This window comes from Thunnus thynnus, chromosome 17 (assembly GCF_963924715.1).
Source record: "Thunnus thynnus chromosome 17, fThuThy2.1, whole genome shotgun sequence".
NCBI lineage: Eukaryota > Metazoa > Chordata > Actinopteri > Scombriformes > Scombridae > Thunnus > Thunnus thynnus.
Genome location: NC_089533.1, coordinates 20,052,172 through 20,340,529, shown reverse-complemented (window position 1 = coordinate 20,340,529; position 288,358 = coordinate 20,052,172). Strand labels below are relative to the sequence as shown.

General features: G+C 39.2%; 10 protein-coding genes and 2 long non-coding RNA genes across 30 annotated transcripts in view; 6 read left to right on the top strand and 6 right to left on the bottom strand.

Annotated features, from left to right (window-relative positions):
• Positions 1 to 47,724, bottom strand: part of prkcbb (protein kinase C, beta b) — a 100,878-nt gene extending 53,154 nt beyond the window's left edge. Inside the window, exons 1-5 of one of the 2 annotated variants that reach the window (XM_067615753.1) lie at positions 47,248 to 47,724; positions 45,608 to 45,639; positions 16,877 to 16,959; positions 4,718 to 4,829; positions 2,866 to 2,994 (exon numbers count right to left, since the gene is read on the bottom strand). In XM_067615753.1, coding sequence (XP_067471854.1) covers positions 2,866 to 2,994; positions 4,718 to 4,829; positions 16,877 to 16,959; positions 45,608 to 45,639; positions 47,248 to 47,426 — 535 coding nt within the window. In that variant the 5' untranslated portion in view covers positions 47,427 to 47,724. The remainder of the gene's footprint in view (positions 1 to 2,865; positions 2,995 to 4,717; positions 4,830 to 16,876; positions 16,960 to 45,607; positions 45,640 to 47,247) is intronic. The other variant, XM_067615751.1, reaches the window with a different exon arrangement.
• A 32,557-nt stretch (positions 47,725 to 80,281) lies between these two features.
• On the top strand, positions 80,282 to 82,713 carry socs1a (suppressor of cytokine signaling 1a). Its single transcript, XM_067570473.1, has 2 exons — positions 80,282 to 80,599; positions 81,798 to 82,713. Exon 2 carries the CDS (start codon positions 81,855 to 81,857, stop codon positions 82,575 to 82,577), a length of 723 nt encoding a protein of 240 aa, XP_067426574.1. The 5' UTR covers positions 80,282 to 80,599; positions 81,798 to 81,854; the 3' UTR covers positions 82,578 to 82,713.
• Positions 82,714 to 88,321: 5,608 nt separating this feature from the next.
• clec16a (C-type lectin domain containing 16A) lies at positions 88,322 to 134,514 on the bottom strand. 5 transcript variants are annotated; one of them, XM_067570546.1, is made up of 23 exons: positions 134,218 to 134,514; positions 133,418 to 133,546; positions 131,934 to 132,067; positions 130,935 to 131,083; positions 128,367 to 128,472; positions 123,320 to 123,443; positions 122,742 to 122,916; positions 122,032 to 122,082; positions 119,765 to 119,881; positions 113,883 to 114,219; positions 112,431 to 112,542; positions 112,209 to 112,309; positions 111,168 to 111,287; positions 110,340 to 110,449; positions 108,482 to 108,526; positions 106,268 to 106,318; positions 105,995 to 106,123; positions 105,360 to 105,480; positions 96,871 to 97,022; positions 96,079 to 96,283; positions 94,900 to 95,070; positions 93,490 to 93,627; positions 88,322 to 91,750 (listed from the first exon to the last, which is right to left on the bottom strand). In XM_067570546.1, exons 1-23 carry the CDS (start codon positions 134,289 to 134,291, stop codon positions 91,086 to 91,088), a joined length of 3,516 nt encoding a protein of 1,171 aa, XP_067426647.1. In that variant the 5' UTR covers positions 134,292 to 134,514; the 3' UTR covers positions 88,322 to 91,085. The 5 variants fall into 5 exon arrangements, with proteins under 5 accessions (XP_067426647.1, XP_067426648.1, XP_067426650.1 ...); XM_067570547.1 differs by having other exon boundaries at positions 113,946 to 114,219; XM_067570549.1 differs by lacking the exon at positions 93,490 to 93,627.
• On the top strand, positions 133,875 to 138,541 carry dexi (Dexi homolog (mouse)). 3 transcript variants are annotated; one of them, XR_010924233.1, is made up of 3 exons: positions 133,875 to 134,325; positions 135,086 to 135,666; positions 135,940 to 138,541. XR_010924233.1 is itself a non-coding variant. In XM_067570552.1 (2 exons), the coding sequence occupies exon 1, from the start codon at positions 135,217 to 135,219 to the stop codon at positions 135,484 to 135,486; it is 270 nt and encodes an 89-aa protein (XP_067426653.1). In that variant the 5' UTR covers positions 134,671 to 135,216; the 3' UTR covers positions 135,487 to 135,523; positions 135,940 to 138,541. The 3 variants fall into 3 exon arrangements, 1 of the variants encoding a protein (XP_067426653.1); XR_010924232.1 differs by lacking the exon at positions 133,875 to 134,325 and having other exon boundaries at positions 134,671 to 135,666; XM_067570552.1 differs by lacking the exon at positions 133,875 to 134,325 and having other exon boundaries at positions 134,671 to 135,523.
• Positions 138,542 to 139,492: 951 nt separating this feature from the next.
• ciita (class II, major histocompatibility complex, transactivator) lies at positions 139,493 to 163,974 on the bottom strand. 4 transcript variants are annotated; one of them, XM_067616075.1, is made up of 23 exons: positions 163,056 to 163,191; positions 162,813 to 162,955; positions 152,400 to 152,450; positions 151,976 to 152,023; positions 151,738 to 151,788; positions 150,648 to 150,752; positions 150,387 to 150,452; positions 148,087 to 148,134; positions 146,817 to 147,023; positions 145,431 to 145,481; positions 145,119 to 145,232; positions 144,959 to 145,018; positions 144,636 to 144,853; positions 143,117 to 144,480; positions 142,301 to 142,837; positions 141,976 to 142,155; positions 141,813 to 141,887; positions 141,644 to 141,724; positions 141,459 to 141,542; positions 140,557 to 140,640; positions 140,383 to 140,466; positions 140,180 to 140,263; positions 139,493 to 140,024 (listed from the first exon to the last, which is right to left on the bottom strand). In XM_067616075.1, exons 3-23 carry the CDS (start codon positions 152,440 to 152,442, stop codon positions 139,949 to 139,951), a joined length of 3,660 nt encoding a protein of 1,219 aa, XP_067472176.1. In that variant the 5' UTR covers positions 152,443 to 152,450; positions 162,813 to 162,955; positions 163,056 to 163,191; the 3' UTR covers positions 139,493 to 139,948. The 4 variants fall into 4 exon arrangements, with proteins under 4 accessions (XP_067472176.1, XP_067472174.1, XP_067472175.1 ...); XM_067616073.1 differs by having other exon boundaries at positions 162,813 to 163,974; XM_067616074.1 differs by having other exon boundaries at positions 141,813 to 141,884; positions 162,813 to 163,974.
• A 2,748-nt stretch (positions 163,975 to 166,722) lies between these two features.
• nubp1 (nucleotide binding protein 1 (MinD homolog, E. coli)) lies at positions 166,723 to 181,105 on the bottom strand. Its single transcript, XM_067615965.1, has 10 exons — positions 180,960 to 181,105; positions 179,492 to 179,596; positions 179,204 to 179,337; positions 176,538 to 176,606; positions 176,384 to 176,416; positions 176,154 to 176,244; positions 175,846 to 176,000; positions 173,192 to 173,302; positions 169,353 to 169,539; positions 166,723 to 168,876 (listed from the first exon to the last, which is right to left on the bottom strand). The coding sequence occupies exons 1-10, from the start codon at positions 180,988 to 180,990 to the stop codon at positions 168,824 to 168,826; spliced, it is 969 nt and encodes a 322-aa protein (XP_067472066.1). The 5' UTR covers positions 180,991 to 181,105; the 3' UTR covers positions 166,723 to 168,823.
• Positions 181,106 to 190,625: 9,520 nt separating this feature from the next.
• Positions 190,626 to 211,349, top strand: emp2 (epithelial membrane protein 2). 3 transcript variants are annotated; one of them, XM_067616333.1, is made up of 6 exons: positions 190,626 to 190,734; positions 190,830 to 190,892; positions 206,164 to 206,496; positions 206,587 to 206,695; positions 206,773 to 206,913; positions 207,880 to 211,349. In XM_067616333.1, exons 3-6 carry the CDS (start codon positions 206,419 to 206,421, stop codon positions 208,047 to 208,049), a joined length of 498 nt encoding a protein of 165 aa, XP_067472434.1. In that variant the 5' UTR covers positions 190,626 to 190,734; positions 190,830 to 190,892; positions 206,164 to 206,418; the 3' UTR covers positions 208,050 to 211,349. The 3 variants fall into 3 exon arrangements, with proteins under 3 accessions (XP_067472434.1, XP_067472436.1, XP_067472433.1); XM_067616335.1 differs by lacking the exons at positions 190,626 to 190,734; positions 190,830 to 190,892 and adding an exon at positions 195,692 to 195,920 and having other exon boundaries at positions 206,168 to 206,496; XM_067616332.1 differs by lacking the exons at positions 190,626 to 190,734; positions 190,830 to 190,892 and adding an exon at positions 195,692 to 195,920.
• A 10,176-nt stretch (positions 211,350 to 221,525) lies between these two features.
• On the top strand, positions 221,526 to 231,193 carry atf7ip2 (activating transcription factor 7 interacting protein 2). Of its 6 annotated transcripts, none has more exons than XM_067616514.1 (18): positions 221,527 to 221,679; positions 222,551 to 222,784; positions 224,272 to 224,356; positions 224,522 to 224,653; positions 225,820 to 225,888; positions 225,998 to 226,035; positions 226,161 to 226,201; positions 226,296 to 226,351; positions 227,149 to 227,194; positions 227,748 to 227,824; positions 227,939 to 228,100; positions 228,481 to 228,549; positions 228,669 to 228,706; positions 228,830 to 228,870; positions 228,974 to 229,026; positions 229,276 to 229,395; positions 229,496 to 229,689; positions 230,599 to 231,193. In XM_067616514.1, the coding sequence occupies exons 2-18, from the start codon at positions 222,723 to 222,725 to the stop codon at positions 230,807 to 230,809; spliced, it is 1,494 nt and encodes a 497-aa protein (XP_067472615.1). In that variant the 5' UTR covers positions 221,527 to 221,679; positions 222,551 to 222,722; the 3' UTR covers positions 230,810 to 231,193. The 6 variants fall into 6 exon arrangements, with proteins under 6 accessions (XP_067472617.1, XP_067472615.1, XP_067472614.1 ...); XM_067616513.1 differs by having other exon boundaries at positions 222,551 to 222,923; positions 226,299 to 226,351; XM_067616511.1 differs by having other exon boundaries at positions 222,551 to 222,923.
• Positions 231,194 to 234,483: 3,290 nt separating this feature from the next.
• LOC137201206 (NLR family CARD domain-containing protein 3-like) lies at positions 234,484 to 244,865 on the top strand. 2 transcript variants are annotated; one of them, XM_067616145.1, is made up of 12 exons: positions 234,484 to 234,590; positions 235,007 to 235,334; positions 235,501 to 235,550; positions 235,853 to 236,086; positions 236,416 to 238,288; positions 238,521 to 238,694; positions 238,876 to 239,043; positions 239,451 to 239,624; positions 240,450 to 240,623; positions 241,442 to 241,615; positions 241,770 to 241,819; positions 243,002 to 244,865. In XM_067616145.1, the coding sequence occupies exons 2-12, from the start codon at positions 235,039 to 235,041 to the stop codon at positions 243,514 to 243,516; spliced, it is 3,882 nt and encodes a 1,293-aa protein (XP_067472246.1). In that variant the 5' UTR covers positions 234,484 to 234,590; positions 235,007 to 235,038; the 3' UTR covers positions 243,517 to 244,865. The 2 variants fall into 2 exon arrangements, with proteins under 2 accessions (XP_067472246.1, XP_067472245.1); XM_067616144.1 differs by having other exon boundaries at positions 235,850 to 236,086; positions 243,002 to 244,864.
• A 119-nt stretch (positions 244,866 to 244,984) lies between these two features.
• Positions 244,985 to 247,948, bottom strand: LOC137201208 (uncharacterized). The gene is made up of 3 exons (XR_010932142.1): positions 246,895 to 247,948; positions 246,683 to 246,804; positions 244,985 to 245,968 (listed from the first exon to the last, which is right to left on the bottom strand). It is a non-coding gene; the product is annotated as an uncharacterized lncRNA (long non-coding RNA).
• A 1,318-nt stretch (positions 247,949 to 249,266) lies between these two features.
• Positions 249,267 to 274,552, top strand: LOC137201207 (NLR family CARD domain-containing protein 3-like). Its single transcript, XM_067616146.1, has 12 exons — positions 249,267 to 249,419; positions 259,473 to 259,797; positions 259,975 to 260,024; positions 260,282 to 260,518; positions 260,835 to 262,707; positions 262,952 to 263,122; positions 263,303 to 263,464; positions 263,861 to 264,034; positions 265,055 to 265,228; positions 271,217 to 271,390; positions 271,553 to 271,602; positions 272,916 to 274,552. The coding sequence occupies exons 2-12, from the start codon at positions 259,505 to 259,507 to the stop codon at positions 273,431 to 273,433; spliced, it is 3,876 nt and encodes a 1,291-aa protein (XP_067472247.1). The 5' UTR covers positions 249,267 to 249,419; positions 259,473 to 259,504; the 3' UTR covers positions 273,434 to 274,552.
• On the bottom strand, positions 251,366 to 256,291 carry LOC137201209 (uncharacterized). Its single transcript, XR_010932143.1, has 3 exons — positions 256,178 to 256,291; positions 254,028 to 254,087; positions 251,366 to 252,777 (listed from the first exon to the last, which is right to left on the bottom strand). It is a non-coding gene; the product is annotated as an uncharacterized lncRNA (long non-coding RNA).
• Positions 274,553 to 288,358: the final 13,806 nt, after the last annotated feature.

Sequence of the window (288,358 nt, the reverse complement as noted above, 5' to 3'; positions counted from 1 at the left end):
TACACCCATGTCAATTGCTTTGATTAAATCCACAACCAGAGTTCACAGCACAAATGCATTTCTCAACGTAGCAGCCATTTCCACCGGCTTCTGCTATGTTTAGCCATACAATCATTCCTAGTGGCTTTACAGTTCATTCTCAATGGTGCATTTTTTTTCTCTACCTCGCTGCAATGAGGGAGCAAGCTGCTGGTGGCTACACACTGACCCCTGTGGACAAAAATAAGTACTGCACCCCCTGCTGCCTCTTATTAGCTGCAGCTATCACAAAATAGGAGAATAAACTGCACAAAAAATTCTACCTGTACTTTAAATTTAAGTGTACTAGTGTTGAATATACAATCCTTGCAAGTGGTGACAATAATATTCTGAGACCGACTGATATCTCTCACAGAGATGAGAATAAAATGTATAAAACAAAATTATTAGCTGCTGATTTTCCTTCACAGTTTGACCATTAAACTCTATTTTGTGTATTCTGTTCTTTTAGCCTGGCTCAGCCTTTACTGCTGTCCTATAGCAGTCTGTGTGTGATAAGTCTGCTGTCTTATCATTTCCCACAGTAAATCCCAGCTAATGATCAGGTCTACAAGCGTGGGAATCAACAAGAGAGAAGAGAGAGTAAGAGAGAATAAGCAAGTAATAGAAAAAGGTATGAATCCCGATGAAAGACCACGCAGGGAAAATACTTTCATATGCAGAAATAGACACATGCAATATTTGTATAAGACGTAGGATGTTTAACAAGTTGCACTGCCATTTTAGCATTATTTAGTGGAGACGTATATTTTCGCTGTATGAACAGATCCAGTACATTGATTACATATGCTGCTGTGTAATCCAATTAATCCTTTTTCTTTCTTTCTTTTTTAAAGCAGAACTAAAAATAATAACAGATATCTCACAAGTGAAATATCTAAAATTTAGGCAGTCTTATTTCTGCAAAAAGTTTATTTAGTTGATTCTATATCAAGAAAGTTTTCAGTTTAAGGCACAGCTGTAACTGAGCTGCCTGCACTAAGCAAAAATAATGTAAGCCTCTGCTGCCACCTGGAGGTAAGACAAGACACTACAAAGAGTAACAACAGGGTGGTGACACTGCTCTCTACCATTTTCCATTTATCAGTTAAATAAAACATGAGAAAGGTCAGCGAATTCCCATCAGGACAAAGGTGAGGCTGAATTCAACCTATCCTCTTGAAATGAGACTTGTTCAGTACAGATAAATAGAGAAAATTGTAATAAATAAATACAGAAGAAGAAGTACAGAAGTACAATAAACATTAAATAGAAAAATATGAAACATATATAATAAATATATCATAATATAATATAATATCCAGCCTTGCTCAATCTTCTTCTTCTTCTTTGAGTATTATGGCGGTTGGCATTCATAAGTGTTGCATGACCGCCAGCTGCTGGACTGTCCCTTGCCCCATCTATTCCATCATTGCCATGGCATGTGTGAAAAGGTGCAGGATGGAAATGTTCCTGAATATAGCTGCATGTGTGAATAGTGAAAATCACTAGCGGTGCCCGGAAGGTCATCCCAGTAATTTACTAGGAACTATGTGTGAAAGAGGCTATAGAAGAAACGGACTACACTCACAGTATCCTCAATACACCAGAATGCAAAGCAGAAGGTGAACAGCAAGAACTCACAATCACTTTTTCTGAGTTTACACTTACAACCCACAGATGCCCATCATCTTTGGCTGAAAGCAACCGCTCTGAAGATTACTGAAAGACGTATGAAATGTAGGAAATCCTCCATTACTAAATCAACTGACCACACTTAAATAATGTAATTCTGAGACCAAGTTCAAGTATCACACACTGTATGAAGCAGATTGAAGGAAAAATAATTGACACTTTCATCCCAAAATATCTACCAGTGTGATTTTTTTTCTTTGATTACCTTGACAGCAGCTTCTTGACCACCTTGACTACCAAAATCGTTATTTGACATGAGGCTAAAGTCCAGTGAAGCAACACTTTTAGCACACAGGCAAAATTAATCACACACTTTTAAGAGAAAGCCTTGGAGTTTGAAAGAAAGTGAAAATGATCGGTTGTTCTTACAAATAAAAGAGGACGAATCCTGTGCTGCCATCCTGGGTTTTTGTTTTACTAAAAGCTGTTACTAAAAGCTGTTTGTGACTGCTCAATGATGCCTCTTTTCCGTCATCACCCCACCAGTGAATTAATCTGGCTCCTTTCTTTCTCTTGCTGATTGGACACACATTCAGTCTTGAGAAGCCATAGAAATAATCTCATTTGGAGGAAAATATATCCCACACTTCATATTTGTGTCAATTTTAAGGCCAAATGCTTGACAAATTGCTACAAAATGACAAGGAAGATGTGTAACACACCTGCAGTCTGTGTCTTTGTCTGTGTCTATCTTAAGTTACTACAGCTTTTACTTAAGATTTTCTATATGCTATGTGTTGTGCTGTGGTTGGAGCATCAGTGTAATACATACATTATACTTGGACCTTGTTAAATCACTTAACAACATCATCATTACAAAAATTTACAGTAGTTTCTACAAACTATACTATGTCCATTTACGTATTGACACAATACACTCGTCCGTAATCACAGTGTTTGATCAGCACGTTGATACAGACAGATAATAATCAAGTAGGAATTCCTCATACATTAGTTTGAAGTAATAAAATCCTGCTAATGGATCCAGCTGAAACTTTAATGATTTTTGTGTCTGATCTCATATTCAGCTTCTTCACCTCTGTAGGCCTACCAATAGAGGGAGACAGATGACTGGTATATGTTCTCCTCTGCAACATCACCTAGCTTGACTACCTGAATGTGTGTGTGTGTGTGTCTCTTACATATACTTACTAGTAACAGTGAGCACATTAGTCTTGATCTCAGCAGAGATCTTGATGCGGCCTCTCCTCTCAGTGTGGTCTGTCCCACACAGACTCGGCACATTGGCCACACAGCGCTTATGGATGTTCATCATACAGTCTGGAAAACACAGACACACACATATTTGTTAAGTTGTTTAAAGGTATTAAAGGTATATATTCTAAAAATCTAAGTAAAGCGCTGCAATGTGAGAACAGTCATTAGAGCAAACACCAATAAAATCAGAAATGGACTTTCACTGTCAGCATTCATGGGACAATAGAGATGACACTAGAGCTAGGCTATGTGATGATGCAGTAAATGGACCAGGGGTTGCCTCCTTCCCTGCTCAGAGATTTGCAGAGATGTGGGTAAAAGAGGGGCGACATGCCACAGATGACCCCTCCACAGGAAAGCATAAAAAGAAGACAGAAGTCTGTCATCAAAGCAGACTGTAGACTGCAGACTGTTTCTTAGTCTGACAAGTAGGCATCTATCAATCTATAGGCATTTATTTTATGGTGACATCATGTTGTGCTATTGCATGTTGTGATTATTTTCTATTCAATATTGAAGTTTGCTGCGCATAGAGCAGAATTAAACATTGACTTGCAAGAATGAAATTAAGGGGTGAATTCACAAAAGGATTGTGTGGCTTTTGCGGCTGCTAAACCTGCGCAAATGAGACAAAAAGAAACCCTGTAATTAAAAAAAAGCACCCACAAAAGGGTGAAATGCACTCCAAACTGTGCTGCCAAGCAAAAGGCGTCTCGGTGCTACTTTGCTATTTGCATGTATGTAAATGAGATAATATGGATACATTTGGCACAAAATTGGCCCCTTTCTATGCAAATGAGCCTCATTGCAAAACAGTCTAATTCACAAAGACAGCGCTAATAGCCACACGCTGTTAGAGTGAAATTATTAGCGTCTTCAGAGAGTTGGTGGTAACTGAAGTACACTCTCTCTCTCTCTCTCTCTTTCTGTCTCTCTCTCTTCAAATCTTCAAGCTTGTGAGACACTGAATGATATTGAATTTATATTAATACTGAATGATATCAAGGATGAAATCTTCAAGTGGGTCAATTAGATGAAAAACAAGGGCAAATTGCACTCAGCTTCAAAACTTTATGGGCGTATTTGCACTGTCATGTCATTAGTGCAATATCTTCTGTGAGTCGGACCTCAAGACAGAGCAGATAACGGTTGCAAATGATGAGCAATTCATGGTGCCATCAGGGGCCACAATCCATTCTTTGTGAATTCACCGCTGTATTGGCACGTCTGGCTGAGTGGCACTATCCACAGTACTGAAAGGAGTGTTGGGGGATTTAATTCTGGCATGTTAAATTTAACCTTTTGTATTGTTGTATATGATCACATCTCCTATGTGACGCTACGCTACACCACGCTACTTGATGAACTAAATTTTAAAATGGATTAAAATATTCCTACAAATGCAGTGGTGAAGTTCAAGTTTTGTAATTGTTTTTATTAAGGTTCATAATTATTTTATAAATGGTACTGTAACAGCTGCAAGAAATAGTCTAATATGCTCCATAGTCTATATAGGCCAACTGTGCTTCTGATTTATTTTCATGAATAAAAATGTTTCAGAAACATCCTCTGATTTTCCACAAATGGCCCCCTGCTTGTAAGGATGTAAACCAACACTTTTTTTAGGATGTATGTTGTGTTAATACATTGGTTATACAGTTATAACTGATAAAAATAATATAAAAATGTAAATGGACAGTAAAAAGCAGCATGTACTGCATGTTCTAATGGCAACATAATCAAACCTGAAGCATTAGACATGAGTGGATATATTTAGAGTACATACGGTCACATCTCATGCCCTGGTGTATGAGGCCGTAGAGCAGAGAGCCACAGTGGTCGCAGAAAGTCGGGCTGGAGTAGGTGTGGATCTTAAACTTATGCTTTGCTCTCGGGTCCTGGAGAGAGAGAGAGAGAGAGAGGGAGAGAGAGGGAGGGAGTGGGGGGGTTGTACAATGAATCATTCAAATCTACATTCAGACACATCTCCTGTCTTCCTCTCCTCAGTGCATTTGATGAGAGGTAGACATCATTCAGAATAACTCAGTGAACATGTAACTTGCGGTAACAATATTGAAAGCAAAGGTTAGTGTAACATGTTGCCCTTTTTCGAAATGTGCATCATCGTATCTATTAAAATAAATAATGAATTAATTCATATCTGTTGGACATACATATTATATATTCCCTGCTCTTTCATCTCTTTGATTTTCCTCCATATTCCTCTTTCACCACCACACATACAGTACTTCTCTTTACAGCTGCAATAATTAGTTGATTAATCGATTAGCTGATTGACAGAAAACTAATCAGCAACTACTCTGATAACTGATTTACTGTTTTAAGTCTAATTGCAGCTTCTCAAATGTGACTATTTTATGGTTTCTTTAGTCAATTAATTGAGAAAATAATGGATAATGAATATAATTGTTAGCTGCAGGAGTACCTCTCTCATTTTCCACTTACTTTCAACCTTTCACCTCTGTGCACATTTTGTTTATGAACAATGTAGCATTTATAATTCAGTCCTGTGCCCTATGTGTATGCTGCATGCTCTTTGTGTAATCTGATCAGATAAATTTTCATCAGTGTTCTTGCTGACGTCAATTTACAGAGACCACAAAGGCAGCTACATGCATGACGTGTGTGTGTGTGTGTGTGTGTGTGTGTGTGTGTGTGTGTGTGCGTGTCATGATATCTGATAGAACAAAGAGAGCGAGCTCTGTATGGAGCTAGCCTTCCATGAAGTTTGTTAAAAACCATCTTCTTAGTGTAAAACAAGAACACAGATAGTTCATATCAGTCTGTCACACACAAACTCACACAGTTGACTGCTCTCTACAGTAAAAGTTCAGGCCTCATCAATAATCCTGTTGACATGCAACTGAGCATTACACCCTTTGCATCTTACAGACTAAAAATATTATTAGTATTTTCAACTTTGATTCATGTTTTTTTTTTTTCCTTCTTCCTTTTACGTATTTCCGACAACAGGTAACTCAGGCATCATTTCCTCTTTCATGAACATTCATAACGAAAGCGTAACTGGCACAGAAACAAAGTCTATTTCTGTTAAATGTGTGGTGTGTGTTCATGTGTGTGTGAGACACCTGCAACCATGGCTCAGTGGTCATACACAGCAGCATCTAAGCACTGTGGTTTCAGTGGGTGACATTCACATTAAGTCTCACACACACACACACACACACACTGCAACATGAACCCACGGACGGTGAGAACATCCAATCCACCACTTGAGAGAGATCCAGGTTGTGTGGTGAACCGGAGCTACTTCAGTGTAAGAGTTTAAATATCTCTTCTATGCGGATCCATCACAGTTACAGACTATGTCTTGCTTACAGTATGAATCATATGTGGATGATCACCTCATGTAAGGTGCCAAATACAAAACTGCTTCTTGAAAAACGAAACATTTTGCATATAAACAGAATCAGGCACTAAATCAGGTACCTGCTACTGCTACGGTATATAAGTATGTGTACGCAGTGTACTTTGACGTGTGTGTGTTCACGTCTTTTTGTCTCATGAGCCAGAAAGCTGATTGATTTCTTCCTCTCCTGCACACCTGTCCTGGAAAATAATGTTTAATTTAGGCTGCCACTGCCTGAATTATACCCAGCTTCCCCAAGGTTTCTTTAGAAGTGTGTGTGCTTGTTAAGCCTAAATGATTGTGCGAGCGCCTGTGATTGCTTGTGCGTAGGTGTGTGGGTTTCTTCATTCGTGCATCTGTGTGTGTGTTTGTTTCTCTGCTGGTTCTCGTTTTTCTCAAGGACAAGACCACCTCCTGCTCGTTTTTGTTCTCCTGAAAAACAAGTGAACATTGTGCCGCTGAAGCTCCAGTGACGAGCAACAGCAGACAAGGAGTGATATGAGGGCTGATGAAAGGAGGGTGCCAGCTTCTTTATGAACACTAACCATAAAATGCATCCGCCTTGAAAATTCAAGGATTGATCAGAAACAAAGAAGCAGAAAAAAAGGAGGCGACAAAATAATGAATGAGGACAAAAAAAGAAAACACTTTTCCTGCCTCCTTCTATTTTATGAATCAGTACATGTGATCTTTTGTTAATGGCTGATCAGTAAAATTAGAAGAATGATAGATAGCTGTGGAAATGTTGTGATGCCAACACATCTGTCAATCAGTTTTACCATGCTGTGCAAGTGTTCCACATTGGAAAGCCTTATATCCCAAATTTTTTGGCTAGTGACCTTTTAAAATGAACAAATGTCTTCTTGTGAACCCCTTATCACAGGTTTTCCTCTCAGTTTTTCTTCTAAGACTTTATTTGAAGAATTTCAGAGGTCGAGGTAAATGTTTAAGTAAAAAAGGATTTGAAAAATGACTTTCTTATTCCTTTAATCATCACTGTTAAAAGCTCTCATATAATTTCTGGCTATACTTCAATCTTAAAAACCTCATTTTCTTTAAATGAGTGAAAAAATCTACAGGTGCAGTGACAGTTTAACCAAACTATTTCAAAAATTTTCCGGAAGAAAGTGTCAGGTTGCTGCTTTACAATGACGATATACTGGACTGATTTTTTATACTTTAAACACTGAAAGTAGAAATATTCTCACGGCACTGGCAGACACTTTTACTTTAGAAGACTTTAAGGAGTTACAAGCAAAAATAACTTGGGAAGAAGGAGGAGTTTGCAGTGATCTTCAGACCCCTAAGATAAGGATCCTCAGGTTGAGAACCACCAACATTTTATTGCTGTTACAAGAAATGTGTGATGTGAGGTTTTAATGTGTAATTTTCCAAATAAGAACAACTAGAAAACCTGAAGTGATACATTAACATGTAACAACTGTTACAATGTTACACAGCAGATCAAACTTAAATTGTCAATAAAAAAATCAGCTTTGGAGCGAGTGCATCTGATATGAATCAGTTCTTTGACACAGCATGATCACTAAAGATAAGACGGGGACTTATCACCTTAGCAGCATAACTGTGAGCTCCACAATCACTTTCTTCTATAGGACTATTTAATAACACAATAATGTGATGTAATGTTGGCTCCTGAAAGGTGCTACATAAGTTTACTTACTAACAATGTTGTTTTTTATGATTTCACACGCTGGTTTGTGTTCACTTGACATCTTCTTTTACTGCCTGCGTGGTGCCAACATTTGCAACAGTTTTAGCCTCGTTTCACTTGATTTTAGTCACCGGGACCCCACTAATTAAAAGCAGATGGTATAGTGTGGAGCTCCTGCACAAATGAGTGTATTGCATGGCATATGTTGTGTTACTGAGTGTCTAAACTGAAAGCCTGCTCACAACATCAGCACACGATGCCAGAAAAGTCATTACCCATCAGTCAATGCTACAGTAAGACACACACTGTTTTGACTGTTCATTCAGTCATTGTGCTTTCTCTCACGCTCCGCTTTTCTTTTGTTTTGGTTTAACATTCTGCTATCTGTTATTTTCCCTGCCAATAACATCAATCAACTCCCCCCACACACAAAGACACACACACACACACACACACATCCTCATGTCATGTCATTCCTGATGCTTTATGACAGGCAGCCTGACAGGCAGGTTCACAGCAGACAACACAGAGTGACTGACATAAAAACTATTTAGACTTTTTTTTCTTTATTGATTTTGTCTTCATAGCCCTTCTCCAGTTAGTATTTACTGACTTTCTGACATTTCTACAGTGGCAGCCATCAAATAGTTTCCCACATCACTCATCTACTGTACAGAGCTTATCATACAAGTGGTGTGTCTCAAATAAGCAGGTGCTTCTAAATGTAGTTAAACTCATAATCTATTATTTAAAAAGTGCACATACAGTAACAGGCTAGATGTTTATAGCATTTTGGCTTCTTATTTTTCCACTTTATCCATATAACATGTATTTCTTTCCTCATATCTTTATTGTGTCCAGTACATCCTGTCTACTGATTTCTTAAAAATCTTAAAGGAGATCAAAGGGATTATAGACAAACTGAAAAACCTACTTCTCAGAAAACCCAACAAAACAAACCCAAACAAGACAGAAAAATGTGCAACATTGCAGCAGTGCATGCAGGTCATTTCAGTTATCTGAATACATTCCCCAGGTCTCTTATATAGTAACTTAACTTTTGAACTTTTGAACTCTGAAACAATTTGTTCTTTATAATATAAAATCTTCATTATTATTTATGTATTTACGACAGAAAAAAGTGTCGCGGACACCGTCATATTTTGTCGCACAGTGTGATTTGGTAGCATCACTAACATTACCATGGAGATTGTAGTTTTCACTGAACTTCCTCATTGATATTTTGGTCTGTAACTTTAGATAACTTAGCATCTGGTTACCATGGAGACAACTGAAACCTTTCGCCGAAGCATAAATTGAAAACGTCGCACGACTATTTATTTTCTCTTGAGCAACTCTTATCAAAAGTGTGGAGCGACCTACTATAAATTAGCCTTAAATAATGCTTGCTAAAAATTACATTACACACTAACATTCCTAATATTCCTCATAGCATAAAGTTAGTCAATGTGTTGCTTTTTCAAAAAGTCTTTATTTCATTAAGAAATGTAGATGCCAAAGTACTTAAACTCTCCAAAGAAGCATTTCTTTTCAAATTATATTCAAAAGTCTTTCTTCTCATTCTATTTCAATAACATACTGCACATAAGGAACAAAGTAAAATGTAATATTCCAGAGGCTACATCACTGCTTTTTCCATCCTGATCAATAAAACAAATGCTCTGTCATTGTGCTTTTCCTGAAATAAGCAAATAAAAAACTCCCACACTGCAGGGCTCCACTTATTTATTGCATTATTGTGTTTATCCCCCTCAAACTTTTAGTTCTTCCTCTGGGAACGTTTAAATGTTTGTGTTTGAGATGCTATCTAAAGGCTTTCTTGTTGATTGGGGAGAGCAATCATTCTTGGAAAAGAGAGGACTAATGGCATCGCAAGCACAGCGGAGAATTAAAGAGTGTTAAAAAGTGACAAAACAAGGGACGGAAGAGATGGCCGGGGATGGTGGTTTCAATTTCACACCCTGAATATAATTCCTCTCCTCCTCCCCCCCCTCCATATGCTAATTGTGGTCTCTCCATCTCTTCGTCAGCCCTCCTCCTCTCTCAAAGGTTACCTTGTGGATTTTTAACCATCTGGTCACACGTACTGTTAAATATATCATCGTATCTGAATATTCAACTTTTGCTCATACTGTATTTATGTGCTACTGTATGTGAAAATACAATTTTAGTTGTTTCAGCATGCAAAGAGAAAGGAATTCCATGACAAAGAGGCACACCTGTAGCCCCAGACATTACACTGTGTCTCTAATAGTACCTTTTAACATTAACATATGTCTATTTATGATAAAATCCTGACAATTACCCTGCAACTGTGACTTTTATCTGCATTTCCTGAAAAGATGTTTGAAACATTTTCATGAACTTTATGGATTTGAAAGAGGAGTAATTCCTAAAAATAATTAAAAACTGTCAGTGTTGACTTATGCCATTCTAATACTACTTTGGAACAGACACAGGCTTAAAATTTATATGAGAAAAGGCATGGGAAATGAGGATTTAACAATTTTACAGAGTTCATAATCCTCCAAAAGTTCCAAAAGTTGGAGCACACACACACTCTTTGATTTGAATAGTTGGTGTAAACTGTTGAAATCACAGGAACTGGGACCAACTGTCTTAATAAGTGGCACAAACACTCCCAAGCTGTGCTCCGAAAGTAGTAATAATAAAAAAAACAAAAAAAAACACTCCATACTCTAAAATCCTATTAACGTGTGAAAAGGACTTGAGGTGATGCATCCATGCTTGAAACGAGAAATTAGATCAGCTTTGAAATGAAAGTGTGTTCAGAATGTTTCCTAAAAATGAAAAAAACATGAAATATAATGTAAAATATTTTTTTCCAGCGTGTCAATGGGAAGGTGAATATTTCAAACATGTGTAACAGTAGTGGTTAACACTGTCACTGGCTTTGAACCTGACTGGGGTCTTTCAGTGTGGAGTTTGTTCTCACCTCTGTGTCTTTGTGGGTTTCCTCTGAGTGTGTTCGTTTCCTCCCACAGTCCAAAGACATGTACGTTAGGTGAACTGTATGTTATAAATTGACCATAGCTGTATATTTGAGTCTGAAGGCTTGTTTGTATATACAGTACCAGTCAAAAGTTGATTGGTACTGTATGTTATCTCTGTGATAGACTGGTAACCTGTCCATGGTGTACCCTGCCTCTTCCATGCTGAGATACACTCTCAGCATGGAAGGGGGGTGGGGGGGGGGGGGGTTTACCATCCTGCCTCAGGTCTGTGCAGTGAACTGAACACAAAGAGAATCAATGTCTGATAATGAGTACATATGTTATGATGTGTTCATACATTATTTCTCTGTATATGGAGTGTCGTTAAATGCATGCATGCAAGAAATATGTATGAGCATATAGAAAATGTATGCAGTGAGCGTGTGTGTGTGCGCGAGAGGAGCAGGGGGAATATCTTATTAGATTTACAATAAAAAAAAAGTGTGAGTTGTGACAGTCCTCCCCCTGAAGAGGCATGACTGCACATAAAAGTGACAATGATGATGAAATTTGATAACATTAGAATAAAATCTACATTTACTGGAGCTGTTCAATTATCTTTCATGACTAAATCACATTATTGTAAGAAAAAAATTATTGTATTCAGTTTGAGTTTGTAATTTGATTTTTAAATTACTGATATTCCCTGACCTGTCCAGAAAACAAATCCCTTAAAATTTCTCTCAACAAAATATGTTACTAAATTCCATGACATTCCAGGAATTCCATGAGGGATAGAAAATAATTACAAGATCAATCTAGTCTTCTGGTCTAGTTTGTTACAGGAAAAGTTTGACATTTTGGGAAATGCACTTTTTCACTTTCATGCCGAGATATAGATGAGAAGATCGATACCACTCTTGTGTCTGTACAGTAAATATGAAGCTAACGTCAGCAGTCAGTCAGTTAGCTAAGTTTAGCATGAAGACTGGAAACAGCTAGAAATTTAGTCTCGGTGTCACCGTTGCCAGGCAAACAGGGGACTACAGGAAGTCATTTTTCCCACCAACAAATATTCTGGCACTTTACTCCCTATAAAACCACAATTTGATGTTTTTACACTTCAGTTTTTTTAAACAAAGGACATTTAACGTCTCATCTAGTGAGTTTAGAGGTGCTGGCAGGCGGATTGTGTTACCTTTGGACAGAGCCAGGCTAGCTGTTTCTAACTATTCCTTTAAGCTAGTTTTGAGCAGTGCTATCCTTGTTGATGTCGTATGTCTTAGTATCGCTACCTCTACATGCACGCACGCACGCGTGCACACACACACTCACACTCTGCGTTGTATACCATTAGCAGGCTGTGGGCCTGAAATGTAGGTTTCATTAGAGGATCTCATCCCTCGACTTCTCCCACAGGGAACCCATTCTATTAACCCAGATCTATAATTGACTTCTTCTTTTAAACATACATAGCTGACAGAGAGAGGAAAAGAGATGGGGGGATTGGCAGGAGGTAAAATGGGAGTGGTGAGTTGATTGCTGCAGAGAGTGAGAGACAATATGACTGATTCCATACAATAAATCTTTCTTTCTCTGTAGCTGCATCTATCTGTTGGCCTTCAAAAATATCTCCAGCTTTGCTGTTTCTTGATGTATGTGACCCACAAAGAAATCCCTCAACATTATCAGCTCAGAGAAATGCTCAGGGTTGGTTAATGCCTGAAGAGTCATTTTATTCTGATGTAGATGAATCCTATTATTGTACAATAAGGCTGCAGACATAATTTTTCTCATTTAGACTAGTCTTCCCATTATTGTCTCAAATAATCAATCAAGCATGTGGCCTATAAAATGTCTTAATGACAAATATAGGAAAACCAAAGATATTCAGTTTCTTATAATATAAGGCAAATAAGAGCAGCAAATGTTTAAGAAGCTGTAACCATCAAATTTTAGTTTCAAAAAGGATTCATTAATTGTCATAATTGTAAGAGCTCTACACTGACACTATTGGCTCCAAGAGTCTTTTGAGTTTGTAAACATTTGGCTATTGGTGGCAGAGCATTACTCATGATTTTGTAAATTAAATGGTGACTCAAAATCCCACAGGTTTTTGGAGGGCAGTTCCTTTACTGGACAGCGTCCTTCAGTGTACTAAAAATGTTTTACAAACCAAAAATCTGCCTCACTAATCATGTGGATATTCACTGTTATTACTACAGAAAATGCAAAGCAAGGAAGAGAAACCACCTAGCAAAGCTGAATCTTACACAGTACGACTTGGTTTTGTCGTTGTTATCAACCATTTGATGGATAAAACTGTCCTTGACACCTAAATATGTTACACTATCAAACATAAAATGACTGAAATAACTGAAAATGAAAATGTTTGTTCTCATTGTTTCAGGTTCAAAAAGCAGAGTTTGTGCAGGTGTGCGTGGGTGAGAACATTTCAAGCTGTACAAATCTGACAGCACTATTAGAAAATCTTCACCCAGGTGCTCCATAATGATACAAGGCAAAATCTGAACACTTCTATGATCAAATACTGTAATATATTTGTTTCTACAATATATATGCTGGTAATTCAGTGACCAGTGGGAAACTTTGGTTTCTACAGTGTGAGTGTCCTTGTCTTTATCTTCCATGTCCCTTGCACAATCATAAGAGCAGGCCACCTATCTTCCTGTCTCCTATATTTAAATGTGCAGCTAGTTTGGAGTGGAGCTACATTCCCACTGTGCAGGAACTGAGGTCGTAAGGCCATGAACTCATTAAGGAAATAACATGGAGGGGGTGGTGAGGCCCCGTAATTAAGAGCAGGAGCCCCCGGGGTGGAGTGGCATTTAAAAAGAGGATGTACAGAATAGAGATAGATATGGAGGGAGGGATGGTGGACAGTGAGAGAGAGAGAGAGATCTCAGAGGAAATAGATAAAATGAGATACTGTGCAGTACATAAATATGTGTTATGACATTTGATCTGACCAATCAAGAAACAGGTTATCTGCTGGTTTCATGTCAGTAAAAAGTCTTTGAAGATGTTTTAAAGGAGGGAAAGGAATGATTTAAGCACAAAGTCAAAACCAAAAGCATATTTTCTGATTGAATGTGAAGTTCTTAAATTACAAATTGGCAGTGTAAGGAAAGAGTAACCCTAGTTCTTCTGTGCAGACTTCTGTAGTACTAACTGCATTTAATCGATGCCTTGTGGAGTCTTTTAGTTCTATAGAGCTAGGTTTATAGAAGTGGGTCCCTGTTTTGTTTGTACTGTGCACAAGACACATTCCTGATGCTGGTTTCATGCTATTCCACAGATTAACAGTTGGCTGCAATGCACCTACAAAGGCAGTAAAGACAAGGACTTCAAGCTAGCAAAAATCAACAAAAAAATCGGCTTTGCAAATGTATAATCAGGAATTGAATGCACTCATTAATATGTGTTTGTTGCGTACGACCCTCAAGGCTACACAGAATGCATTTTAGTAAGAAATATAACTTTCTTTTCATTCAGAGACACTTGCATCAAGGAATTGATCATTTATAGCAACATAGCTAGATTTGGTGGAACACACTTTGAAGGAGCTCTCAAAAGGAGCCAATCAGCAATAAGGATTCTTCAGTAAGAACAAATCCTACTTAATAAACATGTACATGATTGGTAAATCTTAGTTAAATCATCAATTCCAAAAAGAGTATATAAGGAGTCTGGATGGTGGTTAGGTCTGCAGCAGAGAACAGTGTTGGCATGAGTGAATCAGCAGAGTAACAGTGACAAGTGTCAGATTTATATGTGGACTGTCTAATCTGCATTAATATGATTGGATGTTACTTGCCATGCAGCTATGGATGAGCCAGTCATGGTGAAGCAACTGATGCCAATCGGCTGCTACAAGTGCTTTGCCTGAACTGAAATGTGTTTACAAAAACCACATTATTTCTCTGATACATGGCTTTGTTCTCGCCAGCGCCGCTCCCTCTCTCTACCAACAAATCCTGCATTCAATACATAATGATACATTCTTTAAATTGCTATTTTAACAGACTTCTCCAGACTTTGGAGTCTAACAACCTGCAGATATTATAGGAAGAAATACATTGAACAAGGAATTTAGAGAAGCCTCTGCACATATTTGTGTGCCCAGCCCTGGCAATTCTTGTCCCGACCAAAACAGAAGCTATCTAAGACGCTATCTGTGGCATGACATGCACTACTCAAATAACACTGAGAAAGAAAGGAAGAAGCAGTCAGGGGAAAGAAGACAAAATAAAAAAATAGCGCAAAGATAGATAGACATTTAAGATGAGAGGAAAGACTGCTGTGACTTATCAGTTATACAGAAAGCGCAACAGGAAGCCAAAGAACGAACACTAGAGTTTCCTCTGGAGGCGGCTCACTGGGTGTACTTGTCAGACTGAAAGGGCACTCCAGTGGGAGGTGAGGACATGGATGAGGAACTTAAAGACCCCTGGGTTTTGTAAGGGTTGAGTTGGCATTCTGAGAGTGCTCTTGAGAGAAGAAAGGTAACTAATTCTGCCCCCTTGAAAGGGTGGATAAGAGATCTGGTTTGCATTTTAAAGAATATAAATCAAAGATGGGACTGTCAGCTCCTTAAGAAGGTGGGTGAGATTATGATAAAAGTACCACTTAACAGCACGTCCTGTTGTTAGAGCAGATGTGAAGGTGAAGAGAACGTTCAAAGACAATTAATAATGTGAGAAAAGGCATAACAGTTATCCTTCAAATGCATTACACTGTGTGTGTGTATAAAATAGTTCCTAAGGTACATAGAATTGTTTATCTGGTGTGAACTGTGCGAAAGTGAAAGCAAGATAAGATAAGAAGTACATAAGAGTTCAAGTCATTTTATGGAGTAAACCTATTCAATCTTGAAAGGTTGATGGGAGTGAATTTAGTTAGAGAGGGATAGGTACTACTTTAAGACCCATGGGTGAATCAATATAAGGTTAGCTGTCTGAGAGATGTAAGTTTGTCTCAGACACATGTACATGTTTGAGAAACTGACCCCAAATGGGATGCATATGGTATCTTTTGTCTGAACTTCGTAGATGTAGATGTGTTTCTTAAACTTGCATTAACAGATTTGTTTGGACACTTGGGGGCAGTAGAAACAAGTTGTGAACACAACACTATCATATCATCACCTCTTAAGTTGAGTATCGTTTAAGTTGAGTTTAAATTGGCATTTCTGTTCACATGGTGAATGCCCAATATTCACTCTTCTTTAGCTGTGTGTTTGGTCTCTATCAACTCCCGAGGGTAAGATCTGGCTTTGTAGCTGCTAAATGTTTCACTGCGTTCACCAGCTGGTCGCTAACTGTGTCTGTTTGCTGTTTGGTGCTGAGCAGGTAGCGTACCATGGATTTTTAGAGCTTTTTCTCTGAAAACAACACTGAGCAGTGAGAGTGAACCAAAACAGTAAAGTTGCAGCCAGACAGCTAAACAATGAACTGACTGAAGACTTTTTATTTGGTCTCTTCTTGTTCTTGTTCATCTAACATTTGAAGTCAACATGGAATTTAATTTCCAATCATCCACTGCTGATCGATCAATGTTGGTTGTATCGGTAAACTCAAGATGTTACATGTCATGTTTGTAACACTAAAAGTAGTAGTAGCATGTAGTATCGAGTCTATCTGGATGAATCCCCATGTGAGAGTGTGTGATGGTTTAGAATAACTGTCAAGACAGAAAAAGGAAAATGAGAAGAGAGAAAAAGATGAAGGCAGCTGTAACACTGGTGTTGACAGGTGATGGCGTCTCATGAGCTGGAAAAGTCTGTGCAATCCCTCTCTCTCTCTTTCCATCTGTCTTTCATTACTCATTTTCACTCTCACAGGCAGGCATACAGTTTTAAATTATTCATTTATTTGTACTCACATCTGATGCAGGTCCTTTATCAGCACCTGGACAGGAAAAAGTGACAAACTCATGGCAGCGTTTGTGAACCACGAAACAACACACTGCGGAAAGAGAGAAAAGACAGAGAAAGAGAATTTACCAACATTTTTCATAGTAACACTGCATCTGACACGGTTTGTGTGGCACAGACTAAGACATGAACCCGCTCAAGGCCATAGATGGCGGGAGACTCTCGACAGACTGCTACGACCTGCAAGGCGAGGGTCATGTGATTTACAGAGACGGCCGAAGGCATCAGAAGGATCATTTTTAGTAGTCGTCTTCTTGTGCTGTAGAAGACGGTAGTGAAGAGGCACCAAGCACAACTGTTCTTGGAAAATTTTAAAAACTGTACAGCAAAGGGAAAATTTCAATGATGATTACGAGAGAAACAAACTGAATACTTAGCAGCCAACCTCCTTCCAAAATATGACATTATATCCGTTATAACTATTCATGCAAATACATATTCAAATTCTTTAATATGTGAGTCTGTCGCCCATCATAAGACTTCTTGAAGAAGAAACAACACAATGTCGTTGTAGTAAAAGACAATAAATGTAATTTTCATTATAAGTAAAATTAGGGCTGCAACTAACGATTATTTTCATTCTTAATTAATCTGCTAATTATTTTCTCAATTAATCGATTAATCCTTTAGTCTATGAGTTGTCAGAAAATAGAAAAAAACCTGGGTTACTGTCATTTATAACACATAAAAGAAGAAAATCTTCAAATTTGAGAACCTGGAATCTGGAATTTGAAAAATGACTAAAATGATTCATTGATTATCAAAATGCTTGCAGATAAATTCACTGTTCGATTCGACTAATTGATTAATCGACTAATCATTGCACCTTTAAGTTGAATAATAGATAATCAGTAGCTCACACAGCCAAAAGCAGTTAGCCTGCAGTAAACATGTTGGCAGATTAGCTCGCTAGCAGTGGTGCTAGCTCGGCTTAACCTGTCCACCACATGACCCTCATTCTTTCAGGCTGCAGCAGACTGTCGAGAGTCTCCCCATAGCTGGCAGGTGTGATAATGACAGTTGTGATAATATTAATATGAAGTGTGTTAAACTGTGTTTAAATCAAGATACACAGTAACATGGAATACCATCGCAGCCCTACTGTCTGTTCATCAGAGGAATAGTGTCAGCGTACTCGTACTCACTATACACTGGACTGCTGGCTGACTTTGTACACTCTTTTTAAAGTAAAATTTTAAATCGAAGGAAATGTTTTAGGTTTAGTTGAAGCAAAATTAGATCTGATTCTGAGGAGGATTAATGAAGGAGTTATTTTACTGTCTACAAGCTGTTAGAAGCACCACTTACTTAACCTATGAAAGGCTTTTGTGGCGGTAAATGTACAGAGGGATGCTGTGGTTCTGTCTTAACACCCACACACTCTTATTGTCACTCCCGCACCGTTGACTCATTGTCAGCGACTCTGGATAAGAGCACCTTCTAATTGTCTAGAATATAATGTAAAATGTAACCTCATATTCATGTTACAGTATGTACCAAAATGACTTCTCAACAGAATTTCCTGTGTCTACACAGTTTGCTACCAACAGAACTGAAAAATTTGTATTTACAACAAACCCAAGGTTGAGTTTTGTTTTTTTTCCCTCCCTCAGCACATATTTGTTGAAAACAACAAGTATACACATCGACACGCATGAAAAATCAAAGAAACCTGTACAATCATAATGTACATGAGATGAAAAGCGTAACAGGGCTCCACTTTGTGCACGCAGTTTCCAGGTTGATAACAATCAGTGGTGCAGATGTGAAAGCTTCGACGCACAGCAAGCCTGTCATCTCCACCCTGATCAATGTCAGCTCCACTGACAGGCAAGACGAACAGAGGGGGCTAAAAATAACCGACATCTCACAATCACAAACACACACACATAAACAGTCTTTATGATGGTACCCCAGAGTATATTTACATAATGTTTATGTCTGAGTGAGAGATACAGAGGTACTGTAAACACACTGAACACCAGAAGACATTTTGATGATAGCAGCAGCCAAAACAGGCACAGTGCAACTACTCAAAATAAGAAGAAGCATGTTTGAATCACCTTGATTTACTGTAAAATTAATGGAGAGAAAAAAACAGAAGGTCTATGATTTTGTAACCTTTTACTTTAACACATAAAGAATATGTTTTATATGTTATATAGGCTATTCATAAACAAATATATATTGCTTCTGTTCCAAAAAGTCACAGACAAAGAAGCTGTAGTGGGCCTCTGAAACATGTCATCAGTTTAAAATCATGTTCAGTGTTTCCCCTAGGTTGACTGCTTTGGCCTGGCAGGCGGGCGGTGGAGGGAAGGGGGCTTAGCAGCCACACATTTCTCTGTTTAGTGTCATCATGTTAGGCTAACCCATTGTTACTAACTTTGGGGCTAACCCCCTTCACTTTTCCAGCAGTTGGGGAAAGAACAGATGAGAGGTCTTGAGAAGCTGCAGCATTTATTAACTGACACACTGTAGTCTGTACTGTACATTTACTGCCAGATTGACAACTTACTGCTAACCTTTTCCTCTGCTCAGCTCGCATTCACCATCACTTTTCTGCCACTCGCTCTCTCACTTAACCACTCACTCACTTGCGCACTGCCCTATTCCTTAAAAGGAGCTACGCTACCAAGAGTTTCCCAGGCAACGACACAAACGTTGACTCACGTTTCGAAACAGCGCTACTCAAAGGTATTTGGTGTTATTTTTGGAATTTAAAAAATATGTTTTTTGGCCAAAATATATATATATAATTATAGGGGAAAAAATTGGTGTGATAATCCACATTTTTCCCAGGCCATTAGGGGGTCAGGAGAGACAGGGGGCAATTTGGAAATTGTGGGAACTGTGAAAATTGAAAAATACACTGTGAACTATGGGTTAACAGTTCCACTGAATACAGGAGACACAATCGAAGCTGCTTCATTACAACTAACTTAGGCATTTGGATAAATTTACTTGTGTTTAGGGAAGCATAATTATGAAGGAATGTGGTAATCACAGTTTTGAATAAGAAAACATTGATTCTTTCTCTGCACTTTTGTTAGTATCAGTGTTAAGGGATCAGAGATTGGTAGATCAGAGTATTAAAAAAATATAATCTTAATATTTTCACTCTTGAAGGTCTCTTCTACTGTCTCACTTATATATTTGGGGGCCAGTGATTCTATAATTTTCTGATCAGAGGGGTTATAATTAACACAAAGACTTTCTCTTTCCAATACACACATACACACACACAAATAATGTGCACCTCAATGGTACTTCACTCCCATGCAATATCCTCTCTTTGGTCACACCACCCACTCACTGCGATGATACAACGTACACACACACACAGACCACCCACTCATTCCAGTGATATCGCAGATTGAATACACAAAGTGAGGGTGGAGGGACAGAGGTAGAGATAGAAATGGAGAGCTATGTGCACATATTGCTTCAAGGCAACTGCTCTTTTGGAGTATTTCTTCTGCCAAATCCCTAACACATACACACACACACACACACACACACACGCACACACACACACACAGATCCTTCACTAAAATAGAAATGTAGGCTATCCAATGAAATGACCCCTGGGGCAAAACAAATAATACCTCTTTACAAAATTATACCATGCCATAAATGAAGTGTGCCCTTCTTTTCACTCTTTAACCAAACTCCAACCTGACCTCCATCCACAACAATAATTACCTCACGCACCCATTAAGACATGCATTCAGCTAACACTACACAACTATTTTCAGTGGGGGAAATTTAAAAAGATAGGTGGAATAATCTTTTCTCACTAAGCCAAACCAATTCATCAAACTTACAAAGGGATAAGAGAAATGTCTAAAATGATACTGCTGAGACAGATGTTTGATTGGCTGTGGCTTTGAAAAGCACCTGCCGTCAGAGGTGGAAACTCAGATTAGTTACAAATAGAGGTCCCGCATTCAAAATGTTGCTTAACCCCTTGAAACCCAGGGTTTTTTGCTCGGTTTTCAATCCCTTAATTTACAACACGTTGATTGATTGGAGGTGTGTGGGCATATTTGTACTTTAGAACGTAACCGCTGTGAAACAATCCGAAAATAACGTTTTATTGATCTGATTCACCAGCTTTCTCTCCTTCTCTTCATTCATTCTCTTGCTCACTTAACCACGGCTGCTCTCTCTTTCTTTTTCTCTCGTCTTTTTAAAGTGAGTCGGGAAGCCGAAAGAAAAGTCTAACTTAACTTTTAACGTTATCAAACGAAGACAAATGTCCTCCTCTCGTTCTGGTAACGTCTTTGTCTTCCCTCATGTCAGAGTTTACAGCTCTGATCAGTCTGATCTCCGTCGCACCTCTGAATCCAGAGCACCTGCATGCTATGTAAAAACACACACGGAGGCAGCTTTATGCCAGCAGGGGGAGACGGAGGGGATGGACGGACTATTTATTCATTGAATTAAAATGTGCTATATCGGGATAGGTATCGTTATCAGGATATGAAATGACCTATATTGGGATATGAGATTTTGGTCATATCGTCCAGCACTAGAATCAGTGTGAATTAGCTACACCTGAGTTTCTTTAGCCTGTATTTGTTTACATTCTGGAAAATTTGCACCATGATAATTGTTATGGAATTTTCCATCGTTAGGGGTTACAAATTGGGTTACATTGGGTCAAGCCTGGGCCTTGAGGTCACAGAGTAAGCAACATCAAGTCTTGCAGAGAGAGACACTGCCTCTCCTTGGATATGCAGCTGTCTGTGATGTTTGGGGAAACAGAAGCCCCTCTGATAAAGGGTAAATCAGCATTGGCATGGTTACCAAGGTCGGAGGAGGCTTTCCTTGACAACCCAGATAAGTGAATGCGTAGATTCTATTGACACAGTCAGACATTCAAACCAGAATGTGCTGACGGTCACCTGAACTAACATGGGTAAAATGCAGTTCCTTGTTTAGAAAGTAGTGAACCAGTTAGACTAATGTTTCATATTGTAGGCTGATCTGTTGAAGACTAAGAGTCAGACCTTCAGAGGGCAGAACGGAAAGAGACAGCATCTGAGTTGTAGATGACTTCGATGTTCGCTATTTCAGTTCTCTTCTTGATCAAGTGCTTCAATAAACATTTTTAGCTTTAAGACATCAAAGGCTCGTGTCCGCTTTTCTCCACTGAGGTGCTGACCATCGCTCAAAATATCCACAACAATAGTCATGCCGAATTAACTATTAGCAGTTCCGATTTGCACTGTGACCATGGAAACACAGACAACTATCACTTTGACACTGAGGAAAACTGAAGAAAACTCAAAATGGGATGATTAAGAGGAAAGATCTACAGTTATGAGGAGCGTCTTTTTAAAAATTGACTTCAAAGTGTATTTATGGATAGTTATCCGTGATCAGGATGTCAGAGATATTTATAGCCCCGAAAAGTGTAAGACATGCTAAATCTAACAAGCTGTGAGTCTGTGTGTTCAGATTTGACTCAGATTTGAACTATTTTACTGATGGATAGTTTCATTTAAAATAATGTATCATATTCTATGTTTAAGTTTAAGTTTAAGTTGAAATTTGGTTTGAATGTAAAATATTTATTTGTAACTAACTAGTAAATATTACTGTCAGATAAATGTAGTGGAGTAAAAAGTACAATATTTATGTAAAGGAGTAAAAGTATTAAGTGGCATTAAATGGTGAGAGTAGAGTACATTAGTAAACGTACTGAGTTACATTCTACTATTGATCAAGAAACACCTTCAGTCATTTTGTTAGCATTCAGTAACTGCAGCTCCCACGCTCAGCTGCTGGTGACTGGCCTTGACCGTTACATGAATCCTGCCTGTATCGCTCACAAACCCTCCCCTCTGACCGCTTGGTGCCCTCTGTGTACTGATCTGTAGCTGGCACCCTGCCTCTCTGCCTTCATTATTTATCGTATACATTAAATATCCATGGAAAACACACACACACACACACACACATACGTACTGTACAAGCACACACACACAGTTTGATATAGATAGTTACACACACAGTTACAATTTGTCTTCATATTTCTCTCTTTGTCGTTTCTTTCTCTGTCCATGTCTTTCCTCGGCTCTGTTTCTCTCATCAGTCTGTTACATTACTGTGGCTGTAGCCTGGGCTATAGCATTACACGCGCACACACACACACACACACACACACACACACACACACACACACACACACACACACACACACACACACGGTGGACGATAACCTGGTAAACCAATCTGATTAATACAGGTTACAGCAGAGGTAAGCAGCCATGTAGTGTACCTGTACAGTCCACTTGTAACACTGGCTGAGCATTAAGTTACATTACAGGCTGCGGTTAGCACCCTGTGAATCCCTTTTCAGCCCACAGGGAGACAATTCTGTCCCCCCAAGAGGGAAAAAATAAGCTGTGGTAGAGCCCATCAATAAGGTGTACAAACGTTTTTCACAAGAATTTTTCAATAATCAGCCTCACAATTGATTTTGCATCAGTCTTGTTTCTACAGCGGAAACCTGCTTTACTGGTACTGTCAGTCAAAGAAACTCTTTCATCTCCATCTTTTTCTCTAATTTTGTGACTTGTGCCACTGCCATGCATGTGTTCACATGTTGAACACCAGTGATTTTCACAAGCATTTTTCCCAGGAAAGGGCATGCCACTGCACGCACAGTCACCTCAGTGGTCCACATGATTCTTTCCCTTACATTGTAGGTCCCTATAGGTACAATAAGCACAATAAGAGATTGATTTTAAGGATATTCAGTTCTTTATCGAATCCTTATTCATAACATCAACACCGGACAAAAATACGGGACAAAGAATAATCTCTCACAAAGACATAAGCTAGTAAACTGCTACATCAGTATTGTGTTGATAACCAATTCAAGTGGCATCACTATATGTAATAACCTGGCAAACAAGGTTAGTTTTTAAACCCGTTCAGTGCAGTAGAGCAATTACACTGTACTTGTATGTGGCTTGTATTTATCTCAATTCTGCAACACTTCACAACTCCCCTCTCTCTGTTTTTCATGCATGTTCACGCACACGCACACGCACACACACACACACACACACACACACACAAATACACAGTGACTAATATTTGAAACATGTTCTCGTCAGATATAGCTCTGTGAGGTGTCCCGTGTTGCCCTGGCCTTCACCAACAGACTCATGACATCATTATGTAACGACTGGTTTGTCAATCAATATCATCTACCCATCAGGCTTTCTGTATACCAATACAGGGTGAAAGGGAGGGGCTCAAACAGAGAGCGAGAGGCTCTTTCTTCTTATATTACAGTAAGCGTGCATCATCTTACATCAAGTTTCATCCAGCTTAAAAACTGTTCTTCAGACGGCAGACTATGAATCTTTTGCTTAACTGGTGAACCAAACAAGTGACAGTAAATGTATTCGTTAAGCACCTTTCACCATATTAGATTCAACATTTACTATTTGGACTAACATTTCTCATAAACCAGTCATTTACTCACACTTAGAAAATACTAAATTGCAAGCAGCTTACAGGATTTAATTGTTTTTACCGAATATTAACTCATATACGGACTAAATCTCCAGGATTTCTTATTATATAATAGAAAGCTATTATGCAGTGTACTGTTTTGAAAATGATTTCTTCTTTCTCCTCCCTTTCATTTCCTGTTCTCCCTTTTCCCCAACTCATCTCCTTTTCTTTCTGTTCTTTTCCTCTCCTCGTTCCAGTATATTCTGTTTATGAAATGTTGGCAGAACACGGATGTTGTACACAGCTTTTTCCTCTAATGAGCTGCCAGTGTGTGCGTGCATGCATTTGTGTGTGAAAAGCACCAACACGCTGTATGGTGATGTCCCAGATTTAGATAGTGTCAGCTTCAGAGGCCAGGTTCAATGCTACAACATACTGAGTGGCAAAGCTCTCTGGTATGTCACATTTATTCATCTATAGCTGTAGTAGCATGTCACATACGCAAGCACAGACACACAGCGCTACCTGGCTGCTGCAACTGACTGAGTATAACTGTTTGATCAATGATGGTCTGCATGGAATGAAAAACCCTGACTGATCAACTGACTGTCTGACTATTTGAATTAAGTATTTGAATTGCTGGCCGACTGTAAAATGAAAAAAACCTGACTAGCTAAGACCAGGGTTACACTTATCTGTTCAATGTAACTTGTGATTGGATATAACAGATTTGAACACAACATACATCCATATTTCTTACACGGTATTAAAATGCTTGAGTAAAATGAAACAACTGACTGTGGGCACATTTACAGCAGTTAACACCTACTGTATGGTGTTTCTTATTGTAAGGAAAAGCTGCTTGCACACTGTGGAAGAGGGGGCTTTCAGTGTGCTTAAAAGAATAGTCCAACATTTCCGCTTATTCCCTACCTTGCCAAGATTTAGATGAGAAGATTGCTACCACACCATCTGTCCAGTAAACATGAAGCTACCGCCAGCAGCCGCTTAGCTTAGCGTAGTAGTGTGATGTTGTTGTATTGTATTATGAACCGCGCCTTGTACATCTCGGGTGAATTCTATATGGATTGAAGCACAGACTTTCATGTTGAAGGAAGCAGGTTAGCATTTCCGTTGTCATGTTTCCTATATTCCTTAAGTGTTGTTGATATGCTGTCAGTATGTTCTCATGAAATTGTGTAAGCACGTACATTTGGTTTCATGTTAAGATTAGACACGTTTCCATAAAAGGAAATATTGGGGTTTATAGCAGGAAGTATCGCAATCGTCTTATTTACAAACTGCACTTGCTGCACTTCCTTTGGTTTTACTTCCTCTTTGTGTTATGGACTTTTCCCAGGGAGGGAAAAGCTCCCTGTACTTTCATGGTTTTGGTTGGAAATGTGGAGTTAAGTTACTTAAAAACACATGTGAAGTCAATGTATTAACATTGTTACATTTTAGAGCTGCAACTTTATTTCTTTTCATGCATAAATCTGCTGTGCGTGTGTCGCAGGTCTGACGTGTAGTTTTCCATGTTAGAATGTACTACTGAGACTGTGTTTGCTAGCATGGAGCATTTAGCGACTTTACTCATGATGTTACACAGGCACAGAGAGCATTTATGCAAGGGAAACCCTGCGAATGCTTTTTTTCTTCACAACTACAGGTATGTGAGTTTATACATTGCTATTTTTTGTTATTCTTCTGATAGGAAATATAATATGTCAGAATCAGCATTTTATTTATTCTTTTTATAATGGTATTGTGCATATTCTCTGTGTGTGGCCTTTTCCCGGGAAGGCACAGAGAAAATTTATGCAAGAGAAACACTGTGAATGCTTTGTTTCTTCATAACTATGGTTGCTGTTGCCGCCGGTTGGAAAATAAATTGCTCAGAGACAGTCCCAGGAAGTGTGTTGCCCTCTACACACTTCACAATACAGAGTCACACCCACTACATGAGCACAAAGAGTGGAAAAAGGGGGAAACAGATAGCCTGGCTGTGTCCAAAGGTAACAAAATACACCTCTAAGCACCTCCAAAGCTCACTAATTAACACGTTATATCACCTTTACATAATCTATACAAAGACTGAAATGTAAAAGCAGTGACTTCCTGAAGGCTTTCTGACAACAAGACTTTGAACAGAGCCAGGATAGCTGTTCTCAGTTTCTGTGCTAAGTTTCGCTAACTGGCTGCCGGCAGTAACTCCATATTTACTGTACAAATATGCATCCTCCACACTGATGACACAGTATGATGTGGGTTTTGGATACATAACGTGTCAGAAAATCAGGGCAGTTCAGGCCGTTATGACTTACACACACCCCTGAGAATTATGTTGCACATGTGTGTTTGATGTGAAAGCCTGGTTACTTTCTGACTGACTAGATGAGATGTAGCTCTCTAATTGAATAGCTAGATGACTATTTGATGCTTATATTGACTGCTCTTCTGACTAGCAGACTGGATTCACTGACAAGAAAGCATCTCTATCAGATCTTCTCCCTGACTCTGGCCTAGCAGACCTGGCACAGTGTTAAAACAGTGTGGAGAGAGGTCTAGGCGAGACAGACTACTGTTCCTGTTTCTTGCTCTTCCTACTGTCTCAGCGAAGAAGGAAACGTCCTGATGAGTGGGGTGGAAAACTCAAAGAAGAAGCTGATGCAACAGGAGGTAGAGAGGAAGAAGAGCAAGATGATAAAGAAAAGAAAGGAGGAAGAAAGTCAATAATCTGAACAAAACATGCCATTCACCTTGGGCACCTCCCCTTATGTGCGTGTGTATGTGTGTGTAAGGGCTTATATAAGGGGGCTGAACAGCCTACGCCAATGTATAAATACCCACAATGCTGCTGGTGAAGCAGGGAGAAGGGTCAGAGTGAGTCAGCACACCCATATCACTCCTCCTCTTTCTCTCTCTCCCTTCCATCAATCCATCCTCTCTTTTTCTTCCTTTCTATTCTCCTCCTCCGACTCTACATCTATCGTTTCTCATGCTGTTACATTGTCTTTTCAAGAGAAAAACACAGGGGACTTCACTTGGCAGGCAAAGCGTGACCTCCGGTTGGCGATGATCGTAAGGCAAGTAACAACCTCGTGCAAGCAAAACAAAACAATCTATTTGCAGTTTCACAAAAGCACCCTTTTAAATTGTGATTCTTTGATGCCAAGGTTTCCAAAAGATCTGTCATGCTGAATAATTGTGAAAAGCGTTTGAGGTTATGGAACTATTCATAAGGGTTTCTTGTCCATCTGTTCTTTAAGTGGCCTTGCTGCGTTTTTTAATTTCAGAATCGCCCGGAGCACACTCAATTTCATTTTACTCCTCTCAGCTGTTGTGAAAGTGTCGACTGTTAACTGACGATGATTGTGAATGGTAAAATATCAGCAGAATTAGACTTCTTCATCCCCTGTGGATGTCAGCCAATACAGTATGTTATTCCTTTCATTAGTGCACTGTGTTACATTCAATTAGACAAAACCAGAGTGATGAAAACAATAAAATCCATCTTTTTCGGGAGACACCACAGTCTGGCTGGCTTCACGCTCCGTTCGATTTCAGTTTCAGCTCTGTGCCAGCGCCGTGAAAGAAGTCTGGCACAAGATGATTTTACGTGGTCCAGCTTACACCTCCACCCTTATCCTCCCTCTCATTCACTCCATCTCTCTCTCTCTCTCTCTCTCTCATTCACTGCATCCTTCTCACTGTCTTTCATTCACTCCATCTCCTTCCCTTGATTTCCGTCCGTCACATCCCCTCTATCTCTCTGTTTGTCTTTTTCTTTCCATCTCCCTCTCTATCTGATTCATTCATCTATTTCCTTTTCTGCAATTTTTAATTCAATTTCCCTTCTCTCTTTATTACTTTCTGTCTCCATTGTGCTCGCTTTCTGTCTCCCATGTTTAATATTATTGCACACATGCTTTTTGTTAACAACATCCTAATTCAAACTCACACAGTTGCCATTTATTTTGATGACAATACCAAAATTATTAAATGGTTGCACTATAAAAATGCCTGTCACAATTTCTTAGAGCTTGAGGTGACGTCTTCAAGTGTCTTGTTTTGTCTGACCGACTCTCTAAAACCCTAAGATATTCAATTTATACTGATGTAACGAAGATAAAAAAAAACGTAAATCCTCAAAGCTGCAAGCAAAAAATGTTTGGCACTTCTGATCAATAATTGACCGAAACAATCTTATCTTGAAGATGAATTTTGTGTCAATAAACTAATCAATTCATTGGCTAATCCTTACAGCTGTAGATGCCAGGTTTTGGTACCTGACAGTTTTCAGTACTCAGTCCAACAGACACATTTCATTTGGTAACTAAATCTATTGACAATCAATATCTAGCACTAGTTGAAAAGATTACAATCTAGAAGAGACAGAATCCTGGGGAATCAATTTGATTAGTTATTGATTCTCGTTGTTATAATTTAATTCAGAATCAGTCCTCCATTCAGAATCGATTCTTGATTGAATAAATAGGAAAAAAAGCACTATCTTCAGGCTATAACTGCAACATTATTAATGTCACTTGCAGTAGAAAACACCCTCTTCGCTGCACAGTAGTACCATGGAAACCTGTCCTCATCCATAACGCTGTAGGGACGCAAGTCTTTTGAAATAAAACAGGTGGATGGACCAATTTATTTTCTTTGCCAGATCAAAGTTGGCTGAGTTTTTGGAAACTGCAGCAGTGTGTGTTTATGACTGTCTGGGTAATAAAATACATTTTAGTAAGCTAGTTCTTAAGTCATTAAATCCAAATGTCTCAAAACGACTGCCTTCTTTGAAGATAAAGACAACTCTCATTCCGTCAATATCAATAATTATGTTACTAAGAACATACAAAAATCCATTTTTGGAATCTGTGAATTGTAAGAATTCTGATTCTTATGTAAATTGATTTCCTCACACCCCTAGAAGAGGCTAAAATGAAGCACTATTTGTAAAGAAAAAAATAATGACATTTACACTGTTAATCTATGCACCAATGCTGCCTCTCTTCTCTCTTTCTCTGTTTGTATGTGTGTGGAGGGCTCTTAAGTTTCCTCTCATACCAGCAGTACTGTACATCTACCTCCACAGTATGACCTGAACATGTCCAGCCAACACACAAACACAAACACACACACACACACACACACACACACACACACACACACACAGAGCCCTCTAATTTCCTGTACTGTAGATCAACTTTTCACTCTCCTGCCCTCCTCCCTCACTCCCTCCACCCTTTGCTGCCACTTTGTCTCTCTCTCTTTACTCCCCCACAAATAGTACCTGCTGTTTTGGGCCAGACAGCAAGAAAAAAAAACTAAGGGTAGGAAAGAATAAGTTAGAGATATAGAAAGCTTGAGTGCATACATTACGTGTATATGAGTGCTCGCTATATTTAATTTGTTGAAGAGTATAGTCATCATCCTCAACATGCAGTTTTATCTAATCTACTGATTTACTCATTTCAGAGAGAGAGAGAGAGAAAGAGAGAGAGAGAGAAGTGGTATGAAGAGGGAGGAGGGAGAAAGAGTGGGAGAGAGAGGACAGAGGGGTGAGAGTGGAGAGCTGCAGATATTAACAAGAGAGCGGATGAGACTAACAGGTTTGAATACCATATAATGAACTAGATGCGAGCTAGAAAAATGCTGCCATCCATTGCATAACAAAAAACAAATATTTTCACAATACCACAGGTCTAATTTGATGTTATGACTTCTACTTCTATCTTTTGGAAAGATAATTGACACACTATCATGGACACATACAGTCAAAAGCAATCCAGTACAATAACCCTGCAATAGCTGCTGTGTTTGTGAAACTTCGATTCAAGTCTAGGGTCATTTTTGAGGCCATAGTTGGTGGTGTTAATGTACTGGACGACACTCACAGGAAGGCCTTAAATGACAAACAAACAATTGTCAACTCTCAATTACCAGCAGTCAACAGTCTACATCTGCGGTTTTGTGCTACGACATCATTTATCACAAACCAATGTACCATTATAATTCAATAGTCATACAAACAATGGTCTGCTTTGTAAAAGCTTCTAGATGTGCTCATCTAAACAGCTACACAGCATGAGTGTTATTTCCATAAAATCCAGTGGAACACTGTAATTGATGCATTATGGAACTGCAAATGGACTGCATTTTGTAAAGCACTTTTATTTTATTATTCAAAGTGCTTTAAGATTTCCCTTTCACTCACCCATTCACACACCAATGGAAGCCATCATCGGTGTTTTGTTCAAGAAAACGTCAGTACGTGGCAACAAGGAACCCAGGATTGAACCCCTAACTCTGTGATTAGTGGAGAACCTGCTCCACCTGCTGAGCCGCGTTATCTAATTCATAAACATGAGTCATTGAGATAGAAGCAATTTTCAACACATTACATATGTGCTCTGTAATGAGAGCTCTCATTAAAACAATGCAAAAAAGCACTTCTTCTGCTGTTTTGATTATATCTCAAACCTGTACACACACATAACACCTGTCTGGTGCAAAGAGTGGAAAGAGGAAAAGCTTTGCAAGGTGACAAAATGTGTCAAGTTGTGTGTAGTCACGTTATTTATAAAAAACACTCTACAAAACTTTTCATCTTTAAAGATGTAACTTGGCAACTATGATAAAAAAAAAAAACTTTCAAAAAAAAAACAAAACTGTCTTTCCAGTTTTGGTTCCACCCTCCACCTTTCATCTTTTTTTATAAACAAGACATATGTTTCTGGCTGACTTGTGCTGTGGGTACCAGCATTACTGTATCAGAGACTCACAAAAACAACAACAGGTGGTTCTTTCTCCATTAATGTCAAGTGCAATATGTAAAAAGCAGTAATTTCTCAGATGCTGACAGCAAAAGGACGCTGAGGGATTATAAACAAAGTAGGGTTACAGCTACAGTTGTAACTCTTTGGCCAAATAACAAGAAAAATGCATTGTTTGTGTGTGTGCTGTAATTCTTTGACGGAAACTAAACTCAAGACCTTGTGTTTGTGTGTGTTTCTCTCTTTTTCTATGTGTTTGTGTGTGTGTGCCTGTGTTTGAGGGCAGGGCAGGACATAGTCTACAACTCGCTCAATGCTTGGCAACAGACCAGTGCTGCCTGGCTGCGGGTTATTCACTCTACATGTGCACACACACACACACACATGCACACACACACACACCCACACACACACACACAAAACATAAACATATTATAACAAAAAACATTTTAGTAATCATGACAGCCAAGATCACAGACAGACAGCTGAACAACACACATTCAAATATCTATTACTCTGCCTGTCTGTCTATCTTCTTTGCAATTTCAAATTTAAATGTGCTTTATTGAAAAGCACCGGAGCTACACCCAGCAAGGTTATTTAGATGGCGGTTATATTAAGAAAGAATGAAAGAAAATTAAGTTGTCACATTGAAGATAGGCGGGTGACATTTAAACAACACACTCCTTCCTACACACTTAAGTCATATAGCACATAAAACCACAAACTATAATTGTCACAGCTACTAGTTTATAGAAACTATACAATAAATATTAAAGCCACAAAAACTGGCAGAATGGATAGAAAACATTTTTTTTTAAATAAGGGGGAAGATGACAGATGACGGAGGAAAAGCAAGCATGAGCAACACAAACGCAGAAAGGCAAATAAAGAAAGAGATGGAAAGATGGAGACAGACAGAAAAAGAGGTCTGGGATCACTGCACTCCTGTCCCTGTTGCTAGGTTACCATCTGTAGACGAATGGGTTAAAGTATCTCAGGAGCAACAGTGACATAGTTAGCTGGTCTCCGTCAGACAACACACACACATACACACACACACACACACCTTGGAGGTGTATGCAGAAATGGAGCAAATATGTTTACCCAAATTTAGATAAAGATTTTGTCATTGATATAAGAAGACGATAACACAAACAGGAACACACACACACATACACATACACACACACACACACACACACACACACACACACACACACCACAGACAGAAAGAAAGTCCAAACCTGGAGTGAGTGAGTCCTTATTGCTGTAAACTGAAGAGAAGTCTAGAAACACACGTTGAGAAATAAACATTCATTGCCAGGGACACTTGTAAGTTAAACATATCATAAACCCACTGAAAAACACTGTTAAGTCACCATAAACATGTCATAAATGGGATATTATCACAAGCTTGACTATATTTCTACCAAATAACCTTCCAACAACATTTGTTAAACATTATATCAAAGTTTTCTGGGTTTAATTTTCCAATGCTGGCACTCAGTTTGGAACCAAACTCCTTATACAATTGCAGCCTTTTTCAAAGAATACTTTGAAACCCACAACAGCAGCACAGCAGCATCTCTCCCCCCCAGCAGTTAGTAATCCAGGTGGGCCATCCCACCTACACACACCATGAATCACGTTTTAGACATTTAGCTTATCTCATCATCAACACCCATCTGTTGATGATGAGTGCAAATGATCTGGTTCAATTTGTATATCACCTATATTACTAACAACAAATACTGAGTGGTGCAAAAGTCCTGTAATGTTGATGATGTAGGAGACAAGTGCCAGGAAAGTGAATAATTAAAGACAGAATGAGCAGAGGGGGCATATGATTTGTTAGTAATGTGGGTGGAAGAGTTTGAAACACACCCTTAGCTTTCCTGAGATTTACACAAACATATAGCAAGAATACATCATTTTGGAGCTTTTACTGCACGACTGTCTTTATTTATTTTTGAATATGTTAAGTTTAGTTTTGGGAAATTGTGATGACATTTTAATTTTAAAGACTAAAAGACTGAGCGATTAATCAGGAAAGTAATCTGCAAATTAATCAATAATGAAAATAATCGTTAGTTGCAGCCCTGTTTTTAGTAACACCTCAGGGCCAGACATGGCTAGCCGGGGTGAGTCCAGATTATTTTTTAGACGATTACAGACTACTGTACCAGTGAGGGTTAGGAAAGGATGAAACAACAATATGAATAAAACAACTCAAACTGTGACACAAAATTGTGCATAAATAAACACCACTGCAGCTTAAATGCTGCTACCAGTGCTAGCAAGAATGCTACCATCAAGAGTCATCAAGTCAGAAACTTTTAAATCCTGCTCACAGGAGCTTTAATGATGCCTGGTTACCTGCCACAGTGGCTGGTGGAGGCCGCCAATCAAGCAGCCAGAATGAACCATTTCCCATCTGTGCTGCAGGAAAGCAGCTATTGACAGAGTTAAGTAAAGGTGATGGTACTCTCTGGGACTGACACATATTTACAATGGGTTAGCACCTATTAATGTGTTACAACTATGCATAAATGTCAACAGCCAACAAGACATCAGTTTAATGAGCTGACACTTTCAAATATCACAATCTTAGCAATACTGGAGAGTAGCTACCTCTATCTGACAAACAGAGGTTAACTATAAAGCAGTAGACTATTGCTTCTGGTCAGCGGTCAACTGCAGGCTGATAACCAAAATGACTAAATAGGTGTTTTGTGAGTGCCTGTGTGATTATTTCAAAAATGACTCATATGAGTGTTTTCTGATCTGCCACCCCTCTTTTAAGGGTATAATTAAATTTAGGAAAATATAAATACTTGGTTACAGTCAGGCAGAGATCAGCCTGAAGGTTAAACTTAAACCAACAGAGACTGTTTGTTGGACTAAGGACATCAACAGTGATCTCCTGTGTTGGATTCACACTTTTTTGTACACCCAGACGTCCGCCACAACTTCTTCCCTAAGACATTTTGTGGCGGTGTAACAATGTCATATAACTTCTACTTTTGTAAATCAGAAAGGACAGTAATTGTACAACGGCAACAGGCCACCTGAAACAAATATTGATCATTTGACAGGTTTGAATAATGACTAATGCTGCCTTTTTTCTGATGAGGACACTCTCCAATTTAGGTCTTGATTTTCTGGATCCTTGCCCTTTATTCAAATTCATCAAATTTGATGGAGCATGATAATATCTTTTCCTCAAACACGTAATGTGATCATTCACATTTGCTTATTCTGTCAGTCTGAGGAGGAAAGATTTAAATTTAGACACACCTATAGTTTGTGTTCAGTCTTTTTTAGTTTGTGTGCGTGTGTGTATATGTGTGTGTGTAGGCTGAGATGTCAAACGATCTTGACCCACATTGGCTGTCTGATCCGTCCCGATATGTCTCCAAGGTGTCACCGTGGCAACGGGTGTACTATTGCTACAAATGTCAGCAGCAAGGACAGCCAAACCCTGAAGGAGATTGTCTGTCAATGTGTAACTGAAAGTGAGTACAAGCGCACACACACAAACAAACACACTCTTAGTGATCAGTCTTCAGATGTGTGAAAGTAGATCAGAGCAAAAGGAGCTGGCCCTCGCTGACAAGTAAAATTAGACTCTGTCGCACACAAACCTGTGGATTAACACACACACACACACACACACACACACACACACACAGATGCATCAGATAGCCCCTGCTGATGGACTGATAAACAGAAACAGTGACAACTCCTGTTTTAAGCTGATTTACTCTCTCTCACGTCTTTCACTTCTCCTGTCAGTATACTGAACAAGACATACACATATCAAGCAGTCTCTTGCATTAGACATACGCACACGTTGTCCTAAGTCACTTCTGGGGACATTACGTAGACTTACACTCATTTCCTGGAGACTTACTCTAACAATAACCATAACCGCTGGCCGAAAAATCAGCTTTTTCCCAATTGGGAACACAGCTTTTGTCACCAGTTGGACAAGCCGTCCCCAATTAACTGGTCTTTAGTCTAAAAGTTTTCCCCAAAAGTAGCCTAGGACACACACACACACATACACACACACACACACACACACACACACACACACACCCTCTTTAACACCCTCCACATTAAACTGAGAAGAGGAAGCAGTTCTGGGAGGAAACACACTGGGTGTTACTGTAGAGTGACTGTCAGAAAAACTATCACTGCAAACAAAGACATGACAGAGTCTCAGTTTACATGCATGTTTACTAAAAGCTGACAATCAGCTAACAATTTCACTTTCCTTGTATTTGTAACCTGCCTGTCTGCTGTATTAATGAATGAATTTGTTTTTGTTTGTTTGTTGCATTTTTAATTACAATTATTTAACTCTCTTTGGTTGCACTGCATAATTCTGTATGAATTAATTAAATATGCTTTGATCTGACTTATAACTCCACTTTTTGAATTCTTCTGCAAAGTTTTTCATTTGTACTTTACATTCATTGAGAAAGCTGCTGCAATTGAATCACATTTACATTCATACTGTACAGAAGTAGCTAATGATTCGAATCCTGAGCTTCAAATGAGCACAGCAGCAGCACAAAATTCAAAACTCATCTCAATGTCTCCTCCATTCGTAATAATCACAGTGGGCCTTTCCACCTCAAACATATGATTCATGCTGTATTATGTTGCTGTGTTTCCATGAGCACAGCCTGTTTAGGATGCAAGTTTGTTGTGTCTGAAAAGCACCAGGGGAACAAGGGAAAAATCAATACACTATAATGCTGCAATATTTTTGGCCCCATCAATAAGCTGACAGTGTATGCGCTACAGTAGCATGGCTTGAAATACTGCACAATGGTGTACAACATGAACTCTTGAAAATGCTGCAAATACAGTCATTGACAGACTGGATCGGGTCGATGCTTCGCTGACAATAATCTGCAGACTGACTTTGAGAACTCACACAATGCATTGACTGCAGCTGCTAACAGTGAGGGTTTGCATGACAACCACACTACAGTGAGATATTCTGCGCTAATTCTAATTCATCGATTTTGTTGTGTTAAAAATTCAAGCATTCACTGTTTCCTGACACAATGTTAGTGTTTATGAATGTAGAGAAGCCTGAACAGCATTTAGACTATGTGGCACATAAACTGTCTATTAAATGCAATGCTAATGAAACTCCACGTAGACTGCAGATTGGGGCCTAACACCCCACAAATTAAAGAGTGCAAGAAACATCACTCTGTCTGAATAATCGACAACCTAGAACTAGACAAGAATTCACTGCAGATTTTACATAATCTTACCACAAAGCTTTGATCAACCTGCATTATATTGAGGAAGTGACATAGATGTCTGATAAAGACATGATGATAGGTGTCTCATTTAACAAGGAAATGATACTATAAAAGCAGCTCTAGTAGCCTCTGCCTCTTGAACTGCTGGTATTTCTGAAGGCCGCATGGATAAGAACCCTGCAGTTTCTCTACTTTATTCTCCTTCCCTGCTTTCTCTTAATAAACACCTCGGTCGCTTTTTAATCATTGCCGTTTTTCTGGCGCTTTCCAATGTTCTCCCTTCACACCTACGCACTCAGCCCACCCTCCTCCTCCTCCATTCCCCTCTCCACTCCCCCATCCACCAATCCATCCATCCATCTAGCCATCCATCCATCCCATTTGGTGGTACTCTCAGTGGAACACTTAGGCTATTTATAAAAGCATCAAAGCCCACAGCTTCCAACACACAGCCACTAGAGAGAAAGAGGGGGAGACGGTGAGAGAGAGAGAGAGAGAGAGAGAGAGCGGTGGAGGGAGAGGTGGGGAGCTAGAGCAAAGGAGGAAGGAGGAGAGAGGGGACACTGAGAGGCACGGGGAGGGGGGGGGGTGGGATTAGGGAAGAAGAAGATGAAGAGGGAAAAAGACAAAAAAAGGAGTGAGGTGAAGGGGAGAGAGCAGTAGGTCAAAAGAAATCAGGAAGGAGGAGGAGGAAAAACAAAAGACTGGAAGAGAGAGTAAGATGTTTTCATCCATTTCCCTTTGCTTCAGTATCTCAATGATACACCTCAACATCAGCTGTGTGTGTGTGTGTGTGTGCGTGCATTTTTCTGCGTTTAATGCGTTTGTGCTTGAATACCCATTTTGTTTTTGGGCACACATTTGTGTGATCTGTGTGTGTGTGTTCATGCATGCATGTGTGTGTGTGTGTGTGTGTGTGCATGTTTGTGTGTGTAGGAAGCAGGTTTTGGATCCAGAGACCTCCCACCCACACAGGTTGGAGTTGCAGAAGCACCTGAGCTGCGTTCGGCACTGCCAACAGACACCAATGTTCACTAACTCATTTGAACCCAGATAGGCTCATGAAAAAGCAGAAAACGTATTATGTGAATCCAGAGGAACCGCGGGCGCCATGCCCAACGACAGCTCAATGGTTGCTGGTGAAAGCAAGAGACACCAGATTAAACTCGAACACAAATGACTCCTTTAGTCAAAGGGAGGCTTGAATAGACCTCTTGAATACATACATTTTTCCTTTTGACGAGGGCTAATAGCTGCAGCAAACAAGACTTTTTTGGGGCTTGTTTTAGGTGAAATCTACACTGCGTGCCTAGACCGTTTTATCTCTCTCTCTCAGCTCTTTTCTATACCCCTTCTTCCCTGTCCATTATCTCCTCTGCCTGGAGGCAAAATCTCACCCACCACCTCTCTGCTCGAGTGTCATTCCAGCATACCTTTTTCACTCATTTTCAACCATCCGCCTTGTTTAATTTATTCTATTTTTTAGAATATACTGTATGTAATTGTCCTTTGGCTGCAGGAACCAACCACTCTAGTTTTGTGCAGTCCTCTTGATCCAGAGTGTGATCTTAAATCATACAAAACAGCTGTGAATGTACCACGATTTGCAACAGCATGATACAGTATGCACAACAAGACCTCATATACACTGTAAGGGGATTATTTTTAGGATGTGATGCTGTATAAAATGGTAGAATGAATATATTACAGAGAACTTAGCATGCATCTCTATTTTTGACCCAATTTATCCTTCCTCAATCTTCATCAGTTCCTCTTTTTTTCAAATTTAACCCCCTCTCTCCTCCTTGTATTCTCTATACTGCATGTTTTGTACTGCATATGTTTCATATTACATTACAATCTTGCTCTCGAAGGACATGTTACACATCAATTCTTCTGTTTTCCCTGCACTTGCTACTGTATGAGCCACTTTCTTTAGGACTTTCAAGGAAATCACATGTAATCCTCCTCTCCTTCCTACGCCCTTCCCACTCACTTTCTCCCCCCTTTTGTCTCTCCCTCTTCCATCTATGGATTCCACCCCCACTTTTTCTTTCCATTTTCCTCTGCCTCCTCCCCTTTCTCATCTCTCATCTCATCTCTCTTTTCCTTCTTTTCATGCATCTCTTTCTTCCTTTCTTTGCCTCCTTAGCTCCCTATTTACCATGCCACCCAGTCCCCCCCCCCCCCACCTCCATCCCTCTCAAGCTCTCTAAAGGGATAATTTGTCCATTAAGGCTGTGGGGAGACAGTGGAGGACACTTGACCGCCAGTGACACACTGAAACCCAACTCATTATTAACACACCCATTTAGAAATGCACGCATAAACACACACACAAAACCAATCACATGGAAGCATTACAGTACACACAGTTCTGGTAAGCAGCACAAACAGCCATTAAGGAAATAAGCGCTCACTGGTTCATTAAACGGAAAATGCGGCATGTGCACATGCACACAAATTATGGGTGGGCCACAGGCGCCTTGCACCCCAGTCTGAGTGCTGTGCCTGCCCAACCAAAACTGACATTTTTACTACAGACTATATGCTTTTCAATGTGTCTATAGTGATAAGTCTAAGGGACCTGTCTTTACTGAGAGTGACGTATTTGTGCCCTCTAGGGAGTTGCCACTGTAGCAGCTTGATTGGGTCTCTGTGCGCAGTGAGTCAGGCCAATGTTTCTCATCAACCAGTGGTATCGGTGGATGTTGAACTGGACTGACTGGGCCAGTGCCACAGAACCACAGTATCAGCAGGCAGCTGGAGGAGGGAATGAATCAGCTGGTCTGTAAGCTAGTCTTAAGGCCCCTTTAAGCTGTGATATATTTGGTTGTCTGAGACGAAAGTTGACAATTGTGAGAGAAACCTGGTAAAATCTATAGTCAGTCCAAAACTGTGGTCCTTGATCACACTGAGACAACTGACAGACGATTTGGAGCTTTGGTGATCAGAGAGAGCCAGACATCGCCGGAAATTCAGGACCAAATTCTCTACAACCTTTGTCTTCAAGCCAATCATTCGTACTCTGATTTCGAATGAAATGACAGAGAATACATGGGCTGGCATGACATTTTGTAAGTATCATTTTTGAATAAAGTTTAGGGGAAAAACATACATTTTCCTTAATAGATTCATGACAAACACAAAACAAAACAAGGGTGGCAACACAAAAAAAAGTCTATGTGACTTTGCTGCATTTTCAAAGCATAAGAGTGGTGCAGATAGATGACAGGAGCTACTGACACGCCTCTGCCTTCATTTTTTTTCTATTTACATTGTAGCCCTATAATTCACCATGCATTAATCACACAATCTGACATCCCTCAAATTAATATCATATCACTGTTGTCACACATTCTGAAGATTCCTTTAGCATAGTGTACACCTCTAATCCAGTCAGTTTTAAAATACTAACTAGATACACATGTTCCAATTGGAACATATGAAGTATAAACGAGAGCCAAGCAATCGAGAAAATGTAAAGGTCTGTCAAATGGAAAACGATGAGCCTTGGATTTTATGAACGTGAATGTTTTTTAACAGAGAAAGGGGACTAAAATACAGATGCAGAGAGCTGGACTGCGTCAGGGTGTGTGTGTCAGGGTCAGTCCTATCCTGACACACACATACAGTATAGCTAGTTATGATTGAAACTTTACACCTTGCAGTTAAATTTGTGGAATTTCACTAAACTGCAGGTACGGAGGGTCGGGGTGTTGGCTTGTTGTGTTTTTAGTGCAGTGTGCTTCTTTGTTTCATGGTATGAATAGTTAGCCTTATAATCATATCAGTAACAGTTGTTAAGTGAATGTGGACATAGTGCAAGTGCAGCAGCTCCTTGCAAAATTTAAATGTACTAATTGATCACCAACAATGTCGTTCTGGCCTTCTCATCCAATTAATTTCCTCTGGTAACAGGTGTGCTCCTAGACTCTTTCTAGTGCATGGAAAACTGGACAGTAGAATCCCACTGATGCATTACAGTTCACTGTTTACTACAACAACAACAACACCACGGAGGCAGAGAGCCGCTCCAACCAGCAATACAACACACAGTTACACAATATACAAAACCCAGACAGCACACACTGTATTTGCAGTATCAGACTGTGCAAATCACCATTCAAAGTGATGGAGTTTTCTTCCCTTTTATTCATGTACTGTATTCATTCACTTTTCCCACCACTGAAACAACACAGATGAAAATATACAGTAGATGTAGAGTGTATGGAAAGGTGAGCATATGAACAGGTTTCACTTTTAGATAATGTTTTTCTAAATCAACAAAAAACAAAATCTCTATTTTTAATATTAAAAACACCTCCTCTGGCCATTTAAAGCCTGTAGTTGTGTCCATGTTCATGAAGAAAAATGGCTTTGGTCAGCTTGAATTCATGTCAGACAATAGATGTAATACATACTGAGCCAAGAGCTGGACAGCCAAGTAGTGGACTATACTGCTGGAGTGGTTTGTGACTCTAAACAGTAGATATTTGATGCTGCATTATGGAAGCTGAAAATAGAAGACACTGACCATAAACTGCAACATCTCTGGTTTGAGTCCCTTGTAAGATCACTCTCTCTCTCTCTCTCTCTCTCTCTCTCGCTCTCTCTCTATCTCATTTCCTGTAGTTTCTCTACTACTGTCTGTAATAAAGGCTTATACTGTAGATGTCCAAAACATACATTAAAAATACTGCTGAAATCAAACAATCATGACAAAAGGTGAAGCAACTAAAAACACACACAATCTCAGGCAAGAAATACAAATTATGTGCTTCACATCAGCTGGCTGTCGGTAGATCTAAAAAACATCAAATCATGTTTGAAACATTAACACAAATGTCTACACCACTTCCTTCTTACCACAAGCATAAGCAAAACATACCACAAGCTGTTGCTGCTTTATGAAACCTGTTACAGGCTGCTGTTGGGGGTGCTGCTCCAGCCCCCCACCTTCCCCTTTGCTGACTACAGCTTGATTTATAGGTCGCTCAGAAGAGGTTTCTATGACTTGTTGTCTGACCATGTTGGAAATCAAACTTGTTTATAGTTGTTCCAAACAGCTTCACTCAAAGGTGGAGTGAAAAGCCGTGTGGGTGTGGGTGTGAATGTAGGAAAGTTACAGAAATGGGGGGGTGTTAATGGGCTTTTACTGTGTCCAACAAGCATGTCTGAAGGAGTATACAGTCACCTTAATTTAAATGCAGAGAGCAGGACCTGGATCATCAAATATTGCATAGCCATGCATACATTTTACTTCATGACAAGAGTCAAGAGTGTTCCAGACTGAAAGGTAGACTGCAAGGTACACTGAACTGTTTCCCTCCATCTTGTTTCTAAAAAAGGGTGATGAAATTAACTTCCTTTTTCACTCATGACAAGGTTGAATGAAGACCAAGAGGAACAAATGGCACATTGTCAAATGCTGCCAATAAAATTGAGCTTTGCTGAAACCGTAAACATTTTCTTTGCAGCTCATCTACAATTTTTGGGGCGAAGAGTGGAAATAAACTACTGTAAGAGAGGAGTGAAATTAGAGAGAGAGAGAAAAAACTTGAAGACGAGTTCATTTCTGAGTGATCAGTGGAAGGTAGACAAGATCTGATTCAGGTTGCGAATGTACAATCGTTCCATAGACACTGTGGAAATGAGTAATGGTCTCAGAATACTGTGATAAACTTACAAGACGCAGGAGCTGTAGTAAATACAACTTACATTTAAACATGCAGACCATACACTGTATTTAATACTATCTCTCTTATACAGTGTGGGTGATTAAAATGTAAAATAAAAAAATAAAAACGTCTTCTCTTTCTCAGACAAACTGCACCACAGATCCATCTATTCATGCGCTACAGTACATCATGCTGTATAAACACAAACAGCCTCCCTTTAGTTCTGTGAGAACTATGTGACTGTCAAACAGACACAACCAAGAGGTAAAGCACACCCAAACACTGATCTCACTTTACTCCGCGTGTGTGTGTGTGTGTGTGTGTGTGTGTGACCTTGCAGAGGAATTCCCTTTCTCCCTGAGCTCTAGGGAAGTGATACCCTGCTCCAGACAGACAGATTGGTCAGAGAGCAACTCAGGACAAACACACAAACATACCTGATGGAAGAAGTAGGTGCAAACTGTTGCTAAGTGCTGGCGATTACTAACTCACATACACACACGCTGAAAACACGTTATTTTGGAATGCTGGAGTGAGATCTGAAATTTCAGATGTGAAATACTCTTGTTCCCTTTCCCTCTTCCTCTTCTATCCATCCATTCTCCCATCTATCCACCAATGTCCATCCCCAGGTGCCCCTAGACCTACAACAGCACTGCCACCGAGGTTCCCTACAGTGCAGCGGATGCTTGCCCTAAAGGACACTATTGACCTATCACATATTCATATAGGCTAATTACCAGCAAACCCACTGCTGTGTTGAACAGCACCTCTTCCATCTTACAGCATATAGACAGCTGCGTCTGAATTTTTCACTGTTGCTAGGAGACGTGAAAATCCTTGACAACATCCAGTTGGCTGTTAGTACAAGTAGAAAAAAACACAAGTAAATTGATAAAAACACAAAAGTCCAAAAGCACCTCATCATTATTATAACTATGTTTCTCTGATAGTTGATGTCGTCCTAACAGCTACGAACCAGATGCTGACGTGAATGAAGTGAATCTGTTTCCACTGTGAATTATGGAGATGATGGACAGGAAGAGAGCGATAGGGAGGGAGGGGAACGAGGGCAAAGAAAAGCAAAGTAGCAAACTGGCTCTGAATTGTTTCCATGACTAACTTTGCATTTGTTTAAAATGATAATGTCAATGTCACACAGCACAGACTGATGGGAAAACTCTTGAATAGTTAAATTTTTCTATAGGGTTATCTTACGACAGTTCTGTTTCTGAGTCACTATGATATTCAAATGGCAGAAAAAAAACTGCAGCACACATAAGTTTCATCAATCTTTTCTGCGTAGATGAAACCAGCAACAGCCACAAAATCAGATGTCTCGCTCCACTTCATCATTAAAGGAAGTGAACACTGCATCGCTGTTGATGAGCTGATCCTAAATGAACAAGCCCTAACCTCTAATTTTATCCTCCATCAGGGGTGCAAGCGGTTGACTTTTAAGCTCAGGGACGGGACATTTCCTGCTAACGTATCTCAAAGCTCTTAAGTACACAACAGGGTTTTTATTTTACTGAAGACATTTTGACATGCAACAGTATAAAACACAAGTGGAAATAATAAAATTAATTAGCTGCTTTAGATTCAAAGTCCTGATTTTGTGCATGCTGGCTCACTGTCACATTGTCAAGGCTTACTGGGACACTTGAATACAACCAAGCCATCATAAATGTCATCAGTAACACCTGTAAATTTTCCTACTATGACATGTCACTATTTCTGCTGTGATCTTATTATATATTTGACTTGTTTTTTTAAAGAAATACATTTGATGATAGAGCTGGGACTATTTAAAGCTCAGTCACCTAACAGAGTAATAAATAGGATATCTATTGACTTCCTGAGCCTTGGTTAGCTTCCTATAGTACTATCCATAACTAAATCTACACCTACAGTATGCTCCACTCTGTGAATCAAGCAGTCCTGCCTCCACTTCCAGACTTGCCTTGGGCGCACTATATATTGATTCCCATGGAGACTTTTCATACTAATTTTTAATAAAGCTGAAACATAATATCGGGTTACTCTATATGAAAATATATATGGTTACTTTATATGAAAAGCTAAATTCACTGCTGTAAGGAACAGAATATTTCCATGGCATTTAACAACCACATGTCCCTCCGTACAGTATATTGTAATATGTCAAAAATCCTGCTGTCTGTTCTTTCTTCACATCAGTATTTATTTTGTCCCATACTGGAGTAAGAGCTTCACAATATCGTTCTTTGTTCCTATCTAAATCCCTAGTTTCAAGGATCTTTTAAAATCGCTACACTTTGAAATAATTGCACACCAGGGAGGTTGACTGGCTTGTCATGCTGGTGACGTCTGGAGTCAAGATTTGAGGCTTGGTATTGGTGTTAAATTAAAACCCACTAAAAATAATAACACTAAATAAACAATGACATGCCCTCATTTTTATTAACTCCAGTAATTGTCAAAATAAGTGAAGTTCATTGCATGTTTTTGTGCAATATTGTTTTTGAATTCGCCACCTTGTGAATCAGAAATAAGAACATGGGACCTCAAGTTCACTCACATTCATACATAGAAATAGATAGATCATACATAGAAAAAAAAACGTAAAAAACGATTAAATGATTTACTAGAGAAGAAGAAAGTGGAGAAAGTAGTGGAATAAAAGAAAGAGACAAAGGTAGATGTAGGGAATAGTGGAGAGTAAAGAGAAAGAAATCAGAAGAGAAGGGAGAGAGATAAATTATGGAGATAAAGAGAGGAGAAAATAAACCATTATTAAGAAAAGATCGGTCTTGTCTGAACCTCAGAGACAGAGATTGAAAGTGGGCAATGGGAGAACCGAAGAGAGACACAGAGATACTGTAAACAGAGAGAAAAGACAGAGAAACAGAAAAGGATGAGAGAAACTAGGGACGTCATAGTTGATATTCAATCATTAAGCAACTATCTATTGGCTAGATAGTTAGATGGCAGTAAGTGGACTCTGCTGCAAGAGACCACCATTTGCTTCCTGTTTCCAACCGCAAGTTGGTACATTTTTTTAAAAACAATATCGTGGTGTTTACTGTTGCCATGGCAACATAGGTTGCGTAATCTTAAGGAAGTCTAAACTACCTTTCAAGTAATCATTTTAACCCAAGTCATGATCTGTTCCTAACCCTAACCACATGGGTTTTGTGCTTAAACCTAACTAGACCTTAACTCACACCATCAAATATCATTTTTTTCTAACAGTGATTTGTAACGGTCCTATGGGTCGTTATGGAGTGCAGGTACAGTCTACCTATGTGGTCTGGTCCCAATCCATCCTATAGAGGGTGATGAAAACCCTCATATATGTCATTTTGGAAGTCATTGTAAATATATCTATTTATTCTATTTCTGTATGAGACTGTGTTGGTATGGGTGTGTGTGTGTGTGTGTGTGTTTGCGTTTAATCCACCTACCTTGACACTGGAATCCCTGCTTGCCAAAACCCCTGTGGAGAGAACATACACAGAAAACAGGTTGAACATTGTACAGGCACAGGCGTGCACATGAACACATGGTTCACACACAACAACAAAAAAAAAAAAAACTTGAAAAAGGAATTCTGAAAAGCTCTCTCTTTGCCTCAAGACATTTGCGTAAAGCAAATGTCAAATACTGTCTGCCATTTCTGTCCTGCAGTGCTAAAGCTTTCCATTCAAAAGAGCAGAAAATAAAATCATACACACACCACTGATGTATGCAGGCAGTGAGGACATTTGATTATTGTATGAACAGTACACTGAGGTCATCTAAGGTCCACTCACAACACACACACATACTGTTCTGTTAGGCAGGATTGTAGCTGCCCCAGGGCAAGATGGTAAACCACACCTAGTCAGTGGTATGGAGAATGCTGGGATGCCTGCAGGTGTGCGCACGCACACACACGCACGAACACACATTCAGCCCTGCTCATTTTCATATTGTGGCTACAAATAGATTATCTCTCGGGGTGTGAAATCACTTAGTGCCCTCATTGTTCTTTTTCATTATGCTTATTGACCCAGATAGATAGATAGATAGATAGATGGATAGATTTTATTGTTTAAACGGGTCAAGCTGATACACAGGGTGCACAGTGTTCCTCAATTCAGAGGTATTTACAACCTGTGAGACAATTCCATGAACACGCACATAAGCTGCACACTCACATACACACAAGCACACTCTCACACGCACATTCTTCTAGGTCAAATCATTTATCCATTCACAAATTAAAAAGCCCGTCGCAGGACTTAAATAATGGTCGTTTTGGGAATAGTGCACAGCAAAGATAATAAGAAACGGGACAAATTAGGCCAACCTAGAGCCGGAAATTCATTTAATAACCCGAGCGCTGTATCACTGTCTAGTAAACCCCGGTGGGCTGGTGACATGTCTGCACAGGTGACTGAGAGGAGAAAATTAAGAGAGAATGAGAAGGAGGGAGAAGAATGAAGTTGTGTCAACAGCTGTATCAGTGTTTGAGCCTCTCTCAGTTCCTTTGCCTACTTGATGCCATCAAACAATGATCTGTAGCCATTCCTTTTTACTGGTGCAGCCCACATATCTTTCCGTCTTCCCTTCTGCCCTTCCTTACACATGTAGCATCAACAAGTCCATGAATAAGACTCAAATCGATGTTTATTTTAGGAAAACTGTGCAACCAGTGCACCCCTCCCACTTTCTTTATTCCTGCTGTAACTTAATGATGCAGTACTATTAAAAACAAACACTATAGTCTACAGCCATTTTGTCTTTTTCATGTTTATCTCTCCCTCTCTCTACCCTTTTATTTGAGCTGTTGTCATTAAATCATGATCTAAACAGAGCTAACTGTTAAACTGAAACTTGTCCTGTTATTTTCTTGAAAGCCTACTCCATTTATTTTCCCATGACTAAACTAACAAAGGCTATTTTTAAACCATTATATTGCGCACCAAATAATGCCATTTTCCATTTCTTCACCATATGATATAATAGCACCAATTAATGTATTAAACCAACTGAAATAAATGCATTTCAAAAACTGCTCTCCATGTGAACCCCTCCATCCATCCCTCTGTCCGCTCCTCACCAGATGAAGTCGGTGCAGTGGCTGCAGAAGGTGGGCTGCTTGAAGAAGCGCGCGATGAATTTGTGGTCCTTCACCTCGTGCACGTTCTTCTGGCGGAGGGCTCCCTGGCGCGCGAAGCCTCGCATGGGCTGGCGGGGTCCGTCCTCCCCGTCGCTGTTGGCCGCCGCCGAGTCTGCCATTCTCCTACTATCTGTGCAACTATCTTTATTTTTACTTTAACTTACCAACGGAAGTTGGTGGCAAAAAGAAAAAACGTTTCTGGAGTTAAAAAAAGTCGCTTCTTGTGCGTTGTTGCGAGCGGAGGAGTTTGAAACCGATCAGCTGATTTAGTTTTATTTAGTTTGTTTAGGTTTTTGCTATCGTGTCCTTCGGCTGACTTGACGAGCTGTCGCTGCGCTGCTCTCCGCTGCTTCCTCCTTTTCTTCTGAGCGCTCAGAGAGCCTCTGACTGTCAGAGAGAGAGAGAGAGGAGAGGTACAGACAGAGAGAGAGAGAGAGAGAGAGAGAGAGAGAGAGAGAGAGAGAGAGAGAGAGAGAGAGATACAGAGGGAGAGCAGAGATACAGAGAGATACAGAGAGAGAGAGGAGAGATACAGACAGAGAGACAGAGAGAGAGAAAGAGAGAGAGGAGATACAGAGGGAGGGGGAGAGAGAGAGCAAGAGGAGAGAGAGAGAAAGAGAGGGGGGGAGAGAGGGGGAGAAAGACAGAGAGAGGGGGGGAGAGAGAGGGAGGGGAGAGGGAGGGGAAAGAGAGACAGAGGAGAGAGACAGAGAGAGGGGGAGGAGGGGAGAGTGAGAGAGAGGGGGGAGAGAGGGAGGGGAGAGAGACAGAGGAGAGAGGGGGAGGAGGGGGGAGAGAGAGAGGGGAGAGAGAGTGAGAGGGGAGGGGAGAGAGACAGAGGAGAGAGACAGAGAGAGGGGGAGGAGGGGGGGAGAGAGAGAGAGGGGGGAGAGAGAGTGAGAGGAGAGGGGAGAGAGGGAGGGGAGAGAGACAGAGAGAAGAGAGAGAGGGGGGAGAGGGAGACAGAGAGAGAGGTGGGGGGAGGGAGAGAGAGAGGGAAGAGCAGTAGGGAGAGAGCAGGTGGGGGGGCTTTAACTCCTTAACTTTTCCTTGACAAGGTGAGAGCCTAAACTGTAACAGCTCATTTATCTCTCCAAGCTCAAACACTGTCTACCTGAAAGTGCTGTTTGAAAAGTTCATCAAATGTGGTTAAAAATAAATTTAAAAATAAATTTGAAATACCAAGCATTCCCAAAGTTGAATGTGTGCCTGACTATTTAATATTTAAAGGGTGGGTACATTTTTTTGTTTGTTTGTTTGTTGTTGTTTTTTTTTTATATCACTCTGTAGCTTCACATTAGTGTTCCATATGTATTAAAATCTGAAAATTCAAATTTTAGTACGTATGTTTTAAAGTATGTATGTTCTAGCGCCAAAAATGCCTTCTAAAAACTTTATCCCATGTGACCTGAAGTAGGTTTCTGCATGATGACATTGCTACATATGCTAACAGACACACAGACAGAGCAGTCAAAGTTTAAAAACTTGCTCCGGATCAGAGAAGAATCCGGTGTGGCTCGCAGGTGTTATTCATCCTGAAGCTCCAGCTCTGCTCCCGGCTCACTCCTCCAGAGCTCTGGGCACTCAGCAGCTGTTTGTCCCTCCACTCCGTCCAGCGCATTTATAAACATCTCACACACTCAGACTCAGCACTGTGACCTCACTGGTAGTATATCTGGACAATTCTTCGTGCTCTAACTTACAGCGAGCAAGTATGTTAAGAAGACACTCTCAGCGAACTGTGTGTGTGTGTGACTCAGTCCTGGCACCAGAGGAAAGTAACTTGCCAGGCATTTGGTTTTTATAAGCGGTATACGGTCAGTTTAACTAGTGACCGTGACCATCAGTGTGGATACTGCAATGAGCTTCAATGTTTGATCTCACACAAGCTGTTTAAAAAGATTTCAGAAAAATAAATGAAGAAATGTGAATGCTTCTTCAAATACCAGACAAATATATACTGTGTTGAACATACAATAATTTAAGACTTTTAGGAGGACACCTACATGTTCTGTTTGTGTTTTCAACAGTGGCCGTCACCATGACAACCACGACACATTCCCCTGAAAGTCACATGGTCACTGGTTAAACCAAAATACTGGCCCGCATGCTAACCTAGCCAACCAAGCTAGCCGCTTTAACTTCCTGCTTTAACTTCCCGCTCCAGCGTAACACACTGAAAAAAACTCTGAATGACAGTTACTGCCGTGAACTGAAGTTCAGGAGTTTCTTCTCTACTCCCTGTGAATTTTATTTTATTTTATTCCTGCGCCTCGTGGACCCTTTCACGTTGTTGGGGCCGGGGCTTGAGCCTCGGCATTGATGCTGATTTCTCCTGGGAGTGCCAAATTCCTGGATGGGTGGGTCTGGCCCCCCAGGGCCCACCTGTAACGCTGGGACTGGTGTGACTGCGGAAAAAAATGCAGATGAAGTCGTCCTTTAAACAGGATCTGTATTATGAAGTATGAATATTTCCACCTCACCAGTTTCATGTGTCATAGCCTTTTAAAGGAATGGTTTTAAGGGTTAATCTGAAGATCATCAGCTGTGTTGAATGCCTGTGGTGATTTTTGTTACATTGAGTGCTTTACAGTAGGCCTATGTTGCATTCAAATAGCCTAGGTTTGGGTGATATGGATAAAATCACAGTTATTTGTTGTCACAATATAGATAAACTTCACTGCCTTCATATCATGCTTTCAAGCATTCCATTAAAAAAAAATTCATGATGAATGTAACTGTTTTAAATAATCAAGTTTTATCTCATACATTTCTCAGATCCTGTTTTGTTGCATTGGATGTGATTGTTGGAAAGTAATGTGTTTTTTGTAACTTTGTGGCAGCTTTTGTATGCTGCTATTTTAGCCAGTTCTCCCCTATAAAAGAGAGAATGTATCTCCAGAGACTTAAAGGTTAAATGAATTTAATATATATGGTAGTCTATAAATCACGATAAAGTGAATTTTCTGGATAATCAATTGTTAAAATATATACACATTTGTACGTTGGTGTTTTCAGCATTGGAAGTCAAGTACTGGGTTGGCATTCAGTGGTTAAAGTCGTGACAAGTGTGTTCTTACTATTTTTACTGTGTAAACTTTCCTTGTCACGGACCTTCAAACACAGCTGCATCACACCACAGACTTAAATCTACAGATTTTGTCAAGGGTTTCAATCTGAAAACCCATTTCAAACGTGAAATTTCCATTATTCTCAAACTGCTCGGCTGGTGATTGTTTATGTGAAATGATAGTTTAACATGTTACATGCTCCATTTTATGATTCATAGATAGCTCTATCTTGAGCAATGCAGTGTGTGAAACAGCAACATGCTATATACAGCTGACAGTAAACATGAGGAAAGATTCTCAATATTTGAAAATGAAGTGATCATTTCCAAAAGGAGACATCCACCATGTGGGAAAGGAAAATAAAAGCCAGACATCCTTCTCTTACAGTCTGTGTACTGGCACTGAAAGCACAGTTGCTGAGCTCTGACTCATCTTAAGACTTTTGATTTCAAAGGGATTTTAGAGGATCATCATGTGCGATTGTTGGATGCATTTCATGCCACAAAGTTTTCCAAATAAGGTAACCCATCAATTATATGACTTCCTGCAGTCATTTGATCAGTGAATGTGATGCTTCACAGAGAGAGCTGTCAAACCTATTTAACCACCTGCATCTCATAAATGAGTGTCATAAATGTGACTACACGTCCTTCAGATACATACTGTACGGCATTAAAAACAATATATATTAACAACTGATAGAAACACAGATACGCACGGCTACAGTCTGGACTTACAAAGCACCGCAGCATTGGGTCACAGTACTGTGGTGCACAGAAACAGTGCAACATCAGACACAATCTTTAATAGTTTAAAGGTGCCAGTATAATACAATTTTTCGTTAAAACAGACCTTTGGAAATACATATAAAACAATTTTTTAATGAAAAATAACGTTAAAGAATAGTTTGTATAGAGCATCAGAAAATGAGACTTAATAATTACAACTTAAAAAAAAACTTTTGAACATTTTTATATGTTTGAGTATTTTATTTTCATTAATTGATGGTCCACCTGTTTTAAGGCCACCGAATCTCATTTCAGGCCAGTGACAACCATCATCCCAACTGGTCCTAGCTATGCGCATGCACACACACACACACACACACACACACAAACACACACACACAAACACACACACTGTGGCAGTCGGCTGGCAGTGAATGACCTAGATGAGATTGATTTAGCTACAGGACAGATGACAGTGTGTGCAGTTCACCCTAGTCTCATCAATACAAGTTTTACTGTAGATTTAGCTACTAGTTAAAATCTCAATGTATGACCTTTCTGGTCCCCATCACCTTGCTTATTCATTCATACAAATGCTTACATACCTTCATTATTACATAATCGTTTGTCTTGATGGCCAGCACACTGAAAAATTATAAGAATGGCTTAATTTGCAATGGTAACAGGCATCAAGAGACTCTGGTAGTGACGTAAGCATACCCTGCGAGTACCTGAATAGGCCTGTGTGTATGTATAGACTGTGACACAGTGACTCATCATTTTGCTCATAAGCCACTGATCTCTTTCAATTTCATCAATACACAGGATCTGATGTAACTATTCCCCTGGGCTACTGAACTAGGGCGAGTGTCTATGCAGGCAAGCCAGCCTGGATGTCCGATATGATATGGAGAGCAGGTATGTCACTGGTGTTATCATCACCAAAATCACATCTATCACTCTTAAAAATCTTTTTTTTCCCTCTTTTAGCAATCTGTTGGAGTTACACTACAGGTTTCCATTTTTCTGTGGATAATTGTACTAAATTAGGCAACGTGCTGCCATTGAATTTGTGTGTCATCACCAAAATCATGTTGAGTTGTTTAAAAAAAAACATGACAAGACTAAGAGTCTACAGCCAAGCTGGCGGCTCTGTGAAGCTGTGCATTACAAACTGAATGCTAACATCCACATGCTAACATGCTCAGAGTGAAAATGGTAAGCTGCTGATGTTTAGCAGGTATAATGTTATCATGTTCAACATCTTACCATCGTGTTTTAGCATGCTAACATTTGCTAATTAGCACAAACACGGTAGTAGGCTGCAGCTGATGGCAATGTCATCAGTTTCGTTGATATTTGACCAAAGTATTGAACAAATTCAAATATTGATCTGATGATGGTGCTGGATAACAAATTCAGGGATCACCAAAGTTATTATGATTCATCCTCTGGGGAAGATGTGTACTAAATTTCAAATTTGATGCCAATGCATCCAATAGGTGATGAGACAATTCACTTAAGTCCACAAATGTAAACCTTATGGTGGCATTAGAGGAAAAGTCGGGATCACTAAAGTCGATAGGATACATTGTCTGGGGACATGAATATATGAAAAAATATTTTTAAGTGTGGGCCTAAGTGGTGGACTGACTGACCAACAGACAGACCGACATCATTCATCTATGTATAACCGGTCAAATTTAGACTTCTTGCAGCCACTGAATTTGACTAAAATATGTTCACACAACCTTAAATATTTCAAACAAAAATTGTCCTGGATGTCAGTTAATAGACATTTTTCCTTTTATATTATGATGTAAAATGAACATAGTGTAGTGGAGATATCTCTCTCTCCAGTTATCTATAACCAGTTTGTTTCTTTCAGTCATGTATTCTCTCTCACTGCTCCATCTTCTGCCTCTCTCTCTCTCTGTCTCTGAGCATCTTTCTTCTCCAATCTCTTGGTCCTTCCCTTTCTCATCTTTTTCTTCCACAGAGGGAGGGAGTCGTTATATAAACCTGTTGTTTCCATCGTCATTCACTGAAAACAGAGCACAACATACTCTGACGCACAGATACAGTTACAAAAATGCATGCACATACACACACACACGCTCATCTAGGTGCATTGAGTTTTAATCACTTGTCTTGACTCAGTAGTTTGTTTTTTTTGACTTTCATGTTATTCATAATGCTTTAGTCTCTGCATTATCTGGTTTGTGAAAATGTGCACTTGTGTCACACACACACACACACACACACACACACACACACACACACACGCGTATGTTTAATGATACATAACCAAGTGGCAAACCCACACTTATAGACACAACTACCTTACTTATGTAACTCAATTTTTGTATCTTACTTATGAATTAACTAGTTCCTCTACTCCTCCTCTCACTCTCTCACTATGTGTTTCCTGTCTGTATCTGTCTCTCCCTCTGCCCCCCACGGTCTCTGTGACTGTAAGTGGTTAAATACAGCTCAAACATCATTGATCTGAAACCACAGAGTGCTCATTCTTCTGCTTTCACACTAAATTTGCATATCTGCACTTCTCCTTCTGTCTCTCTTTAGTTGCGTGTGTGAAGGCACAGCATGTTTGTGTGCATGGTTGCATGTTTTCTTCGTTGTGTTTCTGTTTCGCACCTCAAGCAGCACGGGTAGCATGGACTCTTTACAGTGTGTGAAATGTGCAACTTTTACAGCAAAAAACACTGATATTAAAGACTTGGATCTGAAATTATAAAATTTTTGTAAACTGTAAATGTTAGAGACTGATTAATACATTTAAGGTGCATCACATATTATATGTATTACATATATTTTCACTCTGCTGATTAGAATTTTCATCTAACCTCTAATTAAAATACCGGATGGGATGGCATACAGTACAATTAAGGCATTTTTTTGGGTGTTTTTAAAATTAAAGGTCATGATGTTAGGGTGGGTGAGTGGAGCAGGTGGACCCAAATGCAGAGACGGTAGGCAGGGACAATCCAATGCAGATATTTTTTAATGAAAAAGCAAAAAGTCATCGGAACAAACCAGAACGCAGAAGACACAGGAACATCGAACAAAAGCAGGACAGAAACAGACAACTCGACAAAGACCGAACTGAAAACTAGACTATAAATACACAGGAAGTGATTGCAAATGAAACACAGGTGAGGGAAACGAGACACAGGTGAGACACATGAAATAATCAAACACAGGAAGTAAAGTGACCAGACACAAGGAGGAAATATTACAAAATAAAACAGGAACTAAAGTAAACAAACAGGTGACACGAAAAACACAGGAGGAACACACGAGGGAACAGAGAAAACCAAAACCAGGAAACAAATGCAACACAAATGAAAGAGCCCCTCAAAAAGTCCAACTAAAAACAGAAAAAGTCTGAGGGCATCAGAAGGATAACAAAAACCAAGGAAGTCAAAAGAACAAAAACACAAAGAGTCCAAGAAACAGAAAAAGTCCTGGTAGGACGTGACACATGACAAGGGCTTAAAATTTATATTGCAGCATGCAGCTAAATTTCAAGGTCATATATGACTCATCTGTGGTTTCAAAGTCAGTGTAGTAATTTGGTAAATTATGGCTCACAAGAATCACAGCTACGGTTCTTTACAACACTCTAGTGTGAGATGTATTGGTATGAGTGATGGCTTCATTACTAATGAGGTCAAGGAAACTGCCAGAAATCTTGTTTACTCCCTCTGAGCAGCACAAACAGGTCAGTTCCGGATATGCACACAAGACTAAAATCTCACTCTGTTCCACTGTTTCGTTTCAGACAAGGCACAACATAAGGGCTGGTCACACACCAGCAGACACACATGCATACACACCCAAACATGCACACACATGCACACACCAAACATAAGCAGTATAAGCACAGGCTTTGTATATTTCAAGTTAAACCACTTCAGCATGCAGAAACATTTAATAACAGTGAAACACCATTATTCTTTGATAGACAGTGTTAATGCTGGATTGCCTAATATGCTAAGAAACCTTTGGACTTTTTTTTTTTAACAAAATTAGTTTAAGAGTGTGAGATTACACTGCACATTATCAAGTTTAGCATGTTAGAATCTGCTAAAAGGCACTAAACTTAGGGCTTAAGTGCAGCTGAACCTGATATAAAAAGTGACTAGTTTTGCAGATATTTGGTTATTAACCACAGTAATTGGCCAAATCTGAGTTTTGATATTTGGAAAGGTTAGGGGATCACATTGCAATCCATTGAATAGTTGTCAAGATAATTCACCTAAAACCATAATATGAACCTCATTGCGGTACTAGAGAAAAGGTCTGAGGATCACCAAAGCCAATAGGATACATCCTCTGGGCACTATGGATATCTGAACCAAATTTCATGGCAATCCATCAGAAAAACTACATTTGAAAAAAGATCTGTGAAGTTGACTATTACAAAATAACAATTGTCAATTTAAGTAAAGCACATTTGGCTTGTTGTCTAAATCATGAGTCATTATAAGGCCTTTGCTTACATGACAATTGTCTTTATGATCTGATTTTAATATTGACTGATGAATTTCAGGTGGACATATTGTGTTTTAAAATGAACCCTTCAAATGTTGATATTTCTAAAGACAATCTACAAACAACAGATGTGCGGGTCACTATACAGATTTATTTTAGATATTTTAGATTCTCCATTTAAAGAAATCCCACCTAAAAATCATCTTGTCTGGCTTTAAAGCAGCCTACAATATATATCAACTGTCAAAATGGCCAACAAAATAGTCATCCATAGCTCGATGCAGTTCATCTTCAAACTTTCCCAAGGATCTTGTTTGCTCCTTTGGAATCTCCTGTTTTATAGCAGGTAGCAGTTGCCATTACAACTGAAACTTAAAGTATCTAGTGCTCAGGCAGTTAGTATCTAACAGTCATTAAAAGTATCAAGCACTCATTACCGAAACGTGGATAGAAAGAGAAAACCCATGGCCGGCGGTGCAAAAAAGAAAACAGTTTTGCTGGCTGACGCCGTAAAGTGTGCTAAGATAACAGATTTATTTAAGCAGTCTGCAGGATAGTGGTAAAGATGCAGAAACATCAGAAGAGTGAGCAGGGAGCAGGTGCTTTGTTATGTTTACATGTGCTGTGAATTAAAGCTAAATGAACTGACTAAAGAACAAAATGTTTTGTTAACCTTGGGGTTTCAATGCTAGAGTCCCGCTGCATGTTTGACCATTTCGAAGGTTTAACTAGTCAGACTTAGTGCACAAACATTTGGAGAAGTTTACGCTAAATTTCTCTAAAATGTTTTATGAAATAGTCATCAGCTTCGACGTAAATGGGTAAAATAAATATGTAAATTTGGTCATTTTCTTCTAAGCTACTCTATTCTTTTTCGCATTATAGCCGATAAGGTATATGATATTTGATAGCCAGCCCAGCAATAAAAATGATTTGTGAACAGAAAAAAACAGGTAAACATGGCTCTGTACAAGAAAAGTAAAGGATGGAGGCGGAGGGAACCAGCACAGAACCAATTAGAGGTGCGTGCACAATTGAATGTTACTGTGTGACTGTGAAGTAAATTAAGAGTACAGTATATCATTCATAAAATCAGGTATGACGACGGGCCAGTGCTACTGAACAATAGAGTTTAAAAGTAATTGAAGTATAGATATATTTGCACTTGACAGCAAATTCCCAGGCTGCTTTTTGTTGCCAGTCCGCCCCTGTTCTCTGGGAAAAAGTGCACCGCTAATGTCAGTTAGCAGGCTGGTAGCTAATTAGCTGCTTAGCTGTAGCACATTAAACAGCATGGAAATGTACCTGCAAATGTCACTGTGGTCCAGTTAGTCACTGGTTTGGTCTTTGCTCTTCAAAATCCCTGTTAGCGACACACTGTCTGTCCATGACTAGTAGCTACAGCAGTTTGTTTACTTTGTCTCTGCTCTGTACAGTGTAACACCGGTAGCCTGCCGGCTAATGTTAAGAATCTAAATCAAACAAACATTGGCTCCGACACACAAGATTGTTCCAGCACAGTACATCTACTCACATTTCAACGAAAACAAAAATAGAAAGGCGTCAGAAAAAAACAGAACAGTAACCAATACAATATATAGCTGTAAATTCATGGAAACAAAAATAAATATATTACAATTACAGTACAATGGTAAATAGTATTGTAAGGGATTGTAAGGGATGGAATGGATGGTTTATGGATCCTGCCCTCTGTTAGGGTCTGGCCACATCAATTCATCCATATCACAAGCCATGTCATCCCTGGCTAGGCAACAGGGAAAATATCACCTTGCGAGCTTAACTCAACTAACTAACTAACTTACTAAGATTTCTGAGTTTAACTCTGTTCCTCTCAAATGTAACCCTGTACAGCTGCTTCATTGTAAGTTTGTGTTCACATAAGATGCAGCAGAGTGTTGATATACTGACACAGTTGATATTATGGAATGTTATGTGATCTGCGATGATTTACTCTTTTAGTTGTTGTAGGCGGATGGTGTAGTTTGCCAACACTATATTGACAATGGCCAGTTCCTGTTCATGGGTGAACAGACGTTGTCTTCCACCCTCAGGAGGTCGTCTGGCAATTCTGTAGAAAATGCAAGAACATAATGTCATTGGTTAGGTTCTTTTTTACATACTGTGCTGTCATACTGTACACAGTAACATCAAAACTATATTACATGTACACGATACCTATTTTTTTGTCCACCGAGGAGCATGAACCTAATATTGTAGAACTAAATTGTATTGTACTGTGATGCAGATTGATGTGCAACAATTACATAGGTACAGTCTAGTGTAGAAAGTTGAAGACATACCTGTTCTTCAGTCTAAATGTCCATATTATGGATGCTACCATGTAGTGACTCAGGTTGGGCTGGACTCTCTGCTCAGCCTCCCTCATTGTCAGGCCATTATTTATGACATGGTCCACCAAAGTGGCCCTGATGTCATCGGAAATATGTGTCCGTATATTGCCTGGTCCACTTCTTTGATCTTGTCCTCGTCCTCCTCCTACTCCTCTCTCTCTTCCTCTTCCTCTTCCTCTCGGTCTCACTGCCTCCATGTTTGCAAAGTTCTCACAAAAGAGGTGAGCTTATCTGAGGTCTATTTGTAGTGCCAAAGCTCAGACTGATTGGTGTTCAATTAGTGTATAAGTGTTTTCGTGTGTGTGGGTGTTGACAGTTTCAGATGTTTTGCATTTTGAGTGGAAGTTTTATTCCCAATGATTGCAAGAGATTTCATTCCTGAACAAAGTGTCTTATGTAAGAAACTGTGTAGTGTTTTTCAAGAAGTGTGTTGCAAAATTGCAAACAAAGTGCAAAGCAGCAAATGTATTTGTACTTTTGGTGCTTTCGTTTTTTGGTTACAAAAGTTTTTGGTTTTGATGCCAATTACATTCACTTTCAGTGTGTATGCAATTGGCAGCAGTAAAAACAGCATGTAAATGTACCTGCAAATGTCACTTTGGTCCAGTTAGTTGCTGGTTTGTGCTTTGCTCTTCAAAATCTCTGTTAGCGACACACTGTCTGTCCATGACTTGTAGCTACAGCTACAGTTTGTTTACTTTGTCTCTGTTCTGTACAATGTAACACCAGCAGCCTGCCAGCTAATTTTAAAAAGCTCAATGAAACAAACCTTGGCTCTGTTACCCCCCACCCCACCCCAATTTGTAAGGAACAAAGATGAAATGATGAGACTGTCAACAGACAAGTTTAAAATGCATGTGAAGTATGTAATTCTAGATGCAAAATAAAATAAAACAACAATTGTCAGGCTGTTTGTAAATGTGTGTGCACCCTGATGTATCAGCACAAGTGTACTGACAAACCTGGTGAGGCTAGAAGCACACAAGTCAGTGTTTTGCTGGAGGACATCTGACCTTTATTATTGTATTTTTCTGCACGTTTTCCCTTTTTCTCCCACATTAGAACAGCTAATTCTTCTCACACTGCGGTTCTTGCTGCTGTTTACTCCCACTGTTGGCCTGGGGAGAGTGTAAACAACATTTCTTCTCTGATGCACATGGACTAGCGCCAGCTACTTTGTTTTTACCTGTCCAGGAGTAGCTTCACATGCAGAAAACTTAGAATTTCACACTATCTCCCCACACCCAGCCACCAGGTATCCCAACCAATCTATAGGAGTTACGAGTGCCATGACAAGGGCAATCCCTCACTGGCTTCTCAGCTGTTATCACTGCTAAGGTGGGCCAAGGACAAGGAAGAAGAGACTACAAATGGATCTAAATCATTTTACTGGTTGATGGAACTGGTTACATTTATCTAACACCAGAAAAACTGAATTGACCAGGTGGCATAGGTTAACAAGCATTTACACACATGTTCCACTGGTAATATTCACTGGTGGGAAGTTGGTGAGGGATCATGCAGTTGTTGCTGCACTAGTGAAACTTCTGTTGAGAGGAGGTAGGTTTGGATGGAAGGCATAAGCCTTTGCATATGTCCCTGCCAAGATTTATTTGCATTTTAATGGCAAATTTTGAACATATATCTATCATGATATATCAACCTATCTGCAAATAAATAACAAATCTAAGTTTTCCAGCAGTTTCACATTATTTACTTAAGACAGGTATTTCAGAGTATTCCATTGTGTCCTCTGCCCAATCAATAATATCTCTGTATATATACTAACAATAATTGCTACACCGAAGAATCCTTGATACTCGAACATCAAATGAGTGATGAAGGAAAAAAAAGGACTCATTACACTGTGTACAGTACTGCTATAAATATGAAAGATTGGCTCTCCTGGGAGAGAGAGAGAGAGAGAGAGAGAGAGAGAGAGAGAGAGAGAGAGAGAGAGAGAGAGAGAGAGAGATGTAGATGTAGGGAAATGAAGTGAGAGCAGAGGGAGAAAACAGTGAGAGACTTTCTACCTCCAGCCTGGTGGCAATCTCCATCTCTCATCTAGAAAAACACACCCACACAACACCTTATTATGACCTCTCTCTCTCTCTCTGTCTCTGTCTCTCTCTCTGCTTCATTCTCACAGTCAAATTCAAATTTGCTTTATTGACACGAATGTCATAACAACAATAGTGCCAAAGCACAGTATATCCTATGTGTGTGTGTGTGTGTGTGTGTGTGTGTGTGTGTGTGTCTCATTTATGTCTTTCTGCTTCTGTTTCCTCTCTCTCTCTGAAGCTCACACAGAGAGAGGGAGATCCAAAATAACTGAATGGTGCGCTCTAGTGGCTACAAGTTGAAGCTTTGACCTTACCCCATATGCAGCACTCATGTCTTCCCCTGCCTCTCCCAATTTCCCAGATAGTGTAGCTTTTAGTACCTTTTCCACCTTTTGTCATGCATCAGCATCCGTCTTCTCCTATTTTCTTGTTCTTACATTCTACTGTGCACCTTCTATTTAATCCTGTCCTACCTCATCGTCTCTTATAGCAGTTTTCTGTACCCCACACTAATCTAGATGTTATAAAACCAGTCCTTCCAAGTGCTTCAAAGGGTCTATTCATTTATTTTATGTATCCCTTTACTGTATGTAATGGTATAAAACGATCAAGCTAAAGAAAGTTAACACAGGCTTCACCTAGATGGATTCTTAAATTCTTACCAACCACTAGAGGGAAACAGAGCTACATATTTGTTAATACAAGAGAAGGTTCATGTCTGCATATACATTCTACACACTGAAGTAAAGCACAGCATACACTATGCAGGCAGGAAACTTAGCAATACAGTACCAGAGCATTTATTTATCTTATGCATATTTACAAGGACGATGACTGTTAATTTAAGTTTAGCCATTAAGTCTGGTTTTATCTATCAGTCTTGGTCCTTGTGATTAATGGCTACTTAAAATGGGATTTTATGAGTACAAGATTTGGTTGAGGATTACTGTATGTCCACTGTATGTCTCATCAAAACACAAAGTACAGGAGTGTTATGTTACAGTTTTTTTGAACAGTTTAACCCACAGTCTTTTACAGTTTAGATATGATAGCATTCATATCTATTAGAAATATGATGTTTGGATGTGACTAGTTCTGTTAAAGCTTTTAATTTTCTGACCAGGCCGGTTTTTCAACACTTTGTACCTGGCAGAAGTGCTCTTTTTCTCAGCTACACAAACAAAACCGTGTGACACTTTTCACATTTCATCAGCTCCACCCAAGGTGAGGTGAGAGGTGAGTGTCTATCTAAGTTATAATCATAGTAATTAGTTGCATTCATTCATTTCCTCCACTGATGTATCTGATGGGAACAGGCATCACCTGTACTGGACATATGAGCTTTGAGGGAACACCCAGTCTCTTATCAAATGTCATTTATCTGTTCAGTCTGTTTAAAATATTCCACAAGTTGTTTTGTAATACTGTCCAAACATTTACCTTCTTTTTCTCAACCTGTTTGTCTACTTCTATTTGAATTTGGAATTCCCGTTGTAACTTCACTCAGTGTACAGCACACACGATTACAGGCGAATAACCTGCTACTGATAACAGCTATTGTCTTGCTCAAGTGGAGCAACTTTGTTACTGGCCATTCCCAAAAAGGAACTGTTAATAAAAATTGTCCAATGCCAGGTGATAGATGAAAGAAAAGGTAATTAATAAAAGAGAAACAAAGAAAATTTAGGCCCGTTGAAAGTTTATTTATCCTGTTCTGTGACTCTGTGATAGAGACATCCTGTCCAGATCATTTCTAAAGCATGTTTATGTGCTGTGTTAGGAAACATTAAGATATGTAGCCATATGTGAAGAAAGAGAGGAAGAGGGGGAGCTCTCTGATATGTATGAAAAGTAATATGTTTTCCAGGTGATCCATATGAAGTGCTTTCATTCAATTGGTTGGTGACCTGTACTGTGTAGAACTGCTGAAGCACAAGGAGGCGCATCCATTCACTGTGAGTTTAAGGTGGGGCTTTTTTCTGCTGAAATAGACACTTTCACTGTGCACACAGAGGAGAGAGGCCTGACAAAAACCCTCTATTATTCTGCCACAGATTAAAAAAACTAAGGTTGTTTCAGTTACTGTAATCAATCCAAATCACCAACAGCAGGCCTAAACTGCATGAAGCTCTCCGGTGCACTTAATAAAGAGTGTGACCTTATATTAGGGAACATTCTGCACATGGCTAATTTTAACTCATGCCATACAAAAGTTCTGTGCAAAGGTTTTAGGCACTAAAAGTAAAGTGAGGATGCTTTCAAAAATAATGTCGTGTATAGTTTTATTTATCAGATAAGTTCGTGCAAAGTGCAGTAAACAGAAGAAACCTAAATGACATCAATATTTGGCACGACCACACTTTTCCTATAAAACAGCGCCAGTTCTCCTCAGTACACTTGCACAGATTTTCTGAGTACTTGGTAAGTAGGTTGTTCCAAACATTGCTCTTCTTATCACGGAAGATTTTCATGACTCTGGCTGTATGTTTGTGATCGTTGTCATGCTGCAGAATAAAATTGGGACCAATCAGACACCTCAATGATAGTATTGCATAATGGTTAAGAATCTAAATATCTAAAGTGCCTAAAACTTTATTATTATTACTTATTTTTATCCCTGTACCCGAATCTCTGTGTGTCTGTCTCCTGTCCTTCATGTATCTCTTGAACCGTTCATCTGATCGACACCCACACTTGGTGGGTGTATGGCTGGGAACCCAAGGGAATGCAATGTCAAATTTGGTGTAATTTGGGCACACAATACGTTGAATATTAATAAACTTAATATTAACTCTGTGCAGGGGCAGGGCGGGGCTTCAGGGCTCTGCTGACTGACTCCAGCATGTCAGGGGGAGACCAGAGACAAGGCATGACACGAGTCCAAAAAAGTACTCTAAAAAGAGAAAAGAAGACAGCGAAAACAGAGCTTTTTATCAAGAGTGGACACTCTCAATCGGTGTCTAGATAGAGAGCATAGCGTTAGCAGCACATTTAGCAGATCAGCAGTGACTACACAGGAGATGTTCAGGTACATTGTTGAGCGTAGGTCACCTGCGTTTTGGAGGCATTAAGAGCCCAATACACAATAACTGTAGTTACGTGCATAAAACAAAGAATATACTTTTCACGGACAGTTCAAAACCAGTTTGTCTCTTATGTTCTGAGACCGTAGTGATTGTGAAGCGCCACTACAGACAAACCACAAATCTTTGGAGCAATCATAGCATGAACAACACCTTTGGCAGATCAATGAAGCGTTGTGACTACACAGGAGACGTTCAGCTACATTGTTGAGCTTAGGTCACCCACGTTTTGAAAGCGTTCAGAGCCCAATACACAATGACTGTAATTATCCACATAAAACAAAGGAAATATTTACCACGAGCAGTTCAAAACCAGTTTGTCTCATATGTTCTGAGACCGTGGCGATTGTTAAGTGCTTCTACAGGCAAACATACCAGCTCAAATCTGAACTGAAGGCACAGAAAATAGGAACAATCTAAGAGCCCAGTATGACTGATCCGCTTTATTTTAGGATGCACTTTATTTCATTTTTAAATGCAGCCCTTATTTTACTTGAAACGAGAACATTTATTTAATATTAGAGTACTTATTATTTATAACATCTGTGTATAATCGATTGTTAGTTTCTTTCATCTTGTTGGTGTGTTTACTCATTCACACCTCACATCAACTGTATTCATTTTCTATGCGCTGAAGTAGCTGCTGGAGCAATCGGCTCGTTCCGAACTGGCACGTTTTGAATGGGCGCTGCAATAGTTTGAGCTCAATTAAGAGTTTTGTGAAATGTTTATGGTATTTTCGTTAATGTAATGCTTGGCATAAACGTGTTGAATATGTGCAAGTATTTTATTAGGTGTGCTGGACAGCAGTGGTCATATTATAGTTGTCATATTGCAGTCCAGTTTTCTGATGCCTTGTTAATATTGTAAATAACCTTTCAACGAGTGAACAAATCACCTTTTCTTTTAGAGCATAATAAATACACTATTCCATTAAAGAAACAGTTTTTGAGCTTTTTCCAGTTAATTCTTGGCTAAACGACCCTCACTCAGGGACAGAATTAAACAAACAAAAAAAGTTGTACTTGGATCTCCTTCATCCATATTTGAACACACAATCTATTTATTTCCATGACAAGTGTCTGCAATCATATTTTAAAATACTCCGTTTAAATGTATCAATTGACTCTTTCATGAGAATGAGGAGAAAAAAAAGCTTCCTGTAATCAGATCTTACAGTTAGGGGTTAGCTTCACAAAGTAAGAAGGTAAGTATTTTAATCACAGCACGACCATTACGCCAACTTTATTTTGTTAGAAATCATCCCTCTTTAAAAATAAGTCTTATAAATAAAGTTATGAGATGGCGTGGCTGGGCTTACAATTAATGTTTCTATCTTTAATGACAGTGCCCTTGATAAGAAAATCTTCAGTCTGTAACAGAGTGTGAGGATGCATCATGTCAACATGCTCAGTGATCAACAGATACAGCCTAGTCCCTGTGAAAAACTTTTTAAAATAAATGCAGTTTACTCATTTTTATCCCTGTACTCTTACTCATAGTATCTTTTTTTTTAGAGCTTGCACCAATGTGTTTCTGTGTTGAGTAGCATTATGCTTACGCACAACTGGGGCCTAATGATCCATGACGTGTCTGTCGCCACACTGTCTTTGCTTTAGAAGAATTGGCAGTGATTATAGACTTGACTGCCAAATCTGATAACAAAACACAACTGAAACTTCTTTAGAGACACAAAATTTCAATTTCAAATCAAAGTTTCTGTAGTTACGTGCGTACTTACTGTAAATGGTTACATAGATCCTCTTCTTCTGAAATGCTAAATTATTATGGAGAAGTACCATTTCCTTCTTTTTATGGTTTTGCACACACCAAAACTAAGTGCACGCATATACACACACACATACACGCACACACATACACACACACGCAGTATACAGTATGGACAGACATGGGCAGCAAATACTTAACCACAATGAACAGTAATTGTTTTAGTAACAGTAACAGTTTATTCCTGTTCTTATTAAACGGCCACCAGCGTGACGCTGACATCACTTTCATTTCATCATTTAATTTCTTTGAAAGTGAAAGGTGTTGGGGGGAAAAAAGCCAGTGTCAGTGCAGACGCTGTTTCTAGCATATGAGATCAGGTGAAAATATCAAGAAGGCTAAAATAGTAAAACCATAAGTAGGTGTCAGGTGTGATATCATTTTAAAAATAGATTAACCCTGCAGTTAATAATGATGCTTAATAGGAAAAGAGGGGGCCAAAAAGGCCCAAAACTCTGTGTGTATGTGTCTCCAACACAGACACATAGTTGCACACACACACACACACACACACACACACACACACACACACACACACACACACACATACACACACACACACTGATACTACCAAGCTGACTGGAGGTCACATGGCTTCATAAACTGTGTGTATGTGTCTTCAACACAGACACATAGTTGCACACACACACACACACACACACACACACACACACACACACACACACACACACACAAACACACACATACACACAGACACACACACTGATACTACCAAGCTGACTGGAGGTCACATGGCTTCATAAACTCTGTGTGTATGTGTCTTCAACACAGACACATAGTTGCACACACACACACACACACAAACACACACATACACACAGACACACACACTGATACTACCAAGCTGACTGGAGGTCACATGGCTTCCTAAACTCTGTGTGTATGTGTCTTCAACACAGACACATAGTTGCACACACACACACACACACACACACACACAAACACACACATACACACAGACACACACACTGATACTACCAAGCTGACTGGAGGTCACATGGCTTCATAAACCTGAGTGAGTGCGAAAGAAGGCCGACCACAGAACTGTGGTGTGTTGGTGTGTGTGTGTGTCTGAGTGTGTGGGTGCTTTCTGTATGTTTGTGTGTGTCTATCAAAGGTTGACATATATTTGAGACTGTTTAGTGGAAAGATTAGAATTATGATTAGAGCTGTTTACGATAAACATGTAGCAGTATGTGTGTGTATTCTTGTAAGTCATAAGTTTTGATGGTCCTTGAATAGAAGCGGAGCCATGATGCTGCAACATACATTTGAGAGTTATAAAAGTAACTTTGGTCATTATAAAGAAAATAGGAAACCTAAAATAGAAGTAGAAATACTGTAGTTATAGAATTAAAGCAACAGTAAATGTGATCAGTAGAGTACAATGATATGCTACTTACCATTGTACACAAGTTTAAGTTCAAGTTTGTCTTAGGATTTTCAGTCAGGATTTAGAGTGCATCATAGCACAGAGTCAATACTGGTGAAAGTTACAAATCATCTCCTAATTGCATCAGACAAAGGACTTCTCTCCGAACTTGTCTTGTTAAATCATGTCCTATTACAGAGACTGGAACACTTAATTGGCATTAAAGGAAGTGCATTAAGCTGGTTTAAATCCTATTTATCAGGTTGATTTCAGTTTGTACATGTTAACGATGAATCCTTAATGCACGCAAAAATTAGACACAGGGTTCCGCAAGGTTCTGTGATTGGACCATTACTATTCACCTTATATATGCTTCCTTTAGGTTATTTTATTCGGAAACATGCCATAAATTTTCATTGTCATGCTTAAGGACATAGACCTGGATGATTTGCAATTTTCTGCTACTGAACTCAGACAAAACTGAAGTGATTGTGCTTGGCCATGAACACCTTAGAAACACATTATCTAACGGTATAGCTACTCTGGATGGCGTTACACCTACAGCATCACCATAATGAATCTGAGAGTTATCTTTGATCAGGATATGTCCTTCAACTCCTACAAATTTCAAGGACTGCCTTTTTTCACCTAGGTAACACTGCAAAAATCAGGCACATCCTGTCTCAAAAACATGCAGAAAAACTGGTCCATTCATTTGTTACTTCTAGGCTGGATTATTGCACTTCCTTATTATCAGGTCCAGAATGCTGCTGCACGTGTATTGACAAAAATTAGCAAAAGAGATCAAATTTTTCCCATTTTAGCTGCATTGGCTTCCTGTAAAACCCAGAATAGAATTTAAAATCCTTCTCCTCACCTACAAAGCCCTTAATGGTCAGGCACCACCATATCTTAAAGAGCTCATCGCACCCTATTACCCCACTAGAACACTGCGCTCCCTGAATGCAGGCTTACTTGTGGTTCTGAGAATCTCCAAAAGTAGAATGGGAGGCAGAGCCTTCAACTATCAGGCTCCTCTTCTGTGGAACCATCTTCCAGATTCGGTCCTGAGGGCAGACACCCTTTATGTTTAAGAGTAGGCTTCAAACTTTCCTTTCTGATAAAGCCTATAGGTAGGGCTGACCAGGCTTGCCTTGGACCAGCCCCTAGTTATGCTGCTATAGGTTTAGACTGCCAGGGAACTTCCTGTGATGTACTCCTCCTCTCTCCTCCTCCCCTTCTCCATATGTATGCATTCATGTACCATTAATGCATGTTACTAACTTGGCTTCTTCACCAGAGTTTTGGTGCTTTCTCATTTCACAGGTTCCTATGGATCATGGTTGTGGCCCCTGAACCCCCGATATTATTATTGTTGTTATTATGCTTCCTTGTGTCTCTCTCCCCTCTCGCCCCTTCCCTTCTTCTTTCTCTCTCAACCCCACTGGTCAAAGCAGGTGGCCACCCACCTAGAGCCCGATTCTACTCGAGGTTTCTTCCCATTAAAGGGGAGTTTTTCCTTGCCACTGTCGCCAAGTGTTTGCTCATGGGGTAATGTGGAGTCTCGGTAAATTAAAGAGTACAATCTAGACCTGCTGTATGTGAAAAATGCCCTGAGATAACTTCTCTTGTGATTCGGTGCTATATAAATAAAATTGAACTGAATTGGAAAATTGAATTGGTAGTAGGAGTAATTGGCAGCAACTGTAGAGGTAGTAGTAATAATATGAAGGCAGTGATCACAGGGGTAATGTCTAATGCAGTATTAGTAGTAATTATAGTCTCAGTAGCAGGTTCTCAAGTGTCCACCCTATAGTGCACTGCAGAAGGTATCTGTCTGATTCAGAACACCGTCACTTAGGAAGCCCATCCAGGGTTGATCAGACCCCGACTTGTGACATAATATAACGTGCTATTGTTTATGATATAGTAAACATAGTAGCAACAATATAGGCAGCTGCACAGTAGTATTCATAGCAATAGTAGTAGTAGAATAGTAGTAATAACTGAAGATTTAGTAATAGGGACTGCACATGAAATGAGCTTTGAGCTAATTCTAACACAATATAATGAAATGGCAACATTTATATTCAATACTGTATATGATCCCATAAAAATAAAATAAATAAATAAAATAAGAGTACTAATAGTGGTGGTAATAACAGCTGTAGTCATGGTACGAGCAAATTCTAAGTAGTATTAATGGCAGTAACAGTAGTGTTACAGCAAGAGTGTTATAGTAGTACTGCCAGTCAATGAAAAGGTCTGCTTCTTCAACTGATACAAACAGGCAAAATAAATCCCTCAGGAGTAGAAAGTAGGCAAAGCTGCAGTACAAACTCTTGCAGGATGTCGATTCTCTTTTTCAAACACACACACTCTTATTTCAACATGTATCAGCACCTCTGGAGCATGGGTTGCGCGCAAATAATAGCTGGACAGGTATGAGGAAACTGATGTTGACATCTGATATCCAAAGGATATCTTAGAGAATGAAACGTGACACAATGACTTGAAAACAAACTGAACTTTTTTTTTTTTTTTAATCTTACATACTATTTATAGTCTGGCCCTTCACGGTATACCCTCCTTCTCTATATCAAATTCCCATCGCAAATCTGTTTGTTCATAAATAACTTATCAGTTAAAAAAAAATATGCTATTAGTTAATGGAGACAAAACGCCCACAATTACACTTTATGACATAAAACAGGAGAACAAATTGATCAGCTGCACAAAATTTCAAAAAAGTTGAAATATTTGGAAATTTTTGCTTTTTTAATTTTTTTTTTTTTTTTTTTTAGAAAAAGTCATAATATTTCAGACTAAAGGAAATGTGGTCAGGGTGTTTTTACTGCTCTCAAATGTAGTATTGGGTCAAATTTGACATGATTAGTGTCTTAGGGTTAGGTTCTTTACTCATGTGAAGACCAGATCAAATGAATCATGGCACAGACTGCTCATTCTAGTAGTAGAATTTACAGGAACTGAGGTCAGATTTGGTTTTACTCCCCTGCTATTAACATTTCAACCCCCACGGGATGAAAGTTTATCAAACAAAAAGTCAATCAAAACTACGTGCAAATCTAAGTTGCTTTTGTTTCCTTGAGTGAACCTGAAAGTCCTTGCGTGGTTTGTCTTAGCACAGCAAACCGTGGGTGTGATCACTACCTCGGACAGAAGAACTTGGTTCACTGGGTTTCATTGACTTGCATGGCCTCATGACACTGGATAGTCAAAGGAGGAGTTCCAGATTCAGATTCCAGAGGGAGATAGACTGTATGCTTGTATGTGTGCACGCACTTGTGTAAAGAGCAGTAAGGAATTAAATGATATTGTGTGTAAATCTGGACAAACAAATGTCTATTTTTCAAGAGAGCGAGCACTCTAAAGTGCATAGCACATATCTAAGACATTATCAAGCTGACTCTGACCTTTATGCTATCATGTCATTTAGCTGTTTCTTTTGGTTTCTCTTTCTTCATCAGTTGTAATTTGACACAGACATGAGTTGAAATATCAAGTGGCACCTTAGAGACTGCTCCAGTGACTCCTAAACGTGACCCTGCCTTTCTATCAGCATGTCACTTGTTTATGAAAATACTCAAAGATTGTTTGAAAGACATTGCAAAAGAATTCCCCAGAATCAGATGTACTGACTGATATCGGAAGTGAGCCTTTTCAAATGCAGTGGTGATAAGCGCAAGGTTGATAATGAGGACAAGGCTTGAGATAAACTGCTGTTAGTTGAAGAGTTGTAACAAAAAATATTATAGCACTCACTGGTGTGGAAACGATGATGGGCACATGTGGGCATGTGACACACACACACACACACTATTTTATTAGATAACCATCATCATAGAGTTGCTTCCCCTTGAGCCTTTCTGCTGAATTTCCAAGGAAGTCGAGATCCTACCTTTTGTTTTTCACTTTGCACAGGCATGGAAATCCCTCATAACTACCTTCATATCACCTCACTGTTTCAGGGGAGCCAGAATAATGATGACACTGTCTTCTCACAAAAGCAAAATTGACAATACTGCAGTGGCAGAAATAAATGGGCTGCAAACTAACGTTAATTTTCATTATCAATTAATCATTCAGTCTATGAAATGTTAAAAAAGCTTCTCAGATGACACAGTGACATCATCAGTCTTCTTGTTTTGTCTGTTATGATGTTATTAAATGTTAAGATATGCAATAAACTGTCATATATGACCAGGCTAAAACAGCCAATCTTCACATTCAAAAAGTTGGACCTATCAATTATTTGGCATTTGTGCTTCACAAATGGAGCAATTAATTTTCTGATGATCGACTAATCGACTAATCGATTAATTGACTAATCATTGCAGCTCTTCTAACATGACACCATAGACAGCTTTTTAAAATAATTTTTTATCATATTGGGCTGCTGTATATGTTTTGAAGGAATACCTGAAATTAGCTTTTGTATATCTGATAAATGCTAATTTATACACTTGCCTAAAACAGCTTGATAACTAGTAGTTAAAAGTAAAAAGCATGAAAAATCTATTTAATATTTCATTTTTCCTGATTTCATTGAAGGCAGCATGAAGAGAAAAGAGCCAATCGGTATTTCAAAGGCTATTTTGCATCATCTGTTGCCATGTGGCCAGAGACTGGGTTACAGACGATACTTTCACTTTCGTTTCCCAGAAACGGAGCATTTCTATGCAGCCGCTGCAATGGACACAGAGCAAGTATGTGTGGCTTCTGCACAGACACTTGGCGTTAAACAAAGCAAAGGTATGCAGCTTCTGTGTCTCTGTGTGAGTGTGCAGGTATTTAGGAGTATCACTCAACCATTTGTCTGTCAACTGCTATCATCACATATGTTTGTTGGATTGTGTGTTTACACTGATTGACTTGTCAGATTGCGTTAGACAACAAGATGTTCTCTGCCCTCCTTCTCCTCCCTCCCTCACTCTGGTCCCTACTTAAACTGTAACCTCTTTACTCAGAAACTGGAGGGAAAACAGGAAACTGCAACTTTTGATGACTTAGAATCCTTATCTCAACAAAATGAAGACCCTTAATCCTGGAATTGTTTAGGTGGTTAGATTTAAGTTTCATTCTGACAATGTTTCTTTTACAATGGGTGCTGTTTAAAGCAACTGCAGTAAATGATTGTGTTTTGCATTTCAGCAGATGGCTGGATTTCATATTAAATACATGGTGGTGTGAGTTTTTTAAAACTTTTGTCAGCAGTACCCACACTGAGTCCTACATCAGCCCATTTTTCCAACAAAGGACTTTGCACCAGTTTGCTGTTAAGCCAAAGAATTTGCGTGGTGGTCATCCAGCTAAAGAGCTCCAGTTTAGCCACACTCCCCTTGTGTTTTAGTTCAAGTGAGTTTTGGAGAGAGCCTTCTTACATTTTCACTGCTGCTGAGATCTCAAACCAAATATGAATAGGCAGACCCTTATTAGATTAATAAAAAAAAAAGACAGCTGAGTGTAGCATCCACAGGAAACCAAAGTTTAAACAAACACACCAACTGGCCACGCCTACAGAACTGATTCTTGGGAGCTGAAATCCCTGAATTAATCACATCCTTTCTAGTTGTTTCTGAAATTCCCAGTTTGATATTCAGTGTGAACTTGACATTATTGACTCAGAATTAGACATTACCTCATGTTTCAGTGTTGCTCTTTTAGCCAAAGACAGCTGAGCGAGAGTTAAAGAAAGATGGACTGACGTGTGCTGGAGGTTCTGGCAAACAGCAGGAGACGACACGTGATCCTTGGCTGGCAGAACACCAGTTTAATGGTACAGCAGTAGTACATAGTACAGAGGAAACTATAGTACTGGTGCAATAAGGAGCCACTTGATAAGCTTCAGACCTGGACTAAGAGGATAAAATGATTGTGATTGCAGCAGTTAATGTATTGCTGTGATAACTTCCCAGAGTTGTAAAATTCTGTCTTATAGCAACATAAATCGCTGACACTTTACAGGCATCTGATAAGCCTTTAAATTAATGTATCTGTTGCTCAAATGGGCCTCAGGGGATCATATGTTTCACTTTCTCAACAGTACTTGAAGCAACAAGCCCACACCAGTGCAGCCCTTTGTGTTTTTCAACAAAGTGCTGTTTTTGGTTTGAACTTCAATCCAGGCTCCAGATTTTAAGGATTTTAAGGAAATCCAGAAAATCTCAGCAGCTTTTTAGTACAAAGGCCACAGACATGAATGGACCCTACACTGAGAACCACAGATCTCATGTTATCATTTCATCATTAATAAAAAGCATGAAGGTAATGCTCAGACCTCCAGCAGAGTCTGGGTGACTAGTTTGGGTGTAACTATTTTATCATGTCCTCAGTATAACAATTTTCACCTAAGGTCCAACAAAATCATCATTATGATGAACATACTACTAATGTATGACAACTCTGTGCAATAACCATAAGGTTGAACCATATCTAATCTACTCTATAAAACTATTATTAAGTAGTGAAGATAACTTGGATTTGGTTTTATATTCAGTATCGTTTTGAATCATACTCATAAAGTTAATGCGTGAGTGATTAAAGAGTCAGGTATGACTGCAGTGTGATGCAATGTCAAACGGTTGATTTTTTATTTTCATTTTGAGTCTCGTGTGTATGATCACAAAGGGCATAAAGATGGTGTCACCTCATGTTTCTTGGTTCATGTATGTTTTAGGCAATGCCGAAAAGTGACAAAGTACATTTGTGTAAGTACTGCACTTAAGTGCAATTTTAAGGTACTTATACTTTATTTGAGTATTTCTAGTTCATGTTATTATTAAATTTCTTTAATTACATTTATCAGCTATAGTGACAGGTTACTTTTAAGGTTAAGATTGTACCTAAAAAAAAACCATGATAAGCTTATAAAATATAAAGCATTATTAAATATTGAACCAGTGGTTTCCAGCCTTTTTGGCAGATATCCTTACAGAAAAGGAGTGTCTAGGGCTGGGCTTCTACTAGGAGTATACTTACAGTATGGTATTGGTACCTTTATATACGTAAAAGCTCTTAATACTTCTTCAACCACTGGTTTTAGGAGACAAACAGCAAAAAGCTTTTAGGTACCTTAACACCAATTCATTGGTGTTAAGGTACCTAAAACTCACATGATTAATGTATATAATACCGTAAGTGGTATTGTGCACCACATTACTAAGTAATTAACCTCTTCCCCAGAGCTCAGACAGTGCTTGTGAGGTTCTCTGGAGTATTTCATCAGAAGTTAATGTCATGATGGGAAAGCCTCTATTAGAGTTTTACTAGTACAGCTGTCAGACTGGTTGTTCAGAGCCATCTTAGCTTTTCAAGTAAACCCATTGTTTCACTTGCTGTGGCTGTATTACAGTAAATTGTTTCACTTGCTGGATGACCTTTGTATCTTAACAGAAGGAGCTATGCCCAGGATTTCTGATGAAAATCTTTCAATGAATTGGTTGGGGAGACTCCATGAAGCCAATGGCTCCAAGTTGCAGTCCTAAAGATTTTCCTTCAACAGTGCAATAAGTATACTGTAAACAATGACATGGCTATGTTCTGTTAGTGTGGTTGAAAAAGCAAGGAATCATAGTGGAGTAGAAAACAAGATGTTGAAGCAAAGTGAGTACTCCAAATACTCTGGCAGAGTTTAATTATAACTCAGAGACTGCACAAAGCATCACAGACTGAGATTTCTAAGGGTAAAACAATATGAGCAGAAGTTTTCCCTTCAATGTTTAATACGCATTTTTGTGGCCTGATGAAATGAACTTGTTGAATATCAGGGCAGCACTGGAAACTATTAAGACTCTAGAGATTTTTTTGGCTCTTGCTGGGCTTTGAGGCAGTAAAAATCGAAACACTAGTGTTTGCCATAAGCACCAGGGATTCATGGAAGACTTTTACATTTTAGCTTTCACATTTAGAGGAACTGCAAATAGAACAGTGCACAGGTCACTCACCATCTAGGTTGTGCAAGTTTATGTTTCTGCTTTGTGAATTAGAAAGTAGCAAATGCCCCTGTGGATTTCTAGAACCTCCTTACAATAATTAGTTTAGATTCAATGAAATGCAGCCTCTCATTTCACCACAGCTGTACTTCCACTTTCATCCTGGCTGAATTATGTTTTGACAGTTGAATACAGGAAGTACTGGATCAAATTTACTGGATTGGAGCTTAGTCAGGTGCTGCTGCTTATTCTTCCTTCTAACCCACTCTTACAAACAATAATATTCAGAAGGAGACAAAGGAAATTTGGTTACAGAACTATCTGACAGATCCTAGTTTGATACTAACAGGTTTTTCTGCTGGTCAGGAAAGTGTTTCCTGTCAAAAGAGGCTGCAAATAAAAAATTAGCTGTTCTATGAAGTATTTTAAGAGCAGTAACAAGTACCTAAACATAATAAACAAATCCCACAATGAAAAATTTGAATGAGAAAAATTTGCTAAAGAGTTTACCAGTTGTAACATGTATTGGAACAAGACAGTATGACAGTATTCCTAGTGTTATTTTGATGTAACCATTTTAAAATCACTTTAACATGGTATAATTGCTGGTTTGCCATGCCTAGGCACTTTAGGACACATGGCCATAACATTTACAGTGGGGAATGTTAACAGCAGTTATTGTTACAGTGTTGTGTTTAAGATAATATCTAACTATTCCCCTAAGGCTGTCGGTCATTCCTTATCATTGTCAACAGCAGAGTAAATGCCACCAATCTTTATTGCTTAATTTGTATTACATGAAAGTGAAACTGTCATACCGAAAGCGTAGTGCAGAAAACAGCCAATAATAAAACTATTTCTGATATATTTTTCACCATTTTTGGCTGCCATCATATTGAAAGTACATTCTGCTATGGAGCAAGATGATGACCGTATCCGGACATGAGGTTGGGGGGGTTGGGGTTCCTTTACATTACGCAATACCAGCATCTGTCTACGAAGGCTTTGAAGTGTTTAGATTGTGAAACAAATGAAGACAGTGCATGGAAACATGGAAAACTCCCAAGAAAACCTCAAAAGAAAACAAAGGAAGAAAAATGGGGGCTGAAAGTGGACAAACAAAACTAAATATAGCACAAAAAGTAAGTGTTTGTAAGTTTGTGTGCTTCTTGGCAATAAATCTTATACCGTTGGAAAGCCTGTTTATTTCCCTTTTAAATGGTACCAGCAGGTGGTGAGCAGCAGAGCTGAGTATGTGGCTTGTGCCCATGAAAAATATGCCAAATCTTCTCTGCCAATGCCAAACAGCTTATTTTGCTGTTGCTATTGACTCTTGTTTTGAGCTTCCCCAGGAGGCCACTCTCAACCTGGGGGAGCCAGGAGGCTTGCTATGACTGCTCTTCACCGTCAGGCCTGTTTGCACTGGTGTCGGCAACACATGCACTGGAAGCTGAACATGCGGAGGAATGTTATGTTCAGCGATGAGTCCAGATTCTGCCTACGGCAGTTGCATCATAGGGTCAGAGTGTGGAGAAGATGCAGAGAACGCTATGCTGATTGCTGCACTGATAGAGTAACATCTTTTGGTGGAGGCAGTGTGATGGTGTGGGGCGGCATCTCCCTTACTGGAAAAACAAGGCTTTCCATCATTGGAGGCAATCTCAATGCAGAGAGATATCGAGATGAGATTCTGCAACCAGTGGCAATCCCATATCTCCACAGTCTGGGACCAAACTCTATCCTCCAAGATGACAACGCTCGCCCCCACAGAGCGGGGTTTATCAGAGACTACCTCCAGAATTTGGGAGTGGAGAGGATGGAATGGCCTGCCAGCAGTCCTGACCTCAACCCCATTGAACACTTGTGGGATCAGCTTGGGCGTGCTTTTCATGCCAGAGTAACCAGCCACACTGACCAGCATGAGGAGAAGGTGCCAGGCTGTTGTGGCTGTGTATGGTTCGTCCACACGCGACTGAGGCTCCTGTTTGTTAAATGAATAAATTGTTAAATTGCCAATATGTCTTGTTTCTTCAAACTTCAGTCATCCAATCCACCAAACACCAAACAATGTCAATGGCAGAATAAACTGTTTGGCATTGGCAGAGAAGATTTGGCATATTTTTCATGGGTGCAACCCACATACTCAGCTCTGCTGCTCATCCCACAAATGCATGTTCCTTACAAATGTGGCACCATTTAAAAGGGAAATAAACAGGCTTTCCAACGGCATAAGAATTATTACCAAGAAGCACTGTAGCATTGTTACAACAAAGAAATAATCTACCAAACACAAATTTCCTTCCTTTTTGTGCTATGTTTAGATTCTAAACTCTGCCAACATTGTGGGCCAACGCAGCGACCTGAAAAGCCCACTGAAGATGCTTTCAGGACGCTACGGTTGCATCCTGAGCTGAGCAAACATCAGAGGACAGGTGTACAAATGTCAACATACAATTTCCCATCAGCAACACCCTTAGTTGCTACTGGAAACCACGTAAAGAGGTTATCACAGCTAAACAATGACAAAAGCAAATAGATTATAAGCTTTGAAGAGTGGTGAGATCCTCTTTTCAGACAAGGAAGTGCAGATTTTTTCTTTGTAGAGTGACACAGGGAGCCTACATGTACACCTCAGAGATGAAAAAGTTTCGATTTGATCACTCACGAAGCCATACACAAAGACACACAAGTCTTGTTCTGTCATTATGTGTGACAGGTTGCTAAATTGCAGGTATACATAGTTGAATTCGAAAGTGAGGAGGATCTTCGAACAACAGCAGAATCAAAGCATCAGCTCGCTCCTGGAAAAACTCCCAGAATTCATGTGCTGTGACACGTTGATGTTGTGATCTGCTAATATTACCACAGATGGTAATCAGCAGTCATGTCTCAAGATGTTCTATGGAATATGTCTCCTTAAAAAAAACAAAAAACCACAAACAGACATCAACAAAGCTAATATGCTCTACCTTAACACAAAAGGCTTCTGCAGGACTAGAAACAACAACAACAACAAAAAGGATTTCCCCTGCTCTGCATTTTTCATCCATCTGTCATCCATTGATGCTCTCATACAAAAGCTAAAAGGAAAACAACACACTTTAGTTACCAGATTTCCATGTATCTACAGCAACAAACACTTGTCAATGAATAAAACTGATCCCAGCTCAATTTCACTGCAACACACGTAGTGTCCAATGTTAGCTTTCATTTAATAATTTTTCTGTTTTAACACATGTGTTGATCTTATTATTTTTCGTGTTTGGCATCTGAACCACTGCAGCCATAAATACACACAGATTAGTTTGCAAGGATCTGCAATTAGGCACTATAAACACAGTGTTAAGCTGGCTATGTTTCAGTCTCTTGTTTCTCTCCCTGTTTCACAGAAATGAAACTCACAGAACATGCACACATATACAAACAAACACTGAGTGCACGCAAATGTACACAAGACACGTGCACATAGGTACGCTGTTACACACTGCATTACATAGTATTTGATGATAAGTGATTTACCATATAAAGAGTCTGCAATGCACGTGCAGTAGGACAGCCATGCAGCAGAAGCAGAGGCAGCAGTGGTACGCATCTATTGTTACATTTAACATGTGTTTTTATTTAAGCATGATCCTTAAACCCGTTGGCCTCCCTCCCCCTGCCTGTCTATCTGTCTGTCTCTCTCTCTACTTGGACCTGGCTGCAGTGATCTGAGTGTATTCAGCACAGTCAGCTGCATTGTGAACAGAACATTTAACACTCAAGTTACAGTACATTTGATAAGATTTTGTTTATTCTCAAAATCACCCACAAAATACACAACGATATATACGTGAAGCGTTGATTTATAAAGTGATAAGCATTAATATGGGTCTCAATATTAGAAAATGAAAAAAATGAAATCTTTAAAAATTGAGCAAAAAACAAACTTAAATACAATGAGACATGAGATCAGTTCTTAAAAATAGCTGATGACAAAAATGGAAAGGCAACTTTAATTCATCAACATCCTGTATCCTGTCTATTACTATGCTTTGTTACATAAGGATATGCTTCATTGAATGATTTTTGCTGGTTATTTGAATAAAGAATGCAACTGACACATGCACACAACAACAAAGGCCTACACTAATGTTTTTCAAGCTGTGAGAGGGGACACAAAATGCATTGTAGGCCTGTTTCTGCTGTAAGGGAGGAGCAAACATACTTCAACAATCACAATGGTGGAAAAAATGTGGTGGTACATGCCTAAGAGTTGATCTCAACGCTACATGGTGGGCATCATAAGCACTATCAGATATACATAATGGAACCAGCAGATTCTGAGAACTAGTTGAGTCAGACTAGTTGAGTCACTGACACTATTACCACACATGACTTCTCTTAGCTATCATCTGCCTGCCTGCAGTGTGCCTGTCTGTCTCTGCAGGCCCTCTTTATGCCTGTGGCAGCTGACCACAAGTCTTTCCTTAACTTTCTGTTTATCTGACTCGCTCTTTTGTAACCTGATAACATGACAAGGGGGGTGTTGTTCCACCCGTCCCTCCCTAAAACCATGATACTTAGACTGTGATGTTACTCAAACTTGCCAGCAGGAGACTGCTAATAACTTTTATTTATAACTTTGGATTTCTCTCAAAAAAAAGTGTTTATAGTCTTTTAATTGTGATGCCATAATGTGTGACATCAACATGTGAAGTTCTGATATGCAGATTATACATGAATCATTTGGCATGAAGCAATGATTGAGTAATTTATAATCCAATACCAAAACATAGTAGAGCAGAACTGTAACTAGAGATGAGGTAATAAGCCTGCAGCTGGTGTCCAAATACTGCAGCCATAACAAGTCTGTGGGAACTTTATTTACATTAGATATAATTAAATGTCATTTTCAGAACTCTTCTGAAATGTGTCTTACATCACTAGTCAATGTTGTTTCACTTATGCTCAAAAAACATGAATAAAGTTAAAGTGAGATTTGAAAGGTTTCCGACATCAATTAAGCCTTACTGTGGGACAGTGCAATGTAATTTTGGTACTAACTGACTCCACTTCATATATAATTAGAAACGATCAAAACAGACTCAGAAATAAGCGACCTCAGAGACTAACTGGCCAATCAGCATTGAGTAGTCGACAAAGTAATGTAACAACCAGCATAAAACCACAGCTTAAGAGGAACAGTAATTATATGATCAATCATGATGTCATTGATACTTCAGACTATATACTAAAAAAAATACAACAGAAATGGCTGATGTAGCTTTGCTAAAATAGTTTTGAAAGTCAAAATAGAGAAATGACTGTCACAATACCAGCATCTCTGCGATGAATCACCCCAAATGTGAAGGCTGGATGAAACTTCTTTCTCTTTTTTTTCTGCAGAAGTGTGTATGCTATTAACAGCAAATGAAGAAGTGAAGCAGCTGCAACAACAACTGATTGTTCACAGCTGCTTTTTTCCCTCAATATTTACTGTGAATAGGAAAAAAAAATCCTCCTTATGTGATTTGATATTATGTACATAACTGCTGCATGCCAGAAATTTCTATGTGACTGTTTGTCCAGATCTTCCTTTCCTGGAAAAGAGATAACTATCTAAGTGGGACTTATCTGAGTGAGCAAAGGTTAAAGAATTTTAATCTTCATGCAAAATCTGCTTAAACTGGCAAAATGAGACTGGCATTAAATGCATTTCAAGGTCATACCTGACAACATATTGTGCTTTTTTTTAAGATGACTGATGTTTTGCATGTTGAATAATATCTCTGAATCAAACTGCACTGGTGAATAAAAGACTTGACCAGTAAAAACACTACAACAAGAATATTTAACAAAAACTGCTATTACTCGAATCACCCTGCATTTCTGTAAACGCCTTGCTGTCATGTGGTTTTTGCGGTTTTCGAGAAATTTGAGGCGACTTCAAATGAACTGAAAGAGAGAGAGAGGGGGGCAGTCTCAGCACGGCTGAAAGTTTCACTTTCATTTCTTTTTCATCTGAAGTGCTAGGTTGCCGCTCAGAAAGGCCTTTCTATTCAAGGAAGCGGCGGGCGGAGCTACAGAGAAGAGGCAATATAAAGGGAGAAATGTGTAGCGGACCACACTCATGATAGTATGATTTTGACGGGTGGGAATCACAGCCAAACAAAGCGGGTCGACAAATTCTAAACTCCTGGCTGTTACACCTCGTCCTCTCTCTAATCCTTGCGCTGTGACACGGATTACCTGCAGGATATTTACTGCTCTCATCGCAGCATTTGTACTTTGGGATTACAGACAAACGGAGCTTTAAACCGCCGCTGTTGTTAGAGCGAAACGGTAAGACTTTTCTGCTGTACTCTTGGATGTTTTTTTCTTCCTTTGGAGGATTAAATAGTCATGGCCGCCTTTTTTGTGAGCTCCGTGCATTTCAAGTGAAGTAGTCAAGTAATTCAAGCATTTACTGAGTGCATCCATTTTTTTTTGAATCATGGAGCTGGTTTCACAGTTTAATCCTGTTTGATTCCCACTGTCCGGCTGGCAACGGTTTGATGTGGAAACATTTGAGCTTTATGAGGCTATGGAGAGTATCCAGCAATGATAAACTCTTGTAAATGGCCTCGATTAAAACACACACACACACAAACAAACAAACAAAAATATGATTAAATTTAAATTTTGTCTATTTACATGGTTTGGACATGTTATTGTGATTGCCTGGTATTGAGATTTTTTAAAAAAAGTCCCCAAATTGCAACACAAGTCATTACCTGTTAATAATTACCTTTTCCTGGAATTTATTACAACTTTTGAGCAACTTGTTTTACAAGTTTTAGGTAAAAGGTGAATCACACTGAGGAGCAGCCTGTTGATGTGTGTACAGAAACGTCTTGTATAACTTGCACTCAGCTGATGAGCAGCTAGATGTCAACTCCACCAGGTTCAGGGCTAGTGTTTTAAACTATTCTGAAAAAGTCATGTAAAACAAAAATCTACTTTCAGTTCACAAAGTATATATATTTATTTTTCTTTATGGCCTCATAAAGTTCGATCTTAGTCACTAAGACAGAAGTGATGACAAAAAAAAAAAAAAACACATGATAAGCATCATAAACTCTGTGTGTGTGTGTGTGTGTGTGTGTGTGTGTGTGTGTGTGTGTGTGTGTGTGTGTGTGTGTCTACAGACAGTGTACAGTAATCTGGCTGCGGCTGACATCAGCCAAACCGCATTCCAGTCATATCAAACTTAGTACCGCTCAATGGAAACTAGAATGAATTTCTAACCCACACTCAGTCACTTAATTATGCACACACACACACAAACACACACTTCTCTTCTTTTCGAGCAACAAAGCCTTCCTTACATGGTCCTTGCCTGAGACTTGGTTTTAAAGCTGTGTGTTCAGCCACTGTCAGGAAAAGTTAACTCGTACCTGACTTTACTTTGACCAAGCTGTTGTAAGAATGATGCCGTTTGCTTTGATAGTAATAAATAAGTGGTTGTGATAATAACTCTTTCTTTTTTTGTCTCTTCCAGGATGTCAGTGTGGTGGTTAGCGATGGGAGAGGGTTTGGGGCCTCTCTCCCCTGTAGGATGGTAGCCGACAGCACAGTGGAAGGCAACGACAAGACACACTTGTCAAGCTCATCTTCATCGTCATCATCATCCTCATCATCATCCTCCTCATCTTCCTTGTCCTCATCATCGTCACTGTCATCATCTCTGCAGAGGCGCGAGCTCCCTCTGAGCCCGCACCGCACAGAGTCCGCGGAGCTTCAGCGGCGGGCTGCTCCAGCGCCAAACCCGAGATCTGTGACCGTCCCCTCTGTGTATCTGACCCATTTCCCGACCTTCAGCTGCAAGGAGGACTGCAAGATCATCACGGACACAGCGTCCAAGCTCGAGCGCAGTGGCTTCTACTGGGGCCCTCTGGGAGTGGAGGACGCACACCGCATGCTGCGGGACGCTCCTCTGGGCAGCTTTCTCATCCGGGACAGCAGACAGAAAGACGTCTTCTTCACATTGTCCTACCACGCCAAGAGCGGACCGGTCAGCGTGCGCATCGACTACAAGCGGCAAAAGTTCTCACTGGCGGGCAACGAGCGCACCTTCCCGACGCTCTTTGCCCTCTTGGAGCATTACATCAACTCTCCCAAGAAGAGCCTGAGCATTCCATACAGGAAATGGGAGCCAACGCTGCAGGAGCTGTGCAGGAAGCGCATCATGGAGCTGTGTGGTGGAGCAAGCCGGGTCTCAGAGCTGCCACTCACCCATATTGTCCAAGACTTTCTGACGGAATTCCCTTACAAGTTATGACATTGCCATATGGTATTTTGACAGTATTATCATTAATCTCAAGAAAGCAATATTTACAAAGAACCAGGCAGGAGCGCTTGACAAGACCTGCCCATCATGAGGTGGAGGTTAAGAGTGTGTCGCCATGGTTACAGACTAAATCAGCTCTCTCTATCGAGCTGAAAGGCTGCAAAATGTTTCAAGAGAGACATTATCTGCACAGTCAAGCACAGTTTGACTCCAGGTGGACAGGGTCCATGCATGACATTTCACCATACGTTACCTCTCAAGCCTCCACTTGCATACAGGCAGAACACCTTCTGGCCTTGAGAAAGCGTGAACAGATGGAAAACGCTGCATTAAGAAAAAACTACAGAGACAATGGAGCTTTTACAAAGACACAAGAACTGGTGGAGTTGACTGTGACTGCTCTCCTGGAAACTGCAGGCTCTGTTGTTGCTGGTTTGCAACCTCCAGAGGGCCTAAAATATTTAGTAGTGGGCTGTGGAAGGACATTGACAATGCCTACAGAGTGGACTTCAAAACACAAGGGGCTCTTAGAAATATGGAGGCATGGTGGAGAGTTCAGTTGAAATCATCCACCTGTAGGATTTGTTTTATTTGTGTAGCAGATTGTAATACTCTAATGCTGTTGAATGTTTACATCACACATGAATGTTTGCCAGCACTGATGGCTCATATACTATTTGACATTTAAAAGCCAGTGAGTTCAGATCAGATGGTATTGGAGTCATGAGGTCTGGTGTTAAACTGTACTGTATCTAGAGGTTTCTCTCTAGTTCAACCATCTGCCAAGCAGAATACTGAATTAGTCAATACTGTTGTCTATACTATATTAATATTTTGTTGTATTTTTGTATTATTTTTATTATATTTTATTAAACTACAATGTATTTAAACTACTTAAACTTTGTGTTTACTTTATGATTGTGTCTTTAGTAATATGCTTGTTCTGCAAGTCTTGCCAACTGAAGGCGTGGTTGGAGTATGTAGGCGTGGAGAGAGAGACGGGGAGGGACAAACAAACACACACACCTTCACAATCACAAAGTCTGGCTACATTATGTCGCAGACAATAGGATAGACAGGCAGACAGGAAGTGTAACAATGTAGTGTACAGTACTGTCACCACAGTGATTCATCTCTGTAGGGTAAAGTGACAGGTGGGTGGGGTTACTTTTGTAGTAAATGGACTGTTACGCTTAGACACACACACACTTACCAGAAACAGGGGCAGAGGTGACACATACTGATGCGGATGTGTGTGTCTGTGCATACAAGTGCTTTGAACCTAATGAGGGCCCAGTGCACATTAAAATTTTCCTCAGGAGGAAGTGGGAAAGTTTTGGGGTTAGTGGTTATACAGAGACATGTTAGATCAAGGTCAGGGTAAGATTTACAGCTCGCATTTAATCTTAGTTATGAATAATGGACTTTTTGTATGTAGCACATATTTAGAACAGTTATGTAAATAAGCAGAATGGAATAAAAAAAAGATAACAGGTGAAAAGAACTGTCAAGAAAAATCATGCGAGGAGTCAAAACAATGAAACAAAGCAATGTCATTTTTTCCAACACACTGATTGAAATATCTTACTTCTGTATTGGGTGTGGCAATCCTGAACCAGGGTGGGTATCCCCAGTTAGAGTGTATGACTCATGGAGTGTGCATGTGTATGAGAAACAGAGTGCACATGCTATTTCTTTCATACTTACTGTCATATCAGACCAAAGCCGAGCTGAAATCTGTAAAACTCAGACTGAAGTCATGCTTAAAGGTGCATGACTGGTATGTCAAACAGGACAGTGATATAACAGGAACCTTACACACCTTACACATTCTTACACAGAGCCATTGCATTCAACCAAACTGAATTGTTGCAGCATGTGTTAATAAAACTTCCCTCTTGTCTGAACCACAGTTGAAGAGTTCAGCTCCTAAGTGAATCAATTTTAAAGTAATTATTTAATTTCTAACCTAAAATGTAGAGGATCCAGCTTGTGAGAAGTAGTATCAGACTGACAAACAGCAATGGTGAGGCTTTCCAGTATCTTTTTAAGAATAGCAGTGGGTTTTTTTTTCCTGTTTATTCCCAGACTCTGGCAGGTCGCCCTTCCCTCTCATGTTTCCCTTCTGGTCTCCTCACAGTGTGCAAAACTGAACATATGTCACTGTGTTTTCATGGTATTACTGCTGGAAACATCCTGTTATTACCTGACATTCACAGGAAGAAATAATATCAAGAGACAGAAGCTTCTATAATACACTGCTTATTAGCACTGTGCTAATAAACAGTGTATTACTACAGCTTTCTCACTGTTGATTCACAGAGCAGCCATCTTGGATTTTGGGGGTGGGGTTGGTGAGGTTATTCTGACTTTCCAAGTCAGAAAACCGAATTCAGGGGGTGTTTCAGTTGAAATTTACAACTGGGTACTCAGAAATTCTGACTTCCCAGTTCAAATGGAACACACCAGCTACCAATCTTATGTGTGTATGGTAAATATATTAAAGCTGCCATGAGCAGCCAGTTAGCTTAGCTTAGCACATAGACAAAGCTTAATCCGTACAAAAAACAATATAGAAATAACAATTTGTGCATTTTGGGGCTTGTATTTTGGACTATAAGTAGCTTGTTAATTGGTGAATTAGATAATTAGCTAGCTAGTCCAGTGCATAAGCTATATTTAGCTAGACCAGTAAGCTAACTAGTCTCCGCTAGTTTACACTTTGGTTGAACAGATTCAACAAACTAGTTATAATGTGTTAATTAATGGCAGTTTTTGTCACCCTCAGATGGAGTCATGCTAGTTTTCATGCTAAGCTAAAATAACCAGGGTGCTAGATGCGTCTTTAAAATATCAGATATCTCCTCATCTAACTGGGTACTAATAAGATGTATCACAGAATGTGTGGGAACTAGAAGCAAACAAGATGAGCTGTGACTCCACATGACATTATCTTTAGAAAGCAGAATAACCTGGTCTTAATTTTGCAGTTTCATGACATTTGTGAGAGTATGTGTCACTTTTTCACAACTGTGTAGTGTACTTTTAATTTCTAACCTTACCTCCAACCCTTTCCTCATACCTAATCAGAACTCCAACGCCAAACCTTACCATAAGGCTGTATGATCTTTTTGGGGATTTCTTTTTATTCTCTTGGGTCTAGACAAATGTAGCCACAAGCACACACACACACACACACAAACAAACACACAGTGTTGAGTCATACTGAATACTCACTGGTTGATTCAAGTAAAGTCTAACTAGCGTGAGGATATAATTATCTCAACTTGAGGAAGAGGTTGAGCAGGGGTGGAACAAACACACAAAAAGACACAGAGTGGAACATGAGTCAGTGATATGTAAGTGATGGTTGTAATATCTTAATATTTATAAGTGTATGTGTTATCAAGCCTCAGTTTTCAAAGCTTTACCTAGAAACTGAGATAAGATATTTAAACACAAGTTTGCGTGTGTAATCTTGTGGGGCTGGGGGATGGTGAGGAATGAATCATATGTGGCAGTTTCATTCATAGCTTCTCAGTTTTCAGGACATTCCCGACTATTTTGAGAAGTGAAAGGTGAAGTGAGGTATTCTATGACTGTGCGCTTATCAGCTGATTTCTGTAGAATCCTTCACTTGGAATTTTTTGTCCTTTAAACACACACACACACCGCTATACAGAAATAAATTATAAACTGACATCTCCACATCAAAGTGGCACACAAAAATACTGAGGACAACAAGATAAATAACATAAGAGAGATGTCCTTTCAAAAAATGACCTTGACACTTGATGTAAAGACACTTATATTTTTGGCATTGTGATGCAATTTTCCAACAAAATAGACCTCAACAGCTTTATGAACAGTTTATTATGCCGCTTTCTGGCAGCCTCACTGGTCGCTTGTGTTTTCATGGACAATTTCCTTTGACCAAATGCTGATTCCTGAGTTTCTTATAAAGAGATTCACATCGAGAAGTGATGTTGAAATGCATTTCTAGGAAGACTATCATTAGTCATCAGTTTCTTTAAATTTTTGGACTTCTCCACAGGATTTCTTTTTCTACCAACTCTAATTCCTGTTACTAGCACATCTCAGAATTTACGGCATGGGTGATTTGCAGGAAATTTATGGAAACACTGATCAGTGTGTTCAGTGTGATCAGTGACCAGAAAAAGTTTTCACAGATTTACCAAAAAAGGCAGCTTCTGAATAGATTTCATGTATTGATGTGTCTTTATATAATAGTTTGATATGTTAATTAGTGAGCTTGAGGTGCTGGTAGGCAGATGTTACCTTTGGACAGCAAAAGGCTAGCTGTTTCCCTGTTTCCAGTCTTCAGCTGATTGTGTTAGCTTCATATTTACCGTGCAGACATGTGAGTGGTATGAATCACTGCTTTAAATATGGGTATGTTTTGGGGCCTGTCCCTCAGCACCCTTTAAATTTTGTAGTAATCTAAAAAAAACTTCTACAGTGCCATTAAATTGGATCCTAAATACAGTATGTTATTATTTGTAAATTTTGTCTTAAGTGCTATCTAGTTTTAAAGGATAGGTTCACAATTTTTCAAGTGTGTCTTAAAACAACAGTCCAGATGAACACTGAAAGAGGTTTTCCTTGCTGTAATCATTCCTCCTGTTCATACTGGGTATTAAAAGATCCTTTTCAAATGCGCTTTCAATGTAAGTGAACCAAAATCCACAGTGTGACCACACAGTCACTTCATCCAAAAATGCATTTATTTTAGTTTATCTGAAGCTTATATGAGGCTAGAGCATTCTGAGTTAGTCATATCATGTGGATACCTGCCACATTTAGTCTTTTTAGCATCAAATTCCCTTTGTTTCCCTGTCAGAAGTATAGTAACAAAAAGAGGGACCTTGGCACTAAAAAGAAAGATATCTACTTGATTTGACTTCATATAAGCTTCAGATAAAACTTTTAAATACATTTTTACAGAGAAAGAGGACTGTGAACTTTGGCTCTGATCACTAGAAGGGATCTTCTAATGGCCAGTATGAACAGAAGGAATGAAAACCTATTTCAGTGTTCATCTGGGCACCTGACTGTTGTTTTAAGACAGACTTGAAGGTTGTGAAACCGTCTTAACACACTCAGGGGTGTGCAGGAGATGTGCTGTTCAAGTCTGCACACCAGAATCATTAAATCTGTCTTGGATCTCTACAGTCAAAACTTCAATGTGATGCTGTGACTGTGGTTTGGTACAGAGAAATAACACACACACACCAAAGCATTTCAGTATCGTTGCAGTACCAGGAACCCATTCACATGTTTGCGCACACACACACAGACTTCCCTGAAGAGAGGAACCGCGATAAAAGCAACACGTACAGACCGCAAGGTGACTGAGGGCTCCTGCAGCAGCCACAGGAAGACAACGCAAAGGTAGAAAGTGTAAAGGCAACGTCATGCTCTCAGTCTTCCGTCACACACACATACACACACACACACAAATATGAATTCAGCTCAGTGACATTATGTTCATTTTTTACACATGAAAAAACACTTTCAAACACAAGTTGAAACCAAGTTGTAGCGCTGCAGCGTAGGAAGCAAGATGTTCCTTTACAGTAATGATAGATGCATCTTAACACTGCAGTTGAAGATCACTGTGTGGGTGTTTGTTCAACTGAAGCTTCCTCAGTGTAGGTCAGGATTTTACACGAGCGAGACATGAGAAACAACATAACAAACCTCATACGCCGGTCTCACTGTTGTTAAGTAGAATAATTTATTGCAGGTCTTTATTTATTCCTCTGTTTCAGTTCATTAACAATAATTACATGTTTAAAAGCCAAAAGCATTTACAGAGCATACAAACATATTACATACACACACACTACAATCAGAGACTTAATAATGGAAGCTTGTCATGGCATGTTTGGGTAGAGGTTGGCAGTAGTGGTTACGGGTGACACGCCGCCCTGTTGGAAGACGACATGGCGGCAACATGGCGGCGTGTTCCTCCAAACCGTCGCTAGCTTCTCTACAAATGCTCCTTGTACCAAGCCTCTTCATCACTATCATTCTGCTGCTATATACAGTAGCCAGATGGAAATACTAAGAGACAGACTCAAAAAAAAAAAAGAAAAAAAAAAAAAAAGAGTATTGCTCTGATTTCTCGTTAACAAACTCGACTGTACAGAGTTAAAAATAAGAATGATCGAGCCTTAAGACTTACGATGATGGCACAGGAAATGGGAGGATGAGCTGGATCGCGAATGCAGAAAATATGAGGAAGAAGTGAACAAAAGGGGAGGAATTACGTTATAATGAATCAGTGAGTGTGCTTTGTTCTTAAGAAATCAAGTCATGAATCAAAGATAAAATACACTGACCCCATTCATATCAATTGAATAACACAGCTGTTTGGAGAGATAAGGTGTCCGTTACATTCATCTCTCCTTTCATCGAGTAGCTCTTAAGATTATTGCAGTAGTAAAGCTTTATTCAGCTGATTAAAGGAGGGGGTTCGCCCCTAGATGCTGACCTCAGAACAGCCTGTTATGACTCTTGGGGCTATTGTTGGCAATTTTTCCAGGTTTTATATGCAGCTGTGGCCTCAATTGGGGATGAAAATATAATTCAAACTATGTTTTGATATCCATTACTCAGGAAAGAAAATCAGGATATAATGAAATAATATAATGAAAACAGAAAAAAAAATGTTAGAGGAGTGCGTTGAGAGCATTCTATGTGAACACAATCATCCTAATTTGGAAGTAGCTGGGAACCTATGTGCTGTTGTCTTCCCAGGAAAAATGCAAGTCAAACTCTAAAACGGAGCCAAATGCTGTCATAAAAGATTACCAGTAAATGTTTCAAGTAATCTGCCCCCAGGTCAGGTTTACAGTCCTTACATCAGATACAGAGATTTCTATATGGAGAATTAAACTGAGCTCAGGTCAGTGTCTGAGGGGCAAGCAGCAGATACATTCAACCCAGTGTTGTTGTGGCGATGTGCGGACCTGAAGACACGTACGTTACTTCAAATAGTTTCTTGTGACTCTATGAAGTTGTCTAACATCACTGATCTCTATTAAACTGTATCACACTATGAGGCTGTCGTTTAATCAAGAAAGTTCAGTTTTTAAATATTTCCTAAACATATGAAACAATCCCAGTAACTTACAATATGTTTTATAACCAGTGGCACACCTGCATTACCACAGGTTTGAATTCTCATTGTATAGAATGAATGAATGAATGCATGGACTGAGTTCCTATTACTACTCACTGAACCGCTAAGCATTATGTATCACTACTGCACCACCAATCAGCTCTTTCGCATTATCTATTCTGCCGGTCGGGCTGAATGAGCACACATTATCTTACCTCTGCAGGATTCCACTCATGGGTTTGGGAAAGAAGTTAAAAGATCTGGAATGGAAGTTGAACTAAAAGCCAATCTGCTGAGGTCAAAGTTTGTTGATTACTCTTGCATATCTTAAAAACGAAAATGCATTGTTACGCTGCACTCAAGCAAACCATCCTAAACTGTCAGCCCGAGAGATCGACATTAACGACGATGGAAACCAACTCTGTGCTGGCTGTGATCACGATCAGCTGCTTTCACACACCTCATGTTGCATCTGAATGGATTCATTCATCCAGATGTTTAACTAGCAGGAGAACAAGATGGCCATTAAATGAACGTTTTCACAGTTTGCTCCCTCCTTGCTCAAGATCATTTCATACATTTTTTATGATAGCCATTGATTAGTAAATGGGAAATTAATGGATCATTACTTTACTAGTGGAACAATAAGAACTAAATCAGATGCAGAACACACCCCCACCATACGCAACCATACGCACACGCCTAACCAGTGGCAGTTCTAGGTGGCAGTAACTGCAAACAGGTCTGACATGCAGCAGTTAAAAAGGCTAGTGCAGCTTACTCTGTGTGTGTGTGTGTGTGTGTGACAGCATGTGTGTGTTTAGCATAGTAGTGACCACCACCGCGAAACATCAGTGGTGAACTGTTATGTGAACATAAGACACAAAAATAGAACAGATCTTTGAAAACCTCACAGCAGCAGCAGCATGTGGAGCATGTGTGTGTGTGTGTGTGTCTCTGAGCTGACAGACCATTGATCAGAATGAGTAAAAAAATGTTGCTGGTTGCGCGCCTTTGACCCGCGCGTGCTAAAATCACTCGCATACACACGCACTCCAGTGCACGGGGAACCCAAAACGTGCTTTTGAGCTTTTCCACGAGTTCCGCCATCTGTCTGTCTCCTCCTCTGTTTTTCCTCTGTGAGTAAAAAGAGTCTTTCTTCATGTGCAAACACAAATGTTGAGATGCCTCCAAAAGCCTCTTATGCTATTCACATCACACACTACCGACAGGTTGCAACATGAAAATATACTGCAGCCAAGCTGGATAGTTTAACTATCGCACTTCACTGTCCTCTGTATGTATATGTGTGTGAGAGAGAGAGATGAGTTTTAAGTGCATGGGCGTGAATGTTAGTCCAGTTCAAGCGAGTCTGGTGTTTCAGTGTGTATCTCTGTATCATCTGGCTTCTCTGCAGACTCTGTAGCTGTTGAGTTGTCTCTTACTTGCAGCTGTGCAGCAGAGGGCCGGTCTCTATGTGCTCCAAGAGGTATGTCTTCATCTACAGGCTCCTCATCTTCTGCCACGTTTCCTCCCTTTGGTTCCTGCGGCGCCTCATCAGTGGGTGTGACCAACTCTGTCGATGTGGTTTCCTCTTTTACCGTCACATCTGTCTCATCCATTAAAGACTTCTCGACGTCCTCCTCCTTTAGCTCTTCCTCTTCCCTTTGTTTTCCTTTCCAATCTCCCTCTTTCTCGTCATTATAGTCCTCTTCCTCTTCTGCAATGGGAGCGTCTGGTCTCTGAAGGGTTGTGGAAATGTGGCTGGCACAGGGGTGTAGGTGTGGTGAGTCGGCAGGGGGCAGCAGCGTGAGCGACTCCACGCTGAGGGTGTCGGCGTTGCTGTCGGTGAGGAGGGAGATGGTGGGCTGGGAGGCCGGGGTGAGGCTCGGGGCCAAGGCGTGAGCTGGAGCTGGGGTCGAGGGAGTAGAGGAGACCAGTGTTACTTCCCCGCCTCCTCCTTCCCCTTCTCCTCCTGAGGAGGAGGGAGGTGTGTGCTCCAAAAACGTGCCATCATCTAAAGAAGAGCAGAGGAGAGAGTGAAGGAGATGGAAGACACATTTTGAAGGATTCTCACTGTGTCCCTGGTGTGAAATTGTTTTTTAAAAAAGCTACACATGCTCCTCCTGCTTTGTTAATGTAATGTTTCTGTACAGTTAAATGTACTAAGAGTCAAGTTTGTTAAAAATAAGTTCTTCAGTTTCATTTCAGGAAATTCTTTGCCTTAAACGTAACTCAAAAGTTTATGATAAATACAAGCGGCAACACTAAAACTCTCAGGATTTATAACAAACAGGAGAACTTCGATCTATGCGGGTAAGTGCTACACATGTATTTGGACAGACACAGACAGAGGGTTGACTGAGTAACAAAGCACAGCATGTTCTCCAAGAATCTCCTTTTAAATTGTTGGCATCTGTTATTTTAATCGCTGTTCAAAGAATGAGCAGATCCCTTATAACAAGGTTGAGATTGTTTCAAGCATGTCATTAAAAGCAGAATTTAAAAGAGGTACAGCTGGGTGGTCACACCGCACTTCTATCACACATATAAGCAGCAGCAGCAGTCGTCTAATAGTAACAGAACTACACCTTTAACTATGTACTACAGTGTCAACTACTACGTACGCATACTCACATTGTACGAGCGAAGGCGCGGTATGGAAAACACAACAAAACTGTTTTACGATGATCAGTGTCATGGCTACAAAATCAGAACAAACCTCACCTTTGATAGCTTTTCTTAGTGTCTGTAACTCTAGTCAATGCATTTTGAGGCTGACAACATGTAAATCAAAAGTAGTAAAGAAAATAATGTGCTTGATAAGATTTGAAAACAATGGTTCAGTCTGCTCTTCTAAGTGGAAATGCTGATTGACAATTTATAGTTATAAAATGAAAGTTTTTTTTTACGATGATTTATCATCAGGTAAATCATGCATACGGCGATGTTCCAGTAGATAGGTCCAGTTATGAAGCCGTTCAGGTATGAGCCGGTGTGTGAAACACTCACTGTCTATACGTATTCACTCACTACTGTGGAAAAAAGCCTGAACAGATGCAACACTTGAATGAGAGGACACCCTTAGAGCTTTCTTAGCAGGCCTTACAAACCTAGGACGACTTTTAAGCAACATTTAATGATATATGTAAATAATAATGTCAAAAAAAAGAGAAATGGTTTAACACCTGATAACATAAGGAACCAATACAGCACTCAACGCTTGATCTATTCACATTCCTTAACCATCATTCCAGCAGGCGTAACTTTTACCTGCTCTGTTATTCAGTTCAGCTGAATTCAGTTCAGTAACAGTGAAAGTGCTCCAAACAAAGCTGGGTGTAAATATGCCTTGAATATTTTGTAGCGGGAGTCCCTGAGATATCTCTGTAACCAGTTTAACAGGTACTCTGAAGGTTAGAATGTAGTTATTTATGTTCACACAAAAAACAGGACATATAGACACCTATATATATATGATCCTATATACTTCTTAGAGTATATACTAAGAACTCAACTGACACCACTGGTTTTTGCAGGTGTGTGTGTGTGTATATGTGTAGCTGTACCATAGTCACACCTTGTACTTTGAGTTAGCCACCCCTCTAGCTCTATTTACTTTTCCCACAAATGTTTACATTATGATCCAGAATCTGCCTATTATAATGAACCATATTTATTTCTTTATGATTGTGCTTCTGTAAACAAGGAATGTGTGTGTGTGTCTGTGTGTGTGTGTGTGTATGTGTGTGCTACCTGTGGGGCTCTGAGCTGATATAGTGCTTGCAGTAACAGAGTCACATCTTCCTGTGCTCCCACTCCCACTGGAGGGAGGTGAGGGTGAGGAGAGGGGAGAGGGACTGTGCTGTGACACACAGTGAGCAACCGCAAACCCTGGGGACGGCGCACATGAACATAAACACACACACACAAACACAAACACACGCTTGTGTTAACTGCTGGGAAACTCTTTTGTCATTTCAGGATCATTCCTGACCCTGACATCCTTACTTTAGGTGAGGAATGTTGTTGCCTTTCAGTTTTTTTTTTTTTTTGGGTCATCACAAGGATGAATATAAAAGAACACAAATTAAGTCTAGAGATTTTATGTGGACACAGTACAGACACTCATACACCAATGTAACCTAAGAGAATTGTGCGTCAGATACAGTTTATGTATGTGTGTGAGTGTGAGATTAACCTGTAAACTTATTCAAAACAGCTTTGTTTGAACAAATTTAAACCTTGTAATGTTACTGTAGTTTACCCAAAACACACACAGATACATGTTGACTTTAAACTTGGCTTTCAATATATCCAATATATGTTGACTCAAAAGCCTTAGAAAATCATTTTCACAGTGAAGAAGCCTGGAATTCAAGAGCTTCACATTTCAAAGTCATTTCCATGGAAGTAGGTTTCCTCGCTGAGACAAACAAAGAGACCTATTCAGGCAGCAGGTAATTTGAACCCAGAAGAAAAGGATTTAGCTGGCACAGATGAGGCGACATTAAAACTATTGCAAAAGGTATTTAACATCAGAGGAAGAGTTTCTGCTGTATCCTCAGGAGTCATATGTCTACACAAAGCCTCTAATCTACAGCAAGTCTTGAATTACTGTTACACTTCTTAACTAAAGATCAAATCACAAATCCTTTCCACTGCTCAGATACCATCACAATTGGTTTGAAGGTCAACTTTCTGAAAAAGTTTTCTCTAAGACTTAAAAGGAAAGGTCTTAACACACTTACCCAATGTTCTTTATTATTTATTATAATACTAATTCTAATAAATGATTCAGTGTGTGTACATCATGGACCTTTGTTTACTGCCGTTGTTTTATGATGTTATTATGCTCATTCAGATTCTAGATGAAAGGCTTTCCGCTATTCATCTGTGTACTGTCTGTGCTGGCTGTATCACTTGATCAGTACATCAGCAGCACTTTAGAAACAACAGCGTCTGTGTGGGTTTTGTTTGCTCCTAATTCTGAAGCCTCTGACTGTTTGTACAACTCACCTCCAAAGCAAGTGTACAGAAGGAAAGAAAAAATATATTTAAAACTTCAAAGGAGTCTAAAAAGATGAGTTTCTACTCTCCTCAAGTGAAAGTGTATAGTCTGAAGCAGTATGTGTGGAGACTTGATCCCGCTTATGTGTGTGTCACCTGGTACTTTATCGACGGAGGCAAAGACTGATCTGTTTGCTGTGGGGTCGTTGGGGGCTCGTCTTGACTGCTCATAGAATCGGAAAGGCAGGCCGCTGGGTGAAGCGTTGGTCGTCTGGCCAAAACCCAACACCTCCGTCGCACTGGGCTGCACAGGCAGGTCCAACAGAGCTGCATACAGAAGCAATAGCTGTGTTATTTGCTTTGAATCTTTTTTTCTTTTTTTTTTTTTTTTACTTCAGTGGCTATTTTGGCAGTGTTCACATCCTCCTTGACTGTGCTGCATTGGCAAAATTTCAGATATCTGTTTTTAATTTTGTATGCAATTCTAAGAATCTGCACATCAGGGGGAGAAGTGCAAGTTGCTGATGTCCATCGGTACTTCTTGTGTCAGTACACAATAAATACTTGGTGAACTTGGTGTGTTTTCTCTTTGATTCGGTTTGTTTTCACACAGAGAAAAATCCAAGCAAGCCATAAAGGCAGCAACAAAAGCTTCACTCATTGGTCAGATGTGTCTGGGGCAGGAGCAAGAATGTGACTAGAAGAAGAGGGTCCTGAAGGACGTCTACTTGCCAAATACAACATCCTCTGATGCACTAATCCAGGTCTGACCTTGTTTCACTCTCCGGCTAGTTGTTAGCAACTGTTTAATTCGCTCATCCGCATCCCACTATGCAAGTTCGATTTAACCGGACCGAAAAAGTGCAGATTTGAAAACACCCTTAATTACTCTTCGTTGTGAATGCACACGGCCGTGTTGGCCTGTGGATGATGAAATATGCATGGTAAATGACACTTTGAAGCTTTTGGGTAATGCTTTTACTCAAAGCTTTTATTTATCTTTAAGATCACACACATCAATTGTGGTAGGAGAATGTGAATAATATGAATGTGTATGATAAGAGAAGTATGACTAATTCAGGGCAACGACTGGTACTACAAAGCTCTTGATAAAGAGATTAGTTCACTGATTTCATTTTTGAAATTTAGTAAAGGGAATCATGTGATTTCTTGTAAAAGCCTTCTGTACCATGTACTTTCAAGTAGCTTCTGAGACACTTTTAGCCTCTGAGTGATAAAGCGCAGTGACTCTGCTGTCCGGAGTTGAGAGGAGGAAGGGTCGTTTTGGACATATGAGTGAAGGCAGAAATCTTGAAGCGCTTCCTGCTTCCTCACCTGCGATCCTCTGCATCTTCATGCGTCTGGCCTGGATGCGACCTTTAGCTAGCCTCTGCTTGGCAATGATGCAGCGGATGTGGTCGGCGAAGATGAAGTTGGCCTGCAGGATGGGCAGGGGCTTGGCGTGGGGGTTGGAGCTGGGCTTGTGGATGACGATGTTCAACGCTCTGCTGTCATCTTCAACGCCAGACACCTGCATGTCCTGGTGACAGAAAGAGGGAGGGAGGAAGGGGAAAAGAGAGGGAGAGAGTGTTAAAGAGTTTAAACAGCAAGAGATAGATGAAAAGAGGTTAAAAAAAGAGGACAATAGAGAAAGTGGGAATGAAAGGGTGAAAAGGCAAACAATAACAAGAAAAAGAAATGCAAAGAAGAGGGTGGGAAAAAAATACAAATGGACTGAAAGTGAGTTGACAGACAGATAAATGGGACATGACCGTTGATCTTAGTTACATTTGCAAATTCACACCCAAAGAGCAGTTAACATCAGAAAGCATTTTGTAATAACACTTTCACAATATCAATTTCACTGCATCATACTGTACAAATTCTAACATTATTGCTGCAATTCAGATGTAAGAAATGAAAGTAAAAATTAAATAAAATTAAAATTAAAATGAATTAAATTAGAAACATTAAATGCAACATCAACCTATCTGACTCATTAGTGACAGTAAAGTATGTTACTGTATGTGCTGTAAATATTTCTAGCATTTCTTCAGTGAAAATGATATGAAGGCCATGACATATAGACACACACACACACACATACAGACACCACTTTTCTCTTACTTGCAAGAGGCCGGCAAACTTGACTACACCCCATCCGAGACGTTTGGTTTCTGGTTCGACCAGACTCATCTGGTAGACATCCACAGCGAGGAACCTTTGGGCCTGGCCGCCATCTTTGCTGACCACCATACAAGCTATTAGGTCACTATTATCTGAAAAGAAGATAAACATGATGGTAAAGAGAGACTAAAGATACCAGGACTCCAAGTTTACAGGAATGATCTGTTTACGGTTAAAATAATCACTGTTAGTTGTGTACAGTGAGCAGTTTCAATTAGTTTTTGTAGCAAAAGGGCTATGATTTCGCACTGGGGGGGCACAGAGGCACTTCTCCTGGCTAACTGCTCTGTGAGGCTGTACCATAACCCTCACCCTTAGCATGATGGTCCTTTAAGCTAAATGCTAAAGTCAGCATGCTAACATGGTCATAATGTTAGCATGATGTTTAGCAGTTATAATGTTTACCAGGTTCACCATCTTAGTTTAGTGTGTTAGCATGCTAACATTTGCTAATTGGCACTAAACACAAAGCACAGCTGAGGCTGATGGGAATGCCATTAGTTTTGCAGGTATTTGCCCATATGCCAAAGTATTGGACAAATTTTGACTTGATGATGGTGCAGGATGAAAAGTCAGAGGATCATTAAAGTTATTGCAGTTCACCCTATGAGGGACATGAATGTGTGTACCAGATTTCATGACAATCCATCCAATAGTTGTTGAGAATTTCACTCAAAACCATGGTGATCCAAGATGAAATGTCAGGGGAGCATCACTATCATTAGGATTTATCCACTGAACACCATCAATGTCTTTACAAATGTTCATAGAAATCTACTAAGGACTTGTAATATTATTATATTATATATCCACATATTTCAGTGTGGACCAAAGCAGTGGACCAATGACTGACAAATAGACCGACTTCGCCATCCCTAGAGCCATGCTGCTAATGTGGCTAAAAATAATATAACTATGCAGACTGTGTGGACCATCACATTTTCAAGAGGTTTTTGTCTTCAATAGCTCCATGATAGACATGCACACTGTAAAATGTGCTGTAAAATACATAGCACAGCATATATTACATATATCACTGACGTTGACATGAAATAACCACCACTCGTTTTCCGTCAGGAAACCACAAATGATGATACAGCTTAGACAGACTATGACTTAAGACTTATGACTTTTATTTCACTAGAACATAAAAGTGCTTGATTACTAATGCCAAACCACATTCAATTAGGGCACTGCAGCTGTGAACAGAAATAAAATTCAGATCATACAATGATTCATCTTCTTTAGAAAAACCTCTGCAGTTTTTGATTTAGATTTTAGTTATGAAGTGCTATTAATGAAGTGTAATTGTGTTTTACTGCTGAACTATCTCTACATTTTTTAAATGTTACTTGTGTCTACACTAATGTACAATACATACTACATATAGAGAGAGCAGTCACAGATACACAGTTAGTAAAAACAGACAGACTGTTACACACTTAAAAGGGGAATGCTTTTCTCCCACATGTCTAGGTGCATGATGCAGAAATGATACACCCACATCTCAGCATCCTCACTTCAGTTTACCATGAAACCTACAGTACTGCGAAACAAACATGGGGTGAGGAACTGATGATGACCTCATTTGACTACACTAGTTTTGGTTTAAATATCACCCAACTTGTCTGGCTCTAAATATAAAGCAGTAACACCAGACTGACGTACAAATTCCCCAGTGAATTTGTCTTTCGCTTGCACAATCTCATAAATGTCTCTTCCTCTTAAAAATATTTACAGTATGCTTTTTGGTTCCTTGATTTATATTCTCAAGTATCCTGACTAATCCTTTGTTGACCAATATATGTGTCTGTTTTACATGGAAAATTAGTTGGTCGGTGAAAGTGGTACTTAGGTTTGTTTAAGGAGTCCCTATAGTTCTATGTTTGATGTGGAGGAACACTATTTTACACTTTGTTTTTAATGGTGTTTGGTGTTTTTCTCAATGTCAGACAGCTGTTCATGCTCACATGGTGACTTGTAATGGAAATCATATGTGTTGCCTTCCGGTTATATGACCTTTCTCTCTAATAAATATGAAAAGATCAATGGTGGTTACCAGGAACTTGACTTAACCCTCTGAAACAGTGAGTACTGAAAAGTACCTGCAGCTGCAGAAGTAGTCCCGAGTTTACTATGGTAGCAGAGGGAAGCTATCAGCCAAATGGTCAAAGAAATTGGGGGAAGTTTAAGACACTGAATCCCCAGACCAGCGGGAAAAAACCCTCCCACTCCCAACTTCTAATTAACTTCTACAGAAGGCGGGGGTGGGTCAACTTGCCTGGTCAAAAAAGGCTTAGAAATGTGAGGAAATTTAATGACGGACAAGTTGACTAACTTTTGGGATCACTGAGACAGTTTCAACCACGGACTTTGTTTTGAAATAACTTTCACCCAGACAGACGAAAAGCAGGGAAACACCTTTCTATGAAAGATTCGGTTTCAGGTGCTTTTATTACGTTTTTATGAGTTAGAGGGTGATCTTAGTAAGACGTCCTCTGTCTCCCGTTTCTACTACAACCAAAGTGCCAATGAGAAAGATACTGTTCAGTAAAACGCATCAGATGTCAGTGATAAAAGCTGCCAGCTTTAACTGTATGTATGTTTGTAATTGACACTCCCTGTCCTATCGTGCCAAGTGTCCCTTATCAACCTGCCACACACACACACACACACACACACAACTGAAGGTAGACAACGGAGTGGCTGTATTAACGTATGTAAGAAAAAACAATAACATGTGACTCCAAGCCCTCCATTTCCTGAGCATTTTATCCTCAAGCTATAACTAATCATGCATGTTCATTAGAAATGTAAATCAAAAAGAAATGTAAATATGGAAAAAATGTAAACCAAAAAATCTTTGTCATCAACTTCTTCAAAACTGACTTTTTGAAAAGTGCCAAAACACTTGAAAATAAAAGGAAACAGGGTGCTCATATTTCTAGAGTTTTACTATGTGATAAATAAATAACAATAAACTCCACGGGAAACTTCCCCCTTATGAAATGTCAATGTGAAATAGTTTCTTTGAATGTTCCTTTCAGTTACATGAATGCAACTGGCAGGAGGCCACCTTGCTCAAGTACACTTTCATAAACTTCTCAGTGATGGGAATCAAACATGACCCTGTAATTACAAGGCAAGTACTAATTACAAGACTACTACTACTCAAGAGACACAATGTACAAACACTAGCAAATGCTCTGTGATCAAACAGTTACCAGAGGATATGATGAAATTGAGGTGGTTGCAGCTAAATGGTCACAGATAAGAGTTTGTGGGTGGAAGGCTGAAGGGTTAAACCCTCCAACCCCCGAGGAAAAACCCTCCCTGTCCTGACAATAACTCTGTAAGAATGTCTTCTTGGTCAATAACCTGAATTAAAATAAATGGTCAAGAGTGACAGTTAAAAAAAAAAATCCCACAAAACGCAGAAGAGTAGGAAAAAGGAAGTTAAATGTAAGACAGATAATCAGGAAATTTAAAATCAACTGTTCAAGTGAAAGAAAATTACTGGAAGTCATGTCACACATGATTTGGTAACTGTCAAAGACAAGTCATTATCCACGTAGATCTGCTACAGACTGTTTCGACTGGCATTTGGAATCATGACAACACTCACAGTTTCAACCGCTGAATTAGATTTGAAAGTGAAGCTGGAGGGAGACATTTGGTTTCAGTAGGCATGTTGCCATCTATTTATCAATTAATTTTTTTTGAAAATACCCACCCTTTCACCAAAAGAGAGGAATTATGAAATCATGAGAATAAGGTGAGTTTCTCATACCTGGGTTTAGTAGAGCTACATAAAAACATCATAAAAAAAATGAAAAGTTTTTCAAGAATTAAAAAGATACTTAATTTAAAAAAACAGGTTGTTAATATCAGCTAATTATGGCTCTTTCATGCAGTTTGAAGACAAAACATTTCTAAAATATATTCAAAGAGAAACAAATGACAAGATAGCTATGACACATCTGTAGACGACATTTCGGTATCTGAAGTCACCCTACTGTGTCATAGGCTTGATCCATTCATCTGGCCACTTTTTGTAAACGTTTGCCACAGATGGTACAGTCATCACTGCGAGGTAAACAACCCCGTGGAATTTACAAGGAACTCTTTTCTTGAGTGAAATTCTGATAAGTGAATTTAATGGTATACTGCCACCATTTTAAATTACAAAGAAGATTTAAGGTATTGTGTGGGTAAAAACATACAGAACACATAACATTTTACTTGGTAGTAGTACAAGTTAAATGACCTTTTAGAAAAAAAAAGTGGTTTTCTTCGATCATGTCATGTCATTCTCACACCATCTCATGCTACTGATCAGAACAGGAAGAGGATGACAGAAGAAAACAAATTGTACAAAGAAAGTGTGAAAGAAAACAGAGGAAAAATACTTTCTGTGCTTGCATCATAAGGTACACGTAATATAGTTATGAGATACTATCGGCTATGGGGAATTTGTGGTGAGTCTTAAAACTTCTATGGTGTCATGGCTATGTCTCATTTCGTCGATTAAACATTTTGTCTATTACACGTCAGAAAACAGTTGAAAGGAAAAATCTGAATTTTGTCCAACTAACTATCCAAAACCCCAAACTATTCAATTTAAAGAAATGTAAGACTAATTCTCAAATTTCAGAGCCTTGAACAAGCGAACGTTTGGTATTTTAGTTTGAAAAATAACAAACGATCAATCGCAGATTAATTTTCTTTCATCATTGAAAGTAAAGGGTTTTTTTTGAGTAAAATAATAAACATATCAAACAGATGGAATATGCCATTTTAAATGAGAGAGGTAGGCTTCCTGTCTATTCTCGTACTACTATATCATATTGTATTACTATTGACAAAGCAATGAATGAATCAGCACCTCTTTCGGCCCAGGGATGCGATTGTATGTATGTATAACTTTGATTATTTTAGTTATAGTGAAATTATTAAGTTGTACAAAGCAGTAACAAACAATACTATAACAGTTATACAGTATAAATGTGTAAAACATATCAACTAGATGGATTCATCCATCTTTTATCTATACCTGCCTATCCTGCGCAGGTTCACAGGGGGGGCTGGAGCCAGCTCAGCTGACATGAGTGAAAGGAGGGGTACACACTGAACAGGTCTATCATAGGGCTAACATGTATACCTGAACCATTCACACTCACGGGTGATTTGCTAGTTACCATACCTTAATTCCTGACATTGAGAAAGTAAGCAGAAGACAGTATGGCTGAATCCTCTGCAATAACAAAGTGGAACTGAATAAGAGTGTTGGTGGCACTTAAAGTGAAATCTCTACATCCTTCCTCTATTCCACGAAAAAATGCATCTAACTGTTTAATGGTTATTATTCTGAGAGCCGTAGTGTGACACTCACTTCCCAGAAAATAATTTAAGAATAGTTATGATGTTTTTTTTTTTCAAACCCAGTACATATTTTGTAGACTTATATCTCCCTTCAGACACAAAGACAATGACAGGGGAAATCTAAATAATGTTTTGATAGCAGCGAGACAAAAACATTTCCTGCTACTCTACATCACCCTGCTTAGTGTAATTTTAATTGTAAAAAGTGTTTAATTCCTGCAACTTCTAGACCTGGAAACCAGAGCTTCTGTAGTGGTTTTCAAGTAAAACTGAAAGACTTAAACAGCCAATTTGTCTTTTTTTGAGTAAATGTACTCTTATTCATATATTATAGTGCATCCTTAATGGCACTGGGAGTTGGTTGTTTTCTCTCAAAGCTTCCTTTTCCTTCCAACCTGTTTCTATATGTTCCTACAACAGTTTTATTCTTTTATACTGTATGTTTTCAAAGGTTTGTGGACAACAAACCTTAGTACATATAATAATAATGATGATGATAATAATAATAATAACAATGATTACATTCATAGTGTTAATGACTTGAAAACGAAACTTAAGCTCTACTATTGAACTGTGTAATGTTACTCTGAATGAAACCTTGTACGTTCAAGACTTAGTGCTCGATGTCTCAGGCATGTTCAATATATAAAATACCTCAAACGACGTTGATTTGCTTCTGCCTGTGGAGTCAACGAGCGGAAGACAGACAGCGCCACTCTGCCATTGCAACCCACACTGTGGTCAGAGAAGGGATTACGTTCGTAGTGATAAGGACTACCATAGAGAATGAATTGAAATGGTTTAGAGAGTTAAGCTCTATTCCCGTTCCTCACATGTGGGAACTTTATATGTAAGTTCGAGACATAGTTCAGGATGTTTCAGGGACGTTTTGAACGGGCACTACAGTTCATCTGATCAGCTTCAGCTCAACTCAAAATTGTAATCTTCAGATATTCTGCGTGTGAGGTGTTTAGGTAGCATTGCTAAATTGTAGTGTCTACCGATTGCCTGCATGTGAGGTGTTTAGGGAACATGGGTAAATTATAGCGTCTACTGATAGCCTGCATTTGAGGCGTTTAGGGGACGGGCACTGTTCTCTCTAGGTTTTCAAAATCAGCCTGTTCCGAACAGGCACATTTTGAACGGGCACTGCACTAGTAATAATAATAATAAAAAACATCTATTTTAAAATCAATACAGCTGTCTACACAGGCCGCGCATCAATCACACTTTACATGCTTAGTCGCAACCAGACCTTTATACTTCAAGTCTATCTTACGTGTGTGACTACAGTAATTGTGTATCAGGCTCTGAACGCTTGCAGAATTCGGTTGACCTAAACTTAATATTGTGCCTAAACGCATCCTGTGTAGACATAGACAGAGGACTGAAACTGCTGCTGCTCTGCTAACGTGCTGCTTTCACTATGCAGGCTGTACAGACATAACAACATCCACACACCTTTTAAATACACACACACTTAAAGCTCCCCTCCAGTGTATTTTGGCATTTTTAAGATATTTTCATATTTTTCAGAGTCATTTCCTGACAATGTTGATTAGACACACTGTTCTCCCAATATTTTTTGACAACTTAATTTTACACTCACAGTTAAAAAAAATTTAAGCTGTTGCTAAAAAGGGAACAATGACATATACTATGATGATCATAATGATCTATGATGATGATACTATACTGAAGGACTATAGTAGAACGCTGCAGTCATATGTCATCCTCATAAAATCTCTTTGTTTTTGTGAGTGTCACATAAGCTACTGATACTGAGGGTGCAATGCTGGCTTTTGCACCCTTGTAGAACCAGGCCTGGCCACTGAGGAAGAAAATTTATGGACATTTACTATTAAATAAAGCAAGATGTTATTGCTTAGGATAGATGATCCATCAATGGTCTGATTTCACCTATGGATTTCACATATTCCTGTTATTGACATGTAACCTAGTCTATACAGCCAAGCTGTAGCAAGTAGACAGGTTAGGCTATAAGATCACTATCATCCCAACACATTGCCGGTGTGCTAGAATGACAATCTGGTTGCCATGGTAATGGATTACATCCGACTATTAACCAAACCTCATTCTCTGTTTGAGAAAGAACGTTAACCATCAAACAGGAAGTAATTTCCGGCTGGAGTGGAGCTTTAAACATTTTTACTCATTTCCAGTTATTGGTAGCTGAGTTGCAGCCTTCCTTTACGTTACTGAGAAGTGTTGTGAGGTTGTGACAGTAGCTTGGAGCATATCTAAAACTGTATTGTTAAATGTAGGCACAACTTAAAGTCAGCATACAAACAACACACACAAACATGACAAAAGCACATACATGCGTGCACCCAAGTAAGCCACATATGAGTACTGTTTTGCAAAGTTGTCTGAGTCAGTCTCAGTTGCTCCTTTTCACATCACTCTGTAGCTATACATGTAATATGCTGCCTGGCAGAACTAACCACGTGCAAGTTTCCAAAACATCATCTATACACCTGTGTCGGGTAACAGAAGACTGTTCAGGTTATCTCAGTGTGTGGGAAACTGTGTGCATAGATGCATGTGAGTGAGTGTGACTGTATGCTCGTCTCGGTGTTGTTGTGGTTGTGAATGTGTGCATGTGCATGACTTTTATTATTAAAACTGCACTTGTACATCTACTGCTCTCTTTCCCAGAGAGTGTGAGAGTGTGTAAGCGAAAGAGTGTGAGAGAATTACAGATGTGTGACTGGTACTTACGCAGTAATTGTAGATCGATGGGGGCGGTTAGAGTTGTTTTTGCAGTTAGGAAGTGTCTGTATTTTCTTTTTCTTCTTAGGTTATACTTTTATTGCACTTATTAGACTTTATTTTGTCTTTTATATTGTCCTTTCCCACCCTGAACTCTATTTTCTAGCGTAAAGCTGCACATTAGCTGTCCTGTAGCTTGCTGTTTGGTTTTGAGAACTGAAGAAATGCTTCTATGATGAAGCATGCTTCTTTGTCTGTGTGTGTGGGTGTGGTGTGTGTGTGCATGTGTGTGTGTGTGTGCTCGTGTGTCTTACTGAGGTCTAAGACATCATCTGTCTTGATAAGATCTTCAGGTCTGGTCAGAGGCAGCTGCGTCTCAGGTTCTCCCTGCAGCTGGAGCGATAACGACCGCAGCATGAAGAACACACGGATCGCCTGTGAGGAGAGAGGACCCACACACACACACACACACACACACAAACACAGATGTTCATTCAACCTTCCTGTCTGAAATAGAAAGTTACAACAAACCAGTGAATGACGGAGATCCAAAAAAGTCCTATGACTGTAGAAAAACAACAGGAGAGACTGACATCAATCAAGCAGTATTTTTATTACTATCAAAATCAGTCTAATACGTTTTATCTTTCATCTGAGTGCTGCCAGTCTGGTGTCTTTGCAGCAACTTTTTTAGTAGAACACAAAACCAAAAGAATTTACTATGAGGTGCACTTGCTATGAGTTTTACAGTGTAAAAGAGGATGTCAACTATTATTTGTCATAAGTAAAAATAATTCTGATTGGTTGATTTGTGCCCCAAAGATATAAAAAACTCTTATTTTCACTATGAGACCTGATTTCCAAGGCATCTAACAACTTCTTGTATTTGAGAGCCATGCAGTTCAGATTCACGTGTTGCATGCGACACACACGCTGAGCTTGGACTCACCCTGCGTGTCTTCTCCACGTCTCCACAAGGTAGCCTCTTGACGAAATCGATACCAGTCAGCGGGGTGCCCGTGGGTGGCAGCAGTATCGAGGCATCCATCATTAAATATTCCACGTTCAGCGGTTTACTCTGTAACATACAAGAGCAAATGAGTACAGACAGCTCCCATACAGATATTAGTAACATCGAGCATGTGTTTATAAGCTCTGGTGAATCGTTCTTTTCAAGGAGGAAGAAAAACAAAGGTGATATATCAAATGAAGGCCAACTAACCGTCATGCTCCTGTATTCATCTTCAAACATGTCCAGAAAGATCTCTTCACCCTGCGATGATATAACCAAAGTGGAAGCCAATTACAAATAAGACTGTGGGGGGGGGGGGGGGGTTGACTCAACAGACAAAACACTGGTAATTTATTCCTAAGTGAGTTTTACCCCCTCGATGAGGCTTTCCCTCTTTACTGCTTCGTCATAGCCCATGTTTAGATCATATACGCAGGTGACTCATGTCGCGCAAGTCTGTGCATGCAGAGTGTGAATCAGTGTGTGAAGGTAAACACTCTTTTAGACCAGAAGTGCTTTCTGCGGGGGGAAAAAGCTGCACATATTCTTTGTGTGGTCATATTTCTGGACTGTGAGAACCTCCCAGTGTCGAGGTCGCATTCCTCTACAGTTGCACGCGATAGACCGGCGGCTTGCTCGACAAGGACTGTTTCTTATCTGGAGATTTAATTCCTAAACATGAAACTGACAAGGTGATTAACGAATCCTTCTGCTCTGCTGTATGCTCCACCGCAAATCACCCGTATAAATGATTGCGAGGGTTGGAGGGGAATTCTTAATTGACGTACCATCAACAAAATGATGTTGTGCACTGAAACAGGAAATGCTGGACAGATAAGACAAGTAGTTTGGACATGCACAGTCGAGCATTTAAGCACACAGGAGAGTGATTGTTTACTGTATGAATGTAATGTAGCTCATCATGTTCATCTCACCGCTGTGATACTGCACGTCTAGGCTAGAATACTCCACTTGTTATATAAGTGTAAATGGAAAAGTACTGCAGCTAGAAGTTATAGAAATGTATTTTTTAGATAGAATATAATGGCATCAAATTAAATGTAATGTTGATTAAGGCAAAATTTAATGACATAACAAATTAATGAATAAGCAAATCAGATGACTCGAATTTTTTTTTTTAAAAATGACACTTTTGTCAATTCATAGCTCTATTTTTTTTCTTTTTACAAATTCATTAGCCATGACTTTTATCAGTTCAGGAACACTTTGACGTATTACTCAAAGGATTCAAGTTTTCTTGAATTGATGAATGTGATGCCGGATGGAATTACAATTATATGCACTGATAAACAATTAAATGAGTGAAGGTCAACATTATAATATAAAGCACTTGAGCTATTATCCCATATAAACATCCAATGCTTTTTTTCCCTCATCGATTCAAGCACACTTTAATCAATTTAACATTTGATTTAGAGAAGATTCTTTGTTAAATTTTCGCTGCTTCCACCTCCTTAAGAAAGCAACTACACTGTTGTACTGTTCCACTGTGATATTGACTACAGTGTAGATGTTTTGAGAGGAGACATTTGTTGAAGCAGTTTGTTTGAACATTATTTGACGTTTTTATTTAAACTGGCTCACAGCACTTGTTTTGAACAAAAAGCTAATTAACAGTACATTTTTTTGCAGTGACATTTTTCTGCTGTAAGAGGACTTTTTTCTGCCTCCCTGGGCCTGGAGTCAGCCCAACATAACTGTTGTGACTGATTCTAAAACTGATATCCAGAAGACACTCAAAGAGAAACAGAAAGCTGCACTGAAAGCATATGGTGTGTGTTTTACAACATACAATAAATACGAGGAAACTTTCAGTTTTACCTGATACACCTTCCAGGAAATGACTTCAGTTATAATCAGTGGATACATGCACATACAGGCACGCTCACAGGCACGCGCACACACACACACACAAAAACACACACACCAATAAAATCTTATCTCCAGGGGGTTTGGCTTTAAATTACAAGGTTTGAACAGAATTAAAAAGGTAGGCAGCGCTTCAACTTTTGTTTTGACGATGTTCACAAGAGGAACCGGTTGTAACACCAGGATGGCAGTCTGCCTGTCTGGATCTTTGTTCATTTTTTTTCCCCCTGAATTGTTGTTTTTCTGTTTGTTTGCCCGTCCCTTTACGCTTTACTGACAACTACTGCCTTTGTGTCTGTGCAGCAAACAAACTCCAGAACAGTAAACAGTTTTCGTGGTATGACTATCAAATGAAAGCCTGTTATGCTGCAGCAGTCGGAAACAGTGGAACATGAAATATTTTACATCAATATCATTTGTTAGATGATATCTGCGTGCTTGTCTGTGTGTCAATATCTTCATTCTCTCAGAGCTCTCTGTCCTTTGACCTGTTCTTCAGTGTGTGTGTGTGTGTGTGTTGGTGTGTGTGCTCACCTTATAAAATCTCCGCAGTAAATGCAGACTTTCTTCTCTGGCACCCTGCAAACACAAACATGACATATTAAAATTGTGAAATCATGACAAATACACTCAGAGAGGTAAACGCATCCTTGTCTTCAACCAATGAACAGGTAAGAAACAAAAGTAAGTCATTGTGTTCAATCAATCGATCAATCCCTGCCGTGTTTGAAGAACTTATAACATTTTCCAGGCCATGTATTTTAAAATGTATTTGAGTCTTTAGTTGTATATTGTTATGGTCCTTTAGTGGACCACGAGTTAAAGATAATTTAGAAAATAAGTTTTACTGTACTGGAATGTCATACATGTTATGATTATCTATTTAAACAATCACATTTATTTCATTTTGACTGGCAGTTTTTACACATAATCACCATTCACAGTATTGCAAAATAACAATACTGAATAATATAATTCATTTGCACTGGAATTTTTAAGAAAAAGTAACTGCAAATGTGTGGCATAAAAATAACAAAACAAGTTAATTCAAGATTATTTACATAATTGTAAAACTGAACTCAGTAACTGCTGTTACTGAGAAAGGGTGTGGTACTAGTCATCCATACTGCGTGACATATTTCTAGTTAATCACACACTAAGGCGAATCTGATATGATGCGCTGAAACTACTAAATGACGTCCTCACTCTGATGTGTTTGGCAGTTAAATGCCTCCCTGCTTTGTCCCTGCACAGCAAGGATCAGAGGGCAAAGTGAAGGACAGTTACAGGATGTGTGCTCACTGTTCTTCCTGCAGTGACATCGTAGTAGTTGTTTGAGATACGGTAGGCCTTCAACAATGTGACGCGGTGTGTGAGTAATACTGAATGAACTAAACCTGGAAATGCTGGCCTGTCTTCCTGTCTGTGCAATCAGGAACATGACTACTCAGCAATTACACCACAGTGGGGTGGAGAGAAAATCAGCAGGGTCAGAGAGAAATCCACCTGACATAAACAGAATTATAGACTTTGCAAAGTAGGAAAGGGAGTCACATGTTAAGCAATGTAAGCAATATAAACTCTAAAACTAAACAAAAAGACCAGTCAGCGGGGTGAAAAAAAAATGAAACCCTAAACATGACCATTTTAGCCAAAGGAACACTGCCCTAATTTAAAAGGGGCTATTCATTAATGTTAAACTGTGTCAGAGGTGGGAAACCATTTAAGCAGAAACCTCCAGTGATGTTAACAACTGATACCTATAGTAAGTGAAACCTGACCAGACCTGCTTAGAAAAATGATTGTCAAATGACCATGACCAGTTCCCCTTTAAATTCACTTAATCATTTTCTAAGAAATGTAAGAACAAATAAATAAATTACACAAGCAACACCACAACTAATTCCTGTAACTTGGTTTGAAGAAAGGAAGGAGTGCAGAAAAGAGAGGGTGGGGAGAATTACGGTTAAGTGATGGAAGAGAAAATAAAAAAATTCCCAGAAGGATGAGGAAGAAATTGTGAGTGCTGTGCAAGAAATAGGAAGACAATTAGTGAGGTGAGATGTGAGGTTTTAGGCGGAGAAGGAAAAAGGAGAAGGAAATGAATGACCGACTTCTTATCATTTTGAAATCATAGAACATCAAAACCACAAATTACAGTTGTACTCATTGAGAAACACTGTGGCTGTGGATTCTGAGAAAGTGGCGAGTGGATACAGGACAGTTATGAATGGCTTAAGAATGAAGTCATTTTTTTGATATTGATCTTGCTTAACACTTGCCTGCTCTGACATTCTGACCACTGAAATCGTTTTATGTGTCTTTTAATGTGCAGTTGTTAAGTCTGGGTGTGACATGTTGACACAAAGTGTATGTTTTATGTGTACTGTACCTCCAGGCAGGCCAGGTGGACATCTTTGATTATACAGTGGTTTCCAGACAGCACGGACTGCTTTAATAAAAGGCAGCTCAGCTCCAGGGTAGCTAGACGCACTTTACCATCTACACATACATGTAAAGAGAAACATATAAGTAAGGAATGAGAATAACTGTGGTTCCATAAACAAAGCAAACATAATGTGTACAGTGTGAATGTCTAAAACACAAGCAGTACACAAAAATATGTCCATAACACAAAATGTAAACATGGTTTTTGAGCTACAGGTTTGATAACATCTTTACATTCACTTGAACAGTTTTCACATGTTACATGTTGTATTTAAATATGATATATAATATAAGGTTGTATGATCAGCTTAGCGATATGTGTGTGTGTGTGTGTGTCATACTTAATGCCCAGTCTTTGAACTGGGCATTAAGTATGCTGATATAATACTACTGCTAAACAGGCATGGTTATGTAATTAGTGAAAGTAAACCTCAACTAATTCTTAGATCAAGAGGTCTCTCCAGATGAAAGCGGTACGGTAATCTGCAGGATGCTGTCGGTTCCGTTCGTGACCAGTTACTGTATTCAGGACAACTGCACAGATACAGACAGATGTAGAGAGTATGGTCTACGAGTAAGAAAAGAGGATGTCTGCTTGATTAGGAACGAGCTGGATCCCAGAGAGGTTTCACTAAGGGAAAGAAGACATCTCCAAAAAGGTGGGATTACTTCTCAAAGGGACTGAATTTCATCTGGCGTATTGACTCTCATGATCTTTCATAATCAAGTGGACATCCTCTTTTCTGTGTATGTGTGTGTGTGCGCATATTACCAGGCTGTGCTGCCTGGCTCATAACTCTGATTAGTCTCTCGGCCAACACCAAACTGTAGGAGCTCCTCTCCTGGTCGGGGACCGGCAGCTGCAGCCGCTCAAGAAGATCACAGTTTATACCTACGGACAGACAAAAGGGGGTAAGGCAAAGCTTGTATGCACATTCTGTGGTATAAAAATGAATACAGTGATGTTGTAAGTTTGTTAAAAATTGATGTTAGTGAGATACAGTAACCTGTCTCGTCTTCAGTCCTGGTGTCTACTGTTAGCCTAAAGTCAGTTAACCTGAAGGCCTGAGTAACCTGAGTGTCTGCTCAGTGAGATAAGCTGACTACTGAGTAGGCTAATCACTAATATGTATAGACCAAAACTAGTCATTTTGCAACACCCACAGCATTACAGTGTGCATTTTATTTTTGGTTCAGGAACCATGGACAGTATGTGATAAGCAGCGATAATTTGGTTTTCTTTGAACGTGTATGTCAGCTGCCATAAGTCTTTAATTATACAAAGTAATACTGTGTGTCATCTAATCTCACATGGGATGAATAATATTAGTGGTATGACACAAAAACAGAACATGCATTCATTCATTCACACATAAGTACGATAACAACTCACATGGTGAGACACCACTGGTCTATATTTAATCCATTATTGCTAACATGAACTAGAAATGTTATAATCAGATTCTTATTTTTTACAACAAGACAGTGATAGCTGGGTAATATATCGTGGCTAGCTAGCCAACATGCTAAGGTTATCTTGAAACGCAGTTGTTCAGATTTAATGGACAGTTCTCTGCCAAAAAAAATGTCACAGAAATGAACCGGATGTAATCAGTTTTTTTTTGAGTCAGTCAAGTCCTGTTCACACCCTCTGTTGACCTCCAATGTGGCTGCCAGAGGCCAAGTGACTGCCCATTGTACTGCTGCTTTATTGTAAACATACAGCGCAGTTAACTTCATTCACCAGCTATCTAGAATGAGCTGCAAACAACGAAATGAATGCACGTGTGTATAAACGAATAGAAAGGCCGACCTTTGCTGTGAGAGACGGCGTAGAGCAGGCAGAGGACAAACAGGGCGTGGTAGTCATCATTGGTGCAGTCGAGGGCACTGTACACCATGTCTAAGAACGGTCTGCAGACAGAGAGAGAAGATACCACCAGTCACAAACACTGCTGTATTTCCTTTTATTCATTATTTCCACTTTAAGATCGATCCAACGATTCAGTGCGTTCAGATATGTGTGAACATGTACCTGCTCCTCTGCGTCTGTGTGCGGGTGGCTGCTGCCGTCTTCTCCTCGTCGGTGATGTTCTGCTCCGTCAGCTCTGACACCTTACACTTCTCCATCACCACCATCTCTATCTCTGTGTGCACACACATGCGCGCTTTATATTTACTTGTATAAATGCTCATAAATGTCAAGGCATTTTATATATTTTTTTTTTTATCATAAATGGACTCTTGTCACCAGTGATTATGAATTTACAGCCTGAAGTGATTCCTTCTCCGCCTTCACTTGGCCAAAGAAAAGACATGATGCCATCAGTGTTTTCTTCATATTAATTAACAAAAACATTTTCACAACATAAAAAAATGTATTACTTCAGAGCAAAAGAGTTTCCACTAAATTAGAAATTACCGTCTATCCTGCAGAAAGCTTTTTAATTTATCACTGTTCTTGTCAATCAGTTGAAAAGGGTAGGTGTCATTTTCCACCTGTGGTAAATGCATCATTTTGAAACTATCTGTTCCCCTGCAGCCCACAGTGTTCTTTGCGTTCAAATTCAAACTGCACAATTTTTTGCATTTGGGCTTTCAGAAGCATCAGTTTGTGAAGACTGTGTGAAGCCCTGCACGCCGACTCTCTGCAAAAAAAAAAGACTCTCTTCGGTCGAAGTGAAGAAGGAATCGTTTCAGATGAGTGAAATGGTGGCATTTTACTGAACACGTAACACACTCCAATACTGAGAGACACACGCATGCACACGGAGCAAGAGTGAGAGACAGGCGGACAGGTGAGGAGCACAGGATGGATGGTGTGTCACCGTGGAAATGGACAGTCAACTGCCATGGAGATTGTGTGGGACATGTGATCAGTGGTGGCCATGTTAACCATGGGGAAATTAAAAAGGTGTCAAACAAGGGGAAGCAGCGAAAAAAGAAGGAGGCCTCGTCTCAAAACTAGACAAAAAGAAGATTTTTTTTAAAAATCAAATTGACTTTCTGTCCGCTTTTACCATTTGTTCTGCGTTTGTATTTTGTTTTTCTCTTAAACGCTCATGCATTGTTTGACATTTTGCTGTTTTCCACACTATTCCTTTTTCAGTCCTAAACTATGAACTGTCTTACTGCTGATGAAGAGGCTGCATTGTCTAATCTCAATTTGGCAATAAGCTGCTAGAGTCGTGTTCAAATTCAATTAAAGGCCCAAACTGAAAATTATTTAAGTCACAGCAAAAAAAGCAGAGCAGGTTCACAGTTAAAAATGTGATGTTAATATAAGTTATTGAATCTTTTCAGTTATTCTCTCTTTTTAAAGAGTTAGTGTTACTGTTTTCTGTTTGGAGAAGAGGGCTGCTGCTGAGGTGGTTGTTGGGTAACCAGGGTGCATCATGATGGGAGACTGCATCTGACTGATGGGAGTAAAGAGACACTCACAAACACAGTCCTGTACTGCTGTGTCCAATGACACACACACACTCACCTTCCGCTGTCTCACCACTCGCTCTGCTTCCCTTAGAACTCCCACCTCCTCCTCCCTCTGTACCTTTTCCCTTCTCCCTCTCTCGGCCTCCGTCTCCTCCCCTACTGTCGTCGTCCCAGCCCTCCTCTCCTCCTCCTCCTCCTCCTCCTCCTCCTCCTCCGCCGCCGCCACCTCCTCCTCCCCCTCCACCAGCTCTTTCGTCATCCTCCTCCTCGCCCAGGTTCTTGTAATTTGGTCTCTTCTGGGTTCTCTTGCGGCCGCGGTGGCGGGACAGCTCCAGGGAGCGCTCCAGAGACTCTGGGGGCTTGGTGAACCGACGCACGCCTCCCGCACTGGCCTGTGGGGGGTTCGAGAAGTATAGAGGGGAAAACATCACATGCTTTGAAGTGAAGATCAGATCGCATAATGAATATTTTATCATCTCTATGTTGTGTCATAATGTTTTCAGGTGATCATGAAATTAGTATTCTTGTTAACATGTGCTTTCATGGATGATTTTGGTTCAAATAAATCAGTGGTGATACCTCCCCAAGATGTGCTAAATACAAAAAATACAAGAAGTGTTGAAAAGAAGAGAAAAGGAGCAAGTGGGTGTGGTGTTTTTAGTCAGGTATTGAGATTCGGGAGTGAATACACTCATAGACCGGAAACTTAGAAGAGACTAACTGTCCTGTTTCCAGAAAGTGATATCACTGCAACCCTTTACTGGTAGACATGCATGCAAAAATCTGACACACACTAACATGCATGAGATCACATATTCAAACAACACACTTACATACACACACACACACAAACACACACACACACACACACACGCGCACGCACACACAGCCTTACAGTAAATCCTTCTTGCACTATCGTGTTGATCAGAGTCAGTTAAAACACAGAAGCCACTTCCCCTTGTACACTTTATCGAAATAGAAGAGAAAATGACCACTTGACACGCACACACACACACAAGCACACACACACAGAGTTGATAACTGGCTTCTGTGAGGCTGTACTGGCACTGCAAGAAAGCCAGTTCCCACATGACCCTAAAACTTGCACAAAAATGCATGCACGCACGCGCGCACACACACACACACACACACACACACACACACACACACACACACACACACACACACACACACACACACACACACACACACACACACACACACAGAGGAAACAGCTGGTAAATGATAAGATGCCCTGCAAAGATATAAACACTGACTTACAGTAAAACTGAGTAATCATGGCAATAATAGTACTGCAAGAATTCTCATAATAAACCGAATAATTATTGATTTATTTTTGTACTTAACCACATATGCAAACTGGGATAAAAGGTTAAAATAATCAAATTGACTGCAAGCAGAATAAATAGTACAAAGATACATAAAACTTAAAAAGAAGAAAAGAGTGAGGATTATACAGGGTCAAAATTGCAGTTGCCATAACAACAAGAAGTAAAACTAAATGACAACACATAACTAGTTACTTTTAGCTAGTAATTTAAGATTAAAAAAGAAAACTGAACAACTGAGTTAACTTTGTCTAAGCTGAGCTTGTTGTAAACGATAATAGCAAAAGTAACGGAACTTTGAGTTTTTGGTTTCCAAGCAGTGGTCAAAATCTGCAGAATAAATATCACACTGTATAATTTGGTCTTTAGATTAAGTCTAGAGGACAGAGGCGGTTTAGAGTTTGATTCAGTTCCCTTCTGACAACTGGACAGGCCAGGCGACTGTGGCTCAGGAGGTAGAGCGGGTCATCCGCTGATCAGAAGATCGTTGGTTCGACCCCCAGCTCCTCTAGTCTGCATGTCAAAGTGTCCTTGGGCAAGATACTGAACCCCAAATTGCTCCTAAAGGCTGTGCCATCTGTGTGTGAGTGTGTGTGAATGAGCATTACAACTCCTGATGAGCAGGTTGGCACCTGTTGCATGGCAACCTCTGCCGTCAGTGTATGACTATGTGTGTGTGAATGGGTGAATGTTGGCATGTACTGGAAAGTGCTTTGAGTGGTCAGAAGACTAGAAAGGCCCATTCACCATACTGCTAGCAGTCTGGCGATCAGTATTCAGTAATTTTAAAACTTCACGATTCTACAAGTTCGTTTCTATGTAAAACACTTCTGGACTTATTGGATTGAGACAAGGATCTGGTTAAATCAGGCTCAGTCAAACAGATGACCATGATGTGCACAGCTCGGTTGAGATTGACAACCTTCACAGCCAAGCCTTGGTCTACAGGCGGAACACAGGATCCATGTAAAATCTGTGAAGTCATAGTAGAAATGCATTTGACTGAATGGCTCTCCTCCGGATGGCTACACACCACTATTACACTAGTGGGAAAGGAGCACAAGTGTACCATGTCGAAGAGAGTTATTATTTTTATTTTAATCAGTATGAATGTGCATCTATGCATTTGTCTGTATGTGCATATTTATATGTGCATGTATGTAATACTATCTTTACTATTGTCTAATTTATATATTCACATTATAAAGCTGTAATTAATTACATATATTATATATAGCTGTGGTGCTGCAAAATAAAGGCTTATTAAATAATAGGACAATCCTTCATATGTGGTTTCTTCTGAATAAAAAGCATCAATTTTTTTTATAGAAGACAAAAAGGAAGAGGTTCAGTCACACTGAAACTAGGCAGCTCCATTTCACTCGACTTCTTACACTAATCCAAACCACCAAATGCAAACACATACACACGTGAACACGTAGGTTATAGATACACACAAGTACACCTGAGGAACAGACGCTGTAGGGACAGTCTCCTTATTCAAATCTGTGCCAAGAACAGCTGCAGTTTCTCAGCATACGCACTTGCTGGAAGGAGCTGTGTCCCACATGAATCAAAACCAAAAGTTATCGTTTTTGTTTCAGTCGCTTTGTCTGGCAATTTACTGCTTGATAACTGTAAATGCAAAATTGTATTTTTTTTTTTTTAATTAACCTGATTTTATCCATCTCTCCTGCCTTATCCCTCTCTCCTCCATCACTTGTTGTCATTCTATTTAGCTTTTCACCATATTCACATGAAAGGAACTTGATAAGACAGGATGACATGAGCAGAGAGGTGGATTTCTAAGTAATAAACATGAAAGAACTCCTCCATTGGAACTTCACCTTTGTAGGAGTATTAACAGAAGTACTCTTCAGCAGAATTGTAAATAACCTGATAATACAGGAGAGTGGTTGTCAAAGGTTAAAATGTTTTTAATGGTTTGGGTTTCATCTGAAGTCAGGCCTGGTTTTACCCAGTAGTGTAATTAAGGTGAAAACCTCTCTGCACCAAGCAGAACAGTGACTGTATATGGAACCTTTCTGTGCCTTTTCAACCTTTTTGAGCAATAACTGCTGTCTGGATAATTACTTTCTATAAGGTTTCATTACTGTCTGACAGAATATATACATCAAATAAATTTAAAAAAAAAAAAATATATATATATATATATATATATATTCACTGTTTTTACTGCAATTAAGCCTCCCAGTCAAAGTATTTCACATGATTGTACTTGTATAACCGGAGTGACAATAAACGTCATGAATCTTGAAAAAGCAATAGGTTTAAAAACACTGATATCTGGATCATCTCTCTGTACCGCTGGGTACCTCTGAGTGCTCAGGATTGAACTGTAGTTGCTGCTAAAAACACAGTGTGTATGCTTTCAGAGATAAACCACAGACTAGTGTGTGTGTGTGTGTGTTGCACCTGTTAGCTGACTATGTTCTGGTAAACCGCTCACACTCTGAGTCAATGCTGAGAAATTAATGGAGGTCAGGGAGCATGCAAGACAAATCTACGCACAGGCAAACCCCTGCGCACACACGCACACGCACACACACACACGCATCTGGCAGCTAATCGAAATAGGGCATCTTTTGCAGGTCAAAGATATACTTAAAAATGCACACATACACATGCATGCATACATTGACATCATGTATGTAACTGGTGCACTTGCAAGTAAACACGTGTACAAAAGAGAGAGAGAGAAAGAGAGAGAGAGAGGGAGAGACAGAGAGAAAGAAAAAACAGCACTTCTTCCAGGAAAGAGATCTGGGTTAGGTGAGCCAGCTCTGTCAATGTTCCATCATGTGACCTAATTTCCTGCCACATCACAGACAAACAGGAAGTGCCATTTGACCACCTGCACTGAAACAGAGGCCATGCCGCATATGTCTGGTTTTCATCTATAAAAAGTTAAACAATAACACAACACGCAGGCAGTTCTAGCTGTGGCGGACATAATTACTACACAATTCAACATTCATTAAAAAAATATATATAATAATGAGTACTGAATAACTTCTTATTATCTAATAGATATTGTCATGGGCTTTTCCACAAGAAATCATTATGCAGTAATGCAGGTGTCTGCAGAATTAACATGCATGTGAACACAGGTATGAGCCCATGCAACTAATTGAACACAAAGACACGCACATTGCTGCAGGTGAAATGCAAGTAAATAAAACCATCTGAATTAGTAACCAGTCTCCCACTCAGAATAAGAAAACCTTACTTGACTCCTACACAGAGAAAAAGAATCATTCAAGTCAAGTTATGGCCCCTGTTAAATGCTGTTGTGCCTTTAAGAGAGGAAAGCCATCAAAACTCCTGTTGCAAGTAAAGTGAACACAAATAATGTGAACATACACAAACACAAAAATACAGAAAATGAGCAAGATTAGCTGTTTAAAAGGACCATATTACATAAAACCATCTCTAGTTTAGTTTCTTTGACAGAAAATCCTTAAATAAACACTATTTCAATGGCTTTTACACTCTATAAACACACACATCTCCTCTAATCTTTTAAAAACTACAAAGCTCATTTGACATTTATGTTTAAAACTGCAACATGTGGCTCTTTTAATGCCTGTAAAATGCACCGACAGAGAAAAGCACTGCTGAATGAATATCTGGATGGTGCTAGTTTAGGTCTGGCTGCCTTATGTTGTGGTAGACCAACATTGTTAAGACATCACGCCTCAACTCACATTCACTGAAAAGGTAGGCTGCTTCTTACAACAGCAACAGCTCTAGTGCCTGTACACGTACATATACACATACACACGCTCACACACACACACACACACACACACAGCACAGAGAAGAACCACAAGAGTTCTCAGAAATGCAGAAATGCTCACTACCGCAGCACACCCACCTGACTTTACAAACAGATGGTCAAAAAATTCAGAGGGGGAGGGAGGATGAGTGAAGAGAAAGCAAATCACAGAAAAAGAAGAAAACGGGAGTAAGAGAGCATTTGAAAATGAGAGTTGAGGGGAATCATCTGGGGAATATAAGGGAGAGACAAGGGAGAGACAGAAAGAAAGAGACAAAGAGCAGAGGGAAATAACATGAAGGTACAGACGTAAACACAGAGAGACAGTCAGAGAAAGACAACAGAAAACTGAGATCAAAAATGCTTCCAAGACCCAGACCCGAGAAAAGATGGAAATAAGGGAGAGAGTGTTCGAAAAATGGAAAGGGAATAAAAAAAACAATGTAGGTTATTTGCATATTGCTGCCTTGATGTGGGTGAATCATGGAGAAAACCATGACCCTGCGATCTCATAACCACCCACACTCACTTCTGGAACTCTACTCTTTGTGTGTGTGTGTGTGTGTATGCACGCTGATGTATCCATGCGGTTGTCTACGTAGGTGTGGTTATGTGCATTTCTTGTTTGAGTACTTTGCTCCAAGTGTGTGTGTGTTGTATAATGTCCAATCTTCAGTGTGTGTGTGTATTGCATGTTAGTGGTTTTTAATCATGTTTCTGTGAGTGCGGTAAATGTATTTCTGAGTGTGTAAACATGTGTGTGTGTGTGTGTGTGTGTGTGTGTGTTACCGTGTTCTTGTGCGTGCTGTGTATGTCTGTCGGTAGGGTGAAGACAGATAGGTCTCCATTGAGAATAACTTCTGCCAGGGCGTTGACCAGTGGCTGATAGTGGATGATCAGAAACACCTGGAACACACAAACACAAAAGTAATCAACAAGCAACCCTTGATAAAATATCTACCCACCGACCTAAGTGAGCAAATCTTGGGAGGTTCACTGAACTGGACAAAGACCGGTGCTCTACAGTCTTGATATGTGGCAGAATGTGTGGCATTGTTGTACTGATGCACATTCTGCAAATTCCTCTTTCGTAAGTGCTCTTATAAATGCTTTCATTTTGTTGGTACAACCCCATCTAATTGTCCAGGCCATGTCTGTTTATATATTCGGCAAACATCTCACCCATGCCAAGTCCGCTTACTAATGGCTCCTCAAATCCAGCCATCTTGGATTCCTTTTGTCCAGTGTCCATGGAGGATATAGCAGCCCTGTTAGGACAAATGACACCCTCCTTGTGCCTGCTAGATGTCCTACCAACAATTATGTTTTTCAAAGGTTTTTAACTGTATAGGCCCCTGCATAGCCAATATTATAAAAAAGCTCTCTTCTCCAGAATCATTTTTCCCCAGATACTTTAAGTATGACATTGTTCAGCCTCTATTAAATAAATCAAACCTGGATTCCTCCCTTCCAGAGAACCACAGGCCCATTTCAAAACTCCCTTTCTTTTCCAGAGAAACAACTGGTTCAAACACTGGAATTGCACAGGGTGTTTGATAGATTTCAATCAGGTTTCCGTAAACTGTACTCCACTGAAACAGCTCTTCTTAAGGTCTCAAATGAAATTTTAGTGGCTGCAGATACCGGAGACTGTTCTGTTCTACTACTACTGGACCTTAGCACAGCGTTCGATACCGTCACATTCTAATGCACAGGCTGAATCACCTGGTGGGCATTTCTGGGACTGCATTGGAGTGGTTCTCCTCATATCTCACAGATAAATCTTTGTCAGTCTCTGTGGGTGAATTTGTGTCAGACACTGCAGCTTTGTCATGTGGTGTCCCCCAGGGATCGGTCTTGGGGCCCATTCTATTCTCCATATATGTGCTACCACTAGGATAGATCATCAGCAGTTTCAAGAACACCTCCTACCATATGTATGCTGATGACATCCAGTTGTACTTTTCATTTAAACCTAATGAGCTTCACAAACTCCCTGTACTTAACAACTGTTTAAACGCAATTAGGAATTGGATGGCAAACTATTTTCTGCAGTTAAATGCAGACAAAACTGAAGTCCTGATCTTTGGTTCTGATAATCTTCAGTCACCAATCAGGCAGAACCCTGGTGCATTATCTTCATCTTCCCGGTCTTGCCTGCGAAATCTTGGTGTAATTTTCAACCAATCAATGAGTTTTGAAGCGCATGTTAAGACGCTAACTCGATCATGTTTCTTTCACCTGAGAAACATAGCCAAACTCCGGTCTGTGGTATCAAGAAATGAAATGGAGATGTTGTTACATGCTTTTATCTCATCATGCTTGGACTACTGTTACTCTCTTTTTACTTGTCTTAACAAATCTTCCATACACCACTTACAAACTGTCCAAAACACTGCTGCTAGGCTCTTAACAAAATCCAACAGATGGTCACATACAACTATTTTTTAATCTCACTGCACTGGCTTCCAGTAAATTTTAGAATTCATTTTAAAATTTTGGTGCTCACTTATAGAGCCCTACATGGCCAGGCTCCACAGTACATTAGTGACCTTCTGCACCCCTACACCACTAGTCAAGCTCTTAGATCCTCCACCCAGGGCTTTCTAAGTGTATCTCGTACACATTTAAAGACCCAGGGGATCGTGCTTTCCAGTCAGCAGCCCCCAAGCTTTGGAATAGTCTTTGGAATAGCTAAAAACACATTTGTTCAGACAGGCATTAGGGTAGTATGGGCTATTTTATCTTAATTTGTCCATTTTATCTGCATTCCTTGTATATTTTATCTGGTGTCTTTGTTTTTTATATATTCTGATTTGATTTTATTTCTTTGACTGTGAAGCTCTTTGTATCTGGTGTTTGTGAAAGGTGCTATATAAATAAACTTTGCTTGCTTGCTTCAAATTGTGTTCAATGTTATTCCTCTTGGGGAAAAAAAACGTTCCCTTTCCCTTTTCATTAAAAATGAACAAACAAACAAACAAACAAACCAGTTCTTTGGAGATGGCTGGGAGCTGTTCTTTATCTGTGTATGTGTGTGTATGTGTGTTGCTCACTTGAGACAGCAGGTAGAGGGACACCTGAGGGTTGATCTTTCTCTCTTCAGACTGAAAAACACAAATAGAGAACCAGTCAAGGCCATACATATAGTAGTTCTATTGATAGCACTAGTAAAGAAAAAAAAAATCAAAAGGATAGAGTAGTAAAAAGCGTGAGCTAAAACTGGATAGCGACAAGTCATAGTGCTGAAACCATTAGCTGATCAATTGATTGATAATCATTTGTAAATGTGATTAACTTCTGTCTGTTTAATATCATTGTAAATTAGGTAGCTTTGTGTTTAGAAATGTTGGTTGAACAAAAGACACAAATTGAACCAACTAATTACCAACTATTTTGATAATTTATTAATTGTTTTGATTAATTTTTAAAGAAAAAAATTCTCTGGTTCCAGCTTCTTAAATGTGAATATTTTTTGGTTTCTTTAGTCCTCTATGATAGTAAACTGAGTATCTTTGGGTTGTGGACTGTTGGTCGGGACATAAAATGACATTTTAGGTTGCATCTTGGGCTTTGGGAAGTGGTGATCAACATTTTCAGACCTTTTAAAAACCAAACGATTAATCAAGACAGTAATTGTCAGATTAATCCATAATGAAAAATAATTTTAAATTGCAGTCCTATTAGGAATGAAAAAAAGAAGCAGCTTTCACACAAGCTTTCCACTTTGAACCTATTAACATCCCTGTAAGCGAAGGTAACCTACTGTTTCAGGGATAACCAAAGAGTAGACATAGAGGGGAAGGAACAGGCGGTTGAGGAGGTGGTCAGTCAACACATCATTAAGGAATTCACAGTTGATGATGAGGATGTCGTTCAGGTAGTGAAGGTGGTCGAGGTGCTCTGCAACCAGGTCACTTAATTTCCCTCTGTTCTTATGCCTGAGATAAAGCAGAGAGAGAGAGAGAGATGTTATTTTGGTAGGGGAAGTGGTCAAGCTAACAAGTCTGCAAGATTATCAGGCATCAAACACACCTTCAGGTATGTAACAGTAATGTCTCTACACTTTATTGTACAATAGTTTAGTTTGGTTAGCACCTTGTTTGGGACTATCACAGTGAAGGTAACACATCATTCTTGAGTATTTCTGTATCATATAAAATGTACCAAATACCAGTAAAAGATACAATATTTAATATAACGCATTATATACAGTGCAATGCATCATGCCTTGTATAAACATATCATCTACTGAGTGCAAGGATAATGGTTAGAAATCAGAGACAGGCCTGACCCCTAGAGGACGCAGTGAGAGTAACACGGAGAAAGACAGATGGCACTTACTCTTCATCAGTCTGCACACACTTATCCAGTTCGATGACATGGCTGCCAATAAACCAGACCAAGTTGCTGAAATATGGCACTGCTGTCTTATCTCGGATGTAGTGCAGCATGTGCTGGTTGTCCACTGGAAAGAGTAGGGTCAGGAAGAACAGTCATTACCACGGCTGCCAACAGGTACCAACACACACACACACACACACACACACAATCATTTGTACACACACCTTGTGATCCCAGAGAATTGCCAGAATATGATTAGAGAGAACAAACAAAAAAAACAATCAGAACCAGTCAAACTAAGAAAAAAAATTAAGGAAATTAACCAACCACGTGAATTAAAATTAAACACATGAATTGGTAGAAAGGGATTACTATTGAAGTGGGATTGAGAGAAAAGCCAGTTCAGTTTTAAATTGAAACAAGGATGTGACTGGAACTTCTCATGCTGTAAAAAAAACAAAAAAAAACCAAAACAAAACTCCAAAACAGGAGAAAAACATTGGGCAAAACAGTGACTTGGCCAATCAACGATAATAACCCATGTGTCCTCAATGCACACTGCAGGAACAACAATGGAAAAAGAAAACAGAGCAAGTAATTTGACTAATTTGTGTGGATTGAGAGGTTACTTCAGTTTAACACACAGGTCACTTAAGAGCAAACCAGAAGGTTTGGACAGTCACAGAAAACATCTGAGAAACAATTTCAGATTCTTCTGTTCTGCGACTGACAGTTTAACTGACTTAACATGTAAACAATCCTGGTGTAGTAACATTTTCTCCTGTAGGAGTCCAAATGCAAATTAGAGCATATAGTAATTTCACAATGCCAATCCATGTGCGACAAACTGAGACAAGTAACAAATTAGCAGCCTAATCAAATTAAAGGGGACCTATTATGCTTTTCCTTATTTTCAGTCATATATATATATATATTACAATGTTGGATGTTCATACTAAATGTGGCCAAAGTGTCAAATAATGAGGTCAATGTATGTAGAAGTAATCCTGTGAGCAAAAAGCACCAGCTTCAGACTGCTCTGCATGTTTACAATGGCTTTTTCTGCTTTTAAGCCAACATCAGCTTGTGATAGATTACTGTATATGGTCATCTGCCCCACGCACAGCGCGCAAGTTTGTTCTGTTACTGTTCCGCTCAGCTAACATTATGGTGTTTTTCCATTGTTTTGGGGGTAGTCACGCCGAGCCGTGACTCAAGTCGAGTTTGCACGCTGTGAGTGTTTTTCCATTACACAGCAGAGCAAAGTAAAATAAGTAGTTTACCTGTTGTCGATGTGTCGATCGTCTGCAGCTCTTCGTCAAACATCATCATCACTATGGCTGTTTCTGCTTGTACTGTCCCTCTCTGCATTACTTCTAACTGATCCACTGAACAAAGACCTCCAAATATGTCAAGATCTTGCTGTCTCGTCCTGTTTTTAAATGAAGAATAGCAGTCGCTAACGAAGCTCTGCTAATTAGGTGATGAACATGTTTAATTTACTATAAATCCTTCACTATAAATGTCTCCCATTATTTAATCATTTAAAAGCTTTTAATATAAAGCAGTGAATCAGGAAATGTTGGGTTTTCATCAGAATACGGCTGCCCCTTGCTAGGCTTCCTGAAGCTGGCCAATCAGAACAGAGTGGGCTCATCAGGAGGGGGGCCTTAAAGAGACTTAAAGAGCTAAGACTGCCTGTTAAGAGACAGAGGCTGCATTAAGGGCCAATATAAGATAAATATGAAGTGTTTTGAACTGTGAATCATGCAAAGCTACTCTAGTAGAGTCCCAGAGCTGGAAATTAGCATAAAAGGTCCCCTTTAATGAATAACATAATAGCATAAATTAAATACACAAATCACAAGCTGCCACTACTCAGAGTCACAGTGTCATTCCAGCTTAGTCCATCGCAGAAGGAGATACTGACTAAATAACCACAGTGACCAAAACTGACAAACTTATAACCAAAATAACAGCTAACATGTGGAGCTCGGCTGAAATAAAAGTCTGTGGAACAACTAACCCTAGAATTTTTTTTTTTTTTTTTTTTTTAAAGGCATGCAGGTTTTTCTGCATGTATGTGGGTGGGTGATACAGAATGGTTTACAAGAACAAGAATTGCAAGGATATTCATACCAATACATTTATAACAAATACACCATAAGGAAGAAACAGGGCTGGGTATCAACAAACACTGACATGTGATATGTAGTAATAATTAATTTTAAGCCATCTTTTGAATTATTTTAAAATTTCCATATAACAATTCTCCCATCAGCCAACTTACAGAAATACTGACTTGGGCTTATGGGCTAATTTGAGACTTGAATTGTATCTGTATTGATGTGCTGTATGAATAACTGGTAGCAGTTTAAAGAAAACAACAACAAAACATGTTTCTAGGATACCCAGCCCTCAGAAAAAGACTGAATGAATGGAACCAACTTACATGAAACTGGAGTTAGGCAGATGGGGCACGCAGAGGAAGGAGGGAGAGGAGGAGAGAGACAAGGAGAGGAAGAGGAGGAGGAGGAGGAGTGGTTGTTGAAGAGGAGGGAGAGGGGGGAAACAAACACAGGGTTAATGTGAATAAGGGGGCGGCTGTGGAGGGGTGGAGGTTGGGAAGGACCCAGTGGGTTTTTTTTAAACAAATAAACTGCAAACAATATCACACCTGGCAAAGGAGTTTGTGTTACCTAGACATATAAAACTTATTTCAGTTTTTTTTGCATTGCTTTTTACTATATAAAATGTCAACAAGAGAAAACAAACTCAAAACAAGCAACTTCTTCAAGGTGATATTGACATTACCAGCCAAAATGCTGGTGCAGTTACATAATTTGACTTAAATACATAATACAAATAAATGACACAAGCTTAATTAGTCTTGATGCTAGATAAAATCCTTTTCCAGGTTGTCATTTCTTGCAGTGCATGTCCTAAGGAATCAACAGGAAGCATCAAACAGTAACATGCTGAAACAAAAGTAGTTTTCAGCTAACATACTGATGCCATTTTCACTGTTAACTATTAAGCCATAGGTTAATTTAATTAAGCAAAAATATTATTTTGAAACTTTGCACCAAAAAAGTTGAAGAGTTTTGCACTTTCTTGCAACAATAAACCACAGATTTTACTCTATAAAAAAAAAAATCACAATGCAATTATTATTTTGCATACAAGAAAAAAACATCCATCAGTAACAGTTGATGCTTCCCTCTTTTACAGATTCCTTACTATAGCATAGCCCATGGACAGTCCAGCAATGATACGTTTTCTACACCATCGGGTTACTTCAAAATCGTAAAGTCGGTAGTGTGAACTGTAATGGCATTGGGAGTGGATGACGTGAGAAAGCGTGTTACAGTGCAAAGTGTTGCGTGCAGGACAAGACACACACATATACAGACAGGAAGCCACACTGATATGTTGCTGCGGCTGTATGTTGAGGCAATGTTATGTTATGTAATGTATAGTGGAGAGAAGCATGATGTGTGGAGAGAAGCCAAACCCACTCAATGCACCACCCGCCTCCCCTGTTGTGAAAAGTAACCAGCTCCGACACCCTGAGGAGCCCAGAGAGGCAGCAGGAAGGAGAAGCAGAGGCTGACGCAGCACGGTGCAGAAAGTGACGTGGCTGTTAGAAAAGTCCTGTTGTTTACACACTGCTGCTGCGCTCGCAGGAGGAAGAGATTTATCTCCAGAAACCTGCAGAACTGATGCACGGTAGATTTGAGGGTGGAGCAGGGGGACAACTTTGCATGCTGGGTAGTGTGGACTTTCTGAATATTAGTTCCTTTATAGTTAGTAAATATTTGCATGTGATATCAGTGAAGCGTTGATGACGAACTCTTGTGATTGTGGGTGTATTTTACATCTCAACACTGCAGAGTTCAAATCAAGTTAACAATTTGAACTTTAACTGTTTACTGCCATCTCAAGTACTCAGGTTAAAAGACCATAAACAAAAAAAAAACAAACAATAAAATGTTATCTGCTGATTTATATTGTTTTTATAATTATGATATTATGACATATCTCTAGCAGATGATATTTTAATCTAATTTTAGCAGTGACTTAGCAGGATTTACCAAGAATAACACAATGGAAGCTCATCATTATACGACATATGGATTACAGCTGTCTAGTTTTCTAAGTAAACAAAAAAAATGACAAAGATTTATAGTATGTACAATATTTACACCCAATTACCTCCTTTTCTATAAAAATGTAAATGTGTTGAATTACTCATGTATATTTGTTGCTGATTTGATATCATTATGACTGCACACAGCGCACATCACAACTGCATCGTTGCAACAGAAACAGACATAACAGCATGTTACTGAGACAATGAAAAATGTACAGAAGAAAAAGTGATCAGGTAATACAACCTTTCATTTGTCCTCAAAAATCCAATCATTCCTCAGAGTGGTTTGTTTAAACAAGATCTTGCAGTACATAAACTCTGAATGAAAATATTTCTACATATTTTCAGTAATTCTGCCATTTCAGATGACTGTTAGAGGTTAACAGCTTTCATCTGTCAAGCTCTTGGCAAATATTTACTGAATTTCTAGTCTCAACCATTTTGTGGCTGCTGACCTGATGTCTGGGATATGATTAGAGAAGACATCTGTCTTGTGACAGACGGTATTTCTGTAAAAAAGCAGCACACTAAGATTAAGAGTAGTCTGATGATAAATACACTGGTGCAACACAGGTAGCTTAATTAATTTCTAGCCTTTTTTGAGTAAATAGGAAATGACTCATGTTTTCTATTATGCGATTAGATAAGATAGCACCATGTGTAGCACCCCACTGCCATTCAGCACACTGAGTATTTGTGTGTATACGCGTTACCTGTTAGTCATGCTCATGCACCAGAAGCAGCAGCAGCAAGAAGAAGAAAGGAGTACAAAGAAAGGCGGTAGGCAGTCCCAGCATCCCGTGCGTGTGTGTGTGCGTGTGTGTGTGTGTGTGTGTGTGTATGCGCACGTGTGTGCATGGTTAGCCTGTGCGCATGCGTGTTCCTGGCACTCACCTTTGTAGACGTTGAGTGTGATGGTGCGGACTGCGATGCGGACCATGCTTTCGGGGTGGTTGAAAAACTTAATGGCCTCGGTGTACAGGGCAAAGTCATTAGTGTGCTGTGTGTGGGAGACAGAGAGGGGCGCCGGTGAGCAAGGGCGCTGTATGGCACCGCCACGCTCAGGCCACAAATGACCACACAGAGAGAGAGAGAGAGAAGCTAGTGGAGATAGAGAGACTGGGCAGCAACACATTTTTGATAAGACAGGACTTAATGAGAGAAGCATACTGGTGTTTAGTTCCCCTGTTTAACTGAGGAAATGTTCAAATGCAAGTCTGAGCATTGCAGGTTAAAAACAAAAAGTTCTTGTGAGATGTTAGAAAGTTACTATAAATGACACTAGAGGGACAAAATAATAAAACATTTCTCCACCTTAAGCAAACAACTAGCCCAGGAGTAACCTTGTGAACCAACTCACATCTTTCTGAATTCATACTGAATGTTTGAGTCTTAGCATCCAGTCAGACACTCAAAAATACCAAGTTAAGCTCATGAACTCACTACAACTGATTAAAGGCTGGACTATAGGAACTTTTATTGCTGACAATCTCACGATACTTTAGATGATCAGCATGTAACAACATACCAGCGTGCTGCACATAGTACATTTGCTTTTGACAAACCGGCAGCTCTGCATCTTACAGTCATCTCTCTCTGTGCCAGTGCCTGATCCTCTACCAAACCATTCCTCGTTCACTGTGACCTTCAGCCAATCACAGCTGAGGGTCAGACTTCAAAACAGTCACCCCAGAGGTCACAGCGAACGAAGAGATCTGACCCTGACACCGAACCCAAACCAAGAGTGTGTCGTCCGGTCTTAAAAATGTGACTTGTGTAGATCTGACAGGGACAGGAGAGGCCATAGCGAACATCTATACAATTGCACCCTCTAGAGGAGAAAAAGCTATAGATCAATAAAATGATAAATCAGTTATAATAAATGAAGTGAAGGATGAATTATAAATACGGCATCTACAGTAAATGCTGCTATTGTAAGTTGTGAAAGAAAAAGGTAATGATGAAGTTCTTTGATGTTTTAAATCAGATTTGCCTTCAGACTGACCAAATGTCAGCTTAACTGCAACTCTACATCCAGATAGTTTTACTTTTATTCTTAATTGATATTTAATGTAAATCAAAGTAAAATGAAATCTAAATAAAAAATAAATCTGTTAAAACTTATTTCAGCACATTTAGGACTACTCTCAGATCTACACATTGGGTCTGGTTTTGGCTTCAGGGTTACAGCTACCATTGACAGTACACCAATAACTTTCCCCAGCACACACAGGCCAATAGAAGGACTACAGATACTGCTGAAACAATGACGGGTAACGGCATCATCAGAGATTATTCAAATGTTTAGTATTCTTTGGTAATACCATCCAGTAAAAACACACACACACACAGACTCAGTCACACACACAGTAACAGTTTTGAAAGTCAATTTCAGGGAAACAAGATCTTGTGAACACAACGGTAATTTTACAGCGTTATTACAAATAACACGTTTTCTCCGATAAAGGTGATATTGCCATGTATGTGTATGTGTAGAGAAAGATGACATGTGGACAGAGGCTGCTAAATTGACTCATTTACACAGGAAGTTGATGTTTTAACAGGGGAAATGAGCAGCGGAAGATTGGGGGATAGCAGACGTGACTGACTCGAGTCACATGACTTAACTCGAGTCACACTCGAGTCGCAAATTTGAGGACTTGAGACTTGCTTGACTAACACTGATAAAAGACTCGACTTGACTTTGACTTGGTATTCATGACTTTAGACTTGAGACAGATGATTCAAAAGGACTTTTTTTTTACTAAATATTTGTATTTTTCGAGATATTGAGAAGTTACATTTTGTTTTTTTTAAACATGATTGGATGATTTTCAGTGCAATGCACGCAAACCTGGCAACCTACTAGGACGCGGCAGACCAGCAGAGGCCAACGCATGAGGAAGCTAACATGGAGGGCTAGTCCAAAAATAATAAAATTAGGATCCAAGGATTATGTTGTCAATGACGGCAGTAAGAAGAGCACAGCGTTAAGACTTGAGACTTGCTTATGACTTACACATGTGTGACTTACTCCCACCCCTGTTAGATAGTAACCTACACGCCGACTTGCACAAAATGCAAGTGAAAAATGTGCTTCTGGATTTTTTTAATTAACTTCCTGTAGAAAATCTTCTTTGTGACGCAAACATTATTTGCATACAGGGATTTTTTTTTGAACACAGTAAAATATCAAGAATGAATATTAAGTTGTCATTACTCTCTCTCAGTCTGACGTGTTGGTTTTACTAATCTGTTCCATCTGACTACCTTCGTTATCAGCCTCTCATCTGTGCAGCAGCCTAAGGTCTCTCCCTTCCTTCTTCTTCGTCTGTCATGTGAAGTGCTCAATAAGAGTTGTTGACACTGAATGGAATAATCCTCTATATTTCACAATTTTTTCCATCCCTCTTTCTTCCCTTTAAACCCCATCCCCCGCCCCCCACCTCCTTGTGTCCTCACCTCATTGTAGAAGAAGTGCACGGTGTGATTGTTCAGTTTCAGTGACAGGGTCTTGAGGAAGGAGATGTAGTAGGCCATGATCTCCTCATCCGAGAAGTCAAACTTGTGGACGATGATGGAGTTCACGTGGTTGTTCGACAAGAGGTAATCTGAGAAGAGAAGAGAAGAGAAGAGAGCTGAGAATCTTGCTAATTTACATTGAGAAGCCAAGTATTTGTAGAGAGTGATTCGTTGCACTGCACCATCTCTTTTTTTCTCTATTATCATTAGATCAAGAGTGAGGTTAGACTTCTGCAGTGGTTTTTGTGCACAGTGAACATGAAAGACACTAATCATTCCTGTTGACACAATACCACAAGCATTATTTGCTTTTGACCCCGAAATTAAGTTAAATGTTACAACGGTACTTACTTTATGTAAGTGGTGATCTAACTGACTGACACTATATCGTCCACTGAGTCATTGGTTGCCTGGCAACAACAAAAAATGCAGCCGGCTGCTATGCATTGTATAATTTAACAAAGAAAATTCAATGCCGTGCCGTGCCGTGCATTGTTTAGCTTTTAAAATGCATCAAGAAACTTGTACAAACACAGGTACACACTGTGCACTTTAGAGCAATCTATTACAACACTGCTGTGATAAGTGCTTTGGGCATCTTCCACTATTTTCTTACATTTGAGCTATAGACCTAACAATTGTTTCAGCACTAATGCAACCTAATACCAACACAAACTGGTATTATATTGTAAGCTGTTTCAAATATTCTATTATACAATAGAAACACCTGAAAATATAATGCACTCCTGTATAACACCACTGCATCCTCAAAACATACCATCTGACTGAATCACCATACCAGCAATTAAAGCAGTTGTCTCAAGAAACACAGAACATAATCAGTAATGGAATATTTAATGTGGGGCTATTTTATAGCAATGCATGCCATCATACATGTGTTTCTATTTTCGGTCCATCAGTGTTAACTCTAATACTTACAGAGGGAAGTTTCATGGCTGATGTTCTCAAACAAGATATTGAGGGTCTGGAGGAGCTGAACGCACACATAGCGTCCGGACTTCTGACGTAGGATGTTCAGGAAGAAGGCAAACATGTTCTTCTCCAGGAAGAAGCTGAACACATACAGATGTGTAAATATAAACACTTATAGGATTACATTCATCATGATCTTGTTAGATAATTATCAAAATAAAGAATGTTTTTCTTTTGAGGCATTATGTTTGGTAGTGGTTACCATAAAACCACAATGGCCCTTCTCTTTCTCTCAGTATGTTTCTTCTTTGTATCTACACACAGTCATTATCTAATGAAATGAAAAAAGCCAAAATGATCATCTTAAAAAAAGGTTTCTCTTATGAGGATGATGTAGATATCCTATACTCACACACTGCTGATTACATTCTAAAAAAAACTTAAGTTCATCGTTGTGCTTTGTGTTTTATTACAAGAGAGGAGAAATGCTCATCATTGTGAACTATATGACAAAGTTAAACAATGACGAACAGCAACATTCTCCAGCCAATGATTGAAAAATACCCAAAAACTACTATCCTAAAACATTATGAATGTTCAGGTCATGGTCATGTTTATTCTGAGGGTTTCCTGATAGCAACAAGTACTCTTTCAACACCTCTGTGGTTTTTGTGCTCTTCGGAGTTTAATTTAAGACATTTCCTGTGTCAAGTCGTAGGAAGAGAAGTCGAAAGAAAGAGGGGATGACATGCACCACTAATTGCAGACCTGAGATGCTTCTGATTAAAAACAAAACACTACGGTTTTATGAACTTCATTTCCCAGAAACATCTGAAAGACTTCAGTGGGAGAAGAATTCAAGTGTTTTAGATACATCTCCTGAAACTATTAACTGAATCACTCACACTCACACACACACACACACAAGGTTGTCTATTACTGTACAATAAGCTGCTCAGTTGAACATTTTGTTGTCTCATCTGCTGAGGGTGAAACATGTACTTTCCCTGAATAATTTTACTTGCAAAACTAATCACACCTTAATACTTTCCCACATAAGTATACTTAAGTTTTCTCAAATCAATATGTTACTGCTTTAAGCAGTTTTGCTTGTTTTGAATGCTTCAAAGTCAGAGAGAAGGGCAGCATGGCTGCACAGTTGTTGGAGTTGGAGAAAAGGATTTCCAGTTGAAGTTTGCCTGTTCAAAGATCTCCAGATCAGCTGATCAAACATGATTAGTAAAGATCAATTAGGAGCAATCTTCCATGGCTGCCATCAAGGCGCTCTTTGTAAATGCACAGCTCATTAGTGTGCTGATTCATGCATGTTTAAAAGCATAAATGTGGGGTTATAAAATAATGTTGCATGTTTAGCACACCTTAAAAAAATACATGCAAAGATGTCACTCTGATTTCCATGCAGAAGTCACATCTGGGTATTTGTAGCTACAGGTGAGGCGTTTGGCGTAAAGATGTTGAATGGGACTTACTCAAACACAGAGCTGTCATTCTGGTCCCCCCAGATGAGGATCTCTGTGATGGAGCGGATGGTCTCCACCAGTAGGTTTCGGTTGTGGTCTGTCACTGTTGTGTTTTTGGTCAAAACATGGTACATATACCTGGAGGAGAGACATGAATGGAGGGAGGACGTGTGAAAAATAGACTGCAGATGTTTGAAAGATAGACCGCAGTGATCGACAAGTAGAGACAAATCTAAGGGCGTGTGCAGACTGAGTCTAAGTGACATCTCCCTCACTCTGCTTTTAATTTGTTGCACCTTTAGGAATGGAAAAACTTTCACTTGCCATTCTTATTGGTACATGGACTATGGTGACCTCAGTAACGTTAATTTCCAGAGTAAATAGCCCCAAACTTAACCCTGTGCAGGTGTCTAATCAGCCACAACAACTGAAAACACCTGTGTTAATGTGCAGGGCCTCTTAGAGTTAATGCTTTGATTTCTAGCCGCTAGGGAGAGTTGTACGTGTTCCTAAGTAGATGCTGTCTTTATTATCCACAAACATTAGAACAATACAGTGTCAATTATATTTTAGGGTGAATTTCCACTTTAAATCTGACAATTACAAGCTACTTCACATGTCCATATACCTCACCTAACTGAATAGAAACGACACCGCGACCACGGATGTGGTTATTGCCTGACTGAACATCTGGACAGCTACAATTACTTCGCTACTGTTACTTAAGCTGTTATTAACTTGGCTAATAATAACGCTGACAGTCGTTTTCAACCGGCTAACGTTAGCTTATCTAAACGCTAGCTACTCACTTCAAATGGTCCAAGGAGTGGATGTTTTTCGTCCTCCCCTGTCCTCCAACCCAGCTCCGTGACCGGCCGAACATGGCTGCGGTTTTAAGGGGGCTGATGTTTTGACGGGTGAGTTAATTCGCTAACGTTAGCGTCCGCATCTATCCATTTACACCCACTTTCCTGTGCAGATAGCTACTTAGCAAACAGAAGGTGATAGGTGGCGATAGCAGCGATGAGAGGTCATTACGTAACAGCAGTAGTGGACGGGTTGTGTGGGAGTTGCTGTTTCTTTCGCTACAGTAGCTGGTTGATTCGTAATACAAGAGTGAGTAGAGGAAAAACTACAACGTTCACTTCCCGTGTTAGCGGTGACGATTGTAACATGCGACCTCACGCGGTGCTCACTATACTGATTGACACCTTTGAAAGACCAATCACAGCAGGATCCCGCAAAGCTGTGAGCCAATCAACTGCCGAGACTCCTTGTGTCGCTTTGTGGTCTGTGGTGTTTTGATGCAGTTGGCAAAAATGTTGGAAACGACGTTTAGCTCTTAAAGAAGGGCAGAGGCGTGTGTTTGTGAATGTTCCGGTACGAATGTGTAAACAGGTGAAACCTGAAATACTTGTAGAAATGTTCGTATTTGTTTTTTCTAGCATTGCATGCTACTGTTTTTAGCCGTAGCCTGCTGGCATGGCGTGAATTCCGCAAACCCAGAGAGCCAATGTCAAGAATGCGTCAAGCTTGCTAACATATTTTGATACTGTTCGCCGGGTATTTTTTAGCGATGAACGTTACGCACACACGTCTGCCTTTTTTCCTGTCGTTTTTCTCTGGACCATACAGATAATATAGCACTTTAAAGCTGCCTCTCAATCACTGTTGCAGGTCGGGACGAGCCGAAATGGACGCCCCAACCCCATCCCCATCACCCCAGACACATTTCTAGCACCAACTTCAGTTCGCCTCATTCTGGCCCCTGCACAAACACAAGACCCCACATCGTGGCTTTCTTTTCTATGACACACTCAATTTATGCCCAGCTAGATTCGGTCGAATCGCTTTTGGACGAGCTCCCATATATGTTTTATCTGGGCCTGTTCTTTGTGAACGTCCTGATCCTCTACTATGCCTTTCTGATGGAGTACATCGTCCTGAATGTGGGGATAGTGTTTCTGCCTGAGGACATGGACCAGGCGTTGGTGGACCTCGGGGTGCTGTCCGACCCGGCCTCTGCCCCCTACGACACGGACACGGAGCTGGATGTGTTTGAGGGGTATCTTGAGTGACGAGGCGGTCCTGGAGAAAGAAGAAAAGGAGATTTAGGTGATGGTGGTGCTGATGATGCAGAGGTCCGGGGCAGATTGGGCCAGCTCAAACACATTCATGTCAGTGATGTGGGGGAAAAAATCATCAAAGCGGATGCTGCTGCTGCTGCCTTTATTTCACACAGACACATCAGTGAAAAAGTGAGCAGAGCACAGAATAAAGTTTATGTTTTTTGGCCATTTTTTCTGAAACAATAAGAATAAGACCCAGTGGTTACTTTACAGGGAAAACAGCAAAAAACTACATATTTTCTGGGAGTAATTTATATTGATAAACATAATTTCATCCACAAAGCTCAATGTCTTTATGTGCTGTTTTTAAACCTGTATGAGTCTGTTTAACACTTAGCCACAAGCCACAAGACATGTTTAGGTGATTATCGGCTGTAACACTTGTGTGTCACTTGTCCCTAGGTTGTCTCGGCTCAAGAGAAGACAGCCTGAGGAAGAGATCCACTACCAATGGCCATATGGTTAGTGAATGTCCCATGGGAAGAGCACTCTGCACTGGATCAGCCATTCTAATAACGACTGACACTGCTCGGACACCAGGGGGGGCTAACACTGGCATCTGTTCCCCTGATTTTGGACACAATGAAAGATCAAAAGGAAATACAATGTGTTGCAGGTGGAGACAGACAGCTGTTCCCTTGGACAAAAGATGAATGTTATCAGCAATTTACAGCGTGTTTCCAGTCATCTGCATCGCAGCCAGTTCAGATACAGCATCCTGCCGCATGAAGTGGAAAAGAATGAGACGGATGTGACACCGAACATCCAAACTGTGCAAGATCTGGCAACAGACTGCACAAGGAACTGACTCAAAACTTGCCACTTCAGTCACAGTGTGTAACATCTTAGCAGAGCAGGCAAAAGTATTACGTCTGCTGCAAACTTAATCACTCACAGAACAACTTGTTTTGACCATTTGTCCTTTTTAAGTTTTCAGAATGCAATGCTGCTTAGCAGGCTCACTCATCCTTGAGGTCTAATTTAAAATGTGTCCTTTAAGATCATCCATACAGTATGTCTGCTTCAGGGCTGTATGCACTCTCAGGAGCACAGTTAGGAACTCTGGGCACACTGGCAAGACATAACACTGACACTGGACACAAGCTGTGCAACTATAAGATATAGAAGGGCCCTAAGCTGTTTTGGGCCCTCTTAAAAATCAGGAACAATATCCTACACTTGCCACACTCCTAAGTATATAAGTATAGAGGAAGAGTTATTTCTTTGATCCAGTATGTCATTTGTTGATCAAGATCACATTAGTAAGTGGGGTCAAATTACATTTTCCAACCACAAAGTTAACAGTAATAGATTAGTAATGACAGTTGTGATGAGAGCTGGCCAAATGTGTGAGAACCTCAAAACAAGTGCTTCAGATATGAATTTGTTCATCCTCTGTTGTGTACGTTTTTGTTTTTTTTATAATGTTGCAAATGTATGCTAGATACATGGATGAATCTCAGTGCATGATATTGGTTGTTGTGTTTTTAAATCCAGTTTAGGTGTGAGATTTCTGTTTTATTGTACTCCCTCTGTTACTTTTGTTACGAATTCAGAATTCAGTTCATAAAATCTGTATTCTTAGAAGCAATAACGAACTGGTTTCAAGAAATTGGGCAGTTAAATAAGTAGTTATACGGATGATCTCACACACAGAATCAGGTAAATGTTTATTCCATCTACTAGGGTTGGTTGTGGATGAGTTGAAGAAAACTGCCCAGTGTCAGTGATTTTTATAAAGGGATATTCTCTTGAGATTTAGTGAATATTTAAGTGCTGTACATACTGTAAGAGTATTTGCAGCCCAGCTAATTAACTAAACTTTTTTTTTTTTTTTCATTTTGGAGGCTACAACTCATTAAGGCAATACAAAAGAACCAGTATAAGCAAATTGTGCGTAATAATCATGGCAATGTGGTTGTGGTCAGCAACAGAAGCAGTAGAGACGAAAAACATTTTCAAGAACATTTGTTCATTTTCACACTCGAAACAAATTTTAGTCCAGAATTTCGTTGCTTGTCAGTGTTTTGAACATGACTCTACCAGACAACCTTTCACCAAGATGGCTCTGCTGTAGTCAGTTCAGACTGTTCAGATGTCATTTTGAATAACACTTGGCCCACTCAGCTCAAATGCTGCACCAAACATAGCCAGATAAATTGTCCACAGCCACATTGTGTAATGAGAGGACAGGGTTGAAAACAAAAAAAAAAAATTAAGTGTCAAATACATGGATGACAGTGCAGGTAGGTAGGAGCAGATTTCCCAGGGCATTTCAAACCGATTTTCTCCAAGCGAGAGTTCAACCAGTAGGGATTAGTGATAGCTGATACCATTTTTGGGGGGATGGAGGGGGGATTGAGGATGCCAGTAAGCAATATTTTGTGGCGACATTATTTGGATCAGTGTGTCCATAAGAATTTTATTTTTGGCATAATAGAAATTCCTAAGAATCAGCATGTAGACCGCAAGACACTAAAGCTCAGGATACTAATATTCATGAAATATAGTAAAACATGTTTGTATGGAATCTGATAAAAAAAAAAATCATAATATCAGGTAAGGGCTTCCTGTAGATGAACAGTGTTGATGTATATTCGACAAAGTATATAATCAAACTGCATCATGCTGGATGTGGATGACACCAGGAGGCTGACTTTTAACTGGGGGTCAATGTCAGTGTTGTGAGTTGAGTAATTCAACTGTAAAAGCTGCTCCCAGTATTGAGAAATCCAGTGAAGCAATTAGACAGGGTGGATCCTTGTTTTGTATGAAAACTCTTCATGAATCACTGGCGTTAGTTGTAGGTAAAAAGAACGTTTGATGCCTCACTGCTGGTCAGGTCCTGATCAGCTCTCTGCTCACAGCGTCTTGGTTCAGTGGAGCGCTTGTGTTATCCCTCCACATCTGCTTCCTCGCAGACATGCACATGCTATTATAAGCTATGGAGTGTAACAGAGTTTTATTTTCCAATGTGTATTTAATAAACTTTGAGCGAATGCCAGCTTTTTGCCTCTTATTTCAACTGTCATTTTTTATACATATGTGTATATGTTGTTTTGAAGTAAATGAATAAGTTGGTCATCTCTGATTGTTTACTAGTAACTATGTGCTCTGTAAGCATTGTGTTACACTACAATTTGTCCACAAGGGAGCGTCAATGCACCAGCGAACAACCGCTTGTTGGAAGTTTTGAATGCCACTAGTGCTTGATAAAGGAAATCCTCAGCAGATCAGACAGAAGTCTTCTCGTGCTCAGATTTGTTCAAATCTACAGAGTATAACAGGAATATACTCAGTGAAATGTCTGTGATTGACAACTGACACTACCTGGGGTGTCCTGATGTTAGAACTATCTGCTGATCCTTGACTGAGAAAAGGGTTAAAAAGTTGGTAATACCAGTAATGTTTGAGCTTGCTCTGATGCAGCTATGAAGTGTGCCAATTGTGCGTAGATATAATACTATTTCACACACAAAAAAATTGAATCAGTAATTCCATTCTAAGAGGGGTTCATATAAACAAGTGAAGTGTATAAAATGAAGATTTGATTGAGCTCCTTCAGCACTAATCTACAGAAAAACTGCCGCTTGTATTTTCACATTTTTCCTCCTACAATATCCTCTTTATTTTTTTCTTAATTTTACCTTTATGGGTAAGTAATAACTAACTATTTGTGTTGTCAGTGTACGTTTTCCCCTCTATTTTACTATGATATCAAAATTAGGTGAAGTGTGTCAGTGCATGTTAGGAGCTCAGAAATGGCTTTGAGTGACTAAAGTTATACAGTGTCCGATGCACTGTTGTAGACACTATAACTTTTAAATGTCACTTTGCATCTAAACAGAGAAGTGAAACTTGTTGGGAAGGAAGTGAAAAGAAGTTTAAATAAACAGATGAATTCACGATACATGTGAAATGATTAGTGTAAAAAGAAGAAATAAGAGATCATATGACTAGTGACAATATGAAACATTTTATTAATACCAAAGTTTGAGATTTAAGCTAAACAATGTACAGTGTAATTTACAGCAGATAAAAATACTATATACAACAGATAAAAACAACAACAAACAAACACAGACCTTTCAGGACACATCATACAGAAAAAAAATCTGACAATAGTGCAAATATGCTTCTTGAATTTGAAGCAGGAATTACATACCTGAAGGAGAAATTATTTCCTTTCAGCACACAGTGGAATATTAGAAAGAATCTGGCACGATTAACTGTTGAATAAAGCAGCAAGTAACCTTCCATGTTTGTTTTAGTGCACTCTCTCTTAGGCTCTCTGTTTGTTACTGTCACAGTCTCTCAAGAATATGAGCTCTAGAGAATGTAGTTGCTTAAGTAATCTTGTAGTGTGAACACGCAAGTTTATAGCCTTGTGGTGTAGAAGTTTTACAACGTTCTAATGCCAAAGGATCCTGTGGTCCTGTTGTTGAAGTCTCTCAAATACTCCATATGGAATACACTGGTTCCACATCCTGAGGTGAGATGAGAGAAAAGAAGAAACATGGTGAGAAATTTAAAAAAAAACATTTGGATAAAGATAAAGAGATACAATTAAGTAATTTGAGACGATAGGAAAGGAAATTAGATAACAACCCTTCAGTTTTACTTTTGGTTGGGGTTTTCTCACCTCAAAGTCTTGATTTTTTTACAGTTTCTCAGACTGACTCCCAAGCTCTGTGCTCCAACATCTGTTAATTTGTTATACTTCACACTGTCAAACAGAATAAAACAAGTTTAGACTTAACATGTCTCTTCAGCGTAACACTACTGTATCTACTGACACACACAGGAGCCTTAAATGTCTAATGAAAATGTGAGATGTAGTCTTACTCTAGGTCAGTGAGAGAAGCCATTTGGGGGAGGGCAGCAGCCAAACTCTCTGCCCCTTCATCAGAAATCACGTTACTGTAGAGACTGGAAAAACAAAGAGAGGGAGAGGAAGTGAAATTAAGTGGGTCTATTGTGGGAACCATTATGTTGTGTGTGTGGGTGTAGAATAAATACCTTAAACAGTGCAGTTTGGGCAGATCCCTCAGTGTGGTTGCTAGTTTCTTTACCCCCTGGTCTCCTATACAATTCTGTGACAGACTGTAAACCAGGAGGAAACACACAGTTCAACACACTTAGATAAAGATCTGTATTGTACTATACTTATACCGTATTATCATCTTAGTGGGACTAAATAAGTAAAGTACAAGAAATATATACATTTTTAGACAATTTTACTGTCTCCACTTCACTAACACAGGTTTAAGTAAGCGTTAAAAATGGCTTTCTTGTGTCAAAAATGATTTCCTATATTACTGAGTTTTACTTTTTCTTTCTTTTCTTTTTCCAAAGTGCACATATTTCCCTTCAGTGGCTAAAGCAGACATTTAAAAATTCAAGTCTAATGCCAAATGATTACATGATACATTTTTTTTCTATTGGAAATTCTAAATATTTTGCTTTTTAGCCACTTCAGCAGCATAAATCTAGGGATAGCAATGCCAGTCTTTAGGTCCACTGGTCCACAATTTTGGCCCATACTAAAATATCTTGGCAGCTGTTGAATGGATTGCCACGGAATTTACAAAGATATTAATGATATCCAGAGGGTGAATTATAATGACTTTGGTGATCCCCTGACATTTCACCTAGTGCCACCAGCAGATTTTTCACTTGTCCTGTGAAATATCTCAACATTTACTGGATGGATTGATACATTCATTCATGGTTACAAGATAATGTAACCTAATGACTTTGACTTTTATTGTGGGGCCACCCTGAGTTTGACTTTTGTGTTTTTTGTGAAATGTCTTAACAACCATTGGACAGATTGCTGTGAAATTTGGTCTTTTTTTATCCACCCCAGCCTGGGAGCAGATTAAAACAAGATGAGAGAGGAGTTCAGATGTTGTACTCACTTGAGTATCTCCAGGGAACAGAGGGAGACTAAAGCATCAGCCAATTTCTCAGCTCCTTTGTCTCCGATTTTACTGTTCTCTAAACTGAAGGAGGAGAGAGAGAGAGTGCGAGTGTCAGATACTAGTAACACAAAGAGAGATTGATGCACTGAGAGTAGACAAAATGTAAAGGTGTGTATACTTACTCTAAGTGCTGTAGGTTATGTAAACCTGGCAGGAGCTCCCACAGCTTGGGAAGAGCCAGGGGGCCACTCTCTGGACCAAGCCTAGAAGGAAAGACACCAGTGTCATCATTGTCATCATTGTCATCCTCATTATCATCCTCTTCATACATAAAATATCAGAGCTACTCACTCAAACTCCAGCTTGTGTAGCTCTTTGACTGCTGGCACTCCCTCTGCCAGGATGGAATGTGATTGGCTGGAGCTACTGGAGAACACAACACGCACTTTAGCTTATATGTTGCAACGTAAATCTGTGTGTATCTATATGTTTGCGTCCATACATGGTGCATTACCTGTCTGACAGCCTCCTGTGCACGTGTATGTTAACCAGCTTGGCCAGGTGCTCTATGTGACACACCTGCGTGGCTTTCAGAGGGTGGATCTTGAACTTGGAGATCACCTGTTGTAGGAGCCCCTCTTCACCACTCTGCTCTAGCTGCCCCCATAGGGTGATGACATCAGCAATGCATGCCCTAGAAGATACCCAAAGCTTCAGTCTCACAAGGCCTAACATTGTGTTGCTAAGTTATGATTGGACATTCACTGTTTAAGGGAGGGGTTTAGCAAACAATCAACTGATACCAAGCAGTTTTTTGAGATGTGGACTATAACCAGTACCTGTATGTGTTGATGTTGCTGAGCCCCACCAGGGCCCTGAGTCCAGAGATCTGTATCCCAGAGTCCTCCAGATCCAAACAGAAACTTCTACCTTCAGTTCCGCCCCTTTCGAGAACATTCTGCACAGCGAACATGTCCAGTGGGCTGAGTGAAACTCTGTGAAATGTCAGAACCTCTGGAAGGTTCGCTGCCAGGTGAGTAGCCAATCGTGTGCCCCCACTATCTTTGCTATCGTCCTCATGCGTGAAACTTGCCTCATAAACAAAGTGACACGCCTCCAGAATCTGTGCGGGGCTCAGGTCAACATGGGAAAGACCCTCAAGGTGTTTGGTTACTAAACCCTGCTTGCTGACTACCATGTCTCTGAAAGTTGTCTCTGTGTACAGGTGAAGCCTCTGCAGCTCTGTCCTGTTGTGGAAAAGGAGGCCAACTGCAAATCGTTGAGTCAGCTCCAGCTCCTCTCTTTGGGGTCGCCGACGCCCCTTTGAGCCCGACTGGAAAGGGAGGGACTGGAGGAAAGTACGGTCTGATACAGTCCTGGGGGATACAGAAAGTGAAATAGGGTCAAGGAAATTCAGACATGGTAGTGCACTGAAAGTGAAAGAGAAAAGAGGCAGACAATGGAAATGAAAGGGGATATGCCCTTTCATATCTAATTTAACAAGGAACATAGAGGATGCTGTGCCAAATCAAATGTTTATTGAACCATGTCTTCAGTCCACTCTATCAATGAAACCACTTGTGACTCAACATTTTATTTATATTATTCTGTGGGAAAATAAAATTCTGATGAATCAAGAAACTGCGTATCTTTACCTTGACAGAGCCAGATGGACCCCTGCCAGGTAACTCTGAAGAAAGGGGTTTGCCCACATCAGGATGTTATCGCTGATATTGTTTTCCATATCTGTGCTTCCTTGGTTTTCCCTCCTTTGTCCTTTCTGTCCTCTTCCTTTTTTCTCTCTGTCCTCTCCTTCCCCTCCTTCCCTCTCACCACCTGAAAACACCTGCTTCGTTTTCAGGTGGTGAGAGAGGAAGAGCCCTGTCCTGAGACCAAACGCCTCGAGTTTGGTGGCTATGGTCCGTCCCGTGGGAATGATGGAAGAGTTGGCTTTGACCCCTTCCCAGGCCAAAGAGCTCAGCTGGGACAGCAACTCTCTCTCCTCTGTGCTATCTACATCACCTCCATCACTCTTCATCTCCTCTGCTTCCACTTCACCCGCCTCTTTCTCCTGTACTTTTGCCCGCCTTGCTCTTTGGGTGCGAGAGCGAGTGCGCACCTGTGCTCGGGACTTTCTCTGAGTATTTTTGGAACCTCTCTTCGCCTGAGTGTTATTTGAGGTATGTGTCTGGGTTTCTTCTCCAGATTGAATGGATATTTGTGCTTGAGCCTCAGCCTGTGAATGTGTGCTCCTGCAGTCTCTTTCTATTTTCAGACGAAGCACTTGATGGCAGAGTCCGGTTAAAGTTCTCGGTAGGATCTCTGAACTTTTGGACTGCTCTAAAACCAAGCACACCAGCCGACATAGCCCAGGGTTCCAGCAGAGATGATGTAGATAGCTGCAGTTTTTTAAGCAGTCCATGGCAGATGTCCTGAGGGCAGGATCAGTAAAGTACTGGGACAAATAACTCTCGACATATGTGGGGGTGAAGCCACTCATTTCCAAAAGGCTGTCTGCCCGCCGAAGTAGCTGGCTGGCAGTGCCTCTTGGTCGGGTAGAGAGCAGAAGAGTGCAGCCGGGAAGAAGGACCCTCTGAAGGATGGCAGAGTATAGCTGTCTCACTGTGTAGGTCTGCGCTTTACTGTCTTTTTGCAATGATGTGATCAAGTCTTTTTCCTGAGTCTGGAGAAGAATTTCATAGTCCCGCAACTCGTCAAACCCATCAAAAATGATTAGCACACGCTTAGGGGCTGCAAGGATTTGAGCATACACTGCTTGGGGGTCGATGCAGGAAGGGGCAAAGGAGGAGAGGTTGAGCAGGAGGGTCTGAAGGCTATACGTCGGCTCTGTTATGGTGAGTGCTTTGCCATCCAATAAGAAGACAAAGTCAAACTGTGGGATGCAGTCTCTGGCCCAGTCAAGACACAGCTTCCTGATCAGGGTGGTTTTCCCCATGCCTGCATTGCCGAGTAGCAATATGTAGCGTTTGGGTTTGTCTCCATTTGAGCTCTCAAAGATCTGATGAGAAACAATGAAACATACACTTACACCAGTCATATAAACAAATCAAAATACTAAGCTGCATGATATTAGTTACACATTTGACTGTGTTCAGTAAGCACATAATCTGACGATGATTGCTGTACGCTGTCCAGTAAAAGTGGACCTCTTACCTGACTCTGCCCCAACAAGCTTTTTTGTTGGTCTGTTTCTCCCATGATGACTAGCTCTTTGTCCAGGCATTTGTTTGGGTTTTTTCCAGAGCGAAGAATCTCTCTCTGGATCACTTGCACATCGATGTAATGAGAAGTCAGGTTCATCCCTGGTTCCATATCCTGGCAGGTTTGACTCATGTGGGCTTTGGCTTCCTGAATGTAGTCCTTGACACCCTCTGAAAATAAAACACATTGCCAAGCTGATCCTCCACACAACATTTGCAGTTTCAGGAATTTTTAGTTCAAAGCAAAAGAGAGGAGTGAAAGATGTGGGAACTTACGTGGAATATCAAGGACAGTGGGAGACTGAGGAACAGGTGATTCTTTACAAGGGGATGTTTCTGAAATGCAACAAGTCATAATATTTGTAACATGGCAGTAAACATATAGGGAAACTTGCCCACAAGGAGAGAGAGGAATGAGACAGATACTGATACTCACCATTACTGGGGAAGAGTGGTGAGGCACGAGGAGGAGACATGGCTTTGCTAGCAGTGTCTGACAAAGATCCAGGTGGGGATGAACTCATTTGGACTGGTGCTACTGCACCGTCCACTAAAAAAAGGAGAAGAAAAATGAGGACCCTGTATTCACACATAAACACTGCAACGTGTCTGCCATGTTGCTTTTTTAAAAGACAGAGTTAAAACTGTAAATGGGGAACCATAACCCACACAATACTGCCATTGTCAGAAATCAGTGGAAACTGTCACACATACACATGCACAAGTCAGAATGAAGAGTTTTACTCACCTGGGGAGAGGGGTGGCATTTGGCAGTTGCGGGGTGGCGAGGGAGCAGGCACTGTATTAGAAAAAAGGGATACAGTATTTGTGCAATTAACAGACATACATGGGGGAACAAGGCAAGACATGGCAAGTAATTTACTGTTTATGAGAATTCAGTAAGTGCGTTACAAAGTGCAAGCAATTCAACATACATTTTACACAATAAAACACAAATAAAAGGGATAAAAACCTTAAAAGTTAAGTTAAAAAGATAAATAAATAGAAGGGAGATCACAATGTGAGTGCAAAATGGATAACAGCCCAATTCTTAAAGCCCCTACACACTCACAGTCCACTGACACAGGTGTTTCCACTTATATGGCCTGATTACGCCTCTTCTCAGAACTGTATGGGCATGTATAGACGATGTGCAACAAATCCTCATAATCAAAGATAGGTTGATTGTACCTGCACTCCAGAATGACTCAAAGGAGCGTTTTCTAATCTATCAGCAGTAATTGTAAAACATAATGATGTTGTATGGTGTGACAACGCTGTGATTAAGGTCTGGTTAGGTTTAGGCACAAAAACTACTTGGTTAAGGTTAGGGAAAGATCATGGTTTGGATCACTTGAAATATGGCATGGGTTAAAGTTACTTCCTTAAAGTTATGCAACCTTTGTCGTCATGGCAACAGTAAACACCATGACAATCAAAGTTTCAGTTTTTAAAAAAACTGTCCCGACTCGCGGTTGGAAACGTGACACTTTTAGTTAGAAGTGGAAAGCGAACAGCAGTCTCCTGCAGCTAAGTCCAAAATTTTGTAAATTTGTCATCTTATATTGATGTCATCTAAACTGCGTCACTTCCCCGGGTCATAATTACTACGGCTGCTGGATGGCCGCTAGATGGCCACAAGATGGCGTAAACATAACTATAGGTCATTTTTGCTTGCTGAATTTTTGACCTATACTGTCATTTTTCTTGTGAGGATGGGCTGCAACGTAAGTAGGAATGCAATCAGCCAGGGTGACTGAAAATGCTTGCCTGGGTGTGTCGGGCCTTAAAGACTCAGTCCAAGGCAATAGAGAGAATAAATATCTTTAATCTGTTTTAAGGTTAATTATATTGAGAAAAAACAGTGAAGTACTTAAAGACTGTGTCAGAAATTCCAATAAAGTTTTTCAGTCTTTCTAGTCTAGTCACTAAAATTTTGCTCTAGATGGATTAGATAATTCTAGTCTTCATTTCCTCTTGCACAATTAACATCTCACTGACACAATGTCATCAAAAGCATAACACTGTAAGCTCCACAAACAGGACATATTGCAGGGGTGTTGCATAGGACTGCACTAAATTGAACAGGTGTACCTAAAACTGATAACTCAATGTATATGAATACTTAACTCACCAAATATGTATGTTGGTGTAGCAGCTGTATTGGGGAGTGGAAGTCTAATAACCGGAGGAGAGAGACTCAGTGTCTGAACAACCTGATATCCTGGAGTGTCTGGGATAGTGATAAACTGGATGGAGGGATGGAGATGAAGGATCCTCGGTGAAGGTGTGGAGAGGCCTGCTGTCTCTGCTGAACTCTGCTCTGATCCTGTGTCACTGCCTGCCAAACAATCAGAGACAACATCCTTATCGTTCTCTGTAAACAGATTTTGTTAACCTTGAGCTTATCAAAGACAGGGGTTGAAGAAGGGAAACAAGCTGATAGTTCAGTTTCCCAAGAAATAACAAGGGATCTATTGTTAAAGATTTTGTATTGAGACTGAGGCTTTTGTACTTGCAAACATAAAGACATATCCATCCAAGATTTCAAGTTAAGACAGTTAAAAGGTTGTTCTGCTTGTTTAGCCAAAAAACTACAAACTGTAAACTGCATATTACCGTAAGTTCTGACTCCCTTTCAAAGGTGTTTGAATTTCAAGTTAATTTGACCACAAAATGCGTGAAAAATATGAAATAAATAATATCAAATATGAAACATGTTTCAAATATGAAACATGTATGTGATGGGAGGATCTTTTTAGATCTCAAAAAAATCTCACACCCTTTTCACATCCAGAAGTTACTGTTGTGTTTTCCTTGAGCAAAACATTCAACTAGGTACTCAGTGATCAACAGTAGACAACTTATTTGTAATGCAAGTGACTATCGACATCTTTGCTGGAATGACAAGATTTGTCATCATACTAAGAACTAAATTCGATATCTAAAACTAATTTGGAGGAAGTAGGGTGAGAGTTCTTCTTTTGCTTCATCAATGTGACGCATCATCTAACAACTTCAAATTAAACTTCCTGTTTTTCATCTCATTTTAGTGACATGAAGGAACCAGTAACCATTGCTAACCAACATCCCTTTCACCCATGAGTCCACTGTTACTACTGTAGCCTCATGTGGTTTGCCTGTACACAGTATACAGTAATAGATAGTAAACTGTCATCTGCATAGTGATCAGTCTGTTGGTCTGTGGTCTGTTTAATACATTATCTTTAACGTTACAACTGCATGGATTATAATATGTAATAAACCTTTCCAATTTGCAGCAATATAGCCTGAATTACCTTAATTAGCCTACCCCCTGAAATAGATAATTTAAAAAAACTTTGAATATTTATCTGTTCCCCTAAGAATTCAGTCAATTTAGAGCAGGAGTAATCAAAACTTACCCTGAGTGACAGTTGGCTCAGTCTGTGCTTTTTTAGTCTTTGCTTGACCTGCAAGAGTTGAAGAACCAACATTACAGCATGGTTTGATGGTAAATTAAAGTCCCCCTCCACTCAAAAATATGTTTTTCTTCTTGTGCACAGACATCTTGAATGATGTCTGTGCAGAGTTTGACACTAGAAGGCTGTTTTCACATGCATCTGCTGAAAGTGGAAAGTTTCTCTGTGCTCACTGAACATCTGATTTTAAGGGGTGGGCCTACGAGCATGATTTGTGACATCACAACTAGTTCGTAGCCAGGTCCTGGTCCAGTGTGCAACTTACACAGGTGTGTAAGTAAGAGATATCAGTGAAGTAAGAGACATCTTGTGTCCAGTATTTTCATAGGTTCTGGATTTTTTAATGAAGGAGAAAGAATACATGCCATTTTAAGGATTTTAACATGGCAATTATACTTTTTTTGTGGAAAAGCCATATCAGACACACATCATTGAATGTACAGAGTATTTTTTTTATATGTCTTAATAAATGTCTGTAGGGGGTCTTTAACATCAATTCAGCCTCACAACAAGCCCAGGACAACCATTCAGTCCAGTCTGAACTTTAAACTTTAACCTCTTAAACTCCACAAGGACGCTGGCATCCTTGGCCGACATTAATGTCTTTCAGAGGCTGTAGCAGCAGCAGCAGTTTAAAAGCTAGTGAAGATACTGGTATCATATGAAACTAGATGACCTAAGGCATCCATTGGTACCATGGTATGTCATTCTAGCTTGTTGGGAAGGGGGCTAAATAATGCTCAAAAGTTAGGCTAAATTTTGGTGAGGGAAAAACTGGCCATTGACCTCTCTCAAGATATCTGAATGAAAATGTGTTCTATGGGTACCATTGGGTCTCCCTTTTACAGACATGCCCACTTTATGCTAATCCCTTGCAGTTTTGGGCTAAAACCATGCCATTTTTTGCATGCAGTATAAATTTGTTATTAGACTTGGAATTACATAAATTGTGTATGACTAGAAAGCTGAGACTCTTGTGGATTCAACGAGCCCAATTGTATCCATGTGTGATGATGTCAGTCCCCACAGTAGCCATTTCATTGCAGTTAGACCATTTTTTTTTTAAAGTTGACCTCATGCTATAAAATGAACTATTGTGACCTCTAGAATAATCACAGTCTCATGACCTTTACAACCACAAACTAGAGACCTAGGGCATTCAAAGGATATATGGATTTTCTTGACAATAAGGGGGCTTCTGATAAATTTCCAGAACAGAAGTGCTCACCATCCAATCATTGAAAAATGCAATTCTTAAAGAAATCTTCAAATGTCAAAAGTTTTTGATACCAAATCACAGCGTGAATTTTTCTATGGTGTTCCTCATGGTCTTGGTATCTTAATGTGGTAATATTTCATCAATTCTCAAGTGGTCAAAAATGATTAAATTTTGCACCAAATCTGTGTAACAAATGGCATCAATCCAAAATTTGCTGCAACAACTTATGAGACATAATTGAGCATGGGAATGACCATTATATACTTCCATCATAATGTTCTAAGCCCCTGTATCCTCTAAACTTGCAAAATTTGAACAGGTGCTTAACCAAAACACAATGTTTACTTTTTAATGTATTTTTCCGAATGCCCCAGGCAGCCATTGACCTCTAGTCATTTCTAGACCATGAAAATAAAAATCAATTATCAGATTCTAGAAACCATCTTGAGTTGTATAATCCATTACAGTAAATATAAAGCTATACATTTTTATCATTGTGTGGTAGTGAAGTTCAAGTTTACAGATTGATTTGAAAAGTCTGCGCTGCATCACCAATAATGCAAACATGGATACAAACTTGATGGATTACACAGTTCAAGCAAGCTTCAAAAGTCTGCTGAATGATTTTCATAACATGTTTTGAATTAAAACCAATGGCTTCTTCGAACAGTAGACAATATACAGATTTCTAAAAATGGCGATGTGATTAGTAGCTATGGTCCTTTGATCATCATGTAAAAAAATTGTAGCTCTGTGTCTTTAAAAAGCATATAGAAAGAATTTATCATCATTATCAGACTCCTAACCAGAGAAAGGATGCCTGTCATCCAAATTCACTGATCATTGCCACATAAATGTTTTGGATTGATTTGTTGGTTGAGTTATGCAAACCAGTGGACTTTGTTCTGGCATTTTCTGATTGACTATAAAAATGAATAAATAATAATAATAATAATAATAAAAACATAAAATGTTGTTAATACTTAACAGACAGAAAACCAAATTAACAGTTTGGGTAAGTCACCTGCTGCTCGGGGCCTTTTAGCTCTGGATGGCATATTCTCATCAGTGCATGGTTGTGACCGAGGAGCTGGTAAAGAAAAATATAAATCAAAAATTTTAATCTGCCATACAAACAAGTAAAACTGATGTGTTAGTTCAGGCAATTTCAAAATGAAGTTTTATAGTTTGTATATATGCCAAAGGGGTGATTAGAACAGTTAAACAGTTTTCATATGAAACTGAGCTGCAGTCAGTAGGTTCTAGTTAGCAGCTGGCTCTCTACCTTTCGGTCTTTTATGCCTGTTATTTGTTTTGCTTCTTAAATTGTGCTGCTTTTCCTGCTGGTGGCTGTCTGAGCTGGGTAGCTCTGTTGTTGTGAGAACGTCACCTGAAAGGCATCAATGAGGAAGTAAAAGAGACAGTGAGGCAATGAGCAGACACAGTAACCAGAAATGATTGTTATTCTCAAGCATCTCAACACAGAACTGAAAATTAATGCAAGTCAGTGACTGTGACTTGCAACGTCACCCAAGAAGTTGTTTCTTAATTGGTTGGTTCTACTTCCTCATTGTTGTTCGAAACCCAAAATGCAGAAAAGTATCTAAGTGATAACTTTTCACTTTGCCCCAAACTGAGCTTGCACTTGTGATGAAGGTGACAAGTAATGGCTATTAAATCATGAAGTTATAACACCACATTAGGAAATATTTCATGTTTTATATATGTTATATCGGCTATGCATACATTAAATGCCAAAAATTAATTTACAAAAAAGATACGTACAGATATGCTACAGGATGACTTTACCTATGTCAGTTGGACCTCAGATCGGTGTAATGCCCTGTCAAACCTCCTAAACAAACTGTCATAAAACTCCAATAACAGAAATCCTTGTTTACTATTTGGGAGGTAGTGCTGCATAAAAAGTAGTGTCAACACCAATCACTGATATAAAGCATATCAAAATCCATTGTATTTAACCATTTTACAACTGGGATTTCTCAGACCCCAAACTGAAGTAAATGTAAATTTCATTAGCATAGTTTTGTGACTTTTGAAGTGTGTCATCAGAAAATCAAAATCAAAAAATCTGGTTTATAAGCAATTCTCATAAAATTAGGAAAAAACAGCAAGTATCAAGGTAGTAATACAATGTTAAGTATGTTTTTGAGTTATTTAAGAGGATTGTGGGGTTTCAGGACCCCAAGCAGGGCACTGGCATTAAATCTAAAAGGCAGCTTCTTGTTGGCACAAAATACCAAATTTTTCTCTACAACAATTGGGTGAGCCATGAATCATTGTGTTGCTTGTGGCTAGATGTAGCAAGCAAATCTAGTGTCTGAAATTTAGTGAATGAAAATAAAAACTCTTACTGTTGTTGTCCCCACAATTCAACCATGGATCGCCAAAGAGGACTTCTGTGTCTAGGTTAGAAAATGCATAGAGGGAGTTACATAACAGGTCGCCTTTGGGTTCATACTTGAATATATGTGTTTGTGTGTGTTTAAGTCATCTGATTGACCATTATTAAGTGTGTTATTATATACTGTACACTGTAAATGAGTGATAATGTGTGTGTGAAAATCCAAAAGAGGTTTGGTTGCAACTTACCGATAAACTCTGGCAGGTACTCATTGTTCAAGAATTCAGATAAATCATCTAAAACAAATAATGAGAATTATTAGACACATTTTGAACTGTTTTCCCATGAATCGCTGAGTCTAAATTCAGTGTTTTGGACCTGCATGTCTCTGATGATTTCATGTATCTGTCTGAACAAGCCTTTATTTTTCTTTCTTATATTTCACCTCAGTCTAATGAGATTCTAGCTCTTTTATCTCTACCTCAACTAGTCATACTGAATATTACGCATGGTTTTATTCTACTTTTACAAAGCAAACATCAGTATCTCTCTATGGAAGTAGTGTGTTGTTTCATGTGGAACTATTCTGTGGAGCTCCCTTATGCAGTTTAGTTAGTTAATTTGTTTTTCTGCACAGTTGAGGAACCTGTTAAAAGATCTGACAATATTAACCTGGTAGATCTCCGAATTCATGGTCCTGTTCCACTTCATGCATCTTGGTATCTAGCACAAACACATATACACACACACAGAAGGAATAAAAAAGGGAGATAGGTCAATTAATGTCTTCAGTCATTAATAAAAGAAAAAAATGAATGATGTGTTTTTGCATTTTGTATTGTTTCAGAGCCTCTGAGGTCAAATCATATGCAGTTGATCATCATCAGTCACAGGATACAAACCAGTTTCCATGTTTATCAAAGATATGAAGAAAAAAAAAACATAAAAATGAGCCAATCTAAGAGTAAGTTTCTTAGGCTTATGTTTAGTCAGTGTGTGTGTGTGTTTGTGTGTGTGTGTGTGTGTGTGTATTTATGTTTGTGGTTTATGTCTGTAGGGTGTGGATGTGTGGTTTTATCTTCAGTGTGTGCGTTTTTTCTTGTGTTTTGTCTTCTTTTTGTTATTGTTGCATTATCTTGTATCCAATCTTAGGCTTTTCTGTATATGTTCTGCACTTATAACTGTATTCATTTTCACAGAGTTCCTACATGTTATGCTATAAAAACAGAATTGCTTTGCTGATTGACATTAGCTGGTAGGCTCCTGATGCTACACCATACAGAAGTGAAACAAAGTAAACAAACTACTGTAGCCAAAAGTCATGGACAGACAGTGTGTCGCTAACAGGGATTTTGAAGAGCAAAGACCAAACCAGCATCTAACTGGATGAAAGTGACATTTTCAGGTATGTTTACATACTGTTTAATGAGCTGCAGCTGAGCAGCTAATTAGCTACTAGCCTTAGTGGTGCACATTTCCCCAGCGAATGTTTGTTTGGCGGTTTGTTTGAAAAGCTAGTGTGCAGGACAAGACGTGTGTTCATGTTTGTAAGTTTGTAAGAAGGAGACTTTAGTCCTGCTAAAGTCTAAAGTCTAGACTTAATATAGCTTTATTTAAAGATTTGATTTTCTGTACTGAAAATAAGGACTTTAGCTACATACATGGATGATGAAATGGCATTTATTTCTCAGATCCGATTTTTTTGTTTGGCTGTTCACATTATGTTTTAAATGTGGCCAATGTCAGATTCCAGTGTGAACTGGTCACAGACCTGAACTGACCTGCATGTACAAAAGAACAATAACAAAGTTGTCACATGCAGCACACTGTCATACAGAAGTAAACATGGAGGCCACTGAAGTCAGTGTTTACAGTTTCATTTATAAATTGATGTGCAGTGGAAGCCAGCAAATTTGTGAGTAGATGATAACGAAGATGAGCATGAGGAGAAAGAGAGCCAAAATTTTAATTATGGCTTATTGTGGAGCAATGACTACTACTTCTGTACGGAGGTGTGTGTGTGGGTGCGGAGTCGGCCCCCACCAGGATCCCACCAGGAGTGGTGGGATCCTGACATGAATGGCTTCACAGAAACAGATTTCATCCTAAATTTCAGGATATCAAGGGCTACTTTTGTTGTATGATTACAGGCTGTCATTTACATTTCACTTAGTTGAATATAACTTTTTGCTGTCTCTTAAACAGAAGTTTTCAGCAGGTACTTGGTATCACCCTTTCATCTCATATCATATAAAGTACTTCATTCGTGGTTCTGATGATGTCTCTCGTAATTAACAACCCTGTGTCTTTCACATGAACTTGCTTGTAGCTGAATAGGAAAACCCTGAGTTGACTGAGCAGGTTGATAACCAGCTTTGTAGTACTGGTCATCTGGACAGCCAATGTTAGGTTCAGTGAAGTCAGATAACGAGAAGATATCCTGGGTCTGTTGAACTTGCTTCATACTACAGGCCTCAGATTCCATGTGATTTGTGCTGTTCACACTGTTATGAAACAAATAGATCTGAGTCACATATGAGCAAAAAAAAAAAAAAAAAAAATCGGATTTGGGCCACTTTTGCTTGCAGTCTTGTTGTCCAGTCCTTTTGGTCATATGGTTTTGCTCGTTCATATTATTTGGGTTGTATCTTTAAAGGACTGTCTAACATAATTATTTAGCTTATAGCATGATGTTCTTGGGTTCATGTTTGTGTGTATTCTTGGGCGGGTTGATGTATGCTGTGTGTTTCCCTTCTGTGCTCCTTCCCCAGCCTGCTTTTTCCTCCACACCTGCCCTGCATCTAGCCTTGTTAGCCCTGCCCTGCTCTCAGTGTTTTCCCCAACCCATCAGCTCCTACCTGCTCCTTGTCCCCACTAACCTGTTCCCCATTCCCTCATCAGCTCCTCAGTACATTTAACGGTCCCATCATTCATCACCTGCTTGTTACAATGTTGCTCCTATGGACATTTGCATTCAGTCATTTTGTATTCCAGTCCTGTCTGTTATCTGCTCCTGCTGTTGCTTGTGGTTTGGACGCCTCCATCTGTTTTTGACCTGCCAGCCTTTTAGACATGTAAACCTGTTTTTGAATTTTGTTTATTAAAGCCTTTTTTGGTTCAACCTATGCTGCCCTGTGTCTGCATCTGGGTCCTCCACCTGTCTGTCCCATCCTCATTTGTGACACAAAACAAGAATAAATGTCCATCACAATATCCTAGAGCTCATGGTGACTTCATGAAATGTCAATGTCCAACCACCAGCCCAAAACGTAGATATTAAATTTACTACAATGAAACACCAAGAGAAGCAATAAATTCTCACATTTGCGTGCAGCTTAAAAGAGGCATTGGAAGAGAGCCAACAAAATCAGTGCCAGCTGTACTGTTGTTTGCACCCCTGGGGAATGCAAAAAAAAAAGTATCTTTAGAGATAACAGCCTACAGTAAAAACCGCACTTCAACTGCCAACTGTAACTATCCTGATCTGAATCATACAAATTGCTTCAAATAATGTATCGTTAATCATGACCAGTCATTCCAAAACATATCTCAGATGGTGTGAGCTCACCTCTTTCTCTGCACTGTAGCCATCTAGAACCCTAACAGGCTTCTTTAAACCACCTTCTTAAGGGAGTTCTCTTAAATGTACGAGAAGGATTTGTGGAAGTCAAAGATTTCACTTTAAGCAGTTTTATAAATATGGGCCAAGGATTCTAATGTATTAATTTATTAGTTTGTTGGTCTCTCAGAGGTGCAGAAATACAGCAATATCGTGTAAACATGGCTATTTTGTAGAGACGATACCACTCTTCCAGTGCTATGTATGTTACTATCTGATATCTCTTCACTTTCATTCATTATTGTGCGTGTATACTGTGTGTGTGTTAATTTGGCTATTTTGTAACTGAAACTGAAAACAAGCATGCCGTAATCTCATGGCCAAATCTGATATGCATCTGATAGCGCTGACACAGACAGAGAGCTGGGACAGAACGAAGGAAGGAAGGAAGGAAGGAAGGAAAAAAGAAGGAAAGACAGAAAAAGAAAAAAAGAAAGCATTCTAGCTCATTGTATTTAACACTACATTAAACTATGCATCACACTCAATACAGACCACACAGTTCATACAATACAATACAATACAATACAATACAATACAATACAATATAATACAATAAATGGCTCCTACTGTTGGGATAAATGAAGCAAGGAAACTTTTCCGGCATGCGCTTCGTACCATCAACTGATAATCATCTTAAACTGGTTCACATTGTGTAATAGTTACTTCATAACCTGACGTGGGCTGTTGCAGAGATACACCCATCATTTAGACTCGGCATTTCCTGTCTGCTTTATCCAAATCTTGAATAGATCTTGCAAGTTTAATAATAAAGAAATGTATTGTTGGACATATTTCCCTACCTTCTTTCTCTCCCTGAATTTAACTTAAAGGAGAACTCCATCAACTATACACATGAAAGTTAGTTTACAGGTCATGTGGAGTACCATCGCGTATGTGAAAAAGTTATATAAAGCCCAGCTGCATTGTCAATCATGTAGATGCCAGCTTCTCACAAGAAAGAAGAATTTCTGGTTCTGCTGCGATGATTTTGATCCTTTTTTTTCATCATCAGTCTGACAATGTTATAGGAATAAAATCTTGAATCAGAAGAGTACTCTTTTAAACCGACATTAAGGCCAATCTAACATGACCCATTAAGCAACCCTCAAAGATAGAGATAGCATTATGCCTCAATGGTTAACATGTTTACTTCATGCCAGTCTGTGCATTTCTGAAGTTGTTTGTTGTGCTGAAAAAGACACTGTGTAAGAGTTTTCCTTGCTTTTCACGCAGTGCATGCTAGGCAACAGTCCAACTCCCTAGACGATAACAATACTGTTCCCACACAATTTCAAAGTCACCATAACTAAACTGAAAAGACAGTTTTGGTTTCAGTTAGAGCCCCTTCGGCCACACACAGCTTCACTTATGGTGATCCTGATGCACCGCCCTTATTTTTGCACAATCAGGGTCAAACTTCATTGCCAGCACCATTAAGCCCTCAAAATTCTTGTCTTGGTGACTTACTGCCTTTGGTACAATAAAACGTTAAATTGTCTGATGAACCAATGGGCTCTAGGCAAGTAAAACAAAACACCAACATAACTGGCAGGCAGGCAGTTCTTATGTTTCTTACTTCAGTTCAGCTCAATTCAACACAACTTTATTAATCCCTGTAAGAGCAATTGTACACAGCGGCGAGCCACCCAGATTAACAGAAAGAGTACACATGCAGTTGATAGAAAAGAAAGAAAAAAATCACTAAGCTAAAATTGATGGCTATAAACTTAAAAAGAAAATATATGTGGAATTGTGAAAAAAAACCAATAAATAAATAACCATGACAAACAACCATCTAAAAAAATACAATCTAAAAGATACACAAAGTAATGAAGTTGCACAAGCATAACATTTGAGGGACTGAGAAGTCGGACAGCAGTGGGGATAAATGACTTAGAGTAATGATTGGTTTTACAGGCAGGTAGAGCATGGTGACGTTCTGAGTGCAGCAATGAGAATTCACCAGGTAAGATGTGCTCAGGTAGGTTCTATATGCTCATTGATTTCCTCAAGATTTGTTGGTCATAAAAAGAACTCAGATCCCTTTGTTTAACTCCAATAGTCTTTGAACAGATTTTCACAATACTGTTCAAGCTTTTTCTGTCTCTCATTGTCAGACTGTAAAACCAGCAAATTAAAGAAAAAGTTAACTCTCAATAAAAGGTTGATAAAAGAACAACTGAAGTGACTGAAAAAGAGTTTAGTTGTTTAAAGATGGCATACTCTTTGCTTAACACTTAACAATCATTTATGTATTTACATCCCACTTAAGCTTTTTGTAAAACACTGTGCCTGAGTACTTGTAAGAGCTGACAATTTCCACGCTCTCATCTTGTATGATGCTCCCTGTGGTGTTAAAAACTATAATTAGTTCCATGGTTTTGGATACATTCAACTCCAAAAATTTGTCAGCACATCACTTCACCAAAGTGAGAAGAGCACCACTATGGTCCTGATCTGGACCCTGAAGGAGAGACAGTAGTACAGTGTCATCCTCAACACCTTTACCTGCCTGAGAGGTAAATAGGGGATCAAGTTTACCCATTAGTGGCTGTGACCACTAAGTTTTTGATCTTTTCAAAACATTTTATAACAAAAAATGTGAAGGAAACTGGCCTATGATGGCTGTGAAACTCACAAAAAACATGAAAGACCCTCTCTAGAGCCAGTGTTTGGTTTGTCTGCTCTGGGCTACTGTAGAAACATGGCAGTGCAACATGGTGGGCTCTGTGGAAGAGGACCTGCTCCCTATGTAGATATAAAGGGCTCATTCTAAGGTAATGAAAACACAATGATTCTTATTTTCAGGTGATTATACACTAATTAAAACATACTTATGAATATTATATTCCATTTCTGCCAAGTCTGTTCCACTAGATGCCACTAAATTCTACACACTGGACCTTTAAGAAAGACATTCTCAGAGAAATCAGAAATTTCAAAAGAACATAAATTAAAAGCATCAGGTAATTCTAAATCATCTAGACCTTCCATCCTAATAATTACTGCCACTTCTCTGGTTATTAGGAGCTGAAAAATCAAAAAATAAAAGCTGACCCAGAAATGGATGCATTCGTGGTCCAATGAGGGGTTAAACAAGCACTTTATGGGAAGAACCTGGATTTGCCAATTTCTCTCTCAGTTGAGGGGTCATTTTATCTCTATGTCGGAGGAGTGAACAACCTGGTGTTGTAGCTCAGCAGGATTCGATCAAAGAGGTTCTGCTGATAACGCAATTGTGAAGGAGTGTCTGACATTCAGCTGCACGGTTGGCACCCTATATGTCACTGCTAGTTCACCCTCTGGCCGGACCACCAAAGCCAGATCACTTAAAGATCACTGGATATAAGAATTAAAAGATCAGCTGCAGGTGTCTGACGTTACAGCCTTTATAGGTCAGGAGAGGATGTGGTTGTGCATGGAACAGGTTGTGGTTGGATATGTGGCTACCTGGTTTATGCAAGTTAAACAAATGAAATCACAATAACACCACCACCCTAAATACATCAGAACTCTGACAGGCAGAACACCTTCTCTCTTAAATTGTGAACATGTAAATCATGAATGTGTGTCACACAGTTTCCTGTTACACTGAGCATATTATGTGCACTCGAGGTTAAAGTAATGCACCAGCTGCTCATGCTATTTTAAAAATGAAAAGAAAAAACCTTTTACAGTTTTTTTCCCCTACATTTATGATCTGACGCACCTGCCCATAAGACTTCCTGGGGTGCAAGAACTTTGTGATATGTGTAACAATTTTTTTGAAAAAATGTCACTGGGGGAGACTTGATGCTTGCTGCCATAACAGGACTTAGCTATGAGGAACTAGCCAACTTCAGTTGTCTATAGCACCATAACACACACGACCACATGAAACACAACATATGACCAAGATGAGGAAAAAAAACAAAAACAAAACAGACAAACAAAAAAAACAAACAAAAACAAAGCAAGAGAGCAAAGATATTAAATATTGCTAAATCCCAATCATGAATGAGTGAAAATCCTTGTTTCACACACTTGTTTCATACCCCGACGATACACCCATGCTGGCCGTACACACCCATGTGTGCGGTACATGGGTGTGTACAGTACGTACATGCGTTAGTTGTTACCAAAGCACAAGCTAATTCTGAGCAATGAAATCACTTTCATTTAGTTCCCCAGAATTCCCCTTCAATACCCTGTTTTCAAATCAAGATCCCCCAACAACAACAACAACCTCTCGCCTCCTTCATTCATGCACCAGTTTACTCACACATTTACTGGTGAATAGTGGAGGGCACGCCCACACTACTGTAAGCCCCTCAACACGCACAATGGAGTTTACTACTTGTGACGGCAGAAATTTTGGAGCATAAATTCATATAAAACATCCCAGTTAATAAAAGTCAAGAAACCTATCAAACATATAATAATTTTTAGGATGGATTATGTATGGGTCATGTAAAAACAAAAAACCAGTAAGCCTGATGCAACTATAAATATTAACAAAAATAAATAAGTAAAATAAATGCAAGCATAGATAACACTTCTTTCACTGTTCATACTTCAATAAAACAACTTAAATAATTTATAAACACACATATTTACATCAAACCAATTGAGACGAAGGGGAAAAGCTGAACTCTTCTGTTACCCATTCCTGCTGCGCACTTTGGACAAACGCCTCATGAGAACCGGGGCAACAGTTACCTTGTCGGGTTTCCTCTCTGGATGATGCTCTCTGCAGTTGGTCTGTTGGACTCCTGCTGTATAATCCCTGTGTGATAACCCCAAGCAATGGCAAGTTGCACCAACTACTCCATATCTTATGCGGACCTTCGTCGTTAGTCAGTGGGTGCAACCTGTTGGCTACAGTGTGACAATAATAGTTCTTTTACTTTCACTTCACCTAACTAGGCTCCAGAGACGCCAAGTCAAGGCAGTTTGGTGTGGCACTTTGTTTCTGGCAGTTTCAAATAGCAGTTTCAGTTTAGGTATTCATTTAATAATTACATCATCTTTTTTTTTTTTTTTTTTTTAAAGCTCGCATCATAGAGCCTTAAATGAACATCAGTAATGACTCCCAAACTCTCTCCAGTTGAAGCAGGATAACACATATGGGTTGTAGGCTACTTAGTGATGTGAGGGAGCTCATTTCAAACCAAATGTTCAAAATACATGTGCCACAGACTTGTCAAAACGTGTGTTAAACAAGTAGCCTGCAAGTACAGAATTCAGCTACAGGAGTTTACAGCCCTCACACCTCACACCTGGTATCTAGTAATTTCCTTTTACCTCATTACAAACATTTTCATTGACTTCTCTAGAAGTGTCTTGCCAGTGTGACCAAAATATGTCTTTTATGGCCCCCTGAGACTGAGACTAGTCTATACCACAAACATAAACTAATTACTGTGATGAAGTTGCCTTCTGCAGTCATGGGCAGACAATCTTAACTATCTTGCTCTCTGATGTGTAGACAGCTATCAACTGACTCCAAAGTCATCTTTGTAGGTGAATCAGTGCCTTAAAGTATTTCAAAGTCTCAGTAATCTGAGGATGTCATGGTTCCTATTATGATTATTATTATTTAGTGGTCTGTTCCAGGTTAGCTCCCGTCACTTCCCCTCTTTTCCATCATTTTCTCTTTCCTTTCCTCTTTTTCTTTTCCATTCTTCCTCCTTTCTATACAATGTTGCATGAGTACTGCGCACTTCATGGTTGCATGCTACACAACAGCCTTATATGTTCATCTTTTGCTCTTTGTGCATTTTTGCAAGTAAGAGGCTTTCAGCTGTCTTAGTAGTGTTTTGTGCGTGAGATTTCACCACTATACACCATGTGAAAAACCACCACACACTTGCCACCTCTTACCAGGGACAAGGAAATGTGGGGAGATTTGGCAAAGTGGAAAGTACCTGCTCAACCTGCTCTCTCTCTCTCTCTCTCTCTCTCTCTCTCTCTCTCTCTCTCTCTCTCTCTCTCTCTCTCTCTCTCTCTCTCACACACACACACACACACACACACACCAGACCATGGACTTTTGGGGACATTCCATAGATTTAAATTAATTTCCTGGAGACACATCCTAACCCTAACCATCACCACTACTTGCCTAACCCTTACCCTTACCTTAACCTAACTCTACTCTTAACCACTGACCCAAAAATCAGCTTTTCCCCAATTAGGGGACACGTCCGCAAAAGTAGTCTATGACAGACCACACACCACTCACCACACACACTTGCATTCATTTCCTGGAGATGTACCTTAACCTAACTCTAACCTTAAAGGTTCTGTATGTCAGACTCAGAAATTCCCTCTCATTAGTGACACCTGTTGCTGTTAAATAAGCTGTAGTCAACATCCTGGTGCTTGTGCAAGACTATTGCAGGTGATGTCGTTTTCCTTGCTTACACTTCTCATTAACTGGTCGTTAGTCTGAAATTTGTCCCTGAAAGTAGCCTGTGACAGACACGCACATACACACTCACTCACTCACTCACTCTCACTCACTCACTCACACTCTCTCTCTCTCTCTCACACACACACACACACACACACACACACACACACACACACGTGGTACATTAGAACAAGACTGTTAATGTTGCTGTCATTTTGAAGCAGGACCAAGATTAACTGAACTGGGGAGTACATGCAACAAATCTTAGATAATACTGCAACTTATAATTGATGACACTTTTGAATGATTAGACAGAGATCACAATAGCTTGCACCAATATGTGCAGAGGTCAAACTACACCCTTGTTATTGAGACCTATTAGAGTTATCTTCACCGGAACAAACATTTATCTCTAAACTTTGTTATGTATATTATGATAGCAAGTTTCCCACAAGAAAGTACAGGCTGGCTTTTTGGCATTCAGTTCAGCTCAACTTTGCAATGCAAACATCAGTTGTTTAACCCTTGAAACCCTTTGTCCTCTTCACTGTCTGCTTCAATGGTTAAATGAGGCTTTCACAAGCTTAAACTAGTCTAGCAGAGCGGGCTAGCAGAGAAGTGAGACTGACATCAATCTGGAATGTTTTGCACTGTATAGTCCTAACAGATAGGCAACAAAGCTCTTCTGAGTGTATATTCAGGGTTGGGGAACCTCCTGTGCACCAGTAAGATGTAAGAGACTGTATAGCTTTAGGAGGAAATTAGTGGTATGGAAGCGACTATTTGGAAACTATTTAGAGACAGGGCAGATGCTCAGTAATTCCTCAAATCCTTTGCATAGCAGAGGCCTTGGGAATAACTCAAAATGAAACTAAAAGTGAAGCACACCCTAACCACCTAACCTGTCCAGGCATTAACCAAAATAGTAAAGGAATGTCTTCCTCATCTAATTACAAAGGGCACAACATAACAGAGGCATGTGACGGAAATGACTTTCATCCCTTACTTTTTGTTGAAAATCAAGAGAAGGAAAATGGAAGGCACTGTTGTTACAGCGTTCTGATCTTACCCCAGTGTGAATCCACCCTCTCCTCATCCTCTTTATTTTCATGGTCGTCTGCTGCACAGGCCTCAACAGGTGATGCATCTAATGCTGTGTCAGTTGTTTCAGAGATATTGAAATGATCCGAATTTAGTCTGGTTGCCACCACACTGTCAGATTTAGAGAAATAGAGGCCTTTTAATGTGTCAGTGGCTCTCTCTGTATCCAATGTCAAGCTCGTGTCTGTAACCCCAGCCTCCATACACTTACAGTTGTTAGTGTACAAGTCTAGCATCTGGCAAGCGGCTGCAAGCTCTGTTTCATCTTCCATATCAAAAACAGGACATGGTGTATCACTGTCGGTTCCTCCATTTTCACTTGCTGAACAGCCGATAGTCATACAAGGAACCAGCGGCAGTAACATCCTCTGTCCTCGGTCCCAGTGCTGCCACAGAGGAACTGCTATTCGCCTGGCTGCTTCCTCTACTTGCTCCAACCACTCCTTCTCATCCTCTGAATTCCCCTCATCTACTCTTTCATTATCACTTAAGAGCTTCTGCATTGAATCTGCATCTCTAAGCAGTTCTGTCATTCCTTCCTCTAATCTGAGATTGAATTGGTGGTCACATATGATCCTGTGACTGAGGTAGTGTTCGTCCATTGCTGTCCCTCTTGATGATATCCAGTGGCTCAATTCCTGTATTAGTTTAGGGTCATGTCCGTAGTTCACAGAGCCATAGTGTGGATGAATATTTGGCATGGACCTTGTACAGTTATGTTCATCCTCTGATCTCATCTGGTTGTAGTCAGTGATGGCAGATTCTCTTGACTTCGATAACCCATATTTCCTCACCTGACTGTATTGATCTTGGTGCCAGTAGGTGGTGGATCCTTGAGAATGAATTGCGCCTTCCAGCTCGTCAGATCTAGCTTTACATGTCGGCTCACTGAGAACTGTCTCAGGTTCAATCCCCTCAATAAGTCTGTGAAGACTCAAGCTCTTGCTGTAGGCCTCTGAGATGATCTGCTCCTCCACTAAACCCTCCAGCATAGCCTGGATCTCAGCAGGAGAGGCCCAGGTCAGAGCCAGCCGCACTCCGTCCAGAACCTCCTCAAAGTGGGCCATGATGGCAACTTCTGCTCCCCGGACATTGATTTAAAGCAAAAGATACAGCAACCAGATTTTTTTAAAAGGACAGAGATTGACTTTGTTCAGGAGGTGTTCTTTTTAATGGAGGGAGGTATTTGTGTGGTTGAAGGGGAGGTCTGTTTTAGGAGTTGTTTCAGTTTTTGGTGTGGAGGAAGTGATTTCGTGTTATTAGGAAGTGAAGTTCCTAAAAATGTGATCAGTCTTTCTATAAAATCACTGCATTACTAATTTGCAGTAAAATTTTACTAAAGGTATTTCATCACTGTTTTCTGTTTGATCACTATCGTCTTGAGTGCAGTATCACACCACGCACTTCTACAACCAAGACGCGCATGGCTTTCAACACAATTAAAGTCGAGATGAAATGAAAAATGCCTTTTTTAAAAATCCTTTTAGAATAATCAATTTCTGTCTATTCTTATATCAAATTTCAATCATGTTTTATTCCTGTAAAACAAAATAGGACATGTGCCAATGTAGGCTTGAACCAACTAATTTTATCCAATAATATCATGACATCCACCCATCAATCAGTATTTAACTTTAAGCAGCACAAGGCTAAGATTTGTTGTGACATGCCCTTTTCAACGTTCAAATCAAATTCCTCCCAATGTTACGTCCCGCCTGTCTATCACCGTCTGTCTTCACTCAGGAATACGTCACGATATGGAAGTTAGATACAATCAAACTACTGTTTCATCCGGACTTTATATAGCCATATAAGTTTATAAATTACTCATTACTTCATTTCTGACAGTACTTCAGACTTATCGTGTTTGTTTTCTGAGCAACTCCCACACAAAAAGTCTGAATGAGCCTCTTATAAAATCAGGTATGACAAGTCTGTCTCACTCTTTTAGGGACTTTTTGCCTTTGTTACATAATATATTGAATATAGCTGTTCATTTCCCTGAATAAAATTCCTCCCACAACCCTTTGTTGAGTCAGTTATGGTTTAAAAAAAGCTCACTAGTTTGCGATCACAAACACAATTATTCACATATACGTGAACATGGACATAAAGCACAGTAGGCTCTTTTGTTAAGTTGCTACATGATTCACCACATCACCAAAAGGGCTAACTTCTTCTACTGCCTTTTAAGATGTGGAAATGGTTTGACCAAACAATGGCTTAACCTGTTTTTTTTTATGCTTGCCATACTTACATCCCCAGTCCTTCTGATGCTTCATTTGGTTAGTGTCCGTGTTAGTGACCATACATTATCTGTTTAAGATGGATGATGATGGAAGGGCAAACTGAAACTGAAGTGACAGTCTTAAGTTTATTTTTAAATAATGGAAGACACAGCTGCTTACAACTCTTAAATGAAATAATTTAATAATTCTCGACATTAAAAACAGCAATTTTTATTTTGTAAGAAACTTGTATTGTACAATGTGTAATGCGCATTAGGTATACTGTATAAGGTTTCCTAACTATAACAACTATATGGTAGTCACATATTAGTGATGGACACTTATCTACTCCTTTACTCCTTCATTCATCAAGACAGTTTGCTTACATTCTAAAAAATTAAACTTGCTGTTATGTGCATTCATTGTATTTTTATGAATGGACTTAAATGGAGGGAAAACATTTTAGTGCTTAAAGTCATACTTTTCTAACTCGGCAGATTGCCACTAACACTATCATAAAATAAAACCCAAGAGCTGTGTGGGACCTGCAGTATAAAATATGTGTGAATGTCATCCATGTGGCTGTGACTGTGGTTGTTTTGTCTGTTAGCAGGATGCAGATGCAGTTTCACATGTCTTTTTCAGTGAATGCTGGAGGAACTACGGCCATGTATACAACAAAGTGCAGATGAGGACACACAGACATACACACATATACACAAATAAAAACTGATAGCAAGACTTTCAAAAACTTTCCACATAGCAATCATTATTATTTGTCATGAATTATGTTGGCAACATACAATACTTTGGGCGTGGGTCTTAACATTAAAGACAAAGTTATTTCAAGGAATCTGAAGATTTATTAGCAGACCAATAAAGCCAAGCTAACAGCTCTATGAGGTTGAACTGTGCTTTGAGCTAAATGCTAACTTCAGCATCACGCTTACATACTCACAATTACAATGTTAACATGTTAATGTTTAGTGGGAAGTGTATAACATGGCCTCCTTAGTTTAGCGTGCCAACATTTGGTAATAAGCACAAAAAAGAAAGTAGAGCTGATGCTGATAGGAGTGTCAATTGTTTTGCAGGTATTTGGATAAAGTAAAAGTTGGTGATTTTCTATATTTTTCTTATTGTCAACAAATCTGATGTGCAGAGCCAAACCAACAATGAGCTCATCCTACTTACAAGTATTATGTGTGTATCCACAGCCTGATATATTGTATTCCTCTGTACCGTGGACCTTAAAAACACGTCAATGAGCCACACTGTTGCACTGGTTGCCCCCGAAGATTACGGTCACAGTCTCCAAAGACTAATAACAACGATCACATTTTCGGTCTCCGGAGAGCAAATCTGTGTAAGGCAGATGCCAGTGTGTTTTCTGTATTTCTAAACACATTAATGCCATATCCCTTAAGGGATCACCAAAATTGTTACAATTCATCCTCACGATGTATGTCTGTACAGTCTGGCAATCCATTAAATAGTTGATGAGAAAAATTAGGGAATAGCCAGTGACATTCATATCAATCCTTCCAATAGTTGAGATATTTCAGTCTAGACCATAGTGGTGGACTAACTGGCCATCATTTTCCTCCATAGAGCCACACTGCAAGAGTGGCTAAAAAACTTGACTACTACTTTATGTTTGATCATTTATTTCATAAATCAGTCATTGGAAGTACATCACACACAATATCTGTCCAAAACACTTGTTTATAACAAATCAGTAGTTCAATAAAAGAAAAGAATAATTGACAACAGGGAATCAACCTCTAAAAGTTATAGAGCTGGTAACTGATATTTTCAAATCATGAACAACTGAGTCACTCAAGACATAACTACACCTGAACTTTACATTTGGTTATTGAAGTAAATTAAAACATACTATGATCCAAATTTGGTACATTTTGCTTTGGTGTATGAAAACCGCAATTTTTTTCCAAACCTTGCAAAGTATGGCCACTGGCTCCAGGTGTTATGAAATGAGTAACCTCCATGACCTTTAAATGCATAATGTGCACGTCTCTGATCTGTTATCTGCATTTCAAAACTAAAGATATGCTAACAAAGCAAACAGTTTAGTTGACTCAGAAACTTACTTATCATCTCCCTACAGAAGTTTCCTCATTTATAAGGTGGAATGATTACAATCACAATCAATCAAGTGAGAATCTGAAACTTCATACCATACTGGTGATACTGTGTACTGTGTTCTGTATCTAGGACTTGACCAACTGGGGACCTAAAATCCCCAGCTGATTGTGGTGACTTCCCCCTTCCTGCTTACTATTTATTTACTCCAACAAAATGTAGTGAGGGCTGGGTGGAAGCCCAACACGGTCACAGATGGTTAAATGTCTTTACTACTTGAATTACTGCATAATCACAGGTTTAACTTTCCTAAAACCATCTGTCCTGCTACATCATAGGGGAGATAATTTATCTGTTTTAATCTACTAAAGTAACTGACATAGTGCACTTAACTTAATTTTAGGTTGCTTCACAAGATCCATAACAGTCTTATTCTGAGGAAAAAGAGAAAATAAACTACATGTCTTAATGTCATTTGAGGTATGACCGTGCTCAGGTCCCTACGTATACTTTATTATTAAAGGGTCTGTGATGGTTTTTATTTTTCTTATAGTCAACAAATCCCATGAGATAACCAAATCCCATGACAATAATCTGATACAGATTATTCCTCTTTGCCATTGAAATCCATTATTGTCCAGAAACTATTAAAAACACATGAGTGAGCCACAGTGTTGCACTGGACGACATGTTCCTTTGTTATAAGCAGGGAGCAGCAGTTTACTTTGACTCAGTTACACATACACTGTTCTGCTGCCATAAATACTCACTCAGTATTAAACGTGTTAATCTGCAACTGAAAATAGTCCCCTACAAATGCACTATTTACTCCTGTTTCAGTAACGTTTGCCAAAAACTACAGTGTCCAGCTGTTGTAGCATTTTTCTTTTAAAATGAAAGTATGCTGTATATTTGTGACTCAAGATTTATATCTTCAGTAGAAATCAGTTGAACTGGGGCTGAGTGCCACAGATAGGGTAGAGAAGACAAAGTATTTAGAAATCGACTACAACATTGTTGGTTTTGGTCTTTTCATGGGACTTGTTGACAGTAAGAAAAATATAGAAAATTGCTAGCCATGTTCTTTTAAGTAAACATTTCATATAGCCTTAGTGCAATCATATTAATTATATAATTATAGGGTTTAAAATGTGTATTTATCTCAGCTTAAGTAAAGTTAAGATTTGAAGTGATGTTTAAACAGAATTTATTGCCATCTCTCTTTATGTTGCAGTTTGTCTTGTAATGCAAGTGCTGATGTTCAAAATTTGGCCCAAGTGCTTATTTTTTTCACTTTATTACAATGTGGAAATAGTCTTAATATTACAAAAACTATCATCATTATGATAATGTTTTATTATTTTTATAATCCTGAATACTTTTTTTCTGTAAATGGTGCACTGGCTACTCACTACAGAACAAACTAACCGGCAAGGTCTGACCAGTTCACCAAAGGCTATGCAAGCTGCTGCCAGTCATGCATTATAATGATGTTATTGAGATAATTCTGCCAGACTTTGGTCAACATTACAACACAAATGTTATGGGATTTCCTCTGTGTTTTCTTATTCAGAAATTAATCATTTCTACCAGACCCATGTGATCTGTCTCAGTGTTCTGGTCCAAAATGGCCACCATTAGAGTGTGTTCAGGTGGTGCTCTGCTCCTCTGTCACACGGTTGGAACAGTAGTCCTGGATACCTGGTGGTGGAGAGAGGACAGGCATGTGACGATGATGATAATGGTAGTTTTGATTAACTTGATTTCCAAGAACACATACAAATATGCTTGCTATTACAGATCATTGTGTGTGTTTGTTGCCCTTTTATTCACTGCCTGCAAGAGCATTGAGTAAATCATGTGATCCAAACCACATTTGATTTGTCAACTTTAATCTTCAGTACAGTTATTGAATTTCAATACAACTCCTCTGCTTCCGCTTTAGTCAACTACTTCTTTTTTGTAAAATGATCACTTCTCCTTTCATTGCAATTAAACGGGAATTGGATCATCAAGTAAATCGTCTTGTCATCAAAAAAATGATAATGGACTTCGCTGGAAGCCGGAATACATCCATGTGTGCGTTTAACTTCCTTACTCAAGAATGTAACTAGATCCGTAACATGACGTTCGTTAGCAACAGGATGAAAATAGACAGTCTTCTTAGGAACACTTACTCTGCACAATTCTCTGGTAGGCTTCAGCCGCAGGAGAGTCTGGTATTTCGTTAAGGAAAGACCTGCCCTCGTCACAGCTTCGTGCTATCCTTGGGTCTAGGGGTACCTTGCCTAACAGAGGCAGATTTAGATTGGCACACATTTGCTCAGCGCCCCCGCTAGAGGGAGGGAAGATCTGCGACGTGTTCTGAAAGAGAGAGGGACAAAGCAAAATATGAGTTATGCGTGCATTTTCAAATATATATAATAGGGTCAGTTGAAGTTGTGTGATTCCTACAGTATCTGTTTCATGAAAAACTTCCTTTTCATACAACATATTTGTGTAGAGTTCATTTACATACAGCTGTCCACTGTGTTAAATCACCTGAAAAAGATCAGGTTGCTACAAAATAACCACACACATCTCTACCGACATTAGACAGGTCTGTTTATAACCAGGTTTTCTGTCTGTTTAAGGAACTTAAAAACAAGAGGAAAAACACGTATGATGTAACCATTTACAACGGGAAATACATTAGAATCAAAACTGTCATAGCGTTGGATTGATACAATCACATGAACGATTACACCAAACTATTCTTTTTATCTACACCATCTGCCGCCATCATCTTGTCAGTCAGTTGACCTTGACAACAAATGAAGTGTGAACATAGTTTGAGGTGTTATAAAACACCACATACAGCACAGTAACACAAACTGCATTACAGAAACACACAAAATGAAACTTATGTACAGCCCCATTACATGCTGGAAAGCATTCCCGCACATCTAATCTACAGTATCTTAACCTCCTTGTTCGTGATGTTTAATGTGTTAATCTTTCTCATTTGTCCACAACACATAACTCCACATCAAGGCTCGCGGGCCTTTCAATGGGATGTGGTTGACCATATATGACATATTCTGAGGTACATTTCTATACGCAAACAAGCCTGTACGCGCAAAAGAAAATGGGTATAGAGCAGGTGAGATTTATTGTTCTCTATGTTTGCATAAAGTTTTATGACCGTTTGTGTTTGATAAATATCAATTTTATTGTTTGCACAAGCAGTACATAAAAGTCTTGATAACAAGAAGGCAACTAGGCCACTGGTTTATACAGTATCATGTTTCTTTGAGAAACAAAGGCTCAATCTACAGTGTTTTCCACTACTTTTAGTTGCCAAACTGAAGCTGTTTTCTTTACTTTAAAAGGTTTAGTTTTTAATTCATGGTCTTTAAACATAAGGGGAGAAACAGTTTGCATTTTCTTACATTAAAAGAATGCTACATGTGTCTCTTCCCGTGAGATGGGGCAGACAGACTTTCAGTAGAAAATAAGTTGCAGGAGGGAGTGATTAGAATCACTTCAGGAACAAGTCGGAAAATCTGCATGTGTAGGATTGGAAAATAAAACCTGTGCAGACCTTCAATGTGAATTACTTGGTTTGTTTCGACTGCCACCAATCCTTGCCTTGTGTGCATATATGTAGTCCTTTCTTTAATGTTTTTTTTTTTTTAACATGTAAAGCAGCCTCAAAGGCTCCTGCTACTTCCAGGTTGGGTTTAGTGGTGATCCTGATTGGAGTGGCACCTGGTCCAGCACTCCAATCCACCAATAAATGCCTGGCCAGCCTGTCGGTTGGCGCAGCCCAGATATTGTAAACAGCTCGATGCTGTGCCTCTTGTTGTTGTGTTTAAGAGTGTAGATATCTTTTGTTGTGAAACTAGTCAGAAGCACTTGATCACTAATTGTGCTTCTCCTTGCTGTCAGTTAAGAGTGTAGATATCTATTGCTGTAAAACTAATATGAGGCACTCATTACCTGGGCATGAAGCCAGGTGTAGTTCCGCTGACCACTGATTGCACACACACTTAGCATTCCTGAGTGGTGCTGTTCTTATTGTACTTATGTTTTTTTCAATCCACTAAAAACTAGGTCTAGACAGTGAGGTTTTATTTGCAGTTTTGTTTCATTGTGTTAGTTTTAGCTCAAGTTTAGAAGTCCCCTTTTGGTTATATTTGGTTTTTGGTTTGAACAGCATCCACAGGCCCTTCTTCTTTGGTAGTTTGCCTCTTGTGTTTGTGTATTTTTGAAACAATCCAATTTCTTGTTAATCACTAACTTTGTCTTAACAAAGATCCATGGTTTAATATTGCCTCCCTTTCCAAGCTGAGTTGTGACATGGTTGATCATGGTGATCTCAATGGTGCCATGAGTTAATAGTTTAAGATTAAAGGTGATGACAGGGAGCAGGCCAGCTTCAGAGCTTCTTAATTATGATTGCTTAGCTGTGACATTCGCTGGTCTATCATGTCTGTCTACCCTGTTGCAGCTTGACTCACAACTTCCTCTTTGCTGTGCTTACATGTTTGTTTGGTCTGTCTGCCCTAGAGGTTAGATTAGAGGTTAGATATACTTTTCATTTTTATTACTGCACCTGAGCCCTTCTCTACTTTCTACTTTGTTGCTTCATGCAGCTTAAAAAAAGCTAAAACACACTGCTAACTTGGATGAAATCTGTACTCTGTTTATAATCGCTGTCATGATTTTTACTAGGGATGCACAATATTATCGGCATGTCATCGGTATCTGCTGATAAAAGCTCTAAAATGAAATATCGGCATCGATCATTTCTGCCGCTTATGAGAGGCCGATTTGTTGCCGTCTCCTCCCCCGCCCGACTGTGCTTCCCTCCACAAAATGTTTCACCCTGACGGTCCCGGTGCTTCCTCCGCAGGCTCCACTTCACTCAAGCTGCCCGTCAGACCCGCTGCTTCTTCCCACTTTAACTCAGTGCTCTGGTTGGATCCACGTGCAGAGCTGGGGCTAACGTTAGCTGGGAGGCTAGCAGAGGCTAGCTGGCTGTGCTTCCCTCCGGCCATGCTACGGCTAACGCTCCGCTAGCCTCTCAGCTAACGTTAGCCTCGGCTCTCCATGTGGATCCAGCCAAAACACCAAGCCCCGGTTTGTTATTCAGGGAAAAAGTGGGAAGAAGCAGCGGGTCTGACAGGCAGCTTGAGTGAAGTGGAGCCTGCGGAGGAAGCACTGGGACCGTCAGGGAGAAACAGTCCGTCGAGGGGCTGCTAAGTTCAGCTGCACAGATAGGAAACACGTCAGCTGACAGGATGTACCACTCTGTTTGGGGGGGAAAAAAAAACTTTGGTTTTTATTGGCAGTTGGCCACCAGCCAGAGCAGGTCGTCTACTAATCAGAAGATCGGCAGTTCGATTCCCGGCTCCTCCAGTCCGCATGTGGGCAAGATACTTAACCCCGAATTGCTCCTGATGGCTGTGCCATCAGTGTGTGAATGTGTATGAATGACTAGATCTCCTCTGATGGGCAGGTTGGGACCTTGCATGGTAGCCCCTGTACCATTCAGCGTATGAATGTGTGTGAATGGGTGACTGTGATTCGTAGTGTAAAAAAAAGGCGCTTTGAGTGGTCAAAAGACTAGAAAGGCGCTATACAAGTACAGTCCATTTACCATTTAACTCAATGAAAATTCTACTGCCCGACCCACCTGGCAGATTCATTAAAGTTTTAAGGCTTCCTAAATTCTTCCCTCATATATTGTCCTTCTTGGTCATACTTAGTACAATCTATGCTTGCATGCATAATAGTCCCCTCAGCCATCTGGAAAAAAATATGTGCATATATCGGTATCGGCAATCGGCCACAGTGAGTTGGAAATATCGGCATATTGGATATCGGCAAAAAATCCAATATCGTGCCACCCTAATTTTTACATCAGTTTGAACATCAGCCTAGTGGGTACTGTGTTCGAGTGTATTTGTATATTCAGTACGTGAGAGAGAAAGTCAGTTTGCATCACTGTGTATGCACATCTGCTAGTGACCTTGCATTTAGGACAGACGAAGCCACTCATGTTCTCTACCACTCCGATGATAGGCAGCTTGACCTTCTGACAGAACCGGATCTCTTTTCGCACGTCTTGCAACGACACCTCCTAGAAAGAGAAACAGAAAGACGGAGAGAGAAAGGCAAAGCAAGAGAAGAGTGGGGCAGAGGGCGCCACAGAAGACGAGAGGAGAGACAGAACGGAAACACCAGACACCAGAGAAAAGAACAAAAGATAAAGGATTTGTATATATTGTTATCTGTTCTCTGCCAACTGCTATCATGTTTCTCTTGAGCAAAGCAGTGAGCCTCGACAAACTGAGCAGCCCACATATGTCAATGTGTGGAAAAACTTAAAATATCAAGAGCTCGGCAACTTGATATTACACAGACTGACTTCTCTTTTCTGGGTAATTCCCACCTCGTGTGTGGTTAGTTTTGGTTAAGTGAGAGCTGATGGAATGAGGAAATGAATCCACTGCTGTCTGACCTCACAAGTCCAGTCTAAAATAAGTATTAGGAAGTGTTTGTTTAGTGTGAGATTTAACAGAGGAGTACAGTACACAGCTCGATACACGATACAACCTATTGTGACACACTGTCAGTAAGTTTGTTTAAAAAAAGGTTATTGTGGAAACTTATTTCGTTCAAACTCTTCTCCAAGATTTTTTTTCCAGTTTTTCATTACTGCTTATCCTCTAGAGGGTCATGGGGGAGCTGGAACCAATCTCAACTGACGTTGGGCGAGAGGTGGGATACACCCTGGACAGGTTGCCAGCCAATCACAGGGCTGACATATAGTAAAGAGACAGACAACTATTCATACTCAAATTCACACCATACCTAAGCTGCATGTTTTCGGTCTGTGGGAGGAAGCTGCAGTACCCAGAGAGAACCATGCAGGCACGAGGAGAACATGTAAACAATGATAATCTTAACATGTGACTTCTAGCCACTGCTAATGTTAGATTCTACTTGATATAATACACAAGACCTCCAATATGGCTCCAACTGGGTGCAAGTCAGGAGAAAAACAAACAAACAAAAAAAAAAAACAACACCTCTGTGCATATTCAATAGTGTAATCAATATTAGGTCAGAGAGCAGGACAGCTGATGTGTGTCTGTGTATATCAAAAAAGGGACACCACAGATCCATGATCATAGCTAGCATTTACTTTATTGTCAACATAATGCCACCTGGGTTATGAGCTTCTTAAATCTATCACACAAAAAGTTTCACATCATTTTTGGCTCTTCCTACAGTGTCAACACGTGGTAATGGTGGTGTGGTGATGTTTATGCGAATAAAACCCTTTGGTTAAGGTTTGGAAAAAATGCTTACGTGCATAGGGGGATATACGCACTTAGTAATAGTTAATTTGAGGGGCAACAATTTCTCTGAACATGTCTCGTGCGCTTTGATTTCCCAGAATTACTTTCCACCAGCCCCCTAAAACAGGTGCATCATTTAAACATGTGGGTAGAGAGGGACTGGTGACAGTCACATTACTAGTGTGGGGGGCGGGGGGGTTTCCAGCTCAGATAATATCAGATCCAATCAAAACTGCATTTATTCTCTGTTTGTGAATAATGAAAGCTCTAGTAAGAAGCTCTATTTAATTCGTGGTAACTGACAACAAAACTTGATCTTTACTGGCAATTCTTTAGATATCCACAAATGTTCTTGGCTCTAAATGTGCCATTATAGCTGTGCAGGGCATCTTTCAATAAAACACTGACCACAAAGAGGCAGAGATAGTAATTCCCTCATGAAGAGTAGCACTGAATAGACCACTGCATGATACAATGCAGCTGCTACGATGTTGCATTCTGAGTAAAAGGGGTGCTCTCATTCCCTGTCTGTTAATAGTGTGAGTCTGTTATTTTCACTGTTATTATTAGTCACTAGTGTGATACAAATACCACCAACGAAGCAACAACTCCAGGCTGCTGTTTATACTTCACTGACTGAAGTATAATCGGTCAAAGCAGCTGGAGTGAAAGTAGACACAGACTTCTGATACATTACCAGTATTTGAGGATGGAATTCCCCTTTATAGCAGTGTTTTTTCGATCCTGGTCCTGGGGCACTCCTACCCTTCATGTTTTAGGCCGTATTCACACTAAATCAGGTGTTGCGGCGCACCACTGCTGGATTGAGCAGTGGTGTGGGCATGTTTGTGCTTTTTTAAAATGAGTCAGGAAGCTGACAGCAAAACCTTACTTTACTTTTAATTGTAACAAACACAGCTCTGATCAGTCTGATTGCCGGCTGTGATTGGCCATCACAGCATGACGTCGGGTTGCGCTTCTCCAAAACTTTACTCTCGATCAACTTTCTCGCTGCGGGCTGGTGTGTCTGATTTGGTGTGAATACGGTCATAGATGTTTCCATGCTCTAACACACCAATTCAAATGAATGGGTATTTTATCAGGCTTCTGCAGAGCTTGATGATGAGCTGATCATTTGAATTAGGTGTGTTGGAAGAGGGGAACATCTAAAACATGCAGGGCATGGGTGCCCCAGGACCAGGATTAAAAAACAGTGCTTTACAGTCAGGACAGCTTAAACATGTTGTGGTAAAGGTGGTGTAAATGTTATTATTGTTAAGTATATAACTGTTGAACATGTTTGTGTGTGTGTGTGTACCTGTGGTGTGGTGATGATGACAGCACCATCGACGTGGGTGGAGCTTAGGTACTGGACAATTGACAGGTGCTCATCAGACGTGCCAGGGGGCGTGTCCACGATGAGATAGTCCAGTTCCCCCCAATCAACATCCCTCAAAAACTGCTTGATCATTCCTGATTGGACACAAAATCCACACAAGTAAATAATTTAACTTTATATATTGTATATATATATACACACACACAGACACACACACACACAGACACACACACACACACACACACACACACACACACACACACACACACACACACACACAAACATACCATTCTTCTTGGGTCCCCTCCAGATCACAGCATCATCAGGGCTACCGAGCAGGAAGCCAATGGACATGACAGCAAGGTTGTCGTCCACATACTGGAACACACACACACACACACACACACACACACACACACACACACACACACACACACACATTTTAACTTACAATATATGAGATTTCTTCAAAGAAATAAACATTTTTCAAAAAGCAGCATCGTTTGAATTGACTCACCACAGGAGACCAGCCTGACCCACTCTGGTGAACCTGGGCACAAGAAAACTGATTACTAACCTGCTCTGACGTCTGTGTTTCTGGTAAAATGATACAAGGTCTCTACATTCAAATACCTCTGTGTATTTCTGTTTCCATTTCTTAACATTCTTACTTGTTCTCCTTCTAAGCCCATGATCCTAGGAATGGATGGACCGCAGATATCTACATCCAGCAGGGCAACCTAAAAACGGAGAGAGCAGAAGAAACAATCTGTTTGGCAACCATATCACTAACTGCGGAGGAAAGAATTTAGAAATACCACTGGAACAATATGGGCTACAATGAATGTTTTATCAATTTGAATAGTGTAGTTGCACTTTTGACTAAAATATATTTTTATCAAATGTAGATCATATCATGGAACATTTTGCCCCTACAATAATAAATACTTCAAAATCAAAAACTTCAATAATCTATTTTTTTTATTTTATTTTATTTTATTTCACACATATAAAGATAAAACACATGAATGAAATATAAAAAGTAAAATCAATAAAAGTAATCTATAAAATATCTTATATCTTATCTTCTAATAGGAATCAGTCTCATACTACATCTATGTTTTTTTCTGACATATCCTCAGGTGACTGTCTGCAGTATATCAGATTGAAGTTACACCTCAGATATGATGACCTCTAGTGGCCTTTAAGTGATTTGCAGGGGACACAGCAAAGATATAGATTTAAACAGGAACAATAAATAAGAAATAAACAATAATAAGAAAGATCTATGCTCCTCATCAAGTCGCTCCCATCATCTAACACTCCCCACTGTAGCCTCTCACCTCCATCCATATGGAAGTAAACATGTCTATGCATGGGCACCTGGTTATGTTTTAAAATGAGGGAGCAAACTTGGAAAGATACACAATTAGTGGGGAGGTCTGGGGATCCTCCCACAGAAAAACAATTGTAATTTAAAACAAATTTCCTGTCATTTCCACACCACCTAATCTCTTGGATTAAGTCAAAAAGCAGCCACCTGCACTAGTCTAGATTAGTTAGATTGAGGGTGCTAGTATAAAATTGGGTGGATCAGGACAGGAAATGATTATTTGAAGAATGGCTATTTCATATTTGAAATGTTTTTCATCCCATCCAACCCTGCTCCACCTGAGAAATGGCCTACGCTAACCTGAGGCCTGTACTACGAAGCAGGATTTGGGGTTAGCAAGGTAACTTCAGGTTTAACTCTGGGTTTTCAGTCCTACGACGCTGGTTCACTTCTTACCGGGGTTCATCACCATGGTAACTTATACTGAACAGCTATCCTGCTCTGGAGAAGGTTAACTTGAGAAGTTGAGATCACAACCTGTCAACACTCCGACCACTAACCAATCAGATCACTGGGAGAAAGAGTCATCATTCCTACAGGATCCCAACATGGACAAAAGTCCTGAGTTTACAATAAAGTGACAAGTAAAAAGAGCAATATATATTTTAATAGGTCAGTAGAAACATTTCATTGTTCCAGGCTTTCTATTTCCACTCTGGTTTTAAAACAGAGCTTCTAACAAACAGAGAGATCATTTACGACACTAATCACGTAATGATGATTTTAGCTGCATTTTAATAGTATAAAGTTTATTTATCTCCTCGGAGTGAAACTGACAGTGTGGATGATTTTACCCTCTGATCTCATCACTGCTGCTTAGAATAACATCAGACAGCTGTGTGATGATAACTGGAAATAAAAACGAAATATTGTCTTTTATCAGAATAATAATCCACACACTGTTATTGGCTTCCATGATTATAAATGCAACATTTCAGTGAGATAGACCTCATCAGTCATTAACTACTTTTACACTCTTTGCTTCAGTAGCAGAAACAGTCTGGCATTACTTTTAAGTTTCTTTTTTTATGTGACATATTCAGAATGGTTTCCTCATCATCCAGCTAAATAGCAAGAAAATCTCTTTGTACTTAAGTCATATAATAATTTCTACATGTATTTTGAGTCGTAGCCTACTTTTAATATGTGGAAATTATTGCTAGTGTTTCTACATCTTCTTATTCTGTTGTATGATTACAGGCTGTCATTTACATTGCACTTCGCTGAATATGACTTTTTGCTGTCTCTTGAATAGAAGTTTTCCACAGGCACTTGGTATCACCTTTTCATCTCATATCATGAAGTACTTCATTCATGGTTCTGATGATGTCACTCGTAATTAACAACCCCGCCTCTTTCACACGAACGTGCTCATAGCTAGATAGGAAAACCCCGGGTTGACTGAGCAGATTGATAACCAGCTTTGTAGTACTGGTTATCTGGACGGCCAACGTTAGGTTCAGTGAAGCCAGATAACAAAAAGATATCCTGGGTATGTTGAAGTTGCTTCGTAGTACAGGCCCCTGGTGTGCTGAGCTCAGAGTTACACTGACTTGAGCCTGGTGTGGTGAAGCAGGATCTCTTATTTGCCGTAAGATTTGAGAGATTAATTTGAGAGAGATTAGTGCGTGTTGGCAACCCTGCAAAATGTAAAATCATGTATGACTCACTGCTGCATGGTGCTGCTCTGTCTTGTCTGTCTGTGTGCTGTTAGTGACCTTTTTTCACGCTGCAACATTTTCAGTTATGAATGTGTTTTTCACTGTATGAGAAAATAGATGTGTGATGTGACAGTGTGTGAAAAGTGTCTCACGCTCAATACGTGAGAGTTGGCAGCTCAGAGTAATTATGTGTAATTCTGAGTTTAAACAAATAGCTTAGTAGCCCTAATGGTTTTGTCTTTTGAACAACCAGCTGGTGGCTCTGTGGTTTGCAAAACATTACCTCCTTTGTGCTGTCACTTGCCAAGGCGTGGGCCAGGTGAGCGCTGAATGTACTCTTCCCCACTCCTCCTTTTCCAGACAGCACAAGGATCTTGTGTTTGACTGTTGACAGCTTCACTCCGATCTCTGCTATGGCTGGAAATGAGACAGATAGAGGATGTGAAGGATAGAGATGGACTATCGGGTGTTATAAATCTTGGTGTCACAAAAACGCTGATGGACAAATATGGGTTTTTGTCAAGTCGCAATGTACAATTGTCATAATATCATGATGTGATAACAGTCTTACCAGGGTCAGGGGCCTTGGTAGCTCCAGAAGCACACAGTTTCTGGTTGGGACAGCCCTGGCATGATGCAGACTTCCCTGCTTGCTCACTCTGTGTACCTGGGCAGTCTGAAAGCATTAAACATGGGTGTCAACAGTGTTTTATCAAGCACCTGAGTCCATTAATCATGTGCTGGCTTTATCAGAGTAACATAAAAAGATCAGAGCCCAGTACGTTTTCTGGGCTTGGGCTTCAACCCCTCTGCCATTACAAACTCATGCTGTGCAGTAAGGTTGGGCGATATGGACAAAATCAAATATCACAATATTTTTGACCAAATAACTCAATATCGATATTGCAACAATATTGTAGGAATGACTATTGGTGCTTTCATAAAATATTTACAAAATGAGATTTTTGATAAATAATCATCAGTAATGTGGATATAATGACTAAGTGGGTAAAGGCAAATAATAGAACAGCTTGAACAGTCTGGTAAACATCACTATATTGTAATGCAGCCTTTAAAACCAGAAAAAGACAACACTTACACCACAGTAGAACAATATTATGATATCTAGTCTTGAATCACAATATTGATAAAATATTGATATATTGCTCAGCCCTACTGTGCAGCCTAACTTTGACAAACCCACACTTTTGACTTTATTTTAGATTCTAGTGGAGATGTCAGTGTTACCAAATGTACCAACACATATCGGCTGAATTTTCGGTAAATATGTATAAAATGTAACAATATTTGAATAATATTTCCATGTGTTGGAGTTGTGTAGCATTACAAAACACGGAGTCTTGAGTTTGAATATTTTACTCAGTGTTTAATATAGAGATGCATGTGGCGATTTTAAAAACGATAAAGCTCTTTAAAGGGGGGAATTAAAGTAAAGTGGAAGTTTAGGGGTTTAAGTGTGGTTCTGGCATGAAGAAACAGGGATAAGTTTACTACCATAACACACAACAACATGCAGGAGTAAGAAACTCGGACACGACTGCGTCACTATGACTCAGCTAAATTTCTGGGACTATCATGCTGAAATTCATGACACAAATACATTCAGCAATGTTTAAGTAGCCTTGTCTAATAATGTCTTATTCACGTAAGACCAATTTCTGCAATGACATTAACACGCTGACACTTTATAACTGTTCAAATGAAATAATTTGAGTGAAAAGCGATTTCTGTTCGGTTTTAACCAACAGGTGCCAGCACTACAAATCCCCGTGGGTATTTAGTAAATGATACCTTGCTGGTATCTTAAAAACCTTGAAAACAGGAAAAAATGCAAGTATATTATCGTCAACAACAGCAGAAAGCTGCTTAACCGTAGCAGTGAGAGAGGTAAATATTAGCGTTTGATTAAAAACACGCCACATCCTCACAGTAAAGACAATATTATAAAACACTACATCGCAAAGCAGCCAAAGTATATTGTAGTGGAGGTAAGTCCAAAAGTAAGTTTGAAAACTCACGCTCTGGTGCATTATCTGGTACGTCTCCCATCTTTGCAACAGTGTCCTTCCGTTAAACTCGTCCCCTTTCGAGGGTTCCGGGTAAGCACAAGATCAAACTTAAAATGCGCAGTTTGTACATTTCAAGTCACCATATTTGTGTCTGTGGCCCAGTACCAGAGTTAACCCTGTCCTAAACAATGAACAGTCACAGGCTTGAGTTTGCATCGCATGTGTTTTCATTCAGCGGCGAAAATTCCTATATAAATATATAGAGAGAATATATATTCAGCTGAACAGGGGTTAGTTTTGTTGCCATGTTCAATCAATTCTGGCAAAAATGTCCAAAGTTGTTCTTGTGGAATTCTTCAAAAATATTATATACGTGTATATTGAAAGTACACAAAAATGTATAAATAGGCTATATATATATATATATATATTTTTTTGTATGTATATATTTTTTTTTTAGAAAATTTCAAATAGTTGTTGTATGCTGTGACAAAAGGGTATTTTAAGAGATCCGTTGGACAGCACTCCAAATTGACTTTTTAAATTGCCACACGGACGTTACGAGCAAGACGCCCATCTTCAGCATGTGTACTGGCAGTTTCACAATCAGCAGACTCAGGTGACCACAACTGGCATAACAGGTGTATTCCAGCAGGGGGAGTCACAATCACATGATGTAGGTTACTAACACATAAAACAATTTATAAAAAATAAATAAATAGAAGATTAAAAAAAAAAAGATAAAACAAACAAACAAACAAACAAACAAACAAAAAACAACAACACCCGTAAAGCCAACTGACAGTGAGGGCTAAAGGCACTGTAGGACTTAGATATGGACTGGAGCGAATCCCTGCTACTGTCCTAACCTGATTTACCTCATCCACAATCTTTGACGTAAACTATTTTAAGTGTTGTGCAAAGGATTATATTTTAAGTAAAACTTCAGTTCAGTTCACTTCAGTTCAGTTAAAAAATGAGCTTTGAGAAATGTAGACCTTTTACCATCTACTACACATCAGTGCTACAGGACAAAATCATTTTCCAGAGGATTTTCCATCCAAATCCTTATAAGTACATGATGAATGTTTTTAATTTTTTAAATTTTTTTTTTTTTTAATGTTTTTAGTTGCGTAGTAAAATATGGCTTCTATCAGCTAGGTAGATAATTTAATTATCTAGATAATTAGTTCTAATAATGAATGAAAGTTTACATTTGCATAATAAATGTACTAAAATTCTTATATTGTGTTCCTGACAGTGCTTGTCACAGTGTAGTCTGTTGCATTCATATTTAATCACTGCAGCCCAGTGAAACATGGACGTATTTTGTGAATAGAAAAAAATTACACCATACTTAGGCTTAGTGAAGTTGAACTTGCTTCATGATGAAAGCCAAGAAACCATACTTTTCAGGCATATCACTGTGGTTTTAAATGAGAAAGATTTTTTTTTTTTGGTTTGATTTTACTTTGTTTAAACCTCATCAGTTAAGGTAGGACTTAGTTAATACATTTTTAGATGTCACAGTATTCTCACTAGCAACACATTGTTTAAGGTGTTTACATTGTTGTAAAAAAATCTCATAATGTAATATTCCTACTTCCTATAAAAACTAAAAACTTGTCATTAAAGGCCTTTTTCACAGCAGACACTTTGACTTGTCATGGTAGAAAAAGCACAGGTGTGTAGATTACGTTAACAATGGCTCTGTTCTATTCAAGTGTCTCAGTAAGTCATGACAGTGTGACAGTGAGCCAGCGTGCAGAATAGCAAGACCCCGAAACTGAAGCAGCTGGATGGAGTTCAGCCATCATTAGTTTAGTTATTTACACCGGTGCTTTTCCTACTGTGACATGTCAAAATGTCCTCTGTGAAAAAGGACTATTCTGCTCCACCACCTAACACTAGACACTGCTACAACGCAAAGGGGGGAATTTTGCAAAATATTTTACAATTTTACAAAGCATGAATGGTCTGGATATTCTCGATTGGGCTGGTGCACTTGGCAGTCTCGTGCTTGTGTTTTGATTAAACATAAGTTTTCTTACTCATCACACACCAGTATGTTTTTTCTCCTTTATACCTGTCCATGTGTCTTTTTGACAATACCTGACTGATGGAAACTTTTCCCACACTGGTCACACGTATATGATTTCTCTCCAGTGTGGACACGCTGGTTGCTGAAAATTAGCTCCAGATAAACTTTTGAGTGCATTCACTCGTTCCTTGGGGTATTGTGGCTGGACCTGAACTTTGACCTCCCTTTGGAGAGATGAGGGGAAGGGAACAGAAAAATAAACACAGAAACAAACAAAACACACAATTATTATGGTTATTACCCTGAATTAGCAGCAGGAAGTCATTTATTATCCTTAAACAAGGATGAGTACTAAAGTCAGTGTGACTGACTGTGCTCACTAGGGTGTGCTATGGATTCAGTTATGCCTGGAAAGGTTACAGTCGTATTGTATATACACACACACACACACACACATACACACACACACACACACACACACACAGATAGAGACAGGGAGATGGGACTTGCATTATTGTTCATGTTTAAATTCAACTTTGAATTAAAGCTGCTGAAATTAGTAGATCTGAATTGATTTCGGACAGTGTATGGTTTCATATAGTGCACATGTGCTTGTTTTACCCTCAAGTTATACAGGCACAAAGTAATAAAATTAAAGTAATAAAAGTAAAAGTAAAAGTATGTTGTTTATGTTTATTTTAATTATCATATTAATGTAAGAACATTTGTGTACATAACACATAATAGAGTTGGAAGTTCAGTCATTCAGGGGGACCTCAGAAGGCATTCGAATTGCAACTGGTAGTAATATCCACAGGAAGCATCTACAATACAGTTGGCATGAGTATCACCTTATTGTTTCCTAAACAATTTATGTATGTCAACTAGACCAAGGTAACAGTTCATCATAATGATGCTTTGATTTTTAAAAATGCTTTACACAACATCTTTAAATATCGGCACTTGTTGCATCTTCCTCCACCTCTCACTCCTGTTTCTCACTAACATGACAGGTGTGTGTTGCATATATTGCTACGTAGGTCTTTGCAGTCTACAGTTGTTTCTCTTCAAACACATTTAAACCTTGTGACCGAGCTGTTTTATTGGCTCACTGGCATCATGGGAAAAGGTGGTTGGTCGACAGAGTGTCATCCATCTGGCTTTGCGATCAGAGAACAAAGAGGTGTGTTATGTGTGTGCGTGCGTGTGTGTGTGTGTGTGTGTGTGTGTCTGTGGATGTCTGAGTGAAATGTCTTACAGTAAACACCCTTCAGCATATGTATACACACATATTTCTGAGTTTTTTTTACATGTGTTTGATATGTTTGTGTATTTAAGTAACCTTGTGTCTCTGTGTGAACGTGTGTGTGTGTGTGTGAGTGTCTGCAAATTTTTGTGTGTGTATGTACCTTCCCCTCCCCCACCTGTTTGGCCTGTTGAGAGTGTGTAATATGATATTTTCTTTGTGTTGGCCTATGCATTAAACTGTCAAACTCTTATTCACACAAACCATTAAGAGGCTTTATTCAAAACTCTCCACTGATTTCACATCGAGTACGTTGTAGATTAACTTATTGTCTCATTGATTTGATTTCAAAGATTATGAATGACTTTAAGAACAAAGGTAATACAGTAATTTTCCACAAAATGTGATGTATAACGGCTGCATAGGCGTCAAATCTTCAATTTGTAGTTACAGATGAGCTTGTTGACATTGAAGGAGGAGATGTGACTGATGCAGAGGAGAGATAGAGAAAGAGATAAAAGTCCCGGAGTGAAAAAGAGAAGATGTAATTGTGTGAGAGATAGAAATAGTCATCAGAAGAGAGTTCAGGACAAACATACAGAGACATAGACATAGTGAGCAAGGAGTGCAGCATAGAGAGAGAGAGAGAGAGAGAGAGAAAGAGAGAGAGAGCAGAGACAGGAGTGTCATTAGGTGTGTAATTCATCCCTCGAGGCTATATGAAAATCTAAGCAGAGAAAAACAACAGTGCAGCTGGAGGCTGTCGTTTGGGGGAGTAGTTTGTGAAATGGCTATAATATCTTTCCTCTTTCCCCTTCGCTATTTCTCCCCTGCCTCTCCAAACTCTTTAATGGCAGCGCTAAAAAGGTTGAATTAGCTCTTTGAGAAGAGACAGAAGACACTCAAGGCTCACATTATCCAGTGTAAAATGCTCAGCTGAATCTTTAGACAAGGAGAACACAAATTATATATCACCTTGTGGCCATTTTTATCCATGCTTGCACATCTGTGGCGTGGATGAGCCAAACAGGAATCAAACTTCTATTGTGGCAGGTAGTGACTGTTTACATACAGTATTACATATGAACTGTGTATATTTAGAATATAGGAATGAAGTAAATGGATGGCCAGAACCTGATTGGTGAGATTCAAACACATAACCACAACCCTGAAGCGGTTTAGTGTTGACACTACAATGTACACATCTTCAAACAAAAGCGCCACATTTTATTACTCTTATTAGCTTTCTGGTGGAGAGTTGCATGACAAGATCAATATCCCTCTCACGTCTGCATGGTAGTTAGCTTTTTGACCTGATAACTGGGGTTGAATGAGTTAAGAGATCACCAAAGTTTATTACAATTCATCCTGAGGGGAACATGTATGTGTGTAACACCATTTCATGACCATCTGTCCAACAGTTGTTGAGGCTTTTCACTCAAAACCACAAATGCCAACCTAATGGTAGTGCAAGAGAAAAAGTAATTGGGCTATTTCCTCGAAATGTCCCAAAATTTGATTGAAATCCATCCAATAGTTGTTGAGATATTTCAGTCTGAACCACATATTGACATTGTTGACATTGACATTCCTAGAAAAGAAAAATGTATATTTGTGTAAAGTAGTGAGCATTTGTTATTTTTAACATAACAAAATGTTGTGCTCATATTTAAAACTACAACTGATGTAGACAATTTAAGTATTTTGAGTGTGTACATGCAGTGAATTTCAGCAATGACATCATCTGTCAGATCTCTGTCACACACAAACACAAGTGCAGTCGACTAGATAGCTCATCATGAAGTCAGACACATTCTGTCCATTCAGCAAGTGGTCTACACACACACACACACACACTCGCACACACACACACACACAATACACTGATGGACTCAGGTCAGATTTTGGTCAGAGTTACTCAGCACAAAAGTTAAGCCTTGGCTGCACAAGCAGTCATCACACTGGGAACAATGCCACACACACACACGCGCGCACACCGGCCTTAACATAACTCACACTTTTTCTATGAGGATTAACAGAGAGAGTTTTGTGTATGTGTGCGTGTTTTCCGAAAGTGAGAGTGAGTCAGGGCAGAGATGTCACACAACTGAAGAGGAAAGAGGAAGTAAGTCGTTTATGGAAAAAAGATGGGTGTGATCTGGACATGCTGCGTGCAATGTGCTGCATTTGAGAAAAAAGTGCAGTAGGAAACCAAATGTTTGGAGATTTCATCTGATTTTATTAAGATTTATAGATTAAGAGAGGGAGAGTTTAAAATAACTTTTAGGGGTTTCCCCATCTTATTCTTACTTTGAAAACTATGAAACATCATCATCTTTGGGCTTTTACTTCCAAATGTTGCTCAGGTATGTTAGACATGTAAAAAAATGTGTTTTTGTGAGAGCAGAAATAAAAAACAAAACAATACTGCATTGGATTGGGTCTGTACAAGGTCTTGAATGTGCAGTTAGACGTATTTGCATGGCAAGACAAACCTGTTTTCTTTTGTTTTTTTGGCTGAGCCCTCTACAACAGCACCCTGCTGTGCAGATGCAGTGGTCTCATTGAAATGAATGAGAGGGCCTCAGCCCTGACAGAAGAATGAAACAGGTCTGATTTTCTAAAATGCACTACTGCAAGGTTTGGGTTCCTCCTCCATTGCTCTTCTGCCTCTGATACTCCTTTCTTCTTTCTAATACCCTCCGCCCATTCCTCCTGTTTTCTTCCTCTCTTGATCTTATGAAATTCTCAGCTGCTACAGTCATGTCGGGTCATCCCCTTGGAGACTATTTTAACTGTTTTAACTGCACCTTGTTGGCCTACGCACCAGTGTCTAGCCACACAATATGTCTGTGTCTGCAGAGAATGACAGAGGTATTGAGATTTGTGTTTGACATTTCAGTTTAATTTCAGGAAGGTTCACCTGTTGTAACAAGACTTTTCCCCTTTGTTTAAGGTTCACTTTGTAGTTCAGAAATAGGAATGTTTTGTTCTGTACCCACCAAACGAAAATGCAAAGTAGCACATGCCCACACACATTTAATATACGTTATGCAAAATCATTGCTCACCATTATAAGGAACACATTGTGTACATGTATGTGTATGCATTTTTTTTCATGATGTGTGTGTTTGTGTGGACACTTCCTGAGCGACAACAGATGAAAATCTGTATTAGTCATCCACTTAGATCATACTTGGGATGGATTTCTTATTTTAATCTGTATGTTTTTTTCAAGAAAAAGAAATGAGGAAGAGAAACACAGACAATGCCTAAAGAGTCTGACAGAGCTGGACGTTTCTCTTTGTTTCCAGTCTTGCGAAGCTGGTAGCTTTAGCCTCATATTTATCCTAAAGTAATGAGAATGGTGTCTTTTCATCTAACTCTCGACAAGAAAGAAATGTATTTCCCAAAAAATATAACTATTTTATAGGAGAGAGTAATGCTCATACAAGAGATCCCACCTCCCTCCACACACCTGTCCTGTAGTCCAACCAGGAGTCATCAAAGCAGTGACAAGGATGTGATCCCTCACCAGCTTCCCACACACACTACTAGCACTGCTGGGAGACTCACCTGGGTCCCCTCACAAGATCCAGTTTGCTGCCACACATTACAAAATGCTCTATAAAGGCAAGAAGAAACTGTCACTTCTTGGCAAGTCTTCTTTTTTCTTTTGGAATTATTGAAATGCCAGGAAATGATTCATGCTAAAATGATAAGTGCAGCATCTCTTCAAAAATATAGTTGAGGAATAGACAGCACACACACACAACACACACACACACACACACACACACACACACACACACACACACACACACACACAATGCATATGTTAATGTTCACAACAAACCGAGGTATTACCAATAATTGTCTGCTGTGGCTTCTTTGTTTATGGTCAAACCGCCCCACCCCGCCCATCAGTATCTGGACTATAACTGAATAACACTTATTAACACTATTTTAGATTTAATAGCAATATTGAACAAGAAAATGTTACAAAAAAGGATTTAAATTCACAAACATGTAATTACTGTTTTTTACTGACACTATTTAGTCTTGACTCTTTGTAAAACACATCCTTATGTCCATCCTCTGTTTTGTTGGATGCATTTCAATGCTGCAAATTTGTTTTTATAAAAAACTGTAATTTAGCTACTAATAATAGCAAAGCACAACAAGCTAACATAAATGTTAATTACTGTACTTGTGGGTGATAATTAAAAACCACACATACTAAAATCACTCTGAATAGGGAAGTTCTTGTGTTACGGTTAACACAACTGCAAGTAGTAGTGATTCTACAAAACTTTCACTCTCTACTAGCTCTGTTGCTACTATGTAGTGCTTTCTAGCTAGAAGGAACCGAGTAGCTTACCCCCTCAAGTTGAAGAGACATGATGCCTCTGCAAGTGGAAAAAGAATTTCAGATGCTTCTCACAGTTATTCTGGTCAGGCTGCAGCCAAAGGAATCCTAGACATCAACTTCATGCCTCCTTCCCCCATGCCTCTGACTCACCAGCACGCAACTCCAACCATTGACCACATACACCACCCTGCTCCCATGACCACACTCATCAAACAGCCCCTCTTTACCTCAAACAGCTAAAACCAGGGATAACCCTCTATGGCTGCCGTGTTCAACCTCATCCCTTCGTGTCGCAGCTCAACCTCAGAATGCTGCTGTGGTCGATATATGTGGATTAATATTTACAACATGTGCAAGATGCTCTGTACGCTGCTCTGTGTTCATAATTAAGAAAAAGTCATTGTTTAAAAAATCATTCCAGTCATTCCAGATATTAGTAAATTGTACTATTAGTGACCTTTTTTGAGCAGCACACACAAATGTTGTAGAGAAGTAGAGAAAAGTACAGTGTTCATTTACAGTGTTTGTGTTTGTGAACGTGAGATGGCGGTGGGTTGGTATGGTGTGGGTTGACCTTTGACCTTCAAAAACCTTCACACTTCAAACAGCCACCATCACAATGCTGAAGGCATGAAAGCTTGCGTACTTGTGTCTTAAGAGGTCAGGGGTCATTAGAGAGGAGAGGTCATGTGTTGGCTGACGGGAGATCGGGCAGTGTCTCTGCTCCCTCTCAGCTGTCCTGACTAATAGAATAACCCTGATGGTTCTCTCTCTGTTCGAGTTTAACATGTTGTGTGTGTGTGTGTGTATGTGTGTGTGTTGGGGGGCGGGTGAGATGACAATGAAAATATCTTTGTTCTAACGAAGGGAAGCCAGTTGTGTGTGTGTGTGTTTTCGCGTGTCCGAGTGTTTGTGTAAAGGAAGGAAGATTAGCTGGGCTAGAAGCCTATTTCTGGTCACACAGATAGAAGTGTTTTCCACTGTATTCAAGCACACACACACACACACACACACACACACACACACACACACACACACACACACACACACATACACACTCATGCAGTAGAGGTTTTCACTTCCAAGACAGAAGAAAAGCTAAATACTGTATTTCCTACCATACAACTGAAAAATACAAAAACTGCTGTATGTGAGTAGAGCTTTTACTCTGACAAGAATCACACACACACACACACACACACACACACACACACAAAGAAACACATACCTTGGGGGAATTTATTGTCTAATTGTTTTTTCAATTGTAAAATCTTTTTGACATTTTGCAGATGTGACTTGACACTCGAGAGATGTTTCCAGACGGCACGTTCTGTGTTTGAGGACATCTTGAAATATGGGATATAATGTATTCAGCTGTAAAGTCAGGTGCAACTAGAAATCCTTAGTGGCACTGGAATAAATAATAATAATAATAATAAAAATAGACAAAGGACATTTAAAAAGTGTATAAATGTTTTCACAAATGATATGAACACAATTTTACTGCCAGTATTTGTTATTATAAAGATTATACTTATTGAAATTCAGCTAATAGTTCTGTTATTTTTCCTTTTTCCTTTTTTTTAAACTGTTCCTTAAATCATTGAAAAAAACTCATGAGCATTTTGAAACACACACACACACATGCACACACACACACACACACACACACACACACACACACACACACACACACACACACACACGCACACGCACACACACAATTACCAAGCTTCCCCTGATCACAAAATCTTTGGTTTAGACAGAGGCACATGATTAGGTGATCAAACTGTGCACAGACGCTCGTATCTGTACATGTGTGTGTTCTCCAACAAAGAAAGAAAGTGATGATAAACCAGGATGTCTGTGTAGATTACGGATCCATAATGGCCGTCTTCTTATCAGTGTTGTACTTGTGCCAGTGGTCATTTCCTTGTTGACTCGTAGGTTTTTCTAGGTGGCTCTGCCCTCTTTATTTGTATGTGTGTGTGTGTGTGTTTTTGGTAGGGACAAACCCTGATATGACCTGACCCAAATTTTACCGTCACTCCCAGTTGATTTTCAGTTTAATTCCAGCGTGCTGTGATTCTCTTTTTCTCTGTCCAACGTTGCCTCCTGTGGCCAGGTGCTTAAGCAAATTAATGAAAATCTGGGGATGCAAATGCAATGGAAAGTAGCATGTCTTTGTGTGACCGTGTGTGATTCTTTTATCTTTACCAGACTGGTCTGGTTCAATACCAACACCAGGGATCCGGGATACAGAGAAGGAGAGCGAAAAAGAAGGTATGTAGCTGCTGAATTTTTTTACTTCTTTCTGTTTGCTTGTTGTGTCCTTGTGTCTCCTTCAGGCTGTTGATGCAAACATGGATGTGTTCAACTTTGTCACTTATTTAAATAAGTGTTAAGTATCTTCTCAGTTACTCAGACACTTTGTCCACCCTTCCACATATCATTCAGAGCATCATTCCTTAATTTTAGGTCTTTTAATTTTAGCAACCTCTTCACTTAAAGATGATGGTTTTGATCCTGTATGGCTGTATGTGACAAATCTTTCACAAACAGGCAACAAGCTGACTTCTAAGTATTAATGACCCTCCATAAAACCAATATTTTGTACTCGTGCACCTGTCTGACAACACAGAAAGATTTTGCTATGGCTATATTCTGTGTGTCAGGGTAAAAATGGAGTAAGAGGAGACTTAACATTTTTCATATTGTGTTGCACATTGCATAATTAATTAAAATTATAAAATGTCTTAAGTAAACAGTGTTTTTACGTTTATCTGCATTACCATAATCACTGCCTGAGCCTCTCATTCCCTCTACCAGAGGCAGAGGAAGGGAGGGAGGTGAGAAAGAGAGGTGTAGAAAACAGTTTGACTGCCAGCATTGTTCCACAATCACATCTTTTTGACTTGGTGACTATCTCTGTTTCCTTCTCTCTCTGTGTATAATTTTCTGTATATTTTTTCCTCTCCAATAATATTGTCTCTATCCTCTACTATCTTCTATCTTATGTCTTTGTGTAGTTTTTTTCCCCCCTGTGCTGTTAAATCTGCCTCCTGCTGATTGCCTACAGTAGCAGGCCTCTACAGAATGGGCACAGACTTCCACTCACACATACACATGCATGCTGTGAGAAACAGGAACAGGGGAGGTGGAGGGGGTGCTTCCTGTCTGGCTGTGGGGCTGTGTGTGTGCTTTTGTGTGTGTGTGTGTGTGTGTCTGGCATGTTTCCAAGTGGTAGAACTGCTGGAGACTAGATTTAATGGTCACACAGGAGGAACTACTGTAGCTGAAAGAAGTTGAAATGCAGCAGACAGCAGCAGAAGGCTCCAGTTACTGCTGGTATAAAGTTTCATGGACAGAGATTTCTTCGAAACTGTGGAAAATCTAGAAGAGTTCCATATCAAACACATGAAAAATATCTTACGTGGCTTCAAATGAGCATATGTTATGTGTTTTTGAATGACTGACATTTTACTCACCATTTACATGACAAGTCAGCTTTAATAATCCCCTTTCGACATGCTTGCTGCTGCTTTAAATACAGTGTGTCACTGCAGGACGAGCTGCTGAAACATCATAATAATGCAGGACACATCTGTAGCAGCCAATAAAGATCTATAACTTTTTAAAGATGTACTTTTTTTTTTACTCCAGTAACAGTTTGACTGCAGGACTGTATTTTGTCATTGTGCTATTACCTGTTTTACATAGCTATTGCCTCTAAAGGAATCTCTTTAAGTTGGAAACTACACACAGAATATCATGAGGCAGCAATGATGTATTTCTGCCCCAGGTGAGCTACTAAACTGTACTTATTAGAGGGTTACTGGGTGCACCTTATTGTTCTCACCTATAGGTCTATAACAATAGCAGGTAACTGATATATGTCTACAGTGACAGTGTACGGTGTTTGTATCTAATTTTTTCAGTATGTTTACCTGTATGGTGGTCACCTGATACCTGTCAGAGAGGTTGAACCTGTTCTCACCACTCCTGTGTATGAGTTTGTGCGTGAAAGTGTGTTTGGGTGAGAGCCGTGGTAGTGGGGTCAATTGCCTGAGGAGTTGAAGATGATGGGACTGCTTTGTTGTTTAAACAGACACTAGCTATGGGCCTACGTGTGTGTGTGTGTGTGTGCTGTTATGTGCACTGATGTGATGTTGAAATGAACAAGTGTGCAGCAGGTTGAGCCACAAGTGATGCACCAAGTAAAAAACACAATAATGGTGCAGAGATATCCATTTTTACGATGCCATTCTGCCAAAAAAAACCCCTCCGCAAAACATAAAAATCCCGGATATGTTTTAAACTGTTTTCTAAATTATAGAAAGACATCACCCACCAAGATACAGAAAAACTGCAATCCCATTTTATGAAGATTTCCTACTCTTTAGCTCTAATTAACATAGAAAAACTATACAAACATGTAGATAGGAGACACAAACTGCAGGAAAAAGTGAATGAGTGGGTGCCTGTGTGTCAATGTCTGAGAATGAGAGCAGATGAGAGAGAGAGAGAGTCTATTGTATTAAGTGTTAAAGTGGCATCATCAGCTCAACAGATTCCATCCATTCCTCTCCTGCCTGCACCCACTGCAACACACTGTGTGTGTGTGTGTGTGTGTGTGTGTGTGTGTGTGTGTTGTAAAGAATATGCATTTGTTACGTGATGATTCTTGTGTGTTTGCAAACATGAAAGTGTGCAAACATTCTAAGAGCAATTTGTTGTCTAACGAGATTTTTTGTCCATGGTAACCTGCTGTTCTTACACAGTAACAGGAATGGGATGTCCTGAGGCCTTGTAAAGAATCATAATAACTTTCCTGCTACAAGAAAAGTCAAATAGTATCAAATAATTGTTTTTTTGAAATCATCGGAGACTTCATCGTGAAAATCTGACAATATTCACCAGTATCTTGTTCTTTTTTTGTGTAACTAGGACACATCTATGCTTAATGTCACATCAGAGGGTCACTTGAACCGCTGAGGTGCTGTGCCACTCTCACCCTTCCCCTTGCAGACATGAAACTGATCAGTCAATGCCTAAAATGTAATTAAATGTACTTGCAAGCTCACATTTACTCCAAAAGTATAGTTTCATAACTGTCTACAACAGGCTGAGTGAGTCCCAATCTTTCCAGCAGGCAGTCCCGTGTTGTTGCTGCCGGTAAAATGCAAAGAATTATGTGCTGCATAACAAGCCCTGACAATGCCCTCTTCATTACCTCGTGCGTGCCCTAACAAATCATTTCCTTCTTACCCCACTAAAGAATCCCATCCCGTCACAATGGTCACCTTGGACCACCGAGCACAGAGGACAAACAAAAAACCTGATATCCTGAGGTCATTATGTAAGAAAACCCCCCAATAATCGTTGAGGTTTCAGCTAAATGTTGATTTTTCAGTTATCAGTTATTTGCATATGGCAAGCCTTAATGGGAGGGTTGTTTGTCAACTCAGCCCCAGAGGTGGTTCGCCTTTAGTGATGGGTGTGGCATTATACTGTATAAACAAAGGCATTTTGCACCCTTCACTGGTCAGCTATTAAAAGTTACTATGCAGTGACACTAGGAAAAGTAAAAAAAATTTTTTTTTTAATTTAGTTGGAATAAAATATCATTTATAATTGATAGCACTGGATGGATGGAACTGAGAATGTATGTATAGCCAAGTAGAAAGACACCAACCCCCGTCACCACTCATCTGATACCTGACACCTTTTTTTTTTTTTATATATATCTAACCTTCATTTAAGCTAATTGGTCCTACTGAGATGAATAATCCAAGTGAACTAACTGAAATGTTGCAGACCAACCTAAAAACATAAAATTTAGTGAAATCATATACTGTACAAAAAAAAGGGACATTTCATAGAAGGTAGAATGTTGGAAGTGAAAGATGATGACGTATGATCTTTTTGAGCACTCACCAAATATGCTCTAGTAAATAAGAGTGACTGCAGAAACTGCCGTAAAAGTAATTTAGTGCTGGAGAGGCTTGGCAGAGAGAAGACAGAAGGTAGAATTTGATTGCTGTAGCTGGCATAGGAGAGAAAAAATATTATATATAAATATTATATATTATATCTGATATGTTGTTGATTGCTATATCCTGGCAATGAAAGCCATGGGCGTAAATGTTACATCAAGGAAGTTAGTCTGTAGTAGTTAGGAAGAAACAGAAGGATATTTTAGTTACTATGAGCTGTATTATGAGCATTGCCCCAGCTGAGCAATGAAGAAAAGACTGCCACCTACAGAAAACCAAACTTCATCAACAGAAAATCCAAACCTCTCAGTGCTGCCCACCCTGTTCAGGGAGGCGTGGTGCAGAAACACTACAGCCGTGAAAGAAGGAGTATTCCCTGGTGACTCAGAATGGGATAAAAATACAAATAGAGTAGTCAAAGGTTATGCAAACACAAAGCATAGGAAAGTGACCTCAACACATGGACCTTTTATATGAATGAAAATGTGCAAAAAAAGACTCTTATCTCCAAGAGGAAAACTGTGTGCAGAGTAACGGTCTCATTGATGTGAAGTTTAGGCCTATATATGTGTGAAGGGATTTAAAATGATAACAAATGCATACATGAGAGTATTAAGAAAATTATGTGCTCATTTTCAACCCTCCGTTTCTCTTTTATCCATTTCCTCCCTCCCTCGCCCCCCCTCTCTCTTATTTTCATTATTCTTTCTCCATCATGCCTTCCTCTTCTTGACTTTTCATCCCCTTTTATCTTTTTAATTTCCTTTTGTCTCCCTCTCCGTCTGGCCTCCTTTTTCTGCCCTCTGTTGCCTCCTCTCCCTCTCAGTCTGTCAGCCATGTGAGGAAACAGACTTTTAAACTTCACCTCTGACTCCCATAATGATTTTTTGTACACTTTTTTTTCCCGCCGAGCCTAAAAACTCTTGTCTCTCTCTCTCTCTCTCTCTCTCTCTCTCTCTCTCTCTCTCTCTCTCTCTCTCACACACACACACACACACACACACACACACACACACACACACACTTAGGCTACCTCTCACAGTATATTAAATCCCCAAACCACACCCAGCTCCATCTCCAGCGCCTCCCCCGCGCGTTCCCGACAGCCGGGCCAGAGAACGTGCGTCTCTAACTTTTTTTGGGGGGACTACTAGTAGGATCTCCAGCTGCTGTTTCGTCACGTTTGGAGACTGTTTCTTGCAATACTTTTTCTCAATTTACTATCCCCTAATTTCCCCCCCCTTTTTTAAAAATCGCTACACGGTCACACCTGGAACGCAACGCACAGCTTTGTATCCCTCTCGCTCCAAACTCGGTAGGTAAACTTAATATTTTTAGTTTGCATATTGTCTGAATGCTGCACTGAAGTTTCTCTAGCTTACATGTGATTTATGTCACTTTCAAATCCAGTATGGTTGTGAAACGTCTCTTTAATAATCCACTAATACTTCTATAATTAGTTGAAATTTCTTTGTGATGAGTTTATAGTTTAATATCCTCGTACTGCTCTGGGATACATTCCTAAAATAATCCGGGCTCTGTGGGGATATTTGTACTACAGTCTCCTATCGCTTTATTATTTTAGGAAGGGTTTATTTTGTTTAATACAGTGGATTTTTTCAGGAGCTCTTACTGCCGTGTTTTCCCCTGTGGGTTTTTTTTTTCTTTTTACGCAGATCATAACTCAGCTTCTGCTGAGTGGCTCCAACTCTTAGACGATGAAAATGAAAGGGGCGTTGTCAGCCAGTGTGTGTATGTGTGTGAAATTAATTTGTCTGAGTGCAGTGAATGAATGTTTAGTGCGTTTCAAAGGAAGATAAGCTTTTTTTGTTTGTTTCAGTGGACACAGGAAGTATGTGTGTCCTCTAAGGAAATGTCTCTGCTGGATTGCTCATCAGACTTTTTTAGTGAACTTAAACTACTTTGCATTTGTAAGCTTTCCCATATGGTAACACTCAATTCAAGTAATATTCACATGGCCTTTTGTAGTTTGCAGTGACCTTGTTATACATTGCCTACATATTAGATTCTCTTTTTTTATATAAAGCTACTGCTATTATTTCTCTCCTTAAACTTAAAAGTTCCCTATAGTGTTTGTGTAGTAGGCTATTAGTTTGGTAGCATTTCTACTATTGGATTACATGAATGTAAGTGTGTTATTGAACTGATCAGAACAGGCTCTAAAGTGCATTATATGCCCTATAAGTGCATAATAATAGGCTACTGTTAACCCACTCTTGCATCACTGACTGAGTTTATGCATTTTAGTTCTGATGAGACATTTAGTAAAATTCATGGGGGCGCCCTCTTGTGGTTGAAAACAACAGCTTTGTCCAGGCTTTCCATGGTTAGAGTTTCGACTGGCTTACAGAGGTTGGAACTCATCCTTATCAGCACTGTTTGCATGGAGGCTGATGGAGAATAAATTCAGTGGAAAACCTTGCCTTTTTGGAAAAGCACTGAGGATTAAACAGCATGTGACATGCAAAGGTTACAAGCACACTAATCTTTTGGACAGGTGATTACAGATTGTTGCGCACACACTGCTTGGGAAAAGGCAGAGATAGATGAAAAAGGAATAGAAGGGAGATTATGAAACTTGATTTTGGACCACTCCATGTTGCAACATGCACTTTAAATTGTGCAAGTGCAAGTTTCAAGAAAATCCACTCCATCACTGATTTCACACATGTTGTTCTTGTGATGCTGGCGGTCTAGATCTACAAGAGAAACTTTATGATGAATGAAATGGAAAAAAAACCCCCAAAGCATTCCTTTTTTATATATTACAATGCAGCTGTAAGTGTATAAGGTCAAACAAGCATTTAATTTTATAACAACTCTTCTCTTCTCTTCTCTTCTCTTCTCTTCTCTTCTCTTCTCTTCTCTTCTCTTCTCTTCTCTCCTCTCCTCTCCTCTCCTCTCCTCTCCTCTCCTCTCCTCTTCCCTCCCAACTTTTAATTTAGTTTCACGAGCCCACCAGTCATCAGACATACAAATATGTGAAGAATCATGTTAAGCAACCATGCAGACATCTGAATGAATTATAGTTTAAAGAGCAGCATGTGTTCTGGCAACTTTTTGATGGAAACTGTTATCAACACAAATTTGCCAAAGTTGTTGTCGGTCCATTCAAATATTGTTGTAGCCATTACAGGAAATTCGCTCTGTGGTGCAGTGGAGAGCAAAGTAGGCCCGAAGAAAGTCATTTAAAGGTGGGGTGTTTGAGTTCCACCAGAGTCAAGCTCCACTCAAGCAGAGCTAATTTCTCCATCTGATGTAGCATAGCTCCCCAAGTATTTACCGTCTCGCTCTCACTAACTTGATGTGATGTGACACAAGGACTGAGAGTTTTAAAGGCACAATGCCAGTGTTAATTTGAAAGTATTTTCAGTCATCCCGAATGCAGCAGGAGCAGAGAGGTGTGTGATATTTGATAGCAGGAGGATTAGTCAGGAGGAGAGTTAGGGTGAGCTTTTAAAAGGCGCTAACAGATGAAAACGATCAAGGACAAGTGTGAGTTTGACAAGTGATTGAGAGAAGAGTAGGAGGAGGATGGAGGGATGAGAAGTTTGTTGAGATGTGAGTGGAGGTCTCAGGTGTTCCCCAACTTCTCTTTGTCATGTGGGATTCATTACTCAGTGCTGTCACATTATGAATGTGTGTGAAAAGGTATGCGAACACACTCACACACACAAACCTAAAAACCATGTCAGTGTCCAACATGAAAGAATTCCTGTGACCAAAGGATGTCTTTAAACCCAGCAGGAAAGACAGTTGTGTGCATGTGTGTGTCTTTGTGAGCATTTGTCCATTTTTTAGGTTATTGATTACTAAACAAGGTCCTTTGCAACAAAGTACAAATTATACAAACAGTACAGATTTCAACCTAGCTACAATATTTAATTTTAAAGCCCTTAACGAAGCCAGCCTTGTATAACTTTATATGGACAATCCAGAGCCTCTCATAGATTTTGAATTTATAATAATAGATAATAATAATGGTAATAGACTCATAATAAAAGATGTTGTAAATGTCAAGTTATTAGGCTTGTGTTGCCAGTAATAAAACAGTCTCATGACCATTATAAAAAGTTCTGTTTGTAACAACAGTGTTGTTGTCCATCTGAGCTGTGAATGCTGATAACATTCATTGGCATCTCAATTTAACATTTGGTCTGTGTTTTCTAAACACTTTATATCCACTACATGTTTACAGCTGCAACTAAAGATATCTGTAACAATTTACTCAACTTGATATGCTAGCCTTCCAATAAGTACAGTTGTTAAAAGGATCACTTCCCTTTCATTTACAATCTGGAGAAATAAATTGACAATCTTGTATTGGGATCTTAGTGTCAGTGCAGTGGATTGAAATAGATGACTACAGTCAAGGTATTGCATTGTTGTCCTATGCGGTATTTCCTCAACCAACATTATTGGCTGTGCCTTGTGTTGGGCTTTCACCTTCATTGTTACATGTCAATAGAAAGCTAGACTAACATGATACTGGTAACAGTAAACTAAAAGCACAGCTGAGTGTAAGTCTGAAAGACTGAAGAAGATATGTTTGACAATGTTGAGTTAGAGCTGCAATGATTAGTTGATTAATCAGTTAGTTAGTTGACAGAAAATTAATCAGCAATTATTTTGATAAATGTTGTAGTTATTTTTCAAGGAAAAATGGAATAAAATAAAATATTTGCTGGTTGCAGCTTCTCAGATGTGAGGATTTGAAACTTTTGTATGTCATACATGATCATAAACTGAATATCTTTGGAATTTGTTGATCACACAAATCAAGACATTTGAAGACATCACCTTGGGTTTTAAGAAATCATAACAGTTTTTTTTTTTTTTTTTTACTGTTTTCTGACTTTTAACAGACAAATTAATTGATTAATCGAGAAAACAATCAGCAGATTCATCAATAATAAAAATAATCATTAGTTGCAGCCCTAGTTGAACCTAAAAAGGGACAGAGACTTGGAACTTGGTAACAACAGGTGTGTCTCAATTCAAGGAGCCTCTGAAAGAGACAGACTGAGCCTGAACCTCTCAGGATGAACCTATGGTACATTCACGATGTTACATTATTTTTTATTATTATTGGTTACATTTTAAGGAATCTTTGAGGGCAGCCATGTTGACCTGATGCACAATATTCGGTCTAGAAAAGTGGGCTGGGTTGGATCCTGTCCCTAAAATAGGACACAGTCAGCAAGGCCCATCCTGTGGTGACACCCTCAAGCCAAACTGTAAAAGTTTTACCCCATTAGTGGTAAAGATGTGCAAATAGCAAAGTTGTTTAAGCATCTTTCATCCAGTTTTGTTATCTGCCCCACAAGGCTGCTTGATTGTTTAAGAGTAGCAGCTGGACACTGTTCTTGTTGATAAAAGTCTTCTTGTAAATCCTTCATGTAAAATAATTTAGTTGTTGCTTTAGGGAATGTGGTTATAGTTATAATTCTGTTCTTGCTCCACATTCACTGAGATGACTGCTCATATATCCTTAACAAACTATGTGTGTGTGTACATTTGTGCCTGTCTGTGTGTGTGTGTGTGTGTGTGTATATCTACAGGTTTTTGTGTGCTCTTCCCTAAACAAAGCTTTGTTTGGTCTATGGCAAGGCTCCAAGGAAGATGTGCCTTTTGTGTTTTCTCTAAAAATAAGCCTTAGCTCTTGCTATTGTTGTTGTGTACACACACACACACACACGGGGCGCTAACTGACATCTGGATGATGACTTTGATCCCTTCCAAGATGATACTGTGGCTACTTTTGAACCTTCAGAACAAAAATACTAAGCAAAGATATGTGGACAACACTTGACACACCATAATATCTACAACGCAAAAGAAATTATCTTCAAATGCGGCAGAACAGAGACTTTTATGAGCTGTTACTGCAAATTGTAGCTTTTATTGTTGTTCCCTATAGAGCAATTTGTAATTAAGACATGTTTTAACAAGTGTGGTCTGTTTTTTAGATTTTCAAAATTCCATTAACATTTTGTTTTTCCACCAGTTTTGTATACTAGAACAAATATGAAGTTCGGTCTCTTAAAAACTTTATTAGCATTCGTTTATGGTGCTATAAACATATTATAAATGTCCATGCATAACAAAATGAAGCACTCAAGACTGAACATCCCCTTATAGTGAGTCATAGCAAGTAGTCCAGACTGAAGATTTTTGAAGAGGAAATGTTGCATTTCAGTCTCAGCTGTACAACCTCATAAGGGGCCAGAGGGCTCCACTGGAAGCTTTCTTGCCTTTTCTCTTCCTCAATCAGTTTTTCCATGGCCAAAGACAGAAAGAGAGAGAGAGACACACACACCGGGAGAGTGGGACAGTGAGAGAGACGGGGGAGTGAGAGTCAGAGGCCCAGTTAAGTCTGTGGCTTTGTGTTTTATGAAAAGAGTAAAAAAAGGACATTAAAAGTCAGCATTTTCCACCAGGCAAGGGAACCGGTCGGCACACACATAGACACACACACACACACACACACACACACACACACTTGCACTCTTGCACCGAGTCCCCCAGCCTCCTATTATAAGGCTGAGTGGAGAGGAGGAATGGTAGCATTTGCGCCTGTTTGTCAGTGTGTGTGTCAGACGAGGCGGCTGAAGTCTGATAGAATCTATCACCCTACCTCTGTGATTACACAGAACGCTATCCGTCCCTGCCCCGCCTGTGTTTGGGTTGCTGAAAGTCTGACATAAAGGACAACTGTTACATCAAGTAACAAAACACTGGATAATAATAATGCAGAAAGTGATATGGCATGGTGCAATACTGCTGTTATGGACAAAAAAGCATCTTTTCTTACTAATGTAGAAACTTTCTGTCATTCTTTTATGTGTTGATTGAACATAGAGCCCCTGAAACCAGATATAAACCTACTTTGTATAGCTGTAAAAACATTAGCCTCACAGAGAAAAATACTATTTTGCATAAACCTGCTTCTATTTACAGCTTCCTTTTTCTTTTTTTCATGGGACAGCAGTAGTCTACCATTTTTTCAGTGCATCGCAATCCAGATTATAATCCTTTAATGACCCAAGTGATGAATAATGAATATAGGATTATATATATATTATTATATAGGTTACTAGTCGCTTGTTCTGTTGATTGACACGCCACAGCTGTCACCTCAGTGTGTGCATGTGTCTATCATGATAAGGCATGAGATCTGTGAAATTAGTGTTATGCATACCAGACTAGTGAGGCTAATGTATATGGCATGCATGTGGATATGGTTGTGTGTGTCTGCAGCTGTTGCCTGGTGTCAGAGGTGAGCATTGGTGCTTTCACACTTTACTATCAGCGCTGAGTGAAAACTCTGTAAGGCAACACCGTTCCCATGGATCCCTAGGGAATATCACTCTTGGGGTTATGTGTGTGTCTGTTTGTTGAAAGGGTGTGTGTGTGTGTTGAGTGACAGCAAAAAAGAGAAAGAGAGATGAAGAGAGTAGTATATAACCATTATAAATAGGAATAATGGAGCATGTTTGGTTCACTACTCCAAAAAATTGGATATATTACTCATTATAATGGGATTATTATTATATTATGCTCAGTAAAATCAAAGTAGTGGGCATATGAGGTCAGCTTTTACAGCCACTTTTATCTCCTGAAAGAAAGAGATCATAAGTAATGACAATAATAAGTCAGTATAATTGCAGTTTTTGGATAGTTACCCTTCATTATATTCATTCATCTTGGGACAATCAAAGTGATAAATCTTTTTTTTATGACGCAAACACACACAAAGAGGCATATATACATATAATTACACAAGCAGCACATACATCACCAGTCTTTTATGTCTGTTGTCTACATTGTTTGAATTAACTTTAATTATCCCAACTGTGTCTGTGAGTTTCTTGTTTTTATGTCAGGCTATATATTTGCGGTATTGTATATGTGTGTGTGTGTGTGTACATCAGAGTATGTGTGTGTGTGCGTTTACGCTCATGTTTTTGTTTTTCTCTCTTCCCTCCATTTCCCTCCAATGGGGTTCCCTTCTTTCTCTCTCTGGCTCCTCCCTCGCTCCTCCCTTCCTCTTCTCTTCACTGAGACAAGAAGGCAGCTGTAGACGGAATCAGATCCAGCTGTGTGTATGTGTGTGTGTGTGTGTGTGTGTGTGTGTGTGTGTGTGTGTGTGTGTGTGTGTGTACATGTCCAGGAGATTACTCACTGCTCCAAAGAATGTTCCTGCAGGTCAGAATATAGTCAAATGCCAGAGAGATGCTTTGTAATGGATTCAGTGAATTCAATTATTGGTTGTTACGTCGGCTTGCCTTCCCTCGACTCTGTCTCCTCCATTTTTCCTCTTACTCTCCAATAGCATTGCTCAGGTCAAACCTGGAGTCTGATTGGGTGCTGCAGAGACACAACAGTGATTATGAAATGTTATATCTGGCCGACTTTCTGGGAAGTTTTACACATTTGAATCTGCGAAAGCCAGACCAACATTTGAATCTGCGAAAGCCTGTTCCCAGTCCTAAAAATAAGTTTGTGTCTCACATTTTCACTCAGTGTGACCTGTCACTAACACACTATTACATGTTCTCACATGTACACAATTTATCATATACGATGTAAACTATACAATGGCTATATGCTTTGTATATAATTCATAAAATATTGTCTTTAATGATTATAGTTACTTTCACATAGATTTTATAGATCCTACAATATGTTTTATATACTAATTTAGTCGGCTTAGACTTACTGTACTTTCATGTTTTGTATATGATGTAAATGTCATGTATAAAACATATGGAGAACTATAACTACCATATGCAAACCTTTATAGGCTGGCACTGCTTCAGGATATATTTTTACTGAATCAAATGCAGGCTTATACATGATCAATTCCTGCTCCACTTGTGTGATATTGAAAAAGGTTCAGGTGCAAATTAGACTGTGTGTCACCAGGTCATTGTTTTCTCCAGTTTCATTCTCAGAGTACTGTCATCAGGGACATTTGGTTTTGAAAAAGCAGTTGCTGTTTACATTTCTGTCTAAACCCTAAACCCCATGTCTCATGATGTAAAGTGTATATCTTACTTTTGATGCCCAACCCACCAAACTTTTTACTATTCACCCTCTATCTCCACCTCCCCTGCACCTCAGACAGGGAGGACCTCTGGCAACACCCCATAGCCACATGCTCACACACACAAAAACTGTGGCCTGCTTCCTGTCGGCGGGGAGAGGCTGTTTTTACTGTGACTCCATTTTGGCGGAGAAGGCTAATTCCTCTGTTGTCTGGCTCTGTGTGTGTATGTGTGTGTGTATGTGCACTCACATGTCCTTTTAAACATGTTTGTACCCCTGCCTGCTCAGCTTCTGAAGTGTTCACTTATGTGGGAGTTTAGGCAGTTACCAAAATCAAAATCATATGTGTAAATGTATGTGTGGGATAGTTTGATGTATACAGTGTACACGAGAACAGACTACAATCTTAGTGGTATCAGAGATGTCACTAAGTTGCAAAACAGCTGTTAAAATTGTGTTCTTGGATAGAAAATTATTCTAGTTTTCAGAATTGTGTCTTATGTGATGTGTGTAGCAGTATGACTGCTGACAAAGCATTTTATATGCTAAGCAAAATCCTTTCCTGAATAAACAAACACATGGGATTCTGGATGTTTTTGCTTTATTAATGGAATTTTCCCCTCAAGACAGTACACAGTAGAATATACTAACAAAAATAAAGGACAGCAACACACAAACTGGGTATTCCTACAAAAAGAGTAACAATATTGCTAAAGTCATTTAAGTCCTTGATTCTCAAAAAGGTTCAGACAGAAAAGTGCATAAACAAAATTCCAGCCTCAGTAGATGATCATATCTTAAGCTGAGGCTTACACACACACACACACACACACACACACACACACACACACACACACACACGTTGTCCTAGGTCACTTTTGGGGACATTACATAGACTTACATTAATTTCCTTGAGACTTGCCCTAACCATAACCACTGACCCAAAAATCAGCATTTTACCAATTGGAGACACGGTTTTTGTCCCCAATTGGACAAACCATCCCCAATTAACTGGTTCTAAGTCTGAAATTTGTCCCTGAAAGTAGCCTATGACAGACCACACACACACACACACACACACACACACACACACACACACACACACACACACACACACATACATGTTGTCCCAGGTCACTTTTGGGAACATTATGCAAACTTGATTTGATTTGCTTTGCTTTGATTTAATTTTTTGGACACGGCTTTTGTCCCCAGTTGGACAAGCCATCCCTAATCAACTGATCTTTAGTTTGAAATTTGTCCCCGAAAGTAGCCTATGACAGACCCCTCACACACACATACACACACACACACATGCACACCTGTTATGATTGTCAACAGTGTTTTCTTAAGCCATACATTTCTGGACATTTAGCTTGTGTTGTAATGCTACAAATGCCAAAGTCACGCATGTGATTTACAGTATGTAACCCTCATGTGTGACCCTTGACCTCCTACAGTATGCATCATCTTTAGTGCCTTGGCATTCTTGGCATTGTTTGCTAATACTGCTATGCTATGCTAATATAGCGTGTTATATTCTGGTCCATCCTGACTGCACACATCACAGATTGACCATTTGGAAATGTAAACAGTCAACTCCCCACTTCCCTCAACAAGTCGTAGTCAGGATTAAGGCCTTCAATCACTGCAGAGTAAACAGCACACTCCCACATATTGTAATTGTGCAGATACAGCTCTCTCTCTCTCTTTCTTTCTCTCTCTCTCTCTCTCTCTCTCTCTCTCTCTCTCTCTCTCTCTCTCTCTCTCTCTCACACACACACACACACACACACACACACAAATATACACACTCTGTCTCACATCTCAGAGGCATTTTCTGTAATTTGAGGGAAGACTTTAAGACTGCAAATATTTCTCTGGCTGTTTCATTAACCCTGCATTTTTCACAGTTGTGTATAGAAATGTTGTATTTTGTTAATTGGTTGCAGATGTAACAGTTGCTGTGAGTGCACATGAACCCTACTCTAATGGCACTGTACACTATATTCATTCCCTCTCAGTGAGTTTGGAGTCTCACAAAATATTGACACAATTCAAAGATATGCAGTGGCTCTGTATCAGTCGTTAACGTCCGCATAGATGCTGAATTTATCCTGCATATACAACTGAGTTTTTCTCCTGTGCATCAATACTGCAGCAAAAATGTTAAAGCTGCTTTATCTGTATAAAATACATGTTTTTTTTCAATCAAAGCAATAATAGCAATGTGTTTCTTACCTCTCCTTTCCTTTTATGTCATCTTTTATGTCATTTAAGTCATCACTGGCCCTCCCAATAGATAAATATGTACGTTTTCTGCAGTTGAATATATAACAAGTTTGTATATGTTCAACATTTCAGGCTACCTAGCAGAACCTCTGCAATAATTTTACCTGTGTGCTTGATATAACCAGATGGCAAACAAGGAATTGTTCATGTGTTTGTGTGTGGTATTAAAATATTACATCTATATGTTGCTCCAGACAGGCTCCTTTCATGTGACGGACCTTGATCCACCCCTGACTATTGGCCTGCAAACCAGCCTGTCTGACAACCAGCATAAACACACAGAAGCAGTCATCCAGCAGGACTGTCACCCACCAAAAGCCAAAACGCGAATTCTGCACATTCAGCCAGTGAGAGACAAAGACAGCCGCTGAAGCAGCCTGCAAGATATTTAACTGGCCTGACCAACGGGCAACAACCAGCAGACAAGTTAGCCAGACAGAAGGGCAGCCATGTTGATTATCTTAGCTTTCATCGTCCTCTTCCATGTGGCAGCAGCCATCCTCCTCTTTGTTTCAACCATACACAATGTGAGTATAAACCAAGAATGGACATACATTTGACAAAAAGCAGGGACATTTTCACTATTTTAACCGTCTCTCTGTCCTTCTCTGATGTAGGCATGGTGGGTGGTATCTCAACCTGGACGGGATTTGATCTACACTGACCTGTGGTACTCCTGTAACGCCACCTGCTACCCTGTGGAGGACAGCCACACTGTTGATGCAGGTAAGGCAGTGTGTAACTCTATGTAGCTTGTGTGTGTATGTTTGTGTTGTAACACCTCCTCTCCTCTTTCTCCTCAGCCTACCTGCAAGCAGTCCAGGCTACTATGATCCTGGCCACCATGTTATGTTGTGTCAGCTTCTTTGTCTTCATTCTTCAGCTCTTCAGGCTCAAACAGGGGGAGAGATTCATTTTCACTGCTATTATCCAGCTACTGGCCTGTGAGTGACACACACAAGCATTTATCCTGACCGTTGTTTTCAATTACCAAACACAGATACTGACTTGTTTTTCTGTGTGAGCATGTTAGCCAGCATTGTCATAAATGAATGAATAATCCTTGCAGTTCCCAAATTGTGGAAAGATTTATACATTTCTGAGGTTGGATAAGAATGCGAGCTGACCACCTCTGAATGTAAAATTTCAAGATCTTATCTTAATGCAGCCAAGATCTGAACCACATGAGCATACATGTGACTTGGTTTGGTACTTCATATTGAATAAGGTTATTCTGCAATTTGACATTAACAAAAGTCCCACAACATGGGAATGTGTACTCTTAGCCTAAGACGATATTGAGTCTCATCCCAAGTGTGAGGTTTAATCTGAAATCTTTAAATTTCCTCACATCGTTGGAAATTCAGTGTTTATTCTCATTGTCTCATCTTGTGGGTGTTTGGTGTCCAGTGAAATGTCATCAACTTAACCAAGAAACTTGAAATTAGATGTTGTCAACCAGGAAAGGTCAATCAATTAACAATGGCAGAATGTGGAGACCTCCCTAATAACTGACACTCAACCACTAATGAACACTGTTTAAACATGATATACACTATTCATTTTAAGAAATTACAGATTTCAGCTTTAAAGCTATGTTATCTAACTTAGCATTGCACAGTTGGTGATGGGGAAAGCGCTCAATAAGTCAGCTGTTTCAATTTGGAGGAAAGGGAAAGTTAAGCTAGTCCAGGTTAGCCAACTCTGGCATGTGAAGCTGTAGAATCTTAAAATCTCAGTTTAGGGCTTCAGAACAGTATATAACAAGGGATGTCTTGGGCTGAGTGAGGCAAAATAAAACTTTAGTGGCCCCTACTGGCTGGTTGAATATCTTTGAATGTTTGAATGACATTAATTCATCAAATATCTTGTCTAATTTCCATCCTCCTCATCCTCTCTCCTCTTCTCAGCTCTGTGTGTGATGATCGGGGCGTCCATCTACACGGCTCAGAAAAATTCCTTTCATGTGTCCAGTCTTAAGGAAGGCACTTACGGATCCTCCTATATCCTGGCCTGGATTAGCTTCCCCATGACTCTCATCAGTGGCCTCATGTACTTGGTGCTCAGGAAACGCAAATAGATGTGATGGTCTTGACGTACAGGCACGCAGATATACAAATATATGAATAGGAACACTTGGACATATATGCATACAGACATACAGTTTTCCTCAACAAACATGTATGCACATTTTCTCTTTCTAACACTTAGATTTTAAAATGCCATTACAGATAAAGAAGAATCCACCATAATTTCAACCAGACGATACACCAGTAAAGCATTCAGCATTACAGTTTTTCCCACCTTACGCACTAAAAACCCCTTTCACTGCAGGCACAAATGGCCACGCCCTTCTCCTTCCTTACGGTACAGTGTTCTCACTGAATGTGGCAAAGATGCATGACAACCCCCCAGATTCCCAGTGTGCTCAGTTGACGGGCCATACCGTATATTTTTTTCCAAACAAGTGCCTCAGAAATACTGATGACGGTCGACGGGATAGACCCACTCTGAGTTGGGCGGTCCTTGTTTTTCTGTTGTCATGCATGACAGCCACTAAAATATCTTTCTGGAAGCATTTGTTTTTACTTGTACTCATTACTGTATTGGCTTTAATTCACATTCAGTCAGCAATTCCTAGTTTGAAAAGTGTAATCTGACTTTTGCTAGCTAGGTACACTGTGCTCGAAAAGGTTAATTTGCCTAAAGTTGAGGTCAAATCTACTCTATGCAAATGCACCGGAGCATACACTCGCCTTGCTGCATTCATCACTCACTCACTGCTCTGCACATAAATGGAAAGGACCATCTAGCTGGTAATTGGATGGTTTGTTACACAGAACCATCTGAGAAGTTGTCCTTGGAAACTGTTTGGAAAAGGGTTGGCACTCTCAAAAAATACTTGGCAGGTGATTGGATGAACCATCTGTCTATCACTGTCATACCTTATGAGGCAGGTGGATTTGTGAGATCACAAGATCATGCGAGAATCCTCATAGGATGCTAATTGGTCTGACAGAAGTGCATAACTTGAAGCCTGACAAGATGGATTCTCATGTGATCGGGCAATCTTGTGAATCCAGCTGCCTCTCAAGGTAATCTAGCTGAGGCTCTTTGCTGCATTTAGTGAGAACATACCTTTACTATCCTCTTCCCTTACTGCCTTCCCATGTTTTCCATCAGTCGTTACACAGGACCTGAGCTGTGTTGCAACACACTGATTTGTCTCCTCCTCTTGTCTCATTGTCTCCTGCTTCCCTCCATCTCCATTCATAGCAACTTTTGTCTGAAACATCTGATTAATAAGGATAAAAGTTGAAGAAGACAAGTGAGGAGTTTTGTCTTACTGGGACACAGCCCCTGGACTTCCTAAAGGGTCCATTATTTTTTTGTGAAGCTATAGTCAACGGAATTTATTTTGTACATATTTGCTGTGTATGTATAGTTCAGGTAATTGCCCCCCAAAAATATTTCTAAGACTGAAATGCTAAAGCTTTAAAGAAAAAAAGAAAAATAAAGAATCTTATGTTAACCATAGTATACAGGACGTGTAGTGAAGAAAGTAGTTGAAATACGTAGAATTTTAACCCGTTGTTTGTATTCTTATGTTACTGACTTATGTGTTTTAATGGTGAAAAGAAACCAATGACGTGCTGTGATATTTGGGATTTAAAATGAGAAAATAGAAACATACAAACTTGAAACAAGAACATTATTTCTTATCGTTCATTATTATGAATATGTTTTGTTATTATTATACCTTTTTTTTGTTCACAGCTTCACTGAAAAAAATACAAAAGCTATTTATTTAAAACAATTTTAGTTTATTTTAGCATCATGTGATTGAGGATGTATGAAGTAGTGAAGTCTTGTCATATCTTTCCCTCTCTGGTCGGGCTACTGTTTATTTGGTCTATTACTGACACATATCTAACACCCCTGTGCACATGTTCTCTGGCATTTAATAACAATAAATTCTTTACTGTATTGTATCTGCCACCAATTCCCAGAATTACTTCTAACTATAACCTTTGTGGCAGTGTAGAGATAATGTTTGCTCCCACAGTAGCACTGTGTAAACTGTTTTCTTTTCCTCTTTCTTGGTGGTGGTTTTGGGCTGAAACATTTAAAGCAGACCAGTTGGGTATTAACTCGGTAGCTGCTAGGACCTGAAACATTTCTAGGAAGCAAATAATGCATAGAAAGTGCCCAGTTCAACTATATGCATCTTCAGATGTGCACTGGGTTATTTTGTCATAGAAATATTTTTATGTTGGGCGAAGTTTGGACCACAGAGCCTGGTAACTCACTAGCTCACCAATGATGAAGATTCAGGGAAAAGAAATGGAAGTAAAGATTTTGCTCTGCTATTTCAAGATGATACTTGAACATGATCAAAACAACATATTGGAGGCCAAGATTGTGATGTTTGTTGACCATATGTTTCATCTTCAGAGTGTTTCACTGATTAATAAGCCTCCATTTTGCATGCAAGTTCTTGTCTTTCAGTGAATCCCTTTAACTTATGTTGAGATGAAAAGTAAGTAGTTGCTGTACAATAGGCTGGAAGTGGAAACCGCAGCAATCACTTCTAAGACTTGAGTTATTATTAGAGCTACTCTTGATCTCTATTTGGAAATATTTTACATTATGATTATGATAATTTTCCTGTAGTTTGTTTTATGTCATTGATGTACTGTAGCTTAGTGATTATAGACCTATACAAAGAACCATAGGACCATATTCAAAATAATCAGTCAAGTAAACATTCAATCATATGAGTTGTTGAAGCTAAAACTGTATTCATGGGGATTTGTTTTGTAAGCATTTTTTTGCAATTGAAATATTTCTAATGCTTAATGAAGTATTAATTCCAAATTGATTGCGAGTCTCATTTCACTTCATAAAACATGTTGAAAAGGTCAATGTTTAAACAGTTTCAGATTCATCCAAAAGTTTTTGCTTTTACTCTTTGAGGCAAATAAAATTACAAATTCATGCTATTAATTTTTACCTCTGTCTACAACATCAATGGCAGCTTCTGTATTCTGTAAGATATATTACTGCGCTTTCATGTATTCGCTAGTCATCAAACTAAAATGTTTGTCTGCTATTGACACCCAGTGGACTGATAAATAACTACACCATGTGTAAGCGTTAGTTCTTTAGTTTTCGGCTACAGAATAGGCTGTTGCTTGCTCCTGGACGACACTCCTGAAAAGAATTGACTTGTTTCTACTTCATGAAAACAGATCGGGCATACCTCCAACAGATTCAGGAACAAAGACCCAAAGGACTCTGCAAGAAGTTATAGATTTTTTTTCCTGTTGCCCCACCCATCTGATGTTGATCTCAATAAATGTATTACACAATAAATACATTTTCTTTGTTTGTGCCAAATTTGTCATTGAGTTATCCATCTATAGGCTACTCATTATACACTGTGATGAAGCCAGGCTTACATGGAAATTACACTGTATATAATAAGTTATTAATTTACTGTAGGCTACTGTAGGTGCAACAGCTTAAAAGGCTATCAGACATAATCAATGTTTATATTAAATAATATAATTTGTATTGCATTAAATTCACCTTGGGGAACCCTTCAAAAAGGGAAAATTGATAGCCAATCAATTAATTTTGTCTCATCAAATATACTAAACCATCAGTTTGGAACTCTGATCAATAATTAAATTAATAACTACAACCAAAATTACCATATCAATAACTAGTAAAGGTTGAAGGGTTTTTGAGTTCTGAATAATAGAGGTTAGCAGATTGCACCCTTGTGCAACTTTAAATAGACCTGCATGTATATTCAGAGGCATTTATTTAAAAGATAATAAAGTAAAATACACAATATGTAATCTAATCAAGTGTACTTAAAGAACAAAAGGGAGTGTGTGTGTGTGTTTGTATGTGAGAGAGAGTGTGTGTGCTCAAGTGTGCGCATGTCGGGTGTGTGCCAGAAAGAATGTGAATATGTTTCTTTGTTCTGCCTCTGTATGTTCTACATGCACGGCATGAACACATGTATGAAACAAATAAAGTATGTGAAGCGGGAGCTTTGAGTTTCCTTTTTGCGTGTGTGGCTGTTTTTAAGGCTAATTCAAAGTAGCTATAAGTATGTGATCTGTAGGATAATGGTGCCAGGTTAGATTATTTTGCCTGCAAGACATAATAGTTACTAGATGTAACAGTTCTGTGAGTACCAGCATGAAGCATGACTAACATCAACTTAGCAGTGTGGCTACCCAATAACCTAAATATGACAAAACATCACAAAAATAAAGCTCAGTGAATAATGATAAACTAAATCAATACATGTAAATTGACAAAAGTTAAGCACTCGTGTGCTTAGCCATGTACACTGTTACGCTATGCTATGCCCAGTTAACGTTACCAGTCCATGAAGGGAGAGGGTTCCTTGGGATGTGTTCTGCTACCCATACTACCATACTATTTAGTATGCAAGAAAAAGACTTAGTGTACCACAATATCCTACTCCATCTGGTCTCATTTTGCAGTATGCAAGCCAGCATGTTCTCGTTGCTATCCTGTCCCACAATCCTCTTTGCAGTGGAAGATACATCTCATCGACTCAGACACCGAGAGAACAGACCACTGACAGCGCATTGACAATGCAATGACAGAAGCCGCATAGACAGCTTAAGTAGTATTTCACAATTGTATGCATACTGCATGCAACGGTATGTACTTTGTAAGGGCAGCTGCAGTATGTACTAAAAGTAAAAAGTAGAGGTATGCAATTTGGAACCCAACATTGGTGTGCTTTGTTAGCTGTGCTACTTTGTTAGCTGGTGATTCCATCGGTTGTGGATGAGCCAGGTTAGGAAGTATTGTGATCGTCTTTGCAGTGCAGTCTTTGCTGTGCGGTGTCTCGATGGTGCAGGTTGGAGGAAACTGGTCGCTCCTTTGTTCTCCTTACAGAGTTAGCAGTTCAGTGCTGACTTGCTTTTTTGTTCCTGTAAAAGTTAAAGTTAGCTGGCAGACTTTGTGTTGTAGCTGCTGGCTAAATAAACTTATTTACTACCAGTTAGTGGTGTGTACTTAGCTAACCAGGAATCTCTTAGGCAGGTTCTCTCTGTATGTGCTGGTGGGTGGAAGTGAACTGGGACAGGCAATTGGGTGGATGAGTTTTAGTTTCCTGGACTTCCAGCAAAATGGTGTGTTGAGCAGTAACTCACATCAGAGGCTGCAGCAACCCTGTCTCAAACTTTGATTTTGCACTTGACTAAAGAACACTCCATCCACTCAAAATGGAAAACCAAAGTGTGATCAAACCTGCCAGATTGGAAATTAATGACGGAAACAATACAAAGACCCAGGCTGCGACGAGCACAAAGAAGGTAAATGATGCAGAGTGGACTGATGACTACGCCACTACGCCACAGAAGTTGGCATGGCTAACAAAAGAAAAAATTACGCTCCCACAACTCCAATCAAGTTGGCAAGAAAAGTAAAGTTGTGTGGTGGAAAAGTTGCCTTTATCACTCAAGAAACACACAGACACACAGAGCATTGGCAGATTTGAAGCAGTATAATCAAAATACAATACAATGTATTACCTTTTGAGGAGCAAGCATACATACTGATCGCTGTCTCTCTCTCAAGTGAGGACACAGCCAATCCTTAAATACCTTTGCACCAAAGCAAGGCTATAAGCACTTAACCCCAAAAAGGACATCACACAGAGTAAACAAGGTCCAATTCTAGCAATGGGTCAGAGTTCAGTTAGACACAGAGGTAGAATGACTTTTTCTGCCTGCTGGAAACTCAGAATTAGTTACAGGGGCCCCATGCCTCAAATGCCTGCATACGTGTGTGTGCTATAAATATTCTATGTGGCAACTCAGCTGTCTCCACACAATTTCTAAGGTTTGTTGGATCAACACAGTGCATAAATGATAATGTTTCATGTTAATTTTACTTACACAGTTGCAACAAAGGAGGCAGGGGTCTCAAACATACTGGAAGCAATTCAAAGCATGGAAAAGAAGAGAAGATGTTAAGGACTGCAAGAAAAAAATCAACAAGCTGGAAAAACACAACGAACATCTGAGGAAAGAAAATAAGGAGCTGAAAGAGAGAATCAGGGAGCAGGAAAGATACAAGATGCGTAGGTGTATGAAACTTAAAGGTTTGACAGAGAAGAGTGAGGAAAACATCAGAGGAGACATACAATTCTTTAACAAGATTGCCCCCAACATGGAAGCACGCCAGCTTGAAGAAGCCATCAACATTGTGCACAGGGTTGGCTGAAAGGAGGACAACAGGAACAGACAACAGGACATGTAGTTGTCTTAATTAATTAATTAATTCTAAAGGGTTCACAAACTTTCAAGCAGCACTGTCACTAATGCTCAAAACAAACAAATGCTTGAAGATATCATTAACATTGTATCAGAGCTCAAAACACTCTACCTTATAGATTTTATTTTCATGGGAGGTGACTGGAAAATGATACCTGATGAGTGGGAAGACAGGTGATGGTTGTCACTATAATCACACACTTGGAGAATTCATTAGTAGAAATTGCCTGGTAGATATAATGAGAAGTTTAAATCCAGAGAAAAAACAACAATACTCCTGGTATAAACCTAATGGTACCTGCCAATCCAGAATTGATTACTGGATTGCTGCTGATACGGTTATGGAAAATGTCTCAGACATTTCAATTTCTAAAGCCCATTTACCGATCACTGTGAAATGAAACTAAATTATGCTAAAAAAAAGGAAAAACAAAGGCTACTGGAAATTTAACTCCAACTTGATAAAAAATAAGGAATATTGCACAAAGATAAAAGCAATAATTTGAATTTGAAAGTACTCAGACCATGGACAATTTTTGTAATAAATGGGAATTTGTAAAATATAAAATTAGAGAATTTTCTATAAATTTCAGTGAGGAAATCATTAAGGAAAAAATTAAGGAGAAAAGTAGGCTTACCGTTACGCCGTAACGTAACAGTGCGGGCCCCCCGCGGCTATCCTTGAGTGGGCCCTTAATAAAAATATTTAGATTTTTTTTTAAGGGCGGGGTGCTGACCCTGTGTCTGTAAAGATACAGGACCTGTCCATGGTCCTGCGCATTTGACTCCTCCCCATTACACATTGTCGCAGAGTGCAGGATTTAATAATGAAATACTCAGTACTACTTACAGAACTGTACTGTGAGGAAAGAACAAGCTTTTCCCTTTTATAAGCAATTTAGTTTTTCTAACAAAACATTTCAATACAGAGCAATAAAAATTGCGTCAACTGTGCATACATGTGTATACATAAACGTCGGAGGTGCTACATGTCCATCCACTATCCCGACCTCCACAAACTTACTTCCTTAAATCCAAGGTCTAAGGAAAGACGATGTTGTATTGCTGTACAGATTTTAAAGTCACTTGTCCTGCTGGAGCTGTGGGGTGCACAGGGCTCTTCCCCCTGACTGGATGGTGAAGCTGCGGGCCTGCGCTCTCCCTGTCCTGGTGCTGAAGCTGAATTTTTAACATCCTTATAACATTATATTATTCTGAAAAAAAATTCAGCATAACATAAAGGCTAACTAACTTCACACAGTAAGGCTGTTTAATAACTGTTCATCTTGCCAAAATGTCGATAACTGTAGGTTATCCTATAGTACCTATCCTATAGTAGCTAAACACTGTGCAGGAACCCACTTGTTAACATACTGCATCCCTCTTCACATTTGACAGGATTTACTGTTCCAAATATAACAGTGATTTTCCTAAATTTGGCAGAAAATTCCGCAGATTTTTCTTTGTAGTGCCGTTTTTGGGCACCGCTTTAATATTTTCGTTTCATTTTCTAAGTGGCTCTGACAGTGGTGCTGATGCTGTCACTGAGCTGTATTGATTTGAATTTCCCACCTAATGTATTAATTAGACCAAAAATCCCTGACGTATCAAACAAAGAAAACTATGGACCAGTAAAGTTTTTATTTTATTTTAAATGTTTGTTTTATTTTTATGTTCAAAATACAGACAATATCATGACCTGAACCCTACGTTGCGGTAAAAAAAGAAAAGAAAAAAAAGATAGTTGTTTTACATGCGGGGGCGGGGGCCCCCCTATCTTGCGGGGGCTGTGGGAGTATACTTTACGGCCCAGATGCTGCTGTAAAGCAGAATTGAGCAGTGAGGATAAAGAAAAGCTAATGACATTGCAATCGAAATGAGATGATATGTATCTCAAAAGAGCCCAGGGTGCATTTGTGAGATCAAGAGCAAGGTGGATAGAAAAGAACACTTTGTATTTCAGCAATCGCACTTCCTGCCTTGTCCACTTCCATCATACTCCATCATGCCCTTTAAATCTGCTCCTGTTAGCCTTCATCCTGTCATTCCCTCCATCATGTCCTTTCTTTCTGAGGTATGTTTCCTGCAGTTAACAAGTGCATGTTCTACTGTTTCCAGTACCTGACAATGTTCACAAAGTCAATTTGGATGCTCCCCTATAATGTGGAGAGTCCCATTCAGGTTATTGTGTCCTATTCTTAGTCTGGTCATCACTACCTCCTCTTTTCTATTTCCTCTCTTATTTCTTTCAATACCCACTCTATTTTGTGTTGCATGTAGTTGTCTTCCTCTTATCTCCTAATCCCAGTGCTGCTGCCACTCTTTATTGATTTTCTTCCATGCAATACCCTTTCCATCTGATTTTGAAAGTTTCATTACGGTTTCTATCATTCCTTTAACAGCTTGTTTGGCTAGTCTGTCCATTCTCTCATTACCCATAATGCCCATGTGCACAGGAACCCAAATGAGTGTGACCACAGTGCCTTGTTTGATTACTCATGATTCCAAATAATAGATCTTGGTGATTACTGGATGTACCTAGCTTTAGGCTGTACAGAACAGATGTTGAGTCACTACAGATCAGAGCTCTGTTAGGTTTGGCTTATTCAACCCACTCTAAAGCCATCCAAATGGTGTACAACTCAACCGTATACACTTAAGAAGTATTATGTCCATTTGCATATTGCAGCTCTGTGTCTAGGAACTGCAACTGCAGAACAAGTGTCATCTGTTATTGGATCTTTTGATCTGTCCGTTAAAACCTGTACATACTATATGTATTTACTTTCTGTATGACTATAGAACTCATTTACTAAATCCACACTTTTCTTCCTTGCCTTAACTTGAAGTAGCTCTAAATCTACCACCAGTGATTCTAGTACCCACACACATACTTGAATCACTGGTGGTATCACAGGTTGTAATCATTAACTCGTTATCAAGCAGCTGAAGCTTGTCAAGGGCATGATAATGAGTTAATAATTAGAATCAGGTTTGTTAGAGTGGGGAGTGTTTTTGAGAAATTTTATTAACCTCTTAACTTCAGTTCATGGCAGTTATTAACTGTTATGTAGCAATTATACTTTCCACGTCCATGAGGGTCTGTGTGATATAAATTTCATCATCAGTGGGTGTATGCGTAGGCTCTGTGCATACCTGCAATTTGTTGTGCCCGTGCGGACCTGTCTGCACTAGTCTGCGTGGTCACAACACTGTGTTCCTGTAGATGGCGATCTACTGTGCATGTGTAGAATGCATCCTCCTATAAAATATTTTGTATGGACCTACTTTGGAAAGCAGCACATGACTGTCCTTCCCAATCCACGCACTTATCCTACATTGGATAACCAAAGACAGCATAGCACCTCACACCTGACAAACATATTAGAATGTTCCACCAGTTCTTCATACTAAGTGTAACAGGTAATCCCCCTCACACCCACTGACCCTCTGCTCCCCCACTCATACTACTTGAATACTTTGACTTTTCCAACATTACTCATTTTCTTTGCCTTCTCCATCTGCACTTCAGTGTTGCACCCTATAAGCAAGTTTCCTTCCCCCAAAACTCTTGCATGCTTCACTTCTCCAACCTGTCCTCTAATGATTTTTGTCAGCTTCGGTGGATCAACTTTACTCCCTCTTCTCCCTCAAATCTCACCACTACATTTAGCAATCCTGCCTTCGGGTCCTTCTCCTCACCCTCTCTCCCCTCACTTTCTGTTCCACTTGAGCTAGCTCCATCCTTTTTCTTTCTTTTATGGCTATTTGCCTTCATAATTCTACTCCCTCTCACCACCTTTTCCCACTCACTCTCCCTCCTCTCATCTTCCTCACTTAACTCCATGCTGTTGCCATCACCATCCGTCTCCCTCTCTACCATCCTGTAAGAATTTGTAAGGAACAGTGTAAGAATACTGTTCCAGACCTATAGAGGCCGTTGATATTCCTACAAAATGTTCCCCCCTAATACCCAATCCTACTGCTAACAAGTCCTGATGTCTGCAAAACCAAAACCAATGTAATTTAATTAATCAGAAAATAAAGTCAGACCAAATCAAAAACCAGTGTAACCTTCCGAAACCTCCAACCATCCACCTCTCGCTTCTCCTAGATCAGCCTGTCAGATGGGAGATGGCAGAGGGGAGTGATGGATCAGGAAGTGAGTTAGGAGAGATGGAAGTAGGTGGCATGAGTTATAAAAAATGGGATGTAGTTAGGAAAAATGAACACAAAAAGAAGGAAAAGAATAAATCAGACGATAGTGATTGTGACGGGAGAGCAGCTTTAGTAAAAAAAGGAGAAAGGATTACAAGGTTATTGTTAAACTTGTGCAAGAGGGGGGCTTCTTTCAGCAAGTGGAATCCAATACAACTAACTAAATCCATAAGTAAGGAAATCAGGGAGGTAAGAAGTGATAAAATATTGCAAAATGGATCAATACTGATTATATGTAAGGATGGAGGACAACAACGGAGAGCAATGAGAATGAATAAAATAAATGGCAGGAAAGTGCAATGTTCTCTGAATAGTGACAGTAAATTTTTCAAGGGAGTTGTCACAGGGATTCTGGTAAACATATCAGCAGATTATGTGAAAGTAAATGTAACAAATGTAGATGTAAGTGAGGTCAAACATTACCTTTGATGAAGAAAGACTCCTGGAAAAGATCTTCATTGGATATATGTGAGGCTGTATGTTCCCTCACCACTCAGATGTTTCAAGTGTCAGCGATATGGACTTGTGGCAGCGGTGTGCAAGGGAAAGCAAAGGTGTGGTAGATGTAGTGGAGACAAAGATATAGGAAGATGTGAAGGATGTGATAAGTTGAAGGAAGAGACTCTTATAGTGAATAAGAATGATTTTGTACTCTTTATGGCAGAGATAGTCAACTGTTCGGCACAGACGAAAAGTTGAAATGAAAGGATCACAATAATCGTCAAATCAACTGAGAGGTACCTTGACATGAAAGGGCTGCACTGGGAAACAGTTAGACATCCTTAATGAAGATACACAATCCTCTCAAACATGGACTGGATCCTCTTAATGGTGTACATTATACTTCAATGGAATGCAAGAAGCTTAATTACAAATGGCAAAAAGTTTAAGAAGTATATTGATGATTTGGGAGAGAAACCTAATGTATTTTGTATGCAGGAGACATGGTTGAAACCACACTTTATTATAAAGGGATACGCTGCAGTTAGAAGAGACAGGGAATCTGGCAAAGGAGGAGGAGTTCCAATATTCATACAAAATGGAATGAGTTGTAAGGTTATACATGTAAGCACAGATCATGAATCAACTGTGATTAACATATGGACTGACAGAGGTAACATAGATATAATTAACTATTACAATCCACTTAGAAGACTAAGTTAAGATATGATAGGAAAGGCAGGGGACCGTTGCAATATAGTCTTATATGATGTGGGGATTTTAATTCACATAATTCATCATGCGGGAGCAATAGCACATATGCAAATGGTTTAGTTGTTGAAGAATTTATAGATGGTCACTTTTTGGTGTGGGGAAGGAACAAAATATAATAGCACACAAAACACAGAAGCAGCACTTGACCTGACCTTTGTATCTAGTGGAATAGCAGGTGTAAGCACATAGAGTGTGATAAATCATACTACATTAGGTAGCGATCATTACCTTGTAGTGACTAAAGTTGGCACAAAAATGTATCATGATAAGGGAAAGAAAATTCCTAGATGGAAATTGGGAAATGCTTATTGGGCTGCCTTCCAAGAGATCAGCGCAAACAGGTGTATGAAAGAAAGAGGTAAGTGTAAGGTAAGTGTACGAAAGAGGAGAACCAGTGAACAGTGAACTAGTTAATGAAATAATTCAGTCCGATGAAGAAACAATCCCTGAGAGTACAGGAGCTAGATGTTCCAAGAACCCTGGTGGGATAACAACTGTAACAAACTGTCAGACCACTCCTGGGAAAGACGGTGACGTTATAAAATGTTGGTACACATGACAAATAATACACTGGGTGTAGTGTTAAGATTGTTTAACAGAGTTTGGGATAGTGGCCAACTTCCTTCAGTATGGAAACAAGCAATAATAGTGCCAGCTCTTAAAACCAGGAAAGACCCCTCAGATCCTTCTGCTCCAGACCTATTGCCTTAACTTTCAAATTATGTAAAATCATGGAACAAATGATCACAGAGAGATTAACATATTTCCTAGAAGATAAGGCTCTTTTGTCTCCCTATCAAATAAGGTTATGTAGGGGTCAGAATACAATGGATTCTGTATTGTGCTTAGAATGACAAAAAGGACAGACCAACAAGGAAATAGTGATAACTGTCCTCTTTGATGTGGAAAAAGCATATGACATGCTCTGGAAAGAATGGCTACTTATTAAGTTGGAGTCATTGGTAATTGGCAGTAAAACATATGATTAGTAGTGTTAAGTAGTGTATCTAGTCTTTTATTATTCAACATAATATTCAATGAGATCTTCTCTCAGGTTGGACAAAGCGTAGGAAAATCTTTGTACGTGGATGGTTCTGTGGATAAGAGGCCGCAATGTATCTAATGTCAATAAGAAAATGCAAGCTGCAATACTTGAAGTGGAAAAATGGGCACGCAACTGGGGATTCAAACTATCTGTAGCAAAAGCACAAGTAATTTGTTTCTCAAGATGGCATAAAACTATGACACTATACCAGATGCAATGACAATGTTATTTATTTCCTTAAGGAAATAAATAACTAAGGCATTCAGTAGGACATATGCACAATCAGTATGGCAGGAGTATGGGGATGATAATGAAACTGGAAGACTGGAATATAATATACAAAGACATTTTGGTGCTCTGAGGATGGTGGGCTGGAAACAAAGGGAAGAAAATCTCATCACTCATCTGAGAATAGGTCACACAGGTCTCAACCATACATAATATAAAATAAGCGAGACTGGAAAAGGCACACATTTTAGCCAACCAGAAGCAGTTGAACATGTACTACTTCATTGTAGAAATTACAACATGAAGAGAAATCACCTTCAGTCACTAAGGAAGGCAAAACACCATGACTTTGCATTGTCAGGTCTCTTGCGAAAAACAGCAGGCAAGATATACTGTGACATTATTAAGTTTTTAAAAGAGACTGATTTAGCTAAAAGAATCTTGAGTTTTTTTCCTTTCATAATATCTTCCCACACTCCAATCCAGTTGGTGGCGGTAATGCGCCTCTAAACTAATTTTCAGAGGCAGAGTAGGGCGGGACTTTCGTCGCTATCATTCCGTCGCTATCCCAAGGCAGGAAATCCATTTGCAAACTATTTCCATGGATGTAAATGTTGGTCTATGCCAGCAACACAAGGTCCATGCTAACAACACAAGTACAATTGTACGAGGTAACGGTTATATGAATTAGCCTACACTTTCATGTAATTTTACATAAATCTTTTGAACGTAGGCGTTGTTTTATAGCTTCCTGTCTTGTCCATCGGCTGTAACTAGCTTGTTAGTTAGCTCTTTGTTAGATAAAGGAATGTTTTACTAAAAGTTTTAGCTTAGCTGAAGGTTAGCTCTCTTAGCAGTGAGCTTGTTTACAGGCTGGCTTGCAAACTGACTGAGCAACTGATGCTCTTAATTGTTGCTGTCCAATTCACAAGCCAACGTATGATAATAACATCAGCTTGTAAAATACAACAGTCAATAGGGTAACTCTTTCTGGGGATATGTAGCAAACAAACTTATGCAAGGGTTTTACCATCATCCTTGTATTTTCATATAGGTATATGAAGAAAGTAGGAAGTTGCAAAATTTAACTAATTATTGGGAATTATATTACTGTATGGAGAGCTTTATCCATAGTGTAGTTGTAACCACCTGATAAATACAGAAATGTTGAGCTTGCATTGAAAGTTGCTCCTTAACTAACTTGTACTTATTTGTGCTGTTTCATATAAGGCAGTAGAGGTTTCTCTACTTGAGACATTTAATTCTGGGCTTTTGCACTTTATGGCAGATGTTACATGATCAACATGTTGCGTGTGTTCAAATGAATAAAACTTAAAGCTGTTTGTTACACAGTGATTCAGTTGTCTTAAATCCTGTAAAACAATACCAAACAAACAAACAACAAACCCTAATTGAGTGAATACATCTTGTACAGTGAATTTAAAGGTTATCTTTAACTCCTCTGTTACACTGATAGCATAAAATATATTGCAACATTGTGTGATGTAAAACAAAATTAACAGTGGCTGTTGTTATTGCCAGGTTTCAGCTTTCTATCTGTCTTTGCTGGATTGATGACAACGTCAACCCACTTGCCTCACCTTGTACATTCTCTGATGATCCCCAAGCCAACTGCATGCAGCGTCTTTCTTGACAGTGCACTAGAGGTTTAGTGAAAAATGGCAGAGGCTCAAAATCAAAGTCAAGGTTTGAAATGCTTCAAAAGACCAGCTCGAGAGGGAGTAAACCATTACACCAAACCCAAGAAATGCAAAGGTTTGTCTCAGAAGCAAACAAACAGACCAAAGCAGAGAGCTCGAGTGAACATTGGAGTGGCAATTGAAAAGTGGCGTGAGCTGAAAGCAGAACAGGGATTGAAATCTGACTCAGAAGTGGCCCTGTCTCTTCTGGATGTGTGAGTTAACCTCTAACATCTTCATGATTGCAAAACAGCTCCATAAATGTTTGTAGCTGGCCAGTTTAATGTTTTAAAAATGGCTGGCAGTTTGACTGATAATATATCTACATACATACAGTTGTTGTTCGTATTGCTTCAGCATCCTCTGCTGCTAATTTTGTTACTAGCTCGATGAGTCAAGTAAATTGTTCCGGGTAAATCTCTGTGTTATGTCATCCAAGTGAAGCTCTTTGGCAGGGGAAAAAGTGCTTGGCAACACAAATTGTTTTGGAGGATTGAGTGACTGGCTACACCTTTCTCAGCCCAGTAGAGGGAGTTGGACCATTCTATACAATTTGAAAATTGAATAACAGTCTCATTGAACCTGAAAAAAATATTCTTCTTTATTGCTGCAACAATAAACGCTCCTCTGTGTAAGCCAACTGTTTAGCATATACTGGTACTTTTAACATTACAAAATACAAAAAGAATCTATGGGATACACATTTGAGCATCTTATTTGAGCTGTATTTTGAAAATAACTTACTCCACTTGCTTGCAGAGATATGGTACAGCAGTTTCAGAGACGATGATGCTGGTTAGGGAGTATAAAGCGAGGCTGAGGATGCTTATTTAAGGGTAGAAATGGGTTGGCTATCCAGCATGTTAAAGTTCAAAATTTACTCTGTTACCATCTCTGCTTTGCTGCTGACTGTAAGGAAGTTTCCCATTTGATTCCCTCTAATGTTTGTTGCTCCAGCACACTTTTCTTCTTGACTTTCAGTGCTTGCACATTTTGCTTTCTCGTGTTTTGCTTTTTCTGGCAGGTATCTGTTTACACTCACATGCTATACTAGAGTGGCTACACTTACTATCACATGACATGTTGCTGTTTCTCTTGACAGCAGGTCACACAAAGTTATACAGGTGTTCACTTATTACCATGCACAAATGTTGTGTTTTTGGCTAAAACTGGACTAATGCTGATGGTACACTCCCTGCAGCCACATTGCAAGCAGTGAAAGCCATTGCACAATTTGTGCCCAGTATGACACTACTGGACTTATACATGTGTTGTGTTTACTGTTTTATTGTGTACACTGCTTGGATTTTTATACCCCAGTCACCACATATTCTTCTGTTCTAATTCAAATATGAATTACTGCTTTGTATTTATGCAAGATGTAGCATTCTCCTTTTCTCAATTTGACATATTTTCACAAATTACAGTCAGAATAGCAAAGTCCAAATGAGGTGATTTTTGTAAACTCCTCAATGTAGAATAACAAACATTATTGAAAGCTTGGTGAATGTTGACATTATTTGTGTGTGTGTATGTGTGTTTGTGTATTTTGTGTGTTTGAAGAATGAAGAGGTTGTCCTCCAATTCCTCCAGTCCTCCAGCGTCCTCTGGAGCCAGTGATAAAAAGATTAAATTCTCCCAATCTGAAGTAAGAGACAACATCAGAGACTGTGCAAATGCACCGTATACTTATTCTTTGCATATTTGATTTCAAACATGGTTACATGTATACATGAATATATACTGTAATATAATTAACATCTGCAGTTACTGAATGCAGCTCTGCCATGTGCATATGTGTGTATGTCTACAGGTGCAGACTCTGATCGAGCAGGAGGTTCGCAGCGCAGTGAAAAAGAATGAAACAAAGCTGCAGAGTTTGGCAGAAGCTATTCAACGGCTGAATTGTGAAGTCAACCATGAAAGCACCATCCAAAAACTGGAGGTCAGTGGAAGTAGTGGTGCACATTTTTAACTTGCATGTATGCCGTTGATATCAGACTACTGTACGTACTTTTGGTAATGTGACTTTACTGTATGAGCTCAACACCAGCACGGCAGTTTGGGACTATGGAATGTATGGGGGGTGACCAGGCACACAAGTTCCCTTCAGATTCCTATTTTCTTGTTAGCAAATTTCCTTTCTTAGACTTATATAAAATGAAATAAAATATTCTTGTATCTACTCATCTGACATGTTCACAGTTTTTCTTTGTTCTATCCTTTTGTTACCATCTTTCTTTTTTCTTTCTGTCTTCCTTTCTGTCTGGTTTCATGTCTGGTATCACCACTGATTTCCCGAATTGATTTGATTCCAATTCACAAGGTCCAAATTCAATTTGATTCCATATAGATTCAACTAGGGATATTTCAGTTATTTTGCTTGGATATAAAGGAGATTCTCAGAGAATGAATGCTATAAATTGTACAAGGAACCCTCTCACCTGGTGCATTATTGAAAATATTAATGTTCACATTAATAATTGCCCCAATGCAGTTACATTAATGTGACCAACACACTACAGCATCAACACAATATAGTGTAACTCTATAGACTCTATAGTCAGTGAGTATTGAGTGACCAGATAAAAAATAGTACAAGTGCTTTCTTCATTGCAGTCCACTGCAATGTGTACATCTCAACAGGGTGAATGTAGTGAAAGGACATGACAAAATCTAAACAGCATACATACATATGGCTTTGGTTTTGTCCAGCTCTTCTCTGTCCTAATAATTTTTAAATCCGAAATGCAACTAGACATCTGCCTTTAGGCTTGGCGTTGCCCTCAGTGGAACAGCTCCCATCATGTTGTTTGATTCAACTGACGTACACTAGTCTCACACGTGGCCAGATCTCGTTGCGTGAAGAACCAAAGGCTGGCCATGTGAGAAACTCAGTTTAATCAAAAAACATGATGATGAGACTAAAAGGTTAAAGCTTCAAGCATCCACGGTAAAAGGCATATATTAAATGATCGATCTCAAGATTTTATGAATCGATATCAGATCATTCAAATGAAAATCGATTTGATCGTAAAAACTTTTTTTTTTTTAAACCCAGCCCTACCATAAACCCAATAAATCTCTACAAGATGTCCCTCTCTTCCTCAGGCCCGTGTTAATACGGTGACTAAGAGAGCAGAGGCCGCTCTTGCCAACATGACAAAAACACAGAGAAAGGTTTGATGCTGACACACACACACAAACAGCCATTCACTCACGATATGATTGTCACGTGATGAGTCTGAACAAGTCTATATACAAACTGTTACGAATGTTTGAATTTCAGAATCCACTCGCATGTCATGTTAAGGTGGACAAAGTCAGGTACGTGGAATCAGGTTTGGTAATATTAGTCATTAGAGAAAATTATAAAGGCCCTTGATGTGAATTTGTGCTTCGCATTTATTTGGATACAAGTTGCGAATTTGATTTGATATCCAACTCTGCAGGACACACTCTGAGGATGAAAGCATGGAAACTGTGTTGCAGAGTAAGAGCCCAGCAAGTACATGTGCATTAATGAATATTTGCATTAGCTGGTTATCTGAGTATTTATTCTCTGCTATGTTTTTTTTTTTCCCCAATAGACAAAAAGAGCACAGATTGCATGGACATGAGCCGAGACATCTTGCAGACGATGGTATATATAATATATCAAGTTATTCATAGTGTGTTTTCTAATCAGTTTATGAGATGTAGTTTTTAATCACTTTTTATTTTAAATAGTATTCACCATCAGCTTTAATGGTATGTAGGGATTTGGAATAATAAAAATACACATAAAAATTCTTCATATCATAATCTTAATCATTTTATCTTTGCTTACTCAGCAAAAAACAATTCTCCCACAGCTCAGTGTTAATTTAGTTTGTTTGGACATTAATTGTATAGAAAAGTTGATGCTGTTGTGGTCAGTAATTCTACCATGTACACTGAGGAAAGGATTAACATCAAACTTGTCAGCACATTATGTCAGTAAGTCAGTTAAACAAACCATCCAGTGGGGTAGGTACCCTTTTTGGCAGTTCAATTCTAAAAATCAAATTAGTGTAATTGCTGTAACATGCGTTTTCAAATTTCAAAATGCTGAAGATTGCACACAGAGCAGCTCATTGAGTTAACATGTACAGTCAATTAGTTATTATATATTACAACAGATTAAAGCCCATGGAGAAAAAATTCACTTCCATTGTATGTATAACCCCACACCTGTACACAGTTGTCAGTACACAGTGACATAACTGCTGTGTGTGGTTACAGGTATCACAGAGTATGCTTCTGACCATACCCAACAACAGATAATAAGAAATTTGGAAATCCTTAAATACTGTTGTATCACTATACAAAAACTAGTACCTCTTGAGGTCTGCATCTTGAGTAACAGTAAACACTAAAAACAGTGAAAAATTGAGTTTGATTGGTTATTTCTCTGTCTAGGAAAGTACCAAAAAGGCACTAAAGAAGATGCGTGCAGATAAAGATGGTAAGGCTGTTTCTTATATACAAGCAAATGTTTGAATTAGCTGCGGTGTAAACTATGTTAAAGGTAGAGTCAGTGATTCTGGAGAAAGATTGTTCAATACACTTATTGTTCAAATTTAGCAAATATCTCCTCACAGTCCACACGCTGGCCATTGTGTGTGTGTGCTGAAAAAAAATTTGGTGTTCATACACAGCCCTAGCTCTGTGAATGGCATATTTCTTTTTCGGTTGTTGCCTTGGCAGTGCGTGCCCATAAATTTGGGGTGGAGCTTCTGAAAGAGCATGAAGGGAGGAGTGTATTTGTTTGGGTGTTAAGTTCAGATATGAACACTCTTTCTCCAGAATGACTGACTCTACCTTTAAGTATCTGCCTCTTTTAGTGTTTGGTAAGATGTATTGTTACATGGGAGAAAGTGGACATGATAAGCTGTTATAATGGTCCAAATTCAATAATATGAAGAGTCAGTACATGAATACATAACCACATTTTTTTATTCCTACTCCTTCCTGTCCCTTTTTTCTGTTACTCGGGATTGTACATAATCCATGTTAAGCTTTGACGGCAGCCATAGCAGATTTAAGTGAGGATCTGCCACTTCCGCGTACTCCTCATGGCTCTCCTGAGTCGAAGGTAGGATGCTTCATTATTTGATATACTAGTTTCAAAACAAGGCATGCATAAATATATTATGTTCAACTAATGACAAGATATTTCTCACTTCCATACTTGCATTGTGTAAATCAGGGACGTCTCAGGCTCATAAAGATGGAACCAGATGATTATCAGGAAAATGAATACGGGGATAAGAAGCTCAAACAGCCGAAGGAGCCAAAATCAGTGGTCGTGAAACAGGAATGCTTCTCTCATGATGATAGTAACAGTCCCAAGCATGCAGGCTCAGAGCAGGTAATACACAGTAACTAAACAACCCACAGTAATATTTATCATGTCACTGTACTCACATTACCTCCACTCCCTACTCTTTTCTACCTCTAAGCATGAGTTCTTCCTCTATATTTTTGTTCCCTTCCTTCTTTTTTCTTTTCTTTCTTCATTTCTGTCTTTTGCGTGTCTGTTTTAAAACCAGTCTCTTCTCTTTTCTTCTTTACCTTTTTCTTGTCTACCTTTGCCCTTACTAAATATGACAGCTGCTGACAAATCTTTTAAGCATCCATTCCTCTTCCCATCTACCTCACTTTTCCCCATTAGGTTAAATCCACCAGAATTGTTCATGACAAATACCGTAAACACAATAAATCTTTACAAGATGTCCCTCTCTTCCTCAGGCCCATGTTAAGACAGTGACTAAGAGAGCAGAGGTCGCTCTTGCCAAAATGACAAAGACACAGAAAAAGGTTTGATGCTGACACACACACACAAACAACACAGCCATTCACTCACATGAATATGATAATGTCACATGTGATTAATCTGAACAAATCTATATACAAACTCACAAATGTTTGACTTTCAGAGTCCACTGGCATCTCATGTTAAGGTCGACATCAGTAGGTACGTGGAATTGGGTTTGGTTATTAATGAAAGTTATAAATGCTTTTGCTATGAACTTGAGCTCTGCATTTATTTGGATATAATAAGTTGTGAAACGATTTGATTTGATGTCCAACTCTGCAGGACACATTCTGAGGATGAAAGCATGGAAACCGTGTCGCAGAGTAAGAGCCCAGCAAGTGTATTATGTGCATTAATGAATATTTGCATTCGTTGGTTATCTGAGTATTTATTCTCTGCTGTTTTTTTTTTTGTTTTTTTTATTAGACAAAAACAGCACAGACTGCATGGACATGAGCAGAGATGACTTACATTTGATGGTATATATAATATATTCAGTTATTCATTGTGTTTTCTTATCATCTTTGAGATATAGTTTTAAATCAGGTTTAAATTTTGAATAATATTCAACAATCAGCTTCTTACTCCTCATGGCCCTCCTGAGTCTAAGGTAGAATGCTTCAATATTTGATACACTAGTTTCAGAACATGGCATTCATAAATGTATTGTGTGCGGCTAATGACAAGATATTACTCATTTCCATACTTATGTTGTGTAATGAAAACAGGAAAATGAAAACAAGGATGTGAAGTCCAAGCAGTTAAAGGAGCCAAAGTCTGAGGGCGTGAAACAGGAATGCCTCTCTCCTGGTGATGGTAACTGTTCCAAATACATAGACTCAGAGCAGGTAATAGCCTACACACACTAACTAACAAACCCACAGTAATATTTATCATGTCACTGCACTCATTACTTCCACTCCCTCCACTTTTTTTTTCTACCCTTAGGAACAGGAGGAGCTCTCCTATCCTCCTCTCCCCACCACCACTTTCCCCTCCATCATGAGCATAGAGGCTGCCTCATACAACATACCCCAGAGGCTAAAAGTACACCTGGCTCTCATCAGGCAACCTGCTGGCCTTTCTGTGCTCTGGAACGTAGAAGAGGAAGACCCCTCAGATCCGCCCATGGATAGTTACAGGTGATAAGCAGCAGAGGCCAAGAGATAAGCTGTGTTTCCATTAGATTAGCAAGAGAATTTTAAGCAAACTTTTGAAATGCTGCAAAAAGGAAAATGCGAATTAGGTGTGTTTCCATCAACTGGTTTGAAGTGAATAAACAATGCAAGGCATAGCTTTGTCAGAAGATGTTGGTACAGACTTAAATAATCCACCAGTAAACAGAGTAGAAGTAGAGGTTGATAACCGGAAACAAAACAAATAGTTACTTTGCCTTGACAAGAGAAAAATGGAGAGGTCTTCAGGAATTAGTTTCAATTGGGCAAGTTGTAATTGTTCTCTCATGTCAGCTTGGCTATGCTTCATACTATCCTGAGACAAAGACAAAGAAATGTAATGAATGTATATATAATATATATATGATATGATGTAAATATCCGGGAAGACGTCCTGAGCAGGATCAGCTGATCAGTCATCTGAGTTAAACATTGGCTATGTCATTATTTATTTGACAAATGCGTTTTCATTACCCATTTTGCACATAAACTCTGTTTCAACATTTCCAAAATCCACCTCAAGCGTGGGTAAAAAAATTTTTTTCGAAATTGAGGAAGTTTTTTTTTTTTTTTAATTTTGGCGTTTCCATTAAGGTTTTCTAATGTGATACTTCAAAATGTGCATAAAAATAGATGAATGGAAACATGGTTATAGTGTGTTGAGTGGACAGATGCTTCTTTTAACAGAGGTTTCAGGCTGATTTCAGGACTTTTCACACATCTATCAGAAGAATATTACCCTATACTGCTTATGTCAACATATGACCAGCAGATGGAAGCAGAGATCAGCCAATTAGTGGCCTTCACTACAGCTTTCCTTTTTTTGTCTTGTTGCTCACTTCTTATGCTTTCTTTTGTTCTCTCTTCCTGCTGCAGCATCTTCATAACCATAGAAAAGGTTAAGGGTTGCGGCGTCTTCCCGGATTGGAAAACCCTTGGTGAGGTGAGGGCCATCCCTCTGCCCATGTGTGTGTTGATCAGCAAGTACCAGCCTGGGCACAAGATGTGTGTTGCTGTCGTGGGCAAAGACAAGTTTGGCCGGTATGGACCCTACAGTAAAGTTGTAACTGCAGTCATACCTGATTAGCTAGGAGGATATGGGGTCAAGGGAGCGAGCAGATATGTACAGCTACTGCCTCACGATGCACTGTTTTCAAGTGCTTTGTATATTCCAATGGAAGCAGCCATGTTTGAGGCATTTTGTTCTGTTTTTCTCTGTGTTTGTTAATCTGCCACTTAGGCAGAAGAGCATGTTAAGTATTTATATTATGTGTTTATTCTGTGTCTAGACAGGACACACACATCACACACATAGGTTTCATCAGTCGACAGTCAACTGTAGTTAGTAAACCCATAAATAAGCAGGTCAATGTGAGTTGTTATTTCACTTTGTAAAAAAGAGTTGACAAAAGTTGTATGTAATATGTATGTTATTTTTTAATGATCTAATAAATTTGATATTAAAATCTTACATTCAGACTCTCCATTTGTCGTGCCCTTGAAAATCTTGGAATAGTGCGGCTCTTGGATGAATTTGTATGCTGTGTATGTTTTTTTTTGTTGTTGATTGGTTATTGATTGGTCAGCTGGTCGGGCTGTTGTTGTATTACAGCAGATCAGGAAAACTACTTGTGGAACAGGAAGGACGGCACCAACAGCAGTTTTTCATATTTATTCATAAAATAAAAATGACTGAATCATGAATCATAAAAGCACTCTTGTAACTTTATTATTGTTCTTCATAAGCCAAAAGGCTTCTCCTTTCTTCTTTTCAGTTTCAAGTATGTCTCAGCTCCTTCAGGATAGTATGACGTCACACATCTGTGTGTCTCCTTTAATATCCTGAGCCTGAAAAGGATGTCAGACTTTCTCAAACTAAATAAGCAATATTTTATTTAAACATATTCTGCAGGCTACAGCTGTTTTTATTCCTCCTTTATGTCGGTTGTGTTCTTTCAGTATTTAACGGGTTTAAATTGTGTATTTGTTAAATATGTGAGCCAGATGCTGCTAAAGATCTGAAATCAAATGACAAAACTATGAGCAGTTATCAGGTGTTTTTTTCCAGCTATCACTATATAGAAATTATACAGTTTAAAGTGTTAATTAATTGTACATGATATTCTTACCCTAACCCTAACCAATCTCACTCCTCATGCCTAAACCCAATTTAGTGGCATCTAGTGGAACGGACTGGGCAGAAATGGAATATAATATTCATAAGTATGTTTTAATTAGTGTATAATCACCTGAAAATAAGAATCGTGTTTTCATTACCTTAGAAACCTGAGAATGAGCCCTTTATATCTACATAAGGAGCAGGTCCTTCCAATGGAGGCCGCTATGTTGCACCACCATGTTTCTACAGTAGCCCAGAACGGACCAACCAAACACTGGCTCTAGAGAGGGCCTTTTGAAAGTTTTGTGACCCCTGTTGGTTGTCCTACACGCTTGGAAGGGGAGGGGGTATTCAGTTGGTTGCAATCTGCAGCCTCACTGCTTAATGCCACTAAATCTTACACACTGCACATTAAGTAAAGGATCTGAGTACTTCTTCCAGCAATGCATGTCACAGAATCTGATTGGTCACCAAATAGCCGAGAACCCGACTTGCAGATTTGTCTGGACATTAAAGGGTCTGTTCACCCAAATCACAAACACAAAGACTACTCTCCTACTTACACATGATGGCATGCAGCCATGGGGATACTTTGGTTAAATTTTGAGGATTTGAGACTTTGCTGCTAGTGGAAGTGAATGAAATTTCGTCTGTGGTCCTATAAAGCATAGAGCATAAAATATTATGAATGTTTATGATGGCTTATAACTATAATTATACAATACTTTAAGCAGATTATGATGCATTATAAGTATGTTTATAATGCATTATAGACATGGGCTTTGTAGAAAGTGTTACCAGAAACTGTAAAGCGAGTCATTAGATCCACACTGAATGTCTGCTCCCAGCATCAGCAATAGTCCTTGTGTACATATGCGTCTCCCTCGACCAGCGAGACCTAGTGGGGAAGCACAGGAGAGTGATGGGCCACCTAAGACCACTTAAAAACGCATGACCACATCCACACTGACACACACGTACAGACACACACTGTGGCCTAACTAGAGCTGACAGCAGAGGAGAGAGAGCTTATGAAAGAAAAAAAGAAATGGTACAGAGTAGTCAGATATAAAAAGCAGAGGTGGAGCAGAGAGAGTGATTAGGGAACAAATGTGTCCTTGAAAGTTTTAAAGTGACATGTCGGCAGAACGGCGGCCTGCTTCTTCGGTCCCTTCCGTACTGTAAAATGGATGATGTCTATGGAATATTATACTTTTCATAAATGCATACTTAAAGGCAGATGTTTTCTTGTCATCTTAACCTTGTGAGCTTTTACATTGAAGTTTGTATAAGTTTGTATAGACGCAGACAGAAATAAAACCAAAATACTTCAGCAATGAGGGTCAACTTCCACAGTGTCCACAGTCTTAAAACAACAGTTATCTCTCTGTCAGCAGTATGCCACTGTCATGCATTCTTATCTCTACTTTCTTCCTCTGGCATCTGCCCTCTTACGAGCTCAAATTACATAACACCCTCCCTCTTGATGTATGGCAACTGAACAAAATGATAAATGATTACCTGTAACCATGAGAACAGCATGAATGCTTTGCAAAAGAACACCACAGCTGACCTTGTGTTGCACTTTCAACCACTACCTAAGATTTTGTATGTTTATGGCTAATAAGTGGCTAATTTTATGTACATGTTGTCATCTGTGTTTTGCAGGGGGAAGATACCAAATTCCTGATACCAAACTGTTTTGTGTTTGGAGTGGTTAATATGAGCAAAAGCTTTTATGTAATTAATATGTCACTTGCTGCTCATCCTTTGGTCATGTTATTACCTTGACTAATGTTCTCATTGAGGAACAGAAAATAAAGGTATTTGGCATGTTTTCACTTTAGATTAAGAGGTTGTTAAAATATTTGTATATGAGTAGATCAACATGCCATTTTGTCAGTCACAAAATCATGTGCAATGTTGTCAAACCATAAAGCAATGTCCAAAGATGGCAAAGATGTTATATAGGCACCTATAAAATCATGATCAGATTATGACGTGATTTTTCCTCCTGCCTCCATCAAAATCTGCTTAGCACAGCATAAATAAAATTACAAAATGTAGTTATTAAAATTTACAAGAATAATAATGATAATACTTCTGGATTACCATGTGACATATAAAGAAGATTCACAGGCTAATTTTCAGTGAAATGTCAAGTAAAACAATTCAGTGTAATTATGCAGTTATTTAATAGGGTAATTCTGTGTTGCTGTTACTGTCACTACAGCAGGGCCATCATCTCTCTTTTTATGTGATACTGTAGCTACCACATGCTGTACAATGCTTACTTACAGCATACATGACTATGAATGTCTGGATAATGATTCACAACATACTGTATCCTGTTTTGTTAAATTCATGCCAGACAATAGATTAACCAGGAAATCTTAGACAAACACACACTACAGCCCAAATGGACTTGAAGGCTGTTTGACTGTGCACTAAACTTTGATGGAAGTATGTTTTTCTTCTGAAAAAACAAAAAAAAAGTGAGGAGGTTAGGAGGTTCACACTCAGGGCACTGTGCAGTGTTGATAAAGAGTATGATAAAGAGAAACAGCGAGAGTTACTGTTCTGCAATGGGGAAATCTTCTCTCTCTCTCTCTCTCTCCCTGGTCCGCCCACAAAAGGCTTGCTTCCTGTGTATTATACTTGTCAGTATCATTCTCATGTTAATGCAACCACATGCATTCAAAATTCATCATGGGCTTATTTGCTGCTGCAGCTTACCACAGGCAGACAGGTAAAACAACACATTTGAATGTATTTGTGCGTGTTTGTGTGTGTGTACAAAACATGTGTTTTACATATTAAAAAAAGCATCAGGAATTATTTTAGAGTGTCAAAGAATAACTGTTCAGACCAAACAAACAATACTTTTACTTTGAGCACAGAAAGTTTATGAATGTACGCGTGTCTGTAGAAAGATTAAAATGCCGAAAAATAATTCATTTCTATTTAAACTAGAATTGTTACAAATCACATTTATGAAACAGTATGTATAGTACAACACAAGATGAATGCAAACAAAAAGTTTTCATTACTTTCACTTTTGTAAATCCACTACATTGTCTTTTAACTGCATGATTGGCTGCTCTAAGGATGTTCATAATTGAGCATGGTATTTGTACCAACACAAAAATTATTTTCAAATGACAGGTTCACTGAGCTGAGGCTGAAGAAATAACGTTATGGGGAGCAAATGTTCTGCACTCTGGAGGGGTAAAATAAAGGAGGAGGAGTGTTACAAACCTGACCAAGAGAAAGAGGAAGTTCCCACCACAGTGAAATGTGAAGAGAAGTCTCCTCCCCTCCAAAAAAAGCCATCTGTGCAGGAGGAGGGTGGAGCTGTAAAGCAGAGAACAGAGGATGAGACTTCAGGGAGGCAAGAAGAAGAGACTGCTTCTGAAAAAATTGGTTGCAGGGAGAAGAATGTCACTCTGGCACATGACTGTACTGTTTGTGAAGCTGAAGTTAACGCCACAAGGTGAGGCTTACATGAATTTCACATTAACTTGATATAATACACCAAACCAGTGTACATAAATAACTGAAATTATATATGAATATATGATAAATATAAACAAATATAAAAACAATTATTGTTATCACTGTCAACTCTGTAAAGCATAGTTGTCTTCATTGTTTGTCAGTTGTCGCCTCTCTGAAACACACGATTCTGATTCAGGGACAGAAGAGAAAGGTGAGTTTTCTTTTACTCCACATATTTTTTTTACTGAGGCAAAGAATCCTATACATACAGTATATTGTTGTGTTAATGCTCATTTTCATTCATTCATATAAAATCATATTTACATATATAAGGTCTTGATTTTAATTGGTCTTAACTTTTAAAATCACTTTATCATAAAATAAAAGTCACAAAAAAATTATGCATTTGTACATGCTTTAGAGGCCATTAGTAGTGCTGCATGTTTATAATAGATATCCAAGTCCAGTTATAATGAGCTGTGCCATCATGTGTTTGTTACTTCTTTCAAGAAGCTGATTGGGTAGACAACAACAGGGCTAGGCTCATTCAGAGTGTCACATTGGTGATGCTAGTAGCGGACATGATGCTTCAGCGGCGCATCATCCATAAAGAGATGTACTCCAACATTCAGGCTGCCAGAACCACCCAGGAGCAGATGAGGGTGCTGTACAGCGCCCTCACATCTACAAAAGCCAAATCTGTCTTCAGCAGAATCCTCAAGGAAATTCAGCCCAAAATCTGTGAAAGTAAGTCTGACCTCTGTAAAGTTCTCTTTAGTAAGCATTATGATTCAATTTTTAGTTCAATCAATTTTATCTTTGTAATGATTAGTAATAATAATAATAATGAATTGTCCTCCGTGAAAATGTCAGATGCCAAAAAGCCATAAAACACTGAACCGGACATTTAGTCTATTTTGCATTTAATGGCATAGTTCAGTGTACAAAACATTGTTGCAATTATATTATATTAACAAGATTAAATGCACTCATAGTTTTTAAAAAAATGTCGTGTTCCACAAGAAACTGCCTTGGTTATGTTTTGACATCACTTTTTTGTTATTCTTTCACTGCAGCAGAAGAAGTCATTGAAGCAGTTATCAAAAAGTACAAAGCACATCTGAGGGAAAGGTTTACATATGAGCTTGAAGGCACTGAAACAGATCGTAAAGATGAAAAATCATTGGACAAAATTTACACAGAGCTTCACATTATACGGGGAGAGAGCAAGCATGTTAATAAAGAACATGAAATCTGGGAAATTGAAGATAAGGCGAGGAATCAGATATCTGAGGGTACTAAAATCCACTGTAATGACATATTTAAAGATAGTGTGTCATCTGGGCAAGACAGAAGAGAAAAGAGAGTTATCAGGACCGTGATGACAAAGGGAATTGCTGGCATTGGAAAAACCGTCTCTGTGAAGAAGTTCATTCTTGATTGGGCAGATGGGAGAGCCAACCAGGACTTGGACTTCATCTTCGTGCTCCCCTTCAGGGAGCTAAATTTAGTCATAGATGACCCGTTTAGCCTTGAGACACTGGTGACAGAATTCCATCCAGATCTTAAACACATAGAGGTTGCAAAAATATTTGCTTATCACAAAGTTTTGTTCATTTTTGATGGGCTTGATGAAACCCAACTACACTTAGATTTCAAAACAACCAAAAGATTGACAGATGCCACCAAGAAATCATCGGTGGACACTCTGGTGACAAACCTCATTCGGGAACATCTTCTTCCCTCTGCACTTGTCTGGATAACCTCAAGACCAGGAGCAGTTCAACGCATCCCTCGACAGTATGTATACCAGTGGACTGAGGTCAGAGGATTTAATGATCCACAAAAAATACAGTACTTCAGGAAGAGAATTGAGGACGAGGCAGTTGCTGAAAGAGTTGTTAACCACGTTACGATGTCCCGGAGCTTATACATCATGTGTCACATACCTATCTTCTGTTGGATTGCTGCAAAAGTCCTTGTGTATTTGCTGCTGAAAGTGGACAACACTCAAGATGAAAACATAAAGATACCCACAACTCTTACTGAGATGTACTCATACTTCCTTGTCATTCAGATGCAGGTCGCTACTGAAAAGTATGACAAACAGAGTAAGTCAGATCCAGAGGACATCTTCGAGTCAAATAAAGAATTCCTTTTAAAATTAGGCAGATTGGCATTTGAGCAATTGGAAAAAGGCAATATCATATTCACTGTCAAGGAACTGGAAAAATATGGCGTTGGCATAGAAAAAATAGGAGTTCACTGTGGGTTGTGCACAGAGATATTCAAAGAAGAGGGTGCTTTCAATAAAAAGAAACTCTACTGCTTTGTGCATCTGACAGTTCAGGAGTACTTTGCTGCTCTCTTTGTGTACCATAGTTTTGCAAGTAAAACAATAGATTCTCCAAGCCTCAAGGATTTCCTGCTGAAAGGGTCTGAGGAAGAGCTCAAGTCTATTTTGGATGCAGATCCAGTTGATCTTCCTTTGAATGAGCTGATGGAAATTGCAATAGGTAATTCAACTTCGAGAAAGACAGGAGAACTGGACATGTTCCTCAGATTCCTCATTGGCATGTCTCTGCAATCAACACAAGAACTGCTTCAAGGCTTGATTCAGCAGAAAGAGGAACACTCTGGTGTTATTGAGGAAATTAGAATTATTCTAAAAGAAATGGACTTATTAGACTGCTCCCCTGAAAGATGTCTGAATCTTGTTCACTGCCTGATCGAGCTGAAAGACAGTTCCTTACATGACACCGTGCGGCAGTATCTGAAACCAAACCACAGTCCAGAAACACAGCTCTCCCCTGCTCAGTGCTCAGCTCTGGCCGACTCAATTCTGATGTCAAATACACCTCTAGATGAATTCAACCTGAGAAAATACAGACCATCAAGAAAAGGTGTTTTTAGGCTTATCCCAGCTGTGAGGAACAGCAGAAAAGTAAGGTGAGTTGGTTAATTTATACCATGAAATATCTGCATTCACTGCATGCAATCACTTTACTGTCAGTCACTTCACAGTAAAATAAGTCATGAAAATGACGTGTGCCATGTGAGCTGAAATGTAGGATTACTCAAGTTTATTAATATAGTATCCAGCATAGTGAGTGACATTAATCAATTTTATGCATCTAAAACTTTATGAATCTTGCATGATTGTCTTTTTTCATTTCCGCAGACTCTCAGGGGTGTCTCTCGATACTTGGATTTCTGAAACCATTTCTTCAGCTCTTCGAATGCCAAACTCTGCGCTGACCGAACTGCATCTGATGAATGTAGAACTTTTTCAGCAATATGTAAAGATCTTGATTGATGGACTGATAAACTCTCAGTGTAAATTAGAAGCTTTCAGGTTAGTGAAACTAGTATTCTTAATGTGATTGTTTTGGCATTTCTTTTCTGTTCTTCTATTTTTGTTATACATTTGTCTGCAGGTGAAAATAATAAAAAAACAATGGTAGTTTTGCTATATCTCAAGTTCTATGAAAACAGACAGAGCCCTTTAATTCCTTTCTTGTCCCTTGTGTTTGTAGTCTCTCAGGTAGGCTACAAGAACAAGAATTATGTGAAAATTTGGCGTCAGCTATCAAATCAGTCCTGTCAGATCTAAGAGAACTGGAGCTGAGTGGCAACATACTGATGGGCTCACTACGCTCTGTGCTTTCTGTTGGGCTAAGCAGCCCTAAACTGGAGAAGCTGAGGTCAGTCTCATACTTATCATTCCTCTCAACACTGAAGTATTAATTGTGAAGACAAGGTTCTGCATCTGATTTCTCGACAATGCCATGTTTTACAAAAACTCTGTCATCCACATCGACTAGCTGTCCTGGTAAAACAGCTCAAATTAATACTTCTTAATGGATATATTATTGTTGTTAAAGTTCTGTAAGGCAATATTACCATATTAATATTAAATCAAATTACTCTCTGCAATGTAAAATTGTTGCCAATCCTACTGAGAATCAACACCCACTGTACATTTAAATTCATCTTCCAGCAGCTTTCAGCTCATTGTTTTGGTTCACCAGTCACTTTGGTAGAGTTGGACAATATGACTTATTTATGTGTTTCTCATATTATATTATGTGTATCATCTCTGTACCAAAAGGCTGAACCGAAATCTAAAGACTGCAGAGATCTGTGAAGAATTGGTGACAGCATTCACATCCACCACATGTTACCTGCGAGAGCTGGATCTGAGTTACACCAATTTTAAAGACTCAGAAATGGAGATTCTCTCTCCTGGACTGATGAGCATAAATTGTACATTGAAGGCATTGAGGTAAATGATGGCATTATATTTCATTGCATTTAAAAATAAATAAAAATAAGTCTCAATCACAATTGTAACTTTATTCAAAATAAAAGAATAAATCCAAATGTATTTTAGGAAGTATGATATTAGGCAAAATTATGTTAATTTCTTCAAGTGAGGGGAACTGAGTTGTGAAAAAGCATCAGAGAAGCTAGAAGGAAATATATCCAATATAAAATAGTAGGCCTACACAGGTATTACTGGACAACAACTAGACTTCACAAAATGGGAATTGCTAATAAAGATTAAGAGTGAGCTGGGTACATATTTGCACATGATCTGGGATTGTTCAATAACAAATTCAATAGTTTAAAAGTTGGTCTTATCACAGCTACAAGATGTATAATGCAAAATTGGAGGAACCCTAGGAATGTACCGACTGCAAGGAATGTATTGATGAAATGATTAAGATTCCTGGGGATCTTCTGCGGATGAGAAAGCACAAGCTAAAAAAAAAACTCCAGGGAAGAAGCCAAATTAGTAACATGCATTAATGCATACAGATGCATACAGACAGATAGGAGGAGGAGAGAGGAGCTCAGTGCATCATGGGAAGTCCCCCAGCAGTCTAGACCTATAGCAGCATAATTAGGGGCTGGTCCAAGGCAAGCCTGGTCAGCGCTAACTATAAGCTTTATCAAAAAGGAAAGTTTTAAGCCTACTCTTAAATTATTCATATAATACAAAAAACCCCAACAGCTACATTAGTAAATAATTTTTCACATGTAAAAAATCTTAAAATTTCTTGTATAATATTAAGCAACTAAATTATGTTTCTACACTGTCATTCAGTCTCAGTCACAACAAACTCACCGAGAAAGGCTGTAAGACGTTGGCCTCAGCACTGACCTCCAAACCTTCCCAGCTGAGAGAACTGGGCCTGAGCTACAACGACATGCAGGACTCAGGCACGATGATGCTCTGTGATGTGCTGATGAATCCACACTGTGGTTTGAAAACACTAAGGTCAGTGTAATAATTATTCATTGACTTTACTAATTGACATGACAAAATGTTGGGATCCATCTCCTTGCAATACAACGTCACAACAGCTTTGCTCTTTTAGGTAATGGAACTGTAGACAGATTTCCAAGTATAATGTCACTGTGAGACCTTCTAATACAACAGTGTGATACAACAACCCTACTCTAAATCCTACACTCATTGATGTTATCATGTTCAGCTTTTAAAACAGTTCAAGAGAGTTTTAAATGTCTGAAGTTTTATGTATTGTGGAGGCATTGATGTTGTTGAATTGTATTGCATCATAAAGAAAGGTGTCTACAATATTTTTTTTCATTCTATTTATTTATCAGTGAGAATAGACTATATACATTTGTGAGTACTATTGTCACATACAGAATTATTTCTAAAGTTAATTTTACTTGACCAACAAGTTTCTTTATTTGTAAAAGCTACAAATGTTCATATATAAGCTACTGTGGCATTGTGGCAATTCGTTTTCTGCCCCAGAGTTGCTTGTTATTACATTAGTAGGATGACTGCATTATTTGTTGTAGTCACTTCAGGGGATTATTTAATCTAATTTATTATTTAATAATGAAATGATATAATGATGCTTGCCTTATCATTTAAGGGTAAGAATGCTTTGCTTCGGATACTTTGTTTCCTTTAGGCTGCCTCGTGCCATGTCAAGAAATCCAAAGAGAGAGCCTGATAAATGACTAATCAAATGGGTCTCACGTCATGTTTAACAAGTTAAAATTGCTGCTGATGAGGGCATCTACCACACACCTAAAATGTCAGTTGTTCAATATCTGCAGGCTGTCATTCTGCAAAGTGACACGAGATGGATGTGCCTCCCTTGCCTCAGTTCTGAGGTCTGATCAGTGCAGCCTCAAGGAGCTGGACCTGAGCTTTAATCACCTCACAAATGAAGGAGTCAAGCTGCTGACTGAAATACAGAGGGATTCACAGTGCAGTCTGGAGACACTCAAGTATGCTGAAACAGGCTGTCTAACAGAGACACTTCCACCATTATTCCAAAATTAATGTGCAAGATTCACTTCATTCATTTGATTTGAAGTGCATGCATGACAATATTTTTTGATGCTTAAGAGGTGTGGAATCTCATTCTCTTTTTTCTTTCAGTGTGGACCATAATGAAGAATGTTGGTGTGACTTGAAACTACTGAGACAGTGTAAGAATATAAGTATTTCTAATGAAATGCTAATGTTGTTGATATGCTGCATGTTGTGACAAGCAGCATATCCAAGTTTTGTGAAAGTCCTAAAATGCTGATGCTGATATCACTGTGATATATTGCTGTATATTTATTAGTGATGATACACAAGATAACCTTATATATAATAATAATGGCCAGGCAGAGATAGAGTATGCCACTTCAGTTTGACTGTTATTTTTTATATAAGGACTATCAAGTGTACTATCAAGCTCAGCCATGGTCACTTACCACAGGGTGAGCTGTTTTTAAGTATTTTTTCAGAGTTTGTTTTTAGTCAGTTTAAAGGATAGATTCACAGTTTTTCAAGTCTATCTTAAAGCAACAACAGGTACCCAAAGGGACACTGAAATAAGTTTTTCTTGCCATCATCGTTCCTCCTGTTCATACTGGCCATTAGAATATCCCTCCATAATGTACTTACAATGTAAGGGATGGGGGCCAAAATCCACAAGCCTCTTTCTGTGCAAAAATGTATTTAAAAGTTTATCTGAAGCTAATAAGAAGCCTCAGTTGTCTAAATTAGTCAAACTTTCAACATTATAGTCTTGTAATGTTGTGTTACAAAAATTAGTCCCTCTTGTTGTTAGTATACTTCCACCGCAGCTCAACAGGGAGACACTGTCTGAGGAAACACAAAGAGGGAATTTGATGCTAAAAAGACTGTAAATGTGGCAGATATCCACTTGATATGACTAACTAGGACTGCTGAAGCCTCATATAGGGTTCAGATAACCCTTCAAATGCATTTTTACACAGAATGACTGTGGCCACCATCATTGATTTTGAAGGGGATCTTGTAATAGCCAGAATTACCTGAAGGAATGATTATAGTCAGGAAAACCTCTTTTAATGTTCTTATGGGCACCTTGTTTTAATGTTCGTTTCCACATCAGTTACATTCTGAGCATCTTACACTTGAGAAAAGTATCACTCGGTTGTTCCCACCCTGCATTACTCACCTTCCATAGAAATGAGTGACTATGTACAGATAATCAGATACTGACCAGAGTTAATTGGCTGGTCTGCACTCTGCACACCTGGGAAAAAATTAAAGAACCCAAAAGTCAGAGTTCAAAAACCATAATCACACAGCAACAGTACTTCATTAATGACTTGTTACTTCTGTCTTGTTTGCAGATGCCTGTGATCTGACGCTGGACCCCAACACAGCAGGCTTGAATATAATTTTGTCAGAGGAGAACACAAAAGCAAAATACGTTAGAGAGGAGCAAGCATATCCTGATCATCCAGACAGATTTGATGATATTCAAGTCCTGTGTGAAGAGGGTCTGACAGGTCGCCATTACTGGGAAACTGAGTGTGTTTCAGCTGATGTTGGAGTGGCCTACAAAAGTATAGACAGGAAGGGAGATTGTTCAAAAGCATTTACTTTGGGAAAAAATGAAAAGTCTTGGTGCTGGTTTAGTAAAGGTAGCTTTTATCATAATGATATCTGTACAGAGTTTATGTGTGCTACCTCCAAATGTACCATAGGAGTGTATCTGGATTGGCCAGCAGGCATTTTGTCTTTTTTTAAGGTCTTTCCTGATGCACTGGCCCACCTGTACACTGTACGTACAACTTTCACTGAACCGCTCCATCCTGGTTTCAGTTTGCAGGATGGATCGATTCACATCTGTAAAATAAAGTAAACAAAAAATCTTTATGGAAACATCATATGTACAGCCATAAAGAGCTAATCCCTTCTAGCTACATTCAAAAAATTGATACAATACATACAATACAGTCATACAATATTTAATATTAAAATGAATCTTCACTGATGTCAAAGATAAGATGATATAAGATGCAGTTTCAGTAATTCTCATGAGGGAAATTAGTTGAAAAAAACCTGTCAACATGTGAAAGGGTTTAAAATTTATTTTGTGTATACATTTAATGTTTAAAGGAAAACCATTTAAAATGACTAATACTGAGACTTATTTATTGGATGGGCAGGGCAAGAACCAAACACTTGCCCACAGCACAGAGTCAGGTTTATTTTCCAGCAGTTGGGAAGCCAGTTAGGGTTCCTGTCCCTGTCACTGCACTAGTGACTCTCTCTGGCAGGTTGGGGTACCTGCATGGAGAAGGGTGGGATCTTAGGTGGACATTGTTACTCCCACTTGGGCCAGATCCTCGCTTGTAATTGAAAATAAGCACCTGGTGACTGTATATCAATAGAAGCACATATGTGACTATACTTTCCTCAGGAATGGTAGTTCTTGGAAGTGAAAGGAACTACAAAATGGGGAAAATTTTAACATTTCTTTTCTACATTTATACTTTTTTATTTCACACATTTGTCTCCTGAATCTTAATTATTGTATGAAAATAAATGTTAAATGTATGCAAGATAGTTATAACATGTTAAGCCTACAAATCTACTACTGTACATATCATCATTCTTAAGTTTGTGTTTGTGTTTAAGTTTATGTCGAATTAAAAACATCATCTGACTAAATGTCTCATATCCCTTTTTCTTGAAAGACAGGCTTCTGTGTTATGGTTACTATGCCATTATTAGCCATGCATATGATAGCTTAAGAATCACTACACAGTCACTGTTACTGTAACTGTTACTCAGTTAACACCATGAAATGTTGAATTGATTGTGCTTTGAAGTTGTGATGGTTGATACAGGCTATGTAATGTGACAAAATAGTTTATTCCCCAAAGATATTACTATCAGATAATCAAGGGCCTAACATTACTGCACTCAACGATTGGCCAATAACCCGTCTACCAGGCTGAGTAGTATATATCCCAATGAGCCCATCTTCAATTAGTGGCCTATAAAAGGGTAGCTGGGGAGTATCAGAGTAATACAGCATATTGGGAGATATGGAGCTCACCGCTGTGTAGTTCACCTTACAGTGAAACATAAGAAACATTCACAAGAGGAAGGTATGACTGCAGAGGCTCATGGCATTGTGTTCACAAATGGTAAGATGATGCTGATTTGTTTTGGACATAGATCACAGGGCATGATTCAATTGAACATACTATCAAAGCATAACTGAAATTGTTCTTGCATATCAAATGTGTTTCTACACAGAATATAGCTGTTGTTTTGCCTTACACAAAGATAATGCATCATTAGTTTCAAAAATGAAAAAAAAATGGAAAAAACAGCACACTAGTTATTTACACTTCATTCTATTGAAACTTTATTTTGTCTTTCACAGGAGAGGAGCAAAATATATGCCACACCCAACCACCATGTCCCTATTGTACAGACCTATTTAGATCTGTCTAAAGACATGAGCTTTGACTGCCGCCTGTCTAGGGAATCTATTGTTGCACTGCACTGATGGCCCTTCTCAAGAGGGAGAAGACCCATGGCTGGGGGCAATGTATGGAGGTCCTCCTGGTGGTCTACTGGCTGGCACATGGGACTGTCTTATAGCATTGTCTCCCGGGTCTTCGATGTGCTAAAGACAACCGTGTTTGATAATGTCCATCCGATGTGTGATGCAATCCTGGCTCTCCTAAGCATAGCGGTCCATTTCCCCACACTGACACAGTGTGCTGAAGTTGGCCATGGCTTCCAACAACTTGCTAACAGCCCAGCCTTCAGTCACTGTGTGGGAGCCATTGATGGATGCCACATCCGCATTAAAGATCCCCATAGTCCACACACAGAAGATTACTTCAACAGGAAAATGTTCCACTCTGTCCAGCTTCAGGCAATCTGTGACATCACTGGTAAATATCTGGACATATTTGTTGGTTACCCTGGTTCAGTCCATGACACCAAGGTGATAAGAAATAGTCCAGTGTTTGTCAGGGGCTCTTACCCACCTGCTGGGTACTTCATCGTGAGGGATGGTGGGTACCCATGTCTGACTGCACTAATCACCCTCATTACTCCATACCATGAACCGGTGAGAGGAAGAGTGCAGGCGCGCTTCAACACTTACCATTCAAGGGCCTGGGCCATTATAGAGAGGGCCTTTGGCATGATGAAGGCACGGTGGCGAAGGATGTTCTTCAAAGCCCTGGAAGTGGATCACACCTTTGCTCCAAAGGTCATGGCAGTGTGTGCAGTGCTCCATACATCTGCATCACTGCTGGGGACATCCTGGAGCCGGCTGAAGGATCCTGTGCAAAGGGATGAATGTGGAGGTCAGCACTACAAGGACAGACTGGCAGCACAAGTGCCAGTCCCTAACCAGCGTCCCTCACCTCTGCAAGAACATGACTATTTCATTTTGTGAATAAGTGGCTTTTTTGTTAAATTTTGTTTTCAGTCAATAATACAAGAACTTGTCTTCAACATTTTGATTTGCACATAAATAAATCAAGAACTAAGAACCCTAACCCTAACCCTAACCTTTTCTTTCACACAGTATTTGTCATATTTATTACAGTGGATCTTTCTGTGAGAGATGCAAAGACCATGGGGTGGAGAGCAACAGTATGGCAACCAAGGAAGACAACAGAACTATATCCAGTCAAGGATTATTTATTGCCAGGATAATACAATAAATTAAAAACTAGACTAAAAAAAAAACTATAAATACACTACTAAAACTAATACTGAAATAAAATATATACTAAATCTACAAATTACTAAAGTGTAGATTAAACTATAACATAGTGAAACTAAAAATACTAAAACTATAAAATGCCAAATCTAAAGAAATACTAAAACTATAAAATGCTAAAACTAAGAAATACTAAAACTATAAAATTAAAATGCACTCCAAGAAGCCCAACCCAGGTAAGAGTCCTTAATGCTGTTGCACACAGTCCAATTTGAGGAAGAGGAATAGTCCAGAGCGGCAGGCCCTGGCAAGCCTGTCGGTGACTGACCCTGTTGCTCCGGAGGTGGAGGAGATGCAAGCCCTTTCCTCATGGTGGCGGCTCATCAGCAGTCCACTCTGTCTTCTTGAAGCCGCCGTCACCCCACACGGGCCGCTGGCCAACGCTGCTCACTAAAAACACAAGGACAAAATTGGTAGTAACTCGCCCTCACGAACACAACACTGCACTGAGCCCAAGCGTACTCTTTTTTTTGCACTCACGATTTCGGGCAGAGTTAGAACTCTGCCCATCGTATATCACGCTGTAGTATGCTGTCTCTGCTCTGGCTCTCTCTGGCACTGCTCTGGTTCTCTCTGGCACTGCTCTCGCTCTCCCTGGCTTTTGATTCCTTCCTGTAATTCTCCTCTCCTGCGCGCTGCCATGTTGGTTTTCCCCGGCCTTTATTTATGTCCCGAATGTTAAGTCCCTCCTCCTGGTGCGTTGTTGGCTGGTTTGGGCAGCAGTCTCTTCTCCCATTGGGTTATTTCAGTCTATCAAATACAAAGGCTCAAGCAGGTGTAAAAGTTTCGCAATCAGTGGCAGGGAGTAAATAGTCTCAACACGGCAGAATTCAAACTAAAAGCATGCAAACAACAAATATAAAAGCAAGCACAATAATAATAGCAATTCTAAACACAATCTAAAATCATGCAAAATAAAAGCATGGCAAAAAATAAAAAATATAAAATAAGGAATCAAATAAAACGAAATCTTATTCTAAATAATAAAATAATAAATGTAGTGGTGAGAGCAGTGGTCAGGGACAGCTCGCTAGGAGTGTGCTCGTATACAAATACATTATTCGGCAAAGCACAAATGGTGTTTTTTTTTGTTTGTTTTGTTTTTACGAATATTTGTTTCATACAAATATTTGGAAAATTATTTGTTTTCAGGAAGAGAAAAAAACAATGTCAAATACCAGCACGCAGGTTGGTTACATCTCTATCTCAGTCTCTCCTCTGCTCCGGTGTTACGTCAATCAGCAGGTCTCAAGAAGAGGAATCACATCCACCCACTACATAACGCACATTTCCTAATTTGGACATCACTCCCGGAGTTGGGGGTTTTTCCCAGAGATAAAGCTGAGCTACTGACACACGTGAAGTGCTCCCAAGGGACTCTCCATAACCTGTTGTTCCCCTTCTCCTTTCCACAAAGTTAGGTTGTAAAAAAAAGGCAATAAATGAAAAGTGCAAAGCAAGACTCACCTTTGAAGTTCTTCCCTACATCTTACATGCTGTGCTGTCTCTGTGTTATGGGTGTATAAATAGGTAAAGTTTTAGCTCAGTAGTCATTATTCTATATATTAGTATCATATATTATTTGAATACAAATACAAATAATTTTGCCACCTCAACAAATATAGATACAAATACTAATACTGGGCTCTCTGCACATCCCTGGTGCAGAGCAGCCAGATAGAAAAAGCAGACGTGAAGCGGAGAGAGTGTTTAGGGAACAAATGTGTCCTTTAAAGTTTTAAAGTGACGTATCGACAAAATGGCAGCCTGCTTCTTTGGTCCCTTCCGTACTGTAAAATGGATGATGTCTATGGAATATTATACTTTTCATAAATGTGTATTTAAAGGCAGAGGTTTACTTGTCATCTTAACCTTGTGAACTTTTACATTGAAGTTTGTACCTTGTATAGAAAACTTTTCAATTTAGTCAATAGACTCAGACAGAAATTAAACCAAAATAATTCAGGGATGAGGGTCAACTTCCACAGTCCACAGTCTTGGAGTCCACAGTTATCTTGCTATCAGCAGTATGCCAATGTCATGCATTCTTATCTCTACTTTCTTCCTCTGGCATCAGCATTCTGATGGGCTCATATTAGATAAGACCCACCCTCTTGATGTGTGCCAACTGAACAACATGATAAATGATTAACTGTAACCATGAGAACAGCATGAATGCTTTGCAACACCACAACTGACCTTGTGTTGCACTTTCAACCACTACCTAACATTTTGTATTTTTATGGCTAATAAGTGGCTAATTTTATGTGCATGTTGTCATCTGTGTTTTGCAGGGGGAAGAAAAAAACATTATTTTCCCGATACCAAACTGTTTTGTGTTTGGAGTGGTTAATATGAGCAAAAGCTTTTATGTAATTAATATGTCACTTGCTGCTCATCCTTTGGTCATGTTATTACCTTGACTAATGTTCTCATCGAGGAACAGAAAAAAATGGTATATGGCATGTTTTCAATTTAGATTAGGAGGTTGCTCAGAGATTCATATATGAGTATATCAATATGCCTTTTTGTCGGTCACAAAAATCCTCTTTGATCCCTCTGTCGTTAAACCATAAAGCAAAGTCCAAAGAGGAAGAATACGTTAAATGGACACCTATAAAACCCTGATCAGATGATGACATGATTTTCCCTCCTGCCTCCATCCAGATCTTCTTAGCAAAGCTTATGTTTTTCTTCAGAAAAAACTCACACAAAAAATAGGTTAGGAGGTTCACACTCAGTGTTTGGTTTTGATAAAGACAAACAGAAAGTTTCTGTGCTGTGAGAGGAAATCTCCTAAATTTCTTCTCCCCCCCCTCTCTCTCTCTTTCTCTCTCTCTCTCTCACCCTCCCCCAGACACACACACTAGTCCGCTCACAAAAGGCTTGCTTCCTTTGTATAATAAAAGTTGTCTGTTTCAGTATCGTTCTCATATTGATGCAACCGCAGGCATTCAAAATTCATCATGGGCTTATTTGCTGCTGCAGGTTACACAGGCAGACAGGTAAAACAACACATTTGAATGTATCTGTGCGTGTTTGTGTGTGTGTGTGTGTGTGTGTGTGTGTGTGTGTGTGTACAAAACATGTGTTTTACATATTAAAACAAACTGCAGATGACATATCCAGATACTTTCTCCCCGGAACACGAAGTGCACCTGCTGCAACTAATCGGTGCAGCGGCGCAGAGAGCGATAGTTGCACGTATCTCGGCCAATAATTCTGTTGTTTTTGCTATTTTTCTATAGATACACAAAGCTTAAACAGAGGGGGCAAAAAATGTGAACTCACAAACCTTTTGTCTCAGCTATGATTCGATTTTCCAATTCCGTGTTCACATTTATCGACCTGACAGGGAATGTGTATAGTCAGATAGTCTTGGACTGTTTAGTGCTTGTTGATACTTGACAGACATCCATTCATCATCCTGTTAGAATCAGAATATCTTTATTTTCCAAGTACATTTTATGTACCAGGAATTTATACTCTGCATCCTATCCTTACCCATCATATCATATTGTCAGGTAACACTTTATATTGTTATACTGTAGGCCTATATCCATCCTAACTATTTAAGAACAGTGGGCAGCCACAGGCTATGCGGCGTGAGCTCACTGGACATACTCAAGTGCCCCACAATGTATTGCGGCCCTTCAAAATGCGCAATGGAGGACACGAGCGAAGCTAAACGCTGTTGTAATATTACGCCGTGTTAATATGTCACTTTATTAAGTTTTATATTTTTTCAGGCGAGAAAGTAACCATGTAGATTCCCATTATGTGGTCAGTTTATCCAAATAACGCCTGTTTGTAAATCTGCTCCGACGTTTTCGGAGATGTGAGGAGCCGCTGGTCGGGTGAGACCAGCCGGTCATCTCAGCTGCCAGCAGCCCGGCTCCTGAGATGATCGGCCGGTTAACGTCCGTCGTTATCCTGGGGAGGAGATGATCTGATGAACAGATCTTTGCAGCTCTTTGGTGATTTACCACTGGCTCTAATGTCTCCGAAGCATTTTGATATATGATATAATTCATTTTGGAAGATTAATGTTGGTCTCACAGATGAAATCTAACAATTAAAGCTACCACGTTAGTTTCTCTGAATGCAAAGTGAAGCTTCATGTTTTTGACATGTTTTTCAACAGCGCTGCCTCTGCGGTTCGATATGTACAGACATCACCTCATTTCAATAAATATAAATTGATTAAAATGAACAGATCGTTCTGTTTTATTAAAAGTTTGGGTTATTATTATAGCTACATTAGAGACTGAATGCCATAATTTAATGCATCTCTCTGTCAATTAGGTTATTTTATTGTGAAAAAAGTGTCAGTGGAGCTTAGAATTAAGATTATTTTGTCACAGTGTGTTGAGGACTCGGGAGTACAAATTCCCGAGGACGGGAGGACGCTTATTAAAATAAAACGGAATCTGCATCTGTATTGAACTGTAAATGAATGTTGGTGAACGTGGGTGATTCTTACCATATCTGATATCCACTGCTGCTTTATACTGTTATAGAAACTTCTCCTTCCGTTTATTAAATCTCCCCAGCATCTGAAGGCAGCAGGACTGATATATGCGCCAGAGCGCAGTGCCATTACGCACGGTCGTTCACTGTGTTTACCTTCATTAAATCGGCTGAAAACGATACCAGGATGCTACAGTATAACCACATACACATCTACTTACACTTGACTGGTCGGTTGTAACTCGATATTCTTCCTTTTTATGCATGACACGTTGGGTTAGCAGAGCTCATCACAGCCTCTTTTCCAACTTTCTTTTTAGCAAAAGTAGAGTCTCATGTTTTATTCTTGAGACATCTTGCTGTGCAAACGCTATTGTATTAATCCCAAATGTATGATAATATGCAATGTAATTATATAATAATAATAATAATAATAATAATAATAATAATAATAATAATAATAATAATAATTTTAAGGCTTTTCCCATAAATGTATGGGGTATACATTATATAAACATTATTTGACAGTAATTAAAATCAACTCTCCAGTATATTTACAGGTTTTCCCATAAATGTATGGGGTATACATTATATAAACATTATTTGACAGTAATTAAAATCAACTCTCCAGTATATTTACAGGTTTCCCCATAAATGTATGGGGTATACATTATATAAACACTTTTTGACAGTTATTAAAATCAACTCTCCAATATATTTATAGGCTTTTCCCATTAATGCATTAGGTTTAGTTTCTATAAACATTATTTGATAGTATTTAAAAGCAACTATCCAATATCTCTACATACATTTCCCCATTCATTTATGAGGTTAACTTTATATAAACATTATTTGACAGTAATTACAAGCAGCTCTCCAATATATTTCCAGGCTTTTCCCATAAATGTATGGAGTTTACTTCATATGAACATTATTTTACAGTAATTGCAAGCAACTCCCCAATATATCTACAGACATTTCACATTGATGTATGGGGTACTGAATGTACAAAAACCTTCTGGTTTTTGTACATTCAGTACCATTATATCAACTTCTTTTACACTGAATCATTATAAACATTTTCCACTGCCATTTCACAATCCATTCAATGCAGATCCCCATTTGAGGTGTATGAGGTTTCAAGATGTTTAATAATGTGTCATAAAATTACCTTTCACTACTTGCTTTACAAAGTAATTCACTATTTTTTTACAGTGTTATCCTTAAAGTTTCAGAATTAATGAACCAATAAACAGCCATAATGAATTATAATGTGGGTCTGAAGCTGATCAACCCAATAAGAGCTCAAACAGAATACTTTACTAGAATTTTTTTTTTCTCATTCAGATTATTTCAACAGACATCAATGGAAGCAAAAACAGTTTTGTACATTTTATCAGTACAATGTCTTACATGTTGCATTATGGCAAAAGGGAAACTACGGCCAATTTAGAAATTCCACATATTATTCCCATGCTCTAAGATGGTTCAAAATGTTAGTGAACATGAACAAATCTTTCCCAAATCCAAAAATTATTTTGCTAAAATTCAAATTTGTGATGTCATCTGATAATGTCTGGAGCTTTTCCAAAAACAATGAATTGAGAAAGATGTTATAGATGACACTCAGAACACCCAGGGTATACGTTGGGCTGATGGGCAATGCCATCGTCCATTACCAATGGCTGACGGTAATCAACCACATTGTCTGTCCATCTTTTGCGTGGATTAAATTACTCTTATTGGCTTTTTACTCACAGAGCTTTTATTGCACTTACAGTAACGCAATGACTGTAGTTGTCATCAACTCAAGTACTTCACGTGGTTCACTGTCTCTCCTCTGCTCCACTCAGAGGACACACACTCACACATGCAAGGATCACTCAGTGCCACCTGTGGTGAAACAGACGAGAGGAGAGAAACTTAGCGCAACCATAAATGACAGCAAAATGCAGTAATTTATCCCACCCGATATCATTGTCCATTACGATGTTTCACTGTGGACATCTTCATATGCCAATTCTGTAGACATCTCCCAACCCTAGTATACAGGTACATTTTCTTTTTCAGATATGAAAGGTCACTATAGAATAAAGCTTACTTGGGTATTTAAATATTACTACAAAATTAGTTTCACATTCATTGTCTATGAAGCAGCCCCAGACTTTATTGCAGATGGCATCAGAAATTTGAGTCTCACATCTCTGGTTTGTGGCTTTGGGAGGAATTAGTTCACGTTCACAAATATCAGAAATTTGAGTTACACATGTGCAAGTCACAAGCAAGTCTCAAGTCTTAACCTTAAAGGCTCAAGCAAGTCCTAAATCACTGTGTTTAGACTCAAGTAAGCCAAGTCAAGTCACTGCTAAACGTCAAGCAAGACAAGTCAATTAAGTCACAAATCAAGTCACCATGAAAGAAGGGCTTAAAACACGAGAGAAAGGGGTACAATGGCAATCCATGTCATGAGAAAACGGCAACACGAAACAGTATTCCATCTGATGATTACTTTTTTCTGCTGTGGATTGTGTACATCCATTCATTTAGAACACTGAAATTGTTAAAACGTCAAGCATCATCAAGGAAAAATACCATCTTGTTTGCCTAATCTTGAAGGATTGTCACACAGTTGACTAGAGAGAAGGAGAGACCATTCTGCTGTGGTTGAGTTACATTGACTTTGAACTAGTGAGGGACCTCTAACAGAATAATGAAGCTCTGTCATGAAAAGCTGTCAATTCATAAGCTTTCTTGTCTAAATCAGAAACGGTCTGGTAATATTGAGCTCAACTCAAGCTCAGTGCAGGTATGGGAAAATACTTTCAACAAGCTTTCAGCTCAATCCTGTTTTGCATCGTTTTCTAAGTCCTGATAGACACTGTCTTTAAAGCCTGAGTTGCACACACTACACTAGAAGTTACCCTGTCATGTCTCAAAACATTAACTGTTCATGCTCAATATCTACAATAATGCAAATAGGCGATTCAGCTAAATAAAAACTGTCAAGTCTTTTTGAGTCATCTGCCTCAAGTCAAAGTCAAGTCGAGTCTTATCAGTGTTAGTAAAGCAAGTCACAAGTCCTCAAATTTGCGACTTGTGTTAAGTCATGCGACTTAGACTTAGGCAGATTGAAAGTCACCCACTTCCTTTCAGAATTCCAATGATGGCTGTGACCTCTACAATGAGCCTCAGCAAGCCTTGTCCTGAGAATACAAAAATAGAAAATATGTATCACGCTCTTAGAAGTGCCTGCACACCAACAGGTGGCAACGTTGCTGCCTGTATTTTTTTCAATGTACACACAATGTCAAATTTGCCTCCTACCCTCGCAGCAGTGGCAGAGGGGACCCATGAGGATGCAGCTCTAAAGGAGTGCTGTTTGCCGCTTGAACAGAATTTGAGCATGATCAAACATAGCCTCTTTTAGTGCAGGGACATTAAGGGTTTAAAAAGGTCTGAAATTAAGGTTGGGGCCAGATCAAGCTGTGCTTTAAATGTGATCAACAAAATCGTAAAACCATTTGTAAAACTGACTGGTATCCTGTGTTTGGATGCCTAATTTCGAGTGATGTAGTGGTCTCTACATTTGGAACCAGTTAAAACTCTGGTGCAGTATTTTGCACAAGCTTTAGGCAAGAGAGTCAGTTTTTGACTTGCAATACAGTGATTGAATTATGCAGGATATACAGTTTAAAATTAAAAAAACAACAAATATACACATTATATATAAAATAACATGATTAATCCTTATCATCAATACAGTGAAAATTCTCAAAATTACCCATCATCTAGCCTATCAGTAGAAACTGAAATCTTGGTGCAGATGGCCAACATTAGTTTAACATAATTATTTATAGATTTCTTTATTGTGAATATGTAGTTGATTTACATAGCAGTCAAAGTATGTACATCCATGCTTCACTGACACGCAGGGTTGGGAGAAAACAGACTTGAAGCTTAAAAAGAAGAGAGCAGCAGAATAGCAGGTTTATGTCCTGTGCAGCATATGCACTAGGGCTGTCACTTTTTCCCAAAATAAAGTTCGAATTAATTCACAGTGCTATGGAATTCATTCAAATTATACAGAACATTAGTATTATGTAATTTATATGAAAAAAATAGGAAGTTAGGCGAGGTTGTGTAGCTGCTGGTGCTCTGATTTTTAGCCTCGCTTGGGTGAGAAGCTAACAAGTGACTCCATTCGTTGTTGTGGTAACGTAATTGTAAAGTAGTTGCTTCATACAAAGTCGGCAAACAGCCTTATCTTTATCGATAATTTTACCATTGATAGAGTAAAATCCAAAATGCTTACACACAGCGCTTCTTAGGTGCGTTAGTGTTGACATGATCTGAGTTTCCTCCAGTTTTCATCGCACTCTCTCTACCTAGCCCTATGTCATGCAATAGTTCCAGCGTGACAGTGCAGTTTAGCCACTGATCTATATAATGAGTGAGCTAGTGCACACACCTGGTAAACAGATAGTTATGCATAGGTCATGCCGTGTAGCACCCAGAAGCAGTTCCTTAACTAACGTCACACTATACATATCACCACCACACTGTAAGTCTTACTGCATTGTGTTTCTTTTTTAAATGCTATATTGCTGTTACTGTGCTGCTATATTGCTATTTGATTGTTATTATTGCTAGTTGTTGCTGCTGCAAAGTCGAGAAACACACACACCAACACTAACTTAGCTGGTAGGCAGCAGGTTACTAGTAATGCATTTACTAGCAGTAAATGGGAGCAGCTGGGCGGTCTAATGTTTCTTTAATTAATAGTATTTGTAACTTATCAAGCTAACTGACTAAACTTATTAACACTAGCATACTAGCTTACACTCAAAGTCTTTCTCAGGTCACAACTTCCCACAGTCTTTTATTTAATGTTTACAGGACAGAATATGAGCTTAAATATGTAAATGGTCAACTGACAAATCTAACTTACTTAACGTTACCATGACTGATGTGAGATTCTGATTCAAGGCTAACCTTAATAGGTTCATTGGGACTGGCATAACGTTATGTTATCTGACACCACACAGACTTGCTTAGTGCATACAAAAAGCAAATGCAAATGTTAGCACTGCTGACTCCACATACATTTTAAAATTCTGACAATTATGCAACGTCAATGCTTTAGTTATGTCAAGTTGTAATTAACTTAGCATTGCTATCTTACTTTCCTTTTCTGCTGCCTTTGGGGTTAGCTCAACTCATGACGAGTTCAGTTCATATCTCTCTTTGTATGAAACTTCACATGAAGAATGACACAATGATTAAGTTACTTTACCTTTAGTGAAAGCTGAATGTGAATCATCATCCTCAAATCAACAGGCTTGGCAAATGACTTGCGTGACTTTATCTAGAGAAATTTTCTCTCTGTAGTCTCTGCGCTTCAGACAGATGTCAACAAAGTGTGTGGAGATTCAAACAATTCAATGTTGTGCAGTCATTGGATGAATCACACCGGGAGGACCCGCCCCCAGAACTCAAACAATATCATTGGTCGAGATAATCTCCCCGCAGCGTCATTCATCCAATGATTGTACAACATTGATTTGAATCTGCGCGCACTTTCTTGATCTGTCTGAAGCACAGAGACTATAGAGACATTTTCTATGTTTAAATTTATAACTATTTTAAGGTCTTACATCCATGTCTTACATCACTTTACCCCCATATTACCCACATTATCAAAGCTTAAGCCTTGCTTGAACTGTTGAGTCATAGTATCAAATCCGAGGCTTTCATACATCTATCACCTATTGCTAAAAAAACACAAAAAACATTTGTAAACCATTGTAAAGCTTTACTCATATTGAGGTCCCTCTTTATTCACCTTATATTGTCTCTGCCTTTTGCTCTTTGTTCCCTTCGACCTGTAGAAATGTTGGAGTGACCTAATGATTTGAGGGAGCAGTAGGACTGCAATTACAGCTTTGTATTTTGTTGAACATAGACTGACTGTTTGGGTCTTAATATTTAGAGAAGAAAAATTAGATCTACAAATGATTGCACCTTCACAAGGAAAAAACTCATGGATGGTACATATGTAATTTCAAGTTGTGGTCTAACATAATGTATTGAGAGACAGCTTCCAACATTTTTAAAGTGGATTTACAGCCTTTATTATAGCTATTATAGATAAGAGACCAATAGGTTTATACAAAAATGTATGTATGCGAATATGAAGACCAATCATGTGCAAAACCTCCATAGAACATAGAAATGCATATACATCAATAATACACATATTCATAAAAAACACCAGAGTTCACACAATGCTCATTAAGCCTATAACTGCAAGATAAATCTCTCATATTTGCCATTATACAGATTTTTCAATCTGATGTCGGTGGCAACATTCTTGTGCTGGTTAGATGAATGCATAGACTTCCACTGTCTGAGTGGCTAACTTCCAGTTAGTTCATTAGTATGTTTGGACCAAATGGATCAAATTCTGACTCATTTTGCAGGGGTTGCGTGATGCTCAAAAAAATGTATCCACTGTTGTGCAGCCACAACAGTAGCAACAGAGTATTCTGCGGCGGAGCCTGTGATGTAAGCAAGTGTTGATAGTGTTTTTGTAATTACTCTCATTGCCGGAGATGGGGGGGGGGGGGGGGGGGGGGGGGGGGGGGGATTCCCACAGTTGGGCTTTAACTGTATGAATACATGATATTTTTGAAGGTATATCAACTGTGTACAATCTGTAACAATTATTGCATTGATTGATCCAACTATACTTAGAAGAGCCCTTGCTTGTGGGTTGTCTCGCTGAACTGCAGAATGTCTGAGGCCATGCAGTGAGGGTTCATGTTCAGGCTAGTTGAAAGGCTCCTAAAGTGCTTAAAAAGGCATGGTTGGTTCTACCTGTCTCAATACCGCTGTTAACCCCTCTTCATATAACTGCTAAGCTAAATACAAGTCCTACTCTACCGCTAGGAGTTGGCAGACCACTATACCAACATCTGTGATTTATTCATGTCTACATAATTACAAACAGGCAAGGGACATAATTGTCACTGTCAATCATTAAGAGATCTTTCAGTCTCAACAACCAGGATGGAACATAGGATACAACAAACATACATTTCATGACCATTTGATTTTGATATTTAGCCCCAACACCACTATGCTGTGCATCAAGACCTAAATACAATAGCTCTCTTTAGCTTCAAATAGCCTATAACTGGCAAATTCTGAAGAATGATGGCAGTGTACACACAATATATACAAAATTTCCCTCTGAAGAAGAGTGTCAGACGGATATATTGGATAGTTAATTGTAATTACTGTCAAATACTGTTTATATACAGTAAATCTCATCTCTCTCTTCTCATTGGAAAAGTCTGTAGATATATTGGATAGTTGCTTGTAATTACTTTCAAATAACGTTTATATAAAGTAATGATTATTAAAATTATGCTTTTGTAAGCCATTTTCACATGATCCTATTTTTTGTACAGTATAAAACCAATATTTACCAGGAATTTACTGTAAATAGATGAAATAATCACATACAATTAAAGCCTAAAACTCTCAAGATACCATTAACGGGTGTTAAAGGAGGGTAATTTGAATATAATTTTACATAACTTCTTTGTGTTTTCCATCCAGAAATCTGTGCTTTCATGTGACATTCTTAAGGATAAATTGGATAATTCTATGAATTTACAAAAGAATACTGTATAAAACAAGCCTTCATTTAAATTAAGTAATTTTAGGGTATTTCTTCAATGTTTTTTCTTTTTTTGTGCAGATTTATACATTTGGTAAACATTCTAGCAATATTTTATAATTAATTTTTATTTTTAGTTGGACTGTAAAAATGCAGATACCGTCTACAGTAAATATCTGTATTTTAAAAAAAAATTCTCTGTAGAATAACAAAAGGATGTTTTACTGTTATTTGACGCTAACTGTTTGGCAACTTTTGCTGCCAGACTTTCTACCATTTTTTTACAATTTTTTTTTTTTTTTACATTTTTTTTACACTAAATTTAAAGTTTTGCCGTAAAAAAAAAACAGAAAGTTGCCTTAATTTTACATTCAGTAATAGGATGTGTATTTTTTGTATTTTTTTACATAGGATTCAATGTAATTTAACCATTAAGTAATTGAATAATCCTGTTAAAAAAACTATAATATTCCATTATTTTAATTTACAGATTACAGCCTTTATTTATGGTGAATATTTTTAATAAAAAAAATTTACTGTGTTTTTATGGCATTTACACTTAATTTAGAAAAAACAAAAAAAAACCTGTAAAATAATACAGTAAATTTCTTTGAAATAACTGGTCTGGCTGGTCTGTCGTGCTGGCTTTCTGTATATACACGAATTAATTAAAAGGTGGGAATGAATTATATCTCGTGCGCATGAATCGATCAAAACGTGGGAACGAATTGTACCTCGTGCGCTCGATGTAGTAAAATGTGGCCTTGATATATATAGAGAATTTTTGCCAGTACACTTTTGTAAATAATGTAGTGGACATTATCTTTTATCTGCATGATTGGCTGCTCTAAGGATGTTTGTAATTGAGTATGGTACCAACACAAAAAATCTTTTCAAATGACAGATTCACTGAGCTGAGGCTGAAGAAATAACATCATGGGGAGCAAATGCTCTGCACTCTGGAGGGATAAAATAAAGGAGGAGGAGTGCTACAAACCTGACCAAAAGAAAGAGGTTCCCACCACAGTGAAAAGAGAAGAGAAGTCTCCTCTCCTCCAAAAAAGGCCATCTGTGCAGGAGAAGGGTGGAGCTGTAAAGCAGAGAACAGAGGATGATACTTCAGGGAGGCAAGAAGAAGAGACTGCTTCTGAAAAAATTGGTTGCAGGGAGAAGAATGTCACTCTGGCACATGACTGTACTGTCCTTGAAGCTGAAGTTGACACCACAAGGTGAGGCTTGCATCAATTTCACATTAATTTGACATAATACACCAAACAGTGTGTACATAAATAACTGAAATTATATATGAATATATGGTAAATATAAACAAACATGAAACTTCTAGTAGTTACAATCATGGTTAACTGTTAACTCTGTAAAGCATAGTTGTCTTTGTTGTTTGTCAGTTGTCGCCTCTCTGTGACACATGATTCTGATTCAGACACAGAAGAGAAAGGTGGGTTTTCTTTTCTCCAATGTTCATTCATATGAAAGAATTATAAAATTATATTTACGTATAGAAGGTCTTGATTTTAATTGGCATAACTATTAAAATCACCTTTTGTCATAAAATGAAAGTCAGAAGAAAATGTTGCATTTGTACATGCTTTAGAGGCCATTAGTAGTGCTGCATGTTTATAATAGATATCCAAGTCCAAAATATCATACAGTTATAATGAGCTGTGCCATCATGTGTTTGTTATCTCTTTCAAGAAGCTTACTGGGTAGACAACAACAGGGCTAGGCTCATTCAGAGTGTCACTTTGGTGATGCCAGTAGTGGACGAGATGCTTCAGCAACGCGTCATCCATAAAGAGATGTACTCCAACATTCAGGCTGCCAAAACCACCCAGGAGCAGATGAGGGTGCTGTACAGCGCCCTCACATCTACAAAAGCCAAATCTGTCTTCAGCAGAATTCTCAAGGAAATTCAGCCTAAGATATGTGAAAGTAAGTTTTCGATGTGTTGACCTCTGTAAAGTTCTCTTTAGTAAGCATTATGGTCATTTTATCTTTGCAATGATTAGTAATAATAATAAGAAACTGACTTCTGTGAAAATGTCAGATGCCATAAAACCATAAAACATTGAACCTGGCATTTATTGTCTATTGTGCATTTAATGGCATAGCTTAATGTTTAAAACATTGTTGCAATTACATTAACAAGATTAAATGAGCTACATAGTTTTAAAATTATGTTGTCTTCCTCAACAAACTGCCTTGATTATGTTTTGACATGACTTTTTTTGTTATTATTTCACTGCAGCAGAAGAAGTCATCAAAGAAGTTATCAAAAAGCACAAAGCACATCTGAGGGAAATGTTTACATATGAGCTTGAAGGAACTGAAACAGATCGTAAAGATGTAAAATCATTGGACAAAATTTACACAGAGCTTCACATTATACAAGGAGAAAGCGATTGTGTCAATGAAGAACATGAAATCTGGGAAATTGAAGATAAGGCGAGGAATCAGACATCTGAGGGCACTAAAATCCACTGTAATGACATATTTAAAGATAGTATGTCAACTGGGCAAGACAGAGGAGAAAAGAGAGTTATCAGGACTGTGATGACAAAGGGAATTGCTGGCATTGGAAAAACCGTCTCTGTGAAGAAGTTCATTCTTGATTGGGCAGATGGGAGGGCCAACCAGGACTTGGACTTCATCTTCGTGCTCCCCTTCAGGGAGCTAAATCTAGTCATAGATGACCCGTTTAGCCTTGAGACACTGGTGACAGAATTCCATCCAGATCTTAAACACATAGAAGTTGCAAAAATATTTGCTGATCACAAAGTTTTGTTCATTTTTGATGGGCTAGATGAAACCCAACTACACTTAGATTTCAAAACAACCAAAAGATTGACAGATGCCACCAAGGAATCATCGGTGGACACGCTGGTGACAAACCTCATTCGGGAACATCTTCTTCCCTCTGCACTTGTCTGGATAACCTCAAGACCAGGAGCAGTTAAACGCATCCCTCGACAGTATGTATACCAGTGGACTGAGGTCAGAGGATTTAATGATCCACAAAAAATACAGTACTTCAGGAAGAGAATTGAGGATGAGGCAATTGCTGAAAGAGTTGTTAACCACGTTAAGATGTCAAGGAGCTTATACATCATGTGTCACATACCTATCTTCTGTTGGATTGCTGCAAAAGTCCTTGTGTATTTGCTGCTGAAAGTGGACAACACTCAAGATGAAAACATAAAGATACCCACAACTCTTACTCAGATGTACACATACTTCTTTGTCATTCAGATGCAGGTCGCTACTGAAAAGTATGACAAACAGAGTAAGTCAGATCCAGAGGACATCTTCAAGTCAAATAAAGAATTCCTTTTGAAATTAGGCAGATTGGCATTTGAGCAATTGGAAAAAGGCAATATCATATTCACTGTCAAGGAACTGGAAAAATATGGCGTTGGCATAGAAAAAATAGGAGTTCACTGTGGGTTGTGCACAGAGATATTCAAAGAAGAGAGTGCTTTCAATAAAAAGAAACTCTACTGCTTTGTGCATCTGACAGTTCAGGAGTATTTTGCTGCTCTCTTTGTGTACCATAGTTTTGCAAGTAAAACAATAGATTCTCCAAGCCTCAAGGATTTCCTGCTGAAAGGGTCTGAGGAAGAGCTCAAGCCTATTTTGGATGCAGATCCAGTTGATCTTCCTTTGAATGAGCTGATAGAAATTGCGATAGCTAATTCAACTCTGAGAAAGACAGGAGAACTGGACATGTTCCTCAGATTCCTCATTGGCATCTCTCTAAAATCAACTCAAGACCTGCTTCAAGGCCTGATTCAGCAGACAGAGAAACACTCTGATGTTACTGAGGAAATTAGAACAAGTCTACATGAAATAGATGTAATGGACTGCTCCCCTGAAAGATGTCTGAATCTTATCCACTGCCTGTTTGAGCTGAAAGACAGTTCCTTACATGACACTGTGGGGCAGTATCTGAAACCAAACCACGGTCCAGAAACACAGCTCTCCCCTGCTCAGTGCTCAGCTCTGGCCGACTCAATTCTGATGTTAAATACACCTCTAGAAGAATTCAACCTGAGGAAATACAGACCATCAGAAAAAGGTATTTTTAGGCTTATCCCAGCTGTGAGGAACAGCAGAAAAGTAAGGTGAGTTGATTACTTTATACCATGGAATATCTGCATTCATTGTATCCAATCACTTTATTGTCACTCACTTCATAGTAAAATAACTAATGATAATAATAGCAAAAATGATGTGTGCCATATGAGCTGAAATGTAGGACTATTAAAGTTTCTTAATATAGTACCCAGCATAGTGAGTGTCATTGATGAATTTTATTCATCTAAAACTTTATGAATCTTGCATGATTGTCTTTTTTCATTTCTGCAGACTCTCAGGGGTGACTCTTGATACTTGGATTTCTGAAACCATTTCTTCAGCTCTTCGAATGCCAAACTCTGTGCTGACTGAACTGCATCTGATGAATAGTACCTTTACTGGAGATGCAGAGATATTTACTGATGGACTGATAAACTCTCAGTGTAAATTAGAAGCTTTCAGGTTAGTGAAACTAGTATTCTTAATGTGATTGTTTTGGCATTTCTTTTCTGTTCTTCTACTTTTGTTATACATTTTTCTGCAGGTGAAAATAATAAAAAACAATAGTAATTTTGCTATATTTCAAGTTCTATGAAAACAGACAGAGCCCTTTAATTCCTTTCTTGTCCCTTGTGTTTGTAGTCTCTCAGGTAATCCACAAGGACAACGTGAAAATTTGGCACCAGCTGTCAAATCAGTCCTGTCAGATCTAAGAGAACTGGAGCTGAGTGGTGGCCTACTGGGGTACCTCATACGCTCTGTGCTTTCTGTTGGGCTAAGCAACCCTAAACTGGAGAAGCTGAGGTCAGTCTCAGACTTATCATTCCTCTCAACACTGAAGTATTAATTGTGAAGACAAGGTTCTGCATCTGATTTCTCGATAATGCCATGTTTTACAAAAACTCTGTCATCCACATCGACTGTCCTGGCAAAACAGCTCGAATGAATACTTCTTAATGGATATATTATTGTTGTTAAAGTTCTATGAGGCAATATTACCATATTAACATTAAATGAAATTACTCTCTGCAATGTAAAATTGTTGCCAATCTCACTGAAAATCAACACCCCACTGTGCATTTAAATTCATCTTCCAGCAGCTTTCAGCTCATTGTTTTGGTCACTTTGGTAGAGTTGGACAGTATGACCTATTTATGTGTTTCTCATATTGTAATATGAACATCATCTCTGCACCAAAAGGCTGAACCGAAATCCACAGACTGCAGAGATCTGCAAAGAACTGGTGACAGCATTCACATCCACCACATGTTACCTGCGAGAGCTGGAACTGAGTTACACCAATTTTACTGACTCAGAAATGGGGATCCTCTCTACTGGACTGATGAGCACAAACTGTACATTGGAGGTATTGAGGTAAATGATTATTTTGATTATTATGATGAGCATTATATTTCATTGTATTAAAAAAATCTAATAAGTCTCAGTCACAACTGCAACTTTATTCAAAATAGAAGAATGAATCTAAATGTATTTTAGGAAGTATGATAACAGGCAAAATAATGACAATGTTAAGTTAATCAAGTGAGGGAATGTTTAGTAGAAAAGACATTTATATTAAGTCATAAGAACTGAATTGTGAAAAAACATCAGAGAAGCTAGAGGGAAATGTATCCAATATAAAATAGTAGGCCTACACAGGTATTGCTGGACACCAACTAGACTTCACAAAAAGGGAATTGCTGATAAAGTTTAAGAGTGAGCTGGGCACATATTTGCACATGCTCTGGGAGTGTTCCATTGTTCACCCATTCTGGTAAAATCTTGGAGATATTGGAATTGGTTGGATTCTTCTCTCCCTCTACACCCACGGTTCTGTTGCCTTGGCAACAGGATAATGATACCTGATATAACGAATAACAAATTCAGTATTTTAAAAGCTGGTCTTACCACAGCTACAAGACGTATACTGCAAAATTGGAAGAACCCTAGGTGTCCCATGGATTGCTGAAATGATTAAGATTTCATCATAGCACATGTTGGGAAGAATTAATAGTGGGGAAAACAACAAAGATACTGGTTCAAATCTGATAGCATGATAAACTGAACTTACAATAGAATGTAAATATGTTAATTAATGACCATACATTTTTCATGTCCATGGTTTTATTTTACATTAAGGGATGGCCGTCTTCTGTTCTGTGTAAATGTCCTGTAGCCTACTATATCTGTTCTATGATATGCTTTATTGCTCCAAAAAATAAACAAAAAATTGAATTATAAAAAAGAACTGAATTGTGATTACACTGTATATTCATATAATACAACCCCCCCAAAAGCTACATTAAGTAAATAATTCTTCACATGTAAAAAAAATCTTCAAATATCCTGTATAATGTTAGGTAACTAAATTATATTTCTACATTTTTCATTCAGTCTCAGTCACAACAAACTCACTGAGAAAGGCTGTAAGACGTTGGCCTCAGCACTGAGCTCCAAACCTTCACAGCTGAGGGAGCTTGATCTGAGCTACAATGACGTGCAGGACTCAGGCACGATGATATTCTGTGATGTGCTGATGAACCCACACTGTGGTTTGAAAACACTAAGGTCAGTGGAATAATTATTCATTGACTTTACTAATTGATATGACAATATGTTGGGATTCACCTCCTTGAAACATAACAACACAACAGTATTGCTCTTTTAGGTGATGGAACTGTAGACAGATTTCCAAGTATAATGTCACTGTGAGACCTTCTAATACAACAGTGTAATACAGCAGCCCTGCTCTAAATCCTACACTCATTGATATTATCATCTTCAGCTTTTAAAACAGTTTAAGAGAGTTTTAAATTGTTACGGCTGGGTCAAACACCAAACATAATAATGGAGACCACACCAGTAGTAAAGTGCTACATGTGAATTTATTACAGAAACTTAATGAAACATGAATGAATAAAGGAAGGCCAGATACCTAACACCAAAAAAAGGTGCTGCTGCAGCAGGATGGAGAGAGAGAGAGAGCTGAACAAAGAGGACCGGTCTATATAGACTCAGCCCCACTAATCAGCACAGGTGCCTGTTAAACAATGATCAACCTAGAGGGAACAGGAAACACCAAAATAAAAACAGGATGTAGCACTCCCCCCATAAAGATGGCACTTAAATGTGACATTATTCGTAGACACGTGACAAAGCATCAGCTACAACATTTTCATGGCCTTTCTTATGGCGAATGTCCAAATTGTAGTTTTGAACCATGTTGGCCCTGTTGGCATAAGCCTCTGGTTGCTATTGTACATGCAATATAAGAACACCAAAGGGTTATGGTCTGTATAAACAACAACAGGCTGCACAGAGGAACCAACATATACTTCAAAGTGCTGTAGAACCCACAGCAAAGCCAGAGATTCTTTCTCAGTCATGCTGTAGCTCTGCTGGGTCTGTGAGAACTTTTTGGAAAAATAGCAGACAGGGTGATCGATGCCTGCTGAGTCTTCCTGAATCAGAACAGCTCCAGCACCTGTACCACTAGTGTCAACCTCAAGCCTGAACGGAACAGTGAAGTTGGGGGCAGCAAGAACTGGTGAATTACACAGGACAGCTTTCACAGCTTGGAAGGCCTGCTCACATCTGGAATCCCACACCAACTCCCTAGCAGGACTGACAAGGTCAGTCAGGGGAGAAACAATGGTAGCGAAGTTACGACAAAAAGCCCTATAGTAACCTGCTAGTCCTAGGAAACGCCGTAACTGGCGCTTGGTGATGGGAGCTGGGTACTCAGCAACAGCACTGATCTTAGCTGCAAGGGGGCGAACCTGTCCCTGACCCACTTCCTTGACAAGATAGGTGATGGTGGCTTTTGCAAACTCACACTTACTCAGGTTCAGGGTCAGTGAGGCATTTTCAAAGCGCTGGAAAACAGTCAGGAGAGTATTCATGTGACTCTCCCAGTCAGGTGAATACACTACAATGTCGTCTAAATAGGCCTCACAGTTAGTTACACCAGACAACACTGTCCACATGAGTCGCTGAAAGGTGGCAGGGGCGTTACGCATGCCAAATGCCATTACAGTGAATGGGAGGAAGTTGTCAGGGATGACAAAGGCAGAGATGTCAGAGGCTCTCTGTGTCAAGGGAACTTGCCAGTAACCTTTAAGCAAATCTAGCTTTGTCACATAACGAGCTGTTCCTAACCTATCAATGCAGTCCTCAACACGGGGACGAGGGAACGAGTCAGGTTTGGTTGCACTGTTAACTTTCCGATAATCTGTGCAGAACCTAGGAGTCAAGTCAACTTTTGGAATCAGTAAGCAAGGTGAACTCCAAGAACTGGTGCTGGGAACTGCAAGACCATTGGTTAACAAGTATTCAACCTCTGTCTGCATTAATTTACGCTTGATAGGGTCCACACGATAAGGATACTGCTTGATCGGAGTACTATCACCCACATCAATATCATGCTGCAATACATTTGTGCAAGTGGGTATATCTGAGAACAAAGCAAGATGGCTACGTATCAGCTGGAGAACATCTTCCCTTTGGGAGTCAGAAAGATAGGACACATGAGTCTCTAGATTTGCCAACATTTGTGAGTTTTGCAGACGGGCACCCAGAGCAGGCACATTGTCCTTGGTCAAACCATCATTCGCAGGGCAGGTGGAAACAACTGAAACTGCAGCAATACAACTCATTTCTTTTGAGGGGCTTTGTTCCTCTTGGAACTGGGCAGCATATAACTTCAGCATATTGATATGGCACACGTGAGACTTATGCTTTCTGTCTGTAGTACAAATGACATAATCTGTGTCACTCAGTTTCTTTTCAACAACATAAGGCCCGGAAAACCTGGCCTGTAACACTGATCCAGGTATTGGCAGAAGAGCCAAGACTGAATCTCCAGGTTGGGAAGAGCACTGCACAGCATTCAAGCACATTGACACTAGGTGGAGGATCTGCCAGTAGCTGCTCCCGCAGCAGTTTCAAGGGGCCTCTGACTGTGCGGCTGAACACCAACTCAGCGGGGCTGAATCCCAGTGACTCTTGTACAGTTTCCTGCACTGCAAACAACAGAAACCTGATGCTTCACAGCTATAACTTCTAACATCTGATTGAATACCTTGGACATGAAGTTACTTCCTTGATCTGTTTGGATAACTTTCAGTAAGCCAAAAGTAGTACAGAATTTCACAAGCTCTCTGACTACTGCTTTAGCCTTAAGCGGGCGCAAAGGTATTGCCTCAGGGTAGCGAGTGGTGGTACACATGATGGTCAAAAGGTATTGATGACCAGATTTTGACTTTGGTAGGGGGCCTACACAGTCTACAACAAGTCTTTCAAATGGGTCTCCTATAACAGGAATAGGGTGAAGGGGTGCTGGGGGAATCACCTGATTAGGTTTGCCTGCTAGCTGACATACATGGCAGGTGCGACAATACTCAACCACAGCAGCTTTCAAACCAGGCCAAAAGTAGTGTTGTAGTATTCGATCATAGGTCTTTCTAATCCCCAAGTGACCAGACATAGCATCATCATGAGCTAAGTTCAGTATCTGTGAGTGATACACAGAGGGAACCACAACTTGGTAAGTGATGCTCCAATCAGACCCATCAGGAACAGCAGTCCACTTATGCATAAGCACATCACTGTCCACATAAAAGCCAACAGGGAAAGATAGCAGTTCTTCCTTCGGCTTAACAGCTGCAAAACACTTCGCCAAGGAAGGATCAGCCCTCTGTGACGATGCTAGCTCTGCCCTACCTAACTGTAATGGGGTTTCAGCAGGATCACCAGAGCTACACAATGTCCAATCAACTTTAGGGACAACAGATAAGTTATCTTTGTCACTTTCACATTCAGGCTTATCCGCACATGCAGCAACCAGCTCTGCCTCACCTGTATTTGGAAGATCAACCATAAGGTGTCAGAAAGGTTGACAGAATCAGCTTTTCGAGACTGAGCACGAGTCATAACACAAGCAGGAAAAACAGGTGTCTCAGGTGTTGGGTCACTGTGGTCAGACTGTTCAGAAGGCACAGGGCTGTCTGTCACAACTGGTGAAGGAAACACCTTTTTCCCAGCAAGGTCATTACCTAATATGAGGCTGACCCCCTCAACTGGAATGTAAGGACGCAAACCCACTGGCACGAGCCCTGTAACCAACCCACACTTCAGACTCCTCGGACAGGGGCAACACTCCTTGCAGGAGTATAGACTTGGATGCACCAGTGTCCCACAGGATACGAATGGGTATGTCATGGTTGGACTCAGACAACGCTACAAAGCCATCAATGATAAACGGTTCAAAACCTGAGGGGTCGGAACTGTCTGAGCTGCATGGCTCTTGTTCAGAATCAGCAGCAAGGAGCAGGCATAGCACAGAACCAATTAAAGCCACTGGTTTAGGTTTCTGCTTCTTACTTAAACCAGGGCAGTCACCTACAATGTGACCTGGCCTCTTGCAGTAGAAACAAACCCTATCTGAAGTTCCATTTCTAGAACTAGCAGCTTTACTACCGGAAGAATGGGGAGTAGAACTACCACCAGGAGCTTTGTTGGAAAAGTGAGAACACCGAGGGAGTGTATGCATTTTAGTCTCAGGCTGGAATTTGTCACTAAATGTAACTTTATGGGCCAAAAGACACTCATCAGCAAGTACAGCAGCCTCCTCTACAGTTCTTGCTCTCTGCTCACTTAAATAAGTGGAAATCACCTCTGGAACACAATTTATAAGCTCTTTCAGCAGAATCAACTGTCGCAAGTGCTCTCTCGTCTCCATTTACAAAATTTCTTTTTCTCGGGCAAATTCCACATAGGTTTGCTTTTCACCTTTGGAATAGCTACGAAAGTGCTGTCTATAAGCCTCTGGCATTAGCTCATAGGCACGCAAAATAGCAGCTTTAACAGCGTCATAGTCAGCACTTTCATCCAAAGTTAGTGCAGAGTACACCTCCTGAGCTTTACCTGTAAGAACACACTGCAACAGCAATGTCCTGTTGTGCTTTGGCCACTCCAAGGTGGTTGCCACCCGCTCAAAGTGTGAAAAATACTTTTCAACACCTTTCTCATTGAAAGGAGGGACCAAATTTATGTTTTTACTCACAAAAGCTGTATGATTGGTTGATATAAACCACAAACAAATCACAGCTCACAAGCAGAAATTAACATTCAAGAAACTGTCACCTAAACTAAAGTAACCTCAGTACAAATTACCCCTTGAAGTACCACACAATGTGCATACTGCAAAAGCAGAGTTACACAGATAAAACTCACAAATAAAAGTGAGCACAACCCACAATGGCTTCTAAATTACTAGCCTCACAAAAAGTACAAGGGTTACACCAGTGACAGCTTTACTATGAATGTTCAACACTAAACCCCAAATCCTAACTACTGCTCCTTCACGCACAAAGCAAGCCTCACACAGGTCATCATGGGCAGCCACATGCTACTCTTAATACGGATTGTGACATGTCTAACCTACTCTAGAACTAACCCAGTTCCCTATCTGTCTCACAGGGTTACTACCTTACTTTACCTATTTATCTTCAGTGATGCACCCGGGCACACCATAGACCACCCCAGGGCTATCACACAAAAATAAAAAAGTGGTGCTGGTCTCTCCAGCACCTGCCGGCTTACTCACTGGGCAAGTTCAGCAAACTACCTCATGTGGCTGCACATAGATGACCTCACTAACTAACCAGAAACTAAATGACTAGGTTTGTATCCTGGACGAGCCCCCATTATTATGTTACGTCTGGCTCAAACACCGAACATAATAATGGGACCACACCAGTAGTAAAGTGCTACATGTGAATTTATTACAGAAACTTAATGAAACATGAATGAATAAAGGAAGGGCAGATACCTAACACCAAAAAAAGGTACTGCTGCAGTAGGATGGAGAGAGAGAGAGCTGAACAAAGAGGACCGGCCTACATAGACTCAGCCCCACAAATCAGCACAGGTGCCTGTCAAACAATGATCAACCTAAAAGGAACAGGAAACACCAAAATAAAACAGGATGTAACAAAATGCCCGACTTTTTGGGCATTGTGGAGGGTGTGGTCCTGTTGAATTGTACTGCATCATAACAAAAGGTGTCTATAATATTTTGTTCATCCTATTTATTTATCAGTGAGAATAGAATATATACATTTGTGAGTACTATTGTCATGTAAAAAAATAACTAAATTTTATTTTACTTGTCCAGCAAGTTTATTTATTTGTAAAAGCTGCAAATGTTCATATGTAAGCTACTGTGGCATTGTGGCAATGTGTTTTCTGCCCTGGAGCTGCTCGCTAACATTGATAGGATGACTTGTTTTAGTCACTTCAGGGGATTATTTAATCAAATTTACTATTTAATAATGAAATGATATAATGATGCTTGTCTTATCATTTAAGGGTAAGAATGCTTTGCTTCAGATACTTTGTTTCCTTTAGGCTGCCTCGTGCCATGGGAATTAGTCCAAAGAGAGAGCCTGATAAATGACTAATGAAATGGGTCTCATGTCATGTTAACAAGTGAAAATTGCTGCTGATAAGGTCATCTACCACACACCTAAAATGTCAGTTGTTCGATATCTGCAGGCTGTCATTCTGCAAAGTGACAGGTGATGGATGTGCCTCCCTGGCCTCAGTTCTGAGGTCTGATCAGTGCAGCCTCAAGGAGCTGGACCTGAGCTTTAATCACCTCACAAATGAAGGAGTCAAGCTGCTGACTGAAATACAGAAGGATTCACAGTGCAGTCTGGAGACACTCAAGTATGCTGAAACAGGCTGTCTAACAGTCTAACAGAGACACTTCCACCATCATTCCAAGATGAATGTGCAAGATTCACCTCAGTAATTTGATTTGAAGTGCATGCATGACAATATTTTTTGATGCTTGAGAGGTGTAGAATCTCACTCTCTTTTTTCTTTCAGTGTGGACCATAATGAAGAATACTGGTTTGACTTGAAACTACTGAGACAGTGTAAGAATACAAGTATTTCTAATGAAATGTTAAAGCTGTGATGTTGTGACATGCAGCATATCCAAGTTTTGTGAAAGTCCTAAAATATCTTACAAATGTCTTTCATTATCTATGTGGGACTGGTGCTGATATCACTGTGATATATTGCTGTATATGTACTAGTGATAATACACAACAAGATATCCTTATATATAATAATAATGGACAGGCAGACATAGAGTATGCCACTTCACTTTGACTGATATTTTTTTATATAAGGACTATCAAGTGTACTATCAAACTCAGCCATGGTCACTTACTACAGCATGAGCTGTTTTTAAGTAAGTTTTCAAAGTTTGTTCTTGGTCAGTTTAAAGGACGGATTCACAATTTTTCAAGTCTGTCTTAAAACAACAGTCAGGTGCCCAAATGAACATTGAAATAAGTTTTTCTTGCCATAATGATTCCTCATGTTCGTACTGACCATTAGAAGATCCCTTCATAATGCACTTGCAATGTAAGTGATGGGGGCCAAAATCCACAAGCCTCTTTCTGTGAAGAAAAAAGTATGTAAAAGTTTTACTTTTAAAGCTAATATGAAGCTTCAGTTGTCCAAATTAGTCAAACCAAGTAGAAAACGTTCAACATTACAAACTTTTTAGTGTCAAAGTCCCTATTTTTGTTACTATACTTCCATTGCAGCTCAACAAGGAAACACTGTCCGAGGAAACACAAAGAGGGAATTTGATGCTAAGAAGACTGTAACAAACGCTGCCCTCCAGTAGACGGCGATCTACTGTGCATATGTGGAATATGTCCTCCATGTGGATCACAAAAGTTGGTATAAACAAAACAACCACCCGTCCGTCTGCGGTTGTCCGTGTACGCGTCTGCTCTGGAGTATAAATGAAACTTAACTAAGACTGCCTAAGCCTCATATAAGCTTCAGATAAACCTTCAAATGCATTTTTGTACAAAATGACTGTGGCTATCATCATTGGCGATGAAGGCGATCAGTGAGGAAAACCTCTTTCAGTGTTCATATGGGCACCTTACTGCACCTGATGTTCGTTTCCACATAAGTTACTATCTCAGCATCTGACACCTGAGAAAAGCGTCACTCAGTTCTTCCGACTCTTCATGACTGATCTTCCATTGAAATTAGTGACTATATAGAGATAATCAGATACTGAGCAGCCTTAACAGGCACTGCAAAGAACAACAAGTATCACACCTGGGAAAAAATTAAAGCACCCAAAAATCAGAGTTCAAAAACCATACTCACACAGTAACAGTAATCCACTAATGAAGTGTTACTTCTGTCTTGTTTGCAGATGCCTGTGATCTGACGCTGGACCCCAACACAGCAGGCTTGAATATAATTTTGGCAGAGGAGAACACAAAGGCAATATATGTTTCAGAGAAGCAAGCATATCCTGATCATCCAGACAGATTTGTTACCTTTCAAGTCCTGTGTGAAGAGGGTCTGACAGGTCGCCATTACTGGGAAACTGAGTGTGTTTCAGCTGATGTTGGAGTGGCCTACAAAAGTATAGACAGGAAGGGAGATTGTTCAGTTGATTTTTCTTTGGGATCCAATGAAAATTCTTGGTGCTGGTCAAGGTATGGAAGCTTTAATCATAATAATTCCTTTATAGAGTTTATCAATTGTGCTACCTCCAGATGTACCATGGGAGTGTATCTGGATTGGCCAGCAGGCATTTTGTCTTTTTTTAGGGTCTTTCCTGATGCACTGGCCCACCTGTACACTGTACGTACAACTTTCACTGAACCACTCCATCCTGGTTTCAGTCTGCAGGATGGATCAATTCACATCTGTAAAATAAAGTAAACAAAAAAATCTTAGTGGAAACATCATATGTACAGTCATAAAGAGCTGATCCCCTCTAGCTACATTCAAAAACATTGATACAATACATGTCATACAATATTTTATATTGAAATGAATCTTCACTGATGTCAAAGATAAGATGATATAAGATGCAGTTTCACTAATTCTTATGAGGGAAATTAGTTGCCTCAGGACTGCCTACAGAACTCAGCGGGGTAAGAAAGACCTGTCAACATGTGAAAGAGTTTAAAATTAATTTTGTGCATACATTTAATGTTTAAAGGAAAAGCATTTAAAATGACAAATAGTGAGAGGGCAAGAACCAAACACTTGCCCATAGCACAGATCCAGGTTTATTTTCCAGCAGTTGGGAAGCCAGTTAGGGTTCCTGTCCTTGTCACTGCACTAGTGACTCTCTCTGGCAGGTTGGGGTACCTGCATGGAAAAGGGTGGGATCTTGGGTGGATATTGTTACTTCCACCTGGGCCAGATCCTTGCTTGTAATTGAAAATAAGCAGCTGGTGACTGTATATCAGTAGGAGCACATATCTGACTATGCTCTCCCCAGAAATGGTCGTTCTTGGAAGTGAAAAGGGCTAAAAAAAAAAAAAAAAAAGGGACATTTTTAACATTTCTTTTCTACATTTATACTTCTTTATTTCATATATTTGTCAGTGGTGACACTTAATTCCTCCCACACTGTATGATCCAACTTCCATAGAAATGAGTGACAAACAAAACTGCACCTTGTACATGCTGGTCTGCATTTCTTCTTACAATTATCTCCTTCTGTGTCAACTGATATACCAGCATTTTTTCATCTACAAGTTTCCTGTTTGAATGTGATTTATAGTGACAGGTTAGCTAACAAAGAAAGAACTGTCACGTAATTCAGTGGAGCATTCATGTTGATCTCCTAAACTGTAATTGTTTTGATTGAACCTCTGATATCAGGTTGAAATAGTGGGCATGTGGCTACATACACAAGCAAACATACTCACTGCATACAGTATGTGTGTGCTCTTGGATTGATTTATTGAGTTTAAAATGACTTTCTGATTATGCGTGTGTAGCTACATGTCTAATTTTAATGAGGTTCAATAAAAAAACTGTGTAGCAGCATTTTTCTGTGTGTGTTTGTGTGTGTGAACAGTTTATGGCAAAAAAAGACAAAGGCAAAAAATACTAAATAAAGTGCACTCACACCCTGTCTGAATGTCAAATCTATGGAGGGACAGTTATTGTTATTACGAATGTTGAAAGATAACCACAGGTCAATTTGCTGCCTCCCGCATCATTCATATTCCACTGCAGAAACGAATGGAAGGTAAAGGTAGGTAAGAAACAATTTGATTCTTGTCTAGTGGCTAGTGTGATTTGATCACTTTGGTCAGACTCAAAGATATAAATCTTCCTCAGTGTTTCCGCCTCGCTGCTTTCTCCCAGCTTTGAGCAGAATACAAATGGCCAAAGTAAGAAATTAAACCCTGGTTTTTAGTTTCTGCATTGGTGCATTAGCTTGCCAGGTGGGGCAAATTTGAGGGTGTGTGTTTGAGTGGTGGGTTGGTGGATGGGAGCAGCATCTTTAAAACTTGGTTTGAGAACATTAAAGCACTTTGCACAACTTCCTGTGACTGTCAGCTCTCTGAATTTGAATATGGCATACTTCCAATAACAAGTGCATGATTGTAACTGCTGTGGTATCTAAGGTTTTCCTGTGATTGAATTTTAGTCAACATGTAAAATTGTCCAGAAATCACACTTCAAAGCATCTGTGGATTGGTGAGCAGATAAATGTGCAGCTCAATCTCAAATAACTTTAATATTGCATGATTCAGAAAGACATTAAATTCAATTTCAATGTTTAGTGCCAATGCAGGAAGTAGTGTGTCATTTATTTAGTAAGCTGTTACTGTTATTTAGTGAGGAAGGAATTGATTCTTTATGACAAATCAATTTGGGGTTCACCAGAATAATCCAATATCAAGATTTCTGGCTATACCTTATAACCCCTTTACCTGAATAAATACCAGAGGTTGTAATTTATAGTTACACACTGCCACTTACACAAACTAATGCTGATTCTTTTTTGCACAGTATAGAAGCTTTGCACTTTCACTTGGCAACACAGGGGCATCAACCTAGATATCTAAGAGTGGTGACATAGTACATATTTTGTTTGATGGACAAACGTACAGACAGGCAGATGAAAGAACTCAGATCTCACATGGACCTGCTCCTCTTCACACTATGCATCACTGCCTCTGCATTCTATTGATGTAACACTAGATGGGGATGCTTGACAGGATATGAAACACCAGGCAACTTGATAGTGCAGACATATTGGTTTAATGCGTGTATGTGTGTATGTTTTTGTATACATACAACATTTCAAGGCATGTCCTCTGCATATCTGTACCTTGATTATGAGAAAACACATGCACTCACATGCCCTATACTTAGATTTTTCCTTGAAATATCACAGTTGCTTTTACGAAAGCAGTGTTTCTGCAGCCTCCTGTAGATTTTTTTTTTCTTTTTGGCAGAATACAGCTTCTTTGAATTTTAAGTCCTGATACATTAAAAATGGCCTGAATGTTATGCTGAGTTATAGAAGTATTTTTAAATTTAACATTATCTGATGTAGACAGGGACCTTGGAACAGGTGGGAGCAGATGGACACACACATTGCCAAAACACAGAAGCAATAAATGGAGCTAAACATCCTTTTAGAGAAGACAGAACCAAATCCTTCACGCATCAGTCACCTTCTGTTTGAGATTATTTATGCATATTATTTATTCATATCCTCATCTTGACTCAGTTTATTTACCCATATGTTGTAAAGGTCAGGGAGTAGCAACAGTTTCAGAAGTTTGAAAAGTTAGGGGATCACCAAAGTCATTAAGATTAATCCTCTGGGGACCATGAATGTCTGTACATCATTTCACAGCAATCCATCCCATAATTGTAGATAGATTTTACTCTGTACAATATAGGTGGACCAATGACTTGACACTATCTTTATTATCAGAGATCCATTGAATTTCTAAACCCAAAAATATAGAAAATACAAATAGCATCAATTTTTGAAACAAATTTTCTTGCTTTCAACCTTCTTGTTTCTTTTACCCTTTCTCCTCCCACTGGTTCTTCATCTCTGCTTCCTCTTTTTTTAGTATGTACAAAGAAAACTCATCTTTTGGAGAATGATGACGTAATCCTGGCCTGAGGCTGTGTGACATTAAACATAAGAAAACATCTTTCTGTTCTAAGGTTCTCTGTGATTACTCATTTTAAATGTCATTAAAGTCAACCACATGATAGAGTTGTTGCTATTAAGTTGTATTAATATTTATTTTGTCAGACGATTTTGCAATCGTGAAATCGTTTTGATCATCATCTCAGCACAGCAGCATTGGAATAACTGTCTGACTTAGGGTAACGTTTAAGTCAAGTCAATTTTATTTATATAGTGCCAAATCACAACAGAAGTTATCTCAGGGTACTTTTCACATAGAGCAGGTCTAGACTGTACTCTTTAATTCACAGAGACCAAATATGCTCTCATGAGCAAGCACTTGGCAACAGTGGCAAGGAAAAACTCCCCTTTAATGGGAAGAAACCTCGAGCAGAACAGGGCTCTAGGTGGGTGGGCATCTGCCTTGACTGGTTGCGTTGGTTGGGTTAAGAGAGAAAGAGAGAGGGGGAGAGGGGAGAGAGAGACACAGAGAAACACAACAACGACAACAAAAATAGCAAAAATAATAATAGAAATATGACTAATAATAATAGTGATAGCAGTGGGCGTCAAGCTGGACTACGGGGACAGCAGGCAGTCCACAACCGAAGGTCTACACCTGTGAGATGAGAAAGCACAAAACTACGGGGAAGTTAGTGGCATACATTAATGGTACATGAATGCACACAAATGGAGAGGGAGAGGAGGAGAGAGGAGCTCAGTGCATCTTGGGAAATCTCCCGGCAGTCTAGGCCTATAGCATACGCATAATTAAGGGGCTGGTCCAAGGTAAGCCTGGGCTGGGCCTAACTGTAAGCTTTATCAAAAAGGAAAGTTTTAAACCTACTCTTAAACATTCATGAGCCACTTTTAAATTGTCAGACAACAGAAATATAGGTGATCACGGGGAGTTGAGTTGAAAAGAAAAGTCTTGGCTAATTCTTTGAGTGTGTGTGTGTGTTTCTGTATGGTAAGCTGTGTGAGGCCAATTAGGGTGAAAACATTGAAATATGTGCACATACACACAGACAGTGTGAAAACATACACATACACTTTGCAAACATGCGCATACACACTGAAACCCCCCCCCCCTTTACACACAGCGGGATATAAGTTACTTATGTGTGTGAGTATCTGAGTGTGTGCGTGTAAAATAATTTCAGTGCGCCTGGAAGTTGTTGTAGTGTAACAGGAAGGCAGGATGAGTTTTAAATCAAGCATCGGTTGGATGTAGTGCTTAACTCGGATGAAAAAATCATGGTGGGGTGTATAAATTTTCAGTATGTATGTACACATTATCATTGTGTATGTGCACGTATTTCAACATTTTTACCCTAATCGGCCTCCCATATTTCAGAGTGGTTTGACGGCCAGAGGAGTTGCTGGCAGCTGAATTAGCAGCACATCAATCTTTCATCGTTGTTGTTTTAAAGTTTTAGGTCACCACTATAGCTTTTGGAGTGACAGGCTGACTATTGACAGTACAGCATTTACAACAAATCCTTAATCACATGGCTCATTTCAACTTTTACTTCACAGACACATACACATTTTCCATCTTTTTCAGTCTTAAACTTATTTGATTGTATTTTGTCCACATATCTTTTTCCATATCAACCATCATACATCATTTAGCTGCTGAATAAGTCACGTCCAACTAATTTTCATTTTAATTCCTTTTTGTTCTGTTATTCCTGCTCCCCCTCCATTTAACCTCAGCAACAATTTAACACAGGCGGATGTAATTATTTTTGAAAAATCTAATCAGCTAAAAAGCATTGGCTGTTTAAAGGGAAAATGTATGTAAGTGTGTGTGTGTTTTTTGTAAACAATGACAGAGTGTAAAGAGCTTGTGTACATTAATATGTTTCGTGCATGTGTGTTAATATAAAGGGGAGTGTGTGTATGTGTGTGTGTGTGTGTGCTCCTCACCAAGTCACTCCCATCATCCAACTCTCTCCATTTCAGTCTCTCGGGTCTATACAAATATAAGTATCAGCTCCATTGGAACCTGCATCGCCATAATTTGTTGTTGCACACTTTCGGTTCAAACAGATGATGATCGGTGCATTCACGGACAATCAGTGAAAAGTGCTGCCTTAACCTTTTTACGCTCTGTGCCTCTGCTGTTCCTTCACTTAAAAATCACACAAATTTTACATCCGAGGAAGCCAAGATGAAAAGTTAACATGAGAAAAGTCGTGTGGCGTGAGATTGTGAGTTCTGTGTCAATCTGTGTCAATTGCATGAGTCTCATGGTCAAAGCATGAGACTTGGCAGCTCTGCGTACTACTGCTATTAGAATATCACAAACTGATCAAATATTTGCTTTTATGTCATAGTCAAGTTTCTCTTGCAAACCCTAAGTAAAGTTTCACATTTGCATTCTCCCAACTTCCTTGTCTGACTGGAGTCCAAATCCTGAAGGAATAGTTTTGACATTTTGGGAAATATGCTTCTTCACTTTCTTGCGGAGAGTTAGGTGAGAAAATTGGTACCACTCTCAGTCCAGTATGAAGGTTGAGCCAGCAGATGCTTTGCATTAAAACTGCACCGCTAAAGCTCATTAATTAACATGATAAATCTTGTTCTGTTGTATCTTATATGTTGTGTAAAAATGACAAGTGCCGGAAGCTAAGCTAGCTTACCAGACCGATAAGAGAGTTTCTGCATCTTACAGTACTTTTGAAATAGAGTTCTTCAGATGCTACAGAGAATGATTTGGGGTCCCTGTATCCTCCATTCAAATAAGCTGTGTTCAACTTTGATAACAGGATAAACAAATATACAGTGCATTATTATGTTTTTACTTTTTTCGTGTGAATTAAAAAAATGGAAATCTATGTGCTTTTCCCGTTTTTGCCTTCAAATCGTCAATTGGAATAGAAATTAAACTAAATTCAGAAGACAACTAGTTTTCCGCTTTTATTGTTATATCTATATTATCTGCCCCTGTTGTATCTGTACAAAAACATTGTCATTGGCTATGCTTACTATAGCATAAATAGATAGATAGATAGTTCAGGGTATCCTACATGCATAATAATAACAAGTTGTGCTGAATGGGAGGACATTTAAAGCTACCATTGTGTGGCTAGGGTATCTAAATGAGTCAAAAAACTTAGACCACTCCTTGATACTTTTTCTCTATTGGTTGCAGTCAATGGTAGCTTATTTAAATATCCCCCTATTCAGCACAACTTGTTATCATTATCCTACGTGTAGAATGCCCTGATCTATCTATCTATCTATCTATCTATCTATCTATCTATCTATCTATCTATCTATCTATCTATCTATCTATCTATCTATCTATCTATCTAGGATAGCCAATGACAATGTAGCAAAAAACAAGTTGTTTTCTGGTTTTGGTTTAATTTCTATTCCAATTGTTGATTTGAAGACAAGCATGTGGATTCCTGTTTTTTTTGTTTTGTTTTTTTTTTAAATAATGCATTGTATATTTGTTTATCCTGTAATCAAACAAGTTGAACACAGCTTTGGACAGAGGGTACATGAACCAATTTGGTGACCCATTTTAATCCTTCCATGCCCTATCTGCTTTGAAAAAATAAAATGCAAGCGTGGGTAAAAAAAAAGAGAGGTATTGGGCAGAAGCCAGCAAAGAAGATGACACTGTTAAGAATGTTAATGCAACATCCTTGTTTGACAAGATTTAGCATTAATATTTCAAAGAGTGAGCTTTCAAAAGTAAAACATTAAATTTAAAAGCCTTTATTTTTTCAGGTTCTCTGAGCAGAGAGACATCGACACGGAAATCAAAAGGTCAAGCTGGATTTCTTGACAGATAGTACACAGTGGAGAAACAGATGATTGAGTGCTGTACTTTCACTAAGAAAACAAAGACTCCACAGTGAATAAAATGAACATGTCCATCTCAAACCCAAACTATCATCTGCATTATTCCAGTTCACTACATATGGAAAGAAGATGGTTATGTTTAAAAATATAAGTAATACAAGCACATATGTCTCTCTTTCCCTATTCCCTACCACACAGTAAGTATGTGTGTTTACACTGTGGTGCTGGATGTAGGCTCATAGAGCTTTATGTTTCCTTTCTTTGCTATCATGAATATTTGATTCAGCTCACCATCCCCAGAAGGTTCCATCCAAATGAAAGCTAAAATAACAGCACCAACAACTACAAGAGCAGCAACAGCAGCAGCGTCTATGGGAACATGCAGCCAATCACCTATAGCCTGACAGAGGTCGTGTGTATTTGTGCACGTTAAATAATGTCCTAGCCTGAGAAAGATGTCTCTAGCATGAGAAATGGGAGGAAAAACATAAAGAAGAGGTTGAAAAAACTGCAGAATAGTTATTGGCAGGAACATGTCGTAGAGAAGTACAAATACACATCTTGAAATGTCAAATATGAAGGAAAAACACTGCATGTTGATCCAGAGGAGTATCTGTTACCATGTAGACACACAGAAAACTCAGAAAATGGAGGAAAGGTGAGATAAGAGAAGCAGTGGAGCACAGGCTGGTTAATGACATGAAATATGAAAGGGAGATAGTAAAGAAGTAAGTAATTAGGAGGAAGTGCTGTACCTCCTATAGTTGTGCATATGTGTGAGTATATGCACACGTGCACAGCTGCATGTGCATTATGTTTTTCCATGCATTTTTGTGTTTGTGAGTGTGACAGATGGTGTGAATTCGGTATGTAGACTTGAATGTGAAGGTTCAGTTGCTTGTGTTTGTGCAGGCATGCATCTGTGTGTGTGTGTACGACTTATTTTGTGGGTTCACTATCCGTAAAGGAGATACACCCAGAGAGCTTGATGCAGAGCATAGGTTGCAGAGTTGTGGACAAAAATGACTTCATGAGTGTGGAGGAGGAGGTTAGGACGAGAAATGAAATAGGTACAAATGCAGAGAACAAGGGTATATCCGAGATGGAGGGATACATACAGTATATGGGCTTCTTGCTTTTAGCCAGCAACCATAACGTTCAGCTGATGGAGACATAAGCGTTTCCTGATCTGATTGTCAGTGCCCTCCAGATCCATTACAGGTCATGGTTGGAATAATAATTCCATTTCCTGATCTGACAATTCTGGTTAGGGTTTGGTTAGGTTTAGACACTAAAATGACTTGGTTATGTTTAGGGAAAGACCGTGGTTCAGGTTTAAGTAAGTACTTTGTTGACATTAGGAAAACATTATGGTTTGGGTTAAGCTTACTGTTTTGTTACGGTTAGGGGACCTTTGTTGTCATGATTACAATATCGATTGAAACTTGGTTAAGGTTAGGGAATGATCATGGTCATGGCTGAAAGAAACTAACATTGACTGTCATGTAAATGGGAAACAAAACAGCAGTCTTGTTGAACCATCTTCCTTCCTCTGTGGACTTTGTCACTCTATAATAACATCATAATTGAATCATAATTACTACGGCTGCTACAGGGCTTTGTCGCTTTCACAAAAACATATGTTGTTTTTTGGAAATTTGCAGAAACACCAGATGCTGTTGTTTATAATGGGAGGACAATCTCGTTTGGGCAAGGTCCTATTCTGTTTCATCATCACAATGCCCCACAATGCACAAAGCCAAAAAATGGTTTTCAGAGTTTGGTGTGAGAGAACTTAATTGGCCTGCACAGAGCCATGACCTCAACCCCATCCAACACCTTTGAGAACACCTGGAAGACTGACTGCGAGCTAAGCAATGTCACCCAGCATCCATGCCTGACCACACCAATGCTCTTTCAGCTGAATGAGAGCAAATCTCTGAAGCTAGGTTCCAGAATCTGGTGGAAAGTCTTTCCAGAACAGTGTAGACTTTTACGGCAGCAAATGAATTGTTTTGGAATGAGATGTTCAACAATCAAATATGGACTTTATGTTCTGGTGTCCACATGTTTGGCCACAAAGTCTGAATGGAAACAGAGTCACTGTGTCTTTTACTGTTCAATCCCACAGAGGGAAAAAGTCTAAATGATCATGTCTGATCATTTTCAGACACCCCCAATAAATAGCTAGTTACTGCAGATACTGAGTAATCAAGTGTAAATGAGCGACAGCTGGCGGACAGTCAGAGTCTCTTTATTTAGCTCTGAATTAGAACCACCAGGGTTTAAAACTCTTGCAGCTACAAATGAAGGGTTGTTAAAAGGACAATTTTACTCGGATATGACTGGTTATTTGTCTTTTTTAGTTGACAAATGTGTAGCTGTCATCAGTTAAAATAGTACAACTTTTATTATTGGGTAAATTTAAGATACTGACAGAATCATCTTACTAAACCAGAGCTAATTGGTCCAGTTGATTCACTTTTAACTGCAGATAGTGAACATAAACTACTGCTTAGAAATGTGGAGTTTCTACCTTCACTAATTTAACTCTATAGGATTCAGAGCATAGGGGTAGTGTGGAATGTGAGGTTCCCCTTTAGATGACTTGAGGATTAATTGACTTCTGAACATTCCAAAAAAAAAAGATAAAATATTTGTTTGCATCAGACATGTCTCCAGCTGACTTTGTGGTTTCTCAGGCTGACTCGTTTGAAGATTAGAACCCTGGGTATATAAAATTATCTCTTTGGCTGTTGGACTAACAAATTGTATTATCACCCTATAAAAATGAGCACATAAAGTTTAAGGACACTATATTAAACAGGGTGTGACTTTAAATAGAAAACGTTTTGTCTTAACCCTGTTTACCAAGCAGCAAGAACCATGACAGTAAACATCAAACTGTATTTATTTCACATTGAACTGCATCAAACATGCATCTCAATGCGCTTTAGTCAGGTTGATATGAATATGCTGAGTCTGTGTGTGTGTGTGTGTGTGTGTGTGTGTGTGTGTGTGTATGTGTGTGCAAATCTGTACTTACTGGGGTGTCCTAGTTTCTGCCTTGCAGTCTTTGAGGTCAAATAAGGAGCAAACGTTCTACATCATGTAAAGAAGAATCATACCCACAGGGACGCAAGCACCCACAGACACACAAGAGTACACACACACACACACACACACACACACACACAAACACACACACACACACACAATTAATTTCTGTTCTACATTCAGATTGGTCATGCTGTCAGGATACATTTTCATAGATGCAATTAAAGCAACAACATCATCCACATAATCAATGACAACTACAAAAACAAACAGGCAGCCAGTTTCCACAGGTCCCGTGGGCAGGGAAACACACACACACACACACACACACACACACACACACAAACATGAATGCACGCATGCAAGGACACACACACAAATGCACACAGTTGTGTTTCCATCACTTCAGAGGACATTACATTAATAAACATTCATTTCCTGGAGACTTAACCTAACCTTAACCAAAAGCACTATATGCCTAACCCTAACCCAACTCTAACCTTAACATAACACTAAACTTACCTTAACTTTAAACCAAATCTTCACCCCAAATTTAATGATTTATGTTAAAGGGACTTGCTTTTTGTCTCCATAAGGGAGGCAAGTCCCCACAACATGATTGTGTAAAAAGAATTACGTCCCCACAACATGAGAAATACCTGGACCACACACCAAAGCATGCATACATGCACAAAAACACACACACACATACCCAGAAAATTACCTCTGCATACTGTAACACAGATACAGTTGTCCATATTTATGCAAAATAAAACATTTTATAAAATTAAATGATGGACAGACAGTTTAATGTGAAGTCTAGAACATGCACACACACACATATAGGCAGAGGAGAGATGGGTGTCACATATCATCACCATAGACAGGTCAGCATATGATGACACAGCCAAGATGGACACCACAGCCAGCAGGCCTGTTGTTACCCAACATATATGCACACACACACACACACACACACACACTCACTCACAAACAATTTATTGTGAGTGAAGAGCAGACATCATGGGACATGACGTGGGCCGGGGGTTTTCATCTGATTGGCCGTCACATGCACTCTGGTTGTCGTGACAACGGCTGTCCCTGCAGGACACCAGCAGCCTGAGCTCGGCATGGAACAGAGCTGTGACACTGATGAGGGAGTTGGAAACTTTTTAAGCCTCCACGTGGATTTCACTCTTTGAAATTAATTTGTATCAGCTGTTTTAGTCTATTCTACTTGATTTTTGACAAATCTCTGCTTCTAGGACGTGACTGTATTGGCTAATATTAAACATATTAAAGACAACATTGAAAATTTTGATTTAAAATATTCAACTACGAGATCTCTTTTGCTGAAAAAGTCACTTTTACTCCAAGGAACACACTATGGGGGTACAACTGAGAGTATTTCTTTATAATATAATAACAAACTTTATTCTAAAATAGGGTTTACAAAGTGTTTTACAGAGAATAAAAACAGAGAAGAAAATATTTCCAACAATAACAAAAAAGTTAAGGGCAGGTGAAAGAATAAAAACAAAATACATCATGGAACAAAATAAAGACACAATTAAAAATTACGATAAAACAAAAACACAGGTTTAAGAGGATATGGGAGAAGAACACAGGAAGGCCAGTCTGTAAAAATGTGTTTTAAGAAGACTGAAACTTGGTCAAGGGTCACCAAAGACAAGACAGACTTAGCTGACCTGATTTCTTTGGGGAGGCTGTTCCAAAGTGTAGGAGCCTTAACTGTCTGTGAAGGCTTTGTTTTTCAGTCCAGACTTTGGAACACAACAGTCAGAAGAACTTCATTTGAGGATCACAGGGAACAGGCCGGCACATATGGGGTTAAAAGGTCTGAGATGTAGCTGGGGGCCAGCCCCATCTGGGCTTTAAAAATAATAAATAAAATTTTAAAATCAATCTGAAAAATAACTGACAACGAGTGAAAAGAAGCTAGAATGGATGTGATGTGCTCTTATTTTTTGGCACAAGATCCTGGCAGCTGCATTTTGTACTAATTGTACTTTTTTGTAATTTTTTTATTTATTTATTTTTTTTGCTGCAGGCAGAAAAAAGTGAGTTACAATAATCAAGCCGCAATGAGATGAAGGCATGAATGACAGGTTCCATGTTTATGGTGGATAGGAATGGTTTGATCTTTGAGATTCTCCTCAGCTGACAGAAACAGGACTGCACAGTTGAATTTGAATATGACTAATGAAGCTGAGGTTGCTGTCAAATAAAACAACAAGATTTTTACACTGCTAAGTGATATGGTGGGTAAGAACCAGGTTTTTCTGTGATTTTAGGGTTAGCAACATCAGCACTAATTAAAAGGATCTCAGTTTTTTGAGGGTTTAATTATAAAAAGTTAACCATCCATTTTGGATGCCATCAAGGCAGTTTAAAAAGGTGAGAATCTCATTAAAATTGTTGGGGTAGAAGCTAAAATAAATTTGGGTATCATCTGCATAAAGATGGAAACTGGTGTTGTGTGCTCTTAAAGATGTCCTAGAGGTAGCATATAGATCGAAAAGAGGATTCGGCTGGGCATCGAGCCTTGAGGAACCCCAAAACATAGCTTTGAACTAGAGGACCATTATTCACCACAATCAACATAAAAAGTCCTATCCTTGAGGTTGGACTTAAACTAATCCAGAGCTGTGCCATTGACACTGTACATAAAGCACAAAAAGGGGTTCACACACCCAGATCAATCAGATTTCATTTTTTTTTTTAAAATTTCATTTAAATTGTTCAATACAAACACAGGGGGAAAATGCACAGACATTCTGGCTGTACAGTACCTTATACGTACATGCTATGGATACTTATACGTACATGCTATGGATACTAATTATTTGTATTTCTATTTGTATTTGAATAAAAGTGGAAAGAGGCTTAAAAATCCTGTTTTTGTTTTTATTACACTTTTAATTTTAGAAAATTAAAGTGTTACAATAAGTGTTCATGAATAAACTACCTTACAAAGGAAGCCCCCATACCGGGTCTCGAACTGGAGTCTTGCAGATGGTTGACAACTGAGCTAAAACTTTACTCATCACCTCATTGCAGACAGACCTCTACGTATTTATACACCCATAACAGAGAGACAGCACACTATGTAATGTGTAGGGAAGAATTTCAAACCCAATTATTGCCTTGCACTTTTCATTTATTGCCTATTTTTTTACAATCTAATTTTGTGGGAAGGAGAAGTGGAACAACAGGTTATGGAGAGTCCCTTGGGAGCATTTCCTGTGTATCAGTAGCTCAGCTTTATCTCTGGGGAACACCCCCAACTCCGGGAGTGATGTCCAAATAAGAAATTGTGCATCATGTAGCAGGTAGACGTGACTCCCTTCGTTGAGACCTGCTGATAGACGTAACAGCTGAGCAAAGGACAGATAGCAATGTAACTGACCTGCGTGCTGGTATTTGACATGGATTTTTTTTCTTCCCGAAAACAAATAATTTTCAACATATTTGTATGAAACAAATATTTGTAAATAACTCGCTATTTGTGCTTTGCCGAATAACATAATTGTATTTGGGCACACCCTGAAGGGATACCATTGTTTTCATTCCATTATGGGAATTTTTGAGAATAGTGTCCACTATATACTACATAAGAAGTGATTTCAGACTCCTGTTAAGTCAGAAAAACATGATTATGAATTTCATTAGTGCAGTGAAGTAATTTCATGCAGCTCCACTTCACTCTTGTTTGTGTCTGTACTTCTTGATAATACCAAGATATGCATCAGATGTCAGCCAAATGGTGTTTTCAGGCTTGTTCACCTTTTTGATAAGTAACATGCAGTTGCAAGATGCAGCAAAAATAAGGAGGTTAGCATATCTGGTCCAGGAAAATCACAGATCATGATATAATACATAGAGAGAACAGTTTTTAAAAATAAGAATGATCTAATTCGGATTTAACTGTTTAACTTTGATAATTTAAACAGTTTAAACCATTTAAATTGGTTGCTGTAGCAACCTGTTCTCTGTTCATGGAACTATGTGGATAGCTATGTGGATGCCTGGGAGGCATGGTAATCAGCATCGCAGTAAAAGTTGGTTTGACTGACTTCATTAAAGTTATGAGAAGCCTCCAGAGAAGCCAACATGTCTGACTGTTTCTCTCAGAGCTCCAAAGCTGACTGACTATGAAAACAATGGTCAGGGAGGAACAATGGTCCAGTAACTGCTTCTAATGACGGGCTAGTCAGATCATCAAACAGTGTTGGAACAGTTTATTTGGCATAGTTTGGGGTTTGGTGTGACCCTTACACAATACAGACAAATTCTGTTATATATTTGGGGCAAAAATGGCCACTGAATTCATGTGCACTACTCACTAGTTAGTTTGCTAATAGCAGAGCATGCTGAAAAGTTGTCCCGACGCCTCTGTAAAGAATAGTGCATCATTGCTAATTGTAAATGTCTTATTTCACTTGAGTGTGTGTGTGTTTGTGTGTGTGTATGTGTGTGTGTGTGTGTGTGTGTGTATGTGTGTGTGTGTGTTGCCTTATCTCATTCCTTTCCATTTTGCTGAAAATAGTCCCATTAAAAAGTGATTCTGCTGCCTCAGTATGTGATTCTCCAGTTTGGATAATGAAGCCGCAGGAGACACACATTCAGAGCAGAATTAAATCATTTCACACACTCTTTATCTCTCTGTCTCTGTCTCTGTCTCTCTCTCACACACACATACACACACACACACAGGAGATTCACAGTCTGCAATTGGAGTTAAATCACTTGACCTCTGACCTCTCCCTGGACCAATGAGAATA

What these genes read in the sequence shown, in the direction of transcription:
- nubp1 (XM_067615965.1), bottom strand. Translation starts at nt 180,990, where the DNA reads ATGGGAGACGTACCAGATAATGCACCAGAGC. An exon ending in TACCAAGGCCCCTGACCCTG is followed by an intron (nt 179,338 to 179,491) that starts GTAAGACTGTTA and finishes TCTCATTTCCAG; the next exon opens with CCATAGCAGAGATCGGAGTG. An exon ending in TCATCATCACCACACCACAG is followed by an intron (nt 173,303 to 175,845) that starts GTACACACACAC and finishes TTCTCTTTCTAG; the next exon opens with GAGGTGTCGTTGCAAGACGT.
- socs1a (XM_067570473.1), top strand. Translation starts at nt 81,855, where the DNA reads ATGGTAGCCGACAGCACAGTGGAAGGCAACGACAAGACACACTTGTCA.
- LOC137201206 (XM_067616144.1), top strand. Translation starts at nt 235,039, where the DNA reads ATGGGGAGCAAATGTTCTGCACTCTGGAGGGGTAAAATAAAGGAGGAG. An exon ending in TGTACATTGAAGGCATTGAG is followed by an intron (nt 239,625 to 240,449) that starts GTAAATGATGGC and finishes ACTGTCATTCAG; the next exon opens with TCTCAGTCACAACAAACTCA. An exon ending in CTTGAAACTACTGAGACAGT is followed by an intron (nt 241,820 to 243,001) that starts GTAAGAATATAA and finishes TCTTGTTTGCAG; the next exon opens with ATGCCTGTGATCTGACGCTG.
- LOC137201207 (XM_067616146.1), top strand. Translation starts at nt 259,505, where the DNA reads ATGGGGAGCAAATGCTCTGCACTCTGGAGGGATAAAATAAAGGAGGAG. An exon ending in GCTGAAGTTGACACCACAAG is followed by an intron (nt 259,798 to 259,974) that starts GTGAGGCTTGCA and finishes GTTGTTTGTCAG; the next exon opens with TTGTCGCCTCTCTGTGACAC. An exon ending in TGTGGTTTGAAAACACTAAG is followed by an intron (nt 265,229 to 271,216) that starts GTCAGTGGAATA and finishes CGATATCTGCAG; the next exon opens with GCTGTCATTCTGCAAAGTGA.
- dexi (XM_067570552.1), top strand. Translation starts at nt 135,217, where the DNA reads ATGACACACTCAATTTATGCCCAGCTAGATTCGGTCGAATCGCTTTTG.
- atf7ip2 (XM_067616511.1), top strand. Translation starts at nt 222,688, where the DNA reads ATGGCAGAGGCTCAAAATCAAAGTCAAGGTTTGAAATGCTTCAAAAGA. An exon ending in GCACCATCCAAAAACTGGAG is followed by an intron (nt 224,654 to 225,819) that starts GTCAGTGGAAGT and finishes TCTCTTCCTCAG; the next exon opens with GCCCGTGTTAATACGGTGAC. An exon ending in TGACAAAGACACAGAAAAAG is followed by an intron (nt 228,550 to 228,668) that starts GTTTGATGCTGA and finishes TTTGACTTTCAG; the next exon opens with AGTCCACTGGCATCTCATGT.
- emp2 (XM_067616333.1), top strand. Translation starts at nt 206,419, where the DNA reads ATGTTGATTATCTTAGCTTTCATCGTCCTCTTCCATGTGGCAGCAGCC. An exon ending in TTGTTTCAACCATACACAAT is followed by an intron (nt 206,497 to 206,586) that starts GTGAGTATAAAC and finishes TCTCTGATGTAG; the next exon opens with GCATGGTGGGTGGTATCTCA. An exon ending in CAGCCACACTGTTGATGCAG is followed by an intron (nt 206,696 to 206,772) that starts GTAAGGCAGTGT and finishes CTTTCTCCTCAG; the next exon opens with CCTACCTGCAAGCAGTCCAG.
- ciita (XM_067616073.1), bottom strand. Translation starts at nt 163,911, where the DNA reads ATGGCCCACTTTGAGGAGGTTCTGGACGGAGTGCGGCTGGCTCTGACC. An exon ending in GTACCTGCCAGAGTTTATCG is followed by an intron (nt 151,789 to 151,975) that starts GTAAGTTGCAAC and finishes TTTCTAACCTAG; the next exon opens with ACACAGAAGTCCTCTTTGGC. An exon ending in CCCAAACTGCACTGTTTAAG is followed by an intron (nt 140,467 to 140,556) that starts GTATTTATTCTA and finishes TTGTTTTTCCAG; the next exon opens with TCTCTACAGTAACGTGATTT.
- clec16a (XM_067570546.1), bottom strand. Translation starts at nt 134,291, where the DNA reads ATGTTCGGCCGGTCACGGAGCTGGGTTGGAGGACAGGGGAGGACGAAA. An exon ending in CAGCCATGAAACTTCCCTCT is followed by an intron (nt 131,084 to 131,933) that starts GTAAGTATTAGA and finishes TTCTCTTCTCAG; the next exon opens with ATTACCTCTTGTCGAACAAC. An exon ending in ATGAATACAGGAGCATGACG is followed by an intron (nt 106,124 to 106,267) that starts GTTAGTTGGCCT and finishes TGTATGTTACAG; the next exon opens with AGTAAACCGCTGAACGTGGA.